Source organism: Struthio camelus, chromosome 1, assembly GCF_040807025.1.
Source record: "Struthio camelus isolate bStrCam1 chromosome 1, bStrCam1.hap1, whole genome shotgun sequence".
NCBI lineage: Eukaryota > Metazoa > Chordata > Aves > Struthioniformes > Struthionidae > Struthio > Struthio camelus.
The window spans coordinates 189,333,074-189,621,431 of record NC_090942.1 but is presented as its reverse complement, the minus strand read 5'-3'; the positions used below and the strand labels follow the sequence as shown (position 1 = coordinate 189,621,431).

Below are 288,358 nucleotides of genomic sequence, written 5' to 3'. Positions count from 1 at the left end.
TGCCAAACTTATGATACCCACCAGAAATGGGAAAAATTCCAGGGCAGTGCAAAGCCACTACTTGCGAAAATGCAGAGAAAACACAGGGGAGATGTTTCCTCTCCATCTTGATCTTCCTGTCCACTAGTTGAAGATGGATTGAATCCAAGAGATTGGATATTTTCAGCAAAAATCATCTCTCTCTCTTTCTCTTTTTGGTTGTAAAAGATATGTAGGAATATCGCCTTGCTATCGGACAGGACTTCCCAATTCCCTGAGCAAACATCCAAGCCTCTTATTGCCAACCAGTTGACCGGCATGATGGAGGGACAAAAATAATGCAAGAGAGGGGAATGGAAAGGTGTAGATAAACCTTACCTCTGTTGTGGAATAACAAGGAAAGAGATTTACAGGGTGACAACAGTGGGGAGTGATCAGTGAGGTTTCTCAAAACTATGTAATTGCTTTGACTGGTGAGGCTGTCTTCTGAATGAAGTACTGCTGACTAATGACACTTTTTCCATTTAATTTTAAGACACACAGAGCGCATGCTTCCCATTTTGCTCACAAGAAAACTGAGGCAGAATGAACTTAGCAACTCGCTTGTGTTTGCACAGAACAGTGTCAAAGCTAGGTCTACCACCCAAGATCTTTAATTAAAGGGGAGCAGAGCGATCTTTCATGCACAAGCACTCAAAAATAAAATGAAACAAAACAAAAAACAACCCATCTAGTCAGTCCAAGCAGAGGCTTCAGAAGTTATTGGCCAAGTGGCAGCATCTAAACCCAGTGCCCTGCTGAGCATCCGGCCAACAGGTCTCTGACATTGCTCTCTGACAGCTTGCAAACAATAAAAAAAAAGACTCCCAAATGACTACTGAACTGTTGCCAGCTTCTGTGGTTTGATGGTTGTGTCTAAACATATTTGGTTTGTTTTCTTAAAGCCCCACTCACTAGAATCAGGCTATTACCTGAGAATTTCACCTACTTTCATTTAAAAGCTCTTGTAATTGCAGGAGGAGGCAGAAAGTGTGTGAGTATAAAGTGTTTGAAAATGTGAACCCCAAATACCGGAAAGGGAATGAAAGCAGCCTAGAATGAATTGCTCTGGAGGCCTTATGATTTTTTAAGTAAACATCTAGGTTTGCTGGAGGCTATCAGGTATTAAAAACATGGGGCTATTACTTCTTGCTAATAGCTCGACTGGTTCTTCCACTCCTGCGGATTTTGTGGCCCCCCCAGGTCTCTGCCAGGCCTCCAAAGTTGGCGGTATGCAACCTTCAATGCAGCCTCTTCTACATGAGGAACATGTTCTTCCACATTAGCCACATTTTCTTTAACATTAATTTCCACATACAAACTAAAAGATGGCTTGCATTGACACCTGTTTAAACAAAACGATTCCCGTGCTTACTACTGCCTCTTTTGCCAGCAAGCGTGAATTGCTGTGAACTTACCTCGTGCGCTAAAAGAACTGGCACGTTGCGGATGAGATGTTTCCAAATTTCTTGCCGTGAGGGACCACCCACCGCTACCACCTTGAGGTGGCAGGTATGCTGGATTTGCAGAAATTCTGCCCACCCTACTGTTTGTTTTTAATCCAACTGAGTTTAACTGACATTGTGACCAGGGTGGTTTCAAGTAAAGGCAGGTTGCTAGAACAGCAGTTGCGATACCCAGAAATGGAGTGAGAGTTAGTCTGATGTCAGCTCATGTCAAAGCGACCTCGCACAGCCCACCTTTTGGGTGCAGGACTGCATTTCTCTGAGCCACGAGCCCCTTCCTGTAGGTGTTTTGACATGGAGGTATCCTGGCATGGGCAGGATGTGTCATAACATGAGAAAAGAGTGACAGTGTGTTTAATAGTTACCTAAGCAAGCTGCTCGTGCATCCATCTGGTTTACTGACAGCTGCCTCCAGGTGCACTGAGGCATGCTGACTGAAGCTACAGAACTATCAGTGGCTGCTTAGACATTCAGAGCTTCAAGGAAAATAATAACCCAGCACTCTGTCCTATAGACTTTGTCACTTTATGCTCCAAACACACATCAGCGTCTCAAATGGGCTATCCGTCTTGAGTACTATGCTTTATTGGCAGGTCCATCTGATACACAAGAGACAAGAGTGCATGCCTAGCCTTAAAAATACCTACTTGAAAATTTTCTGAGGAAAGTGGCTTGGGTTCTTGTCCCGGTAACAGTAACTCATGTCATTCTTTATTTATGCATTTGCTATGTTACTGGCAGCTTGTATTTATTAGTCAAAAGGTGAAATTTCTCTTCAGAAATTTCCCTGCCCTCCTCAGCAACCCACAGCCTGCCTCTTACACCTTCATGGGAGCAGACCCCAGCTATGTGAGAGCAGCGGGCCATCCCAGGGTCCTGCTGCACAGTTATTTTAAGCCAATCTGCAAGCACGCTGCTGCCCAGGCAGATCAGATTCTTTTAGATTATTTTCACTAGGTGAATTTTCAAACTGCTGATCAGACCAGCCACACAGCTCCGAGAGCTAGTGCCAGTGTAAGCAAGGGTGCAGGAAGGCCAAGGTGGGCAGCAGCGTGCCGTGAGCAAACACCGGCCATGAAACCCTAGCGTTACGTTTCCCGCTAGGTTAAACAAGCACACCTCATTCGAGAGTAACAGTTGTGTGAGTCCTTGAGGCTTTCAATCATCTCTTCACAGATATGCTACTATAAGCAGACAACTATGCGGGCTTTGCTAAAGCTTGTAAACCTATTAACTCCTTGCAGAAGACCCAAGACAAAACAAAGTCCTCCCATCCATTTCCTTCTCTCAGGGTTCCCACACCACACTGCCCTGGTTTCTGGTGTCCTCACAGCCTGCTGAGATGCATAAGATCCTGATAAAGCAGCTTTTCTGGATGTTGCCCTTCCTCTGAGTCACGAAATTGCCTTTTCTTCCTTCTGCATCTGTTGTCCTTGAGTGCAGCTGTCCCATGGCCACACACAATCAATCTTCTCTGGAATGAGAACATCTCTCTTTCGCTCTCTCTGTCTTTTCCTCTCTTCACCCACCTCCCTGTGGTCCCCCGTGCTCTACCCAGGCTTGCAGTCCTTCTGTTTGCTGCTGAATGGGAACTACTCCCCACCTGCTCTGGCCTAGGGGTGACCGAAATCCTCCCCTCCCACCCTACTCCATGTCCTGGCAGCCTCAGTCTTTTTCTATGGCCCACATACCATCAGCTCATCAATCAGGCCATATTTGATGCACTCATGCTGGCCACAGGTAAGCTTAGCGCCTTTTCGGCACCTCTGTTGAGTGCTCTTTTTTCCCTTCTGTGGGACTATCTATGGAGGAAGATCCCAATTAAAAAAAAAAAAAAACATGCCTACGCATGATTCATTTTGCCTGTGTCAGAGTTTACCTCTTTCATCTTTGCAGATGGGTAAACATACATACGCTTTTGAAGCTGGCCCTTTAGTCACGTCCTTTCTCGTAATATTTATCAGTAAACAAATGGGGTAGCTGCCTATGATCAGGAACTACCAATGTTAGTGGCAGGAAAGAGCAAGGATGAGTGTTTTCAGTGACAAACCAAATTTGACTGTTGTTACTGAAACACAACAATAAGCGTGAAGCATATGAACATGTAATTCCCCAAAAAGCTCTAAGCACTGTCCTTAGAAATAGGGTCACCTAAACTGTGTCTGAAGATTTTTTTTTTCCTATTGCAGCACAGTAGCTGATTAAAGTACTCTCTACAAACCATTAAATGCGCTGAGGAAAGGTAAACCAAACAGGATGTTCCTTCAAGATCCAGATTTGTAGGGGCTGTGATAGGAAACATTTGCTGCCCATGATACAGAAGAAATCTTTCCTCCTAACTACTGCTCCACATTACTGTATTCCCCGGACCCGTCTCTGCTGGTAAACAAGCTTGACCCAGGGCTGTTTTGCTGGCCTGAGGGTAAGAGGCAGAGCTCAGATCACTTCTATATAGATAAACTCTCTTCCATCCCAGAACAGAGCAGCTTTTTCCATGCTGTCTGCTGGGAACAGTCCTTTGGCCACACCATCCTCCCAGGGGTGCTGGGAACGGCTTGGGACACGGCTTACTGGAGGGGCAGTCAGTGAGCTCACGTGAGCAGTATGAGCTACCTCCTTCATTTATTGCTACAGGTGCAGCTAGTAGGAAGAGTCCACAGGTGATAGCTTTAAGCTTTTTCTTTTGACTCCTAAATTGCCAATAGCTAGTGACAAAACCGAAGCTGCAGTATAAAGCTCCTCACAGAATAAAAGACCAGGTAGTTTTTTGCCTGTGAATTTTTTAATTCAAGTAAGCTAACTGTGTGTAGCAATCACATGCAAAATACTTTTTAATGGCACTACTATTATGTTCAGTAAAGTCATTAAACTCAAAGACAAAATTTTTCAGGTCCCCAATACGCACCAACGCCAAGGAAGGTGGACAAATGCATCTAGGCACAGCTAGGTAAATCAACTCAGTTACCAACCATGAAGTTGGAGGTTGAAGCGAGGTCTCCACTCTTGCTCAGGCAGACAGGCGTACAGCAAAGCTTCCTGACAGCGTACAGCATGCTTGGAGCTGGATACAGCCTTCAGCTATCCATGCAGCGTGTGCTGCAGTGCTTGCTCGTGCAAAGGAGAGGTTGGGACCTAGCAAGTAGGATCAGTCTTGAGCACCTGCAGGCTCATCATCATTTTTCATTAGTGATAAAATGCACATTTATAAATCTTTCCTTAGATTAGCTAAGTAAAAAAAATAAATAAAGACTCCAGTGTGAGCTTTGGCTCCCAGACACTGTGTGCACTATATATGATACCAGTTCAGGGCCCAGAGCAGAATTGCAGACGACAGCAAGAATATTGGTATTTGGCCGATGTATTTATTTGCAGCAGTTATAATTTGTGCAGTATTTTCTGAGTCTCATAACATGGTAGGTGATTTTCTATAAAATAAATCTTGAAAGAAACCAAATATCATAAAAACTGAAGAAACTGATGGAGAACGTGAACACAAGATAATAAGAAAAAAGAAATTATAGTTGTGAAATTCTGTAGCCTGAGTCTCTCTCCCACATCCATAATCACTACTATAATCACTGCTCAATTCCTAAGCTGTTAACAGCAGCTCTGTTACAGGAAATGGGAAGAATCGCTGCCTTCATCCTCCTTCAGAGTTGGGGGAGAGCACTGGCTGGCTTCAGTGTTAACTGTGTGGAAGGCAAGACATTATAGGGCTTTTCTTTTGTGGGCGAAGAAGGAAAAAATTATGTGCAGTAGTTCTGCAGCTCTTTTTTAATTCTTCTCACCTGGTTGGGATCAATGTATTTACTTCTTCCAGTATAAACAAAGTCCAAAAACCCTCATACCGACAAAAGGATAGCGATGCATCTGCACCAAGACTTCCATGGGCCACAGCGTTCATTTAATGTGCTGAGTAACCACTTCATCATCCACCCGCTAGTGAGTTTAAACACTGCTATATTCAGCCCTGGCATAAGCAGATGTCTGCTTACATCAGAAACTTAATTTGTTGGAATCAAAATGCGCTAATAAATAGCAGACATTCGTTCCCTAAGCCTCAAGGTAACAGAGTTTGTTTGTGCTTACAAAGCACCTTTATATAGCCTAAACTTTTTTTGGAGAGAGAGAGAGTTCTTTCAAAAAAAAAAAAAGGGGGGGGGGGAATGAAAAACATGAACCAAAAGATCTCTGCAAGAAAACAGTCTAATGGCTGGATAGCCTGAGGAGATGAACTGCAAGCAACTGCCGGTCCGCCTGACAGAGTGCCAGGACTGACTGTGCATCGCAGGGCGGAAAACGTAACAGGAGACACAGGGAGGATGTCATGTACCGCAGACAGAGCACAGGGTTTTTAGTGGTTAAGATGACAACAAATGCGCACCTCTGTCATCAATCCATAGTAGAAAGCCATATCCATGGAGAAATTTAGAGAAACCAAAAAGGTCCTCAAAAACAACTGAGGTTTTGTTTTGTGAATAATGATAATGTACTGAGGAAAGCCATTATCCTATTTATGGTTTGTTATTCAGACTCCACGCCAACAGCGTACCATACGCTGCGAATATATACCTTCTAATGACATGACGGGAGCAGGACACAGATGTTACGGGTTTGTCGCACAGACCTGTAGGGTCTGGTTTGACCAGGGTGTAACCAGCAAGTACATGTAGCATTTGCAGCTTTAACAAATGCCAGGCCAATGTCTACTAAGTGCTGTAATATAATTGCACATGACATTAAAAGAGAGCAACAGAGAAGGAGGAATAGGAAGCAAGAGAGGGAGGAAAGGGTTTCGGGGACCATTCCAAGGAACAGAAAATCTCAATTCAAGACAATTCAAATTAAAGTTGCTCTTCTCTGGGCATGGCCTGTCCACAGGAGTGCTAAAAGCTTCAATAGAGGGCTTGTATAATCACTGCAACTCTTCCTGACAGTACCCCTGAGGTGCAGGTGAGTTTCTGAAGCACTCATCTTGCCCTCCTTTGCTTGTCTGCTTTTGCAGTCAAGGTTTTCCAAAATGTGGGCATTTTAAATGCAGTTGCCTTGCCTCTCACCATCACCCACATCCTGGGCAATGCTTTCAAAGGTGATAATTGTTTGCAGTTACCATTGATTTTGGTTGCCGTTTCCTTTAATTTCTTGGTCTCTAGTCAGTCCTCCAAATATTTATGCATTGAATATAAGAGGCCATTTCTGTAAATTCAGTTTTTCTTGAATAGTCCAGGACTGTACGACATGCTGAATTAGGCAAAAACCCAGGAGAGTCTGAATTAGAAAACAAAAGGTGAATTGGTCATCTAGAACAAACAAGAATTTGCTTTTATTTGGAACTGGATTTGCAAAGGGCTTTGAGTTTTGCAGCATTTTAATGCTAGCTCCCCAGCTCTCCAGCACAATTTAGTGCCTTAGATGCCTCAAGGTCAGATTCATCCCATGCATCTGTATGTACAGAAGAGTATACTGCAACTGCTAAATGAGGAAGGGCCACGGACCTGAACCTTGTATCTGAGGTCCACATGGGCTTATGTCCCCACTGCCCAGATCTAAGGCCCCTTTACAGAAGATTTGTCCTGGAGACAACTACTGAGGAATGTCGAAACAGTGCTGGTGAGCAAGCTAACACTTCAGGAAGGTGGCCGATGGGGGCACAGCTCTTCAGTTCGCTCCCCAGTCCTTTTTTATCTGTCTGTGCTGACGCACCTTTAGATTCCTTCCATGATCTGTGGAAATGGACAGGAATCATCAGATGTTGATTCAAACTTTGGGAAATTTGCCTTGTCTTCTCTTGGAGATGCCTCTAGCTCTCCACTGACTGTGAGGGGGGGACCAAGGCAATTTGGTGAATAAATCCTCTTGTAAATCTAGTCATTTATAAAAGAATGGAACCAGCTGAGATTTCTGTGAGCTTTCAGAATTCTTTTTTTTTCACAAATATTTGAAGAGCCATTGCACATTCAAGAAGATGTCAAAAAGTCAATAACACTTCAAGCACCGTAGTACATATTTTCTTATCTGAAATTCGAACCAGGAGTACATTATTTGTTATTCATCATTATCTGACTTTAAATGTTTCTAATCAGAAAAAGAAACATTTTGCCTGACTTTGATGAGCAATCACATACTGTGAGTAGGAAAAATGAACAACTTTTCAGATATCTATAAGCAGTCTTTATGCAAACAGTTTCAATAGTACTTATGAAAGCAGCTGACCAAAAATAGGAATTTCTCTCTTGTGAGAAAAGTGGGTATGTATGTCCACATCTCTCTGTATTTCCAGCTGGGGGAAGAAATATCAAAATTACATCTCTGGGAAGTTACAACTCAGGCAGCCAACCAGGTCAAATATGATATGACCATGCTACGTGACAGTTACAGACATCTGGGATGCTTCACATCGAGAAGACAAACTGCAGTGTGTCATGAGCTAGGAAGGACAACTGGAGAGCCCTGCCTTTGAAAACAGTGGGGTGGTAGGACCCAAAAGAGAATCCTTCTGGCATTTCAGAGCTGGATGAAGATTAGTATTAAATGAATCAAATTACTTTCACTTGGGTTCTATCAAGCAACATACCAAGCATCCTAGGTCCTCCTAATCTGAAGCAACAAACGTTATATGTTCATGGAAATATTCCAGGAAAAGAAAAAAATCAACCATTTTCCTATGGTAAATTTTGATTTTTATGAGAACCACATTTTCCTTTTTAAGATAGAATCTCCAAGCAACTCTTACTATGGCTAACAAACATATCTGTAGTCATCAGGAACTGTCCACCACTGTTTTGCAAATGGAAAGAAATCTCAGAATTAAAACAAACAATGTGGGTTTGTATCCTTCATAGGTATCATGATAACTAGCTTTTTTTTGTTTCCAACACCCAATTGCTTGAATTCATTCACTGCCTCAAAATCTTATTGCCTTACAAAGAAAATAAAAATATGAGTTCTGAATGCTCAAACACCAGCAAGCAAACAAAAACAAGACAAAACATATTATTTGTACATCTCACAGTTTTGACTTGGAGTCAGGACCTCAGTCCTGACTCATAAGTGTCGAAAGTCTGGGGTTGCCAAAACTACTTCTGTTTGTCACTAATAATCACTCATCCTGAGGAACATGTGGTTTACTGTCTCATGCCAGGCCTCCTATGCTAGGGGCTGAGGTTCCCTGGCAAGATGGCCTCTCTCAGCTCCAAGACATGTTCTTCCGCATTATCGGAATACTTTATTATTTTTCTAAGCATCAAATGTAAAATAACTAGGTCTTTCCCTTGATAGCCATTATGATTTTTTTAACTTTGTTACCCACAGAAGTTTTGCAATATTTCAAAACCACTGATAACTGAGCAGGATGGAAAAGAACAAGAGTACATCCAGTCTGTTGTTTGTTTGTTTTTAATTACTTTCTCTGCTATGGCTAGAGACTCCCGGAATTGTCCTCTTGGTGGAAATAAAGTTAAGTAGTTGGGCTTTTTTATCAAAATACTTGACTGAGTCATAAGGGTTAGGGAAAAAGTAACACAGAGGATGAGCTGACAGTTGTATTGAATTGTCTGATAACCATAGGCACATTTTTCAAAAGTGCTCAGATAAGTTCCATATTCAAAAGTGATTTCATTCTTTGAGAGTATTTTCCCTCTCACTGCTAGAGCACTCCCAAGATTGCTCCTATATTGTTTCTTTCAGGCAGATTCAGGCTGTCTATAAATTCCACCTGCCCCTGAGAAGGCACTGCAGAGCCCTTGGATCCCAGCCCTTCTAGGAAGAAGCCCCTGTAAGAAAAGACTCCAGTGATTTTTCTGCTTGATAATACTGCTGCAGCAACAAATGAGTGTACTTAAAGTACTTTAAGCACTGGGCACAATCAACGTCCATTCCCTCCTCCCATTTTTTTCCAGGAATATGGTCATCTCAGAAGTGGCCCCAAAAACATTCCTACAAGCAGGTAATATAGACAGAAATTTAGTGCACATCTTTTACAGGACTGAGCCACATGGACAGACTCTAACCTGGGATTCATCTCTACCAGTATCAAACTACTATCTAAATATCAATACATGAGCTCCCTTTATGATCAAAAATAAGAAATAAGGCTTACAGTCCAATTTCTTTGACCCATTTACAGATGTCTACCTTAGGGTGAGATGCAGCATGCCCTAGAAGAAACTATTTCTTCCCACTGATTATTACAGGGATCTTAGGTCAATTAACTCCAACGTATGCTGTAGTCCTCCAGTGAAGCGAATCCTTACATGCTAACATTTCACAGGGCTCATCAAAATCCTTACAATCAGCAATTCCAGCTCTGATTAGACTTTCCCTTCAAAGCTGCAAGTCCTCTATCACTTGGCTGGTTGTAGGGTCGCAGCCTCAGCTATACCCCTAAGCTCTGCTGCAATACCAAACTGGAAGGGGAAAGTCTCCAAAAATCCTGTCAAAGTTGTCAGGGAGGCCGGACACAGTCTGCCCGCTCAAGCGAGGCAGGAGTCAAAGAGAACTTGGAGTCAAAGAGACCCTTTCAGAAAACAGCCTCCCACTTCTCACACACTTGCTTTTTGGAGGGAACGTTGTTCCCGGAACAGAGATCCCTCCTACGACGCCTGTCTCATCTGAGGAGGGTTTGATATGTCAAGTTCTTCCACACCAGGAGATGTCCTTATTAGCCACACTATAGGGTAAAATTAGTCTTCATAATTTCAACCAAGGCTGATCTGCTTGCTGCTGCAAGATATCCTGAGATTCATGGAGCAAGCAATAGAAACAACTGTAGCTCCATGAACCGATTGTAGCTCCATGAACTGGGATCTTTCTTAAAGACAGGGAATGTCTTGGCCTCTCCTTTAGGCCTGCCTATGCAGTTTTGCACTTTCCATTTAAGCTGCTTTGGAGAAAACGCTTAAATATTTGTAAGAGCTGCCAAAAGGTGTCATCAGAGCCAGCCTATAGGGGGCGCCCAGTCCACTTCTGAAAATAAGTGGAAAATGTCATTCCCTGTGCTGTAGCCTAAAAAGGTCTTGGTCTGATTACTCACCTGGCTGGATCTCTACTGTTGTCAGCTATGCCAAAGTGACAGAGGGAGAGATGATACAAGAAATAAAAAAAGAGCAGGTGATTCAGCCTCTCACCCCTTCAGAAGTTCACTGCAAAAGTTTTCAAAAGTAGACTCCCATCTGATTTCAACCCATGGCTCATCTTCAGCTTGTTCAACAGCTGTCTCAAGCTGCCTTCATACCTGGCAACAAATATTAAACCAACAGAGGTAGTCAGTGGTACCTCTTGGGCTGGAATGTGTCTATTTTCCTCTAACAGGCTTATAATACCATCTTCAGCATGAAGTAATTTGTGCTACCATATCGTCAAACACTAATATTTACACACAGGCTAAGGACATTGCCGTGCATTTATCTGGAAAGTAATAACGAGGTGCTGTTACATTAGCATCTGGCAGCACAGTTTTTATTGTGTCCAAAAACACACTGCTTTTAAATTCTGTTAATAAGTTTTCCAGTCTCATTAAATAAATCTGATGAAACTTCTGCATGTGTATTTCTGACTCAAAATCTCAAAAAAACCCAATAACTCAACAAGGAGTCCCAGTTTTTTTCTTACCCATGGACCAAAATGGCCATTTTCCAAACAGGCCTTTCATTCAACAAGTACATTTTATTGACCTGCTTTACAGAGCCAAGACAGTGTACAATATGCAAAATATTTCCAAAATTTCTGTAGCAAATTGACTCACCGTGAAGTAGTTAAGAAACTAAACCCCTCCATCAGTCATGCACACGACATTCTGATTTGCTAGACAGCTATCTCAAGATAGCATATCCACCAGAACAGCAAGCCAAAACAGCTTCATTCTGATATGTTCTTGGCAACAGTCAGTAACAAAGAAGGTGCCATCTTTCCCGAGGATTCTTGTACTTCTAAACAGCTTTCTTTATCTACATAATGCTATCAGCCTTCAAATATTTTCCCAATAACTAAAAATGATCTGATGGCTTAAATAATTTCCTAATTAAAAATCCATACCCAAAATTTCAAATTTTAGCATCCAATTCCAATTTGAAATATGGAGACTACACCCATCTTGGTCACTGCTCAAACTCATCTCCTCAAGTAACCTATACGCTTTGTGAAACTGTGAACCTGAATATTCTGTGTTTATCTTCCTTCTTTCCTCATCTAAAAAATTCTATTAAAATCGGAAACTGGTGACACTGAGCATATTCTCTAAAGAGTTAAAAAAGGTGGACTCCCAAGCTTTTAGCTATAGGGTTTGTATCCTAGAGTTAGGTGCTAAGGAGCTCCATATATACCACGCACACCTCTTTGGCTCAGCTTGAATCGGGGTATTTGGACATTTGTGGCAGTTCAGGAGTCTAACTGAATGTGAGCGGACGCTTATTGTCAATTTGAAGATCAAGCAAATAAGACAGGTATGAAGGAGACACTACCAAATCTGATGACATAAATGAGCATGTTCATTTTTGAAAACCCATCGTTACTACTGGGCTTACTATGCCTGTAGTTCTAAGTTAAAACTTGTATCTGGACTTTTGTTTCCCTTTCTGCTAACTGTGACATAAAGTCTTTAGTTTTACACTGGCTGTATTACTGGAAGTGTGTATGTAAAAGTGAAAAGAGCCATCCTCTTCTCTGAGGATTCATTTTCTAGCATGCAAGGCTGTTTTCACTTTTGGATTACAATTCTAATATATCGCTTTTTTTTTTTTTTTTTTTGCAGTCACGTAGACATCCCCAGTTTCAACATCTCTTTGTTGTTCCTGTAATCTCTGTCTTCTGTGACCCATATTCCTACAAATCAGCAATCAAGCATATTGGGTATGCTGCTGGTGTCTGTGGGCAACCTCATCTACCCCTAGCCGAGTGCTATTTTCATTCTTTTGCAGCGCTAATCAAACAGGAAAAGAACCCATGCATAAACCCACCTATGTCATCTTTGCAGCTAGGTAAATGCGCACTTTTAAATCTGGCATTAAAACCATGACGTTAATCATAACATTTGTAATAACTTCCTATAATCTGGAATTACCTCTCTTACTGTGGTGAAGAGAAAGATGACACAGTTATAAAGCACAACAAGGGTTTTAAAGGTAAACTCAGTATTCAATTGTGAGCCGGATTTTACTGTGATTTTTAAAGCACAGTAATAAAAAGGAAGTGCAGAAGCATATAAAGAATTAGAGACGGGTCAATATTTAGAGACTATATGGTCCCTGAACATTGCTCATAGGAGCTCACTGATGCTGAGCATCTCTGATATTGTTTTGGTACAAAAAATTGATTTCAAGGTCAAGTGGAATGGTTATATGGGGGAGGTGAGGGGGGAGGCATGAAGAATCTCTTCAGGTTGTCCAAACACTGAAAACAGAAATAGATCTTTCTTACAGGTCCTCACATATGTAAGAATTGGATAGGAAAGGTTTGCTTCCAAAGATGCCAAAAAGCATGTATTTAACTTAAGCCTCCAGGGTTATATGTTCACCCTTCATGTAACTCCAAAGAGAAATCTGAGTATAGACTATGTATCACATTTTCAGGCCTTAATTTTCTGGCTCATTCTTCTCCTCAAATGTCAGTTGCAATTATCAGTGACTAGTGCAGAGAAGAAAATAGAGCTGATATAAAACCATGTACAAGCTAGAGAAGTATAGAAAAATAGAGTAATATAAAACAACAGTAAGAACTGGACCAGATGTACTCACTCATCACTAGACGTGTTACATGATTAATCACTTGTCCTCATTGCAACAACGAAGCCAGGAAATCCACAAAACCTCAGCATGTATGTAATTGTGCATTTCTAGCTAACAAATTACAGCTATCAAGCTACAGAAAGAAGCATGCACTACATTTACTATAATTTAACATACTGGCCTTCCCTGAAAACCTGGCAATGTTTGCTAATGTATAAGCCATAGGATCAAAACTACATATTTCAATGAGGGTAAAAATTCTAGTGCTCAGCATTTACATAAGATTCAGCCACAAAGACCAAGATAGCTTTGCGTGATCTGTATAAAGTAGTTCATCTTGAAGGTGCTTAAGATAGTCCAGCTAGGCCAACACATCCATTCCTAACCATTAAAAACAGAGCAAATGTTATAAACAGGTTGTGGTGGCATTACCTGGAGCCAAAGCACAAGCCTGGCCGCATTTCATGTCAAACCACTGAGCAGTCCTACTGCCGTTTGGAAAGTATGGCAGACATCCGATTGCGGGCCGCCCTATGAGGTTCACCAAACCACCAGCAGTAGAGTGGTTATGCTGCTCTCTTCATAACATTTTTGTGGCTTTTGCGAGAACACAGTACTTGCCAGGTGAGTAGCACAGCCAGGATGGTTTTATCTTCTTATAACAATTAGCTGTGCTTCAGCACCATTCCAGGGCCTCCTTTCTGCTCAGCAGTATATAAAGTATATGAGGAACTCCCCTCTAGCTTAGAAGAGGTGCAGGCATCAAAACATATTTTATGCTAACAAGGGACATTTTTAGTCTTAGCTCCTGTACAACAAGCAGAAAACATCACTCAGTTATTTATATACCTCTACTTCCAGCATTTTCTACCTTTTCCCCAATCATAAATAACATTTTTATCTCTTAAGTTATAATTCTGTGGCAATCCATAATCAATCAATAATTTCTTAATGAGAGAGGACTGCCAATGGGAGAATCCTGAAAATGGTTGCTTCAGTTCTTCACAAGAGGTGGTTCATTAGCTGCTGAATTAACTAAGTGCATCTCAGTTAATCCATAACCAGTTCCTAACATGCCTTTCAACAGCCGGCGGCCGCATGTTGTTCTCTGCTCCTGACCTGTTTCAGTGGAGCTTCCTCAGTCAGATTCAGCTGGGCAGGAGACTCCTCCTTTACATGGTGGAGAGACGGAGATGATTCCTACCAGCTCGCCGCACAAAGGGCAGTAGCTATCACCCAGTTTCACAGAAAGAGAAACTAAGAAGCACAAGACTGGAGACTTACCCAAAAGCTCTGTCAGGAGCCCCATGTTGGAACTGCGTAGGGAATTCCCTCATTCCAGCAAGGGCACAATGTTTTAGACATTTTGCATCTCACTGCAGTCTTTACTGCTCTGGCTTTAACAGCAATATTATGCCATCAGAAAAATAACACAAAGTGAGATAGCATCAGATGGAACTTCAGATACTTGCATTTATCATGATTTCTTTGGAAATTCCTAGACTTTCTGGCCATGTAGCCCTGGGTTATGCTATCACCTTGAAGGTAACCCGTCAGCTAGAGCAGAGGAGGAGGGAGACATTTCATCATTATAACCTACCAAGGAAAGGTTTTTTAAACTATGAGTCAGGTACTCACCAAAATAACTGGCTTCAAAATTACAAGGACTTCTCTACAAACAATCAGTTTGGGACTCTTGTTGCCTTCTGATTTCTGGGTTTGCCAGAACAAAAAAAAAAAAAAAAACCACATTTTCAAGCTTTTCTTCAGAAAGGAAAGAAACTGAAGTTCCAAACTCTTCACTGGATTAGATTTAGAAGTGTAAGAAAAAGCTAAGTTTTGTGGATTCTGGCAAAATATAAGGAATGCACCTCACTTCCAAACTCCAAAACTGATTACAAGAACTCAGGATCACTATTCCATTCTACAGAGGGGGAATATCAGGGGCCATAAGGTGCACAGATAGCCTCGAGTCAAAACAAGGCATTGCCAGAGCTAGGTACTGAATCCAAGTTCACAGGCAAACTGAAAATAAAGCACTGCAAGTCTCATATATCTTCCTGTTTTCTCCACTGACATAGTAATTTATACTAATTTTTATCATTTATGTGGTGAGATTTGCTACAGTTTGTTGTGCATGTTTCACTAAAAATGGAGAGGCTGAGCAGCAAAGAGGAAGGCTGGCTATTTGACTTGTCCTGGCTGCTACACTCCTGCGCAGGCTGACTCTTCCTAAAGAAGATTTCACTTCCTCTGAGAGTATCTGACCATCTTCAGGGTTGCAGAACTTTCTGGAGTACTGGACTTGAGGTTTGGAGACCTTTAGGAACAGCGGATAGCAGACTTGAAGCCAGGCCGGAGCAGTGAAAGGCAGAGGACTTCCAGGGGCAAAAACTAGGGGGTAGCACAATCCACAGAGGCCCCTGAAGGTTGCTAGACTTAGAAGAAGGTCCCAAGAAAAAGTCCCACCCAGCAAGGACACGCCAGGCAAGAGGAAAGGAAATATTTGAAACCTTTACCTAACCTTTCTCATCTAGAAGGTTTTTTTAGGGTTTTTCCTCTATTTTAAAGAATTATTTTCTCCTACTTCGTGTTTCAGTACTTTAATAAAATCTAGCTTTAGAGACTGGAAAAGAAATGAGGCAAGTCCACGGCTCTGTCAAATTCGGTGTACCCTTACAGAACGCTTGAGGTTGGAAGGGACCTCTGGAGATCATCTAGTCCAACTCCCCGGCTCAAGCGGGGTCCTCTAGAGCACTTTACACAGGATCGCGTCCAGGCGGGTTTTGAATATCTCCAGGGAAGGAGACTCCACAACCTCTCTGGGCAACCTGGTCAAGTGCTCTGCCACCCTCACAGGAAAGAAGTTTTTCCTCAGGTTCAGATGGAACTGCCTGTGGTTCAGTTGGTGCCTGTTGCCTCTTATCCTGTCGCTGGGCACCACAGAGAAGAGACTGGCCTCATTCTCTTGACACTTTCCCTTTAGATATTTGTATATATTGATGAGATCGCCCCTCAGTCTTCTCTTCTCCAGGCTGAACAGGCCCAGCTCCCTCCGCCTTTCCTCCAGTCCCCTCAGCATCTTTGTAGACCTCCGCTGGACTCTCTCCAGGAGTGCCATGTCTCTCTTGTCCTGGGGAGCCCAGAACTGGACACAGGACTCCAGGTGAGGCCTCCCCAGGGCTGAGGAAAGGGGCAGGATCACCTCCCTCGACCTGCTGGCAGCACTCTGCCTAATGAAGCCCCAGGACACCCTTGGCCTTCTTGGCCACGAGGGCACATTGCTGCCTCATGCTCAACTTGTCCGCTGGGACTCCCAGGTCTTTTTCCACAGAGCTGCTTTCCAGTAGGCCAGCCCCCAGCCTGTCCTCGTGCATGGGGTTATTCCTGCCTAGGTGCAGGACCTTGCACTTGCCTTTCTTGAACTGCAGGAGGTTCCTCTCCGCCCACCTCTCCAGCCTGTCCAGGTCCCTCTGAAGGGCAGCACAGTCTTCCGGTGTGTCAGCCACTTCCCCCAGTTTAGTATCACCAGCAAGCTTGCTGAGGATGCACTCTGTCCCTTCATCTAGGTCACTGATGAACACGTTGAACAAGACTGGACCCAGGACTGACCCCTGGGGGACAACGCTAGCTACAGGCCTCCAACTAGCCTCTGCGCCACTGACCACAACCCTCTGAGCTCGGCCATCCAGACTGTTCTCAATCCACCTCGCCATCGAGCCTGCACTTCCTGAGCTTGCCTATGAGGATGTGATGGGAGACAGTGTCCAAAGCCTTGCTGAAGTCCAGAAAGACAACATCCACTGCTCTCGCCTCCTCTCCCCAGCCACTCATTCCATCAGAGAAGGCTCTCAGATTGGTCAAGCATGATTTCCCTTTGGGGAATCCATGCTGACTACTCCTGATCACCTTCTTGTCCTCCACATGCTCAGTGATGGCCTCCAGGATGAGCTGTGCCATCACCGTTCCAGGGATGGAGGTGAGGCTGACAGGCCTGTAGTTTCCCTGGTTCCTCCTTCTTGCCCTTTTTGAAGACTGGGGTGACACTGGCTTTCTTCCAGTCCTCAGGCACCTCTCCTGTTCTCCATGACCTTTCAAAAATGATCAAGAGTGGCCTAACAATGATGCTTGCCAGCTCCCTCAGCACTCAATGGGTGCATTCCATCGGGGCCCATGGACTTGTGGGTGTTAAGTTTGCACAAGTTTGCTCACAGTACAAGATATACTATTCTATTAAAATTTCACTTGCCAAGGGACCTCTCTGTCCCTATATGCACAGTAACTTAGCTATACCCAGAAGAAAGCAAAACGCTATGGAAATAGTATTACTGCAGTGATTTCTGCTTCCAGTACCGTTGGTATGAGATTTTAGGTATCAGTATCACACCCACATAGAAACTCAGCTCTGCAGTATAAACTGGGTATCCACAGTCAAGAATTGTCTTTTTTTCTTTCTTTTTTTTTTTAATGGTAAACGCTTCCAAAAATGCTGTGACCATACTGTGCCTCTCTTCTCAACATCCTGAGATTAGAAAATTGCAGATATTAAAACGGACGTTGACTTTATGACAGGATTGTGTGTTTGAACACTGAACTTGCAAATAGAAGATAGCAGCAGGAAATTAATTCATGTTCAAATTAACTGAGCTGCCAGGGTCAGGACAGTGTTATGACCACTGTTCATTCTCCTTCTTTTTCTCTGTGTTAATTAGATATAATTATAGGAGCTTTAGCCATAGTGCATTTCTAGTCTAGTTATCTAAAAAAAAAAAGGTTCATATTTTAGGAAAGAAAATTACAAATTAATGATGATGATAAACAACCTTCTTATTGCTGACTCATCTACTCAGACCAAAGGTTATTTCTCTAATTAATCTAAAATACTCATCCAGTGTAAACTGAATGACTGCAGCAAGGATGACTTCTCAATGCACTTAAATTTTCTCTTAAGAGTTGCAGAAAGGTAATACACTGAAAAATGAAGTAAGTCAAACTTTGAACACACCAACTACAAGTCAGGCGTATACCATAAACAGCAGCATTCCAAAACTTAAAGGAGAAGGAAAAAAGTTCATAAAATAATTTTAAACAGAAATTATGATTAATTCTTCTCTAAAACCATATTTATAAGAGCCTCTCAAAGGCACTTTGATCACACTGATCAGGGCCCTGCAGACTTCTTGGGGAATTTCCAACACCCACCTCTTTATTTTCTCAGGCAGTCACAGGAAAAAAGGTTTCGCTGAAGATGCAAGCATGTACGAAGCTGGTCAGGATGTCTCAAGCTTAACTGTTTCATGACTCTCACCACCCTGAAGATACATTCTTCACTCTCCAGGTTACAGCATTAAATTGGGATATAAACCAGTTACATCCCAAAGCTCCTAAGGCAACCGCATCCAAAATGGGCATTTCCTGTTACGACAGAAACATTAGGTAAATCTCTCTCAATCTTGTGGCTGTGACCTTAGAAGCTGTCTTGTGCACAGTGCCTTTGAACTCCAGTACATTTACTAATGTAAAATTAACTCTTCTCTGATACATATTGTATAACGTACTTTAAAGAGGTCTGTTTAACAGGACAGTTGAGTAGCGCCATTTCTCTGGAAATAATTGCTTCAAACAATTATACCGGGACGAACTTCTTCCGCAATTTATTTTCCAGAAAGTCATATTCCACTTTCCAAAAGAAGCATTATACATCTCTTCTGTATCTCCAATTTCCAGGGTGAGGAGATGGTTCTTCATTGTATTTCTGTCCATATTGCATTAGCATTTTTGGAGCAGCATGAGCAACGTGACCGATTTTATGTGGTTAATCAATTCAGTTGCAGCATCTGCTCAGAGCGTAGTACTATGGGGCAATAATATGAAAATATATCCTTCTCAGAAACAGAGATATCTAGAATTGCGTCTACGGTTTGTTATTAAGCATTACCATCTAAACTGAGACCTGATGTAAGTGGGTGAGACTACTGGGACTTCTCCAGCACTCACAAGGAATGAATTTTGCCCTGTCTGTGCCTGGAAGCAATTGTCATGCAGCACTCCAAATATACATCCACACAAATAATGTAGTATGTTAAATTTACATCATACTTCAGTATCAACTTAAAAGTTGCTTTCAGATCAGCATAAAATCTAAGGGTTTTGCAAGCAATACGCTGGGTTCCAAACCAAAGCAACCACAGATTACTTTCCTTCAGGAGTAAAAAACTCAGCCAAAAGCAAGTTTGGTTCTTCTTCAGTGCTTGACGATTTCTGGTAGGCAGCCTTATTCCATAGCCTCCCAACTGAGAAGACTCCCCTTATTGGTTTTAACCACTTCCGCCGGCCAAGAACGAGAAGGCCAGAAGTCACATCAGGACAACAGAGCAGGGTCAGGAAAGAAGCAGAAGGCAGCAGCCATGCTACAAATTGGGCAAGAGACAGAAGTAAGCAGAAACAAGCAATAGCCGCAAAGAAAGTGTGGGATGATACTTGGAGGTTATAGGAGGTGGAGACTGTACAAAATAAGAGATTCATAATAAATGGACTACTGCAACAGACAGAAGTAAAAATACCACATTATCACACCATTTCATTCTAGATATTCATCTTATCGGCTGTAACATTGGAACTTCAAGAAATCAAGTCAGGTCACCTACACAAGCGTTTTCTTTTGCCCCTTCCCCCCACCCCCCAGAAATAATACTACTAAAAAACTATTTCACAGTCCTAGAAGCAGCAGCAGTCACTTTGGGAGGAATGGAGGCAAGATAGACCATTTATTCTGGCTACCTGAAGGCTCCAGTTTCAACCTTTATAATTCCTGGGGAAAAGTGTCACATGCTCATGGACTGGATAAGCAGTACCTTCACCACAGACACTAGTCTCATGCTTGTCATTGTTAGTTCCCTTGCCCCACATAGTCACACACTTTGTGGTTTGTCTGAACAGCAGAGGAAGAGATAGCATTTGATTAACCCGCATTCAATAAATAACCAGCAAGGTCAGTGTTCAGGGCACGTTTCTTCAGCCTCAGCATGACTCATTTTCCCTAGCCACCTTCCAATTCGAGGCGCAGAGCAGTAACCAACATGGAATTCAGTCACACCAAAAGCTCAGGCTATGGATGAGGAGGAACGTACGGGCAAAGGCAGCAGGAGATAAGAGTAATACACGTGTTGAGGGAAGACTACGGAACAGGCTGGAGACTCAAGTCTCAATTTAATACACCAAGGTTAAAGAAAGTGCATGGATACTGTTCTGTGGTTGAACAAAGTCAGCCAGAACCAGACTGTCAAAAGAAAGAAAAAGACCAGGCAGGAAGAAAAAAAAAAAAATTCAAGTAATCTTCCACATGCATATACCCTTCTCCTTCAATAAATCTTTTTTTTTGTCTCCAAACATGCTACTCCACTTTTTCTGGCTGTACAATATTTTAGGAGCAAACTAAATGTTTGCTCAATTCGCTTAACACATTTTCTACACAGTTGAACCTGAAGTATTACTCAAACACAAATATCTTCTAAATAGGTATGATAATAATGCAAAAGAATGCTCTTGTTGGATACAAACTCCATGAAGCAAAAATTGCAAAAAAGGATTCTTGCGGAACTGGGTACAACTACTGGTTTAAAAATAGCTTTAGCAAAAAAAAATCCTAATTCTTGAAATGAAATCCTGCTGCAATTGATAATTTGCTACGCAGCTACATCAATGCATTTTAACTATATCTGCAGTAACAGTTTAAACTAAATCTTACAAATTATCTGTATACAACATCTTTGATCAGCATTATGATTTTGCAGTACTCGACAATATGTTGCCTGGTAAACCTAGGTTCCTGAATGTATTACACAAGATACTAAAATACTCGAGGATTTTCAATGAGCCTGAGAAACACTGTGTTTCATACAACATATTTCCATTAGCATCATCTTCTTGTATTTATCCAGAAGACTCCAAAGTTGGCTTTTATGGCAAATAGCATACCGTGTGCTGAAGACTAACCTCACTCCACATGCAAATAGCAGCACCTTGGGAACTAAGCCAATCTCCCTGACATAGCTTTCAGGCAGGACATCAACATATTATGTCCAGTAGCTAAGTGTAAGAGATTTATGCAGACAGGTTATTAGTGTCTTTCTTTATACTGAATTATTATAATGGATTTCTTGCCCAATCTCTCCTTACAGAATCCATGCAAATCTTTACTTCAAGTGACCAGAATGCTGGTTTTACCTTTCAACCCAAAGACAGTAAAAGAGTTCCAACATCCTTCCTGGATGCTAATTTAATCCTGTAAGAAGTATGCCATCTACTGATGCACTAGCACCATTTACTATGTCATTCTTCAAGTTCCTTCACACAGCCACTAGGCCGATCTTAGTTGCAAGAATTGGGGGGGGGGGGGGGGTCTAAGATTGACAACAAATGACAGTTCTCTTGAAGCCAGTGAAATGTGTTTTATTTAAGCCACTGCTAAAACAAGGACAAATTTAGTGCAACCTGGAGTTCATAATCTGAAAACTGAATATACTGTTAAATTACTAAAATGGCAAAACTTGTCACCATTATACAGTACAAGACCTTCATATTCATTGAGTACAATTACATAAACATAGTTATTCAAATTGCTTCTGGCATACAATTGCATCACTAACCGGGCTGTGAATTACTGTAACACTGCACAAATAAGCAGCCGTTCCAGCAAGTTATAATAAATTTTAGTATTAAATACTATTCAGACATTACAACAGAACAAAGGCCCTCTAAAACTACAACTCCAGCTATACAACAGGAATGTACAAAGATGGTACAAAATAAAGTGACTACAGTGGCTGGGCTCTGTACTTGCCTCTTCAGAGCTCAAGTACAGTAAAAGCTTGACAGTAGTGGCTCCTGCTGAAAAGCTAGAATTCTTACATTAAAAGAAAATCATTCCTGAAACTTGTGTTTTTCTTTGCAAATCACCTTTGTAAAACTAGTTCTTCTTGCGCTGGTGACTGTGTTTACTATGTACTGTGTTCCCATCTCCAACAATATGCATCTATTTATAGAAAAGGTCCCATACAAAGTTACATTAGAAAATGTAACATTTAAAATCTGATACTATCTTTGGGAGACCTAGTCAGCCTCGGAATGACACAGTGTCTGTGTGTGTCTGTGTGTCTGTGTGCCTGTGTGTTTTTTAAAGCTCATACAATCTTCTTAATCTCAAGAACAAAGATACTATGCAAATTACATTTAAGTACATGGCCTTAGCTTTTTCACATCCTCACTTTGGGACAGTAGGTAGTCCTTAATTTTAGCATATGGTTTTGTTTTGTTTTTCTAACGTTAAGGCTCTATGCACATTTTTGTATTGTGTATGCACCCCTTTCTCAATGTTTTAAAGTTGGTTTAAACATGGCCACTTTTAGTGCTAATTTACAGAGGGAATATTTTCAAAGTGCTTCTTCTATGGAATCTTACAAAGCATATCAAAACACCTCCACCTTTCAAAATACGAAATGTATGCATGAAGAAAAGGTTGTTTTTCTAGAATAATATATATTTTCCTCAACCTAAAATTAAATTTCCAAGTCAGGTTTCCCATGCAGAAAAAAATGCAAGATGAGGCAAATCCTACTTCATTATTATGTTTGTTTATAAAGCAGATTTGTCCACGTTAAACAGACTGAAATTAGGCCCTTCGTGTTTTTACAGTTCATCTACACATCTGTATTTGTGTTCAGGTGTTTTAAATAAACTCAGTAATGATGTAATTTAAGATGCAGTCCAGTAAAAAAATTACTTTCTTACTAAGAAGACAGACAACACCAATTAGATTTAATCGGAATAACGTTTCCTATTGCTATTACTAAATTATTATAATTGTACCAAGCCAGTTTAAATGCTTTTCCAATTTTGATACCCAACAGAAAAGAGTCAAAGCCTAAAGAACACAAATTTAAAACAATTTGTGTAGAAAACCGCTGTTCTTGAAAGTAAAAATCAAGTATTTTACAACACATTTTTCTCATGTAAATTTGGAAACTCTACTACATTCCTCAGAGGCTAATAAATCAAATTCTTCCTTAACATAACACCAACAGAGTTACATGATGAATTTTTGAGCACAACTATTGTCTACTTAAATTTTTAGATCATTGTAAGCTTTGGGAACTGCAGAGTGTACTGCCTTTCTCCAGAAAAGTGATTAAAAACAACTTCATCAACTTTATAAAATCCAACATACCAAATCAATCAGTTAAAAACCAGCTGTTCCTGATTTTTTAAAAAAATCTATTTATTTGTACACTTACGACATCCTGAACTTCTCTTTTGATTTTGGATACATATAGAAACACTATACTAATCCCATTGCATCTTCATTTCCTGAAATTTCACTTTGGTGGGAATGCAAGCGACCAAAAATCAGAAAAAAGTTTAGCCCTGAGGCACTGTTCTTAGTATTTTACATTCTTGACATTTAAACTTTAAACTTAAAATGTATGTCTGTAAGTACATTTTTGGTCTGTTAAACAGAAGATGTGATGACCAAAAAATGGTTTCAAATTTTTATCTGAAACTAAACTTGAAATTCAACATTCTCAAAAGCTACATCCTTTAAAAGGAAAATACAGGAGAATCGAGGAGGAAAACAAAAAAACTCAAATAACCAAGACAGCTTTTGTACAACCCTTCAAAATTTGTTATTAGCCCTATCTTCCAAACACAGAAATTAAGAGAACTTTTTTCTCCCCTATAGGCTCGAGAGATAGTCCTAGTGCTTAACATTATATTGCCTACATAACAAGGAAAAATAGCCTATGATGTTTTTCATTCTTTCTTGTCACATGGCATATGTAGGTCTTTCAATCAGGGAAATGACATATAAGATGAAGTAATAAACTATGAACATAATACAGAATTTTAAAATAAAGTTTTAGGTTAAATGTCCACATAGGTGAGGTTTCATACATACAAATACATATACAAATGTATACATGTGTGGATTTTAAAAATTTAAAAAAATCTTCAATTCTGTTGGAAAGATGAACTTTGTGAGGTCCAAGGCAGGGTTTCTTTTCAAGTCCAGATGACAAAGGAAGGACTAAAATATACCAGGTTCCTGTAAAAAAAAAACCTTTAACGAACAGCAGGATGCCTTTCTGAAACACAAAGACATCGCAAGGAGCCTGCTTTTGAGCTTACCAGTGTGATGTCTCACAGTAATTTTGCAAGTAAAGGGAATCCAAATTGTACATATTCCACTAAAATTCATGAATAGATTTAAGAACTCCATTTCTCAGGGTCTGGACCCAAGTCAGGAGACTTGCACACCTATCAACAGTATATTTTTTCTACGAAACAGCTATTAAAATGCTTTTATTCATCCAAAGTAAGTCAGACTCCATGATTCTCTTGCAAGTGATGTGAAAACTCATATGAGATAGCAGCATTGTAACTATCATCAAGTGCCTTTTTGTCTCAAAGGATGTACAAAAACCCAAAATTCACTTCCAAACCATAGGACATGTAAAGATCCAGATTTTCCCTCCAACGGAAATGCAAGTCAGCAGCACTGGTACAAAACCTTTAGATTAGACTGCTAAAAAAGACTTGATTAAAAGTGCCTTAAAAAATAGCAAAGGTAGTTAAGAAAAATGAAAAATCAGTTGGCAGCAATTTTCCCCTTAACGTCTTAATTAACCTTCTCTCTTCACTAACTCTGAAGTGCTCATGGAGTAACAAAGTTATCTTTTCAATGAAGAAAACTTATCTATGGAGACAAAGATGGCCAAAATTCTCATGGGGGGGGGGGGGGGGGGGAGAACCTGTTTGCTACTTTTAACCTATCAGTGTGTAAGACTAACATATGAACTTTTCAGACACAAAATTAATGCCATAGAAGTAAACAAAACGCTTTAGTTAAAAAAACAAATAAACAAAAAAACTGAGCAATTTAAACTTGATAGGCAAGCTTTCGCGAACCTTGCTGAAGCAAGATTTAGGAAGTTACCTTCAGCTACCTACTCTGCCCTGCTGCCAGAAGTACAGTAGTCAACAAAAGGGAACACATACTTGCACTTCAATGATTTTAGTGCAGAATTACACATCTTCACATATAGTTAAACGTGATAAAGGCAGCTAGGAAGCTAGACTGCATTAAGACGCTCCTTGGGCACTGTGACAATTTTCCACCTGCCAACGCTGCCCATGGGCATGTAACACCTGGCAAAGAGCGGTAATTTCCTTAGTGTCTGCAGCAAGATTTTCCAGAACTCTCCATCAGTGCTCTTAGACCCGCTGTGAATTTAGCACACCTCAAAACAGGAAAGAGAGCTAGCCTGGTACAGAGCAAATCCTGAATATCACGCCTGAGACCGTCACCTCTGAACTGCTAGCACAGACAAGGTATTTTTTCATAAACTATTTCAATGGCCTGAACACAGCAGTAAATACAAGTCATGTGTGGGTGGACAACACCAATTATGAACTGCATAAACACATCATGTACACAGTATCACAAAGCACAGCACAGCTATTTTGACTTTCACCTCAAAGTCTTCTAAGTGTTGACAATTACTAGAACATTCATCAGTTAAGTTTTACATTACATATCTGTTCTTCTTGTCTTTTAAAAGGGGAATGAAGCAAAGAACGTTGCATCTTTGGATTTTTCAGACATTTTCCAGAAGCCAACCAACCAAAGACTTATTTAGGACTTGTTCTTCGTCAGATGCCTTCTCTAATATTTCACAGTATTCCAGCACTGCTTGCAAGAGATCTCCAACTTTCCAATCTCTTTCTCGCAGTCTTCTGGAAAGCTGAAGGGGAGATGGGGAACACAAAACAAAGTATTTATACTGGTACATCCCAATTAGGAGTTATAGAAGCTATTCTTGAAACATTAGCTCATAAGAGAACAACTGTAAAGAGTTAATCATTAATCCCACAGCTATAAAAACAAGAACTTCCTCAAGGATCAAGCACTTCTCTTTAGGGCAGTTTTCAGAGAAATTTCTTCTGAAGGGAGTGACATTTTCAAATGATGTGGTGCCATAGGTATGAGGGCTGTGGTTCATCAAGACTGCAGAAAACAGGAAATCCTGAACACAAGATTAAGACATTCACTACCGCTCCCATCCCAATAATGCACATATAAAAAGACAAAACTCAGTCTTAATAAAAGGATGTGGATTTTCCTTTCACAACATATAGTGTGGTTTGGGTGGCACAGATGCTACCCTCAAAGGAAACAGTGTCTTCAGAGTTAGGAAATTATAGCGTCTTGGGGGAGAGGAAAAGGTGAGGATTAAGTTAAACTACCACGTGGAAGCAGAGGCCAGTATAGTCAAAAACAACTTTTCCTCGGCGTCCAGGCAAGAAACTTTCCTTGATTATGTTGTCAAGATCAGCTATATACAGAAGAAAGCCTACCCTAAGACACAGATGAACTTGCCATTTTGTCCAAGAGTGAAAACTTTTACTAATTAAATAATTATGGGCAGCTTTCTGGATAACTGTCAAGGCTGCATTTAGTAGAAAATTTTACATAACATTTATCCTACTTATTTTTTGGAACTGTAGAATTTTATTGCTTTTTATAGTCTCCATCATGATATCCTATATTAAAAAAATTCCCAAAGAAAGTTCAGGAAAACAGATCCCACATCTACCAAATTAGAAATTCTTAAGGATTCTTCTATGAAACTTGTCAAAACGAGGTATGAAATTCTGAAAATGAAGAGGAAAACAATTTCTCTCTGCTTCTTCACCTAGATAATGTTCAGACTGCAACAACATAGATAAAGGAACAGCTAAGAATGGCATGGACAGGAAACATTTTAGGCTGTATTTTCAGTTGTACAAAAGCTACTCCTAGAAAATATGTACAAATAGCAGTTAACACATAGGACATACCTGAACAAGCAAAAAAACCACAGCCATCTAATCTTGTGAACAATATCTCCTCAATATTGAAATATCTTCTCAGTGCAAAAAAACATATATTCTATGTAAGCATATTCTGAAGACAACTGAAATCTGAAATTATTTCCCTGAAATATTTGTGAAATTTAAATACACCACAGGAAACAAACATTTCACTGTCTACAACACAGTTATTTTGTAAAGGGTGATTGTTGGTTTATAAGGAAATTGCAATTTGTCTTATGACAGAGAGAAGTTTGGCTAATGTCCAAAAACCTGTTTAGTCAAATATACTGCAAAGTTTCTGTTTAGTTTTACAAATCACATTAGAAGACATGATCATAGGACACACAGACCTGCCTTCACTGATCTTGGTTTTAATTTAGTGTTCAAGAATCAATCCCATCACTTCTGACTGATCTGTTTCCTACTGTTAGACAAGTGAAATACTGAAATTTATTCAAAATAGAAACCAGGAATTCTAAAATAGCTAGATATGATCTGATTAAAAATCAAATACTGCCTGATTTATGCTAGGAGTACTTTTGTCTTTCACAGAGCGATGTCATATCAGAGGCTTATTATCATACCGTGATCAGCTAGCTTCTAAGCTAGCTTCTAAGCTTTTCTTCTATTCTGGAACCTTCTAACTGCTTTCAGTGAAAATTCTTGTTTTCTGTGAGATCTAAAGCCCAGACTCATTCCCCACATCGCTTAGGTACCTTATCAAAGTACCTACGACATGATCAACAAACCCTTCAGCTGGAGAGAGATCACCATCTGTAAAGGTCAATTCAATTTTTTGCTAGGCTGTGGCGCCCTCTGGAGGTGCCTGTGTTTACTACTGAAGGAACAGAGAATAACAATTTCTAATTTAAGAACCTCAATTTGGCCAAAGTTCACTGGGCTCAGCTTGGGAATAGCTGTAAGACTTCTTATTTTGTACTAATCAGTATCTCATTTTTATTAATATAATCCTGAAAGAATAGTCTATTTTCAAAACAGCCTTATTAAATGACAAGAATCCTTTCAGATAGGCCTTATTCTCTAAGCTTTAAATCTGACAATTTGTTTTTACATTTTTACTTCCAAAAAAAGTTTTCAAGAAAATGATACTTATAAGTGCCCTAACTTTCCTATGCTAGGTCATTCAAACAGAAATAGTGTTCTGCAACACCTCTACTTTGCCTCAAGGCCCAAGAAACGGTGAGAGATGTGGAGTCAGACTAACATGACAGGTGAAGTTCTGGGGTTTGGCAGAAGACACTCCAACAGAGGACAAGGACACAAATCTGTAAAGACGCAGTGTTACACACTCTGACCAGGAGATCAGATGGAATAAAAAGAGATAACATTTCCGTGCCCCCAAAAGGGAAAAAGCAGGATTTCAATTCATTTTAAAATAACACATTTGGAGGAAAAACAAAACAAAAATCAAAAACAAGAAAATGTAAAATCAAAAGGATCAATCCATTACTTTAACATTTTCTGGATTGCATGACTACTGCCTGCATGAAGGTCGTCTGTTTTATCTATAGCTACCAACTAAGTATCACTTTATGATTGAAGTCAAAGCACCAAGTAGAAAAATATTACAATTTTTAGGAGTGCATGCACACTAGACACTTCAGCTTTCCAGAGTGCTCTTCTCAGTATATTCTCTTAGGGTAGCTGGAAAGGATTTCAGATATACAGCTAGCTAACCGTATCTGTTCTAAGTATCTTTAGGCATTGACTCAATAGCCTCCCAACTTCAAAATCTAATGAAGTCAGACCCGGCAGAAGACTTTTGGCGAGGCAGGGGGAAGGGAGCACCTGCCCTCTATTTTGGCCAACATGTTAAATATACTGCAGGATCACATACAGATCACAGAAAAGTGACAAACTAACAGGGAAGTAACATGAATAGAAGGATTAAGCCCAATAATTCCAAATAAAACCAGAAATGGCAATTTGTTGAGAATACTACTACTTTTTTCCTTCTAGTTTATAAAGGCATGAAGTCCACCATAAATAACAATGTACCACAGAAACATTTCTGAAATAATTTTAAATCAAACACATATCAACCTCCAGAAAAGAAGAACAGGGAGACATTATTTCAACTTGCCTAAAAATATTTCCCGGTTTTCTGGGTCAGTTTACATTAGAAAACAAGGCTTCCTACTCTTCAGTTTGAACATATACCACATACAGTTATATTCACAAAAGAAATCCAAAAATGAGCATTATTTTCTGGACTTTTTCTATAGCCAAGAAGAGAAAAGGCACTCTTAGGGCAATTTAGTCCAGCTAAGATCCAAACTGACCTTCAGAGATACCCTTCGTATCCTATTAACGCACATCTACAGTAACTGAAGTACACATTCACCTGACTAAATCTTCTGTTTAGTAATACTGACCTCTACTTCCCTGCCAGTCTACTTCCCTGCCACTGCGGATTCAAGCTTTGGAAACCACCTAGTTGAAGCCTCAAAAGTAGTTTTCTGAACTGAAAGCAAGCTTTTGCTTCCTTAGATACTGATATGCACCTCAAATTGTTTTTGCCAAGATCTTCATTATAAAATACATACTAATGACATCACATTAAAGAGTCTTCTTTACTCTTTTTCATTTGTTAACAAGCTGCAAAATAGTATCTCTGATAAATTATCATCCCAAGCAATCTCACCCTTAGAGACAATGTCTTCATATCTGTTATACTAGCCTTTCAGTAGCTACATATAAAATTGTATTTCATAGGCTAAACGTATGAAACCTATTGTATTTACCTATTGTATAACCTATGAACTGTATTTCATAGGTCTCATGTACTAAATGCTGTGTAGGCACATAAAGGAATGAGTTGTACAATTCTGTAGGAATAAGTTTCTATCTTGTATTTGTGATAGAAATATCTCCAGGTCAGTTTGTATGACAGAATTCCAGGTCTTCCCTAAGAGACACAAATTGCTGAAACCTCTGACTTTTTAAGCTCCACTTTCTCTTTCATCATGTATTAAATTCAATGTATAAAGCCAAAACAAACATTCCTAAAATGAAATAGTTTTTTTGAGTCTTCTTTCTTAATAGTTTTGGTTGAAATTGCTTCCAGAATAAAAGCATACTTAAAATCAAGTTTAACTAGAAGCTAAAATTTTTTCTGATAAGAAATGTATATTTGCTAGCAAAAAAATCTGAGACAGCACATCAGAATATTAAATTAAAATTCAGTTGCATGAGCAAATTCTCAGATTAATTTATAGACAATTAAAGCAAACACTAAATAATCACTGCTTAAAAAAAAACCCAAACCTTTTTTCACTAAACAAGAACACTGTAATTGCTTTCTTTGGCTTACTCCAAAAAAGATACAATTTGTGAAACAAGAAACGAGAAATACACTGTTAAACTCAGCTTTAATTAATGCTATGTTATTTACGGTACTTGCACAGATTAATCAGCTGTTCTACTTCGACCTCTCAGGATTTATATAATGATTTTCCTCAACAGTAAATATTTCTTTATGGCAAATATAGTAGAAATAGCTGACATAACAGAACAAATCCCAATTAAGGTACAATTGCTATAGCAAATCCTTCTCCCTCCGCCCCGCTAAAGCCCAAGTACTTACAAAGACAAATTCCCTTGTAGCAGTGTCATGAAAATGAACGCTAGACACCTCTGTTTCAGAAGCTGCCAGCCACTGGAGTGCTGTTCTGAGCTCGAGATCCACTAAATTTGGCTCCAGATCAACATTCACTATTGCTAAAGTCTTTCTTATTTGCTCCAGACCTAACATTAAAAATAAAATGATCAAATTAGAGGTCCAAACTGTCTTAAAATAATTGCTATATGTCATTATCAACCTATATTATCTTAAATACTTCATTTTAGTGTATATAGATAATGAAGGGCAAAAAACACGTGGGTCTGAAATGTTCTGTTCTTCTGTGCAAGAAGCAGAGTTTATCCCATTTGCAGTTGATTGTAAACATATCTGAAGATTAAAAAAGCATCTAATCTTTAATGCAAGATTCCAAGTGATAAGGACTTTAAAATAGTCTTTCATAATCTGTTTGAAGAGCAATGGCCTCTTACACTGTGCTTCAAGCAATCATTTCAGTTTCCAACTGCTGCTTTTTGCAATGCCTTCATCTACTAAATTTAATCATGTTTGTGTTTCAGAATTCTTTCCTGTACAGGCAACAGACTGATCAGACTGCCTCTGTTTTGCCAAAATACAGTGCTGTTGTTTACTGAGGCCTATCCAATTTTTCAATGCTTCCTTTACAGCATGAATTCCAGAAATGAACACAGTATTCAAAGAGCAGTTGCATGAATAACAAAGAACAGCTACAGCATCGCCATCTTCTGTTCTCTGTCTGCATTTGTAATCCGGACATCACAGTACTCCTCTGTCACACAGGCATAACCGACTAAGCATATGTGTAGGGCTCTCCAAGTTCTTTCTGAAGTCAATATGTAAGAATGAAGGTAGTAGTCTAGAATTATGACTTAACTCTTTAAAGATACGGAATACATTTGAAACAAAACTAAGTATTAATGTGCAGTTTACATTAATCTCACTACTCTTCCAATCAACCTTATAAAATTCAAGGACATAAGGTATACATTCCTACCTGCCGAAGTTAAGCAAGACAAAACAGATCTTCCCAGGAACAAAAGGGTGAGAGAATTTACCTAGTGAACTGTCAACACAAGTGTGCTTTTTGTGGAAGACAACATTTGTCTAGGAGCCCCAAAATCTAATATATTATAGAATAAACCAATTATAAAAAAAATTAGTGACACTTACTGGAAGGAGAGCATTGCGGTAAGGTATCGCAAGAGAATCGCTAGAGAAATCAAGGTGCAGTTACCTGAGAGTAAGCCAAGCTAGCTACTGACATAACCAGATTTCCAAATGTACAGCACCATTTAGAAACGTTTTCTACTCAGAATGCAATTTAAACGGTCCTATGACAAAAGAAGCTAGAAATACTCTTTTCAAATGAACAGTGAGATGATGAAGCAGTAAACTGTTGTAACTTTACTAGAAATGTTTTGCAAGAAATCTGCAATACAGCATGAAGCAGTCTGTTGCACTTCAGGAGACACCTTACTGTATAAAGAAATAAATTCAAACACCATTTTACTCAAATAATTTAGGCACAGAAATGTTTCTAGTCAACAATAACCAAAAAAACAACGTTGTCCTGAAAACCTATATGAAACCTATAAAGCAGAAAATAGGTTTGTTATAATTATTTTTAGTGGATAAAGAAAGACACTGAAAAATTTAGTTAACTTCCTTATAGCCTCACAAACCCCTAACGGCCAGTCAGATTGGATTACAACATTTAAGTGTGGTTCAAATTCCATACACTCTTCCAGGAGTTAAAAAATACATCTTTCTGCCTACATCAAAACTATTCAAAGATATACAAAAAGGCTATTTCCTCTATAAGTAGATAACAGAGGTTTCCTGAAACTCTGATATTTCATCTTCAGAATACACCCAAAACAAAGAACAGCTCTGTTACAAATTGCTCTAACGTCAGCTCATCTTGAAACTAAACTCACACTGAGAAGCTGAGACATAAACAAGGCACTGTGTATTTGGCCTGTCCTCATTTGAGGTAACAACCTTTGGCAGTTCACCCTTAGGCTGGAACCCACACGGAGTTCCTCTCAAAACCAGTAGGCTGTCACAAGCTTCTAGACAGAACTTATTTTATATTTCACTGAAAAGAAATAGAGTATAACAAACATATTGAATCCAAGTCTTTTCATTTCTTTTCTTATGACTGCTTTTACCAAGGTTAACATGGCCAATTATAACAGCTTCTTCAGTGCCTTGAGAATAGTCATGCAGACGTGCTGCCATGGCTCATATCAAATATTTTCCAAAGAGATTTTTCCATGCATACAATTTTATACTTTCAACAAGCTGATCTGCATTCACTATCTTACATTAAGAATATGCATTGAGTATCACAGTGACAAGCATTTCCCATAGGTGGTAAATTTCAGTGTATTAAGAAGTGTTTATAGAGTATTAACATAAAAGTGTCATCTGACACTTGACTGACAGGAAGTATAATGGATAATACAGTTGCCACCTTGTTTTGCAGACTAAGAATCAAGAAAAATAACTAGCGTAGAGTGTACAAGTCAAGAACAGTAGCCTGTGCTGGAACTGATACTACCTTCTACAGCATCCTTGGAGTCTTCATCTTTATCTTCTGTTCCATCACTATTTTAAAGGTAAAACAAAAATTTTAATACAATGCACTATACGCACAGTAAGTGTAGTCAATCCTAAGACTGTAATGAAGGTGAATCACTAAAGGACATGAAGATCATAAAAGAATTACAAAATGACTATGAAAAGAAGCTTTGTTTCTCACACCATTTCACGTTGTAAGTGGACTTGTCAACAAGTTTACAAGATTTGCTCTTCAGGGAAGAAAGGAGAGGAAAGAAACAGCAGAAGCGTTAAGAAGAAAGATATAATATGAAGACATTTTAAAATAAGAAAGAGTCCTTGCTTTTAATTAAGGGGGACAGTTTAGTTTCGCTTCACTTGTGAAAAGACTGAGCAGTCTTAGGTCACAAGTATGAATAGCTACAGGTTGGTTATTCAAAGCTGTACGTCATAAGCGTTCTACAGAATCAATTACCAAGCAATTCTGAAAGTTTACATAAGCTAAAGGAAAATAAAAACAGAAATCCCGTAGGACGCAAGTGCTAGACTGCATGAAAAAGTAAATCTGAAGGCTTGTAAAATCGCAAGCAAGAACATGCATGAAAGGGATCTCGTTTCGCAAGCAGAACACAGAACATCAGTTTAGCACAGCAGAATTTATCCAATCAGTATGGATTAATTAATGAAAAAAATCATATTGCGATCAAGTGAGAAGAGTGTGAATAATGTATCAGCATAAAAACGCACTGTATTCTTATCTTCAAAAAAATGATGATTTCATGCATTAATTATGAAGAATCCATCTGGTTTATATTTCTGGACTCAACCAACCTGTCTGATGTTGGAAAGGATAAATTCTCCTCATACATATCCCCTTCTAAACCAAGACTGCTCCAGCTACTGCTGTTACCATTACTGCCAGGAGAAGAAGAGAACACAGCTGAACTAGAAAAGAACAACAGCTCAAACTAGAACCTTTGTTTTCCTCAAAGCTGTTTTGTCAAAATATTTAATGCTAGAGTTGAAACTTCCTAAACAGGTTTGCTGGAACAGAGTACAAACATGATTGTCTGTGCTATTCAGAGCACAATAACGCAAAACTGGTAAGTTCTGTACACAGGTTAAAGTACTGATTTGTGCTCATTAATTTTCTAGACCAGTGCTAACAATAATTCTGTCCTTAGGCCTAAGCATATCGCTTTTTTATTTATACAGGCTCAACAATTTCAACAGAACTACTCATACGATTATGGATTACAAATATAGTATTTGCTTAAAGATTAGCCAAGAATTCATGAAATTATATATTGTAAAGACAACTACACAACGAAAGTCCTTCTCTGTATCTCATTCCAAAATCAAGCAGTGATCTGCAGCAGCCTGATGAGTAGCAAATACTTTGGGAAAAAGAAGAAGGGGAAAAAACCCACACTCAAAAACCAAAAAGAGACTTTTTAAAACAAATATCTGAATATTCTTCGTAAAGCTGACTTTTTAAAAAAAATCATTGCTATAAATCAGTGAAAATAAGACTAAAAAGATTAACTCACAGTTCACAGACATACTGCATTTATTCCACAACTACGCTCAAGTCAATGCAAAGCAGCGAAAACTTGAACATGGCCTTACACTGGTACGTTCTAAGCATTAAAATTCACGGAGTATGTTGGGCCTGTGCTTATGTACAAGTCTGAGCTACTCACATGATTAAAACTCCCGCTCCTTGATTTGATGCCTCCCCCACAGCATGCCTGGGAACCTTCCAAGAATAAGATGTCAAGAGAAACAGAACTAGTGTTCTTGGAGATGGTTAAATTGTCCATGGATGACATGGAATGGCATGGTACGACAAACCATAAAGCAGTGCTAGAGAACAGCTGCTGCAAGAAGATGCTTTTAGTTGTCTGTTCAGCTAAATGTTGTGTTTGACTGTTAAAGCTCTTTTCCACTCATTCCGATCTCAAGACAAACAGTAAAATTTAAAATCCTAAATGCTGGAAAGGAGCACTTCAAGAGCCAGATATCAATCTCTTTTTGAGAGGCAGCAAACAACAGCATCAGTATCCTTTGCTTTCCAGTTTGCCTGTCTGGATCCTAATTTTAACATGAAAACAGCAGGTTAGTAAACCTGCAATAGGAATATACCCTAAAAGAAAAAAAAAAAGTAAAAAAGTTGCAGATTCTTTGTTTAGGACATTGTTATTGTTGGTTATTTAGACAAAATGTGCAAAGAACAGATTGTTCTGCCATTACTCAAAAAAAGAAAATTTAAGAGAAGTCTCCAAATAAACTAGCTTGGCTCTAGAACTGCAGTAAATCTATTAAAAAGAACAATTAAAAAATGCTAATAGCAATTACTTACTTTTACCAAGACTTCACAATTACCTGTTAGATTTGCATGGAGAATGCAAATCTAGTCTTAAGAACATTTCTCAAGCTATTGCACAAGACCATCATAGTATATACGAAGTATTAACATTTAATTTGATTTTGAATTACATGTACAGAACACATATTTAACAAAGCCTATTAATATCAATGCTTTGCACTCATTCTTTCACTGATGCATAATAAATGGAAGTAAAAGCTGCCCTAGTTCTCAGATTAAAGGAAAAAGTGTTTGTAATCGAAGAGAATGACCTCATACATACTACCATTCTGATTAGAGAAAAAGTTAATGTATTTTACAAAGGTCAAATTCAGTCTGATATAATTAGATATTTAACCATGTGACTACAATGCATAGCAACGTGTAAGGATTTTTTGTAACGTGAACTTAACTTATCTGTAAGATGCTGAACACTCTTGAAAGTCTTGCAGCCACAGAACAGGCAAAAACAGAAAGAGGCACTGTAATGTCTCTATACTGCTTCATGCAGCTCTTCAACACAAATAAGAAGGAAAATTATCAGAAATAAAAGCTTTCAGCCTACCAAGGGAGGCCAAACAAGTCGCAAAACTGCACCATAGGTATGTGAACTAGCACTCAGATCATCTGCTTTGAGATTCTGCCTTAGGTACATGCAGTTAAAGGCAAGAGGCAGGCTTCTGCTCTGAATTATAATCTAAATCAGATGCTCTGATTCATCCCCTGCAGAAGCCTATACCTAAGCATTAACTGTAGAGGAAGCTTAAGACTATTAGACTTCTAAATTTAAGCAACTAACATGACATGCGAAAAGCAGTTTGACTCCTCCCGTGAATGACTAACTTCACGAAGTCCACTAAAGAACTTTCGTTCTTATTTCCATTCAGTACAAGAAACTAAAGCGATCACTCTGATAATTCTCTCCAAGTTGTCTTGCTCTCTTGTTTATGGTTAGTTTAATCCTCTATGAAGTACAATTTTCATACTGATCTGCATTAAAGGCATCTCCGCTCAATTCAGAAATTAACAGAATAACAGAGCATGTACGATGTCAATACAACTACTATATGTCTTTTTTTCCTGAGAAAAGAAAGTAAAATAAAAAAGCAAGGTAAGGTAAAATGAACTGGACTGTTGCAGTTTGTTTTGCTGTTTTCTTTTCTGGGGGCTCTGATTCTGTGTTCCACGGTTTAAGCTACCATTAATAGTATTTCTAGGCTTATCATTACAAAGATAATCCTCAAAGTATCAGCTAAAGCAGTCTCACGTACCAGTATCTGTAGCATACTGCAAAAGGCCTGGAAAGTACTCAAAGGGTGAGGGAGATCCTCCCCCTTCCCTCCACCCCCAGAAAACTTGTTTAAAAGCAAGATGAGTATTTGCATATAAACAAATGCAACCAAAAATCAAGCCAAACTTATATCGATTTCCATTGATTGGAATAAAGCTCTAGATAACAAGGGCTACTTGATAGTACATTTAGATGTTCCAAAATGACTGTGCAGTAGTTTTTAAATAGACAGCCTCAGAGGTGAGGGGACAGAGGGGATTTCAACTGCTGTAGCTGCATGATAAATGCCTTCTCTATTGCTACTGAAAGGCATTCTCCTGTTTAATAAGACTTTTTAATGTTAAAGAGAACAGGTAAAAACAGTACATCTTCATCACTGCCGTGCAATTCTTCTATTTCTTAAAGAGACTGCCATATTAAGCTAACATTGCTCCATGCAGAGTGTTGCCACCAAAGCTTGTTTTGTTATAGGATGTCTTTTCTCCTCCCTATCTTTTTCCTCAGGGCAATAAGCCCAGATCCCCTCAGTTTCATCTGCTAAACCTCAGTGACACAAGGGAAATACATGTGCTGTTACTAGTCCACATAAGTTTTGTAAAGCTAGCTGGTAAATCTGTGCATGCCTGTTTCTTCTGCTGGAACCTGCCTATCCAAATTAGGCATGCCCTTCCCTGAGTTAATGTTAATTTGGATTATTGCTCCTCTAAGGAGCAATTGATTTTCTTGAAAGTTGTAGATAACTTTTTAAGTGGGTTTTGGGATGATTTAAAAAAAAAAAAAAAAAAAAAAAAAAAAAAGCAAAAGCATTGGCACAACAGGTCCAGCAAGTTTTTTTTTTTTTTTTTTAATATATATAGTTTCTTCTTAGCATCAGCTAACTTGTATTTTATTCGCTACTTGTAACTGCCAATGCGACTTTTTTCCTTATACTCTGGCTTTTATTACATAAGTTTGATGTGTTTTCACTCATTCAACAGATGTTTTATTAAAATAAATTTCAGTTGAATCAGTCTCTTGCAAAATTATTCAGTTGAATCAGTGATAAAGTATAATTCTAGTTTAATTAATATTCAGGCAAAAATGTGAAGACACTACAAAATTTAAAATGAGCAGTGTCATCTTAGTACTGAATAATCTAATTATACATTACATAAGTAAACATTACTTCTGTATTTTCTTTAACATCTGAATGATGCGGGAAGTACTAACTAGTAAGCAAAAGAATAAAAAACAAAAACAAAAGCTGAACTTTCAACATGAGTGATACATCAGTCATACAAAATTAAGGCTACTCATTCTTCAAAACTCCTGTATACAGAAGCTAGGGTCACAATTCTCTCTACTTTTCACCGGCAACAGACATAGACATTGCAGATTTTTTCAATTCTTGTTCTAATCTTTGCTAGTTATCAGGTAGCCAAGTGGAGGTCTACAGAAAGAAGCTCTACCAAAAAAGTTACTATCCTGAACAGACTGTAAGTTCCAATACTTACCCACCTATAAGCTCTGGTTAGTAGTAGTACATAAATACTCCAACATCAGTTAAAATAGCTTATAAATTCAACCTTCCAAAACCCTAATACTGGTCTAAGCTCTTGAGATAAATTCACATTTTTTATTTTCAAAAGTACAGATGAGTTTACAGAAAACATATTCTCACTAACTGAGTGTTAATATTTCAGAGAATGAGTAAGATGCGCTACTTCCAAGTTGCGTTTTACACATGACTTGTTTTTAAAATGCCTGCATTTTTGCCAGTACTTAAGTTACAAATGTACAGCGTTACTTGATGTCATTTCCTGATATCAATAAAAACGCAAACTCTACATATTCCATACTGTATGTCGTATTAACATTCATGAACAAAGTTTTTTTTGGTAGGAAAACAGATTCATACGCACTAGAGTTAATTTTAACAAAACATATCATTTTTTTCCTGAAGAGAAAAATAAGCTCTTCTCTCCCCGTTCCTAAAGAGAAAACCACTTGATATCAGTAGACACCAAGGTTAACCATTTAGCTATGCTAACATAAAGTTACCTGTCACTGAGGTGAAGAAAACTGCTGCTTTCATCAGGATGTTCATCTTCAAAACTTAGATTGGACCAACTGCCAGTGCTATCATCACCAATACTCAGACTCATCTGCTGGCTAACAATAGATTCAACTGAGTGAAATCCTTCTCTTCCAGCAGAGCTAAACAAAGATTTAAGATGAAAACATCACTTGAGCTGTAACACTGACCTACATTAGTTCATTTATAGTAGTTTAACATCATTTCAAAGATACTAAATTCCAGGCAAAAAAGTGTGGTATACATTAATTTGCAACCCTGTTTTCAAAGTAAGAAACAGAGCAACGTAATAAATTTCAAATTCCAAGAAACTCTGTAACACATGCACATACCCATTACGCTTCTGCTAACAGGCTTACACCTGGGATTGCCATGTGGAACTCATTCACTACAAGAAGAGGGGAAGGCAGGCTCTCATTTGGAAGATTATTTGTATAAAGCATAATATAGCTTTAGCACCTAGGCATTTTACTCTTATGCACTGATCAAGCCACACTTTCCAAGTGGGGAGAATTAGCATTTCTGAACTTGTTCACCATAGGACAATTTGGCTATATCCCTTCCTTGCCTTCCTTACAACCAGCTGGCTACCAGTGGTTTGCTATTGTATACAAACTGCTTAAGAGTACGCTAGTGTTCAAAAAATGGAAAAGTTACCATATTTTAAAAAAAGATCTTTCTGCAGATAACAATTTGGCTTCCTGCTTCAAGAAAGGGCATTAACAGGGGCAGCATATAGAATTTTTCCCTGCGGAAAGAATCTTGTATTTCTTTTTCCAAAAACCAGTCAAGCAAGTATGCTCAGTAATAGATGGCCTTTAGAAGGCCCATCAAGGGATCTAATTTTATAGCTTTAAAGCTATTTGTAACTTTTTCATAAGGAGTTCAACCTGAAAACCTTTAGGGTCAAACTCTGGTTATCTATTTCCAGATCAATGCTAGAAAGTTTAAGAAAAACTATTATCCTACTAACACCATAGAGAGCAATCATTTCAAAATTGTTACATTCACCATTTAAAAAGCCAGCCTTGACCACACTATGGATAACACTTCACTCTGGTGAGCATGAATTTTTGCAGGCAATGATGTAGCTTAAAATAAGTACTGTTTAAATCTTTAAATCTCAACTCCTTTGGGCAATGCAAAGGTTATTATTTTCCATTTTTATTTACAGTTATACCAGTGCTAGCAGCAATTTTTTTTTCACTGCACATGAGCAAGGCAGCTCTCAAGAAGCATACATATTTTATGCCATACTTCAGATACCAATATAAGAAGCACTTGTAAACTGGATGTAATGTTAAAACCCTAATATCTCCTCCTTATCACAGATGAATAATAAACAATATCTCTTCAAACTTTGCCTTCTAGATGCTCTACCATATTCTAACCAGAAATTTTAGACAACATTTTAAAGAAGTGATTCAGAAACAAAGCATCACCTCTGATACTATCAGTATCAGAAAAACATCACCACAAGACATAAAACGACTTTTTCCAGTCACACTGATTAAGGACCCAATCATGTTGCACAAACAGCCACAATATACAATTTACTAACATTTATTTGCTGCTATAATTTTTACTTAAAACGCTTCCATTGAAAAGCTGAAAAAGCTGGTAGAAATCGTTTTGCAAAAATAACCCCCAAACACAAAACAAAAATTTCCATTCAGATCCAAATTCTATGAGCAGGAGCTGTTATGTGCTTCATATCACACCTTGAAAAAATTGCTTTCAGGCCCACTGTGGCCTTTAGTCACTAAAAAATACATAAGTAAGGTTAATTATTCATCATGATGTCATTCAAGAAAATAAATCCTTTGCCACTGTGAGGAGCTCCCATGCAAAACAATTTGGAAAGTAACTATTATAACTTAAAAAGACCAACAAGGTAAAGACTGTTCTTCGACGTGAGGAAGACATTCCAAGTCGTTCTGATCTCTGCAGAGTCTGCTTTAAGAAACAGATGTTTTCCCCAAAGTTACTGTGGCACATACTTCTTAGTCAGAGGCATATTAAAAGAAACAGTACATTAGCCTTTGATATAGATATGCGAATCTGAGAGTCAGTTTCTGGTCTAGTATATTACTATCTTATAAGCTAAAGTGTGTCTTAGGAAGTAGTTTATTTTCCTAAAAGCAAGATTTTCCTTCCAATAACGAGGATACTGTTATAACACATTCATTATCAAAAGAAAGCCTTCATACTACAAAGCAATGGCTAGCTTGGTTTGCCAGTACCAGACACTGGTCATGCTCACAAAAAAACAAAAGTCTTTTTCTCTGCAGAAAAGAAGAAATACAGGTACAGAAAAAAACTGGACCGTCACGGCTCACATGCCAGCAAGACCTTCAACTAAGGTATAATATTCCCTACTGTAGATAAAAATGGCAGGCATTTAAAGTTGAAATTTCGATTGTTAGTCATCTACCAGAACATACACATCCTGATGTATATAGAAACTTTGGTTTTAAGCGCCCACAGGTAGAAAAAAAAGGGTTTTTTCCCCCCAGTTCTGAATCATTTAACTACCACCAGAAGAATAAAAAGAAAAAACATTTAGAATACAAAGTATATATTTCCAAAAGAAAGAAATTCCTTCTGATCGCACAGTACTTGTATTAACAATCCTCCTTTTTCTGGTACAGGATGCAATAAATAAGAAAATGAATATTACCTTATGTTTACTGCCTGACCAATATTAGTCATAGCTGATGTCATTATTTTAGTAGTAAGGCTTTCAGCAAAACTGACTCCATCTTGCCCAATACCACTGTCAGCCGTCAGACTCGTGTTACTCAGTTCTCTCTCTGCTTTCTCAACAGCTGCAGTAACCACCTTGTCAGAAAACACTGCCTTCTGTTCTACATCAATATGAATTTTAGGAATATCAAGGTGAAATATTCTTGATTTTTGACAGACGCCACCCAACCTGGAATGAGGGAAACGCTTCACTGGAATGGTAGATTCTTGCGCAGGTAGATGAGACGTACTTTCTGTACAGCACTGATGTTCCTTCATACTGCAGCATCTACAGACCGTTCCAGAAAAAGGAGACAACTTCTCAGTGTATGAGAGCCTATCTCCATTTCTCCTGTTTTCAGCTGCATGGAGAACAGCAGATTCTAAACTCATTTCTAGAGTATCATCTGCTACTTTCCTAGCATACTGCTCTATAGCTTGCATTATACCTTCACTGTAACCATTTTCATTTAAATCGCCTGTACTATGATATAGTTTACGATTTGGGGAGAAAGGAAATGCCCTAGAAAATGTTGTTTTAGTAAGATCCCCCGTGACTTCATCAAATTCAGTCTTTTTATATAGACAAGAATCTGTTAAAGATTTTGGCAAACACGCTCCTGGCATTTTCAATTTCTTCCTGACATCACAAGTTATACTGTGAGCAAGAGATTCTGAAAAGTGCAATAACTCCGTGCGTTCCGCTCTCTGCGTCCAGACGTTCCTTTCGCAAGTTTGGTCTTCACAGTGATGGATATCGCTTCTCACTTGCTGTAGTGAATCTTTATTTGTTATTTTGAAGAGCTCCAGCTTGCCATTTACCTCTGTATTTTGCCCAGGTAATGTCTTTCTGTTGCATCTCAATTTAGTTTTCCTAGCAGCTTGCTGTAGGCCTGATTTTATAGATCTGTAAGCAAGCCTACTAGCATATTGATCCACTAACAATTCAGCATTGCCACCTTCTCTTTTCAAAACTCGAATAATATGATCTGCATACTCATCAGTCACGCTTTCACAGCTTGGGTATTTGGAAGTCAAACCCATCATGCTCAAATTTTGTGGTAAAGAAAGTACAGACGAATCTCTCTCCCCAGGCCACTGGTCCCACCCTGGACCCCACCGTTCTTTTGAACTATCACCTTTATCACCTTTTCTCAGATAAAGGCAATCCACCTGGCAGTTAACCCGTTTCAACCTCAACAGTTTACAATGCCTTGATTTCACCATTTTCTTGGCCTCACTGATGACTTTTCCTGCCATATCACCTGCATAATTCCACAAAGAATTGCAGGTCTCTTCCGGAATATTTATAAATGCAGCATACCCACATCTTTTGTTTGGCATACTTAACTTAACCTGATTATTAGCTTCACCTTCATTTGTTTTATCATCTAAATGGGAGGCAGCCATTTCAGTCGCTATTGAAATTATATGACTAGCTAAGTGATCTGCATACTGTATTGTTTTTTCTGGATATTCTTCTTTCTCAACTAGCATTTCAGAACAATCTTCATCTTCACTGCTCTCCACTTCTTCAGAAAGTGATCGCATGAGTTTCAGCATAAATTCTTCTTTTTCCAGGGAGTCATGTTCAGTTTCAGGCAAACCAGTAACAGATGGATTGTATGGTGTAGAAGGTGGCGTCGCGGGTGCAAATGCCTTTGCTAATTCTCCCTTGAGTTTCTTAGATAACTTCCTTAGGTTCCTTTCAGAACTAGCTTCACATGGTACTAAGGGAGTTGGTGGGGGTGTATCAGGCATTACACAGGTATTTCCATCCTTGGTAGTTGATTTATCTTCCATCCGCAAAGCATCTTCACCACCAAACATCCCTGCAAAGGTACTTGCATGCAGACAACAATCATCCCGCCTGTAAGTCAGAGACCCTGATGATGCTTTTTGAGTGTCAGGGTTTTTTGAGGGCTTATTTAAGTACTTTATTGAGCAGCTTCCTGTGTCAGTAAGGTCTTCTAGAACATGCCTAGAAAAAGCCACAGTGGAATACCGTGGTGGTGAACTTGAAAAAAACCTCCGTCCTTTTTGTTCCTGCCAACTGTCTCTAGATTCTGAAGACCGCTGAACAGAATGACCAGGAGCAAGAAGAAATTTAGGTGGATTATTCAAAGGCATCTGTTGCTGTTCAACAATTATAGGAACATTATTTTGTTTCTCAGCCTCTTGCTTCATTATCGCACTATATTGTTCGTTTCTACTGTTATCTGCATATATCTGTGAGCCCATATTACAGGCTAAATTCTCACAGGTGCTTGATACCACACTGTTACTTTCATCTACAGATTGCTTTATGATATACTTGGCCAAGTGGTCTGCGAACACGTTCTTGGGAAAATCTTCACCAATGCATTGCAAATAAGGTTTTCTTTCTAATATTTTTCTTGTTAAAAGATCTGTATACTCTTCCACTGCTTTCGTTACCCTGGATGAAGTTATGGCTTCATAGGCTTCATTTACGATCATATCTACCATTGTTCCAGAGAAACTACTGATGCTTTTCGATCCACTTGTTAATTCTAAGTTATTATTCATTCCAGAGCTGTTATTTGTTTGTTTGGTATCATTTTGGTTATGTAAAAGTGATGGATTGTTTTCAGTACTTTGATTGGGATCTGAAGTTAGGTATAAATTTCTGAAAGAAGCAATTTCCTCCTCTCTCTTTCTAGGTATGAAAAATGGATGAGTAGAGTCTTTATACGCTTTCATACTGCCAGAGTTTGAAGCGCTCCATGCTTTTGCTTTATAAACATCAGAGGAAACCTGATGTTGACAAAGAGCTCTTCCAGCTAAGGGCACAGGTATCGAACTTACAACACCAGAGGTACAAAATAGAGCTTGCTGCACTGTATATTCTGTCTTGGATTCTTGTATTGCACTCAGTGCTACTCTATCATTAAAAGTAGGAAAAGCTGTGGAAGTCTGTGTTGACTGTAACATACTTTCTGCACTCACATATTTAATGTTGTCCATGGAAACGCTAATGGCTGCTTGTGTTGTGAAGGTCACATCAACCTGAGAGAGTTCAATAAAAGCCTCCTGAATGACAGATTCAGATAAATCTCTGGCATAGGATCTTACCACTTTATCTTCAAAATCAAACGATGAAGGCTGTGCAGCCGTAGGAGTCGATGGATATGAAAACTGACATACTTCCATGATTCCTTCAAACACAAGTTCTTCAGCAAGATCTGCTGCAAAACGTGCAACTGTGTTGGTAAATATTTGTTTCTTTACATGTCGCAATTCTTTCAAAGCGCTAGTTATAGCTTCACTCACCAAAAAGCCTGCCAGCCCATTAATGGCACGCTCCTTCAGGGAAATTGCTCTACGTCTTCCAATCTCATAAAAAGCCATTTGAAAGACTGAGGAAGTCAATCTAGCAGCTAAATGACAAAGTGCATTGGTACATGAAGAAACACCTTTTTGTAGGTCTTTAAACGCACTGCCAAAACTTTTTTCAACCAAATCAGTTGCAAATTTTTGAATGCTATCTCTAATCATTAATGACTTATGTTTTAATTTAGCTTGCTTCTCTGGCTCCTTGCCAGTTTTCATTCTGTGATCCACAGCTTGACCTTTTTCTCCTTTCAAAGCAATTCTGTGGCATTTGGAATCGTTTCCTGCATGGATTTGTTCTGATGAAGACTCGGAATGAAAAACAGAACCCAGTATTTCAAATGAAAAACTATCAGCGTATTCTGAGTAAGTACCGTAGAGTGCATCATGGTGGTTTTGACCTGTCCCATCTCCACCAGGATTCATCCGACACAAGCATTCAGAACCACCACAGCTTCCTAGTGGACTGAAAGCTGATGATCTAATAGGGCTAAACAAGCCTCCACTCTCTTCCCCTGATGTTTTAACTGGGCGAGGAGAATCTGGAACATCAAAGACACTGCTGTACGGCGACTCAGGTTTACGAGGAGTTGGTTTCTTTACATTGGCTGGAAGTGTGGGACGATCAAACTTGAATTTTTGAGGATTCATTGTTATGTTTGCAGAACACAGCTGTTCATGGGCAGCCCTCCTTTTCTGAGGAGGATTCCCTTGGACGGGATCCCTAATAACTTTACAAGTGTTTTCCAGGGTTTGTTCCAGTTCATCAAATTGATCAAAACTATCAAAAAATTCACTTACTTCTGAGTCCGAATCCTCTATACCATCTTTCACTACTGGAATTTTTGGCAGCTGAAGTTTTGCCTTCAAGCTTTTTTGATACCCTTCTTCATCTAAGAAGATAACAGGGCTTGGGCTGGAGCAATCTGACTCAGAGGATTCTGCCGGAGAGGAGGAAAATAATGTTTTCTGTAAAAAATTAACACCTTGATCAGAAGGATTATATGGCTTATAGAAACTCCTCTGTATCCACGGATCAGAAATTGAGGTTGTAACTGAATTTTTTACTGAGGACAGTTCCTTAAGTCCCAAAATATCAATCAAAGTGGAAGATCTAGCAGATGACTTTCTACGTACAGAACCCATGAGGTTTTTTGAGTCCACAGCTTCTAAACATTGAGCGGGGATGGTCTGTGAAGCAGCATCTCGATGGTTTCGAGAACTAAAGCTGCATGCCCCTAAAAAGAAAAAAAAAAAACCTTCAAAAACAAAAGTCTCCACATAAATGCACAACATCAGGGATAAATTCTGATAGCAATCACTGGGCTTTTTATTGTTGCAATGCATTAGGTAATCTTGCATGATTTGAGTTTGAAAAGAATGAAAGATTGATTTATTAGACAAATCTAATCACTAACAAAAATCATGTACTTTCTAGCACCCAGCATAGGGTCTGCCCTCTCTGGATCTGCCACCACAGCTGCAATTTTTGGCTTATGATTTGACAAACTACTGCTGTGAAGAGAATGACAAAAATTTAAATTTACATTTGTGTATTATCCTCTTGAAACAGGTGATTACTGTTAAAAGTTACTAGATGTTTCATATGCATTTATTGTCTCATGAAGTCCTGCAACAGCTTAAATTTCAAAGAGCAGGCTCTACAACAAAACTCAACAGCGTGCAAGCACTTACCAACACTCTGTATCTTTGAAGGCTCATCTTCATCCAAGTGTTCAAAAGCAGTGACAAAATCATCCTCAATTGAAGAAACTGATTGATTAGTGTCATCATCTTCTGCATGGGATGTCTCTGTTTGATGTTTTTGCAATGAGTTTATTTCCACTGCATATTTTACACCTGTAGTATACTTGCTCAGCAAGGTAAATACATAATCAGCTTTGATCCTTGGGAATGAAGGAGACAATCTCATCACACAAAGCACTTCAGGAAGCTGATTCTTGAAAAAGAGGGCAACAAGAAAACAAACATATAACAAACTTGGAAAAATTTCTGCTGGCAGGAGTAACAAGGGATTCCTTCAACGCATCTTTATGAACAGTAAACAATTTATCTGTAAAAATCCTTTCCAGATAAGGAAATAAATGGAACAGTTTGTGTACAGCAACAGTTATATCACTTATTCATTTTAATAACTCCTGCATTCTGAATAAATCATTGCATTAAAACCAAAAAAAAAAAAAACAAGTCGTTTAACACAGCCCTGATAATATATACCCAAGACTATTACAAATATACATGTTAAAAATCTGTGAGGAAGACAGGACTTCAAAGTGTGTTCATGCTGCACAGTATTTCAGTTTAGATATTTGTATCATATACAATCAAATTTACATTGTAACACTAGTCAATATGACTTAAAGAAGTTTGCTTTAACAATATTTATAATTGGAAAAGAAAAAACAACAGTGAGTTTTATGAAAGCCTGACATTGTCAAAATTTCCTGGCACTTATGTTTCAAGGAGGAAAACCCTGAAGAGGAATGGAAGCTGTATCTGAGCAGAGCAGTCATAGACAACTTGATCAGTTTCACTTTCTTTCCAAATAGGCCATGAAAGGGACTTCAGTGACGGAGAAGAACAGGACCAAGTCAGCCAGCAAGTACAGACAGGCCATATCATGCATCAGGTGAGTAGTATGTGAGACGGTGTTTCACTTTACACTAGCTAGACTAGGCAATGTACTGATCATAAGGTGCATACAAAACTAAGAACGCCTCCAAACTTCTTGGTTACATCTTCTAAAATCCGTGGTCTTTCACAAGAAGAAACAGTCCTAAAAGGCAGGTCTTCATTGCTCGTTTGAGCATTACCCATGCACCGCTTCACCTTTCAATCACCCTCCTACTGAATTCACTGCTACAGAGAATCATTGTAGCAGAAATTCTCTTGTGCAACATAAACATTAAATATTTATATTAGATATTTTGTATTACAATAGAGCACTTAACTCCAAAGCAAAAAGTTTATTTTGAAATTTTCTAACATTCATTTTGAACACAAGGAAACTGCAGAAACATAACAACATTAACATTGGTTGGCCTAAGATAGCTTAAAAATACAAGCAAGACAAGGTGCGATACTGCTAAATTCTTGTAAAACCAACTAAAAGACTTCCGTATCTAAGACATGTAAGACGACACAGAACATTTACCTGATGTTTTGTGATACAAGGTTTTTCCAAGCTTTTCTTTATATCTTTTAGAAATATAACCTCGTTTTCTTTTAGCTTGCACAACTGGAGTGATTTCAGGACATCTGGAAGTTCTACAGAAATAGCTGTCAGCCCCTAATTTAAATATAAGAACACACTGAGAATACAATGTGAAAAACATGTAAGTGATAATGAAGAGTTTTTAATTTCATATTCCCAAAACTGTGTATGAACAACTAGAACAGGTTGTCCAGAGAGGCTGCAGAGTCTCTATCCTTGGAGATACGTAAAAGCTATCCCAACATAGTCCTGGGCAGCCTGCTCTAGGTGATCCTGCTTGGGCAGGGAAATTGGAGTAGATGATCTCCAGAGATCCTTTCCAACCTCAACCATTCCAAGACTCTGTGAAAATGTTAAGAGCCACTAATTTTGGTAGAGCTGTTTTCCTCCCTACTTCTCACCCCATCCTCCAGTTATTCTCTCAAACTCTGGTGTAGAACTCATTTCCACTAACAATTTAATCCACACTTGTTTCTAATTCACACTTCTACCAAAAATGTCCACTGTTCTCATGTGACAGAAGAGCTTTAAAGGTCACAAAGGAGAATCTTAGAAGGAGTAAAAAGCATCTACACATCCTACAAGGTGCACAACTACTCAGAGAAGACTGAACTCAGCTAATAATACTTTTAAATGGATCTCTACACATTCTTAGCACACTTTCTTTGAATGGCATTTTAGACCACTATTATAAAAACAGAGACGTGGCTCTTGTTTTAATATGATCTTGGGTAACTTTTAGATTTACCTAAAATATAGAATTAGCCTAAAGTACTTTTCAATACAGACATTACTGATTTATACTATACGAATCAAGTTTCCATAAACCTAGTAAGCCCTGTTCTCTCTAAACTTCACCTAGTTCTAAATGATGAAATAGTTCTTACCCCATATATGGCAGCATGTTTAGCAGTATTATCATTTTATTAACTTCTCAAAAATTGATGCAAGTTTGAATACAAATGGATTCAGTTTCTTTTTTCATTTTTTAACATCAGTGAACTGCTACAGCAATCTCTGGCTAGCTAGCAGTCAATTCAGGAAAGTTATAGCTCTGCAGACGACAATGGCACCTTATTATTAAACACAACTCTATGAAGGAGGAGCTTACAAACCACAAACAAAATAGTCATGCCAAAATACCTACACATACAGTAGAAAACAAATGTAAACAGGCTATTCCAGACTATTCCAGTACAATTAATATTTTAAATATCTATAAAGCACTGGTACTTGTATTAAAATCAAAATCAGTATTTTTCAACTATATTTAAAACTGTTATGAATGTTTTTAAATATTCAGTGTAAACATATTTAACTTCTCAAAGAACAAAATTCCTCCATCAAGAAGGTATATATTATTTACAAGAGATCACCAGTGCTGAACTATATTATTTTCCAATAGAGATATATACTATACCTGCAAACGACCAGTACTCATCTCTTCGGCAAAACCTATAAATGTAATCTGCAGAATAAATATATGAATATATGAATGTCTAGATTTCTGTACAAGTTTAAGAGTAAAATTCAGCAGACTTTACTGTAAAGCTTCATTTTATTGTCACAAGAAACATACCTTTGAATAGCATTGCTTGTAGAAAGAGTAACGTGGAGTCTTACATGGAGAATAGTAAGTCTACGCAATTTGACTTGTCATGAAAGAGTAGATCAGACTGCAGAGCACATACAATGTTTAAAATCCGCTACCTAAAATTTCTTCTAATGGTCTACTGACTCGTATACTTTGAGCAACATATACAGCTCCATTATGCCTACTGATATAAATATGATTTTGCAAAGATCAGTGCGCCTCTGTCCTTGCTTCCAGCTGGCCAGATGTAAGTCAGTTCCAATCAGTTCTGAAATTTGTGTCCCCGTTAACAAGCTCTTATGGATTAGGCTATACTTCAGCAAATTTACCACATGAACTGATTAGTCTTAGGCCAAAACAGAACAGAGGACTTAAGCCACATGTTTGTAGGCAATACCCAAGCAGACAAATCCCTGAGGTTTAAAAAAAAAAAAAAAAAAAAAAAAAAAAAAAGCTTGTAATATTCAACCTTAAAAGTTTCTTGTCAGGCTCAAGAAACTGAAAGGTGATAGGACTGCCTACTCAGCTTCACCTCAGCTTGTTGTGCTTGTGAACAGTGATAATATTTTATCACATATTCCCATACTATTTTGTCTACAGGCATCCTCTATCATTCAGTACCACCAAATCAAAGGACATAAGTATTTCGTTTTATTTTCTCTCTTCAGTGCCACTTCATGACCTACTTCACGTCCATTATTCCAACCCTGCTTTAAATGTCAGATCTATTCAGTTCTCTTAGTTTTTCCCTTATGGCAAACCAATAGGGTGCCTGCACGCTTCCAAAAAAAACCCAAAGCATTTATTTTCAAAAAAAGCTTGGAGATCCATTTTGTAGACAGGAAATTAAAGTACAAAGATCAAACATTTTCACTTTTGTCTGGAGCTAAGTTTTCGATGCCTTAGATTCAGTTATTTCAGAACACTATGCAGTAGACCAAATTGTATGCATTCAAGTCACAGGTCATACTAACTTGGTGGTAATTACTCACTGTTTCTGTAAGGTAGCCTTCTGGTGTAAAAAGCAAAGAATACTATTATGTTCACAATCACTTACGACTAACTGGTCCAGCAATTTACTTGGGCATACACAGAAATTGTGAAACAGAGCCAGAAAAAGAAATGGCTGGAAAACAATTCTGTTTTGCTGAGTGTTTGCATTTTGCAATTTTATTTCAATGTAAGGCAAAAAAGTCTTTCTTGTAAATTGAAATCATACTAAAATATTAAAAATTCTGACAATTTGTATTTTAGGGGGTCTTGTACTGGGAGGCTACTTTCCCAACAGAAAAAAAAACTTCCTGTTTAAGTCTACACATCTTAATTAGCATATTTCAGTTATGACAAAGCAGTAACTGAAACAAAGCTTTGCAATAGCATTCCAAACAGCTCTAGGCAAAACATAGTTCTTCAGCACAGCATTCACTGCCTTAACGATCCCATTTGAGCAATATGCCCTTCAACTCCTACATCTTTGATCTGTACAATACCTACAATTACACCTTTAAACTCCTACGTCTTTAATCTGTATGATACGTACAATATAAGTTCAATTCTTCCATTGAAGAGGCCTAACAATACCAAATGACTTAAAGGACTTGGAGGAAGAAGAGTTTTCTGAACAACGTTTTGGGGAACTTTGGGGTTTGCTGCTGTTTTTTGTGGGTGTATGTCCCTTTTGCTTTCTTATGCTCCTGCCCTTTCCTCTTCCTCAATAATTCCGAGACCCTTCTCCCACAGAATACTTCATTGTGCAACACAGGGCAGCATTCAGAAGTTGTAGTTTCATACAGAGGAGGGCTAACCAGTCAATGTACGTGCTGACTGGTCTGCAAACATTGGCCAAATGATATCATTGCAGAGTCCACCTATTTTTGCCTCAGGGACAATATTAATTTGGATCTCTATGTGACTTGCCTTCAATTGTCACAGAATTAACAGAAATCACTTTTAAGGCCTCAAACATGGATGAAATTAGTACTTCAGACCAGAAGTCACTAGGGAGTGGACTGGGGGAGAGAAGGGCCTAGAGTCAAACACGAGTCTTTTCTTTAAACTAAAAATAGTGTATGTGACACTGTATTTGAAGGTTATCATAATCCACAGGGACAGAAGTGCTGAATTCAAATTGCATAGGAAACCTAAATTCAGTTTTTGTAGTCTGATCAATTACTTTGCAGTCTTAATATTATGTTCTGTTAACACTATTCTTTCTAACGATGTCTTTCCCTACATTTTTATAGAAAAAAAAAATATTTTCTATGACAGTATATTGACCCTCCAACATTTCATGCAGAGTGCTCTTAACTGCTTGACCTAATGAAGTAACTGAACATAGTAAGGTATCCTTCTCCTTAGAGAACATTAGCTAGTTGCTTATGTTTTGCTTGCCTCTAGCATCTTCGGACGTACGGGGGGCGGGGGGGGGGGGGGAACAAAGTTGAAAAGTTTGAGTTTTGTTGTAGATTCTAGAGCATGGTCTGCCTAAACAAACAGATTCCTTAGCCCATTCCTCCAGTCGCCTAGCTCCTGCTCTTCCTTATCTCCTCATCTGTCCCAGTTCTTTTCACAGTTTCACAACCTTAGTTCCTTGCGTGTTTCCCCAAACAATTCATTCAGTCACAGTCTTGCCATCCAGAGAGTCCCAGACAGCCTGGTGTTGTCCAGGCAATCCTATGCTAGTCACACAATCTGCCTTCTCCCTCCCTGCTTCTGCTCCTTACCCAGTTTCAGCCTCCCCCTAGCCATTTCTTGAGTCTTTTTTGCTTCATTTCCCCCTATCTTGGCTCCTCTGCCTGGCCAGTTCAGGTCACCCTCTCCTCTAAGCTCCTTTTCAGACCTGTGAACTACTAGTCTCCTCATAAAACTCTTAATGAGATCCGTATTGCTTCTCCTTTGGAGAAGTAGTGCTTAGTTTTGTAGTCCAGATAGCTCTGGCCTTTCTTCCTCGCAGCCCAAGATTTACCTGGACACTCCTAAATTCCATCCAGATCTACTCCTTTTCTCTCCCCACCTTGTCCAGCTTTTAGAGCACCTGTACTCGTATAAAAGAGCGCCTGAGCTGCAACACTGTGGCTTCAGCTTTTAGCAGCAAGTATAGGGCAAACATGAGCAATCACTATAGCCTGCAGGTTCAGACCTGAATCTAAGGGTTGTGCTACTTTGCTGAGATACCATGCATACAACCTGAACACAGGACTGCTCATCCAATGCAGTATACTCAGTAATACAACTCTTAAAAAAAATTATCTGTCCATACATCTTGATGTTTAGCTTCATGATTCTCATAAAGTTTGAAGAAGACACTTCTCTGCTTTACAATTCTTTTAAAGACTGCAGTTACCGCGTTCAGGGACAACACCACAGGGTAGAGTTTATGAGCAGTAAGCAACCTGCCATATTGTTCATGTTTACTATCCTGCAACTTTCCATGCCACTACAAGCAAGATCATCCTTTATCATACCTATGAAAAGACATATAAATTGTTAGGTTATGCCAAACCTCAAGAAAATTAGCTTGTTCTTCCCGATTAAAGCACTCCTCTGCCAATACACTGCATAACTCTCTTCTGCTCTGTAGCAATGACTTCATAGAGCGCAGTACACCTTCACCAAAAGTCTGAAAGACAATAAAAACCCAAATAAGTATAAAGCAAACAAAATGCATTTTCAATTTTGGATACATGGTTCATCCATCTGTCTCCTGCACCCAGTAAGTCTCTCTACTTTAAGCACTGTGTCAAACTACTTTGTATATAAATCACCAGGTTTGAAGTTTACTTCAGGACATGGAATTAACACAAAGCAAGTTGTTTTTCTTCAGGCAATACTTTTATTCCAAAACAAGTTAGTCATTCGGTATTAAAAAAAGAATAGTGAGAAAATGCAGACTTGTTCATTAATTAGTTCAATTAATGCCTGCAGTCTTAGAATAACTGAGAGGAAAAAAAGAAGCAGATGAATGCAAGATGAAATCCAAGCCCTATCTATTTCTTGCATCAAAACCTATATATGGAAGTTTTCCATCAGCTTTTCCTTAGAAAAGAATGAAAGACAATTTAGTCGGCAGGAATAACGGAGGTGAATGTAACAGTCAGGAGAAGGGGGGAAACACAGGAGAGAGGAAAAAAGCACATCCTCACTGACAGACTACAGATCTGGTAGCACACTGATGATGACTGAAGATATAAGATATCTGTATTTAAAAAGGAAGAGGAAGGGTGTGATGCATGGGTTTTAAAATCAAATCAATGAATACAGAAGTAGTCAGAAAAATGAAAGAAAAATATATGGAAATAACTAGGCATATATAATATACTATTTCCAGAGGAGAATTCACCCATCTGGACTTCCATAGATACACAGTACACTGTACCATATGCAGACTCAATAAAACCAGAAAAAAGATAGATTTTTAGCAAAAGAAATATTTCTAGAAAAAAGAACCTATCCAAAGGCTCAGCAAAAGTTGTTATGAAAGAGTATAATAGAAATGGCCCAGTAACAACTACTTCAAAATTTATCTTGAAACTGGGATCAAGTATCATCATTATTAATAAATGGATTGCAAAGAAAAAAGTACAGGTGAAGTCTAATGATAATTCAAAGCAAGGAAGAGCAGCATATCAGACAGGAACAACTTGTTCAACATGAGAGTTGTAGTAAGAAGAATAGTTTAAAATGTAGTACGAAGTCCAAGGTCACCGCCTTGAAAACTAACAGCAAGCTTTCAAACAGAGTTGGGAATTTGTGACTTGGAAAACAAAAGATCTAACTTCATTACTTGATCACGGGAGAGCAATGGGCGGTCAACGTTATACAGCACTTTAAAAAAAAAAGGACGAAGACATCCTCTATAATTGCACATACAATATCATCCACATGTAAAAAGAAGATTAATTCACAAAAAGCACAGTAAGGAAGACTAGGAAGGATAATCACTGCAACGCAGAGGCTTCCACATAAAGCAGACTAAGACCTTAGCTTACACAGCCTCCAAAACGCAGGCTGAGAGAAGATATGATCTCTGCCTGTAAACATATCATGAGGGTGAACATAAGCAAAAGAAAAAAACAATTTAAGTTGAAGACTAATGACATCCATGGACAAACGGGTATAAATTTGCTGTGGATAATTTTACTCCAGAATTCATAAGATGACTCCTACCTATTATAACAGCAACATTCAAAAAGACTTAAAAACAGCAGGAGTTTTTTGTAACCTCATTAACTATGAGACTATGTTTAGTAACTTCTTTGTACACTTACCGAAATCATGCCTGTGACAGCAGAGGCCTGGACTCAAATCCAGAGAATTCTTCCTATCTTATATCCATCAGGCAATGAAAGCAGACACTCCTACAACCCCCACTTGGGAGATGCTCAACTAAATTAAAAACTGAAAAATGGTGTGTCCAAGACCATCACTTCAGTTTAGGCAAGGACCAGAGGTCATCCTCAACAACAAGATGTTATTTGTTTTTATAAATAGCACAACTATTTCCAATACTTATTTGGCTACGGGCAAAAGACAAAAGTCTCTGCAAAGCTCTACTTGCTAGGTCTGTGTACTCCTTCTACTCAGAAATCCAGAAGTCAGGTATCAGGCAGAGAATCTTATTTCAGCTCTGAACAAAGATTTTGAGCTTACTAAACCATAGCAGGGGAAATGCCAACGTCCTCACCGCACTCAGAGCAAGACAGAACTGAACAAGGCAAATAGTTCTCATTCCTCTAGCCCCAACGAGCAAAGCTTTGCATGGTCCCCTTTGTGGCCAGCAAATCCAGAAGTCCTTATTTACAGATACTTCACAGTATACTAGAGAAAACTCTATACTAATGGATTCCATGAATTATTTTAAACAACTGTTCTCAAATATTTCAAACAACTCACAAATCTGCAAGACGTCTATGTCATTTGGGGAGAGAGGAGGGTAGTGCTTTAAATAGCTAGCAGAAGGAGATTCCAAGGAGCATTAACAGTATCTGAAACTAACTCTTTTTCCCCTAGTATCTGCAGAGGAAATAAGTCCAGTGTTGGTGATTTTCAGGTTTACTCTGCTGTAAAGTAACAAAACAGCTCTTCCTGATTTCATATGCTGTAAGATTTCAACTGACCAAATTTTTTTTTAAATCATTTTGTAAAGATAGAAACTTGGGCTTCAAACGACTATATCACAACCATGGATTGACTTCTAAGAGCTACTGTAACAATTCACTTCAGTATTATGAAGGGGACATGAATCAGACTGCAAGCTATCAATCAAAAGAACATGAAGCATAGCGTGGTTCTGATCACCCTACTGTCTGGCTCTGTGTGAAAGGCTGGCTGGAGGTCCCATACTACAGTCTAAATGGCTGTCCCTAGGGGAAAAATTAAGAGGAGGCCACTACAGACAAAAACCTGGTCTGGCTACATGAAAAAGGAAAATTCTGTGAGACATCCGAGATGGGTCAATTTCACATTCCTAGAACCGCACAGCTCAGAAGGTTTAATGACAACTAACAGAATAGTTCACAGAGGTAATATTTTAGGTTACCATTAGAATCAGTCACAAATCAGTGTTAACTATCATTATTACAAATGTGTTTCTGGAAAACAAAGGCCTAGAAACCTAGGGGTTTTTTTTTTTTTTAGGGGGACGGGCCAGTGCGGAGAGAAAGTATTAAAAAAAAAAAAAGGAAGACTGAAAAGAGAGCTCTAACATTCACGTTATCTTCAGGTTGAGAATGCAAGATGACTTGAATGTAGTTAAACAATTCTATTTCAACTAGATATTTTATTTTAACGGTTTATGAAAAATCAAGACCTTTATACCTTGTGTCTAAAAGTACAAGAATATAACCCACAATTATAAATTAAAGTTTGTGACTAAAGTTAATGACTTGTTCCAGCTTCTGATACAGAATGACATCTGCAGTAAACTAGCAGACACATAACACGGATCTCTGCTTCTGAGCTGTTTCTATAGGACCTGTACCACAGACACGGCTTACCTTTAAAAAGAAAGAACAAAGAAAAAAATCCGCTTATGGAATAAAGTAATGTAATTTTCAGGTGACACTATTTCTTCGCTCAGTTTCTCCTCTTTAGCATTGCACGCACCCGTAAGTAAAGAATTTTTTAGCAGTCACGAAAGACCTAGAAAATATTCCTCTGCATTCAATTACTCTCTGAGAAATCCGAGTGGATAAATCAACTTGTTCCTTCAGGATACACTGCCATGTACTACGTTCATTTAAATAAGTGCTTACAGAAGTTGCAAGAAAAATGTAGTAGCATATTTACGTTCTCCAAGCTACAGTCGCAAAATTCAAAAGAATAAATAAATCACTTATAATTGGCAGACATCATACTGGTTAAAAAAAACCACACACACAAATATCATTCATAAATGCTAGACAGATCCTATTTTTCAAAGTGCTCCCAAAAAGTTTATGTAAACATAAGGATAAGCCAGCCAAGAAACCAAGATCTAAAGACAAAGATATTACAGTAAGTCTTAAAAGAATTCACAGAATAGTTTTCAATGAACATTATGTATATTTTAATTACATATAAACTTGAATAATCAGTACTCAAAACATATTTACACTCCACTAAACGAGGTAAATTTTGATATTTAACTACATCACAGTTTCATCGTATCACCTCAAAACAGAAAACAAAAGGTAAACGCACATGCATTGTACTCCTTTAAATTATTCTGTCTCCCAGTTCCACGTGGCTAAATATGCCAAAGCATAAAGCAGTTATTTGCCTCCTTGAAATTTTAGCCTATCAAAGTTAAAACTTATAACGCAAAAACCAATCAAACCTACTGGCTCACTCGTTTCATTACTAGAATGTTAGGATTAGGATCAAAAAGCTTTGAAAGTATAATTTCTTAGTATAGATAATTACCTTTTTCACAGATATTCTTGGCTTCACTCGACTGCCCCGAGCCTTGGCATACGTATCCATGATTTTACCAATCTTAGTACTCGATGCAGGAAGTCAGCTCAAACACACCTACAAAAAACATTTATACTTGATGATTTTATGTTTCCTCATTTAGTTAATATATAATTTTGAAAAAGTAAGTGGATGAAATAAGAACCAATGAAAACAATTTAAAAGTATTTTAAAACTGAGAAAGTTTAAATGGCATACCATCCATACAGATTTTGCCTTTAAAAAGATATACTGCTTTAAAGAAACTAAAAATACACAAAATGTAAAACTAAAAAAGTAAAGTTTTAGTAGAGTTAAAGTTTTAAAAACTTATTTCCAATATGTTTCTTTAAATAGATTTCAAGGTTGCACGGGTGGGAAAAACATTATATTGGATATCATTTTACTATTACTGATAGTCTAGTGACATTTATCAGGAGATCCCTGTATCATACCACACACTGGATCCACCCTCCGACAATCTGGAGAGAAAAATGTACTACTTACGCTCTCAGCCAACTGGCCTATTTATTTCTGTCAATCCTAAGTACTACAGAAGAACATGGGAGACTCCTGTTTAGGATAACTTGCATCAATAGTTTTGTTCTCTGGTATTGCTCTGGACAATCCGCCCCCAACTGGCAAACACAGGAGACCAAGGACGCATCTACCAGCACGCTTGTATCACCAAACTAGTGGTCAGAAGAGCTTCTGCTTAAGTCAGTTACCCTTACTGACCTTAAATCCAGCTCTAACAAAAGATACAGCAATGTCAAAAATAAATTTTGCAAGTTTCTCTCTTTAATCAATAGCAATGCAGAGAAACAGAAGATTTCAGTTTCTTTCATTCATCTCTACCTTCCAAAAATTAGCAATAAGTGAGAGAAAGCATGTGCTGGACCCTTAAGTTCTACAAAACTTTTAATATTTTATCTTTTTTCTTGGTCACACAATTTAGCCAAGAAGAACTTCTAGACTATCCAAAATAAACCACGCGAGGAGCAAACATGTGAAACTGACAGTAAAATAAAAAAAAAAAATACACATCCAGACATCACAGTATACTAATCTTAGTGAAGATTAATTTGCTAGAAAATTTTGAAAAGTTACATAGGTAAATAAACTGCAACACGTTCACCTGCAGAGCACTATATGCATCTTAATCTTCCAAATTTCAGAGATCTAGTTAAGATAATGACACAAAGCAGATTTCTAAATCTGTCTACCAACTTTTTTTTTCTGAATATGTATACACATATGCAAAAAGAAAAAAAAAATCATGGCAAACTTCACGGACTGAAGATTTAAAAAGAACAATGACACTTCTCTTGAGATTTACATGTTAAAAAAAATGCTATGAAACAATGTCGAGCAAGAAAACAGACTCACCTTACTGCTCCCTACTGCTCTAACTTTAATAGCTAATCTCTTCTTGCTAATCCAATTGTATCTGGGAAACACTCTTTACAATATCCTTGTCCTAAAAAGGACCGTCAGTGGGAAAAGCTGGTTTCTCACATAGGGTCAGGTACAAGTACCTGAGCTCCACTGTTTGTGGATAGTGCAGCAATTCAAGAAAGCCCTCCTTGTACAGGGAAATGACAGAGATGACCTTGTGACCATCTTGGGTCCAGAAGGATTTACTCAGGTACAGTAGTTTATGGTTACAGTACATTGCCTTCAGGCAGCAGGTTAAGCATCATTCTATGACACAGGGCTCAACCAGTTAACTCCAGCAACCCAAGTATCCACACAAAGCCACGTGCAGTGGCTGTAAGTCACAGTACAATTCTGTACACAATTCTGTAAGTCACAGTACAAAGAACCTGAAAGATGCTGGACAGAAACTGTACTTGTTTATCCTTGACTCAGCACCAGAACTATTTTGTTTTCTCTGCATCCTGTCCCTGTAGTACTTGAGTTATGGAGGTTCTCTCCACCACCTATAGCATCCCATCCAATAAAATAAAGAACAGTAACTTCAGAGAAATCTAAAAGTTCCCATTTTTCCAACACTACAACACAAAACAGAACAAAAATCTGAAAGGTTTTTTTTTATGCATAAAACTTATCCATCTTCAAAAGCATAACAGTCTAATCATCTGAAAAATACCAAAACTAACTGGAAAGAAAGCGAAAGCACTGATAGAAAAGATTGCCTGGAAATAGTTCACATCTTACAAATAATACTCACTGTTTAAAATTATTTTTATTTCTTCATGCTGTATTTGACCATTAAATTTCATTTCCTCCTACTGTAAACTTCACAAGAAATGGGGGAATAAATGGCAAAAGTCTCGGATGCCAGAGCAACAGAACTTTTCTGTTTCTGAAAAAATATCAGCCAAAGGCAGACATTCAAAAAAGGGGGGAAAAAAAAGAAAAGAACTTGATTGTGGGAATTGCCAATACCCGCACTAAACTAAGGAACAAGGAATACACATTTAGTTAGCTTTTCAGATCTCATTAGGTAACACGCAAAATTCACTAGTGAAATCAACGCCAATAATTCAATAGGAACGTTGCCCTGGTTTTCAATTTTTTACATAAATTTATTAAAAGTCAGCGTGCGCTTACAAACATTAACTGACACAGAAAGAAAGTTTATGTTATGTCTGTAAAGGGCAAATGTGCTAAGTAAATCTTTGAAATAGCTGTGCACATATACATGTCTATGTTTAAAGGTATACTAGCATATTTAAGAATTTGAATTGTATATCTGATAAATTTGAACTATATGTAATATATTCCATTCTTATTAAATTAAGTTCCAACAGACATTCTAGTTGAGGACAACAGTATATCTATGCTTTTGTTTCAAAACATATTTTTGCTGTAGTATTGTTCAAGGAGGGGGGGAGGGGAAGAAGAGACCTTCCTTTTAAAGCAAAGTACTTTTTGTGCCTTCAACACAATGACCTAAAGCAGCCAAAAGAACTTGGCTGACAATTTCCAAAAGCCAGGCTTAATCAAAAGCTGAGCTTGGAGACATTCATTCCAAACATTAAATTTCTTTTTTTTTTTTTTTTTTAAAACAACATGCACTCCTTTGTAACTTTAACAAAGTAAATGCTATTGAAAACCAACTTAAACAATCTGGTACTGACAAATCGACAGAATAGTCTGATAGATGCTTTTCCATTTCTTATTTCTAATAATTTATCACTTTCGCTAACGTGGTTGGCAGTTTTGAAAAAGCCTATTTATAAAAACGTCAAGTTGTCTTGAACGTACCTATATCCACACTAAGAAAAGGTGGAACAAATTCAGTTCATGTCAGTGAGCATTACTGACAATTCTGAAACACTGAATTTTCTTTTTCTTGTTTGCTTCTAGTTGTTTTACATTGAATTCTTGTTACATCGGATGCATGACGTGAATAATAAGCTTCACTACTTTCAAAAGAATTCTTAATTTTCTCTGATTAGTTCATTGCTAAAAATATTTTTCCAGCATTAAGTAAAACATAAATTAAAGTCTAAATGACTTTGTTTTTTGGTCAGAACTACATGTGCCTCAATTCATTAACTGCATCTTTTGAAATACTTCAGAACACATTCCAATTAAAAGTATGCTTGTTACTATGCTCATAAGGTCTAAAAATAGAGCACTGTTGTTCATCAATTGTACACTAAGATCTACCTGAAGATTTGGCTCAAATATTTTCTTTATAAAAAGACCTCCATTCCCTTTTGGTTCACTGATTCCACTCTTACAGTGGTATTGCCAGCATACTGCATCACTGTCTTTAGCCTTCTTTTTGTAAAAAAGATTTTCAACATTCAATTATTAAAACAGGCAATCATTTCAAAAAAAAAAAAAAAAAAAAAGGGCAGCCATTTGTTCCAGAATATATGGCTGAAAAATCTGGAAAATTTGCAGTTTTCCATCTACCCTGAATTGAACCTCTTTGTTATTTTTAAAAAAGTTGGATAAGCAACTACCACAGAAAATTGTCTCTTTTAATACTGCTACAGTATAATGATAAACATTTCACATTTTATCATAAAATAACTACACCATAGAATGTTATAGAAAATATTAACATTTCTCACGCTGTATCTTCTCCAAAACTTGAAAAATAAACTCTTTCACTATAGTAAACAGCAAGTACTCATCTTTTCCCTGTGCAAGTTGACTCAATATTAAAATGATTTTTATTTACTTTCTAATTGCATATCAGCAACACAGATGGCATCAGAGCCATAAAAATAGCACTAATCAGTTGAATGCCACTGTAGCAACACTAAAGAACCATAGAATCATTCCCTTTCCTTCACCCTTCAAAAAACCTTTTACTGTTTTTCACTTTTCCTCCCTACTACACAAGGAGGACTTTAAACAAAAGGGATATTTGCTTTTGTTCACCTAAAGGAAACATTTTTAAGCCACTACAGGGAAAAAAAAAATCAAATTAAATATCATCTAAGCAAGCAGACCTCTCAACTGTTAGAACACCAGAAAACCTTTTAAAGCATAAAGAACACCTGTTAAAACATAAGAAACTTTTTGGGAGGCGGGGTGAATTCTCAAATATAGCCTTTAAGAAAAATATTACCTAACATACCAAAAACACCCATTAGTCTAGACTTTGGGGGTTATGCAATTAACTTCATGTTTTTGCACTTTATTCTGTTGTGTAACACAACACAGCTAAACTTTCTTTTTTTAAAATGATTGTGTAAGTAACAGCATTTCAATAGTAGCATTACATTTTTCAAGCAATCTTATTTCCCCTGGAGAAGCACTTTGCCAGAGAATACCCTGTTTAGGAGGGTCTTTTTAATACTGTAACATACCAAATGATTAACAGGAAGAGGGAATAATCTAATTTATTTTTATTATTTTTCCATACTGTGCAAGACTTTCCATTGCTATACTCTTCCAACTGTCAATATATTTTAAAGAATCTACAAAGGATAAAAAAAAATATTATCATTTATCAGAAAAGACAGCACAATTTCATTACTAAGTCTCAAAAAGTCACCTTGCCTGCTCATGGATGAAGACCAAGGAATTTGCCTGGACAAATGGGACCAGCACTATTTATAAATAGGTAATTTCTCAAGAATTAATACTAACAGTATCTCTCACAAGACTAAAGACTAACTGTATAATTATGAAATAAACTTTCAACCCAAGTAAGACTGTCTTTCCAACTCTAATATGGACAACTTAAGTGCACTGTGCTACCATTGATTTTATTACTATTGATCTTTCCCAGACAAAATAAAACTTATTTTTCACCCTATTTCATAGTGATTTATTTGCACTGCAATAATATCTCAAGGCTTCAATGCGAATCTTATTGCACAGGATCTACAGCCGCAGTTCATAACCTTTTTTTTTTTTAAATAGATATTAGGGAAAACCACAGAAACCTACAGAAAGAAGTAACTTCATTAGACATAGAGAGAGCTGCACAGAAGAGCGAAGAAAGCGAACGCACAACACTCCCTCCCCCTCTCTTCAGCAAGGAAAGGAATTGGGAGAAGGATGGGGAAGGGGAAAAAGAAAAGCCACTTTTAAAATGCTAAACGCCGAGGACGAGGTGAACTTATTGAACCCGTGTGCATCAACCACGAAACAAGCCACTAGGCAGCCGAGACGGCCTCCGCCGAGCGGGCTAGCGGACTTCCCCGGCCGGCAGGCCTCCGGCGCAGCCCGCCGCGCCCCGCTGCGCAGCCCACACGGAGGGGGGTCGCCAACACCGCCCCGCCGCCACCGCGGCCCAGGGCGCTGCGCTCCCCTCAGGTAGGCGCGCTGCTCCCACCGCGGGCGCAGGGAAGCGCCGGGCCGGTGAAGAAGCGCCATGCCCGAGGCCAGGCAGAGCCCGCCGGGGAGGAGCCAGCAGCGGCGCACCCCCGGCTCTGCTCCCCGCAGGTGCGGGGGGAGGGGAGCGCGGAGAAGGGGCAGAGCATCCTCACCTCCCTGCCCCGCCGGGAGCCACCTGTGGGGACGAGCCCCCGCCGCCCGGCAGGCCGGGAGCCAGCGCTGCCCCGCCGCCGCCGCCGCCCCGCCCTCAACGGCTCCCCCAGCCTCGCGCACGGACGGAAGCAACGGCCGCCTCGCCCCCCGCCGCCAAAAGGGGGGCGGTGGGGGAGGGAAGAGGGCAGGGGGGAAGAAGAGCGGGCGCCCCGTACCTGACTGCCTCCTCAGCATCCGGCGCCCGCAGCCATTTCGCCTCCTAAAGCAACAGAGCGAACACCCAGCTCGGCCCCGTCGTCGCCCGCCCGCCCGCCCGCCCCCGTTACCGCCGCAGCCCCCCGCCGCCGCCTCCCCCCGCCCCCCCTCCGCGCTCTCGGCGCGCGTGCGTGCCGCTCTCGCGACGATTCTCCGCCCCCCACCCAGCACCCACCGCAGTCTCGCGCGCGCCCCCCCCCCCGCAGGAGGGAGGGCGTCACGTGGCGGCTCCCGCCGCGTCCTCATTGGCCGCCAAAGCGGGAATTCGAAGGAATCCTGGGAAGGAGGAGGAGGAGGAGGATGCGCTCGCCAGCGCCCCGCCCCGCCCCTCAGCGTGGGGGTGCGCGCGCCGCCCCCGCCCGTTATAGGCGTTACTCGCCCGGTAACGGGTGTGTGTTCCATCTTCTCTACTTAGGAGCTGCGTTTTACGCGCCTTCTCCTGGCAAAGTTAGGAACAAAACGCACCTCGTGTCTGGCCCAGGCCACCTGTCCCGTCTGCCCCTCCAGGCCTCGACAGGCGCCTTCTCTGAGGGGGATGCTGCGAGGTGGCTGGTGCTGCTGCTGCCAGCCGAAGAGCCTCCGTGGCCAGTGCTGCTTCGTCCCATCCACAGAAGTGACGGTACAGTCACGACCAGTGTCTTCCCTGCAGCAAGAAGCATGGCATGGCATGGTGTGAGGCTACTGCCCTTCCCTCAGCACCTGGCGTGGCAGCTGCAGCCTTTGCACAGCCCTTGAAAAGTTGCGTGAGAAGCAGGATGCCAAACTCTGTCCTCCAAGGCATTCGGGAGACCTGCCAGGTGGGTCTTTCCTGCCTAGTCAGTCTGGACTTAAGAGTTGCCCCCTGGTTGCATGCAAAAACCTCTCACGCAAGGCTTGGCTTGCCACCTGGCTGGCTGGCTCAGCAGGGCAGATGGGTTAGAGGCTAAATCTGGTTTTAGTCACACAAGGCACAGAGAGCAGACTCTCAAACTCTGCCTGAAGCCCCCGAGCATTTCTTTCTTTCCCATCCCCTTTTTAAACTCAGTGTTACCGGGTTCCTCAAAAATTTAGACGTGAAAAGATACGCCATCAATACGCAATCTATTTTCAAGTTGAGCTATGATAGTGATGAGTATTTAACAGTGCGTGCTGTTGGAGCATTGCATTTCTTTCTGTCTGCATAGAAGCAGTGATCTAATAAAAGCTCATGCAGCTTCCCAACATTGCTCCATTACAGCACCAGCTCTGTCAGACACTAACATGGCAACAGCAAAGGAGGAAACAAACCAGAAAGTCTGTTGACTGCAGTGGATTCTCTGCACTACCCGTCAGCTGTGGATAGTCTACCGCTGTAGGCTAACAGTTCTGTCCTTCCCTCAAAAAAAGACACTCCCAAAATCCAGACAAGTCTTTCTGAGGCTCAGCATGTAAGAGTGAAACTAAGGAAGGGGAACAACAGAACCAGAATTCCACTGTAACTAGAAACTCATGCTAGGTGGCATGGGATTGCAACAACTTTTCCAGGTCAGAAAAGAAAGAGCCCCCACAGCTGTTTTTAGCACGAATCCAAAACTTTATATACTGGCAGAAAAGGAAAGAAAACAGATGCTAGCCTTGTAGCTTTTATGAGCTAAGGATTTCAAAGTGTGACCCATCTGCTTCACAGAAAGAGACAAAGACAGAGAGACTATGCTGACTTCCTACTAAGTTGTGTTTATCTCTTCTTCCACTACTACCTGAGCCCTATAAAAAGACAGTGAGAGTGTGTTCTTGCCACAAACAAACGAACCCTGTTTGCTATTGGATGTCCATAACTTTTTCCACGCGATTCCTGGCTTCTGTTTTTACTTAAGCCTTAACTTTTACTTCTGTTTAGTCCTTGATAATTTGCTCTTTCTGGGCTTCATAATCATTTTAGCCACTTCAGAAGTCAGGATGCGTATTCACTTATTCATATTATCAACAGAGAAACTTAATTTTAATTTGTCCTAAAAACTAATAAGCTATGGGGCAAAGCGTGCAAACCATGTAGGCTAGATAGATAAAAGAATCAAAGGATCACTGGTTCTAAAACGCTAGTAAAGTGGGTCGAACAAAAGGTTTCTCTTATTCCCAGGGACTACAGATCCCTATGGGATGGGGAGAAAGTAAATGAGTAATTGAATTAAATTTAACTCAGGTGTGTCATCATTTCAGTGCTCGTTGAGACCATGCTATTTTATAAATTCACTGTCCTTTAAGTAAGGAAATTGTAACAGTTTTGCAGGTCTTTGGTGCCTTTGTTGACCAACTCCTTGGTTCAAGGTACCTTTCAGTTTTCATAAAAACTAAAAATTCTGTAGAAGGGTTTTGTTTTTGTTTTTCATATATCAAGACTTACTGTAAGTAAAAGTGTTCCAAAACAAAATAGATCTGGAAACAACATAAACATGAGAAAGAATGCTTTAAAAATAAATTCAAGCCCATTCTTCCCTTTGGTCTATAATTCCCCTTAGACTATTCAGAATAATGATTTCCTATGGTTCTCTGCCAAAGCCTTGAAAAAAAATCAAGATTTAACCTCATCCGGAAACTATGAAACATAACCCACAGCACACCATTGTTTGTCAGAAAAGTGTTTTTATATACAATATTAAAAATGGAAATAGCTTTAGAATAGCGGTTGTTTTTTTACAACTGATTTAAATACTGCCTGTGTAAATGTATAGGAATATTAGCTGGTGAGTCAACACTTCTTAAAATGCATATTAATTATGAAGAAATAGAGTGTCAGTTTCTGCGCTCTGGTAATCTGTGTCCTGTAGAGCACACGTTAGTCTTACATTTTTCATAAACTTTGGGGTGGGCAGGTGGAACAGGGGGGAGTTTCACAGACAGCAAATTCAAAAGTTGAGGGTCATTAATAAAGCAGATATCTAGTGGAATATATGATCGAAAGAGCAGCATTCCCTTATAGTGAAAATACTGAAATGAAAGGTGAAGAATAATGAAGCACTTTTTTCAACTAATGCATTTTCCTACTCAATACACAAGTATAGGTAGATAAACCCAAAGCATACATATCTAACATAGATTTGACAGGAATCAGACTTATCCAGGGGACTGATATAATGGAACATAGTTTTTATTTGTCTCATTAGTTACCACAGGAGCATTTCCATGTTTCAGGAGGGGTATACCTGATGGGGATATATCGGGTTGTCCAGGGGCTGCCATGGTTGTATTGTCAGGAAAGTTTGGTTGTTTGCCAAAAGCGGGTGTGTAAAACTTCACTGCTAGTAGGAGAATATGGACCTTGCCTAGCAACAACATCCGTTACCAGGCCCTATGAAAGTGAGTAAACACAAGCTGGACTTAATGGTAACTTTTCAGGATGCAGAAGAGTTGGTAGTAGGATCCCTCAGGAATCAGGGCAGGGACCAGTTTTATTCATCTTCATCCAAAGCAGGGAGTGCGGAGTGAAATGTCCAGGGTTGAGGATGCTACTAAATTCTTCGGGGCAGGCAAATTCCATGCCAATAGCAAGGAATATGCTCACCACAAATAATATCTCTTTTAGCACTAATCAGAGATGGAATAGTGAGTTAGATGGAGCCTTTTTGCTGATCCAGTGGGGCTTCTCTTAATGTTTTGGGTTGGTTTTTGTCCCATTTTCTTTTTCAGGTGAGGAATACATAAAACTTTTCTGGATATACTTCCAAGTTTCAACATCTTTCTTTTTATCTTTTGTAACCATATGCTGTAGGTGTTAAATGGTTATATGGAATACTGCCCTCATGAGTTTCTAAGGATGGAATGCTATTAGAAAGTTCATAAACTATTTAAAGGGATATTTTCTGATTCTATAAGTTGTATACTTCTCTTTTAAGGTAACAGAATATTTCTAACAAGTTATAATTTGATCTGCAACATGACAGAAATGAATGCAAGATAGATTGTGATTTACCCCTGGACATTGCTGCGGTTTTGTCATGTAGACACTTGCAGTGTTTTCTGCTCTTTCTGTATCAAAAACATATTGAGCTGTACCTTTAGAATCTTTTCTAGCAGAAATATTATTGTGTCACTGGTACTATCGTGAGTGACTATCTGCACCTGTCTAATAAGCTTGATATTTTCAGTGTAACTGGCTTAGCGCAACTTGTTGAATGTCTAGCTCAGACTGACTTGTTTGTCATCTCTCTAACATACTCAATGCCAGTTCTATAAAAGGAGATGAAGCACTAATCTGTGATTATATGGCAGTTTTCCATTCATTTTCTTATTGGTCTCAGGCTAATATTTTTTTCTTTGTACAGGAAAGCTACGTAGTTGCATAGTTCAGTCAGTGGTTTTTTTTGATGGCACCATCTTTGAAGAATGTCCCTCTATACCTAAAGCTTTATGATGTCCAAGCAAGACTTTAAATTGCATCCTATAAACTACACTGATGTAGTAATATGTAGTAATTTGCCTGCCCAAAGGCAGATAGACAGTTTATAGTCTTGCCATGCCTACCTTTAACTAGAGACATAGCATGCATTTCTTGAAAGCCTGGATAAGCCTTTCCATTGATCCTCTTGTGGCAAGCTGGGAAGGATCTGCCATGCTAGATACTACTTTTCCCCCCAATCTAAAGTTTGTCTGATGTGAACTAATGATACAATTTCTTGAATGTCTTTTTTGTGGCCTCTTTCTTTATAACATAGCTTTCTGCCTCTCAGCCTCAGCTACCTGCTTCTGCATCTGCACTGCTTCTGGACTGTGCCAGCATGAACATCTGTGAAATCAAGCAGTAAATGAGATTGGGCTGAGAAGGCTAGAAAACAATCTGCTTTTCTTCTTTTTTGCTGATCCTGTTCACCAACATAATAAATTTGTCAGCATGGCACTGGGGTTAGACACAGAGACAACTGATAACAGACACAGTTTAAATTGGCTTGTTCTGCCACCAAGTGCATACCCATGTGTTGACTTGCGTTGCCATTTAAATCCTGCTCAGTGTCTCATTGAAAATGATACTCTTAACACACCTATGAACTAAAAACCCGGAACTCTTTGAGTGTATAATTTTATTAGTCATCCTGACGTTAACCTTTGGCCGGTGCTGGACCATGATATTTGTCTCTGTCAAGGGTTCAGTTTATGGCATTTATAACAACATCTTCTGGTTTCTTTTCACTGAACATTGCACAATCTGTTGTTCCCAATGACATGTTTGAGAAGTAATCTTTATTTGCATGTTCATGAGTATTTTAGCTCACTGTTTTAACAGTGAGAATCTAATCATCGTTATATAAATATGAAAAACTATATTACAACTATTCTTGGTTTTTCTCATCCGTGACTTGAAAACTGAAACGGGAGTTGGATGATCTGTAACGTAAGTAAATTATCTTCCAAAACAATATACATAAAAGATGTAATCCACAGACTATATTCAGAATTTATCTGTCAGTTGGCCAGTTATGTCCTGCTGACAAGTGAATTCTAAGAGACATCTTAATAAGCCTTTTGATACAAAATGGGAAGCATCACAGATGGACTTTATAAAAAGGTGCATTGTACTGCATAGAGAGAGTTTCAGATGCTACAAGATTCTTATCCAATGCCTTAAAAACACTATCTAGATTAACATAATTTCTGTGCGTCGTATTTACTTAAAGGGTGTGATAACACCATCGCTTTGTAACACAAGAGTGTACGATAATAACTAGAGCTGGCTAGGAAGTGAAATTTTTATTCTACAGGAAATTCCAGCTTGTCAATATTTTGTTTCATTGAGCACTGGAACAAAACACATTGGCTGGGCTGCCTTACTGGCAAAAAATGGAACAATCTATTTCTTTGCCAGCTGACATGTCTGGGGAGCCAAGAAACCAACTGAGCAGTCGGCAAATTGCCAGATAGCTAGATACCCAGGCAGCTGAGTTACAGCAAACAACCAGCTTGGTTGGATTTCTGGCCGGCAGCCAGCCAGATCACCACTTTAGCTTCTGTAAAAAGCTTTGATGAAACTGGTGCAATCCGACATTTTCAGTGTAAATCTGTTCAGTTAGAAAATGCTCAAACCCCTCTCAATAACTAACTATTATTGAGTCAGTTGTTAATGACTGAATGCAACCTTGCCTTGCTTTGGATTCCTTTTGGATTTCTTCAGCTTTGCCTTGTGGTTTATGCACAACTTTATCATGAATATGAGCTTCTGATAGCACTGAATTTTCCTGTATTTATTTGATCCATGATAATACTCAGGCCCATGAGGGAATTTTCAGGTTGTCCTTCACTACTAGTTATGTGATTAGTATTACCCAAATAACACTTCATGCCAGGAATACCCAATAGTACCTGCTTCTGTATCCCTGCTAACGAACAAGTACCACTCTAGACAATAAGCTGTTAGGTTGAACACTTACATATTTTATCAGACATACCCTGACTCATTGTCTTCAGTGTATATTTGTGGATGAATGTAGGTTAGGATAAACTCAAAAATGAGATAATGAGGAACATATATCTTCCAAACTAGGTAAAAGATACTCATTTGTATGCTTTACTGGGTAACTGGTAGCGTTGAGATCAGCACAGATTCAGAGACCTTCCTTCACTTTTAGAACTAGCAGTGCACTAACTTTACTGAAGTTAACCTTAGATATTACTGCACAATTCTGGCAAAGTTGAAGTAGTTTTTCTACTTCAGTGTTTTTGGACAAGTTTGCAAAACTTTCAGACAAGTTTGTAAAAAATGACATTTCTGCCTTCCTACAGTTTTAAGATTATGGTATCATAATAAAAAGCATCAGCTGCTTTTTTCAAATGTTTAGATATTCTAGATGCTCATCATTTTTTAAATCTACAGATACTTTTCACTCTGCTAGTCTACCAGAAATCTTCTTCTATCAGTTGTTTGCAACCCGTTCCTACATATACTTCCTCTTTAAAGCTCAGAGATGTCATATACCATTTTTACATTAACTGTGGTAACTCCGGGGAACAATGAATTCTCTTGTAGATGTTTAGTGGTAATTAAATTTTCTGCAATTTCATCTATTTAAGTAGTCTCTAATACTCCTGCTGTGAATTAGAGGAACAACAGATGCTTTACTGAGCCACATTTCAAATCTTGTTCCTTCCACTTGTAAATAAACCCAACTCTTATTTTCTTGTTCTCTCTCAAATTCAACTCCTGTGGAGATGCTACAGCAATCTTGGTGAATCCCAGCCTGCTACCCCCCAGATTCCAAATGAATTTTATGATAGTTGCTTTGCTTTTCATTGACCTTCATATCTTATATGCATGGCCCAGTTTATTGCTGTTTTTACAGAGTTTATTCTTGAACAGGAAATTATTTGCATTGTGAGTCTCTTTCCCCAAAATGCAAATAGTCTAGAGGGCTGCTCATGGTGTGCTTTCTTCTTCATTTAGCGTGGATTTGTGCACAGTTTGCTATACGCTGCTGCACTATGTCTTAAAATGTGCTGTTTATCTCAGCTACAGTAACTTCAGCATCTGTTTTAGGTTTTAGTCAGTGTTAATGTGTCCATCTGGGTTGCCCAGTTTTATATTATACACACCAATTGCTGCTTCAGCGTGTCATTTAAAGTCTCTGTGATGCTCAATTTCCTCAGTTCAGCCACATTCTCAGAAATTTTATTTCATTTCCTTCCTGATATGAATAAAAGAAGAAATGCCATTTAAACATCAGTGTGTTATAATGGAACTCTTCTAGTCTTTCCCTTCAGAATATTTGAAAGGAAACTACCAAATTCTTATTCTACTTAGGAGCAGGAGCATTGAAAGCTTCTCGAAATATTCATTTCCAGTTGTCTCAAAAAATAAAAAGAAAACTAGCAGTAACAAGGAATGAAACACCTAAGATGAACTAGAATGAGTGATTGTATAAAAGCTTAGTGTGATACAAGGAATCCCTAAAAGCCATATTGCAGGGAAAGGGAATTATTACCCTGGGGTGCTGCCATTGTGAAAGTGACCACTCCAAAGCTCTATTCCAAGGACCTCTTTGCAAGTCACTTCTTGAGGACTGAAAATCTTGGCAGAATGAGACAAAGAATGGAAATGTCTGGAAGAAATATTGTGAGTTCTTCCCCACCCAAGTAGGTTTTCTGAGTAACTTTCATTGGGAAAGTGAAATAGCTTCTTCCAATTAAATTTTCATTTGAGCTCAGAAATGTTACATTTGCACATCATATTGAAAACTAAAGAAGTGTAATTTTCCCTATAAAGATAATTGATTTCAGCTGTCACTGAGGCAGATCAGAGCAGAAATATAGAATATAAACAAATAAGTTTGAAATATATTTGCAGAATACCTCTAGTTTCTCTGATTGCAATGATGATTACCCTATGTACGCCTCCTGATTTCTAAATATAACTTTAGCCTACGTGTTTACTATGTACTAACAGCTATATGGAATTGAGCATCTGGAGACCATTGGGCCAGGCCAGAGGAAGTTTGGAATATGCAAAGTAATCATAAACTATGGGTGAGTCTAAATAGGAACCATTTTAAAAATTTCTGCATCTACAGATACATGGATCATGATCACAGCAATGTTTATAATGATAATATTCTATCAATAAGTCAAGGTACAGCTTGAAAAAGAACAAGCGTGGCACTTTTGGAAGAAGTGGCTTCGTGATGTCGTCCTGACAATTATGACATCACACGAATGGAACAGACTGTGGCCTCTAAGAACAAGTCTTGGTATTTTTTGGTTGCAAAAATGTGGCCTACAGAAAGTACAGGAGCTTGTTGCAGAGCAAGAAAACTGTTCCAAAGTGCTATCAAAAGTTATTCATATAGGTCACTTGACTGTGACAGTAAATTAAACAGCATTTTTCAAGACTCAGACATAGCTTGAAATTACACATCTTGGTAAGACCAGATCTTCATGTATTACCAACAAGATATTATTTATTCTTTTAATATAGAAAAATAACAAAAAAGTTGGTTGAAAGGAAGATATCTCCTTTATCGTCGCTAAAAAAAGCTCTTGTCACTTTAAAATTGTGGAACTATCAAACATAATTCCAAAAAGTTTTTCAGTGATTGAAAGGGAAATAATCCACTGTCTGCTTGGCTAATTTCAAGAAACTGCATTAGGATTATTTGAAACCGTAAAAAAAAAAAAGTATATTAAATTGTTTGAGCTTTAACAATGTATCATCATTTACAACTGATAAGACACCGTTCTATCTACAAATTAATAGAAAATGAGAATTAGTTATTTGCTTTCAAATAATTGCCCAGGTCACATGCTGTATAATAAGGCACATGTGCTATAGATAAACCATAATTTGATTCTGAAAAGCTGTGTTGTAAAATTATTAAGTTATTTTTTCCTTATCTGCCAAAAAGATTCCAGAATTACCAGCAGCTTTTCATTTCGTCAGCTTTGAACACGTGAAAATGCTGAGGCCTGTCCCTGCAAGGTGGTTATCTTGAGGCCAAAAGGTTTTTTAAGTGTTTTCCTGCTACTAAAAGTAATTTTGAACATTGGGTAAGTATTGCCCAATTGCAATTTTTTTCTATTCTTTAGGAACAATGAAGATAGGGTACAGGAACGAAATCAGTGTTTGAAACCTCCACAGTACTCATATTTGCTCATATGCTAAAAACTTTAAAATAGTCATAATCTTGGAACTATCTGATCCTATATGAGCTGAAGTTAATGGTACAATAAAGTCACTGCAGGGTAAGTTATGATAAAGTGCTGATGATGGATTCTTTAGTAATATAACATCTAAAACACAACATGGCAAAGGAGAAAAATGGAAACAGATTTCATTTCCCCTAAAGGCCTAATTTCACCATTTTTATATCAGAAAACAAAATTACATTAATTCGATTTAGCCATTTCATCTGCAAAATCATGTTGATTTTTTCAGGGCATCGAAAGCATTTTTTAACGGCTGGAAATCGATCAAAGCCCCATATGAGAGGAAAACTGAGCACTTCAGCGTTTCCCTGGAGAATTTTTCTGTTAGGAAACAGTCTTAACACTGTCTTCAGAACCTAGTTCTCTCAGGGTCTGGCAGGGCAGGTTTGTCTGAAAGCGTACTTTCTCGTCCTGCCTCCTTGATCGCTGCAGAGGAGAACCCTTTGGGGCACTGTGCTGCTTCTTATTCTGAATGCCAGTTTGCCTTCTTTCAGAAATAAGGGTATGTTAGGAAGCACACTATTACAGCACAAGTTCAGTCCTGATAACTGGGATGTGACGGGGCAGTACCCAAACCTGGGAAATGGGAAGTATCCCAGAATCATCGGCACAGATCATAGCCTTTTTTTTTTTTTTTTTTTAATTTGAAGAATTTATTTTGCCCAGATCTATCTAACATGTCACAGGGAAGGATAATTTGCTATTTTAAAGGCACTTTAAGAGATTGCAGAAACCTGATATTGATAGTGTTAAAGCTGAATTTTTAAATAAAGTTAATTTCAGTTTACTAGCTGACAAGTTTTAAGATATGATTTAAAAAATTGAAATGAATTAGTATTTGTAATTAGTATAAATAATAAATTGAAACTTAGCATGAGTGAATTGTATATTTGAGAGCAGTATAAACGTGCATGCACGAGAAAAATACTAAATGCTAAGGAAAATGTCTTATTTTCTTTAAAATATCTCCTAAAATAAAGTGCTCCACTGAAGGCTTTAACGTGGTCATTTTCCAGTTCTATCCAAGACAGACAGCAACCTACACTGCAGGTGAAGGAAGCTTGTCAGGGCTAAGACTGCGCTCACATACAGGACTGAGGAAGAGAGAACAACGTGGACCAGCCGTTATGGTCCTCCCGTCTACAGAAGCATCTGGTAGAATGGCTAACAGGAGTTTAAAGCCACCATGCCCTGCACTCTCCTTTCTCCGAGCTCCAAATCTGCCTTGTGCTTCTGAAGGATTCTGCCCTCGCCAGCTTTTCCACGATCATAAAGGCAACCCAAAATAAAAGCCAGAACCCCTTCAGAGTCATCACTTGCTGGTGGCCACCTGACAAGTCACACTGCGGGCAGTGATGAGAAAAATACATAATAAATTCTCCACCCACGGTATTCTCTGGAGCAATTCTGAAGTGGTGTTGTATAGCTCTTTGTAAAGTATGAAGAAAAGAAAATGAAATGAAATGAAAGAAAAAAAGATTTAAAAATATTAATGTACTGCAATAAGACATTTAAGGAGACTGTTATTTTTTGGACAGTATTCATCACATAAAAAAACTCCCCAACTTTCATCTGAAGTGGTCCAGGAGTGATTGTGCACACGTCTTTCTTCATTCGACATCTTTTTACCATGGAAGAGTCAGGATGAATGAGAGCTGATATTAAGTCAAAAGTAAAGTTCTGCCAACAAAGCATTGGAGGAACACTATTATAGATTTGGAGGAGCACCATTATAGATTTTTTTTTTTTTGGGGGGTCCATCTATGCATGTGCCATTTTATCAGTGACGACAAAACATTCAGTCAGTTTGACATAACAGATCTTTGAAATAGCTACTGACAAGAAGCTGCACAAGGTAGACATGTCGTAGTATACAATAGCATTCAGTTTGCCATTTTCTGCTGAATAATGCAAAGCTTGCTTTAAAATTTGGAGCCTTTCTGTAATTTTTTTGAAATTTGTGACCAAAGGAGCCTCATTTAGACCTTACCTCCTGCTAACTTTTTCATCACCATAGAAGTGTCAACATTTCCATGCAAGATCCAACATCCCAGCCAGTACTCTGTCTCAGACACTGGCTAACAAAAGATGTTTCATGAAGGTGCATGAAGCCCATTTAACCAAACAAGAAAACATTTATTTCTAATTTTGACATTTAATAATTTTCTTAAGTTTTACAGACTGAGACATGGCATTTCTACAAATGTTGCTAGGATGAGGATCTGATCTGCTAAGATTTTTTTTAGAGAAAAAAAAGAAATTTCTGCACTTCTGTGAAGGCAGACTAGACTCAGAAATCACTGCTTTTCACAAAATGGGAACAGAACTGTAACTGAAAAGCTGACCCTATGCAAGAAAGGCATGCAGAGCTGAATTTAACTATGCTATACCATGTACAGGACCAAATAGCTCTGTATTTAGTTTTTACATATGTGCAAAAAAATCAAAACTCACCTCTCATTTGAGATCACTGAGAGAATTTTGCTAAGGCAAAGGAGATATAGGCAATGCAGAATTTGGTCAGGGTGCTCCTCACCAGAATTTATTCACAGCCATGAAAAATGCCATGGGATCTGTAATGACCACAGACGGTTAGCTTTTCTTCTTCTGCCTTACTGGGAGGAGAAAGGAGAACTCCAGCAAGGTGCTAGTGTGAAGTATCTTCCCAGGACACTGGCTACATATCAAATCAGACAGCTACAGAATTAGCAACATCATTTTGAGCTACGTTTTTTTTGGCTTTCTTTGGAGATGTCACATTCAAGTACGGTGACTGCTTAGCTCTTTTTTTTTTTTTTTTTAACAGCACTTGTAAAGCACTGGGGCTTTTTCTCCTCTCTAATAGCACTTTGGTGTCAATTAGGAGAAGTTGTCAGTGTTTTCTACCTTAATTCTGTTCTTTGGAAAATTTGAGGCTGCAGTTTCTGTCAGCTTGTTGGCACTGAAAGGGAAAGACTGTGTTTTCTCTCTTCCTTTCCTCATTCCTCTTTCCCCCGCTGCGCTACCTCCTCCTCGGGCCAGCACTGGTGTTGATTACATCCTTCTATCAGCTAATTTAGTTCACTAACCCTCACAGACCCCCTACCATGTTCTGGTTGTTCCCCTTTCTTGCCCATGTTAGGGAGTTACATTGGTTCACAGAGAGATCTGACTAAAACCAGTGCTGGAGCCAAGTAAGTAGCAGAGAGCAGGGCTGGGAACAGGCAAACTCAGTACATGTGAAATCACAGTCTGAAAGTTCTGTTATCTGAAAGCTCTGTTGCAAGCTGTTTGCAGGAGGTTTCCCATTGTGGTGCAGCTCCGTAAGCACTAGGTGGCCTACTTTCAAAAGAAATCAGAAATTCCATCTATTCCAGTGTGCAAGAGAGGATTAAAAAGTAGGGTTTGCCCAAGTAATGTAACTATTTCATAAATCATGCTATTCTGTGACGATTTCAGGGAGTATCAGTTGTTGTTTATTGCAGAGCAATGGAATCACAGACTATTGTACTTCATAAATGTGATTTATGAGATTGTTGAGTTTAGACACAGGATCGAGTTAATAAATGAAACTGTCTGTGTGCAGGCTGTTGTGCCTTAGTTTAAACTTCTTTCATAGAGGATGAATTTGAACTACTGGTTGTGACAGACGCAGCATTACCACAGCTCAGCTGACATGTATCCTGTGACATGATCGTGAGTATGAGCCATTGGGAACTGTATTTCCAACTCTGTATGTAACAAACAGCAACTGCAGCAATTAGGGATTAATCCTGTATAATGAAAAAATATAATCTGTAGTTTCAGAAGTGCTTTTCCCCAAGGGGGATGAACCTATGAAAAGACTTCTACCTCACCTATAAAATGATAGTCATAAACTTGAGGGAAGAGACATTGCCAATGCCAGGCATCAGAACTGGCAAAAGAAACAGGTCTAGAAAGACCTAAAGATATACTTACAGGCTTCTTGTTGTCCTCAGATATGCTTTCTGTGTTTTGTTAATTATTGTTCTGTTAATTATTATTGAGAGTAAATAAAACACTAAGTTAGAAAAGCTGGTTGGTCATTAAATAGCTCTGTCACTGGCACCCAAAGAACAAAATTTCAGCTGCTGAGCTACAGCCCAGCTGAGAAAATGAACTGCAAGTTTCATTGCACCTGGAAAATGAATCACAGCACTCCTCTGTAATGGAGTGAGGAACCAAGAGGTTCCTGGATGCCCTTAAAGAGACCTGGGGCAGAAGGAGAAGGCAAGGGGAGAGATGCCGCTGTGTTGGCAAGCGTGATACTATCAGCAACCTTTTTGCTCCAATTCCTATTTTTTACTATCAAAAAGGGGGGCAGCAAAGAAAAAGCAGAGTAAGGGTGAGAGTCAGAAAGAGAAATTGCATGTTGGCTGAAGTATATGAATGTCCTCTCGGAAAGGCCACAAAATATGTCCTGCTAGCAGCTGTAATTTATAAACATCTCTAAAAGAATGACTACTTTCAAGGCCAGTAGAAAGCGTCAATGCAGAAAGAAATGCTTCAACTTTTTCTGTGAACATCTTGAATCACTAAGCAGAAATTTTGCAGTTAATACTGAGAGCTAAGCAAACTTCGATGAAATAGTAAATGGCTCTGACAAGAAATTGCAACAACATCGGCATTCACCCGTCATGTCCAACAATGCTCTGGGTGCCAGCATCACCCAGTGCTCAAGCCAAGGCTACAACAAAACTCTAGCATGGTGTGGACCCTAAAATGCTCATTTTTTTCTCTGTTTAATGTGGGAAGTGGGAACCTGAAAGGAGCAACAAATGAGTTCGGAAACATTAACAGGTTGGTAAAATGTCATGTAACGTCTCTCTCCAGGGTCTGTTCCTATGCTTCCTCCCAGGCAAACCCCTTCTCCTAAGCCAGAGAGACCCTGAGGGTCAAGTTCCCACAAGTCACAAAAGCAGTAGGTCTACTGAGGGTAGGAGTGCTATTTAAAAATGAAAAACATTTTCTCTTCCCCCTCCTTAGGGATTAATTTTTCTGGATAGCAGAAGCTTCCAAACAAGGTCCTAGATTTACAGATGTAAAAGAATTGCAAAGCTTTATGTTCCAGAGTCTTCTCTTTTTAATCCATCAACAGAAAAAATGTTTAATAAAATCTCACAATAACTGGCCATCTAAGAATACTTGGGGCAATGAGTTTTGTTTTCAAAGTGTATATGGTTTGAGAGGGGATTTATAACGAATAAACAAACTGTGACCTATTGCTGATCCTACTGGCAAATGATATGAGTTAATAATTTAACTTCTGCTTAAAAACTAGCATTTCATCAAACCTTCATTGAGCTTAGTCAGCCATTAACTATGGTTCTTATTGACTGAGAAATAAATGGTGATTGATTGTCCTGATATAATTAATGGTTATTGGCTTTTTTAGGAATTTAGGCTCATTTGTCCAAACTAGTCTTTCCACGACGTTTGGGAGATTTAATTAATATTCCTATCAATATTTTAAATAGGCTCAAGATTCTGGGAATTGCAGCGTAATCATTTTCATGGCTGAGCGGCCAAAAGGAAATGCAATTACATTGAAAATATTAATAGTTAAGAAGTTTGATTTGTAAAGCACTACATACCTTCCTAATACAATTTGGGTAGATTTTACTATACGTTGAAACTATTCATTTCTAGATGGCCCATGATGTGTTTCAGCAGGGTGGGCACAACTATTCCTCCCTTCCAATTTCCCTTAGCTACCTTATTACTTTATAAACTCTTTGAGAAACACATTTGATTTTGATTTACATATAAACCCATGTGAGTGTTTTCTTCTGGTAAGATACACAAGATAACAAATGCAACTTTAACTGGCATCTGGAAAAATATTTCAGATTTCAACTGCATTTTAAGAGGCAAGCAATGCTAACTGATGCGTTTCCACCTCTTGATTTCAAGTATCCCAAGTGTACAAACATTTCCTTGAGTTTATGGCATGCAGATTACCTCAAATAAGGGGTTCAAAACATGGTGGGGTGGAAGGTAGACAAAGTAAGTCACCAAGCCTAAATTAGAAGCATCAGCTCGGATACTATGTGAGATTCACCAGCTGCTCGCAAATTCCTGAGTGAAAACTTGCTCATTTGACCTTTCGAGAACTGAATGCTTCAACAAGAGAGGACGGGAGAGGCTGCGCTGAGGAAATCTCAGCAAGGTGCCGTTCCCTCCGAATGACAGAGAACACCGTTTGCTGAATAGTTCTTATATTACCAGATTATTATTACCAGGGACAGTGTGTTAGGGAATCAGAGGTGTCAACTGTGTGATTTTTTTATTAATGAACTGGATCACTCAAAGGACAGCATGAACACCAGGAGAATGTATATCCACCGTTAATCAAACTAAATGGGAGCTAGGCAGCACATAGATTTGGGGAATGAAATTGAAGAAGGGAAAGGAACTTGCTTATGGCAAACTTTAACTGGGAAATACTTCAGGCACCTGAAAAGTTTTGAGACATGGGAGAAGGAAGTAACGGCAAAAGGGCAATGGGGAGGAACGAGTTCAGCAGGGATAAACGCTAGCCCAGCTGCACATTGCTGTCAGGGAAAAGGAAAGGAAAGCAAAGCCCCAGCCAAAATCCTGCTGCCTCAACAAGTCATCTGCCAGGATGTCCCCTGTCATCGCTCTGAAATCTATCCGTCTCTCCTTCTATAAAAAAAAAAAAAAAAAAAAAAGAGGCATGGCATGCATTTCCGTGTAGATCCCTTTCGCTCTTATCTAGAAGAGGAGGAGTCAGATCAGCTGCTGCTCGCAGTCATCTGTTGTGCGCTCCGCCTGGGCAGAAAGCATTACGGGCGCCCGTATACTTTGTCATGCTTAGAGCACAAATTCTGATCCAGGGCTTCTTCCTGCCATCAGATGGCTGGAGCAATCCAGGCCACGCTTCCGCTGCCATGGGATATTTTATTTCCGAAAAGTATACTTGTAAATACGATCAGAACTGCAATGAGAAAATAGCCTGCAACAGCCCCAAAGGAAACGTTACAAGCTAGTTAAATACACAACCAGCCAATTTGGGTTAGCACTATATTCCCACAGCTGTTTCCAGGACAGGGGAAGATTTTAATTGAAACACAAGTTTGAGTGGCCTGAACGGCATCATTTTAAAATAATTTTGTTTCTCATTTTTCACTACAGCTACCTGTTAACCTGTGAGGTTAACGTGAAATGATGGAGCTGCTCACAGTGCCATCGTTTTCACTTTTCTTCTTGTAGTTTTTCATCCCACCCCAATTACTCTTATTTAAATAATTCTTTATTTTATGTTTTAGGCAAGACATCTTAATTGGCCCTTTCTGATAAAACAGTCCTGGCAAGAACTCTAGCTATAAGATTTGCTTCTGGGGATTCCCTGCCTTCAGGAGCCCCAATTTAAACTCCTTCAGGTCTATCACTTCTGGTTTTCAGATTTTAATGAATGTCGTCATTAGAGTTAGCACAATTTCAAGGACTTTATCATCATGTATTCAGTGTTACAACAATGGCGTAAGGGATTGATTGTATGCAAGAAGAACTAAAATATATGCTGTAGTATGAAGTCCATATGTTTATCCTGATTCTTTTAAAAAGTATTAACTTCTCAGAGTATGTCTTCCAAATTAAGGCTTATAATGAAACCAATCACTTTTTCACGTTCCTTGAAATCTCGTTCACATAAATCTAACATATAGGAAAGATGAATTATGTGAAACCTACTTTTTATTAACTCTTGTTGCTAGAAGCAATTCTAGAGTATTCATGGTGTCAATACACCATCATATTCAGTCTCCTCATATACTGCAGAGTGCTTTCACTAATAGTGTCCCCTATTGTACCTCATTAGCTATTTTTCCTAATATAGTCCCTTATTTATGGCTTGTAATAATTCTGATCATTACAAGCAGCCACTTTGTATGAATTAAAAAAACTGGATATACGCAAAACACACCTTAAATGAAAGTCTGGACTGTCATCTGAAGAGATTCGTAAGCACCTGGTTTTAACTGTGGGCTGAAACTGCCAACTCTGACCTCTAAATGGTCTGGGTTATCCACAAAAATGCCTCTCTCACATATGATCACATCAGGACAATCGGATCTCAGCTCCAAGACACCCTAATAAACTGACTTAAGTTCACATGGACTAGAATTTTTCTTTTGCATATGGCATTAATTGCAGTTCCTTTCACATCCCATCCTGGGTAAGTACTAGCCTAGTAGCTCACCGCGCTAAAACACGGTAGCTGGTCACTGCCTGCTGAATTACCCTCTGTTGTCAGAGCTTGGCCTGGCCTCGGGGCAAACGATTGTTTATCTGGATTGGTGTTTTAGAGGTTCCGTATACATTGCCAGGAAAAATGTATTTGTTTTAATGCTACTTACCTTGGAAATATGGACACTACTGTATATTCTGTTTTAAAGACTGTTGTTACTATGGATGCAAATGTAAATCTATTTTTACATTTAATATGCTGTATACCAGCACGATCTAGCGGAAGATCCCTGCAAATGTAGACACCTGCATGCACAGTGATCAACTTACAAGTTTCATGTGGACTTGCACGTAGCCATATAAAGTATTTTTAAAAGGTGTATTCAAAGCCTGTAATTTAGAACAATTTTAGTGCAGCATGTGGCATACTGAATAGAAATGATGCTTGATAGTCATTCATCCAAATTTTATTTAGTTTTAACATACAGAGTTTTCCTTTAAATTACAAAGGCTTACATTGTGCCAAGAACTTAGTATTGTATCGATTTCAATGGCGAATTCTGTTTTAGATCTGATGACATTGCCCACATTCTGAGTGGATAACATCTAAAACTCAGTGTAATGATGTTCAAGGACTTCCATTGATTGCCAGACACAGAAAGGATTCAAGGACTTACATACATTGAATGCATTCTGTTTATTTGAGAAGGAAGATCTCATGTGAGTGCCCGTTATGGAAGGCATCTCTTATCATGTACAATAAAGTCAGCCATTGCTTCCAGCAGAATACAAAAATACACATCTCAGTGACTTCCATACAATAATAAATATGTAATCATGCATCCAACAATAAAAAGGCACGGAAAACTGGTCACTTAGTAGTCATAAAAATTACTAACTATATTAACAAAGCCACCCAAATTATCTGTACAAGGAAATGTAACAATATATTCCAAAGGTGAAAACACATAAAACATCTTTAAAATAGTATATGCAATAAATACCTCAATTGTTTTTATATATTAAAAATAAAACTGTGCCATTGTAAACAGTATGTAAACAAACAAAATTCACTGTTCCTTACCATTATTACAAGTAAATAAAGCCAAAAGTTACACCTCTGCTCTGTTAGATACACTTCATTGGCAAGTTTTGTCAGGCAGTTTAAAGTTTTACTCTTTTCTGCAGCAAACAGAGCCCACTATGTGTGTAATTGCAAGTCCTATGTCCTATAGCAATTGCTAAGCTTCAAAACTGACTACCCAAAATGCAGTAGGTCCTTAAACAGTCGGAACTGAAACTAGGAAAAGCAATTTTTGCAGTGTTATGGACAAAAGTAACTTAATTATACTGCATATAATAGTGTCTGTAAAACTTAGCCACTTATATACCACTGCTCTTCTGTAGGTTTCAGGGGGCTGTACAAAGGTGGTAGAGCATCCTTACTCCTGCAGACAGAGAAAGCGAGGCACAGAAAGGTTGGCTGACCTGGCCCCAGTCAGGCACCAGCTCAGCAGCAGGAAACTAAAAGCAGAATCCAAACCTCTAGCCACTGCCTGCACTTCCTCCTCATTTTGCCTGATATCCTGTAGATTTGACTCATCCCAGCCTTTTAGACAAATAATGCTGAGCCCTGAACTCCATTCCTAACTCTAATTACAGAAAGATAATGAAGATGTAAAAGGGAAGCTGTCTGCTCGCTTGGGCAGCCCTCTGCTCCCGCTAACAGCGATGGAGATTTTCCATTGACCGCCATGGGAGCGCGATAGGAGCTTTTCTCCCAAATCTGTAGTCACATCCACATTAGCAGACCAGCGAGCCCAGGCAGAGCCCTAAATATTCACTACCCTCTTGACTGCCTCTACAGTTTAGTCTTTTGAGGTCTGCTTCTGTAGCCAATAAACTCCTGGAAAGTTCAGCCAAACTACATACTTCCTTCCTTATTAGAAAAAGAAGAGTATGAACCCAAATATTTTTCTTTCTTAAACAAAATTATATCAAAACACTCCTGGGACTAGTTGGCATTCTCTACAGATTGAGCCTTATGGGGGAATGTGGCTGGCTTGCATTTCTTCAGCTTTTGGTAACACTAGTGTAGATACCTCATTTAACAAATCCTCTTGTGTCCCAGGAACGTCCATCTTCCACGAATACAAACTTACCTGTTCCAGACTCATAGATTTCAAAGTGCATGACAGTTCTTGTTTGAAAATAATGTTTTTAGCATTAGATTAAGAAATTAAGATGTATTTATTTAGCTGTTCCATCACATCATGCCTTTTTTTTTTTTTTTTTTTTTTTTTTTTTTACAGGAAGAATGTACTTAGGGTATACACAAATAAAAAGGTACCCTGAAAAGGGATTTAGGAAGCACTACATTACAGTATTTTTTCTCCTTTGTACTAGTAAAGAACTGATCATTCTGCCTCTAAACAAGTGATTTCTCTAATATCAATCAGGCAGTTTCCCGATTTGTCCTACCACTTAATATTTTCATAATTTTCTTCACATGCGAAATATTAGAAGAATCATTCTACAAACAGGCTTCGAAGAGACCTCCATGTTTTGATGAGAATTTTAAAGTATACTATATAAAGGTTTTTTGTTTGTTTTTTTTAAGATAAGGTACTTAAAAGTTTCTCCTTGCAGATTTGCAGAGCCAGCTGAACTGTATGAAATCAGAAGGTATACAAAACAGATGGGGCAGCTTTCTATTCATCAATAAGTAATTCTTCATTTTCAGTTACCATGCTGCATGCTGTCTTTCCGGAGAGAGATATGAAATGTGATCTATTTTTAGAAGAATCTATATTAAGACTTATGAAAGTTATTTTAGAATTTATTTCCTTAGACATAGTGAAGAACCAGAACAATGAAAAATTCTGTACATTCTGTGATGCATATATCCCCACCTGTGCTGTATTTTGCAGGTTCTGTAGAAAAATCCAAATAACAACTGCAGATTTCACATTGGGAAAAATAAATACATTTCACTTACTTAAAAAAAAAAAAAAAATCACAGTAGGAAAATAGCCAGTAAACAATAGATTCAGAGAGGTTTAATTTTGGCCCTAGTGAGATCAATGGGAACTTTGCCAAGGATTTCAACAAAGCCAAAATTTCACGAAAAATCTCATACAATTCTTTAGCTGACAACAATCATAAACATCCTGCCACTCCATTGTATAAGTTAAATATTAATAAGCATCTGTAAACATCCTGCAATTCATCTGATATAAAAATATTACAATAAAAAACAATGCAGCATCTCTAGCATTGTGTGTGTGTGTGTATATATATATATAAAAGTTTTGTGGCTCTGCACACAAGTTGGCAGCATTATATATGCAAAAACAGGGTATGTATATACATATATATATGTACAGGTGTGCATGCACATACACACTACAAACTAGATACTACATATATACACACATGCACACGCAAATACTGGCAAGAGAACAACATTCGCAGGTATGGCATTTAAAATTCTCTCGATAATCAGTCTCACGCTAACTTTTCTCTGAGGAACAACTTCTACCTACCCAAATCCTCTGTAGGCTTACACATACATGCTAATACTAAAATACACAAATAATCTCTAAAGGGAGACTACAGCGCTGCTTAAAGCTAAGCACATGCATAAGCCCCTACAGATCTGTGACTTTAATCCGTACGCCTGCAAAGACACTGAATTTTCCTGTGGAGTGGACAAGACCAAGGGAAAATGAAGGGAACAAACTCTGGGGCATTTTTTAGCTGACTAAAACTGTACAAATCACGTCAGATGTTTCCACTTGCTAATTAATATGTTCTTGAAATGGGTGAAAATTGTGCATTTCAGCTTTTTCCTTCGAACTGTAATTCAGACCGAACTACATGAGTTGTGCAGAAAGCTTGCACTATGTCACATCTTTGACCAACAGGGTACATCCTGCAACACTTTACATGTTTACTAGCAGTTTGCACCCAGGCAAATAAGATGATGTTATTACAGGACTGACTAACAGCTGCACTGGACTGGAATACGAGTTTAAGTGACAAGCATGGCTAACAGAATTGCCCACCCATATTATGCCATGATCCTCTTGGCACCTTTAAAATACCTTTAGAAGAAATCTGCTTCGTTAAATGCCAGGACATACAACGCAAATACAATTATGGAATTCCCTAGCTCTGGGCATTTAAAGCACTGGACATATGATGGAAATGTGCTACACTCCCCAAAAGTAAAGAATGCTAATGAGCATATTCTGAATAATATCTGTGAGTGGAAAGAAGAGGAGTGCTTACTTGGACTCTGGATCTGATACGGATATTTAAGACAAATTATTTGCTTTATTATGATAGTTCATATGTGGGCAAATTATGGATCAGCACTCCAGTGTGCAAGAAACTGTAAAACAGTTTGTAGTTTGTACACTTATTATTTTTGGTATTTCACAATATCTGTTACCTAAATGCTTCTCAATCTCTCCATAACTAGCCAGCAACAAGAGTCATGAGTTAATGAGTTGCCATATTTCACGTATATTTTTAAAAAGGCATATAGGGTTTGGCTATGGTCTTGATAATTCAGGTATATTTTTCTAAAGAAATGCTTAATTCTAAAAAGTGATCTTATCCCTATTTGTATTACTAGAAGCAGCAGAGAATTTTTAGAAATCATCAGGCTCTGTGTGAACTGTCCTGTTTAATTCCTATTATTACAATTATGTAAGTAAGTAAAGCAGGTGAAAAACAGAACTGAAAGAACAAGGGAATTTTGTTTCATTAAAACAGTAGCAGGTCCAACATATTATTCTGTGCTGCTTTGGGATAACGTCGAACATTTCGCGCCCCCCCCCAAGAAATTCAAAAGTTTTGTCCCAAATATTCTGGAAATCTTTCATTAAGAAAAAAGGTTATTTCACTGTTTTCTTTTTACGCGCTTTATGTCAAAGAATACAAGGCAACATAAAACTGTTGAAAAAATAGATAGAAAACAGAATGAATCAGAAACTCAGAACCAGAAGTAAACCAAAAATTTTGTTTTAAGCCACCCTTGGAATCTGCTTCTAAAAAAATCATCAAAATTAACATGATTTCAGGAAATCTTTCAGTTCTGACACTGAGAGGTTTCAGTAGTATTGTTTCACTGATATGCTTACTGTCACCATGGAAGAAGACACAAAACTGCTAGTATTAGACATTAAATGATTTTTGTATGTGATGATGATGAAGGACCCGAGTCTGAACGTTGCAGAGATCAGGCCTTCGTCACCTCTCAGAAGTTACCTAATGACTTTTTAAGGTTCGTGCAAAACTAAACTCAAATTCCTACAAATCCCATCTATCACACATCTAATCTTCTGCTGTGAATATTAGCATACTGTTTGATGAGGAAGAGACCCCCTCAACGTACAAACTTCAACAAACTACACTGCTAGGCAGACTGTTGGCAGCTGTAGGAAGTCCTGTGTTGCAGCCTTTTTTAGGATTCAAAGGATGTGATATAAGAGAGCGGCTAATGAAAGGGATTATTTCAAGGCAGGTTCAGAAACTCTGCTCCTTGAGGGGAAATATGGTAATTTTGTCATATGTGGATGACCACATATAGGGGTCCACATATAGTGACCACATATAAGTGCACGTTTTAAGGACAAAGACAATCCGAGTTAGAAAGCACAGACACGAGTGACAGATGCAAGCAGAAAATCCTCTGAAAGCCAACTAAGCAGTATAGTCCAAATGCCCATTTTAATGTGGGGTAGCAGGCATTTGGGGCACTGTGGCGGGGGGAGGAGGGGGCAGAATTTTGGCTTTTCTCTCAGCCTCCACCATGAAAACAAACTATCCACTTTTAATTTTACTTTTAGTTCATTTCCTTCTGGTTTCATTTTCCAGTTCACATACTCTAGTACAATGTCACTATATTTAGATGAAACACAGCTTCCTAAAAAAATGAAAAAACTATAAAAACAATTCTAATGCCTTTAAATTGTACCATATTATTTCCCTAAATACCTTTTAAATCATGACATTAATCTTTCAAATATTTATTTTTCTCTCCAAAGTATATTTTCCATGGAATGAACTACAGATTAGTCACTCTGCACTTGGCATACTGATAGCCATCATAATTCCTATTTTTTTTTTCTAAATTCTCACATAGTTGGTGGAGTTTATCCAAAACACCTTTCTTTCAAGGGGCATTCCAGTAGATAGTGTTAATTGTTAGTGATATGGATTGCAGGGGATGTAACTGCAGTTAGATAGCTGGGATTGCCCAGAGATAAATTAAAGTAGGATTTTAGTCCTCCATGGCTATGTTAGACTTTGGATCCTGGAGCCCCGGGCAAACTCAGAGATCTCCTGGAACTCCTTTCCAGCCTGCCTACCCAGCTCTTCTCGATAGCAACGGTGGGGGAGACATGCTAGGGTCTCATCCTGCCAGCGAGCTGGGAAATTATCCAGAAACAGAGTTGGGAAGCAGTGCAGGAACATTAGTACAGACATAGCCTGTGTTAATTATAAATTACGCACCAGCTTCTTCTGCCCTTGCTAATGTAAGCAACAGGTTAAATGAACTCAAAATCCCATCAAAGTGACTGTATTAAAACTGTTTGTTTCCATTAGGACACAAGGCCTTCCATTCTTTTAAAGAGAGTTCTGTAAGTCAACCATGTATATATACGCATTTTCTGTTGACTGCTCTGAAGGTGGTAGCTCTTTAACCACTACAGCTAAATTTATTACAATTTGTCTCAGAATACTCTCATGTCTGTAATTGCCAGCATTTTGCTAGTTTGCCAAAGTGTTAAAGGTGCTAATAGTTTATATTTTTATAGACTATGAAGTGATGACGTTTCAAGTTTATTCCTCTGGAGTGAGAAATATTTCAACTCAATTTTTTTTTTTCAATTTCAAAAAAATTGGAGGCAATTACTATTAATCCTACAGAAGCTAACAGGAGCTTTGCTATTAGCTCCAACTGGCTACAGAAATAGTCTCAAGGAACGCTCCAGATGGCATCCAAATGGCAGATAATTTCTAAGGAACAGACTGGGCTTCTGTATGGCAGAAATGAGTATTTCAAGTACATAAGCTAACCATTAACAGAGCAATTAAACCTAATGCAACAGTAGTAGAAAAGAACTAGAAAATTGTTTTCTTTTTGTATAAAAGATCAAGTTCCACACTATATTCTCTATATAAATACATGAATTTATACAACCAGTAAACATCTCCTATTGATAATTACCAAATGATGCTTTATCAACCCTGCTGACCCTAGCAGAAATAAATATCATTTATTTCTGAAGATGCAGCAGACAAATTTAAAGTCCTGTCCAAACTCCTCAGCTTCCTCAAGTCCTCAAAAACTCCTCCTTTTACTTAAGACAGCAAAAGAGTCACGTACAGTTCCTGCAAACATTAAATCTTCGTAGTTAGAATAAGCAGCATCAAACCCTGATGATACGAAAATCATACCACGAAACGTACAATCTATGGAAACAGAATCAAAAGAGGGGAGAGCCCATTGTATAAATATAACACTCAGTACGCTGCATTTGAGAGGTACTTATGTCATTGGGCTGGAAAAATAAAAACTTCATATAATTTTCTGTGGCTCTCACTTACTCACACGTGAACTGTGCGAGATGATTTCCTGGTTGTAAGCTAAATATATTGCTCCAGCTGAGTTATCCTCAACAATATACGTCACTTGTTAACTTTAACTTTCACAAATGCTTTTTACACTGCTAATTACAAGTTACCAGAACTGTCAAGCTTATATGCAATAACTTAATACTTAGGAGCACAGATAGAAAAAGGGAGAAACAGTAGTAAACATTCGTAATGCAATTGTTAATAGGAAGCATCAAGCAAAATGGGTCCTCTGACATGTCCATTGTGGATCTTATCTGTGCATAATATATTGTTTGAAATCTTTTTGTAAGAGTAATACCACCATACTTCTGCTCACACTTCGTTAACTTTATGTTACATGTGGAAAAAGGTCTCCTGCCAATCTTCCAGAAAGGAGGAAGGACTAGATGCAGTGAAAAACACTGGTAATTTTACCCTTGAAAAAAGATGTGTACACTATCAAGGTATTATAAAATTGTCATAAAGTCAAGTAGCATACTGATTCAATTAAAAAGTAAAAATTAGCTGGTTGCATGTTTCTGTACAGAAAGTTTTGGAACACATAAAATTGGTCCTTATACAAAATCAATTCTTCTTGTTTGAATTATAATTTTACAATGTTTCAGTCTGAATTTCTTGGGGTAGGGATGGAGAAAAAAATGACAATTTCTATTATTTACACTAGCAAGGATATGTAGTCCAGTCCCAAAGTAAAAAATACTGGATCGAAATAGTCTGGCCAGGTTTTGGTCACCTGTCTTTACCTTTTACTCTTCTCCCATAAACTTAAAATATTTCTCTTGGGAGGAAAAAAAAAGTAGTTAAGGGTAAATAAATAAAAATGTAGCATAATACATTAAAAATTTGCCACTGCAATCATGTAAGAATTTTGATTTTTGAAAATGTTTTTCTTTTAAATCATTGTAAAAATGAAAAAAGTACAACCACGAGTTTGCCTGGTTTCATTCAGTTTCTACAAAGAAGATGCTATGCATCATAAAGATAGTATTTGTATCATCTGAAACAGAGATTGCTGCAGCAGTTGAACACAAGAAGCAGGAAAAATTCTACTAAAAAATGACAACAACTAAACATGCATTTAGCAACCTGCTATCACTTCAAAACATGCATTCCCTCTCTTCCTCTTTCCTAAGTGTAGGTCATTAATCTACATGAATATCAGCCACTTCAAAAAACACAGATTGCTCTTTATTCCTTTCACAGATTTTAAGGTACGCTGACTGAACGTGGACGTTCAGTGGAAGTTAACAGTATGGAATTTTTTTTCCTCCCCCAGTAAACTTTTGACTTGATGTTTTTAGCATCTTGAATCAGGCTCCAAAAATTCTACTGGGATAACTACTATGAGTTTTCTAGAAAAACCTAACTACTTCTAGGGGGTTTGTTTACCTTTTTTGTTGAAATATTAGGATGTGTGCTTTGAAACATTTCAACCATTAGAATTAAATTATAATGAATTCAAGTCATTAAAAATGAAACTATGCAAGTCCTCAGTTCTAGGAGCTAGAGCTTTTACAACAGTAAGAGAAAACCAACTACCTGGAAATCTACAATAACCATGAAACGGTAACCCTGTGTTCAAAAATTTGTGTTTAGAAAAGCCACATCACTAAACACCATTACAACCCATGACCTCGGTGAAGAAATCCCATAAAATATTTTGAGCCTCCTTGTCGAATGCATTTGGAATTGATATCCAACACTATCCTAAGGCATGGAGTTGCATAAAAACTTGCTCTCCTGGGCATCTATTAAGTACAGCATAAATGATATTTAAAACACTGTTTCTACTTGCACATTTAAAAAATTCCTTTGCTTGTAACAATCAAAGTTAAATTCTTTGGTGGTCATTTAAAAAACTGAACTATATAAAGACAAGTGATAAGTTGTCCTATACTGAGGTAATCTGAGGAGCGTCATAAGAAAGTTGCTTTACAAACACTTGGTCATTCTCCCTGCCTAAAAGCGGCTCCCATTTTTTTTAATACACCCGGTGTAGGCCTCTACCACAATCACTGTGTGGCCTTAAGAGATTCAGTTCAACAGCCCAACTTAATGCATTGCATGTAGCAAGACTGAAATTTTTATAGAGAATTTATCCTACAATTAGGAAAGTAAAGAAAGTTCTTTGATTGGTTATGACTGGGAAGATTAACTGCATAGTCTACCATAACAGCCCTATACTGGAATGCTGCCACACATTAAAATATAGTGTAGCCTACAGAGAAACACGGAGAAAAAAGGAAATACAGCTTATGAAGGCTTGACAGATGCCACCTGAACATCATTAAAGGGGTCAATGTCAAGTACATAAAAAAAACAAAAAAAACCTTTCCATTGTTTGCCTAATTTTCCATTGTTTGCATATGCTTTTAATACAACAGCATGAAAATAATGTCACTTGGCAAATGGATTTGCAGGGAGAGGGGGAGGGTTTGACTGAAAACCTAATGGAACGTAGCCTTTTACTTCTGTTTGTGTACTAGAATAATCAATTACGTCCACGTGGCTCCCAGAGTGGTCCCTGTTCAACCTACAGCAGCAAGCGCACACCGCATTACGACTGGCTATAAATGAAGCCTGCTGTGCTCCTTTGTAAAGTTTCTTGCAATAGAAGAATGAGAGGAATACATTTGACTTTCCAAGGGTCAATTCCTGTCGCACTCGTGAAAAAGGATGCAGTACTTGACAGTGTCCCCTTTAAATGGGGAAAATAAGCTTTTGAAAAAACAGAAGAAGTGTTACTCTACTGTCCAATAGCAAACCAAATACATATGAATATACTCTTCAACCTGTAAGAATTGACAAAGTAAAATTGGCAAAGTAAAAGTCAAGCTCCTCTTGCTGGAATGACACGTTCTTAGACACAGCAGGGAGATATCAGTTCTGTGCAAGTTCTCAGGCATGTGGTGCAATATCATCTCATCTCAAATATTTAAGTAGCTTTTAGTTTCTTAACCTCTAGATATATGCAAATTATTTTTCTATAGATTACTACTTTGTGACAAATTAACTGGAAATTCAATTATGAAGCTATGTTTTGTTTAAGTAAACTGTAAATAATCTTATAAAGTCTGTTCTAATGCAATTTCTAAACAAAGATGGTTTTCAGTTTTTAACCTGTCTATACTCATGAATTACTATCTTGTACGTGATTCATCTTTGCATGCATAGTATAAAACCTTTGAGTTTTTTTTTTTTTTTTAATTTTTACAATCTACCAGTGTAGGAGTATTGAGAAGAAACAAATCGATGCCTTTGTATGCATACATAGAAAATTTTAAATTAATAGCAAATTAGTAATGAGTAGAAGCCTACCCCACAAAAATCAAATCAGCTGCTACATTTTAAAACTTGTCTTATGTATGATAAATAAAATGGACTTACTTTTCTTGTATAAAAAAAAGTTTCATTAATCTTTCAACTTCTTTTGAACTACAGAATAAATAAAATGATTAGTGCCTGAAAGTTCAAATATGCTACAGATGTTTAAGGTCACTGACTAACTACAATAATGCACCATGAGAAATTCGTTATAATTTTCCATGCAGGAAGCCAATTGATATTTTTGTGAGGTACCAGTCTTTCAAAAATACTCATAAGTTAGTTACCTGATATACCTTCTGTACATGGTATATTTAAAAATCTATTTGTACAGTGTTTCATCCATATATAATGCATATAATTTGCTGAATATGGCACAAACGCTAAGTTTCCACACCCACACATCCTTTGCCGTAGAACACATTTAGGTAAAACACAACACTGAAGAATAGAAAAGTGCCTGAAACTGGAGGGAAAAAAAAAAAAAAAGGACACTCAAGCAGTAATAAATTAAATCTCATTCAAACAGATATAAAAAGTTGTTCAAGTGTTTAAAGTATCAGACGTGTCATGCAACAGAACAACAGACAGGTCAGGCAGGCACACCATGCATTATAGTTTGCATTCATGGCATTAACAAGGTATCTGTCGCCGTTCTGCGTGGCCAGTGAGCGCTAGGTACCTGAGGCATCGCTAGTCTCACGTGTTCAACCCTGGAAGAGCCAGCTCTCGGTCCCCTGCACCAGAGGCTTTACGGCAGCTATGCCTCGGGAGGACGACCAGATAACCTCACGCAGTACACTGATCATCTTGCTGCGTTGTAAGGAGAGGCATACTGAGCTGCATGTAAGCAAAGCAATCATTTCTTAGTTATATTTTCCAGTCAGTGCAGTTCACCATATACCAACCAGTTTACCCAAATGTGCTTAATCTGAACCGCTCAAGTTTGTACACCGAGAAAACATCTTCACGGAACCTTTTCCTTTTTTTTGGCACAAAACCTTTCACCCTCTTGCAACAGGCTCTTCACCAGACACGAATTCAGAGATATTAATTAGCCTGTACAAACATACCAGTGCTTTTTCTTCCGTACAGTAAACTACAAAAACAGCAAAGTGCCTGCAACAGCTTTGCTTCTCCAGCAACTTCCCCTCTCTCTCTAGAGAGGGAACACCAGCATAATTACACTTCAGACAAAGGGGTGTTCTTGCCGAGCTCTTTAATTCCCTGGAGAATTCGCTTCATATGACCCACTTTCGTTATCCCCAGGTCCTACAGAAATTAAAAAAAAAAAAAAAAGAAAAAGGGGAAGAAAGAAAAAGAGGAAGGCTTATTTACCAAATAAATAAAAGGGCAATGGTTATGATCTAGCCACGCAACAGAGCTCTAGAAATGGGCTTACTGCAATCAACTTAATGTTAAGTGGAAAAGATTCTGGCGCGCTTGCAAGTATTGCCTAACAAGAGGCTAGCTTACAGCACACAATGAATCTCTCGTCCTGCAGAGAGAAAATTACTTACCTGCAATAATCACAACCCAAGGTGCTGCAGTATTTCTCAAAAACATATTTTTTGCTTGACTGCTAAGTGTAAACGCACAATTTCTGGAGAAAAAGAACAATCTCCCCCTCCTCTCTAACACAGCAATCAACAGCTTGGTAGGATGTGATGGATTAGAGCTTCTGTCCAGCAATGTTACTTGATTTGTGGCCCCATGATGTCTGTTTTCAGCAACAAGCACACACCTCCCCAGTTTCTCAAGGGAAAGTGGAGGTAATGTCTACAGGCATGTAGGACAACTTCCCTTCAGAGAACAATAGATAAAGTTAAGCATTTGTTTTTCATTCTGTAAAGGTAAGTCTCCTTACATGGATACTCTTGATGATTAGAGAGCTAGAAAAGAAATTCTGAGAGACTTGACAGTTGCATCCTACACGAAAATGAAAGGCATAAATGCAAATCTCTTTGTAGCCGCCACTAAAGCGATTAATATCAGCCAAAATGTTTCTAATATTGGTTTCTGGGACCCATCTCAGTATGACTGATAGTAGATTTTTACATCAAACCTCTTCCAATATTAATAACAACTTTAGCAGCATCCTTTTTTCTAATTTTTACGAGTCCAAAGGTCAGAGAAGCAGAACGGGATCTCCAGCTGTGCTAATAATCCCCAACTGTGTTAATAAATTTTCATCTTGGTTCTCTGGAGCTCTGCTTCCCTCATCTGTAAAAAAACCAGCTTTGAAAAACTCTTTAAAATCCTTGGTTAATGGTGTTGAATGAGTGGCACATGAAAAATATTAGCTATTTGTAGAATAAACCTGATGTAAATAGATTGTGATTAAATAAAAAATGTTTTAGTAAACTTCACTATCTATTCTTCTGAAATACAAACTCTTTCATTTTAATAGGAGAATCTGCCATTCAAAAACATTAAAGGGAGGAGTGGATGACACAGCTTGAAATAACCATTTTCATACGGAGCAAAAAGCAAAGCCATATATAACATTCTATACATACTTTGCACAAAAAAGACTGCATCTGCCTTTCCACATCCACAGAAACCTCAGAAAATCTGCACCATATATTACTTAGAGGTGTTAGCATGCAATTATACTTTCTCCAAAGAAAGAAAGGGGTGGTAAGATGGGCATGAATTCATTATTTTATTACAAATGAAGCATAGCACAGATTTAACAGGTGGATTAATTTTCAGAGAGTCAAGTCCGAATTCTGGTTAGGTGAGAGAGAGAAAAAAAACAGTTGTATCTTCAACAGAAAACCAGCAATACTGTAACATGTGACAGTCCTTTCCAGGACTTTGGCACAAAGTTGTCAAAATGAAAGTGTTCAAGACGTGTTCACAGAAGGCCCAAAACTAAACTTGCAGGACAATTCCCTACTTACCGCTGTTCATAAACCTATCTGAAAAACCTTCTGCTTTTCCATATCGTATCATTTTATATTTTGTTGCAGCTAATGCATGATTATTTCATTGTTTAAAAGCATAATACAAATTTTTAAATTAAGAGAGCTGATGTAGGTAATAATTGTGAAATGTATCAAACAATGACAGCAAGTTTTATCATTATAGACTGAAGTTGCAGAATATTTTCTTGCTCATTCTACACTTAATTTCCCAATGAATTAAAACATGCACAACTATCTGAAATATCACCGTTGCTCTCTGGAAATTCTACGTAAGAAAAATCTGTAGGGTACTTTCCAAGCCACAAGAAGCCACACATGTTAAAGGTTAGAACTTGCAAACTCTTCAAAAGAAACATTTTCCATGAGTAGAATTTCTGTTGGATAAGCGACATAACAAGGTATTGTTAGACTTCAAAGATTATAGAGGAAAGAATCATATTATGAAATTTCCTGAAAACTTCGCCTCTTTTTCATCAGCTTTTACAAAGTCTCACCAACATTGCCTGTTGCAGAGGTGACTTCAAGTTTTGTTTTCATTTTAATTAAAGCTACTATAATTTAGATCAAAACAGTAAGTCTTAAGAGTCTTAACTCCATTTTTTATTCCGGTCTGCCACACTCAAGGGGAAAAAACAAAACTGACAAAATAAACTGAATTTCTACGCTTGTGTAAGCGTAGAACTAGTCTCAATAGACTGCTATACACTCCTGACACGAGAAGCTGCTGAGTGTTCTCCGTTTACTACTGAAGCAGGAAAATCTGCAGAAACTCTCTCATCTTAAACTAAAAGGATCCGCAACAGCAGCATATCGTGTATCATTCAGAAAAAGATCTCCAAAAGTGCAGGCATTAGTTACATCATGAGCTATATAATCTGTCCCTACTTAACTGATATCAAATAACAAAAATTTGATTTCATCAAAATATGGTTTTGAAGACAGAAGCCTAACCAGAGTTGGAGAAAGGAAAGAGTCCTTCCCCCCACGCGAGCTAAAGCCTTAAAACTACAGGATCACCTCTCCTTAGGTTCTCCCCTTCCTATTTGCCATCTCCAGGACTTCAGCAGATCAGGCTCAAAACATTCTCAAAGAGAAAAGAAGAGCTGGGAAAAAAAAAGCTGACAAAAATTCTTGCAATAGCTTTCAAGAGTTCTTCATCTACAACACATTATGGTGATTAGGCCCTATCTGCCTGGCCAAGTACCCATTTATCTAAGGTTTACCCCACAGATTTTATCAAAATCTAACACTACTGAACCATTTATGTAAACAGTCCTTAATATTAAAATTGTCCAGATTAGAAATCTCCTTGATTTACACTGCCAGTGTCAAAAGTTACTTCAATTATGTCTGAAGTCTAACAAACCTTACAACAAATTTCTCTATTAGTACTTTTAAAAAAAAACTCTACTGGAAAACACAGAGATGAAATTCTACAATTCTTAGCACAGACTTTAGCTCAACTCCCACTGCTTAGTAAGCTGTCAAGAGACGTGGAAGCCGTTTATGCAAAGAAACCTACATGATTTCTTCCATGGAAACCTTCCACGGAGTGCTACGGAGGTATTAGAACTGCAAGTACCACCTAGCCCTGTTGCAGTTCTGACTACTACTAAATTGTATGCTTAGGAACAAGTTTGTCAAAGCTAAGAAGTGCCAGCATTTACTTAGCAAAATAAGAGTTTAGTTTTCAGTAAGTTTACTTGTAAAATAAGGTTAATTTAAAAAAAAAAATTAGGATGAGCCCTCTGTCTCCAACTTCTACAGCATAGTTCATAATTCACTGCCCATCCTTACCTTGAGGAAATAAAATCAAATGGGTCTAAGACGCCCCTAAATAAAGTCAGTCATAGGAGACTGGAGAAATGAGGGGGGCTGGATGAAGAGGTCCCTGGTTCCAGGTGGAGGCGTTCTCTGTTTGCCAGTTGCTACACATTGAGCTAACTGAGAATGAGATCCACAAGCAAGGCAGAAATATAACCACAGGCATCCAGTTCTTCAGTAAAGGTACCGATCTGCTTCAGTGATGTGGGGGAAAGGAGGAGAGGTTCACCAAATCCTTATCCCTACTGCTTTTCAATCTCTATTTTTTACCAGAGAAGGGACAGGTGGGCCCAGGGAGTCCAATTAAAATGGACAACTGTTTTTCCTGGGGTAGATAGGAAAGGCAATAGAAGGAAGTCCATCAGTCCATCACACATGACTTAAGAGGCTGCGAATCAATGACAATTCCACTTAGCCTGTCAGGAAGCACAAAGCTTGCACTGAAGGCGAGGCTGTAGACAGACTATAGCTCACAAAAGCACTGAAGACTCATCTGCACATCTCAATAGCCAAATGGAGGACAAATTAACAGGGTAGCTTGTGACATGTTCCTCATTTCCCAGGTACCACATTATACCTCTTGACACCAAATCAGGTCACTGGTCAGAAAAGCACAGCCTGCCTGAGCCATCCTTAATTGGCTGCCTGCAGAGATCATGCCTCATACGTATTGAGCAGAATGAGTGCTAAACCCAGCTATTTTGAACCACTGTCGCTACTCAGAGCACAGCCCATGTTTGGCCAAAAGCCTGGCCAATCTTACAAACAGCACTGCTTTGGAAGGTTTCAGCTCTGCTAACAAGCAGGCGGGACAATTCTAGTGCCAGCCATCTGTTAGCACTGGATCTATCCTTTTTGCAGCTTATATACAGCAACTCCTGGTCCAGCTACATATAACAATTTAAAACGCGCATAAATGCTTCCAGAGAGCATTAGAGAGAGGAGACTGTAAAAGTTTGTCTCACTGTAGGCTCTATCCAAGACAAACTTTTAGACATCTCAGGGTATTACCCTTTGTGATGGTATTTTATGTGCGCTGACCCAGCATTCGCCTGAGCAACAGTGATGACAGGTTGACGGTCCCTAGTTAAGCACTGATCTTACCTACCATCATTGATTTCAACAAATTTGTCATTTTGATTTTTTTCGGAAGATTTCTTACTCTTTTAGTAAAATATGCACGTTTAACAAAATATGCATGCGTTGCATGATGCTGAGTTTCCCATTTAAGCTTTAAATTTGTTCAGTGCCAATTCAGAACAGAAACTTATAACATCTGTGACTGGAACATTGTGGTGCATTTCTTGGACAGTTTTCTATTTGTAAGTTTTTGCATAGAGGGACTATACTATCCTGAACGAAAAGCATTTAACGCCCAAGGAAAGAAGTTCATGCGACCTAATACCAAAGGGTACAATAATACGCAACAACTAAATACATCATATCAAACACAGCTAACTCTATCAGCTACATGCTATCGTAACAGTCACACAATGTAAAGCACTACCTTACAATGTCAAGGCGTCAAACTACATGAGAAGCTTTAGGAAAAATGGCATATCTGTACCAAAGTATTGCCTGTATCTGGAGACTACTGCACTGTGGCTAGAACAATGACTTGCACGCTAAATGTAAATGTTTGCAACTTATACAATACCCTATTTCCTATCTTACGTGCTAAAAGCAGTTGCAAACACATTATCCAGAACTCATTACCACTGGGTTCCTGGAAAAAGTAATGCAATGAATCCCCAAAGATATAGCCTCTATTACATATAATGGATGCGCTTAAGCGGTTCCTGAAAAAGGCCAGCAAGCTCAAATAACAGCCTCAGACTTTTAGGTAACATGTCTCCATGCAAAACTTGGTTCTTATCAATCTGACCACAGAGGAAGAAAGTTTCAGACTCTTCAAGATAACCAGAAAGAGAAAATTATTCAAGATAACCAGAAAGATTTTTTGCTAAAAAAAAAAAAAAAAACTATATAGCTAAAAATCAGACAGAGGTTGGTCAGGGATGAAAAAAAACTACTGAGAAAACCTGTTTTCACACACAAACACCAATGCTATATAGGTCCTATGCTGCAATTTATTAAGCTGGCTTTCTTTCTCACGCTAACTATCCAAGCAAAGTGCCGCAGTAGATCACCTCAATGAACTTTTAGCTGCTGATCTTGCAGCTTTATATATGTAAAATTATTTCTACCAGCTTAATAAACTGATGCACACTGATCCTGCTAACGAGTCTCGGTGAAACAGTGACTTTTTGAAGACAACGTTATCTTACTGACATCAGCGTGATATATCAAAAGAGCTCTTCCTACGCCTTCTGCCATAAGTTATCATGCTATCATTCTGTATCAAGAGCAAGAAAAGGAAATTTCTGATATCACATATATTCTTGCCTGCAAGTACAAATACAACATTTAAGAAATTCAGGCCAAAGGACAGTGCATATTAGTTTATTGCACGTTTGCACAGTGTAAGCCAAGCTACAAGCACATAACAAGTGCAGGGAAGGAAGAAAAGTTGGTTGTTGTTTTGTCAAAGAAAACGGTCAATAGCAGAAAAGTAGCACAAAGGAAATACCTTAAGATCTCGCCTTTCCAGATGTAAAAGCTCAGAGCCTCGGATGTCATGGCTGATGAAGATTTCTTTGTACTCTCCCAAACTGAGCAGATCCAGCCAAGCAGCAACTTCATCTGTGCCCCATTTTTGAACTACCAAAGTTAAGAGCAAAACCCCCTTAATTTCTACATGCTCAAATGCATTACAAGCAAAGGTTAGGCCAAAGAGAGTGGAAAACAGAGTAGAATTGCCGTGCTAGCAAAGGCAAAGGTTAGAGGTGTCATTTCCACAAAAACTGACAATTTCCTTTTTACATGCAGGTTATAGGTTAGCAATTAACAGGAGAAAGTATCTAAACAAAGTTGGGGTTCTTTGCTTTGCAGCCATGCTTTCAGCTTTACTCCAGTTTCTTCAATAAAGTCTTTAAAACCTCATGTCCCACAAATTCAGATTAAACCACTTTAGGATCAGTAACGCAAAGGCTAACGTTGTTCTTCTTTATACCATTAATTTATTAGTAGTCATCCGGGGAGAGGAGAAGCCTTCAAAAACTAATCAACATGTACAATTAATATATAAACCACACCTCAGATATGGCAATGGCAGCAAGCAAGTCTATTTTTAACTGAAACTTTCCAGTATTCTTAATCAATGCAACAAGTACTCTTTAAGCTCCTGTGTTAACACAGGCCATTAATAAGTTCTCTGTAAAACATTGTTCTCTAAGGTTAGTTGCCCACATTAGTCAAAGACAATAGAGTTATGCTATCACAATTGCTACAATTTTGCAACTCTATTCAATACTGGTTAGATTCACAATGTAGTGAAATCTGAAGTCTAATGTGAAATCTAATCAACAACTGCAAGATTTTGCATATTTCGACCTATTTCCCATTAAAAATACCAAGATGTAGGAACAGTTTCAGGACCATCTGACCACTGATTAACTCTTGGATGCAATCTTAAAGGAAGTAAGTTCGCAGATAACAGTGGGAAGAGAGGAGAGTGGAGTTTGTTCAAGTTCGACTAATTAAGAGATCAGTACTGACTATCGTGGCTTTTTGTTTGCTCTGTCTAACTAACCCTAAAAACCAATTTCTGTTTAAGGATAGCTGGTTAATTAAGCTAGTGTGATAAAAGCTATTGCACAGCTTCTCAAACTAATCTGAAAAACATGAGTTGGAGCTTCACAGGGAAACAATGTGTTTACATATGGTTTGTGTTGTTCTGAGTTAATTAAATTTAACCACCAACCAAGACCCAGGTCTTGTTTCCTGATGAGACAGTAATTATATAAATCTTTGCAGTATTTCTTTGGTTCACCTGAAAGTCTTGGGGTCCTACTGAATCATGCTTTCTAAATGCACTGAAAAAATACTCTTCCTAAGGAAATGCCAGTTCAGTTGCCTTTCACTTTGGGTCAGGACTTTATTCGTCAGTAGAGTATATCATTTCAGCTCTTACAAATACATAAAATCACATTTTCCCCAAATACTATTTTTCTTGCAATGTCAAAACACATACCAGGCTGAGGGCTGGTCTTATGCTTCTGGACTTTTTCTTTTTTAAACTTTGGCACTATGCGAAACACTGTACTTCTGTTGTTTCTCTTAGCATAATCCAGAGGGGGATCCTACATGAAAGGACAGACATAGTTACCTTTAATCAACTGAAAGCAACAAGGTTCAATTCTATACTTGAGAAGGTAATGCACAGTTAATCTCAAAGATTAAGATCAAATTTTTCCTCTGTAAAGTAGGAGGTCAGGATTTAGCTCTATATTTGTTTCTTTTATTAAATAACCATTAAATACCTTTAAATGCAGAAAAAGAAATAAAACTGAAAAAGCCCTAAGCTTAAAAGCTTGCTCACAGCAGACAGAAGGATCCGGCACTATTACTGAAATTGCCTCTCCAGATTGTGAGGGATTCTAACTTACTTTCACCTATTAAATGAAAATTAAGTTCAATTAAAAACAGAAAGTATTAATCAGACTCACCTCATCATCATTTGGTTGAAAAACATAATAAAGCCAAGGAATCTCAGCAAGCTTTCTCAACTCTATTTCCACACTGTGCAAAGCATCAGACAACAGCTCTTCATGGGGAGCTTCTAACTGCTGTTTATTAAGAGGTCAGAAAAATAACATTAGTAGTACTGTTAACGTATAACGTTTAACATAGAGGAGCTGTTACCACACAAATAGATGATTACTTTGCAGTGAATGTTAACAAACAGTGAAAACAAATAATCTTACCTAATTGCATCTCCGAAGGAAGATGTATCAAACCACCCTGACACTACGTTTAGTATGGTCCCAACCACAAAGGGATTACCAAGCCAGCTGAGACTTTGGGTGAGGAGCTAGCTGTCAATCACTGTCATCATTCACCATACTCCTGAGTCTTCATACCCCAGAAGTGATCTGATAACATCATTACACTAGAAGTGTGAACTTCCAGTAGAAGGGAGATAAAAACTCACTAGAAGAACAACGGCCTGGAAATTCTTGGCATGAAAAGCAGTCTAAAAAACTTTGATAGACTTTGGTAGTATGACAAAGCCCAAGTCACCATTTGCAAATTAGTTCATATGACGGATAACTCTTTTCCAGTCAAGGAAGAAGACATAGATCTTGTGCCTTACCCAAATCACTCCATTCCCAAAGGCTTTTCAATGATACAGTGTCTGTGCTACTCCTTCTGAAGAGGTGAGACATGGAGTGGTAGCAACCACTGCCAGAGGGAGCACTGGGTATAAAGTGTGGAAGAGGGACAAGTATGGCAGCCGCAGAAGGGGAGAGCCCTCAGGGAAGGGGTAAAGAGGAAAAAAAGAAAGTGGTGGTAACGTAATGATGGCTTGAGCCATGTGAATTTGGCTCTATTAACACATGGTGGTGTCAGTTTTCCTTAAAATCCTAGTCTGAAAAAATCCTAGTGTTCTACAGCTGCAGTGAGAGTCGAACCTGTGAAGAAGGGGACAGACAGGCAGCTAATCCACAAACAGCAAAGCAGTTTGGGGCTTGTCTGGGGCTGCTGGAACAGCATTTCGAGGCAAACAGTTGAATCCCAGAATGAGTTGCATGGAATCACTAATAAAGCAATCTGAACACCCATTTCTCTCTTTGAGGTAAAAGGAGTCCCAAAGCAGTATAGAATATCCTTTTGAAAGGATCTAATGAAGTTATATCGTAATGAATATATATTTTAAATGAAGTTGTAAGAGAATCTTTGATCTTTAGTGCTTGATACTGTTGGGTTTTGGTGATAAAGCTTCAGTGGTTTGTACATGATAACCTTTCCTGAGGAGAGAGAATTTTTAGTAAGATATTGCTGTTTAGAATAGTAATATTGGAAATATAAGCTCCCTCTTGCTATAGCATTCATTTCTCTTCTAAAGTTCTCAAAATTTAGGGAGAAAATTCAATGCCCATAGCAGACTGTATTCTTTCTCTTCCCTTCCACTTTTTCAGCTTGAACAGTTCAGTTAATTACACAGAATCACAGAATCGTTTAGGTTGGAAGGGACCTCTGGAGATCATCTAGTCCAACCTCCCTGCTCAAGCAGGGTCACCTAGAGCATATTTCCCAGGATCACATCCAGACAGAATTCTGAGCACAGGGGAAGACTCACATGTCTTTGAAGAAGTTACAACTTCTCTTGTGTTTTCATTTTTTAAAAAGATTTCTGAATTATTCAGTTTTTACACAAATGAATGAAGCAAAATTCTCTTTCTCAACAAGCACTAATCTAAGTGCTTGATTCTCAAAGGAAAGCATTTTGCTTGGGGATAAAAAAAAAAAATCAATGAACTCTCATCTCATGGCAAGAAAGTGTACACACAGGTAATATTGCTTCTGAAAAAAAAAATAGGAAAACAAAACAGTAGTGAAATTCTGGTAAAGGAGGAGTTAGCAATTCAGTGTAAATTGTCCTCCTAGAACATCTGGGAAAAGCTTCCTATTTCCAAGATGAAAATTAACACTGTGAATGAAGCATTGACAATAAAGGGTTTTTTTCGGTTCTTTCTCACTTCTCCCTTAATACATTGAAATCGCAGCTCTGTTTTAGAGTGCAAATGCTTTTAAAGAGCAAAAATTGAAATGGTGCATTTGGAAAATGTCCAGACAAAAACACAATAACATTTCTCTTTTTTCAAAACTGTATTCCAGCCACAACTATCTGGGATATTCCAAAGATGAGCTTCATTGTCCCATCTAATCATGTCACCAAAAATGGCACTTACAGCTAAATCACCACTTGATGTCACCTAGCCGTTGTATTAACTTTTTTAGTCATATCTTACAGGAGGCTACAGGAATCACAGTCTCCTTCTATATGTATTTACATTTCTTTCATCTGCTTCAGAAGCCAAAATGGAGAGTTGGTAAACGGCAACCAAAGAAAAGGCTTACCAAGTAGCATATGCAACGAAGGCATCAACTTACAGCTACCAGAAGCTTTGATCACAGAAGAGAAGGGTGAGGGAGAATTGAAGAGGCAAAAAAATAAGAGAGGAAGATACTAAAAAAGAATATTTTTCTTTGTCAGAGGAAACATAGTTTGGAGAACAGCGTATGACGGCAGCAGCTGATAGATCAAGCAACACCTTACGTTTCATCTGTCTCCATTTTCATAGACTGAGGGACCAACATACATGTAGTTTCATCATTTTATAAAATGCATGCCAGTAAGGCTGCCTGGGTGCCTTGTTATTGTGACTTTAAAATACAGTGCTAAACAAGCATAATGTCAAATGAGTGTCAATGAACATCTCTGGAAGATATCTAGCTATCTTCTAACAGCCTTGTTATTAAAGAATGAGTTTGATGTAGACTGATGAAGACATTTTCACAGACTACAATGAGAAACAGAAGAACAATATGTAAGAATCAGAAATGTACAAATAAATCAAATTAGGCTTTGGCGTCTGATTAAGGGACTAATTCAACAATGCAGTGAGACCACAGCTGGCTGTAGAAAAGGCAGTGTTTCAGTGGGAAGATTTTCATAATAACATCACGTTCTAGACTGCCTTGACAAATCATACTTGTCCTAGTATTGCATCACCAGCTCGAACCTTTTCTTCTAATTCCTCTTCCCATACTATTTTAAAATTAAAATAAATTTATCTATTTATTTTCTCCATTTTGATTCCCCATTAACTCTGAAATGAGGGATTAATAATGATCAGTAATAACAATCTCTACATTTTTCTTTTTTCTTGGACAAAATCATCTAATGAATAACTTTCCTCTTTAAAAATCCATAAAATATATCATATGAGCCTAACCTTTGACTACTTTTAGAACTTAGCAGTTATAAGCCTTCAGACCATACTAACTTTAGATTACTCTAGGACAGACTTGTACTCTCTGTCACTGGTGTAAAAGGGTACCTGAACCAGCACCAGTAAATTTCATACTCTAACTCACTCAAATGAAAACATTCCTATTGATATCAATTTGTAATTATAACATTGAAATCAATAGTAAGTTAGTAATAAGTTTGCTTCTGAATCCAAAGAAAATACAACTGTTCCTACTGAGAATCTTTTTAATATCAAAATTGGACCAGTACAGAAAACCCAATATCTTTCTTCTCTTCACAATATAGGAATTTTCTAATAAGTTCAACAATTCTTAAGCAGTCTTCCACAATTTTTGACATAGAAACACTTGCAAAGGGAGGAGATGCAAAGACTTCAAGTGCCATCAGAGGTAGGAGCACCTAGTGATTAATGGTTATAAGAGACTTCCTGCCAGGTATTAGAACAAGGGTGAGATTTCCTTGCCTAAATTAGGTCTGTAGAAGTTGAATGTATGAGTCTCTTTATTAAACTAGTCATGCCAGGTTCTCTTTAAACTCTGAAGATACGTAGTGGAACATCAAAGGTTCCCCTAAACACTAAGTCTCCAGAAGATACTTATCTTTAAGATAGGCCTCCCAGATAGGTCTGGGTGAATCACCCTCTGCAGGGTTACTTATTTCTCTCCATGGGTTATTAAAAAGAAGAGCCCAGGCAATGAGCTCTCAGATATCTGAAGTGAGGTGAGATGGTTGCCAACCTAGGACAACAATTCATAATTAACTCCAATTCAACTTACAAATGCAGTGTAATATCCTCCGATTGGCCTTACAGAGCTGCAACAGCATGTCATAAATTCTGTGTTGATCTTTTAAATCAGCACAGAGTGTGAAGAACAAATCATTTCTAGTTTCAGTGAAGGAATGAAAACAAGAATTTTGTCACCTTACCAAAGGAACTCTTCCTACTAGCAGAGATTCAGTTTCATTATGTAGGGCCTTCACGTTGACAGCTATCTCCATGGCAGTGTTTCTGGTAAGACTCTGGAGAATAAGAAGGATAACAATCATTTGAAGGGATGCAAGTCAGATTGAGCAAATGTACTCTGGGTTTATGGTACACAGCTGAAGGACCCTCTCCTAGGAGAAATATGTCAGTCAAGCTCTATGTTGACAAGCTAATCCACTCAAATGAAAGACAACCACCACAAAGCACAATTCACAAGTTGAAATCTGTATTCTTAGATAAACCTACAACTGACCGTGTGTGAGGATATCTCACCTACTTATCTGGAGACAAAACACTCCCTCTAAGTCTTTTGCAGCACTAAGACCGGAAAAGGAAAACGTACTATTTATTTACTGTCTTTTCCTCCACTTCATTTAATATGACCTGATATACCCTTGAAGATTGTGTGTCCAGACACCTGTGAGATTACCATATTTATGGTTGGCAAAGACCAGTAGAAATGTTGCAGGCCTCATTTAGTAAAGCTTGTCAATCTGAATTGTTCACATTATTCGTAGAAAAAGTAAACTGCTAGCTGTATTTTAAGAAGAAAGGGTTAGCTAGCATATTTACCATGGTGGTGAATGACTAGGTAAATTTACGTTAAATAAAACTATATAGACAGACTCTACCTGATTTATCATCTTTGGGTCCAGCCTCTGAAAACACCCAGATCGTCTAGTGTAAAGAGAGAAACCATCAAACTCCGTTTTCCCTTGCTTTACATTTTTCTGGGTAACACTACATCTAAGCACGAAAGGAGGTGAAAATTTGTTATGAATGCATCCACTTTGATTGACCTGTTATTTTTATATATGTGTGTGCGTGCGTGTTATGTATATACATACACATACATATGTGTAATATATAAAGTATATATGCAGCTATACCATTTGTTCAGCTTTGTCATGCCTCCACCCTATGTCTGTGCACATGCCTATGTGGTCTTCTACAAGTAGATATGAACTTACTTTGCCTATTTTCTTTGCTCTTTGCTGACATGAGTTTGGTTTACTCATGCTCAGAGCCACATTAGTACACTGCGCTTGATTTAATAAGCGCTAGTGCATCACTTCAGGATGAGCTGCCCAGGCAGTGGCACTTCCATTACAGACAGAGCAAGTTCTTGACTGCTTCCAAGAGACGACAGACATACTCTTATCATGCCCCGATCCAAACTCTATCTCCCTTTTGGCTGTGTGCTCCCCCCTTCACAAAAAACAGAAACTCTGCATTTTCACTGTTGTTAATGTCCCTTTCTAACCTCCAGTCATCACAAAAGGTAACATCATTGGGGAGGACAGGAATGAATGCAGAAACTGCATCTTTTGCCTTCTCAGATGTCACACCCTTGAAGATCAGGAGGAGACTGTTTTGCCTCTTCAGTATGAAGGCAGTTCTTCTAATTCCCATTCCTAGTATTATTAATAAATTTCAGAATCATGGAGCATCATCTCTACCAAATTCATCAGGTACAGGGTGTTTCCATAAGCATGTGAAGAGCTGAGACTTCCTGCTACTACACAGGGCAGCACCTTCAGAATTGGAAGCAACTTTCTCTTTACCTCCACCTTTGATAATATGGCAAAAAAGGGAGAAGATACAGCACCTATTCATCCATTAAGCAACTTCACTTTAAATTAGAGTATGTGTATGCATAGTTGGGAGTCTTGATTATCAAAAACTTCAAGAATTATCATCCTATTTGGTATAATATGGGGACAGGGAGTACAGAATAGCTCCTGTATCACAACTTTAAGGCAAACACATAGTACAGTTTATTAACTTATAAGGAAATCTCTGTTCTTCCTTTACCTCAGGAAACCTTGGGTTGGCTTTATTTAATGCATGAGAACATGCATTGACAGCATGAGCAAGCTCCTGCTCCAAGAGGCCATGTACTTTTGCTGCTTCACAGATTCTACAAAAAGATGAAAAAGAAAAATATTTCTTACTGTATTTACAGAGTAATTCTTAAAGTACCTGATATTATCAGATGAGAAAATATACAAAGATGTGTTTCACAAAACACTTTAATGAGTCCTAACTATAGTTCTTTATAACAAAAGTTCAAATGCTCAACAGAGCACCTCATATAAACGATATTCATACTACAGAAGATTTATTATTGTTATGAAATACTAAGATACATGTATTTCTCTTAAAGCAAAATTGCCATGCAAAAATTATACAAAAATTGCGGGGCTACTAATTCATATAAACCTTAAAAGAAAACTCCAGTACAGTAAGATAACTCATATCAAGTTACTTAAGAAAAATTACACCTGTTTCACAAAGCATATCACGAGAAGTTTAAGAACTCCTTTAGATTCAACATTAAAATTGACAGCAATAGTTTGAGATTATGAGAGGTCCATTTGTAAATGAACAAATTTTAGAACAGCAAAGTTTTTAAGGTGTCTTGGCTAAACTTCATTTTGGGTAAATTATAACCTAAATTATTCTTCCTTGCCTACTTAAGTCACCACTACAGTATAACAAAAATACATATTTCTTCAGTTCCTTTCTTATATTGTCAGTGCTACTAAACAGGCATTCCAAGAATTAATTCTGAGGCTTAAGATCATTCATCATGATGATGAGCTGAATAGCAGCTTTATAAAATGTTTTGATTTAGAAAGATCTTTTCTTAAAAAGTAAGGTTTTCTTGCGAAAATTAGAGTCTCTTCTTTATTTTAAAAAAATTTGCACTTCAGGGAGAAAGTAGTCCTTGAAGATAAGCAAGGTTCTGGGATCAGTTTTGTAGCAGCAGCTCACTACCTTCTCAACAAATGTAAACTGCTGAGGTGTTCGGGGCTACAGAAGTGTTAGGATTTTGACTGTTAGTAATTAAATAGAAAACTGCAATAACAATGAATGAGTGGATGAATGCATAAAGATGAAATACTATCTGGCAATCTGAGCTCCCTGAATGTGGGTGTTGTAACTATTTCTGCAATATTTAAGAAAACTTTCAGGCTCAGTGAAAACTGTGCATCTTTTTTTCAAAGTGAATTACAAGTCTTTATGGAGAAATTAAAAAAAGGCAGAGGAAGCAGTGACGGTGGAACAGGAAAGTCAACAGAAGAAAAGATTTGGCAGGTCAAATCTAGAAGAGGAGAATATTTCAAATATTCAAAAAAAAAAAAAAAACCCTGAAAAACAAGAAGCATTAAGCACCTGAGACTCATCTGTCACAATGAGACATCTGCAATGCAGATGCCTGCACCTGACCCAGTCATCATGATTTCCATTATAACCAACAGAGAGAAACAGAAAATTCCAGGACACAGGCACCTCTTGTAAAGGGTGCATCTAAAACGGATCAAATGCATAGGGGGGTCTAGAAATATCTTTTCACTGACTATCCAGGGAGTCTGGCATTACTAGGTCAAATGGATACATCCACATTGTTGACTTATAAAGTTGATGTATTTTTGCTTTTGTATAAAATAACATGTTTCAAACAAAAACCTCTCTGAAGAAAAACTTGCTGTTTTTCTGTTTCCGTTACTCCTTCAAAAAGTCAGTTTTTAGTAGAAAAAAATTCTGAACAGCTACATACATAAACAAGTTAAGCCTCAAAAATCTAAAATCCAAGAAAATCAGAAGACTAATAGAGTGACAACATTAATCAAAAGATGAGAAAAATATACCCTTTTAAGGCTATGTATGCATTTCTATGAATAATTCAGTCCTTGTGTATAGACTGCCAACCCAAACTTATTAATTTTACTGTACCTGGTAATAAGCTCTTCTGCAGCTTGAGAGCACAGCTGGATCTGTGCAACTTCCTCTTCTGTAGCCAACTCAACAGCCTGTTGAGGGTACAAGGGAGATCGAATGACAGGTTTACAGGAATCATACTTCTGTTTGTCTTCCCAAGACTTCAGGGTGTTTTCAAAAGCCTAATCAAAATGAATTATACATTCAGTTCATAGCACTTCCAATATTTACTTGTTTACATATATACATTGATATAGATATTTCTATTTTATGTATTTGTGTGTATATATGTATGCATATAAAAGTATGTGGAATTATATGCATTTTTACATATATAACACAAGCTCTATACATAATGACATGACACTTCATTTTTCAAACTTAATATAGAGAATAGGTCACTTCTAAAAGCTGTCTCTCTCCCCCTCATTCTCAATAAATCTTTTCAAAACCATAGAAACACAAAGAAAAGACTATAGACATATTTTGTGAGGATAGGAATTTCCAAATCAGAAAGTTTAAATCTAAAAAAAATATATAAATTTAATAAACAAGTAGTTCAAATGCTATTAATTCCAGAGTAAATTCAACATCCAGTTAGGATAGAGAACTGAGGGGCAGTTAAGCCTTTTATGCCATAGTCCTGGAGAAGCATGACCTCTCCAACGGCTGCGTGACGAGATTCTGCTTGGGTCCTTCCTTTTTGAGACTGTGTCATGGGGAAGAGGGAGGACTAGTAGGACAGAGACAGAGGAGAGAAATCTGCTAATCAGTATTCTGAAAAATGGAGATTTTATAACTTTGCCACTTCTGGAATTGTGCTAAAACTTCCAGTATGTGACTGCATATACACAGCATGCTTCAGAGAAAAACTATCAAATTTTGACCGTTATTCCTCTTAGTATGTTAGTAAGAATCTAGGAATAGCATTAATTAAACTGATAAAAGTTAACAAAGGTCTGAGCCATTTATGTGAATGAACAATTCTCTACCAGACTTATTATATAAATTATATAATTATAAATAATTATATAAAGCTATAAAACTTATTCTATAAGCTCGGATTTTTTAATGTTGTAACTGAACCAAATTACTACAGAAAGCAACATTATAACAAAGGTATCTCATAACACACTCTCTGCAACATACTCTGTCTCGTGTTAGCATCTGAGCTCTGTTTTTATGTATAATTTTTATAACACCGGGGGGCTGGATCCATGCCTCTCCATCCACTTGCACTGGAACCCCTTCATCACCAAGTATGGTGATCTTTACTGACCGACACTGGAAAAGAACAAACATGTTATTTTACAGAGCAATAAATATTAATGAAACTGACAGTCCACCTGAAATATGTTGATTACTAGGAGCTGTGGCTTCCCTCCAGGTTTGTCTCAAGGATGAAGCACTTTAATAGTTCATTCATCACGCAAGACAATTTGTTACCCGCTAAAATTAAAACAATGTCAACACTTTATTAATGCATAGGGCAGTGGTCATCTAGAGTATCACTACTCTCCAGCAACCCAAACCGCTGCCAGCTATGTTGCGTGCTTCCAAAGGAGAAACAAACCTGAGCGATCCTGTGGTGCTGTAGTTTGATGACTCTTGAAACTGCCATCTGCATGCTGCCAAATACTGCAACAACTTCTAAGATTTTATCATCAAATGATGGGGCTCCAAATATCTGAAAGAAAAAAAATAATCCATTTTTGATGGTAAACCTATTGCTTAGCTCACATGTTAAACGAAACGTGAAATCAGCCTTCTTTTCTGTGGGTTCAACTCCAGATTCACTTTCAATTCTTAAATGCTCTGTTTACTGTAGAATAATTACACTGTCTCTCAAAAGTCAAAGGAGTGCAATATCGTAGATTGTAGATGGATGTTATCTTAAAGGGGTAATAATAACAGCATTTCAATTATCTGAATGACCAGGTATAATATCCTTAGATGGCATATTTCAGCATGCAGACTAGGATATGTTTTTCAACATAAGACGAAAAGACTATTTAAATCTCCACTTCATCACTGCACTTAATATGTAAGAGGTTCTTAAGTTATGAAAAGTAATGTTGCTTTTCTCTTCTTAGAAATGTTTCTCTTCTTATGTTCTAATTCTCTGGAAACCAATATCAGAGTCCACGCTCTGCGCTATTAAATGCTGCTTTAATACTGAAGAGAATCTCATTTGCTGTAAACATGAACATTGCTTTTATATACAACAAACGTCCTGATCCAGCCAAGACTTTGGATTTCTGCAAGCTCATGCAAAGCACATGACATGCCATTGCCACCTGGTGTCCTGCAGGGGAATTTAGTCATGCCCTGGGGAAGTCTTTGGCTGGAGTCTGACTGGCACAAAGGCCCAGTAGGAGATACCATAAGCCCTAAGGTTACTTGAAGCTTGACCGTTTCATCCCGATTATGGAAAAGGGAGCAATGAGGGAGAAAAATCAGCAGGAGAAGTCACTCTAGTAAGATTTTAAAGGGTAGAGTTGCTCAGACCACCTCAAAGGACACCATGGGCCGAGTCCCTGAAAGGAGTTGAAAAGCTGCAACTAGTTGGGGCCTATCCAGAAAGGCCTTTAGAGAGGATCTCCTGGGGGTGAAAAATAAGAGGGTGCAGATCCAGAATGGTGTAATCTAGACAGTGGCCGCAGCAATGGCTCAGGGAGAGGATGGGGAAGAGAGTGAAGTTCGTTGGTCTTCACTGCCCCTCAAGTCGGGGAAGCCCTCAGCCCAGCACAGTGAGCAGTGGCTTTGGCCAGGAGACCATGGAGGGGCTCGTTGTCAGGGAAGACACCGCACAATGCAGTTACTGTAGATTAATACCATGTTGAGGTTGTCCGGGTCCCCACAGCATCCCAGGTTTGCACAGATCAGTCTTTGACAGCCCAGTGCCAAAGAACGAAAGCGCAATTAAACTTGGTCTAGAGTGTTTTGAAGCAGAATTTTTTTCGCTCTCTAAATTTTTTTCATTTACCATGGGAATGTTTTGAAAAAAGCAAAGACGGTGATTGTGCCATTCCAAGCTGAAAAGTATGGACAGCTCTTGATCCAGTTTATGTATTTTAAAGCTCTACAGCTTTTTTCTGCAAACAGTATTTTAATAAGTATAACTGACATCTACATGACTAGTTCAGCTGGGTTTAAGAAAAAGTGGCTTCAAAAGTTCATTTGTTTTGTGCTTCCATTTTAGTAAGTGCAAGGGCAAACCACAATCCAGTCTTCTGCGTCTCTCCAGAAGTAAAATATTTGTGCTGAAAAATGACTGTGTGGGTTTTTTTTTTTTAATAAACGCAAAAAAACACTGTAAGTATCAACATTCAAGAAATAACTCCTTCCTTCCCTACTGCATCTCACCACAGGTCATGTTTCCAGCCTGTCCTTTTGAGATCAGAAAAGCATGCTTAAATAAGGCCAGTTCAACTCAGTCAGCATGGGGCTGTCCTGCACCAATAATATCTCAGAAATAATTGCAGGTAACATCTATCTTACATCCAGACAAGCAGAACAAGCAGCATTTTAGACTACTATCTTCTCTGACGATCAGTCACTCAAGATGGCACTAAAGCAGTGAGTTAGGCACCTAATTTTGTCCAGAACAAACTCGTCACTTTGCTGGCAGATCTGATCACCAGAAGACTAAGAGTATCAGTAAAACCGCTCCAAGAAATAGGCATTTGCTGTATACCACTATGACAGCTAGGATGGATCTTCTCTCTCTCTCAGTGAGGGGGCCCAGGGAGAAAAATAAACTCCTGAATAGGAGCTGAGCAGATACGAGAGACGCGTTCAAGCTATGAATGCGAACATGGAGAATATCAAAATGTTAGATATCCCGAGCCAAATATAAACATAACTGCCATGCTCTGACACATAATAAAAATAAGAAAAGGACATCAAAAACTTTTTTAAATTTTTTTGTGTGGTGTGTGTATATATACATATACGCATACATACACAAATAGATATATCTGTATCTACATAAATACACAGAGGATGGTAAGTCAAAAAAACCAAAAGCATTTTGGTGACAAAAATCCTGGATAGTCTACAGTAGAATCACAATCCAATTTGAAGGAGAGTTCTGAGTGATAGTTTAATGCAAAAAAAAAAAAAAGTATATATATATATATTTTGATTCAGACCTAACACAAGCTAAATCAAGGCTTTCAGAGTTAGGATAATCGTCTAGCAATTACAATTGTTTCACTGCACACAGAGCGGACTGCAACAGCAAGAATCTGCTCTAAGTTGTAAGACGTTTAGGTATCTGTGTAGCGCAATATTTCCAAGAGATGCCTGGATGAAGGGAAAAAAGGTAACTTGACAAAATATTCTAGAAGCTTGTTGAAAATAATATTTAAAAAACAGATTTCTATTCCCACTAAAAGTATTTCATCCACCCTCATTGTCTGAATCACCATCCCTTAGCCCAAAGCTGTTTGAAGAACAGGAGGAAAATTCAGGTATAAACTGTGCGAGTGATTATCCTTACCCAGATTCCTTATTGTTAGAATATAATGAACAAAGGAATCTATGCTTTGGGAAACCTTATTTACAGGAGTTTATAAAACAATGCAGAAGAAGAGAAGATAAACTATTTGTGTTCTTTGTTTATAAGATTAGTTTCTAAAAATTCTATCTCATAGAGTCGCATTTTTTTTAATCATTAAGCCTTATTATGAAAATTTTGGTGAAGTGCAAAGGACATGAAAGAAGGCAACAGATAGTGAAAAATCATGGGATATATTTTCAATTAAAAAGAAAAAAAAATCAAATTCAAGACAACATAGTTTAAACTCAAATAGTAAGAGTGAGTCTGGAGTAAGAGTTGCTATCCGTACTATATGCTAGTACTACTAAAATTAAACGAGAACAGCAGCACATGGAATTTATTGCTGGCTCTGTCATAAGGTTACTTTTCTCTAGTGCTACTCACATCATCTTCTTTGGTTCCACCCCAGAAGTTAGTCCCACCAGCGTAGCTGGGAATGTTTAGCACAGCTATGCCCTGCAGACTTGGAAGGGGGATGTACTGTCCGTCACACTGTAATGGATAAAAGCTCATTCAGTATGTAAGATAAGTAGTGTGATAAAAGTAATCTACCGCTTTTAATACATGAAGCTTCAACGGAGCTGGCAGGGGAGGACAGAGTCATTAACAGTTTGGCACAAGCTCATTCCACCCACACTGTGAGGTAGCTTTGATACAAACCTCTTCTCTTCTCAAGCTCAGCACCAATTCTTATAGAGCTGAAAAAATACCAGTACCTAGGGCAGAGGTGTTACATGTCTCCTCACAGAAACTTTTCCACATCCTGTATTGTGAAATTTCTCATGCACTGTCTATCAAGGATTAGGAATCTTTTTGCAATGAGAAAAGCTGTTTCACTGAGTTTAAACAGTAAGATGAGCACGGACATTACAAAAATCTTCCTTTACCCATTGAATAATTAGACTCCCATCCTATAGCTGCATTTCCAAAATTGCAATATGCTCGTTATTTAGGTAAGTCCATTAAGTTGAAAAAAAAAATTCCAAATACAAGAATATTTCTGGCACAGCAACAAACATAAAGTTAAATATGTATGTTGTTAGTACTTGTAGACTTGGCCTCATGTAAAAATAACTCACTCTCCTCCCAAAAGTACAAAGGTAAATCTAGGACTGAACCCACAGCTGTTTCCTCGGCTGTGGCGGGAAGCTGTTGATTCTGCAGGCAAAAGATAGGTCCTATGACCTCTTGTCATTCAGTAATACCATTTTCGGTCCTCCAAAAAACATAAGCAACTTCAAGTGCTGATCAACATGATCACACATAGCCATACATGCAAACATACCACATATACATACATGTATGTAACCATACATACCATGCAAACCATACATAATCAATCTCACACTACTTATGACCAGAGTAAATTTACTGACTTCAGAGAAATCACTCCTGACTTAAGGCTGCATAAGTGACTGCAGAGCAGAGCTCAATAATTGCAAAGCATTGACCTGGGGGTCAGAAGTGCTGAGACACAGACGAGAGCCCTAGGCAGCTGCTATACATTAGTTTTCCTACCTGCTCATGGCAGTGCCACAAACGTGTATTTGAAGCAAGTAGGGAGGGGAGTATACTGTCACGAGCGTTGGACTCTAGTTTTACTTTGCGACAGTGAATTTAATTTCGTTTAAGAACACTGCTAGATTACCAAAAGTTACAAGTCCCATAGAAGTGTCTTATAATTATATAAATGAATGAGAAATCCTTGGGAAATAAGGAGAAATTTTTTGGTAATTTTATCAGAAGGAGAAAGAGATGCAAAGTATTTTCAGAAATGTGCTCAGTACTGTGGTTTTACGATCTTAGTAACAAGATAGAACTTAAAATTTTAATCAAAATCTGACAGCATCCAAAATGTTCTGAGAGGTAATAGATGCTGCACAGCTACTTGTATTATAGAGCTCTGTCCCTAATTCCTGATATCAATATTTTTAATTTTCCAATGCTGTGCACCTAATCACAGGTTTTAGCATAAGGATGATATTATGCAAGGCAATACTAAATATGAAATCTCTGCTTGCTGGTTTACTTGCAGAAATATTCGAAAATAATTATGGAAAGGTCAGATTTGAATGCCTTATTGAATCTTATTTGAATCTTATTTAAAAGATTCTTAAATTAGAAATCTATCTACACCATACATAATGTTCTTTCCTGTCATTATATTCACTAACTACTGCAAAATTCCTTGATAATTACTCAGTCCTTAGATAACAGCAATATGCCTCTATCATACAAAACCCTCGTAAAGCACAGTGAAGAGAGCTGCAATAAATTAAAATTATTCCCTCAACTTAAAAAGTATCATCATATAAATATCATAAGCTTCCATATGAAATATTTAACATGAAAGAAAAAAGTATATTCTTTTCTGTCAACCCCCAGATCAGATGTTCTTTGGGTGAAAACAACTGTAATTATCCCATGACCTTTCTCTACGTTTGGTAACAGTTTATATCTCCTTTAAGTTCCCAGTATTGTGGAAAAGACTTAGATTTGGTGATAAGAACTTAAAATTAACCACGTTTTAGATAATTTACACTGCATTTGCTGTTGCTACGATACTACCTTGCTTCCCCTGTATGCCTATCTCAAATACATATTCGAGAAAATCCCTACAGATGTAGCTGCACTTCTTGTGAATGCACTTTCAGAACCTGTCCTCTTCTGTCAAGAATTTTTCCTCTAAGATCTTCTGTGTGCTTTCTCTGTATGTATAATCAAGCTTTCAACTAAACCTGAAGGATTTAGACACTTTATCTCTTTCCTTTTGTTTAGTGTACGCATGTTTCTGTTATTGTCCTTAAAACATGGTCTCATCCCTTAGTGTACTGAACATAAAGAAACACATCCTTGCAGTATTAATTATAAAAGATTTATAAAGAAATAAATAAGTAACAAGAAACATTATATTCAGTATTTTGGGATATTTAAGTATTGACATTTTCCCCCCCAGCAATCACCTGGGGAATTACCTCTTATATAGCACTTTTTTTACACTGTGCATCTGAGGGCAGAATTATATATTGGCTTGGGCTGACACAAGAACCCTAAAAGGTTTCAAAAGGAACCCCCAATTCTGAACCGTACATTGCAGAAGCAAAAAAACTCATTAAGCTTATAAATCAAAATTACCTCAAGTTGAACTTTTTGTTCTAAGTTCTTGTAAGTCCTCTGCAGTAATTCTTTTGTACCAAGAACTCCATACCACATCATGTTTTTCGTCCGACTTCTGAAAACAGGTAAAATAAGATTTACATACTGAAATACACAGGTTATTATGTCTTGTATTTTAAGGTGAGGAAAAAGTTAAGGACTTCAGATAAAGAGATAAGAAAAGAGTGGACAAATGCCACTAAGAATCCTGTTACCTGCATTTTTCAGGATGCTCTTCTCGCTTGTTATTAAATTCAAGTGAAATTTTTGCATCTAATCCAATTCCAAAGTAGTTATTCATGACACATTTTTCTGCATATCCCTCCCTGTTAGAAGAAAAGAGATCACTAGGTGTGCGTTTGTGCAGTACCCGGACATAACATAGCTTTGACTGAGATTGTGATCGGTTTCAGAACATCAACAAAAGATGGCATGAGATGTTTCCTCTGAATCTCTCCATGGAAACACAATGGCAGCCAAAGAGATGGACTGTCTGCCAAATCCTTCACAAGTGTGAGTTCCTCCCCTTCAGACTGAGAACCAGCAGCAGCACACCCCCCTACCCTAGCACTATCTCAACCAAGCCCAAAATATAGAGTTCTAGCTGTGGAATATGGGAAAAGAGCTGCCCTGGCACTGCTCTGAGACAGCAGCACCAAACTGGGATGAGCACCCAGGCTGCATTTAGGCACACTGGGGCTGGATGGTTGGCCAACACCGTCTGCACATCAACACTTTGCTCCAGAGGACCAACGGAAGGCAGCAGCTCGAGACCCAGCTACCGTCTGTAAGTCTCTGCTGACGCTACACCAGGTTCTGGGAATTGGAAGCAGCTGAGGACACAAAATTTACTCCTCCTCCACCTCACTGCATCACTCATTCGGGGGATGCCTTTGTTCCTACTCCACTCTCTGCTGGGGAGTGCTCAAACCCTGCTTCAATGCCTTGCTGTTCAGTCCAGCACTTCAAGCAGGAAAACCCAGCTTTCAAGCACTGCCCTCCTCCTTCTCTCAGAGCCAGTAGGCAAGGGGGAAGTGAGCAAATTATTTCTGCTGCTGCAATACTGCTCTGCACTATATGTAACGAAGCGCCTATTCTAAAATGGCGCAATGCAATCTATTTTCAGACCTTGAGGTCTACTGCCTAATAAAGCCATGAGTTCATCTTAGTCATTCAAATGATAACAAAATAGAATTTCATGATGAAAAAGAGATTAACAAAAGCTAAAAAAGTTTAAGAAAAGCAAACTAAAAAAGCCCACAGTAGATATGGGAGGGGGAAAAAAAAATCTTACAGTGAATCTGGATCCGGGTCAATAAACGGTGTAGCACCAAATGGATCGATGTTTGCTAGTAACATTTTGCTAATAATCGAACTTCCTGCAATAGAAGCAGCTAGTCCCGCCCTTAAGCCTGATAAGGAATAGAAAAAAAAGGAAAAAACAATTTTCATTCGATAAACAGAGGAACATATACTCTTACAAGATAAGCCACATAATTCTGAGAGACAACAGCATTCATCAAATTCGTACACTGAGTGATTATGTTCCCATCTCAACTTTTTCCTGTATTGCTTATCTTTTCAGGTCTCTGGCTGTTTTGTGCAGAAAGAAGCTAAGGTGAAGTGTGGTGACTGACTATTCAGGTACCACACTGGAAAAAAAACAAAAAGAAAACAAAAGAAAGTTCAGGATTTCAGGCCAGCAGCATCTGGCTGTTACAGAAACCCAATGGATCATCTAATGCCCCAAAAGATTACTTCAGCTTTCCACTTAGTTTGATCTTCATCTCCAGACTTTCATGACTTTCCACTGGTCTAATACAAGGGAAGGCCACTATCATAATTCATCTTTCATGTGGATGGTTCTGTAACTATCAACTATCCTCCAGTTAAATATTTAGCTTGATGAGTATAAGCTGAGCAGGAAGTTCTTTTCTCACTTGGGATGTGCAGAAGCCACCATTTGATGCTTTCAGTAGAAAGGAGGAAGGCACAGAAACCAGGCCAAAACTAGAAAAAGCCAAGAAAACAAGCATGGAACAAGAGAGTAATGGAAAAACAATACTGGAATAAAGTAAGAAGGTAGGTAGGCCTGGTCCAAGAGAGACTGAAAAATGAATGTTTCAGTTACACTTTTCTGGAGAGGTATCTACAGACATCTCTTACTCAGAGGGTTGATCCTGACATGAGTCTGTCCCTCAGCCTCTTAACAGGCTCCATTTATTAGGATGAATGATAAAACCTCCAGAACTTTTTTTTAATTCTCCAGAATCAAATGCAACACTTCTGATACATATGTGGTGCTGTGCCCATCAGGACATTTTACATTATTTGCATTTCCTAATATGTGACATAACATAAAGGTGGGTATATCAGTTCATCTATATTCAGAAATTTCTGTGGCACTTCTAAGTAAAACCCAGGGCTTGAAGTAAAAAGTGTTCTTTGACAGGAAGCAGGTGGAAGAAGAGGCAAGATTAAAGTTGATTTCAGCAGATTTCACAATCATGATTACCTGGGCAGATAATCCTAGTGTTAAGCACAGGGAGGTTTTCTTTGCTGGCAGCCAAAGCTGGAGCAGAGAAGGAGCCTGTCTGAGAATGGATACCTCGACTTGCTCGTCGATCTGGAGATCTTGGCGCAGTTTTAACTGTGTACAGAAGAAATAATAATAAGAGCGCTAGATATAGCGCTAGATATATCAGCACATTACCAAATGCATAGCTTTACAGCCTTCAAAATATTTCAAAATCATTAATATCTGTCACTCTTCTGTGATAAATGTCCTTCTTCCTCGCGCCACTTTTTTTTTCTTCTAAATACAGGGAAGAAAGCTCACAAACAGAAAGATCAAGTGAAAAGTAAAAATAAAAATGCATGAGTGTGCATGAAATTCAGTGTGAGGAATTCCCAAATTCTGGTTCTAGCTGCTAGCAAAAATTAAACTATACTAGCCTTAAAATGTTACAGTATTTAATACTGTAGTAAGCGTCTGATAAAATTAACACTAGGTTTCACAGAAAAATGCAGACTTCAGAAAAATCAATCATCATTAAAGAAGAAATGTTAATGAAATAACAAGAATTTATATTTATAAATAAATATACACTGAATTTAAGTTGATCGTTATTATTTACAGCAATTTTAATATAGATAACCATTAAGACCCAGGCCCAAATTAAGCCACAGCAAAACCTCATCAACAGCTACACTATTCGTTTTAAGCAGCCACAATGGATCTGCCTGCATCACATTCCTGAACCTGACAAAGTCAGACAAATCAATCAGACGCTCGCACAGAATTCTGACGTATTTATCTTCAGCCAAACTGAACGCTGCATGGGAAGGGAAAGCCATGATCAGACACTCTTGTCTTCTGCAGTTAGGAAGATCATGGGGGAGATCAGTTTACCATCACTCTCTCTTCTTCATAAAGAACACAAATTCCCCAAGCAGTTAAAATAACTTACTTGTTAAGATTCAACAGAATAGGGAACAAAGCCTTACACACAGCAAGCAATGCTTGGTAGCTGATCAAATTGTTGCTGTCAAAGGCAGACAACAGCTCAGGAGAAAGAGATGGAGAAGAAAATCATGCGTAAAGAGAAGATATTCACAAAGAGGAAATACCACCTTAGTGAGGCTAGCTATTCCTTGGGGTTGCCTCGGTAGGCAATGAAGAAGGACAGGCTTTTCAGAGGGCTAACTTCAGGTGCTTTAATTTACCTCCCTGGCAGAACCTGTCTCAGACTGACAGAGGGGACACACCAATGCTCACATTAGCCTCGGGTAGTCAATCTCTGCGAAAGCCAGCCCTCCTAGCCTTTGTCAGGAATTGGCACGCTAAGAAAGAAAGTCTGGGTGCTACTGAATGCTCTTTGGTATGGCACTTCCACGTGCACGCAGAAAGCTTTTGTACGCAAGATGAACACAGTCAGACAATTCTGGGCTATCTCTGCTCCAATTTCTCTAATATGTTAAAAACACTTCAGCTTCAGAACAACTTCATCCTTGGTCAACTGAAGAAACTCAGAAAACAAAACAGAAGGATTTCAAAGTGATCTGAAATCTTCCTCTCGACATCTCAAAATTAACTCAGGAAAAAAGAGGAAGAAAAAAAAAGATTAGGGCTAGCACCAAGAAAACAGTAGGAAAGCACTGCTAGGAATGGGGTAGGAAGGAAAAAAAAAAATTCTTTGTGGCAGGAGGGACACAGATCAGCTCATGTCAATCATGAAACCTCAGCCTGAGAGTAACATGGGTACATTATATGAAGACATTATTGGGAAGAAAACGCAGAGCAGGAGAACATACAGACAAAGATAATAACAAGAACCAGAGCTTGGAAATTACATTCAGAGCAATTCAAGCTAGGATTTGGGCATACGCTTTTTTTCAAATGATGACAATTTATCATGGAGCAGTCAGTGAAATGGTGAATTCTTCTTCTCCTTATATCTCAGAAATAAAATTACAAGCCTTTCTGGATGATTTGCCTAAGTCAAACAGAAATTATTAGACTCGTAACAGCGATAAGTGGCTGAAATTTTCTGGACTCTTATGTGGAAGGTCATTAGGTAAATGACCTAATACCTCCTTCTGACTTTAACATCTGTAAAGTAGCCTTAGCAATCATCACAAAATGATGTAGTATTGTGAGATATCGATACAACACAACGATTTGTATAGGTGCATGACAAAACATTGTCCTATAATATTAAAAAATGAAAAGAAATAAAAAATGCAAATGATAGCTAGCAAGTGTTATTAAATATTTAGATGAAGGTAATTAACATATGGAAAAATATTACCTTCATCAAATGACCAGGGGAAATTCTCAGAGGGTAAAATATAATATTCAGAACACAATTAACTTTCATTTTTCATAATGCTACTGAAAAATTCACAATGCTATTCAGGCAGTTTGTTCTCTGTACTGGGGAACGAGGCCGTTACATTAAATAGGAAAATCAACAGAGCAGCTGCTCTTTATCCGACAGATGAGACACATGGGTATAACTGCACTAAAGATAAACTTTTGCTGTTCATGCTCTGATAAAAACAACAGAGCCCTAATGAGTAAAACTGATGTTTCATTGCAGATAATTGAATTCATGTTTCATGCTTTCTCCCTAAACACCTGTCTCCCACTGACAGCATTAATATGCACTCTGTTTCCCACATTTCAGATGTATGAAGAATAACACACCTCCCTAACAAGCACAGAAATCACATCACCAAGAAATAAGGACTGTATATACATATGTGAATATCTGTAAGAATATACATGTATGCATAGATATTTATTGTTTGTATGTGTGTATGTATATATTTTTATTTAGTATATGTTTACGGCAGTAGGAACAGGTCATTCATCATGGTCATAGAGCTGGCATCTTCCATGAGCTACTGCTGAAAGCAGACAAGCAACAAGCATTGATTCCTATAACAAAGGTAAAAGGAGAGGGGCCAGGCAAGAGGCATCACTGAAGAAAGTCTGGAATCCATTACTGGGGGAAAGGAAACGTGACATCCTGAATAAACAGAAGCCCCAAGAAACTAATGATCCATTCTTAAGGTAGGAGCTGTTCACACAAACATCAGATTCAGTGCAGAGCCTCAGGAGGAGGATACCTCTTGAAGATCTTTATGTGGGTTAGTGTAACAGGAGGAGATGCAAATACCAAACAACTTTGCTGATAACCCATCTGGCCACAGAGAGTGGTTTGCTATGTATCTAGAGGAGATGCCTTTTGCTGTACACCAGCCACCACTGTCTCTCCACAATTCACATTTTCTCTTGTGGCCCACTTTGGTAATTTGGCAAAGACCAAAATTTCCATCTGGAGTACCTAACAGCTGTTCTAAAATTATTACGCAACCTGTTTCTCTTGAATAACCCTGCCACATGAACTACTAGCCAACACAGAACACCATACTGAAGTTTGTCATGGAAAACGGCCAAACATGACATCTGGCTGGATTGGCTTGGTGCCTAAAGCCAAGCAGGGGGAAAGGTACGTGAGGGTCTCCTACAGACAGCTCGTCCTTCCACCACGGCAGCCACTCGGGGCGGATTCCATAAAGGACACATGAAGGAGAGATTTCCCCTGTCATTTGAATGTGGGAATTAGTACTATGCTACTTCAGGAGATAACTGCAGAATACTATTCTAAGCTCGTTTATTCTAAGCTTCTAACTACTATTCTAAGTTCGTTTACCAAATACTCAGTAGCCAAAAGAAAAGTATAGCAACAAAACGGGCTATCACTTTATGAAAATGCTACCTTCCAAGCAAGTTGCTTCATACTCAAATCACTCACTACTCTGATTGCTCTGTACAATGAATGACACAAATAATACACAGAAATGCTGTCCGCCTTTTTTGGGAAGTAAGGTGCAAAACCTCAGTGAGGAAAGCAGGAACAGTTAGACAGTAGCAGCTGATGAAGTGGATCCAACCAAGGACAGAGCCGGCACATGGCCCTACAGCTTGAAAAGCAAGTATACCTTGCTATAGCGGCTTACTGTATAGCTTGCTGTATAGCAGCCAACAGTTGCGAGAAGCCAGCTTGATGCATCTTTGGGACAGCCAAGCTAAAAATTTTGTCTTGGAAAGGAGCCCTAGTAACTTTGGCAGCAATCTTCTATCCGAAAGAAGCTGTGGAAGCCCAGAGTTGAAGATAAGAGCATTGAGTAACTAGAAAAACGAATAAGATCACATTATTTTTCTTAATCTTCTCGATTCTTTGGCCTGTTCATTTCTAAATGATTTAACTTGGATAATTTCTGCAAGCATTTTGCAAAGGGGTATTCTAACACATGACTGAACTATTTATAAATCTCCTCCTCTAAAGGAGTATCCACACAATAATCACTCAATTCATAAAAAGTAAATAAAATTATTCACTTGTTATAAGTTAAAATATATTTTAGGAGCCATAACCACTCCAGCCTTTGTTTGTTCAACACAGCTCAACACAGATGGCAGGAACAGTTTTTCTGTACTAACATTTCTTTTTAATTTTCTAATCAAAACTGAATGAATGCAGAAACCATACTGTTATTTTTCAATAGTTCCATTTCAAATCTTTTAAAACCTAAGCTACCCTGCAATAAGACCAGCTGAGCGTATACTATGTATTTAAGCAATGTGCTATTTAACATCACATAGGAAAAAGCAACCACTGAAAAATTCTGACAGTGAAAATAATTTTAAGACACATTACACATTATATAGTCTTAAGTAAACGTTACAAGTAAATTTCCCCAAACACTGATGCCAGAAATTCAAGAAATTCGCAAATAAAAGTTCCACCATCAAATTAAGCCCACCATTCTCGAATCCACAGATAACAGATCTTTGTCTTTTGGCTAGCAATGGCTCATTCTGCTGAAAACATAAATTTCAATATATTTTTGAGACACCTAAAGATAAAACTTGAAGCAATCTTTTTAAGCGCTCTGTGATACAGGAAGGCCTCATCCTACTTTTTGTGATAGGGCATCAAGGCAAATAGATCTGAATAGATCTAATAGGTGTCTAAAAATTCATAAATAATGACTGTTTGAATAATCAACATCTATGCAACGCCTAAACAGGCGCCAATATATATTGTTTATTTACATGTGTGTGTACCTGTGCATACATATGCCCATATAGAAATCAAGCATATGCACATGCGTTTTAATTACTGTTGGAAGCCAATATATTCAGGATACACAGCAATGCAAAATAAGTTGTTTTCAGGCTGAATTAAGTATTTCTTGATCCAACTTAAAGAGAATATTCAATTTAACTCTTGAGCACAATATGCATGAAGAAGAGGCAGTAGTGCTAATTCTGCCTGCCAGGCAGGTTGGACCCAAACGGGATACCCAAGACTTTGGTTCAAGTCTCCCCTCTAGAATGAGGTAAAAAGTGGGGCCGAACTCAGTCATGCCGCTTCTCGGGAGAACTCTGTGCTCCAGTTCCTATTGTATAATTTCCTGCTTTAAGTGGTTCCAATTTGTATAAAACGCTTAAATGTTCATTCTGTCCCAGTTCCAGTAACTCCATCTCAAGGTAAACTCCCAGATGACATATAAGAATTTCATTGCTGATACAATGAATGAATATTCCTGTTTTACCTAAAGTTAAACACCCTCAGAAATGACTGACAGAAATTCCTTTAATACACCCTAAAACCCTGTGGCTGAGACACGCTATCACCACTGTTACCTAGGTTTTAGTCCCTGCTCAGGGCTGGATTAAACAAGCACTTCTTTCCTCAGAAAGGAAAGCCTTCTCAGCTTTGGAAATCTATTCCAAAGATTCATCTTATCCCTGGCATTTTTCTCCACTTTTATTTAGCCAAATCTATCGAAATGTGTGAATAGTTTCCAATTAAATAACACTCCAGGACTTGGCAAACAATACATTCATGGAAAAATATTATTTCAGACCAATTGGAAATGAAAATCAAAGCTTTAAGCTTTCACACATTGTCCCAGCACATGTAAAACAAGGGGTTGCAACAGCCAGAGATACAGAAAAAGCCTAGGTAGAAAGAACATTTTTTCAGAAAGTATATAGTATAAAAATAATAGAAATAATCTAACCGTTTTAAGTATGGGGCCAACGATGCTGGTTTCATAAGACTACATGATTTTAAATGATGTTATTTCTAAATTACTCACCTGACTGAGACTCAAATTCCTTTGTATCTTCCTCTTTTTCCTCTTCTTTTGATTCATCCAATTCTTTGCTGTATTCTAGAGGGGACTGGTTCACTTGTTCTTCACTGTGAGCATTCTGCTCATCCACAACTGCTTATTAAAAAACAAAATTTTTTTAAAGTTTCAAATATTTTAAAGAAAAATCTACATAAATTGAAAATTAGCTTCTTGTTTCTGTAGCTGTAACTTGTAACAAGCATATCATTTTATCTACAGGAGAAGGTAGAAATCAAGCTTTAATAATGACAACTTTTTTTTTTTTTTTTACTAGCATAAATCATCATTATTCTATCAGTAAGGAACAAAATATGGCTGATGCGCACCTTTTTCTGCTTGTTCAATGATCTGCCTCACAGCCTTCTTTAAACTGTTTGCCCGCAGCATGAGCTGTTCTCTTGGTTTGAAGAGTTTCTGGCTGGAAGACTTTGCAACACACTCTGCTAACTGCTCTTTACTTTCAGATAAGGATTCTTCACTGGAAAACTCCTCAGCTTCTTCTTCCACGATGGGGGGAGTGATCCCTGGGAGAACAGGAGCAGCCTGGGCTTCGGAGTGGAGAGCTTGGAGCAGTAGGTCTAGCTTCTCATTTAACTCTGAACACTGAGATAGCGTATTGCAAACAAAGTTGGAACAGAACACACACCCACACACACCCACACAAACCGAAACACCAAAAAAGCAGTGAACTTTTTGGGGAAATTAATATCAGATTATAGGGAGGGTTCTAAACTCTCCATGAGGTAGGATTGAAAATCAACTACGTAAAGTCTAAATCCAGATTTACCATTTTGCAATATCAGGTCTGCATGGGTTTTTGCAGACAGACCTTGTGACACCCAACCAGATTGGAGCAATTATTCCCCCAAAAGCTATACTCGGACTAAAATAATATACTGTGCTAAACCCAGCCTGCCACATAACGAGGCTGCAGATTCGATCTTGCTTCTTTCTGGATGGTTTGCAGCACAGTCAGAACCACCACCGATTTGCCCACACCCTGCATTACAACAAATTATGGGCACTCAATACCCCAGTTCAGAGGACTAATCTATGGGGCTGCTCGACTGAGAACTCATGGTATTTTTCTGCCTAAATATCTGTACATTTAAGCAAGTGCGGGTTGTCAGAGCGCAAAGAGGGTTAAGCCAGAAACAAACACTGTCAAACACCTCTACCCCCGACTATGCAGTTGCTCTCTCCAGGTACACTGGAGAAGAGGTGATTTTCCATGCTTAAGGGAAAAGAAGCCAACAATATTTTTCCTGGAACGGTAAAAAAAAGAATTTTCATTTTCTAAAATGTACGCTGAATAGTACAGAAACGTGAATCACTAAATAATTGCCATCTAGCAAGTACATTTCCTGACCCTGGGACTGTTAGTGGTTTTGTTTTTTTCTTTTTCAGTTCATGTAGGTTTTGTGCCTCAAACCAGACTTCTTTTTTAACTGACTCTGCAACATGATCTCTACAATTTGCAGACTAATCCATTCTTTTTAACACTATAATCTCTCCTCCCTTCATCCTCCCAGCATATTCTCTCTTCATTATTCCATTGGTTTCCTGCAGCTAACTTAATTCCTTCGGCAGAAAAGTATAACCCCCAATGTAAAATATTTTTGTCTTTTCCTATGTATGTTTTATCCTGTATGCTGTATCCTGTATGAAGGAAGAAAGAAAAGAAAGCATTACTCAGGGTAAACAGAGTTTACAGAGATGTTTAAAGTTGTTAAAGATGTTTTGGAAATAACTGCTCTTTCTACTAAGGAGAGAAGCATTTTGAAGTCACTGACCTCAAAACAGAAGCCAAGCTGGGCATCCAGAAGCCATGTGAAAATTAAAAACCCACAAGCTATGAACTTAAAAAGAAAATTATCCCCGAAAATACTCATAATCTTACTTTAGTGGCCATGGCATCAGCTTCTTCTGCATTTTCCATCGGTTTTTCGTAAGTCTTCCCTATTTTGGCAACAAAGTCCTTTACAGTTTCACATAATATTCTTCACATAAAAATAAGAGAGAGAAAAAAAATCAAATGAAATAAAATAGATACATTTCAATATTAAATTCTTGGATTAATTTTATTAAAATTATTAACATGTTTTTAGGGTTTTTACTTAAATTACATACAATGTCACACAAAACTCCTAAGGATTAAAAAAAGCCCTGCATTTCAAGGAGAATATATTTTATAGAAATGTATGTGGACGAACAAGAGATTAAGTTATGGCATTGATTCCTATGCCTACTACTATATACCATTTTTGTTGTAAAGGGAACACTGTGATCATATTTGTGAAGCAGATGATATTCTCCACGCCCTGCAAAGTTCAAGAGAGAAACTTTAAAACAAAACGTCTTTCTTCCGTTTCATTCAACCCTTCCCTTGCTTGTATATCTTCCATACCAGAGCTAGTAGCAAACTTGCATTCCATTTATTAACTTTGAATGCAACCTCTCATGTGAAGGTGGACCCTACAATACATGGAGAAAACCTACTGACTTTAATGGAGCACTTCTTAGGTGAAAGCCTATGTCCACACACATCCCATTGCAGGAGCCACAGTCAGCTCTGAGGCATCTCTAGACAAACTGCGGTGGCTGAAATGAATTTTCATTTTATAAATCAGAGAAAAATCGGTTCTTATTGCCTACACGGCAGAGGCAGTGCAACTTTACTAACAAGGCGCGAATAATTGGTTAGTAGTGTTCATCTGGTTTAAATTCATTTTACAGGAACTAAATAGTGAGATTTAGGAAGATATAGACACCGTTTAGAATTTGGAGTTATAAAAGTATTCCGCAGTTTAACTTTCAGCATGCGGTATGTGTATCTTAAAAATGATATTTTATTAACTTAACAGAAAAAAATGAGATGCAATGACAGTCACATGTACTATTGATTCTACGATCAGTCTTTTGCATACCACAAAACGTAAGAGTTTTTCACAGAGAAAGTATATGCAGAATACTTCTGATTTCAGATGACGTCCATGATTTCTAGAGTAGTTATTGAAGTGTCTCATTTTGGAAAAAAAATCTTTTCTCCACGATCACTGTTTTTTGAATTGATATAGACAAAGGTATAAGAGTTACACAGCTGAATTCTACTTTGAAGTATTTTGTCTTAACAATATTGTATGAGCAAAACAAAATATAAAAATTGCAATGTGAACTAGATCACATTTGTACATTAGTAACAGCAGGTTTCATATTTAAATTGCATGCTGGATTTTGAGTGACTTAAAATCACATTATATTAACATAATGTGATTTTTCACCGGTTCATGGGTTTGGCATTAAGATATCCATTACAGTTGTACCACGTACAGTTGTACTTTCTACAGAAAAAACATCCACTCTACAAGGTATAAATGAGGCTCTGTAGAAGCCAAGTCAGCTGGGCTAGTCACAAGAAATTCAAACTCGCAAAGATTATTGTGGCCATACATAGTGACGTTATACAGTGCGTTTATCCTACGCATCATACCTAAAAACTATCAACTCACTTGGCAGATGATATGACAACTGAGTGCTGATCAGAATTGAGGATTTTTGCAAGATGAGCAGCAACTGAATCCTCATAAGCAGATATCTGAAAACACAGAAAAGCAAGACTTCAATTTCCACATGCTTCAGCTTTTTAACACCAGGTAGAGCGTTAAAACGCCTCCAAGAAACAGCAGGACTTTCATCGCAGGTCTAGCCAAGGGCAAGTAGCTGGCTACCCAGCTTCTGCCTGTATACTGTATTTTGTGTGCTGTTATTTTTAATACTCAAAATAATAGTGAGTCTGAACTTGATCTAGACCCCTCTTCCTCTGGTAGAGAAAACAGTAATTTAATCCTAGGCTATAAATCAGTCCATGCAGTAGAAACAATCTACCTTGTTTTTAGATTAATAACAATCTATGTCTTTTATTTCCAAATAAAGTAAGTTTCCCCTTAGATTAAGCTGTTTGACTTAAGAACAAATAATCAAAATTTGAGGATATGTTCCCAAATTTTCTTTTTTCTGTCAAATGGTATCTTCCTCCGCAAGTATCCCCACTGACAAAGCCTGCTGAACTGATACAGTTACATCAAAACCAATCCTTAATGAATAAACCATGTGGGGATTAGTCTTTACAAAAATGCTTGGGAGAATGAATGTGTGCATCTTCTTTCTTTTATTGCACAGAAGAATTATAAACTCTGTGATACTCAGGAAAAGGTCTGGAATGGATCAGAATCACGTTTTCACACACTATATCCTGTCTTAAAACGGGCATAGATCCAGGTTTTAGTTTCAAGAGAAAATTCTAACCAAGCTCCAAATCTGAAGCTAAAAATAACTCTGTAGCTCTGAAATTTTCTGAAGGCTTCTTTTAAGAATCTCTTAAAATCTGTTACTTAGTGTATTTTGCTTCTTGATATTGAACAGCTAAAAATGTCATTCTTCCTTTCCCCTAAAACCTGACCTTAGTTGCGTAACTTTCACAGTAAATCAATTTCAACTTCAAGGGTAAAAATACATAAACACCTAATTTATAAGCACAAAAATATTGGTGTTTAAGCTACAGTAAAGTCTTCTGGGACCAAACCAAATGAAATAAGTATCCTGAAACTGGTAGAAAGAAAAGGAAAAACCAAAAAAAAGTTTCGGACATCCACTTTTTGAATTGCACTTTAATACATTACCTATAGCAAGGTTAATCTACTCTTTCCCAAAACATCACAACTCAGTAAACTGCAAAAATCATTAAACCAGAGATAGAACAAGGTACTTAAAATAGCTTTCTTTAACTCAGAATAACGGCATATAATAACAGCTTACAGAACTGATTTTCAAAAACAGAGGTTTTGCACGACCAGTTCCTTCAGTTTTGGGGAGGGACTAAACCTAATTTCAAAGGCAGAACTAATTAGAACAAAATGTGAGGGTTTTTTTTTTTTTTTTTTTACTTTGTCATTCTGACAAGAAGTTACACTTGAACACGCTAACAGTCTTGTAAAATCAGAGAAGATAAAGCCTCACTGTGCACTGCTGGCACCAGAAAGAGCTGTGTGCAAAATGACCACATCAGAATTGCAGCCAACAAAGTCTCAGTCTTTTTGCATCTCAATATCACAGAATCGTTGAGGTTTGAAATTATCTAGTCCAAGCCCCTTGCTCAAGCAGGGTCACCTAGAGTACATTGCACAAGACCCTGTCCAGATGGCTGCTGAGTATCTCCAAGTATGGTGACTCCATAACCTGTTCCAGGGCTCAGCCACCCTCACAGGAAAGAAGTTTTTCCTCAGGTTCAGATGGAACTGCCTGTGGTTCAGTTGGTGCCCGTTGCCTCTTGTCCTGTCGCTGGGCACCACGGAGAAGAGGCTGGCCTCATCCTCTTGACACTTTCCCTTTAGATATTTGTATATATTGATGAGATCGCCCCTCAGTCTTCTCTTCTCCAGGCTGAACAGGCCCAGCTCTCGCAGCCTTTCCTCATAAGAGAGATGCTCCAGTCCCCTCAGCATCTTTGTAGCCCTCTGCTGGACTCTCTCCAGGAGTGCCATGTCTCTCTTGTCCTGGGGAGCCCAGAACTGGACACAGGACTCCAGGTGTGGCCTCCCCAGGGCTGAGGAGAGGGGCAGGATCACCTCACCTCCTTCCACCTGCTGGCAACGTGCTTCCTAACGCAACCCAGGATCCCCTTGGCCTTCTTGGCCACGAGGGCACATTGCTGCCTCATGCTCAACTTGTCCGCTGGGACTCCCAGGTCTTTTTCCACAGAGCTGCTTTCCAGCAGCTCAGCCCCCAGCCTGTCCTGGTGCATGGGGTTCTTCCTCCCTAGGTGCAGGACCCTGCACTTGCCTTTGCTGAATTTCACGAGGTTCCTCTCTGCCCATCTCTCCAGACTGTCAAGGCCCCTATGAATCCAGCCAGCTGTCAAAGGTTATACACTTCATGCCAACTAAAACATCCTGAATCATCAAATTATTCAAGAACCTGCTGTTTAATTGCTTCTCAAGTGCTCTTGAGCTAGAGTTGATATGCATTAACTCTTTCAGGAATAAAAGAGTCATTTTGAAGAGTCATTTTGTCATTTTGAATCACACTTTTTATGCCAATTAATTTGATTATAGTCTTTCACTCTCCCTCAAAATCGAATCCTAAACAGATAGTATAAGCACAAACCTAGTCTGAAAGATATACTAAGCTCTTCTTTCAGGCCACTTATGATTCTGAGTTCTCCAAAAGAACAAAAAGAGTATTAGATAGTATCACCCTATCTAAGTCATTTTTAAAAGCTCTGAATAGCTTCTCTGACTTTCATCACGAGAACACACACCTTGCCTTCAAAAAGCCATTTTCAAATGCTTATTCCAAACTCAAGATGAGTAAAAAACATTTTTCGTTTTCAATAAATAAATACTTTCAAGAGGAAATATCTGTGACTCTTTTGCTGAAGACTAGTCAGCTTCATTCAACTGGAAGCCCTAATTATTTGATATACACAGCATGAACAGAAGTTGACTCAATTCAACCAGCCGAACATCTGTTTTCTATTTTGCACACAAATGTTTTAATTATATTTTAAATATTGTCATTCCAGCAGCTCAGAGTTAAGCATATGCAATGACTAAACAAAGCAAAAACTTCACCTGGCATTCCTCTGACTCTTCTTCTGCAGTGACTGGAAGAATAGAAGGCTTCGTGGGTAATTTTAGTTCATATGACATTATACTCCACCTAGAAGAAACGTAACATAGCTTTTAGCTTTCCACATTATTACAGTATTATCCTTTCTCTAACATATCAACAAAAGAAAATTCACTGTCACCCTATAGAATAAGTTGTTTAAAAACAAACAGGGAGTTTAAGTTTTAATTGTGAGTTAATTGAGCAAAGATGAAATACCTGAGTTTAAAGATAATAATTTGTACTTTGCTCAAATTTTTTGTTAGTGATTTGTGAACAAATCCTGGGATGTTCAATGCAGGTAACAAAGAGTTTTCCAGTAACATATGCACGGTACAGAAGAATTCACATCATGCAAAATAACTGCAGAAATCAAAGGAAAATAGATGCGTTCCTAGAGAAAAAGCTCTAAAGTAACATTTGCTTTTCATCTCATTTGGGGGCAGGGAGTCATGAGAACAAAGCAAGCGGTAAAGTATCTTCACTGGCATATATACTTTTTTCCCTGGAAAAGGACAGTACTCTAGAGCATAGATAGCATGAAACTGCTAATATCAACATCCTTCAAAGCCTGCTGAAAAGAACAAGTAATCACTGCAGATGGCCTTGGGAGCAAACCCACACAAATTAGAGTGAAGAATGACACTGAGCTCTTTTCAGTACAGCAGAAGATAAACATGATTTAATCTATGAATATTTCAGAATGCCCAGGCCAGCAATTATATCTAAGGATCGGCACCAAGCTTTTTTTATTCACTTTGTTGTAAAATGATCAAATAGTCCGCAGAAGAGCTTCAAGCAAAGAAAAGGATTTTCTTCTCTACTTCACAAAAAAAAACAGCCTAAAATAAAATCCTCTTTCATTAGATTTAAGGATTTTTTTTAACTTTTATAGATGTGTGTACAGCATATATATGTGTGTGTGCTGTGTACAGCAAGAATAGAAACACTCATGAGAGAAAGCATACGCTGAGTAAGAAAAACCAGCGCACACATACATGCAGTCCTTTCAGAAACCAGTGTAGCACCTTCGTTAGAATGACATGATCACTAATTTCTCTGACTTTTTTAAAATCAAGATTTTTCCTTTGCTTTCTAGATGGAAATAGCTGGCCTGCAAATATCATTCAAAATGATAGGATGACATTTGGTTTTGACTAAGAAAATGCCTCAGCTGAGAAGATCAGTTGGCCCTGGGTTTATTTTACGTAAGATATGTTCAAACAGTAGTACTGGATCAAGCCAAAGATCCATCTAGACCAGCCTCTCATCTAAGCAGCCTTCACACAGAATCACACAGAACGGCCAAGGTTGGAAGGGACCTCTGGAGATCATCTAGCCCAATCCCCCTGCTCAAGCAAGGTCATCTAGAGCACATTGCCCAGGATTGCATCCAGGCAGGTTCTGAGTATCTCCAAAGGAGACTTCACGCTATGCCTAAAGAAATATAAAAAGGGTGAAAGCATAAGATGAGGTTTCTCTCCACTTCCAAGGACGCAGAGCTCAATTATTTCCTAAGTAAAGATGCTAACTCTAATGGTATTCAATAGTCCACATGGAATTTTCCTCTGTCAAAGTGAACAAAATAGTTGTAAGTTTACACCATTTCCTGACGCTTACAACTTCCTGTGACAGGCAGTTTTGCAGCTTCATAAGTTACGTAAAAAACTATCACCTTTTGTTCACCTTTGGACAAAATTCTTGCTAGTTTCATCAGACGTTCTCCCCTCTGACCCTGCAGTTAAAAAAGGACACTGAAGAGCTGTCACCTGTTTACCATCTTGACTTCACTCATGATTATGATCTGTACCCTATACCATTTTAACCCCTTTTAAAAAATAAAGTAACTCAAAATTATGTCTCTGGGATAGACTTAGGTCATTAAAAAACCAAACATACAGTTTGAATCTCATGATAAATCCTGTGTATACACATTTATGTTTACCTGTCTAACATTTTTGTGCTGGCTCGTTCTAATTTTTCCAAAATCTGAGGAAGTTGCGTATCATCATCACAGGATCCTCCCCAACCAAGGACACGAGCAAGGTCATTCCCAGTACCAAGGGGTAGCACTCCTAACTGACACTGGAAAACAACACAGAGGCAAATCTGTTATCAAAAATGAGAAAGAAAAAGTACAAACTATTACAAATGCTTATTATTTCAAGCAAGAAACGTTGATTACATAGCTGATGTCTAAAGCTTGCAGATCAAATTGTGCAGTCCCAATGCAATTTGTCATATTTACTTGAGCGAAAATTTTCATTTAACAGTAACTATAGAGTTTGGTCCTACCTCTACCAATACACATACGACAAAGCACCAAGTCAAGGAAAGTACACCTGCCTGTTTGTGCAAGCTGAGTTTATCAATTTCGGACAACACCCAGCCAACGCTTCCATCTCCGCCGCATACAAGAATCCGGAAGTTGTCAAATTTCTGAAATAATCGTAAACTAGAGAGAAAATGTGACCAGTTAGAACCCATATTCTTTAGCAAATATTACATGAAAATATGGTACAGAATATGTTTCATGGTGGTTTTTCTATTGCTCTTAAGTATGTGGGTAAAACTTACTAATAAAATCTATCTGCATTCCATCTATAGCTGTACATTCCACTTACTGACATTTCTGACAAATAACATGCAGAGTTTTTTTTTTTTTTCCCCCTTGCTATATCACATATTGTTTTCAGGATTTTATTATTATTGCTGTTATTTAAACATATACTTGTCTAAGCTATGAAATCTCAGTTGCTCTATGCTTCCTACCAAAATCAGAAGCGTAAGGCACCATTGTGCCCACGAGGAATTCTTCACAAGAAAAGGTTAAGACATGACAACAGGATGTGCTCCACAATATGAGTGGACAACTTAGCCTTTGGCAACTTGTGACTTGTGAAACTTGTGAAATGCAGGGACAGGTGGAGGCAATCTTTACATATACAGTGATCATAAAGTAAAACGGATAATGCTCTATTTCATATGAGATCCTTAAGGAGTATCCTGCTCTCACTTCCTATGGCTCTTCCTTCACTTCCTATGGCTCTTCCTTCTGTTCTCCAAGTATTAACAGCTATATTAACAGAATATAATACTCCACAACAGTAGAGAAAGCAGGATGAGAGAGACAAACAAGCAGAGAGGTGAGGCACAGAGGAAAGAGGAATGAAATGTGAAGAAAGAGGTAAGAGATAAAAAACGCAACAGGGATATAAACGTAAAAGAATTTGGAGAAAGTTGATTCTTAAAATTATAAAAACAGACATATTTATTTTAATGCATGTTATTTTCCAGAATATGTATCATCTTAGAACTATTTCTAAAAGCAGTATATTAAGATCACAAATTTTTGAAGCATTTCTATTTTCCTAAAGAAAATAATGGCACTTTTATATGATAAGCAGATACCTATTCAGAACAACAGAGGAAGGCACAGAAGGAAAAAAAAAAAAGTTGATTCTAGACCAATTTCTGCTACCCTGAGAAAAGGGAGAAAATCCCCTAGCAATACACTCCCCCCCAAAAATGTGACTTGTGCTTTTAAGATCTACTAGAAGAAAGAAGACATCAGCACTAGCTGACAGAATAACTCCTGAGGACCTCTCTTTGGAAACCATTGGGGAAAAACAGATAAAAGCAACCAAGCTGACCTACGATTACTGCGCAAAACAAAAGTGCATTTCCTAAACCATGCTGCTGTTAGAGACATCTATACAAAGCAAGACAACTTTAAAGCAGAAAGGCACACTTTTCAGACCGTCCTCTCTCAAAAACTTTCCCTTCGTGTAAGAGGAACCTTCCTTACTCATACTTTGTCATTAAAAGTACATGTACAAAATTTTAGGTGAAAGGGACTTAAAGTAAGATTTAAATCAGGGTTACAAAGAAAAGAAAGTTACAATAGTTACTATAACATATCTGTAACACAGCACTTATTATAAAAATCAATGGCTGTGTTCCATTATATTTGTAGGATTTGTCCATTGTTTGAACTCAGTTGTTCTGCATTTGTGTTGTCTATATTTTTATCATGCAAGCATGGTTCTGCTTTTTTAAGAACACAAAAATTTATTTGCTGTAATTGATATTAATAGGCCATTCAATCATAAGGCTACTGCTGAGTGGAACAAAATTAACAGAATCAGAACAGGAAAACGTGCACAAATTTAATCTTCATGAATTCACAAGGATGCTTGGGTAGTGGGCACTGCTACGCAGATTTCACCCCTCTCTCTCCAACAATCAGCCCTGGGAATTTGTAGAATGCCTGCTGGTTTTGATCATGGCTTTGCTCCAAATTCTGTGAGATGCTCATATGCATTAGGTACCATTTGCATATGGTACCTAAACCAGATTTTGAACATAAGTCTCCACCAACCAAAGTTTTAGTGTGCTAGTCAGTCGCCGGTTTTAGAATCCTCAACTGATAATTGTGTTTGGAATTCGAAAAGTTATAGAATTTAGATGAACAGACTTCTCTCTAGCTAGCCATTCATGACAAAGTTACAGGAATATCTGACTTATGCATATGAGACGGAAAAACACATCCAGGCGACTGTGCATAAAGGCCCTGCTTCAAGAAGGCACTTAAATATGTTCAACTGTTTTTAACGTTACCAGTTAATATAACTCAAAGCTAGCCAAAAAGCCAGAAAAATTTGGCCTGCTGGGTTTTTGGTTTTGTTCTGCATTTTCAAGTGATTTTTTCTAAAAAGAAAATATTATCTTACAATCCCTTCACCCACCAGAAATCATATTAAAATTCCATCAACTATTACAGATTTTAAGTAGGAAGTCATAGGCTAAATATCGCGAATAGAATTACAACAATAAGGGGACAACACAATACTACATTTTGCACTAACGTCCCTTACAGAAAGGATTGCTCAAGATTTCCAAGGTCATTACCCTAAGTGAGGTCCTCCATTCATTAAATCGAACACCTGAGCTGGATTTAACGACTGTTTGAATCGACGAAGAAACTTTACTCCCTGATTGTCTCCACTCTTTGAGTTAACAAAAACTAAAAGAGGACTGGCACAGGATGGCGGGCATGTGGCTTTCCAGAAACCTGTGAACATAGTTAGAAAGAATGAAATAAATAAGGCTTTCTAATATGAACAACACAAAAAGAAATCATGAGAAAGCAGGAAAGGAATGAAGGACAAAAGGAGTACATCTTATCATGCATAATGTCAATGCTAAACTGAATATTAGCCCTACCAAAGAAAATACCATTGCTCAGTATTTACCAATTATTTTTTTTCTCCAACACTTCCAATATCTGGATTTAGTAAAATCCTGAAGACAATAGCTTTATTGTTTTTTCCACAGTGAAAAAGGTAACTTTCTAGAATACTTCTCAAATCTCTTCTTCATAAATTATCGTATAATTATACATATATTCCAGTTATAAGTGTTTGGTTTTTACCTGATTTTTTTTAACCTCACTGGGTTAACTAGATCATCTAAGTCTGTATGAGCTTTCAAAGAATACTCATAGATTTAAGAAGTTACTGGATTCAACTGCTCCCAGCTAAGAATTTGCATGAGAACTTTTATTTCAGACTGAAATTATACTATTAATTATAATGGAATTACTGAACAACAAACCTTCAATTGTGATCTAGAGCTTAATTAAAGTCAATGCAGGTCTTTCAGCTGATTACAGGAGGCTTTCAGTAAGGCCCTTAATAAGCAGTACTAAGGGACACCATTGTCACTAACACTAGTACTCCATGGAAGTAGTGGATTCTCAATACCATATCAAAAATCAGACATCACAGGTATAGGTTTTGATATTTCAGGCAATATTAAATTAACTATGTATTTTTTAATTGCCTAAAACAAATAAGAAAGCAATAACTTCTATTAAAATAATAATAATAAAAAAACATTACAAGCCTAGGAATGCTAATAAAATTCCACATGATCATAATGCAGAATTAAAATAAGGTTTGCTTTATTTATTTAACTGCCAAGAAATATAAATGCATATATGGAACAATCTTGTTAGCATGAATAATAAATAACAGCATGACGCTCTAGTCTGAGACGCTGAATAGGAAGTGAATATAAAAGAGTGAATACGTACAGTATAAACAGTCATTTCTATTAATTTCACAGAGTAAAACTCATTGCACTGCGTTAAAGCTGTTGGTCTACATTTGCCACCAATATAAGCTACAAAATTAAAGCAGTCAGATTTCATGATACTCCTTATTAACTCCTTGACCTCATATACAGACTCCCACTGCTCCTACAACTCTCTCTATTCTGAGTCACCAATGAGAGCACCTCTGAGTTTTGAACATCTGCTGGGTTTTCTGTCTGTGTGTTGCAGGACTCTTACACTATTTATATTCAAATTTAGAGAGAGTGTAGCAGTTATTCGTCTTTTCAGTCTGTTAACGCAGCTATTGGATCTGAGTCATTCAGATAGCTAACCTCTGCATATAGCAAAGTTATCCAGATTTTGAGAACTTATTCTACGAGTGACCCATGTCAGGGAGGTACCAGGCCATTCTACCTTGAGGACTCTGGTCATTCAGCTGAAAAGTTTCCTAGAGTCATAAATGTAAATGGACAGTAATTCCAAGTGGGAGAACTTTAAAAAATGTTTTTAAAACCACATTAGTTAAATATTCCTCTAAAAAGATACATGGAGAATTCTACTATTTTCTAAACTTAAAGACTAAATCCACCTGCTCAGCAGAAGGATTTTAGCCTTGTTCAGATATACTAAGCTCACTAACCACAATAACTGCAGGGCTACCACTGAACACACCACAGCACTACGTACCATCAGAGTCTATACTGTTTAATGCTGTTGGAGGTATGATCGATACCTTACATTGGCCAAGTGGACATTTACGAGGATAGAGATCTTTACAGGCAGTGTGAACCTACAAAAGAAAAAACAAGTTATTTCCCTGCTCTACAATGTAATCTTTGGGCAAATGCATAACTGATACAGTATCTTGGCAGCAAAATGGATTAATAAATAACATTTAGGTGTAGAGCGAAGAGGAGTGGAACTGTACAAAAATATGAGTGTTCAACCAGAAAGGCCTTTCATTTCACAAAGCATAAGTTTGGAGTACTTCATCTGTGGATACCCCTACAACAGGTACGAACAATCTTTATGACCAAGTAAATCACTTAGCTCCATCCAGTTGCAAGGGAGGACCAAATTCCCAGCAGCTAGGCTGGGGAGAGCAGGCACACGCTGCGCAATAGCTCTATACACGCCCCATCCACCTGGATGTTCTGGAGGACATATGTGCACTAAAGCTAGCACACTTACCAAGCCAAATAAACCAGCCAAAGGTAGGGCCTGTGCCCCGTAAACCACGTGTTGTATAGGCCTCTTCCATCGTTACTAGAAAAATAGGCTTACACAGCAACTGCTGCAGCTCACCTAAATTTTGAATCACATCCGAAGGTGCCAATCACTTTCCAGTGCCTGGACACAGAGCCTCAGACACCGACATGCCTAATGTCTCAGTGAAGTGTATAGAGTTAACTTTCAACTAGTAAAACCTACAAAAAATGCCTGGACATACTTTAAAAATCTGCTGATATCCCGCTTGTAAAGCCTACCATAAGAAAGCAACCAAGTGATCTACGAGGAGAAAATTGTATTTTAAAGGAAACACCAATAGACTATTAGAGAATTTCAATCAGCAGTATAGAGTATAGTGAAGAAGAGCACTTCAAGAGCCCAGCAACAATATTTTCAAAGATGAATGCAAATCACCCGTGGTTTAAAAAAAAAAAAAAAAAAAGTAAATAATCCATAATCAGGCCTGCAGAACAGGCTTCTGAACCTTCGTTTATGTTTAAACTCTAATTCCTTAAAATCCTTTCCTCACAAAAGACCAAGTAAGTACTACAGACCTGACAGAAAGCCTACTAAAGTCAATACACAAAAGACACTAATGTATCCAACAAGTTTTGAACTAGAGCCTCAATCGGTCTCTCACGGAGTTAAGAGACAGGCAGAGAAAACGCACGGGATGTCAAGGTCTGTTATATAAACGCTGCATCTATGGGTATACTGAAGCTCACTGAATTAACTGAAACAAGTGGGACAGTCATAAGAAATTATGAATGATGGAGAAACATGAGTTTGTATAAGCTGAGTGCTGCTACTTCAATTCTAAAGCACAGTTATGAAATGACAAAGTAAAAATAATGGCAAAACGTAAGGTACGCAAATTCCTAGAGGCTCGGATGTGGTCCACTGCACCTACCATAGCTTTACACCAAAGGCACTTCCAATCTTGCAGGCGTAAAACACTGCCGCAGGTCTTGTCGCAGACCGCGCATTTGGCACTGACAGGTAAATTACCCTCTAACCACTGATGAGGCATAGCTATCTGTGAAAAAGGAGTTATAAAGTTAAGCACTGAAATAGAAATTGAAGGCTCTTGTCTCTCAGTTGAAGACAGATTTCAAATACTTCCCACAGCTCTACCCCTTTATCAAAACCTCTTGCCCCTATATGGCAGACTAGGATACCTGACATCGATGCTCACAAGGCAACTGCTATGAATGTGGACTGTGGTGCTGCTTCATATGCTAGGCAGAAATATTACCGCTGGAGAAGTAATATAAATCTTATTCAACCGTTCATGATACAATGGTAGTAACTAACCACAAAAGAACAGATCACTTAAATGTAGAATCTCCATAAAATAATAAGCACCCGCTCACTTAACGTTGCATACATGGCACAAGCCAATTAAAAACATTATAATTTAGAAGAACAGACAAGACAGCAAAACGCCTCAGGCGCTTTAGTCACCCCTCTCAGGCACCATGTATGTAAGGTTATAGCTTTATAAAGCAGCCTCTAAACTCAGCACAAAGCTTCACTCAACACGCTTTCTGTGCCAGTAATAAGATGTGTAGCTCTATGTAGAGATGAAATTACATTGATACTTGTGCAATTTAGGACTAACCTTGTAAGGAAATGTTTTGTGCATGGTCGTGTTGGTAAAAATAACCCATCTATCAGAATAAACCTCTGAAAAGCTTTTGTTGTTTCTTCTTCTAATTTTAAAATTCTTGCTTTCATCAGTAAAAGACCTTCCATATGTCAGTGAATTCCAAACAGGCCTCCTGGGGAGTAACCATCAGTAGGAAGGACACAAAATAGATTGCCAAAATAGCTTAACAACAGTATAAAATACCATCTTTGCTCAGGAGTAGGAACTTCTCTGAACAGCTCTTCAGCCTCTGAGTTTCTCTGCATGTGGTCTTTAGAATCCTGTAACACAGCTACATCCTCATGCCAACAGATACTAAACTTGTCTTGTAAGAGAGGAATATAACTTTTACTCTAAACATCGTGTTAAGCTTTGAAAAGTTTTCAGGAATATAGCCACCTACCACTAATTTTAATGGGTCAAATGACAACATTTCTATGCTTAGCCTTTTTTTTTCCCATAAGGAAGAAACAGCTGTTGGAAAGTACTGTAAATATAAATAATACTTACACCATCTTCATCTTCAATGATATCTTTTCCAATTGAGGCTAATGTAGTCCACTTGCAGTTATTTGTTGCTCTGACAGCACATCTTTTATGTGCTTTAAATTTACACACTGTAAGGCATACACAAATGTACACTGTTATTTGTTATATTCCTATGACATGGATCTTAAAAAAAAAAAAAAACAGATATTCCATGAAACAGCCAATTATATGTTCACTTTCTGTTGCAGATACGACACAAACTAATGAAAATAAAAATTTAACTTTATAATCATTCCAGCTTTAACTCCCTAAACTGGGTTTAAGGATAACAGAAACTATATGTGGACCTAATAGTTTTTCATCTATCCTTTGGAAGAGTTCAACAGCCGCAAACATTCAAGACTGGAGTAACTCTGTCACCTTAGAGCTGACTTAAGAGTACCAGCCTAAGGGGCTCTGACAGAAGAATGATTAGAAAATTCAGCAGCTGAGAAAAACCCTGTTTTTGCACATTCGTCCCCATTTTTCAGGTGCAATGCAAGGTATTAATATACCTTTTAACTATGCTTTTGCCCTTTCTCTTCCTCCTGTGACACAACTGAGATCCCTAGTTTACTTTTACAAGAGGTCGTGGGAGGGTGTTTCTGAGAAGAACTGTGCTTCAGGAGCTCTGCTTCGTTTGTGGGCTGGAGAATCCCTTTTGGGCACACTGCTGTGCCTGTTTCCCTACAAGCCGCGAAAATGAAGGATTAGGTGGTGATATGTTCATTCAGGAAACTGGTGGTTACGATATTTTCCAAAAGGTTACATGAAATCAGGAGGCGCCTGACTTCTTACTGGACTACTTACACAGAAATACGCTAATTGTAATAGGTAGTATAAGCATCTAGCACAGGCAGACATTTTGACAATCTAATAACTGTATTTTGTTCAACTTAATTAGTATGACTACTTAATGATATCGTACTATACCAAAAAGACTGATGCATGCAACTGTGAGTATTTATATTACCGGAAGTATATGAGATCATTCTATTTAAAGTGCATTATATAAATTATTTTGGCAAAGAGCATTAAAGGTTTACGAGGACTAGCCAGCAGACCAAAAGTAGTAGTCTTTTTTCGAACAAATATTTGACAGGAAGCGATCAAAAGCTTTCGCCCATCACTTGTCCACCATTAAAGACATTAAGCCATGGAACAAAAGGTCTTGCGAATCATAAATTTCTCATTTTAATTCCACTGACCCATTGTCAGATCAATTTTAAAAAGTGAAGGGAGACTAAGCAAGCAACATCCGAGTTGGACAGCAACCAGTTGCCGCTGCTCTGGGAAATGTGTGAAAGCATGTATTTACCTCAAAGACAGGGAAGCAGAGAAAAGGGGTTTGTTGCTTTACAGAAACTCCCGTGGTCATTTCAAATAGCAGCATTCATAGACTCCAAGTGTGCAAATATCCCATATTCCGCAGCTAACAGGATAGGCTCACATTTTCAAAATAGCTCAGCATCATATTTCTGGGCGTTTGCCAACATAAACTGGTTCTAAAAGAACTCAACTCCCACTGCAGCACAGAAGTAAAGGCCGCATTTTCAAAAGTGCTGGGCCTTGAAGAGTTTTGCCATTTGAGGGTTTTGGAGAAGAGACACCATACAATTCAGCTTCATACTCAGAAACGAGGCATTCATCTTTGTCGCGTAGATCAAGCTATCACAAATCAGCACTGAGGGATGGTAGAAAATCTCAAATGACTAAGAGATTGGATAATATACAGGTATAGGAAAGTAAGGGAATTTTCAAATCCTATTTGGGCTACCAATGAACTAGAACTCAAGGCTTTGGATTCAATCTCTGCTGTCCCAATAAGGCAAGGCTACAACTCACAAGTTCAAACCAAGGATCGGTAGAGTTTCAGCAATGCACATCATTGACAGCACGCTGACAAGCGACAGCTAAGATTTACTTTATGGGCGCTGTATAACCTACCGAATCTCTGTTCAGACTTTCTGTAGGTGCCCCCTGAAACCCAGCTATTATCAAACAATAATTCATGTTATTTCAAGCACTGAACATCGTCAGAAACAAGGACAGTAAAACACCGATGGACTTTAAAGCTTTTAAAATGAGGTCTTTCAAAAAGTCACAAAATACATAGCAGCATGGAAGAGAGGGGTATAAAAATAGGAAATTTTAACCAACTCTCAACCTTAGTTTCTGTTACCCTCTAACTTCTTTTATCCCAAATGATATTACACTCCGTTCATGAATCTGACATCTGAAATCTTGTGGAAACGTGCAGACATATTGCTAACTATCAATTGCCACTACTTTGCAATAAAAGTTAAGAGATGACAAAAAGAAAAAAAATAGCCAAACCAAAATTAGGTTATTCATGGAGCAATTTTTAAGTTTAATTTCCTGTGTAAATAGTTCTAACTGCAATACAAAACAACTCTCTCTAAAAGCCAACCAAGCAAACCACTTAATTAGCAAACAGTTGTCACAGTTGCACCAACATCTGTTGTCAGACACAGTCACTAAATCTATAGCTATTATTGTCTACAATGAAATAAAGTCAGCATTACTGAGCATTATCATAGGACCTTTTCCACTGAAAACATACATCGTTGTTATAAAACACTTTTGCCTCAAAGGCCGTTCATTCTATTCACTCATCAATTAATTCAACTGCACTGGGAAAAAATATTGAGTGTCCTGCCAAACTTACCACTCTACCACCTATTTTCTGACGAGTTTTCTGTATTCTTCAAAGAATACCTGCTGCCTCAGACTGTTCTTTTCCAACCTCAAAGGCCTAAGCCAAAGTTCTGCGATCTGAAGATCCCTGAGCCCATACAGTTTAAGGTGTTGAGATGGAAGGATTTACTTTGGGGTACTCCATGAAACCTGCTGTTTTGTTTCCAAAAATATTCTCACATGCAGGATTCACAAGCCACAGTGAAAACAGGATGACAGGCTGACACGAAAACAGCAATCTAACTTCACTCCAATTTCAAACCTGTGCTAATGATGTTAGAAAGGGTAAAAACCAGTTTTTATCCTTTATTTTCCTATTAGCTTTTCCCATTTTCTTGAAAATAAATAACTTTGTAAGTTAATATAACAGCACAAACAGTATGTTAAAAGGACACTTACAAGTCAAGTACTACAAAGTTAGGTTACTCGTGCAACCCTAATAAAGCTTCCTTATACCAATGTGAAGTCCTCAGTTATAAGATCATACACTTTTTTTAATAGGACCCTGACTCACTGCATGGGATGGATGGTTCTTAATAAGTATGCAGCTAGGCAGTACTCTGATTTATACTGATTTTCAACAGGTATTTGCCTTATTTACCATAAGCTAATCAAATACTGCTTATAAGACACAGTTATTCACTTTCTTATGGGCTTTTTATACTGTGCTCACCACTATAACTTTTTGTCTGCTTAAAAACGCAGGTCAGTTTTCACAGTGTACTGCCCAGATAAGGGTTTGCTTTTAAACCCATTTCCAGAAGGGGTAGAAGCATAGAGGGATTAAAACCAAAGTTGTATACCAATTTGGGGGGGGCTCAAAAATACAATGGAGGCCTGACTTTTCAGTATGATGGGTCTTCAAAGTATCAGTGTCTTCAAAACATAGCCTTAATTTTTTTTTCCATTTACTGAATACTCAGCATCTTTGTGATGCAGACACCAGATTATCAAGCCAAGTGCCCAGAAAATAAAAAATACACAACTTATAATTGGATGAAAAATCCAGTTTAAGTGATTTCCCCACAGGATTACATAGGGGTACAATGTGATACAAAGTCTCAGCACATAGTTTTCTGTTAGCGCCTTATAGCCTTTAATCCCTTAACTGTGACCCATCCTCTCTCCTCACAACTACTTCAGTCACAATTCACTTTCCAGCTTTTGTAGAAAATGTAGCAAAAGTCCTGGAGACAGCGGCTACCCAACCATCGCTCATGCAATGTTCTGTGCAGTGAGTAAGAGGATGAAGGTTCTCTGGGGGAAAAAAGCCATCGTAATGGAAAAAGATCAGGTGCAATATGGGCCAAGATCCATTTGTAGGAGCAATTTATTCCTGGTATTTTCTTGTTGCTTGACTTCTTGATCTTAAAGTGTTCTTTCAACATTGTTTTGTGTGTGCAATTCATCACAGTAGGAAGCATCTCATCTGCATCGCATTATTCAGCTTATGAGGTATATTTGATATTCAACCATCCAGATTCAGTCATGATGATGGAAATACTACATAGAGAAATGCTTTGTGAATAAACATAAAGGCAGCATTCCACTGGCAATGACTTGGACAGAAATGCTTTATTAATGCAGAGTAACTGAGGCTAATGAGGTTTTAAATAGTTAGATAATGATTTATAGACTTTTAAGGTTTTTTTTGGTCTAAACATCCCATGTATCCCTGTGATAACCTGATAACCTCATACTCTTGAGCATATGGCAAGCTAAACTCTGAATAAGAGAGACATTTGAGGAGAATAAGGAACAAAAGCCTGATTTGAATCAAATGATTTGGAATGATTGCCAAAGGTAGGCAGAAAATATAATTTCTCTGCCCTAGTAAAGACCACAGATGAATGCAGGGGAGATCACCCCTTTAGAACTAGCTAGAAGAAAATGTTTATTTATCAGCACAACACACTTAGTTGGACAACACTTCTAAGAAGACACAAAAGGAAGAACTAGTGCGAGGAACAGCACTGCATCTCAAAGGAGCGCACAATTAGATTTTTAAAAAGTCAAATATTTCTTTGCACAGCACAAAGAATGAAGTTTGATTTGATATGAATTTACTTCTCTTGTTTGATCTTACATTGATTCTTTGACTTCTAATAAGATGCAAGTTCACATTATATTCTTTCCCCTAGTGAAGACACTAACATACCTTCCTTTTCTACACTGGCACAAAAATCAAGGAGTATTTTCAGGGTGGCCTGCATTTAATTTGCTCAAAGTTTGCTGAAAGTTACTGGGAGAGAAGGGCCCTGAAAAAAGGAGGTAGACCCACAACCCACCTCATTTCTAAAGCAAATGTGGCTTGTGCAATCAGGCTAAAAAACAGTTGCGTAGAGCTGCTGGATACCAGCATGTCGAAGAGAATGAAAGATTAAAGGACTGATCTTCTAAGGGATTATGAGCTGTAAAATATCAGCAATGGGATTTATTTCTATTTTTACCTACAGATAATAGTCAAGAATCAGACAACAAAGAGTACAAAGAGCCTAAGCTACTCTCAACAGAAAGTAGTCTTACTCTTTACTTTCATGCCAGTAATCTGATCCCTTGAAAGGAGGAAGAGTTCCAGTATCTACTGAGAAGCATCATCTCACCAGTACATGAGATAATAGAGAAGCCTGAGTTCAACAGCCACACAAATAATTGAATTTAATATGGACAGAAATGGATTCCCAGCGTAAAGCAGTACTCGAGGTTTCAGATGTCAGGCATGAATATTTAAACAGTTTTTTTAAAGATGCAATGAGAAAAAGTGGAACAGAAGATGTCTGGGGAATATTAAGACTCCATACCTACTATATCATCTCTTCAGAATGTCTATACTGCTAACATAGTATAAGCCAAGGAATAGATGGTGAAAATATATTAGAAGTGCACATGAGAAAAGCCACTAGATATGAATTCAATCACACAAGAAATTCAGAGAAATAAATAGCATAAAACGAAAATACACTTGTTATATGAAGAAATTAAGGAGGGTTCACAAGGTTTTTTACAGGCGTACAGAATCAATGGACAAAGTATGAGTATTTCAATGAAAGAGTCAACCTTCAACTGATTCAGATTAGACGAGTAGTTAAGGCTCTCCTTACACATATTCATGTAAATACTTCAAAAAACTAAAGGAAAATATATAAAACTAGTAGCTAAAAAGTAAGAGGAGGTAAATTATTAATAGATAAAAGAATATCAGAATATCCACATATAAACCAATCGAGGTCCTCTATGTTTATGAGACTGCAAAACAGAGGAAGAAAATCCAATCTACCATTAAGAGTCAATTCAGGGCAGCAGGTTAATGCTTCCTTTCGTACAGTTTCGCTAGTATACCGTACTAGGCACATACCTGAAGTATTGTAACAACATCAGTAACATAAAGGCATTTGCATTCAGGTAACATCCATCCAAAAATCAAGTTTTGAACAGTCTAAGTAATAGTTAACTTTTTCTGGACAGTTAACTATTTTGTAATTAAATACATAATAATTATTAATACATAAGTGTGAAAGCATCACCTAATCTTGCCTCTGAATGTCACATATAGCATAAGACCACAACAATGCTTAATTTTCTGCTGGATTCTAACACAAGCAGACTTGTTGCTGCTTTTTCGCAGAACTTACAGCAGAAAATAAGTAAATTAAAATTGAGTGTTTCAGGATTATTATGGATATTTGGTTGCAAAAGATCTTCTCTCTAGACAAATCTTAATGCTGAAGCTTTAGCCACATCTCCTTTTTGTTTCTGTTGTTAACATCTGTTTAACTGTTAAAATGCAAAGGCATCTACCTCTCTATCCCCTAAATGCATTTTAAAAGCTATACATCTGCCCTCACAGCCTGTACTGCAGGATCAGCAAGAGAGCGGCAGAGCTAACAATAATTGGAGGGGGAAAGGCCACAGCACTATCGTGTTAATAATTTTTATACATTTGGAGCAGAAACAACCATTTTTTTCTGGGGCATGCTGATTCTGCAAATCAGTAAGACTATTTTGTTCCACATCTGCATTTTTTAAGTGCAAATCAAAGAAATTCTATCTTTTCTTGAAAACCTTCCACCCAGGCAAGCACTTTCCAAAGTGCAAGCTGCAGCAGGAGGGACCATTTTACTGAAATGAGTGAGGAAAAGGCATCTGGAGCATGAAGAGCGTGAGCCACATCGTTAGCAGTCACTCTACCAAACAGATTTCTCCTTCAAGGTTTTTTTCTTACTCGTTATCTGCAGAATCATTACTTGTCCCAAAAACTTTCTGTAATTTGTCCACTTACACAGCATTATAAACGGGGGGGGGGGGGGAGGGGGAAACATTAATTTTACCTTCACAAGACAGGCCATGAGAGGTGACTCCAGAGAGGCTCTCCCTACACACGTTACAGAAGGTAGGTCGGGCATGGGAGCAGGCGTACCAGTTATGCATCCCTGAGAAATGTTCCACATTAAACTGTGCGGTCTAGTAAAGGAGAAGTTAAGACAAATTTGCAAGTACAGAACACAGCTACAGTGACTGAAATTACCAAGGGTTTCCATATTACTGGGAACAGTGCAATGCTCAGGAAAAGCAAGTTCAAAGGGAGTTTCAGCTTGCTCTCCCTCCAAACTTCCAAACAAAATCATCATAATAAATTAACATGAAGCTACATTTTGACTTGGAATACACATTTCACGCTAAGAAGGGCTAGACTACTCCAGTTCTGTGTCCTGTAGCTTGATCTTTTGAGCAGGTTGCACTAACAGGGATATCAACTTACCTCATAGTGTTCTCTAGACTGTACAGACTTTAGAGAGCTTATCCAGTCCTCCATTTCTTTTCTGTTTTCAGCACACAATATTAGCCTCCTAAATGGAGTGATTATCTGAAAAAGATTTGCATTGTGATGATTCCAGACAGTGGAAATCGTTAATAGAATAGAATATCTGATATAATTTTCTCCCTGGGATGATGTAAATGAAAGACACACTCCTAGATCACAGGATATTACATGCTTTAAAAATATTATTTTCTTTATAATAGACTACCAAAACCAGTTTGCTTTTCCTCCTTCAGTTCCTAAGATTTGTATCAGGCTTTGATACAGGTTTTTACAATGTATATCCATCATGACTCTTTTTCAGCTCTTTGTTTATGCACTGAGATTTGAACACTCAAATAGAAAGCTCTGAAATTGCTAAAGTAACCGTTCTAGAAATTATTAATTGAGGAAGATTTCATTCCTATTTCCTAATAGCATTACAGCAGTTGCAGGGTCCATTCAAATTGCTGGAAACAAAAAAACAATAAACAAAAGCCTGGAAGTAAAGTAAAAAAAAAAACAAAAAAACCCAGCTTTCATCACATTTCTCTATCTTGCACATTGATATTAAAATTACATAATTTTACATATATAAATTTAAAACAAAACATTCTATATAAAACTTAATATAGGAACAAATACAAAAGCTTTTATAAAAAGACACAGAGAACAAAAGCAAATAGCTGAAATCATATCCTACAGTCCTTCTAGAATGGTTGAAGGAATACTTGGAACAAGTTGATGCTGGGGGAGCTTTAAGCGGTCTGGATTTAGACTCTAGAAATCTGAAAATGCAGTATCTCGAAGGGTCAGAGTATAAGCTGTTTTCCCCTTTCCCTCACCAGTAGAGAAATAATTAAAATAACAGTAAGGCTCCAGAAACTATCAGCTAACTCCCACTGAAATTATTTTGAGTGCTGCACTAAAATAGATGAAGCAGTTACTTTCATAGCAAGGAATTTAAAATAAAATAAGTATATAACATCAAAGGAAAAGGTATTTGTTTTGTTGTATGAAGTCTGAAAAAATAAAACTAAATCCTCTATAAGTCTTATGCATAAATCCATAGCATATTATGTACTACCCACACTTGCAAATTACTTAAATAAAACAAAGATTAGACCACCAAAAAACATCTGCTCTGAGTATTGTTTTAAACGCTACAGGCTAAATATTGTAATAGTTGTACAATATTAGTAATCACTTATCTACATCTGCATTTACTTACCCAATCTCTGCTGGAAATAGTCTCTAGTCTTGATTTGCCCTATCCACTTCTTCATTAAACTGACTGAGCTGCGCTTTAACATATCTCAGAGGCAATGTAACTGCAAGTAACTGCAACTGAAGTGCAGCAGGCTGCAAGTCACATGGAGGTGAGGCAAAAGCCCTCCAGGCTTTTTTTTTTTTTTTTTTTTTTTTTTTTTAAGATGTATGCCCTTGGCAGGGAATGGAATCATTTTTCTCTGTTTTCTATTTCCTTCAATCTTGCCTAAGCTTTTTAATAAGGTTTATTAGCAGCTATCCATGACTCTTTCTAAAGAACATTTAATGCAAAGAGCAATGCTTCTCTCATTAGTTTGGAGCCAAACAGACGCTTTATTACTTCAAAATGCTTTTCTACGCCAGGTCATCAAATGAAGCCCAGAAAAGCCATTAAATCATAATATAACCCTGGCTCCAACAATAATCAGCATTCTCCAGGAATTTCCAGGTTACAGTTGACTCTGAAATCTTATTTGTGCAAATAAACCCACCAAACTATTTCCTATTATACAGCATGACATCATAATACGGATTAAGTTAGGAGAAGTCCACCAAAACCTCTGCAATTCAGGTCAGTCCTTCCCACACGTTCATTACCGATTCTAACCAGTAGTCAGATGCTGTGAAACGCCCTTAAGTAACAACAGCTGCGTTTGTTGCTGAAGATCTGAAAATCTTGGTCTTTCCAAGTTATATTTATTTATATTACTCATGTCTTTAATACACAGAGATCCCCCGCATGCCCCTCTTTGCTCTCCCCAATCCTCTAAATCAAGATCTTAGCTCAGTTGCTGAAATGCAGCTCTCTAGTGTCAACTGAGATGTCCTTTGGTACCCAAAGCATCAGCCCAGGGCTGGCAGACACGGCAGAGGACCAGACCACCTGGATCAGTAGCTATAACCCAGGTGGGACACCAAAGGACATCTCAAAAAGTACTACCCACCCAGGTGTTAACAACCAAATCCTGTCACCAAACGTTGCTAATGAACATATCATTGCATATAAATGTACCAGAACTTCCTATATCCTAAGTTTTATTAAATATTACAGTGGAAAGTCAGAAGACTCATACAAACCTGTATACGCAGCACACAAGACAACGATTACTCTACATATTCTCCTTGATTTGCATATTTCTAAACAACAGACTTCAGGAAGGAATATGGTATACCAAAAAAGACAAAATACATTCTATGCAAAAACTATTGACTATTACTGGATTCTTTCTTCAAAAAAAGGGAAGCTAAACAGTGCATTTAAGCTCCCATTCCTTTTTTACGTCTAAAAAATTATTAGAAGGTATATTCTCACTATTTGTTAGGTCTTTCACATAAGAACTCAGTGAGCCAAAGAAATGATTAGCACATAGAGCTTTTTTTTTTTTTTTTTTAAACATATCATTAAGATCTGAAATTTATTCCCAAAGGATGTTCAGGAGACCACAAGTATAAACGTCTAAAAAGGGATTAGACAAAGTCATCAAGAGTCGATGCATCATATACTATTAAAGACAGTTTATCTGACCTTCAGCTTAGTAAGTCCTCAAAATTTACTAATTACTGAATGCTCAGAAGTTATGCAAGAGGAAGGATCACTGTCCATGCCCTGTTTCTTATGATCAAATACAAGATACTATATTATTCTGATTCAGCACGGCTTTATGAGCTTTACTCTCAGTAAAGAGAGTAAGATAAGCAGAGCGTGCTTATCCCACGCTCAGAATGATTTCATACACCTTTTCATTCGCATTTGCACAAAAGGCATGCTTTCTTATGGATGCTCAAAGAAAGTTATGAAAAACTAACTTAAGTGGTATGTTTGCAGTGCATTTATTACAGATAGCTAAACCCATATGCAGGTTTAAAACAAAATAGCTTTAATTGCCCTTAAAGCTAGTTCTAGCCATGTAAATCTGGATTTTACTAGTAATGTCATCTCATTGTGTGCAGCCATATTCCAAATCCTATAGGCAGCATCTTATCTTCTATTGTCTTATTCCATATTACTTTTTTTCCTTAATTAACCTTCAGTGCCCCAAATATTATTACTTATATATGACTTGATACACTAAGCTCTCAATAGACATGAAGAAATTGTTTAATTCAGTGACAAGAGTAGCATCACAGGAAACACTGGAAAAGCTGAAGTAACATGCGAAGAAGAGAACTCCTCCCTCTCTTTAAAACTCAGAGCAACTCAGGTGCTAACGGTTCACACACTGACAAAGCAGTAGACAAATCGAGAAGGATGATCACAGATGAAAGGCCTTAAAAATGAATAAATCAAACAAATTTAATTTAGAAGATTAAGTTACTTTGAAAATTTTCACCCTTGTCAAATAGCCAGGAAGAAGTCACTGCTGATTTTGGAGGAGAGAGTTACCAAAGCCAGATACTGCAGTGTCTTGGAAAGTAATGAAATTGAGGTGGGGGAAGACACAACACTTTTAATGCAGTAAGCATAGTCAAAGACTGTGCAGTATTTAAAGCTGAAGGGAAACAGTGCAAGTGCTAAGATATCAGAAGGAATAAAGAAAATCTGGGTAGGAAGAAAAATGGCCCATTATTGTGATAATGTTCCTGTTTTATTCAGAAAAATAAGGGTCTTTGAGGAGGGAATAAAGGAGAGAACAAGAGCACATTCTTCAGTCTGCCACCATGTAGATCTTGCCATAAATTAAGATTTTTTACACATGTCGATATTGGGATAATTCAGCATCTAAAAACATACCTATACTTAATATATAAGTACATATGCTCTTATGCATATGCAAAAGGAGGAAAGGACTTCAGTGAAAATTACCTAGCCAAGTTTTGCGCTACTGCTGCAACTTTTCTTTCAAACAACACCTGCCAGGGCCCTTTCAAAGTAAATAAAATTGCAATTAAATTCAATGGAAATTTGAAAGCACCTTTTGCTTTCAAAGGGACTAACTTCAATGCAGTACTACATATTCTTCAATGCAATGGCTTTAGACTTAAGAACTGTAAAATAAAACAAAAATTCAGTCTTTGCCCAGTAATCTAGTGATTTATTTTGTTAAAATAAAATGTTGATATGATAAAAATATATTAAGAGGAACAGTTCCCAAAACTTGGTGGTTACTGCCTGGGTTCTCTGTGGGAGTCCCTCTCTTTTCCATGCACTCTATACGGTGCCAGTTTAAGCAGCTGAGGTAGATACTTACTGGCTGGTAAAGTGAAATGCCTTCAGATTTATTCTTATTATTGCAATACGAGAACAAAGATACAAACACCTCTCTAGGATGTCCATGAAGTAACATATATAATCTCTTTTTCAATGGTCATTGTTCATTTTACTATTGAGTCAACAAAATATAAGTCATCTATAAATTAATGCCAGGGTATTCAGAGTAAACTGATTGGTCTTTGGTAGATTGTGGGAAGTGCTGATAACTACATCAACCTATAATTATATTAAGTATTGTCCAGAATATTTATACTTTCCCCAAGAGAAAATGATGGTGTAATATTGCAAAATTAATGCTGTCAACAATGCAGTAAAATGGCAGCTCCTTTGTAGATCTTCTGGAATATGACTTTTCTCCCTCCCTTCTCACTGTAACTATATCAAAATCAGATTCTTATGATTTCAGTGCACCTGTGAATGACCACGATACCACAAACTCACCGCTAAAAAAAACTGCATTAATTATTTGGAAAAGTTGAAAATTCAGGCATGCCGAATGATATTCTAATCTGACATCAAAAACAAAGCTGCAATACCAATTCAAAAAAAAAAAAAACAAAACAACCACATACTACATTTGCTAACAAAGAAAATAAAGGCCTACATCTTAGCAGCAATACAGTAGCATCTGTAAATCACCCAACCTCCTGCAACATGATATTTGTATTAAAGCACCTTATGTTGATCTAAATTATTATCAAGCATCACACTAATAGCACTGTGTATGGCAGATCCTGAATTGGTTTAGTAATGCATAAACATCACTTACAATCAGAAATGGGCAAGGAAATGGTTTTCCTTTTTTGAACAGGTATTTTTAAAATATCTTTCTAAAACTACTGAAGAGAGGGTGGTATCAAGAGAGAGAGTGCACCCCACTTTCCTCATAGGAACAACACTTGATGTCTGGGGCATGCACAGGAGAGATTTAATGCTCTGAAACTCCCCTCTACTACAAGATTTACTTCCCAGTCTCCATGGAGGTGGGTACATACGGATACTATGGAATAGGACGTGAAAACACTAGCATTTTCTTCTGCTGAGGTGGACACCACCATCAGAGGGGTGGGGACAGACAGCTGGGGCCACTGGTGCACCCATATCCACCAGAACCTGTCTGCAAAAATCAGAACGGTAAGAGCTGGAAAGCTTTCTATAGTACCCTAGTTTCTTTGGATTAAGGATACTAAACAAATTATACAGTGCTGTAATTACTAAAGATGTATTCACTGCTTTATGGTGAATTGTCAGTATTATTTTTTAAGTTGAGCAGAGCCAGGCAAACATATAAAACACCACACAAAGAGAGGTGATGATTTAAAAGCAAGGCAAGTAATAAATGGCAATTATATTTGCCTGAGTGCAATACAGAATTTATAATCAGACCAATTAGTTTTCCTTGCTCCACTAAAAGGTTACTTCTCTCTTCTTGTTGCCTTTCTGCTATTTCGCTGTTGCCAATCTCACAAGTAATGAAATAACGTGTGGTTTAGGTCCCCACTATAAGAACTCTTAGGAAGGGGAAGGAAAGGGTTAGTCCCACACGGCAACCCCCACACACCAGTATGCCCTAGCCCAGAAGCTAGGAACAGAAAGTTAAGAGCGACAAAAGCACGGATGAAGCTCAAGGATAGTACTCTGCTTCTGATGAATGATGATTCTCTTTGCTTTAGCACTGCAGTGCATATCCAACTGTCATGCACAGGTATTTGCATTCTCAGATCTCCAAGGAAGGAGGAAACTAAACAACAGTTTAAAAGAAGAAACTAAGCAATATCCTAAAACTTGTCAATTTCAGAGCATCAAGATACAGGGTGAGACCCATCCCCCTTACACTTTCAGCACCATTTAGACTAGGCATGGTGGGATTTTGTCAGCCAGAGTTTTCTGGTGGATCTGTGTAGTCTTCTCCTATAGGAAGCTCTCAAAGTCAAAATCACACGACATTTATTTAATAAAAAAAGGAATAAAGCTCTGCAAATAGAGAGCACTCAAAGCATAGGTAAGAAAGAATAGAAATAAAAAGGTTTATACACAACTATCGCTCTTCCCCATGGCATCTTCTCCAAACAGGTCCAGGCTTAATTTTCCTTAACTCTGAATTTCTGACTTGCAGCAAACTGCCCTGTCCCTTCTGGGGCCCCTCCAGTCCCTTTGGGGCCTGACCGTCTGCCCCCACCCCTTTCTGCAGTCTCCTGCCCAGGAAAAGGAGCTGCAGCAGCATCGGATACATGCCGGACACATCCTCTCATTCTGGAATCTGCCCTCCCCAGAGCAGGCTCAGAAGCTTTTCATGAAAAGGAGTAATCTCCCTCTGCTCTCAAAGCATTCCCTCTCACCCCATCTTCTTAAAAGATCACAACATACATCACGTATACCCTCTGTCATACACGCACTTTTCTCCATCAAATTTAAAACACAAAAAAAACACACACACACACTTGGTTGGTAGAGACTCCAAAGACGGGACAGCTCTACCACAAGGCCTTGGCAGAATCCAGCAGGCAAGTGCAATAAACTTTGAGAAGCTGATCCTTCATTAGTGAGGGAGATAACAGAACCAGGTATTCCTGGTTGAATATATTGGGGCATATTACAAAAATCCAGTAGGAAAAAAAAAATGCTAGATCATTTCTTTGCTCAAAGATCTGGCAGTTCTTTTCGGCCAGCAGTTACATGAAAAATTTCCTCTCCCAGCTCCCCATTAGGGTTTTGGTACGAGTCTGCTTCTGTTTCTGGACAGGCACGCTTAAGAAATGTTTCACTTTGCAAGTGATGCTGTGTGTGCTTCCGCCAATCCAGGAGGTTCTGCACACCACGTTTTCCTGGACAGTGCTGAGATTGCTTTTACTTTAGACTCAGGTGCCAAGGTCCTAATAAAATTAACAGGTCACACCATTGCTTTCTTGCACCAGTTAAGGATAAGTAACAAAGAACAGTGGCAAAAGCCCGTGTTTATATTCTAATGCAATCGCTTTATTGACAGTATGCACTCTTAGATGTTGATTTAACTTTTTTCTAACGATTTAGTTTTTTCTATGAAGCCTCCAGCTTTTCTTTTAAATTTGTTAATTTCTTCTGGTCTTGTTTAACTCCTTTTCCCCATTTTTAGTTTTGGCAAGTACCTGCCTTATTCATTCCATCTTGATTCAACAAGAATCAAAAAATCATCGTTCTCACTTTGTTCTGATATTCTGGTACTTTCCCTCCCTCCCCTTTTTTGTAGGGGTGAGGGGAGGGGGCAATATTTAAGCTCTCTTGAACTGTTTCCAGTAAAAGGAATTGCAGTTTCTTGATGTTATTCCGTTTATTTCTGAAGAATATACACATAACCCTGTTTACCTAAATAGGGTAACATCTATAGCAGTGGCTTTCAACACTTTTTGACTCACAAGCAGTTAAAACTTTTCAACGTGTTAAAAATTTTCAATGGTTTCTCAGCCCACAGGACCTATTGATTATAGGCTGTAAAGCACAGATTTACATATATGAGCTGAGAGATGGGTGTGCAGGCTTGGATGAGGTTGGCAGGACTGTGGCTTCTCCATCCTTAGAGATGCTCAAAACTCAATGGGACACAGCTTTGAACAACCTGAGCTAGGCTGGCCTGCCTTGAGCAGGGTGTCGGACCAGGTGACTCCAGAAGTCCCTTCCAAGCTAAGTTACTGAGCAACTCTATTAAATATTTTGTGGAGCCAAAACAGAATCCAGGCAAATCAAGAAGTCCAGTTGCAACATGCTCAGCCTAAAAAAGTAAAATAGATCAAGAAAGAGAGCAGCAATGATCACTTTGTCAGAAATCAACACTACCTCAAATTTAACCTCATGTGTCTAACAGCAACCTACTGCTAAAAGAAAAGCATTATTCCTTTTGAAATATGAAAAGGCTTTGTAACAAGACAAGAGAGTTGGAAAGTTTCAGGAATTTGGATTGAAGAATTTAAAAAAAATTCTCTTAAATCAGTATTTAAATATAATAACAAGAATTAATGATTCTTGCAAATGTAAACTGGAAACTGCCAGGTATAAGTCAATGCCTGCACATTTCTTTAAAGTTCTTGCACAAAGTTTTCTTAACTATGCTGCTGTCCAATTCACAAAGATGATTGTGTCTAACTGTCAGATGGGATGGCTTCTGCACTTAAAGGAAAATTTATAAATCTAAATCTGTATTTAATGGAATCAGGTGCAAAGTGACGCAAAATAGAGCGGTGACTATTTTCTTCCTTTGTAATAACAGATTCCTGTTTAAACATAATCCATCTGCTTGAAGCCACTAGAAGCAGGAGATTTATTCAAAGTTTACACCAACAGCACTGTTTATAAAATTATTTTGTATACAGGAACTGTACTGAGGGATTTTTTTTTAAGCCTTCTTCAGTATTTTAACTATTTTTAATGTAAGGGGAAGGAAAAAATACAGAAAACTAAATGCAAAACTGCAGACCTAATGAAATCTGGTAATTCTCTTGCATTAATTCATAAGACACTGATTGTTCTCCAAATGCTGCGACTGTTTTAACAGTGCTATACAATGCATTTAGACAGGGAAATAAATGATATTTTTCATCTCTTATATGCAAGTCTTTTTACTGTGTTTCACAAATTAAAGAAATTCTTCAAAAGCTAGAGGAAGAAACAGAAGACTAAGGTTTCTTGTGACCTATTTTTTCAAAAATTTCTGCATAAACTCAAAAACTGTTGAAAACTAGCTCCATGTGACTGAAACCAGAACTAAAATGTCTGGTATAGCGCAGAATCTTCATGTTTTTAAGAGCATCATTTTTTTTCTCTTCTGAAAAGCATTCAGGTTTCTTGTAATAGCTCAGTCCCAAGGGATTTATCTATGGATTTTAGCCTCACAACTGAAATGCTTTATTGCTTTTTCATAATGAAACTTAAAGCTTCAATGTCTCTAGACACTAGGGAAAGGGAGACAGTGCATCAAGTCAGAGATACGCTGCTTAAAACTTGAAAGTCACACCCAAAGCTACCCAAAGAGCTCTCAGTTTTATTACCTTTTTTGTCACTGTCAGGGGGCGGAGGAGAACGAGCAAACGGTAAATGGAGGAAAAAAACTAAGTGCATCATAAGACTCCAACACTAATTGCTTTTGTCTCTCCCATTCTTTTCTGCAGCATAGTTAATTTGCTATTGCATTTTTTTTGTTTCTAAACTGCCTGAATATAGGAAAAAAATGAGTAGAAATTTGAACAAAATGGAATCCAAATCACTTCCCCTCCGTTTCTGTGGTTTGGGTAGTGTTCAGGCTGGCAGCATGCAAAAGCCTTTGTCATTTAAAGACTAATCAGCATCTGTATGAAACAGGAGATAGTTCACAAATGGAGAAAAACTTAAGTACATCAGAATAGTTAACTACCCATGCTTGAACAACCGTTCAAGACATGCCAAAGTTGAGTCATGCTGGTGGGACTAGTACAAGAACTTGAACAGTTTCTAGCCATATCTGACCTTCCCGAGTTAAGAGAGACCCCAAGTCCTCACGGATGTCACTTCAGGTGCTCAGGTAGACCCTGCGCTGGACCATAAATCCAGCACGAGAAGTGAATGTACCATTCCTGGATCTTGAGATGGTGCCATGCACTAACCCTTCTGATAATACCAAGGCCAAATCTTAAAAGGCAATTTTTCTGGGGGTGGGTTTCAGCTCACAGAGTAAGACACTTCACACATGAGCTGTGTGTTTGAACTCCCACTAGTATCAACACAGATTGCTACCAATGTTAATACTGAACTTGAACACAAAAGAAACTTCAAAATGTACTCCAAACCAGGAAATTATCTTATATTTAAAAGACAAATTGACAAAGGACATCTGATGCAGATTATGCTGAGAGGAATCCTAAAGATAGCCTCATAGCAGTTTATTGATTTTTGTTTTCCTTCACATGAATAATTTTATAATACCACTATAAGCTCATAGAGCTTACTCGGACCCAAAAGTTGTATTATTAGTTTATGTTAGGATGCAGCCGAGTTAAGATTCACTAATAGGAGAGGTTCAAGCAGATGAAAGAGTGTTCACAAAGGATTCTGCACTTAGTCAACAAAATTTAACGCAGTATTTCAAATTTGTGGTTTATGAAAGCTTATCAAGAAACAGAAACACGTTTCCAAACACAAATTCATTCTTTTTGTGCCACCGTGGCTTACTAAAGGGAGAAGTCCAACAAGTGCGCCTACCTTCAAGGTAGCATCAGCAGAGACTACATGTAGAAATTTACTGAAAATGTGTTTTTCACAGAGAAATAAAACTGCAGATGGACATGCTCCAGAGTATTCCCACAGAGCAAAATGGAAAGTTTAATCACCCAGGGGAAGGCCCAGGCAGTGATACTGAATTGTTTCATCTCCTCACATCTATGACACGTGGTGAGGATGGTTGCCCTAAATCTCAGCAGTGCGGAAGCTCTCCAGCCAGATTCAGGGAAGGAGGTCTGGCTGAAACAGGCAACGCTAGCAAAGAGATGAAGCCAACAGGAAAGATAATAATTTTATGTGGCTATTAAGCAATTACGCATCCTCCTGAGGCTATGGAGCACACAGAGGCCACCTTAACAAAATGGTTGACTTTTGACTTAGCCGATGCCGAAACCAGGGGAAACCACCCAAAGTCTGGAACTAGCACAAGCCTCAAAATCAGTTGCTGACCACATGATCTCAGGAGTCCCCCAAAACTGGGGTAGCAAGCTGATTTCATAAAACTACAGAAATAAGAAAGATAGCGAAAGAAAAGCAGTGGAAAACCCAGAAAAAGTCAGCACAAGTTTTAGGTGGGTGGCCCCTGGAAAAAGTATAGAGAGGAAAAAAAAAATTGAAGTAGGATACTATCTGAAAGTGGCTTGATGCTATGAGCAAACAAACAAATCTCCTAATGTTCACAGACACTGGATTGCAGTAAACAGGATTTTGTAAGCAAGCAGGACAGTGTCAAAAGAAATTCCTCCATTAGCATTCACAAACATATCTGCACTTAAATAAAGCTCAAGACCCTCAACGTTGGGCATCAAAAGGCTCAATAATAAAATTGAATTGGTTTTAGACTATCTGAAAAGGAAAATAAAAATACTAGCCTAATTATTCCCAGCTTTGAGGCCATGTTTCTGGTATTCAAAAAGACAAAAAACTGCACTGTCCAAACCCAAAGAGAAGATAAAAGGTTTTAAACTCCTTTGGGAAAACACTCTTCTCATTTCCTCCTGATGTGGCCTGGGGAAAGTTAAGCAGTTCTCATATTTAATCACACTTTCCTCAAAAAAAAAAAAAAAACTCCTGAAAAAAAGCTTTGACAAGAAATCTTGGTGGCCAGAAAAGACGCTAAGTCTCTAAGAAGTTCACGCTGTCTATCCAATACGTTGCCAAAGTCTGGCAACATCACAAAATACATTCTGTTTTTAAAGCCCAGAGTGAATATAAAAAATTAATTTTCTAAAATCAGTTAGAAGCAGCTAATCTCAACGATGAGTACAGCATTGACTGGGATGCAAGAAGAAACAATGCTATTTAAATAACCTGCTTACAAGCAGTATGCCCCCAAGACCAGTTGTGAGAATCAACTGGCAATTCTGAAAAATCACAAGGAGTGAGCGGCTGAGCTGCCACACAGCCAAGCAATCTCCCATTAGAAACAGGGGCTTCAAAGATGAAAAGGACTGGTTTATGCTTTGAGCTGGTTCCACACAAGTTATATATCAGTAAACTTTACAGCCACAGTCAAGATACAGGATATGCTACATTCAGAAACATGGATAGGAAATAGGGTAATCTGGATGCTGGAAGAAAATAGTATTAACTTTAACCTGCATAGCTGCTGCCTCACTAACCTATAAAAAAAGCTAACCGTACCAAAGTACTAGGTGAAAGGAAAAAACAGTAACTATAAATACTTAGTTTTTCAAAGCCCATCCATATGTACAGTATGTTAAGGAAAACAAGGACAACTGGATAAAGAGTTTTGGTTCAAAGAGCAGAACCCTCTATTTTCAGGTCAGAGAGAATTGCTAAGTCTGACCACAACAATGGAGATCAGAAAAAAATTCTTCAACTTTTTGTAACAAAATAACATTCAAGGACTAACTTTAATGAAATGCCATTCATTGTATTTTTTTTAATTCATCTCTAATTTGAAAAAGTGCTCTAAAACAAAACTTAACTCCTGCTGAACTAAAGTATTTCAGTTCAAGAAAAGTAAAAAGATCAGGCTGACCCAGAACTATTTCTCATTTTTTCTTTTTTCAGTTCAACCACTGAACCAAAAGGATTAACTATTTTTATGCCATGACCATGAGATGAGAGAAAGAGCTAACTAAGGAATATACTTTAAAAGGTAGGAAAAAGTCATCTTTAATATGGTAAAAGATTCATAGATAGTAAGTACTGTGTTCTGTCCTACAGTTTTGTGATGCAACCCTTAAACCAGGAGAAGAGTATAAAGCAGAGAAATGGAAACACTTAGAGATGATAACAAAACTTTGGTTGCTTAGCTCCCCCCTTTGATCACCGAGGCACTGCAGAGAAAGCCAATAAGCAGACAGCACTGTGACTCGAGAAAGTTCAGTGTTTGTAAAAAGATAGAAGTAAATGCCAAACAAAAGCTACGTAAATATAGAAAAATAGAGGAAAAATAGAAAAATATGAAGTATTTTAAAATTACAGATAGGTCCAAATTAACAGGAAAGAAATCTTGGTACCATTATGGACAATTTTTAAAAAAAATGCATAATGTGGGGCTGGAGGGGAAAGGGAAAAAAAATATATTAGATCCATGAGGAAAGTAAGTGGGCATAAGTTGGAAAATATTATCAAGCCCAGCTCTCCGTGGTTTGTTTTCACTTGGACTGCTGAGTGCCACAATATAACCGCACTTACAAGATGATATTGCAGAATCAGAGTTAGAAGAACGGTAAGAATAGCTAAGAGTATAGAGAAAGTTTACAAACATTATTTATCTTGAAAAATAAGCAAATAAAAATAAGAATATATACATATTCTCTTTTATATACATATATCTATATTCTATATAAGAACATATAAAATAAAGGACAGTTTATTGGCTTTTGCTGTCTTTGTCTCATCACACTAGGAGAGGATACTTAAAGCCCTATACATTAAAAGCTATCAAAGGAAATGTTTTTCCACACAATATACAATGAGATTGCAATACATTCTATACATTACTAAACCCAAGAAATTAGCAAAAAAATTTATGACATTAGGCATTTTTTGCAAGCGTATCCAGAATCACAGTAATCAATGCTATTGGCTGGAATATAAAGTCTCATTTCCTGCCAATTTCTAATTACTAAGAGTTGAGGGAGGCTTTTTCCAGGACAGCAGATCTGCAGTTTCCTAAGCCTTCCCCCCCAGGATGACCACTCTCAGCATATTTGACAAGAAGGATGAGATTCAGCACCTGATTCAGAAAGCTAAAACTAGAGGAGAGGTCTATATTTTAGGTGGCCTGGAGGACACAGCTGCTGCTACAGCTAAGTGAGATCTGGTCAATAATCAGCAGAGTCCAGAGAGACACTGAACTGAATAAACGTATGACCCTCCTTTAAAGAGCTATTAATCTTATCCTCAATAACCAAATTTAGGGATTTATAAATCAACCACTGAATCCCATCCTGATGTTAGGGCAAGTTGAGTCTCCACCCTAAGTATAATCTAGTATGTTTATTTTCACAGTCCTAGAGGGCAGCTTCCCAAACTGTTGTGAAATTATTTCTTCTGTTATTCTCAGAAGCAATTAGGTAAGAGAATTAAACTACTTAGGATTTTCGCTTTTCTTGAGCACATATACTTACAAAGAAATCGAGTGTCCACAGCTTTTTGTGCAAATCCAAAAAGGACTAGAAGTTGGCCTTACCTAAATCAAATGTTCAAAGAGAGCTATACAAAGTAAAATCTCAAAATCAGTATTTCCACCCTGAAATTATCATCTTTCCATCATATCTGTCACAGAAGAGCATAACTACTAAAATGTTTCATACATCAATATGGATTGACTAAATGTAAGTGCTGCCACACGACAGCTGCGCATTTTACGCAAAACTAAGCCAGGAGAGATTCATAACAACCCTCGGCATTTCACAGGTACATGTGCATCAACAACCGAAAAGCAACTTGTTAACATTTATACAACAACCGAAAAGCAACATGTTAACATTTACAGCTTTTTTTCCTTCCTCAATGTATATCAAATTTTTTTTTTTTTTGGTACCTACTTAGGATAACCTATGCTGTTAAATCTCTTTTGAAATCACAGTTAATAGTCATCTTTGCTGCCCTGTAGAATTCCGTTATTTTGCATACGCCTACGTAACAGTCATTCTGTTATTTAAAAATAGTATTCCTTATACAACTATACGTGTGTGTATATATATATATGTATATATATACACACACATATATATACACACACAATCCTCTGAGGCAGAAGCAAAGCACTGGGGGGAAAAGAAAGCATTCAGCTGAGTACTTAAAAATATTATGAGAGCTCAGCCCCAATCCACGCCACTGAACCGTGGGTACCTGGAGAACAAAAGTCATGCCAGGCTCCTGATGTGGCTGATGGGGAGAGTGATGCAGATCTCAGCTGTGCTGAGCTGCCTTATTGATCTGCTCTGTTTCCGCACTCTTAGGAAACCGGTACCTAAAGTGGAAGTGGAAAACAGAAATATAAAATGCCTATAATCTACTGCAAGCCTCTCTAGTGCAAGCCTGTTCACTGAGGACTGTTTGCTAGCAGAGAGTTAATTTTCATTGCAAAGTAATGACGATATCGGTAATAAAGTACAAATTGAACCAGATGAGCTGTTACAAGTCTAGCAGCTTCTTATTTTAATTAGCAAATGTTTTTTTTAATCTCAACTTCCCCTTTAACCTCAATTTGTTTGCAGTAAGAAAGGAAAAGTAATCCCGGGGAATAACACCGATATTTAGTCACATAAAACATTCTACAAGCATGCACATTACAAATAAACTCAACCTTAAATCTGTGTGTTAGGACTAATTTTAGGACTTGAGTTTTATCCAGAGAAAGAGCATGGAAAATCTTGACACACGCACACCTCTGTCTCCACACACAGGAACTAGAAAGGGCAAAAGAGTACTTTCACAGTAAGTTGAGGAATTGAGAGATTGGGGACATCTCCCCAATGATTGGGGACAGGGCTGAAGGGGGGTGAGTTTTTTTTTTTTTTTTTTAATGATAAGGGGATTTGTTAAAAAAAATTTAATTTTAATTAAAATTATAAAAAACTTATTTTTTCTTCTGAAATATGGTTATTTGGACTCTGTTCCATCTACATAAGTTTGTGTTAACAATATTCTCTACTGGGACAAGAAATCCAGAGGAATATAGCAACTGCAGAAAGCAAAAGCTCAGGATTTATTTTTGACTTTTTTTAAAACAAATGCAATGCTAGCAGATCAGTTAAAACAGAAAGAAAACAGAATTCTAAGACAGACTGGATTATCTTTTTATAAGCTGACGGGCAAAAAAAGAAAGTAACTGTTTCTTTTTATTTATAAGGAGTATTGCTAGAAAGCTACCCTATCCCTCCCAAAACCAGCACAGGCAAGGCCGGAGATGTCTTACTCTGCTGAGCTGTGTTGCCTGGAGACAGGGTTGGGCAAACACAAAGCAAGAAATCAAAAGATTAAAAGAGATGACAACTATTACCATACTTCACAGTCAAATCAGATGACACTTCAATCCAGGAAAACTATAAACCCAAATAATTTTTCAACATAAATTTTAATACTCCTTAGTGAAAACACTGCTTGCTCTAAAATACCTAGGACATTAAAATAAATAGCGTCACCATAGCTTTCAAAGCTCTGGCTCCAATATTTCTTTTTCACTACTTTCTTCCCCCACTGCTAATTACAAAACACGTCGTCGCTGAAGAATGAGATATTGCATGGGCCTAAAGGATTCTACAGAATACCACAACACCAAACATTGTACGAAACAACAAGAAAAGAAGAAAAAAAGCCAAAGATATACCACCTTTCTTCCCCGTAAAAAATTCACATGTAAACAGGAACGTGTTATTTCACGATCCGGTGATCGGCAACATTATATGCAGAATTTTATTAATTGTCTTTATTCTCATAATAGAGACAGCAGCGAAGGAGATTTAGACCCTCAGGGGATGCTGAGTCTTATATCCTTTCCTGAATAATAAGCAACAATCTTGACTATTGGGACCCTCAACTAATAGCCTCTGTACGCCTCATTATTCCTCAGCTGTCCTGATGCCTGAATGACAGGGGAAGCCTGATGCTTTCGGGACAGGGGAAAGACAGAAGTGGAGTTTCTAAGCGATAGAAAATAACTTTCCATATAGCAACCTAGTACATCACACAGGAATCCACTCATTTGAGCAGGTCAAATGAGTCTTTTTAATTTCATTGTTAGTTAGTAAAGAAACTTTTGTTGGCATAGCATGCCGGCCTGCCTGTGCTGACAGGAAGACATCATTCCAGTGCTCTGATTGCTCTAGTAGCTGCCCGAGAAATATCAGAATAAGGCAGTCCTGGAGCCATAACCTACAAGCTTTGAGGCTTGCATCGGACTACATTCAAGATAAACAATAACACTGACAACACAGACCACCTGCGATAATTGAAATCTTCAGGAAAATGGATAATCAACATTTTAAAAGAGAATAATAGCAACTGCAGATAAAGAAAAGTAACACCACTGCAGTTAGTGAAAGAACTCATGACCTTCAAGAGGGCAGGTTTACCCACAATCTTCCTCATAGCTAGTTCTTGTTCATAAGATTTACTTTCCCAGCATAGGAACAGCGTCAGATGTTAACACAGTTTTAACAATGCAGTTAAACAATAAATGTCAAGAACTGTGTGTAAAATTCACTTGTGAACTCATTTAAACAGGGATGTTATGAACACCCTTGTTTTGCGCATCATTGTCCGAATCAAGGTACAACTGTGAAGATAGTTTTCCATATGACTTAGAAGCTATTAAAAATATAGGGAAATGATTAGCAACGAAAAAAGTTGCTGAATTCTGCTAAAAACTATGAGGTAACTGAGACAAAATTCTCAACAGCTGATGCAATACTATCATGCTATTAGTTATGCCATTTCCAAATAAAACACATTTTATTTTCAAATGAAGAAAAACGAGAAGCTATTCAGAGGATTATTGATTTTCTTAGTAACAGTCTATCTACAGGTTTCAAGACTGGCATTATACTTGGTCCATACCGTGAAGCTGTTGTTGACATTTTTTGTGCTTGATTCAGCTACACTGGCATCTGACAGGTCAACTTCATCAAATATTAGAGACTGTGAATGGAAAAAAACACAAAAACATCAAATATTGTCCGAGTCCCCTTTCAAGTAAGCTTTATACCCTCTGCTTTCATTTCCTCATGTCCATTCCAACTGGAAAATAAAAAAAGAAATAAGAAATGGGGGGAAAAAAAAAATCACAAGACTGCTGAGGTGATAAAACTTCACATTTCACCTCTAAATACAGTTCTACTTTTTATCTAATCAGCTGAAGTGTAAAAATCCTAAGTGACTCCAAAAAAATTCCTTAAAATCTACTTTGAAAAGCTTTTTTTTTCTTCTCCTCTTCCCCCCCCCCCCTTTTCTTTTTTAAATCCTTTTTTATCAGTAGATTCAGTTTTGGTGTGTATAATGGGTACCATTAAAGGTATCAAAGGAAAGATATCAACACTAATAAAATACAAGTGAACTAACCACTTTCAGGATGGAATTCTGAAATTATTAATTCAAATCTATAATATGGTGCTACAATAAGAGAAAAATGGACTTCAAGGGCCTAAAGAGATCCCTTCCACTCCTTTGTTTGCTGTTCCAGTAAGCGAAATAGATGTCAGCTCCAAACACCCCAGCCTCTGGCAAAGGATTAGATAGTTTCTGTTAAACTCACGGTGGCTCATAAAAGCAAAGGAAAGACCAACAAAAACACTCTGCTCTTTCAGTGCTTCAGCAGAGCGGTAGTTTTAGTAAGAAGGGCAGCCTATAGATGATAATGTGGACTTGAAGCACCTCACCTACAGCTCCCAAGAGTCGCTGGGACAGACAGACAGCACAGCATAACGAAAAGTAATGTCCACTGCTATGAAACAGCACAGTCTGAGCCGGGTCAACAAGCCAGAACGCTCTCAGTTCAGATCTTGAGAGGGAGGGAGGAAATGCCTCTCAGGAAGAGAAAAAATATCCCCTTCTTCCCACCCCCAATTTTCCCAGTGAAAATATCAATTGATGAGAAACAGCTTTTTTCCCTTATAAATCAATTTCGGCAGAAAAATCTTCCCATCTTGATTTCACACAACCTTTTACATCTGTTTAAGGGCAATATGGGCGTCAGCCTAGAAGGGTTTTAATGGAACTCGGTTCGAAGGATAATTTTTGAACAATGTCTGATTTTTACTTACTTTGAAATCTAAGATTTGGCTGAGAAAGCCCCTAAAAACAACACTCAGATCAATATATTATTTGTCTAAGTGGTCTGAAAAGCTTAAAAGAATAATGATAAACTAGATTAAAAAAAACTAAAAAGGTGGTGGGGGGAAAATCATCAGCCTTCCTTGGGTGAAGGTAATTTAGCAGACTACGTCTTATATATGCTAATTTTTTTTTTTTTTTAAATCAGGTAGCCACTAATATATCATTAAATTATTATTATTACAATTGTAAACCTAAATAAAATTGCTGTTACCAGTATCTGGCATTAGCTGATAATATCACAGAATTACCTTTGAATCCTTAGCATAGTACAGGGTACGACCTCGAAGTTTGAAATAACGCTTTTTCCACCTCTGGAAAGAACTGGTTTGCTTCAGTAGTAATCCTTCTTTTATGCTTGTCTGAAAAATATATTAAAATACAGTAGACAAGATAAATACATAGCTAAATAGCTAAGTATATAGGTGAAAGTTAAGTTTTTAAATACCTGTTACGCCTCATGTAAATGAATAGATACAAATTAAAATTGACAATTTAAATTCAGACTAACGCTCTGGATAATCAGACTATGCATAGCTATTTTTAAAAGAATGACAATGTTGGCAAAATGTTCATTTTACACATACAAAGAAAAGGCGGTGGAGAGCCATATATAATTATTGTGGTGATTAACACAAAACAATTCAGTTGTTTGCATAGCTGCAAAACTGCAAATGTTAAAGCGAGCAACAAATGAGGGCGGCACAATTCAGGAAGGAAAAAAAAAGTGCTAATAACAGTCCACATAAGGCTATTTGCAATTCCAGAATGTGATTACGTTGAACAGGAATACAATTTCCACATAGGCCCTAATTCAACAAGGTATTTAAACTTGTGTCTAATTCAAGGACGTGAATTATGCCTCTGAAGCAGACGGCATGATCCAATATGCTAAAAGTTATGCATGACTTTAAGTACCCTGCCGAACTGAAGCCTTAAGCATGAAATCATGTTACAAATAGAAATAATCATTTTATGGGAAGTGTGGGAACAACAATAGCCAGGGGGCACTCTTGCTAGGCATATATTTTTAGTCAGAAACAGATTTACCATGCTGATCCAAACTACTCCACTGCAAATTGAATCCCGCCTACACAGAGCCAATTTTTTGAAATTAGTAAAATACAAATTAGCGTATTTTAAATGTGTGTGCTGCTTTTGACAGCGTGTGTGGGATTCATCACACAACTGATTACATAAATTCTCCATTTAATCAGATGAAATGACATGACACAGCATTCTAATGACACGTCCTGAAAACCATTTTGTTCAGCTTCGAAGCACACAAAGGCTATTAGAAAAGAACAAGTACATTTGGATATTATATTCCAAAATGGTCTCTAAAGCATAATACTCCCAGTTTGTACTGTAACAGTATGATGTAAATCTTAAAATACAGTTTCTAGACAATATGATACCAAGGTTATTTGCAGTTATTCTAGACCGTTTGGGGGTTTAGTCAAGATCTGACTGAAAGTTCACAGACACCTTCTTCCGTAATCAACTTTCAAATTCTCCTTAACTGAATTCTCCTTAACTTTGTTACTTAAGTAACAAAAATATAGAAAGAGCAGAAAACCTTTTTTATCTTGCTACCATTTCCTTTAAATGAGAAACACTGTCGTTATGTGCATACATAGCACCCTTCATTTAGAGACTGCTAATGCAATACACTAAGAATATGGTCCAGTGATCATAAAGCAATTGAATTAATGTATTCTAGAAAACACCCCTCTTAGATGAAACATCAGAGATGAAAGGTTTGATTTATCTGATTTTACTGCACATTACAATGATCCCAAACAATGCATTCAGTCAGCCATCCCGCTCTAGCTAAGAGGTAGGTAATTCCCCGCGGAAAGGGAGTGGACAGCATTCCTAACACGCACAATTTTATGATTGCCTGCAATTTTCTGACCAGACCCTAAGATAAGCTATTTTTACACAGTACAAATAGATTTAATCAGTTAGCAATTCACTCTGCTGTAAATGCAAGCACATACTCAAAGCTGTTTGTCACTTCTGCTTCATATGGCTCTCTGAGATGGCCTAAGCTCATCACACAGGATGGAAGTACAGGACTTGCGTGGTAGGGCTCAGAAGAAGAACACAGAAATTCGGTTTCAAAGGAAAGAGTACACTAAATACACAGTGGGCACTGACTTACTGAAGAAAATGCCTAAATGGAAGGAAATCCTTGTTCACTACTGTCCACCGCACATACTGAGCAAACTCTGAACTTATATTATACTGAATATTTTCAGAAATTGTGAAGAAGTCCGGTCAAAGAATTTAAATCTCCTTAAGCCTTGAGCTCATTGCTCACTAAAGATTAAAATTACCTCTTTCATACCATTTTTATTCCTACTTAAGCCATTTTCCCCTATTGCATCCATTGTAACAGCAGTATCGCTAAGATCAAACTAAATACTTCAAATTTAAAATTGTTTAGCAAGTCAGCCCCTCAAAAATCAACTCCTTGAAATTGGCAGCATAACCATGCTGCCTCTATAGAATATATTTTTGTATTAAAATAGTAGAAAAAATACTGGATTGGAAAATGTTCCCCCAAGAAATACAATTACTTCATGAAATACATACCCCAAGTTTACCCTTCACCACCAACAGATATTTAGTAGACTAAGGTTTAAGCATCAAACATAGCTAATTCCAAGGCTGCAGAAACTACACCCAAGCATAAGGCTGTGGCTCCATATCTTTAATTAACTTCATTTAGCCTCTAAAATGCACAAGAAACCTCAAACTGCCAACTGAGTCATTAGCTAATCTACTAATGATGCTTTCCTGAATCTACACACAAGTTACAGTACTTACAGTAAATGAAGGCAGGAGTGGACCTCCCCAGTTATTGAATTTGGGTCCCCATTAATATATACAGCTGGGTCATGTAAAGTTTTTCAAATACACTGATCAAGCTGCAGCTGCACCTTCAGAAAGCAGTAAGTACCTTTTCTCTCACAACTGCAATTAAGACACTGCTTCAAGATCTCACTCTTCTGATGACGAGAAACCTTTTTCTAATTAATCTCAGCTGGACATTAAATCTGAAGCATAAGCAACAATCATTGCCAATTATATTAACTACTTTCCTGCTGTAAATCAGGAGAAAGTTAATGTGCATATCCCACAATCCCATGCTACTTCACAAATTTACAGAATCACCTCTCATCTGCTTGGCAAAACCTCTGACTTCCTCCTGCAACAACCTGTATAATCCAGTAATACAGCATCACTCCACAAGTATGTAGCTCTAACAAAGGCAAAAATTTTAGGGATATAGCAAAAATTCACAATTACTATAGCAGGTAATACAACTAAAAACAAGTTTTCCTCTAGTTATCGCTAAGATTGGCTATGTTTTTAACTCAGAATAAAATTAATCACTAACAACCTTTACTACATTAGCCATAAACAATTAGGCAATTGATTTTCACAGCATCGCAATCACAATATCACTATTCTCCTAACTAAATATAATTCAAAAAACAGCCATATTTCAAAAAATTAAGAAGGTATAAGTTAGTGTTCAATTTTCCAAGAATATTTACTGCAACTCTACATCAAAATAATCTGAATGAAAAAAATAAGTGGGATATGTGGATATTTTGATCACTAAAAAATGAGAGGCATTTTCTTTTACGTAGATGGATTTTTAAATATAGACAGTTTTTTAACTACTCAGTATACTACACCTGAAACTTCAAAACTAACAGTGTTTGTTTCAAAGAGAACTACATTACATTACTTCTGATTCACTCGTTTGTAAAGTCCCATATCTGCCCAAAAGTCAAATTTTGTATTTCTGCTGCTGTGAGAAAGGCCCAAAGAAAGGAGTAAAGATGTTGAATTTAGAGAAAAAAACAGTAAAAGTGACTACAGACAAATTGCTGGCAACTGCAAAATAAAATACTGAATGATTAGAAATAAAAATAACTGTCCCCTCACTCATTTTCAGTTATATAAACAGATGTGCTGCTTAAAACTTACCAGGAGAGTGAAGAGAAGAGTATCAGGAAGTTTCTGAGAATGAAGAGAATGAAGATGAGAACAGGAAAGGCCATAAAACAGCAGAACTCAAATGTAAACAGGAAATTAAGGGGATGAAGAACAATTTTAAGAGCACCTTACAACAGATGGTCAAGCTGAGAGTAAAAAGTTCTTTAAATACTTTGAAAGATGAAAGACAGCTCGAGAGCTGGCAGGATCATTTTACAGCCGAGGCACAAAGAGGATACTCAGAGATGGTAAGATCATAGCAAAGCAAATTTTTGCTTCGGTTTTTGCTGAGGAAGGTGATGAGAAGGTTCCTCACACAATGCAATCTTTGCAACATCAGAGGAGCTAGATCAAGATGAGGTGAATATACAGCAAGCAGGAGAGCAGTCAGGTAAGTTAGAAGTCCCTAAGTCACGTGGACCAGATGGCATTGACCTGAGAAGCCTGAAGGAACTCGAATGTGAAATTGCTGCTTAAGGTGGACAACTGATCCTTACAAACGGCAACTGTGCCAGAGGGCGGGTGAGGTGCCAATGTAATGTTACCTACAAAAAGAGTTCCAGAGGGCTTCCTGGGAGCTACAGATCACTGAGTTTAACTTCCATTCCTGGTAAGATGGTAGAGTCTGTAAGAATAACATTGCTGAGCCCATGGACTGATACATACCTCTTGTGAAAAAGACAGTAGAAACGAAAATCCTGCCTTGCTGCCTTCAGGACCTCGGTGGGGTTGGGGGCAAGGGGATGCATGTGGATGAATGAAGGTCCAAAGCACATAACAGTTATGGATTTTCAGAAAGCTTTTGACAAGACTATTAAAGCAATTAAGTTACCATGAAAAGGGAAAAAAGGGTCTTTTTAGGCACTGAAAGCTGCTCAAAGGATAGGAAGCACAAGTAGGATTTAACAGGCCAGGTGTGAGGAACAGACCTTGGAGTCATAGCTGACAGTCCTCTGAAATCATCAGTGTTCAGCCACAGTCAGAAAAGCCAACAAAATGTTGGGCATCATCAAGTAGAGTACCAAAAAAAAAAAAAAAAGGATGTCATTTTGCAGCACATCTTTACACAGCAGGCAGTGACTTTATGAAATTTGCTCTCATGGAAGATTGTAGAGGTGGACCATAACAGCAAGTCCAAAAAAGGATTAGACAAATTCAAGGACAACACCTCCATATACAGTCCCTTTAATATGCCACGGGGAAGTACTAGTGGAATGGACTACTTAATTGCCAAACTCATGTGCTCTTCCTTAAAAGCCTTCCCTCCGGCACTGTTGAATAGCAAATACTGTCTGAACCAGCAGGGCATTTATGATGTTGGATTTCCCCCCCCCAGTTTGACAGTATCCATTTTGTTTTAAACTCTGATGTTTGAGGTTGTAAATGTATTTAGGCCCTCATTTACTGTAGTAATTAATACCTGGATTGTTGATAGACCAGACCATCAGAAAAAAAAAAGAGCGAGCAAGCATTAACATTCAGTGTTGTTTGTCTCCCGTCCATGACACTTCCAATTGATACAACTTTCCAGAGGTGACTACTGAAATAAAACAAACCTTGATTGTTTTAATATTGTGGAGAGTTTTGTTCATTTGCACTGTCTGAACAGGTACGGCTAAAGGCAGACAGAATCCTCATTATGTTACAAGGTAAAGTCTCGCAGCTCTTATTAACTGAGAGCCCCTTAAAATATTCAAAGTGTTCAATAGATTGAAAATGACATCCATTCTTAAAAAATGTGACAATCAAACTCTCAAATTTTGATTAAAATTATGACCTGGGAATTCCAAGCTCACGGTTTTCTTGGCAATCACAGCGTAGCAGCTTCCATTACTGCCACTTATGCTGACAGATATTTCATTAATTATGTCAAAATAAAAATAGATTTTATCTACAGAGAATAAAAGCTTCATCACCTGCTCAGTACAAGGTTACATTTCTATTGAGGATTCTTAATGACAGTGAAGAAAGCCTGACATTTGAAAAACCAAATCGAATCAAGAGCTATGTAATACCTATGAATTTATATAGCTAAAAAGGTTCATAATAAAAAATACTGAAAACCAATATAATCAAATTGGCTATAAATTGCTTCAATTTTAAGAACATTTTTAAAAAAATAAGTGCTAACAAGAACTGATCACTCACTGTAACCTATTCAGCAATTTCTTGGGCTGCCTAGAGTATCACGCTTGCCTGAACCGAGTTGCCACAGACTAATGCACCCTCTGAGTTACAACCAAATACCACTAGTGACAGAGCAATCATGAAAAGTGGCAAAATTCATATGCTCAGTCTGTCACTGCTGATAACAGCTATAATCACCCAGCTAAAAGAAAGTCTACCTAGCTTTAAGATTACAGCTTTCCAAAATCTCAGAATGAAAATTAGTCACTTCCCCCACCACCACAATACTAACTATGATTAAGCATCACAATTTTTTATAACAATAAAACAACAGTTTTGTATAACAATAAAACAATATGTTCATCCACAGTTATCCTTATATCCTATATTTTTGGGGGTCCTTTATGTAGATGGAACCTAGTCTAAATGAAACTGTAATGCAAATAAATGCAATTATACAGCTTATGTACTGCACTTTCTCTCAACTTTGATCTTTCCTCACATTCCCTTCCAGCTTACTTTGAAGAAACAGATTTTGCATTACTGTTGTTAAACTAAAAAATTCTGACTTTCAGATTCCTATACGTAGAAAAGATGGTAGAGCAGTAAAACCCGAAGCAAATGTGAAATTGCAGAGCAACTTCTGTAATAAAAATATATTGGTAATAAGGTGATATTCAGTTAGTAGACTGAAAAATAGAGGTTATACCATGTATCAAAAATTAATAGGATATTGCCATATTGGGATGCAACACTATACTGGGAATTGAGGAAAAAAACCTATTTAAATATAAACTTAGTGCTAGATTGAGAGTCAGAAAACCAGCTTTATCTGCACTTCAAGTATTTAAACTCTCAATTTCAATCCATGTACAGAATGTTGATTTCAGTCTGTGTTCTCATTAATCAGGGGAAGGAGAGAGCTGTAAGATACTGAAAAAGGCTAGAAAACTTTGTGGGACTAAGTGCCAAAGATCTATGGGTTTGGGTGTTACTTCACTGGGTGATTTTTCACAATTGAGCTCACTTCACTCTTAGAGTAGTATTTTGCAGCTACTGTTTGGAGCTTCAATAGCTGTTCATTTTAAATTACACATACTCTGAGCAGAAAGGTTTAAAACAACAAAGTCTAACTTTTTGAGACTCAAGAATGTAAACGGTACATATTTTGGGGAAAAAAAATGGAAAAAACCACAAAACATAATAAACAGTCAAATCATTCTGCTGGCAAGACTTTTTTTCTGTACCAGAGTTATTTAGATCTTGGTCTGGTACTTGGAATGGTACTCAATACATTTGCTGTTCTATAAACCGTATGTAGCGTAGGTCCAAAGTAAACCATTAGAAACAAGATGCATCCCACAGCTGAATGCAAAAAAGATCCTATTACATTTCCACAGAGAAAAGTAAAATGTTCCTGTAGTTCTATCTAGTGCTATTATGCAAATAATATTTGATCAATTACTTGAGGAAATTACAAAAGCAGCATGGAATAAAAATATACTAAGCACTGCTGCAAACTTTAAGCAAACCTTTCTTTAAAAGAAATTCTAAATTAAACTTGTCAAAACAACCCTTCTGTGTTTTACTTATTCCAGTTTTAATTTTTTCCCCTCTGAGAATGTTTAAACAAATTCCACCAATGATGTCAGAATTCCTAGGAGCTACACTTGCTGGAAAATAGCCTACGCACAACTTAAAGCTTGTCAGTCCTGAGGGAAAGATGGAGGGAGAACAATCAACTTCCTTCTTGCAGGCATTTTGCACACCTATATCTGACCTTTGCTAAACAACTTAGGAAAGAGAAAAACAGTCAGCGGCTAAATTCAAGCAAGCTCAGGAACATCTGTAAACATATAATTTCAGGAAGCATCAATGTTATGCAAATATGTTTCAGAAGCATATGTTCTTAGAATCTTTACATGCATTCAGTTCTTTAAAGAGATGAAAAATGCCACAATATCACCCTCATTCACTCTTAAACCTTTTCTGAATTACCAGTTATTGTTAGAAAGTGATCTGTCATTGCAGCTGATATCTTACTATACGCTCAAGTCTATACAGGCAAATGGCCAACAATTTCACAGATGTTGTATAGCCCTGCGATCTGCAGATTCCTGATGTGCTTAGAATTATAACAAACAGAGAAGTTTATTGACTTAACACCCATGCATTTTTGAGATTTTATACAATGTTTCCTTTTGCTACAGATATAGAGATTACATGTTTTAATCTAATTCAGAAGTTGCACTGCATTTCAAGTTCATATTGGCTTCAATTTTGTTTTACTGGATGGCACACAATATCCTGGATGCACATTTATCATGTTTTGAATTACATTTTCTAGTATTTTTCTGCTAACAGCCTTAGCTTAATAGTCTACTGGAACTGTTAACTCAATAAAACCTTTAATTCTGTAAGAACTCATGGGCAAGGATATCTCATTTACCTACAGATCTCTCTGGGTATGGGGAGCAAAATAGTAATAAATGCCCAATTATTGAAAAAATCATCTCTATGTGAGAAGGCTGGGAATCTGATTTGAGCGACCATGGTAAAATTACACTAGCAAATTATGCAACAACAGAAAAAGCAATGTACAGCAGCAGGCAGTTAGAAGAGCTGAAGTATTGCACATTGTGCTAAATCCTTCCAAAGAATTCAAATGTTATGTACCTTACTGCAATGCAGGGGCACGAGGGGCAAATCAGATTTTTATTTTTATGAAAAAGTATGTTTTGAAAGACTTCTTTATATTTCAAGGTGTTTTGAAGACATCAGTCAAATGGTTCCCAAACTAAAGACAACATTCCAAAAAAACATTAATGCCAATAAACAAAAGGCTCTCCAGCAGAACAAAACAGACACCTTCCAATTCTTTAAGGAAGTTATTCCAAAAGAGAAATAGATAAAGAACACACCACCCCAAAGCAGGTAACAATCTATCAGCTGATTGCCCTATAGCCAGAGGCTGTTTCCTCCCATTCTGCCTTGGGCCTGAGAAACCTTTGTGACAAAAAACGCCTTAAAAATGAAAAGAATTCTATGAAAAATTTGTTTCTGACAGAAAGGCTTACAAACTGGAATTTCCAACTTCATTGCAAAGCTCTTGAACAGGTTTACTTCCTTGGAAACTTTGGAGAACTAAGTAGTTACACACCACAGACTCAAATAATCCATTCTCATCTACATAATTTAGAGAAAGTAGAAGGACAGGTTGGATATGCTACGGATCTGAAATATATTCCCAGTTTGTATACACATATTTTGTTGTGTGACCTTAGGACAAATCACATTGTGCGTTCTTTGGTCTCCATTCTGCAAAAATACCTGCTCTATACTCTTGTAGAAGAACCTGGCTGTGATTTCTCAGCTGAAGCTGAGTTCAGTTCATTCCTAAAATCATCTATGGATGGGAATGATCGCAGGAGTCCTAAAATCTAAGCTGCAGGATAGCAAAGCATTTTGAGGCAAGGAATCACATAGAACCTTTTAAATATGTTCACTCTTTAATTAATATGGGTTCTGTAGGTATGTATTACATATAAAATTAAGGAGCATAGTTATCACAGAATCACATAGCAGTTGAGGTTGTAAGGAACCTCTGAAAATCATCTAGTCCAAATCCCTGGCTCAAGCAGGTTCAGCTAGAGCAGGTTGTTCAGGACTGAGTCCAGTGGAGCTCAGAAGATCTCCAAGGATGGAGATTCCACAACCTCTCTGGACAACCTGTTCCAATGTTCAGCCACCATCCCAGTCAAAAATGTGAAAATTCTTGTGTTCAGACAGAATTTCCTGCATTTCAGTTTGTGCCAATTGTCTGTTCATGGGATACCAATGAGAAGAGCCCGGCTCCATCTTCTTTACTCTCTCTCAGCAGGTATTTATATACATTGATAAGATGCATCTTGAGCCTTCCCTTCTCCAGACGAAACAGTCCCAGCTCTCTCAGCCTCTCCTCGTATGAGGGATGGTCCAGTTCATTAAACATCTGCATGGCCCTTCACTGGGCTCACTCCAGTATGTCCATGTCTTTCCTGTACTAGGTCTAGTTCAGGGCTCCCCAGTACTCCAGGTGTGGCCTCATCAGGGCTGAGCAGAGGTGAAGGATCACCTCCCGTGACCTGCTAGCAATGCTCTTCCTAATGCAGGCCAGGATACCATTGGCCTTTGCTGCAAGGACATGTTGCTGGCTCAGGGTCAGCTTGTTGTCCACTAGGACCTTGTGGTGGAGTGTGTTCTCTCCCCTTCCCTCCTCTAGGGATGGGTAACCACCACGTTAGCATCTTTGTCACTGCAAAAGCCCACTAAAGTTTCATGGACATTCAGCTGAAGCCTTCCCTGGAGACAACAACTGGATTGGCTGAAGCCACAGCACTAAGACCATGTGGAGCTGAAACCCCACCTGCCCATCAACACTGAGGGTCCTGGAAGAGCCTGGAAGAGGCCAGAAACTTCTAGACCTTTACCATATGAGGGGTGTATGACTGCAGTCCCACGCACACTTCCTTGCTCTATATAAGGAGGCTCAGCCCAAACTCCATCAGAGTGTTGGTGAAGTCCAGGGAACGGAGCGTGAGTGAAGGCGAGGACCTGGTTTGCTGCTGGCCCAAGAATGACGACTGGACTCCCCGCTAACAGGGACACCTGTTCAGTTTACGGTGACTCGGTCTCACCCAGGTGAGTGGGGTGCTTAGGCACATGCCGTCCCACAAATATCACTGCCGGTGTAGTAGGGGTGTGCGTTTCCTGTCCTTCCATCCCCTCCATTATCTTTTGCTCAAGCTTCTCTCTCTTCTGTTTTGATTGAGTGTTCTCTTCCCAGGAAATAAGGATTTACACAGAATTGTCTTGGTAGGTTGGTCTGGGAGTTATAGTTTCTATATACTTAGGACATAGGGCTGTTGAATTACAGCTGTTGAAATTATTTACTTGTTAAAATATTACACTGTTATAATTGTATTATAACTTATATTAGCCTTTTGCAACTACTAGAGTCTGTTCAGCCAGCAACCAAACGAACCTAATTGGTGGGGGGGGAAGGGGGAGCAAAAAGATTAGGTCCAGTTCGGTTGTCTTGTTGTAATAATAATAAATTTGATTTGCTTAACACAATGGCAAGGTTTCTATTCTGTGGCCGCTGCTCCTCTGCCGTGACAGACCTCAAGGGCTTTCTCTGCAAAGCTTTTCAGCCCATCAGCCCCCAGCCTGTCCTGATACATGGGGTTATTCCCTCTCAGGTTCAGAACTTAGCATTTGCCTTTATTGAACCCCAGGAGGTTCCTCTCTGCCCACTTCTCCAGCCTGTCGAGGTCCCTCTGAGTGGCAGGACAAACAACTGGTGTATCAACCAGTTTTGATCATCTGTGACCTTGCTGGGGTGTACTCTGTCCCACCATCCAGGTCACTGATGAAGTTGTTCAACAGTACTGGTCCAAGTATCAGCCCCTGGAGGACACCAGCAGTGACTGGCCTTCAGCTGACTTTGTGCTGTTGATCACAGCCATTTGAGCCTGCCAGTTCAACTAGTTTTCAATCCCCCTCACTGTCCATTTATCTAGCAGGTACTCCATCACTTAGTCTATGAGGGTGTTATGGGAGGCAGCACCAAAAGCCTTGCTCAAGTCAAGATAAACAACATTCACTGCTCTCCCCTCATTCACCAAGCTCCTCACTTTGTTCTAGAAGGTTATCAGGTATGCCGGGCAAGATTTCACCTTCATAAATCCACTCTGACTACCGCCAGTCAATTTCTTGTCCTTCATAAGTTTAGAAAAGGTTTCCAGGATCAGCTGCTCCATCACCTTCCCAGGGACTGAGGTGAGGCTGACTGGCCTGTAGTTCCCCCAGTCCTCCTTCTTACCTTTCTCAAAGATAGGAGCAACACCTGCCTTATTCCAGTTCTCAGAAATCTTCCCCGTTTGCCATGATCATTCAAAGATCATCAAGTGGCCTCACAGTGACACCAGCCAGCTCCCTCAGCACTCGCAGGTGAATCCCACTAGGGCCCATGGACTTGTGTATGCCCAGTTTGTTTAAATGTTCCCTACTAACCTGATCCTCTTCCACAGAGAGCAAGTCTTCCTTGCTCCAGACTTCCCTCTGCTCTCAGCAACCTGGGAATGCTGCAGGCAAATATTAACAGTAAAGACCAAGACAAAGAAGGAACTGAGTACCTCAGGCTTCTCCATGTTCCCCATCACCAGGTCCCCCACCAATTCTGCAGAGCTCTTCCTTTCATTTCTGATACATCTGCTGATATATCTGTTTTGAAGCCTTTCTTGCTGCCCTTCACATCCCTTCCCACATTCAACTCTAGATGGGCTTTGGCTTTCCTAAGCTCATCCTCACACATTTGGACAGTGTCCCTATATTCCTCCTAGGTCACCTGCCTCTGCTCCCATGGTTTGTACGTTTCCTTTTTATGACTGAGTTTTGTCAGAAGCTCTTTCTCCATGCTCATTCATGCAGTTATGTAGATTGCTCTCAAGATTCTAGCACTATTTCCCAGGGAATCCCACTGTGTACTTCTCATACGAAGAATAATGATCAATTATCACCTAAAGACGTCTGTTCAATGAAGTGAGAAGTCATTTCTTTCCTTTTTAGTATACAGAATTGATCGTAGGAATACCCAGACTCTGACTCTCAGTTAATAAACTTAATTCTCTTTCATCCTACATTTTTGTTGGTCCTAAAAGTGAAATTCCTTGTGGAAAAAAAAAAAATTATTCTAAATGTGTTTTCTTCTATAAATCCTTACAATTATTATTGAATTGCCACTTACACAATGTCTGGAACAAATACTGGCAGCAAACTCTCAGTTTCAGTTACTACATGTTACATAATATTAGATTATTAAATTTCATATAATTAGTAGGTAAATATTTTATAGCTTGGCGTATTTTGGAGGAAAATAAAGAAAAGTTGGTGATAAAGTACAGGATAAGCACAAACAGATTTGAAGTTTATTTTCTGGTCATCTACCAATTTCCTTTGTAATCTTTGGTAGGTCACTTATTCATTACACTTTGATTCTGAACACGCAGGAAGAAGCATTCTTCTCCACCTCAAGAGGACGTTATCTTACTTTTTTCATTCATGCAGCTATATATAAATATTACACAAGTACTATAGTCATGTATCTATTGAGCTACTATACATTTAGGATATAGACTACTATCAGAAGAGTTCTGATGAATTCCCCAAAACAGTAAAGCACTTTTAGTAACAGGACAGGGTCTAAGCTGCTTGTAGCTTTTTCTAGCACTTCTCTTGGTAAAATCCCATTTTTTTTCCCCCAGTCTTTAGTAGCAACCACAGTGGAAGCAGAATTCTTGTATTACAATTAGGGAGGAAATTCTCTCTTTTGAGACTATGAGATTGGAAAGCAAAAGAATAACATACAGGATCCTCCCTTTCCCTCTGTTTATTGCCAGGAAATAAGGGCCTGTAATTACTTTTGAATTCACATTCTCTTTGTGACCAGGCTCATTTATTCTCTCTCATGCTATTTTCTCTCATTCAGAAATCACAGTAAAGCTTCTCCCAAAATAAATGCCTCTGACTGGAAAAGGGCAGACTGGTAACTCTCAAAAAGTATTAGCGTGGCTCACGCTCATCTATCCTTAAGAAATGCAGGGTCCTACTCTTACTCCATGTTTGAACCCTTGAAATGCAAAATCCAACATAAATAACTCACTTCCGTTCCTGGTAAAATCATGGAGTGAGTCCTCTTGAAACACATTTCTGAGCACATGAAGGAGAAGAAGGAAATAGTTAGCAAAGATTTACCCAAGTCCTGAACCACCTGAATGCTTTCTAAGATAACATGGCTGAATTTGACATCCGCTGCTCCACCTCTATCCGCATATACCTCAACTTTAGTAAGACTTTCAGTGCCTTTTTTTTTTTTCCCCTAAACATACAAGTATCAGAAATAGAGGAATCAATTCTCATACATATTCCCTCTCCTGCAAAAAACCTCAAACTGTTGGCTGAAACCGTTCAGCTGAAAACAAGGTCAGAATAAACTGAAAATTTTGATTTTTAGCTCCTGGAAAAGTATGTGGCTAGGAGGGTTTTAAATATTCAGCTTTCTAATTGCTAATTTCAAATCTGATGAATACTACTGTGGTAAAGCAATGCAGTAGATGCTTAGTTGCATTACATTGTGATTTTTATCAGTTAAAGAAAATTAAATACTTAACATTCTATTGATATCTTTGTCATATTGAGAAGGTATCCATTTGTCATAATGAGAAGATATCCATGTTTCACTTCTGCAAAAACTGTATTTAAAATATTATGTAGAAAAGTCAGATTGTCCAGATATACCTATATTTTGGGGCTTGTTTGCTTGCTTTCTAAGCAGAGGTTAGAATTGTCAGGTTGTAGGCTAGATACATGTAATCCTTCATCAAAACAGCAGCCGAGCAGGAATTGCAAAGCTCTATGTACCAAACCTCTACCTTCACTGAAAAGTATGACAAGCATCATTTTGCAGAAACACATCAATTGTCTTTTATATACCACAACTAGAAGGGGATAAGAGGTAGACGATGAAAGAGTTACGGTTTTCTGCTTTAGTGGCCAAGTATACTGCTTATTGCATATAAAGGAAAAATTTTAAAAAGGTCTAAAATAAAGACGCAAGTCAAAATACAGAGAAGCTACCAGTGGACTTTCAGGAGTCTGTTATTGAACTTTCATTGCCATCTAAAACACAGTATAAAAAAATGAGAAAAAGTTATCGGAGGAATGAAGGCAGGAAAGGAAGCACAACTTCAGCAGCAGATAATGGGCTTTCACTGAATAGGATCCATGGCTGAAATCAGACAAACTGAAATTTCAAGCCGCTCCTCTCCACATCATGCAACAGTCTCTCTAACAACCACAATCCTACACCAACTGCTAGTTTTTGACTAAAAACTGCTTTAAACATTTAAAAGCTTATGAATGGGATAACAGTAAAAATATTCATTTGCTATCATCTAGCAAGCTCTTTCTAAAGGTGGTTTGTAAGAATTACTCCAAGGACGCTTTTCTAAGAACTCTGCATTAGAAAATAACATCACATCTCCCACACAGCTTGCCATTCAACAGCTCTTATTGCTAAAATATAACAAATAAATAGTCACTCGCTTTCCTTCTTTCCCCGAGTTGAGCAGTTAAACGCCTTTTTAGTTTTAAATAGCTTGATGGTCACTTTTTCCATTTAAACAATTTAAATTTCTATTAACGAAATAGTCCTAGTATAAAAGCAAGTAAAACCACAAACATGGACATAAATGTGCTAGAATAACACAAGTCAAAAGTTTAACATGACCATATTCCTATTTTACTGAAGTACTTTCCACATAAATAAATTCATAATTTTATAAAACCTATCAGTTCATATTGTGTGTGAGGATTTGGCACCTTGCAAGTAAGAGTATTTATGTCCTGTATGGTGTACTTGTTTTCAGATTATTATGCAAAAGCTACTTTCCAGGGGAGCTAAAAAAGGCAAATTCTATTTCAGCTTTAACAAAACCTCAAACATGTTCTTAAATCTTTGTTCAACAATATTTCTACCATATCCACTAACAAAATCAGGGACTCATAAAAGAGCCAGGAGGGGCAGAAAAAGGTCTTTTAGTCCATCCTCTGCTGCAAAGTAAGATGAATATTATACAGATTTGCAAAAACAGATTATTATTACTCTGTTCAGGTTTCTTGTATTTTCTCTGGCCCATTTGTTGACAAAACGGCCACTATCATCCACCATCTGCATCAGAAAACAGCAATACACAAGCAATAGATGCGTTGTATCCCACAAGCCTGAACTCATTGCTTCTGTGAACTCAAGCTTCACATCCTACACATCTACCATACATATTTGGCCCCAAACGTAGAATCCCTAGACAGATCCATGGGGGCTAAAACAGCAAGGAAGGCACTGGCTTTTCACATGACTTGAAAGTTATTATAAAACTACCCCCTCCTCCTTTCCTCTCTATTTAAATCACGTCTGCATCCGCCTTTGCCAGCCATACTTTTCTAAGATGTTCTTAAAGCTCCCAGTTATGGAGATTCTCTACCACTAAATGTTTTCCTTAGTCTAAATCTCCCTTGTTCCACTTTAAACCCATAATGTGCCGCTATAGGACTACAATACAGACATACGTAAAAACGTCAATAAATGAACTCAAGACTTGAAGGCCACTCCTACTTCACAACAAGAAGAAAAATAGGGAAAACAATAATTGCTTGATAAGTGTCATTCTTAACTTGGTACACCACGGTTTTCTTTTGTTCAAATCACACAGACTTCACATCAAGAGAAATATTATGTACATACAGTTATTAAACAGATTGTAACGTTGCTCTGCTTTCTCGATCAAATAAATTCACATCTAGAAGTATTTTTTTAAAGGGGGAAAAAGTTCCCTAAATGAAAATGGAGAATTCTAGACATTTTTGCACTGAGGATATAGGTTAGAAAAGTCTTAAAGCGTGCTACATATTAAGATTAGGCTTAGCATGCAGCCTTAGAGATAGTTATGATTATGCTATGTGAAACCTCTCAACGAAGTGTCATCTTCAAAAGTATTTTTGAGTTAGAAGCTCCACTTTCCTCTGCGATGGGCGTTCAGTGTCCTATTTATTTCACTGGCCTATTTACTTCACTAGCCTTTCACATGGAAGTGGAAAACATGGAAAATATGTTTAAAAAATAGCTGTGGTTAATCAGATTTCCTTTTATGTTTCCTGATCATGCTTCTTTGGGATCTACTATCTTTCATCTGTTAAAAAAGGGACACTTTTTCTCACAACTGCTTGCTTTGGTTTAATATAGGTACTACAAATTTTTTAGATTCATCCAATTTCTATGTATGGTCTGCTGGATAAGCTCTAGAAAATGTTGCCCATCCTATCTGATCCTTCCCACTGTTATGACAGAGCCATCTGAAGGGAGCACGCAGCCACGCTTCAGCCATCTCAGGTCACTGTTCAATATTTCAGGTCAAGCAGCCAAAAATATGTTAGGAGCTTCAGTGCCAGCACAGGCACACATCCTCTGTTTCAGGGCCAGCAACTTTGAGCAGAAAGGCAGGGCAGATGCTCCTTTACCACTGAAATCACTAAAACCACCAAAACAGAATTCTGAGTCAGAGCATCCTATTTTCTTTGCCTACTTGTGCTGGAGGCCGAGTTGTGTTCTAACTTTTTCCATGCACAGAGAAAGTCATAGAAAATAGACTAAAAATCATTAAGGATATATTAATCAGATCTAAGGTATATGATGAAAATTTAAAATCTAGAGCATAATCTTCGGTCTCCTTTCAAATTAGCAAGGCTTCAGAGAAAAGGTTAGATAAGTATAGTGTCATGCTATGTTAATTCTAAGAAGAATTTGTTATAATGCTATTTGTTATAATGCTTTATTTGTTAGAAAAGGAAAACCACTTCAGATGGAACGTTTTCAGAAAAAAATGGTAGTCCAAAATCTCATTTTTGCAAATATACTGTTAGTTTATTAATTGGTTCCAGACTATAGGCACCACCAGAGAAGCTGATCAGAAGGGACTTGGTTGAGAGAAAGGTGACAATGAAGTGAAGGCACCTACATCAAGAGCGATTTGAGAGATTAGAGCGAGGTTAGAGATCTTTTGTCTAAACTTGACATCCATAAATCCATGGGCCCTGATGGGATGCACCCACGAGTGCTGAGGGAGCTGGCAGATGTTATCGCTAGGCCACTCTCCATCATCTTGGAAAGGTCCTGGAGAACGGGAGAGGTGCCTGAGGACTGGAAGAAAGCCAATGTCACGCCAGTCTTCAAAAAGGGCAAGAAGGAGGAGCCAGGAAACTACAGGCCTGTCAGCCTCACCTCCATCCCTGGAAAGGTGATGGAACAGCTCCTCCTGAAGGTCATCACTAAGCATCTGGAGGACAAGAAGGTGATCAGGAATAGTCAGCATGGATTCACCAAAGGGAAATCATGCTTGACCAATCTGATAGCCTTCTATGACGGAATGACTGGCTGGGGAGAGGAGGCGAGAGCAGTGGATGTTGTCGACCTGGACTTCAGCAAGGCTTTTGACACTGTCTCCCATCACATCCTCCTAGGTAAGCTCAGGAAGTGTGGGTTGGATGAGTGGACAGTGAGGTGGATTGAGAACTGGCTGGATGGCCGAGCCCAGAGGGTTGTGGTGAATGGCGCAGAGTCAAGTTGGAGGCCTGTGGCTAGTGGTGTCCCCCAGGGGTCAGTCCTGGGCCCAGTCTTGTTCAATATATTCATCGATGACCTGGAGGAAGGGACAGAGTGCACCCTCAGCAAGTTTGCTGATGATACTAAACTGGGGGGAGAGGCTAACACACCAGAAGACTGTGCTGCCATTCAGAGGGACCTGGACAGGCTGGAGAGGTGGGCGGAGAGGAACCTCCTGAAGTTCAACAAAGGCAAGTGCAGGGTCCTGCCCCTGGGGAGGAAGGACCCCATGCACCAGGACAGGCTGGGGACTGACCTGTTGGAAAGTAGCTCTGCCGAGAAGGCCCTGGGAGTGCTGGTGGACAACAAGTTAAACATGAGGCAGCAGTGTGCCCTTGTGGCCAAGAAGGCCAAGGGGATCCTGGGGTGCATTAGGCAGAGTGTTGCCAGCAGGACGAGGGAGGTGATCCTACCCCTCTACTCAGCCCTGGTGAGGCCTCACCTGGAGTACTGTGTCCAGTTCTGGGCTCCCCAGTACAAGAGAGACATGGCACTACTGGAGAGAGTCCAGCGGAGGGCTACCAAGATGATTAGAGGGCTGGAGCACCTCTCCTATGAAGAAAGACTGCAAGAGCTGGGCCTGTTCAGCCTGGAGAAGAGAAGATTGAGAGGGGATCTCATCAACGTGTACAAGTATCTGAAGGGGGAGTGTCAAGAGGATGAGGCCAGCCTCTTCTCCGTGGTGCCCAGCAACAGGACAAGAGGCAACGGGCACCAACTGAAACACAGGAAGTTCCATTTGAACCTGAGAAAAAACTTCTTCACTGTGAGGGTGACAGAGCATTGGAACAGGTTGCCCAGAGAGGTGGTGGAGTCTCCTTCGCTGGAGATATTCAAAACCCGTCTGGATGTGATCCTGGGCAATATACTCTAGGTGACCCTGCTTGAACAGGGAGGTTGGACTAGATGATCTCCAGAGGTCCCTTCCAACCTAAACGTTTCTGTGATTCTGTGATTCTGTGATTTCTGAGTCACTAAAACTTATCGCTCTCTCTTCTTTCAACTAGATTACTGATATAATCGTATACTGATATAATCATAAAGCAACACGTCTAGGAATAAATGCGATTAATACTCTTTTTCCTCTTTTTTTCTTTTCTTTTTCACATCACAGAGTTTATTCTCAAACAGTTAAGCCATCTTTACACTGCTATCTTAATGGGTTAGCCCCACTGATTCAACTGGGGAAATCGAAGAAAAACTACACGTGCCTGTTTTTTTGGATGATATGCTGGCTTTATTTATCGGGGCAGAAATTACCATCACTACCAATTCTAGAGACACAGCAGTTTTAGCACTGCCGAAAAATTGGTGTTTCCTACAATCTAAGACAAGTTTAAAATCAGTCGTGCTGATTTTAAAGCAGGTCCATTGATTTATCCCATCAGCTGCAGAGACTGTCATAATTTTTCTTTGACGCCACAGCTACTAGCAGATTTTCACTTTGCTAACTGAAGGGTGATCAATCAGTGAAACTATTTAAGGACAGCTGCAGATTTCGGGAGGGCATTTGGTCAAGCTTCATCACGCAGCAGCCTGCAAGTGTGCTCATTTGCTCTAAAGCTGCCCAACCTGAGAGAGGATTGTTCATCCAATTATGTTGTAGTTGCTGCTTACAAACTATTGTTAGACTTCAAGTTGCTTTTCCGTACACCATATGAACATACTGCACAAACAACAGATACTCTAATTACAAAATAGAAATTACTTCTCAGTAGACTTCCCTCTCAAAACTGCGAATCAGAATTGCTAAATCCTTCCAAGACTTTCAGTTAAACTTTAAGTACTAGCTCCGTACCCTAGAAGTGGCAGAATATATAAGGGCTGCGCTTATGTCCCCATTCATTAACTGGTGCAGTAAATGCCTTATGAATGAACGTGCTCTCGACACAGTACCATGGGAGCACCAGCAAACAACATGCTTAAACCTCTCTATTCTCCACTGGAAGTCCTGGCTTAATTTATATACCTGTTAGTTAATGAAGGTCTTAAACTCACAAGGGAAGCCTAGAAGGGAAAAACCACGGACAGGCACTGACAAGCTAATTCATGATGAGAAAGGCAGGAGGCCCCGAGGTAGGTTGGTTATTGAAGGCTAATGGCCTACTTCATCTTCCTTGCGCCCAGCTCATCTATCTGGAACGCAGCACCAAGCCGCAGAAGCCTATTTAATTAATGGATCCTGCTAGGTCCAGGCTTTTCGGTTCTTATCTGCATCAGAAACTGGTTGGATTATAATTCTGAATGAGAAGGCAGGAGGTTTCTTTATGCGCTTTTAATACACTTTAGGACTGTGAGAGTGACAATATTCATTTTCTATATGTAAAAAAAAATTGGCTGTCCAAGTTTGAGACACGGGCTGAGTGTCGTATTTTTACACTTCTAATACAGAATATCTTTTCTGCATTCTTATTACATTCCTCTCTCTGTTTTAAGGTGCAGCTTCAGTGGGGTGAGAGGCTGATGAAAGGTACAACTAAAAATAAATATTCTGACATATAGAGGACAGTGAACGGAAGTGAGAAAAGTGTTCTCTTTGCATTTTTGTTTAAGGTTGAGTGTAGTTTTACTTTGTTACCTTAGCCACTGAAGACGAACGGTGAACCTGTTGTGCCTTGGGATGTCTTTTTGGTGCTATTTATATTTGGACCAAAAATCGGCTGAATGTGGTCTAGGGCACAAAAACAAGGAGCCCCAAAGATGCTGCAGCCTCTTAAATAACCAAAATACAACAAGGATGCACTATGAAGCCCTGAAGAAGGAATATATTAGTTTCTAGCTACGAGGCAGCAGAATTGATCCTATTGGTTCAATACTGAAAAGAGATGAGGGAATTTCAGTGGAGAAAGACAAGTGGAATGATAGGCTTGAAACAAGAAAGACGGTCCTTAAAGCAGCACTGGTATAGAAAAAAGGAGAGGAAAAAAAAAGAGGTAGGATTATGAAATCTAACATCATTGCCAACGCTGGGAAAAGCAATTTGCAAATCAGCAAGGGTCTCCCATAGCGCAAGCTTACGTTCTGTGATTCACAGTAACAATTCACATATTTTATGAATAATCAAGCATTGGCAATAACTACACTTTGGAACTTCAGTTTAAATTCGTTAACCACGTCTGTTGTCATTTGGTACGTTGTGGAACTAAAGTCAGTCATTAAGTAGCTTAACTGACCTATCTAGAAACCTTTTCAATGAGCAAATAGAATCAATACTGAAACAGAGTTGTGTTGAGAGAACGTGCACTAACATCACTATCAAGAGAGGAAACACCTTTAGGGCTAAGGTGGCACTGCCAGTATAAAACAAGAGAGGATTACGTCTCCACACCTAATGGTAACTGAAGTATCATATTCCTGTTCTAAAGGTATTTGGAAACCCCTTTTAACCAGTCATCTGAGGAAGATCCAAGAAAAAGTATAACTATAACAATTTTAAAACTACACTAACATTTCACTAGCCTAGAAGAGAAATAATGAATGAAGAGAGTCCAACTAGACTATAAGTGGGTTTGCCAACAGTAAGAATTGAAAAAAAAAAAAAAAAAAAAGAAAAAATGGAAACCACTGACTGTTCTGGAATAGATCTTGCGTAATGATAAGACAGAAAATTCTTCCTGTCTCTTAAGAAAGATTAATGCATTCTTATCTAGAAATTAGGAGCTGAGTAAGAAATAATGACCACTGAACACCCTTTTTGTGTGTTTAATCATGATCGAGACAGGTTCTTGCAACACAGGGAAGAAAAAGCCCTCTCACCGTAAATCCATACCATACCACCCAACGATAAGTTATAGATACAGGATACGTTTATTTCATTAACATTTCTTGTATATCCTTCTGAGTACATTGTTATTGACACTGATCTTTTACATAGCAGGATGTCATGGGCACTTAACACATCTACCATTTTTGGACACAAAAGCTACTTCAGAGGTCAATACTGCACTGAATATTTTACTCAAAGATAGCTATTGCCCATGAAATCTCCTATTAATCTTCTTTAAATATATTCTATTTTATGTCTTACAATTTATTAGATGACTGAGTAGGATTCTACACTAGAAATTTCCAGGCATTATTGCTCTAATCTGTCCATAAAGGCTGTCGCAAAAGGCTAGTTCTTACATCAACTTCTTAAGTAATATTGACTTTGTAACAACACTATGTGAAAAGAACAACACATGCTGATTTTTTAAATTTCTTAATGCTTTATACCTAATGTCTTAAAAAATATTGAGATAAAAACACAAGCAGTATTCTCTTTAAAAATTAAAATTTACTTTTAAGTGAAAATAAACTGTAAAAGAACCTTTTGTTCCTTTCTATCAAATTGAATCACAGCTAATTACCACAAGGGGGTAGCAGTGTGATAGTAATGCTCATATGCGGTGTTTTACCGCACAGGCCACAGCAATGCAAGCATACGGTTGCAATGCACTGCAAGTAATGCAAGCGCTGCAAATAATGCTGAAATAAGACTGCATTTCTGTAATAGGCTTTGGATAGATATACGTTTGATTCTCTAAAGCACACACTTTAACTTTACGGATGTACATACACGTGGCTGATTGCATTACCCAAATCTACAATTTGGGCATGGGAGATTCGGGAAGAAATGTAAGCTATCCTTTCCTTCTATAAAGGATTTGTTGTGAAAAACAGAACAGTCACAAATTAACATTTAGTGGGAAAATATATGAAAGACTTCTAGCAGTCGTTTACTGAAGATTGACTTTTTTTTTCCCCTAAGCTACAGAAGAGTAAACATTTTTGCTAAGACAAGTGGATAAGTTATCAGCGGTTAGTCACGTCTTGCCTTAAATACAGAGTTGAATATTCTATACATAAAAGAGAATGCTCAGGCTTTGCTTTACCAAAAGAAAGGTTAATTCCTATGCTCACAGTGTAAGCAGGCCCAGTATCGTTCTGATTGTTACGCCAGCCAGCATTATATATAACTCGCAAGCGTCAGTCCTGTGAGAGTCACTTGCCTGTAAGATAAATACGTAAATATTTATCAGATGTGTACGGTATGCAATATAATGGACGAGAAAAAAGTAGAAAATGGTTACCTGCTACATAAATAGCTACAAGTACATACAAGATCCAACAGTGCAGCTAAGCACAAAGCAAATTGTTTGGATGTGCAATACTAATTGTTTTTATCCGGCTATGCTAATTCACAGACTTTCTAAATCTATTATTTTTTACTCACACAACAGTCACAAATGCATTTGGTGGTGTTCTTATATATGGTTAAAGACAGACAGGAGAGGAAAGAAGTTTTAAGCTGGCAAACCAAGCTGAGCTACAGTCCAGCGATTCGTTCCCTCCAATCTTTTTTTCCCGCAATGGTACTGCAACCAATATGTTGCAAAGTCGTTAAACACCAGCCTTCCCAGAATCTCTGTACAGGTAGTGTCTGTATTTAAGCTTAAATAGGTATTGTTAAGGGCTTGCCCAGGCTTGAATGTTAATGCAGATTATAGGAGTGTTTGACAGCACTGCATAATAGCTGGTCCACGATCCAATGTGCAGTCACTCTTACCCTCAGACAAAAGCGTCTCGGTCCTGTTTTGCTTAATCTCCAGCTAAAAAACTTCTCTGCTGTCAAGATGATTCATTAAGTCAATAGCTACTTCTGAAATAACTCTCTTCAGTGGAGTATACGAAGCCCTGACAACTATGCTTAATACAACCTAAGTAAAACATAGGAAGAAAAAGGTTAGAAAGGTGCAAGGCATCTCCTGGCAAGAAAATGGTTAAAGTCAAGGTGTACAAGTGAGGGCAGTATCATCTTCAGCAGCTACTGCTAAACCTGACCGAGTTCAGGAACATGAAGCTTCCTGCCTTGCCAACATTACTCTCAGAAGAAGAGGAGATCTAAACAGGAATGACAACAGCTCGGTTAAATAAAATGTCATCCTGCTTTATCCGAGTAATTTCACCTACTGTTGTAACATCAAAGGGCTTCACATGTTGGTTAATATACTTTTTCCTAGAAATGATCTTTCTCCTAAGCCAGAGAAGGCTGAGCAATTTGTGTTGGGGCAACTATATCGGTAACTAAATTGCCAGTGTTAAACAGACGTAAGATGACTATAATCAAAGGAGATTAGAAAAAAAACATTCTTGGATTTACTCCCTGCATTTGCTAAGTCTTCTATAAAATCAGTTAATCATAAAGCATAGTAAAGAGTCAATTCTCCCCCTTTGCAAGGTTTTTTACAGAGCAGCAGAGAAAGACATTACAAAACAGTAGTAAAAAACAGGAAAACATAACTTCCAAAAAAAAAATCTGTTTTAAGAATAGGATAAGTATTGAAAATTTGTTAGAATTAGTTAAAATTAAAGTTGGCTTCTGCCCTTTTGATCACAGCAGTCAAAGCTTGCAGACAGTAGAAGAAGGTAAGAGAGAGAGTATATTTTTAGCCTGAGCTGCTGATACACAGAAAAGTTAAGCGACTTGCGTAAGGTCACAGTGAGTCAGCACCAATAGAATAGTGAATGTAAATCCTAATCCCATTCTCAAACTACTGGATTGACTCATTTCCCACATCTAGTTACTCTGCTTGTATTATATGCAATACTTCACTCAAATCATGAAGTTGCTCTTGTAAATGGAGTTTTTCATGTTACAGCCCACTTTTGTAAATCAATCAAGGAAACATTTCATTACTTTTTAATGAACTTATGTGATCTCATTTCCCATGTCTTATTGTATATCCTTACTCAATGCTAGATAAATGAGTCAAGTTTGGCACACCAGATGACTGATATAAAATTGTTTTAACGCTTCTTAAGAATATGTCCAAGAATATGTCTCTACATAAGCCTCTGTGCTTCTTCATCTAACCCTGAAAACCTGAGTATTTGAAACTTCATTGAGAGGAGTAGGAGCTGTTTCCCTTGTCAAAATTAAAAGGTCTTATGGAGTCAGAAGGTGTGTCATAAATGCAGTTAACTTGTTACAACAGAAGCCATGTAAGTCTCAGCACTAGCTGAAGGAAATTCCAACGGGTCGTTAGGTACCCAAAGTGTTTCCTTAACCAGCTTCAGGAACAACCCAAAACTTCATTCGAAGGGACAACGGAGAAGCAGAGGGCCTCCTCCTGCATTACTGGAAACTTTGGCATTTCCCACCTTTATTCCAATTTCAAAATTCTGTTTTATTTCTTCATTCCTGAATGATTCAAACAAGAAGGGACAAAGAACTCAGTTGCTAATATGTTAGCTGCCACATATGGGGAATAGTTAAAACTTCTTATCACTCTGTTGCAATTTCTCACACCTTCTGAGGTTGCTGTAGCATAGATGATCAGGCCCATTACAAGAGGGGGGGAAAGATGCGAAATTCTGCCTGGATATAAGCATCGCACAAAGATTTTTTTAAGCCATACGTTATATTTCCAGAGTAGAAATCAGATGTGTGATCACCTGGTTGTGTCAAGCAGTTTGAAAACTATCATGAAATTGTTAGTTCACTGACTCTCTTTGAAGAGCATTCAAGTCCCTGAATGAGTACAATAAACACTTTAAATATTTTTTAAAAATATTTAAAGCCAAGTTGGTGACTGAGAAAATTCTAACTTAAGTGTTGTAGAAAACAAAATTTTGAGTAGGAAAGGTCAGACAAACAGGGTGGTTATGGGGCCACTGTACTTCCTTCCTACACATCACTTTTTCATTCCTTTAACTATCCCAGTGTCAAATTTTCTCTTGTCAATAGCTCAAGAGCTGAACAACAGCGCCTTAGCTGCTGCTTTGAGATACTGGAGGAGTTTTGGGTTACTCCTGGAAAACAGCTGTGAACACATGGGTACTGCAGTAGAAACCTATTCATTCAAAGCCCAGAGGATCTAGGGAGAAAAGGACACTGGGACAAAGAAGAGAAACAGAAAAAAAAATCTACTGACGGCTCCCACCACGACATTCAAGATAGCAATCTCAGAAACACTCCATTTCAGCTGCATTAGAAACATTTCCTTGGCAGAGCTGTAATGACATACATGTCTGTATGACAACAGACTTTCACAGATGCTGTATCTATTAGCAAACTGAATTTTTGCCAGTATAGGTTATATCAGTTGCTGGAAGAATTATAAGCTGCACTAGGAAAGAATTAAACCAGCTGTACTAGAAAAACTTTGGGGTTTTTCATTGATAGAATTTGTTTAGGTTCCTGATGCAAAACCAACAAAATAATCCCACTCCAACCCTATGCTCACAATGACAAAAGTTTCTCTTCGGTTTCATGGGTTCTGAACATCCATGCAGATTCAAAAATACATGCTGAATGGATTCTGCAAGAGCACTTGTCTAAACCTAATTCTGAAGGAATCAAGTCCAAAAAGTTTTTCTGAGCTCTCAGATTAATCTGTCTATGTTAAAGAGATGATCAGATTATATACTCCAACCACTTCTTAATGTTAAAGCTGAATAAAACAAAGGGTTTCAGAGTTTGTGCTAGTATCCACATTCAAGACCTGTAAACTTCCCTTCCAGGAGAATAATTCAAGTATCAACTGTCCATATTTCTTTAACAAATCCAGTGTATTTAATACGAGAATATGGAAATAACAAATTTGTGCTATTCCACACTACCTTCTGACACACACACACAAATGCTTCGGCATTAAGTTGGAAAACTTGAAGAATCCAAGAGTACAACAGCAAATAGAGAGACATCCTCTGCTCAGGCTTTTGGAAATGAAACAAAGTTTCACTGAGTTGAAGGCTACATTGTCTAATAAAGTAGTGAGAGAACCCGAATTTATTAGTAAATATATACCTGTTTTAAAAAATAAAACAGCTCAGAACACAGAATACCATAAACCAGTAAACTGAATATTGATTTGATTATATTATTCATTGGTTGGACTGGTGCGATTTTTGAAACAAGTTGAGAAAAATACACATATTTCCAAATATCCATCTTGGAGTAAGGAAATGATTTTCGGAGAACCAAGACTAAGATCAAACTTTTCACATTCAAAACCCCTCCCCTCTGATACACTAAGTAACCTTGGAAAGTCTTTACCATCTCCTAGCACTTCAGTTTCTCGTGATATAAACCAGGGATAATACCTCTGCCATCAGAGAAGATGGGGAAGTAATTGTTTAGGCTTTGTATACAGTTTGATCTCCAAGCTTTTTATGGTGTGCCAGGTATTTTCAATACACCCTCGCCATGGATATAAACCAAATGATCATAGTTCACATAGTTCAAATGATCACAGAAGGCACTACTTTTTGTTTATTATAAGACTCAGCTTTACAGTAATACCTTCCAATAGTATAAGTATTCTCCTTGTATATTTTTTCTAACACAGAACACTACATTATTTAACACTACATATATTTTTGAAAGAATGTTTAATGATCCACAGCATACCAGACTATATGCAGGATCCATGCTGGTTCAAGAGACTTATGATTAAATGTTCCTCCCTAAAGAATGGGCACGTTTATACCACAGTGCCGGCCCGTTTCACCAACTCTCTGTTTCACGAGTACAAAAATTCTGAAAACGCTATTAAAAAATTTGATATTCACTTATCTTGAAATGCAATAATTTCAGCAGAATGTAGAGGTGTAACACAGTCAACACTGTCAGTTGTGTGATCTTTAATATCTCATTTGTGCAAAATCTCCATATTCTGGCACACCCACATCTGAAGAAAGAGGGTTTTGCACAATTTTCATACTTATTCTTCAGCTAACCACAATCAAGTACATTCTTGTGCTAGGGGTGGTCACAAAAAAAATCTTCAAGCATTTAGAGAACAGGGTTTTTTCACTGATGGATGTGTAATGTCTCTTAACTATGGAATGTACTAACCAGTGTATTCATTTACTGCCATGGGAAATTTGTATCTACATGCCCACAATAAAGGGGTGCAACAGTTTCTTTCTTAGTTCTTGGCAAGCTAAACAGCCTGGCTTTTCCTCCCCTTAGCCAGCTGTAGCGCTGCTGGATCCAGAGCAAAGCCAAATCTGCCCTTCACTGCTTAAAGAATATATTCTCAAGGCTATCCATCTTCCCTCCTTGCAAGGAAAAGGAGCGCTGATTGCAAGGGAAGGACAGGGGACAGCTTTAAGAAAGTAATTTACTTCTTCTGGATCTTGAAAATATTTTTCAGCGAACAAAAGAAAGAAAATAACGAGGAGGAACTACATTTTGAGGTAATACCACTTTCTCAAATTGCTATGTTACTCATAGCAATAATCCAGAACAACAGTTCCCCACCACTGCTCTTGCTAGTTTTCTAGGGCTGTATAGACAAAGTCTGTTGATTTCCCTACCTAAAGCACTTGAGAAACTTATAGACCGGGTGCCTACAAAGGTGCTAAAAAGGCGTACTGCAATGCAAAATACGCTCAACAATCACATTCACTGAGCTCTCTCCAGTTACCTTAGGGGAAAAAAAAAAAAAAGAAAATAGATGCAAGTAGTTCCTCTCCTCATGCAAAAAGCAACACAGAGCCACTCCCTACTTTACAAACATTTTTTTTGTTCTGATTAGTTCAGACAGAGCACACCCAAACTGCAGCCACTCTCCCCCAGTCAGAATGACCTCCGGCAACCTTCCTGGTAGGCTTATGCAACCAGGAAACCAAAAGCAATTCTGCGCAACTTGGCTGATTCCAACCAAGCGTGCCATTTCAAACTCAAAACAAATAACTGCCACCAAATTTACAACCAGCAGCCAGAAGTAATTAAAAAAAAAAAAAAAAGGTAAAAGTTACGCTGAAAATTCTCAAGTCCCTGAATATTGTTCCAGTTTTTCAATCAAATTCACAAACATGTTTTACTTTAATTAAAGGATTCTTTCCATCTGTGAAATAGAGAATATTAGAATTCAGTAATCTGTTAAAAACAGAAATGTCACTAGATGCTAGGTATACACTTCTGTCACAATTTTAAATGCAACTTTCACCTCACGCTTTCATCAATCAGATGCTTTATGCCAAACTGTTACTTTAATAAACCCTTTTAAATTACATTTTATTGGTTTTACTTCAACTTAACAATAGCCTGCATTAAAGGGCCATTTAAAAATTAATTATAACAACTTTCCAAGGAAATACTGTCTCTTTGAAGATTTATATCCAGACTAAAAGGCATACACAAATTCTTACGTATAAATGAACAGATGGCATAGTTTCCAGTGCAGATGAACTATGGAAAAAGAACATGTGCGTGCATGGATAAGTGAGTGTGAAAACGTGAGCAACGGTGATAAACATATTGCTTATAAAAATCTTCTACGGTACAAGTGTATCGGCGCGGAGAAGCCTTTTCTCAATATTTCAATCTTCTGCCCTGTAGGTGACATCAGGCTGCCAGATTTGTCTATCATACCAACAGGATATCTCCATCTGCAGACAGCCTCATGCGTGGTGTGAGGACATACAAACCACACGCATGCCATCTCTCAAAAAAGCAGGAAAAGGATTTTTTTTAGGGAAGGGATGAAGGGTAAATATGAGCCAGAATATTCCACGCTACAGCGCACACATTGATCCCTCTGTCAAAAAGGCAACTGGAGGAACAGGCGAGGATACTGAGTTTTCTGAACAGATTAAGAGAAGGAGCATGAAAAGAAAAAGAAAGGCCATCATCTAACTGATCCTAGTTAAGTGATCTCACCACAGCAATGGGTAAGAGGATACGCCGTAAACAACTAAATTTTGCCAATTTTTTCTAAAAATAGCTGTTCACTTGAAGCAGTGGACAGCTGCAAATGAAAATGCGTTGGTTGTCTCAGTAGAGGTGACTCCAGATACGAGAAACTTGACTTCACCATAGTCTGGTCTACTGTCTGTCTCCATCTGCTGGTAAGCCATATTACCATGTAAGATAACTAAATTGTATTTAAAACTTCGTCCAAATATCTTTAAAATGTCATGCAGTCATGCATGATCAGACACATGAGTTTGCATTTCATCACTTTTATTTTAAGTAAATTGGAAACTTTTGTACCATAAGGCCACTGATGACATAAGGACAAAAATCAGTTGGTCTCCCCATCAAAACCCTTCGCAGCTTGCATTAGCCTCAGCAGAAAGTTAAAGTTTCACCAGCACATCCACAGTCATCACTACTTCAAATAGAACAGAAAATGGTAGATGGACCCGAAACGAATATATAGAGTCTCCAAATGGTTCATTTTCACAACAATTTAAATAATATTTTTTTTTAAAAAAAGAGGAATGAACACTATTTCCTTTGGCCTTAATAAAAGCTTTCACTTTCACCATTATTTCTAGTCTACTGCTACTTTCTCACATAGATAAAAATGATTTAAAGAAAATCCTCAAGTTTATACACTGAATTATCAAATAATAACAAAACTGAAACTTTTATACACACATGCAGAGAAATTGTTTGAAGAGCGATTATAAGGCACTTGCCGCTCCCTGCTTTACCGTTCCTTCAGTCCTCAAAGACAAAGAGGAATCACTGGCTGACCCCCACGCTGGTCAGTGCTACCTCTCAAGTTCTCCACGATAAAACTTACGCCATAAACCTGTCCCTAAGCAAGTTCCTGATTATGTTAAATTAAACCTCAATTCACTGCATCCTAAATTATCAATTACCTATTTTTGACATGATCATATTTATAATAAGCTTATTGTCCTCCCACAACCTAGGAAAGGGGCAAGGGGAAAGAAAGAAAAATTAATATATCCAATAAATACATATTAATATATCCAAGGTGGCTGCTGGATGAGGTACCAGCTTGCCTTAAGCTCTCAGTTGAAATTGCCACTGTAATCTTTTTCTCTGGAAAAATTAATTCTCATTTGCAAGCCAGTCACTGTAGTTTTGCATTAATCCAATTATTTCACTTTAAATTACTAGAAGACAATATACAAGGATAACTATTTGGAAATAGATAGAAAGCCAAGCAATTTATGCTTAATATAGTGAAATAACTGCAAATTAAAAATGCAATTTATCAAAATTTGCCTTATCTATATTCAGCTTCTTGTCAGGGTATAAGATTTGGTTCAATACTCTTCATATTAAAAAAGAATTGCAGACAGGAAAGTATTTTCCTTTGCTTGAAATATAAGAAGGAAAAATTCTGTCAAAGGAAATTATGAATATTAATTTCTAATAACACTGAGTGACAAAAAAAACCTAACAAATAGCGACTCTGCAATCCTGATAGGCAAGCAGGGCATCCATTTTTGTATTTTTACATAGACTATCCCATTTTAGTTCCTCTCCAAACACTCAACAAATGGCTGGTGAAGCCTCTGGAAAGGCTGAACGCAATTAGTTGTGCACGTTCCTCTCGAAGTACAGTCCAGGGCCAGAGAGAGAAGGATGTGGAAAAAACTTTCTTTTGTCATTTAGTGACATCTTTAAAGAAACTGAGGCAAGAGGTAGTTTTCTTTGGAGATCTGGATGGGATAAATTGCTCAGTCAGAGACCTAAGATTCACAAAAACACAAACGTAGCCCCGCTTATCAGGCAGCAAGTGATTTAGCTGTCAGCTTTATCATCCAGACCTACTCTCCTTTGGCTATGAGAAAGTATTTGTGTTCAAAGGGAAAAAATACTTCTTGGCTGCCTCAGTCCCCTCCCCAGCTCCTTTGCAAGTCCATGCAGCGACAGAGGGAAACTGCTTGTGGCCACCTCTGACTAATATCCTGGTAACACATTTCTCATTCACGTCTCGGAGGAAAAGAGGGTTCTGAAGACTAAATATCTTGTTAAATAGAGGTCAGCACTGAAAGCCAGGCGGGAATACATCTTCCATCAAAAACAGACACCACTTTACTGCATTTTTGCATAGCAAATTTTAATTTCTATCCTGCATGCACCGGAAAAAATACCCGCAGGGAAAACTTGGTTGTATTGCACGTATTCAGCCTCCGGTATGCAAACCAGACAAGCAGTCAACAGCTTTGCATCTTCTTGCACTGTGAGAGCAAACTTTAAAAACGGCATTTTGCTACCTATGTCTAAATGCAGAGTGCTTTGAGTTAGCTGTCTGCTGTAAAAAGAAGCTAACGTAAAAAGAAGTACAACGCTGTCAATTCCTGCTCAACTAAAACTCGTACCCTTTGGTAACTTCACATTAAAATGTGCTATGCCAAAACACCTGTAGAACCTGTTTAGGGTCAGATTCTTCAAAGCTGACTTCCCCCTTTGCAGATGCATCCGAGAGCACGCAAAATACACACTTTTCAGTTATGTTTATATTACAGACGCAAAGAAAAATACCAGGTTTACTCCTTGTGTTAAAGTATCAGATATTTGGTGGCTTGAGGGAAAAATGCAAAAATTTCCAAGTAAATTACAAAGAGATTCCCACAAGCAATAATCTCTGCGAACAAAACATTATTCCTGAGTAAGCATAATGACTTGGTAAAATTAATTACTTTCCTTTTTAACCCCTTAATCCCATCTGGTTTTCATTCCGCAGGACACACAGAGTTTCATCTTCCTTTGTACTGCAACATTAAACCAAGAAAACTGCCAGTGGCTAAATAAACATAATAATGTTTCAAGTAAGATTTCCAAGATTCTGGTGGGAGCTCTGTACAAAAGAAGTATTTCTGTACTCTGGGTTACGACACTCTGTTATTTAAATATTAATAAAACAGTGATGTAAACCACATTAGGAAAGAAAACAAATCTTTTCAATTAAGTTTATTTTTAGAACAAGTCCTAGGATCCCGAATACAGCAGCGTTTTCTGAACACAGTGTTTCTCCCTTAAGATTTCTAACTGGCAACACTCCATAATCTACTCAGTGGTGGGAGGTGAACTTTTGTAGAGAGAACAGAGGCAGTTTAAAGGGCACCTCGGAACATTTCTAAATGGACAGTCTTTAAAAAGTTGGCGGTGACACACTGAGTATCTGCTACAAATGTTCAACACAATATTCAAGTGACAAAGAAAAGAGAAATTATGAATTTTTAAAGGCGTGCAACGCCCAGTTATCAGAACGTTTTTCAGGAGAATTTTTCAAACTCTACTCTGAAGGATCCAGCAAAGGATGTTCGCTCCCAACACGACAGAAATGCGGCCGAGCAGCACTGTAACTATAACAGCATGAACTCAATTTATTCACCAGACTGATGCAATCTGGCCTGGACCAGACTGTATTGTCACATCTCTACGTGGAAAAAAAAAAAAATTGAAAGCTGCTATTTTTAGAGAAAAAACAATATTTCTTTAACATTGCTGGATAATAGCCAGCAGTACAGGGCTTTGTCAAGATGATGGAATAACCCAACCTTTACATCTCTAAGCATCACGGTCACAGGAAACAGAGGCCAAGGCTAAAATGTGACCTGTTGTGGGAGGATTTGGTTAATCTCAGGCTTTAAATGGAACAATTTCTTTTCAAAAATAAATAAATGAATAAATAAAATAAATAGTTAAGTGCACAGGTCATACTATATTTGTTTAGCAACCACAAAATAGCCACTTGCATTCTCCGTGCCACACTTCCACGGGGAAGACTGCGTGCAACTCTCTCGCATGCATTCCCTCAACAGATCCATCAAAAGCAAGACCTCACTTTGAACTGGGTTACTCAACGCCAGTAAACAATACCAAGAAAACATTGTTCACACCATGACTGATTGGCAAAGGCTCTACCATAGATTTCTTGGAAACGGCGGTTTTTCATTCCTATAAAAACACCTGCTGCTGATGGACAGCTGGCATTGTAATAAATGCGTTAGTAATGCCCAGTGCTTAAAACCAGGCTTTTCAACAGGAGACCTGAAAGTGCTTGCAGGTATACAAATTCCCTCATACTGCCCCCCGAGGTACAGGGGAGCAGGAATCCCACTGCGCATTTAGCAGAAACAGCAGAGTTTACGTCTAGAATAAAGTTAAAGAGGAGGCTGGCTGCAGGAACAGTACCCACGTGTCAAAACCCTCCATCTGTACTTTGGGAAAACCTCTCCTCCCTTCCCGACTGCAGCCTCCGTGCAGCTCCCGGCTCCCCGCTAACTAAAAGCGCATGTGCTGGCAAGCACAAACACAACGTAAGTAAAGTTCAGTAAAGTGAATCATAAATACTGCAAAGAATGCGCAGGATTTATAAATACTCCCAAATAAAAACAATCTCTAACCAGCAATATAGAGAGGTTCCCTAACTGGCAAAATCCTGACACTGGTAGGGTCCAGCAGGCAAAACGCCAGAGGTAAAATGTAAAAAAGCAAAATAAAACAACTCCCCTCAAGTCCCTAAGCACCTCTTAAATCTATCTACTGCTCATGATTCACATAGCCATGCTTCTGACTACGCTGACATACTGAGGTTTTCTTTCTAAAAAATACGATGGGACAGTGATAAATCAGGAAAGTTATTGGTTCCGGTTACTGTGCACGGGGAAATCCAAGCATAAAAATAGATATACCAGGCTCTACTGGGAGAACTCAGTGTTTAATAGAGACCTTTTTTTTTTTTGTGGGTATATCAATGACAAGGGAGTTGAACAAAGAGAACCCGAGTTTTTGATACAGAAATGACTTCAGTAAAGAAGTACACAGAAAAAAATCATATTTAACTACAGAGAGCCTATTATTCAGGTACATCATTGATGACCCTTCTTCCAGGAATTCTAGCTGTGCCATATAAACACATCTGGAAGCAGTACATCAGTAAAAGACCAAGGTATTTTAAAAAAAGAATCACAATAAGAGACTCTTACTAAAGATCAAAGACAGGAATAAATGTAAAAATTGATCATACCTAGGAAAACTATGAAACACACTATGTTATTGAAAATTTGTAATAATTCCAGGTGAGGCAGAATTGCTTTTATTCATACGAGCTATGTAGTTGCAGCAGGATACAGACTACATACCTTATATGCATATCTCTCTAATGGGAAGGAAAACAGCAATAGATACGATACTGGATTTTATCACAGCTCTGGAAGATGAGTGAACAACTAAAGATCATGGGGACGTAAAAAAAGGAAGGAGAATTAAAAAAACAACAACCAAAAAAAAAAAAAAGTTTGCCTAAAGGCAAGAGCAAGGCTAATACAGTTCAGTCTGGAACACGCTCTAAAAAAACCTCATGTACACATGCTTCCTAAATATGAGAAACTCAAGTAAAAACATTGACTCTCAGCTGTGAACTCACTTCAAGACAACCTTGTAATAATCTTCCACATAATTACACCACCAAAAACATAACCTAGGGGACTTGAGTCCTGTTCAAGTTAGGTAATAGACTGAACATGTGATTTAAAAAAAAAAAAAAAAAAAAAAAAAAAAAAGGAACTCTTACAGTTGCTGGAGTAAAAGAGATTCTGGAACTTGCTTTCCTCTGGCTACATCTATACCACCAACTTTAAGCAGACTTAGCTTGAGTATTTGTGTGAATAATGAAATCCAAACTAACTCAGCCCTAGCCACAGTGGAGACCTGAGGCACTCAGTGGCACCTGCCTTAGCCCAGTGCCCTGCTCCAATTACCCCAGGAAAACTGCTAGTGTAATGTAGTCCCTATTTCCTATGAGCAAACTTGTGAAATTTAAAAGCTTTAAAGGCGGTGAGAAAAGGGAAATAGTGCAGAAGGGTGCAAGAGCACTGTAAGGGTCTGCACCACCATGACCACCGCGTCTGGTTGCCCGCTCACCACAGCACAAGAGCAATTAATGGCGACAAACAAAATCGGCGGTTTAATTACAAATTCGGGAACTGTTCTGGAAGGCAAAGAAATTATGCTCCAAAAACGCTATTTATTTTCTGCTCTTTCTAGAACAGCAGGAGCAGTAGGGGAAAAGGAAAAGATTTTTTTTAAAAGCAATGAAAGCGTACTTGCTACCTTAACATATTTTTAAATACCACAACTGATGCAGATGCTGTTTCATGGTTTTAAAAATACAGTGTCTGACTGCAGTTCACCACATCCATCAACACTGAAGATAAATAACCAGAATATCCCTACAGGTTCTAAACGGTCTTACACTAAGTATCATGCCTTTCTAAAAATCTATATTCATTAAAATACATTTTCTAACACAAGTTTTAATACATGCCTACCTTTTGCTCTCCTCATCTCCACCCAGCATGGAGAGGGATATACAAAAGCAAATTTCGCTCAATAGAAAGTATGCCTTTGGGTGAAAAGCACCCAAAACATGAAAGTTCTTCTCTCCAGAACAACATAACAAAAACAAAAAACAACTCAGAGCATGATCCTGAGAGCTTTAAAATATCCTCCACAGACATTGAAGTTTATGGAGTAAAAACTGATTTCTTTGGTTTGGGACAAAAAAATTTCTTAAACATATTGCTCCAAAAATATGAACATAAAAAACACCACGTGCTTCTTCAGGCTCTTCAGATTCCAATCGTAAAGTTCTCCACAGGTGCCTAAAGCTCTGTTTATGCAAGCGTCCACAACAGGCCCCACTTTGGCAGAAATGGGCAGTTCAGATCTTCCCTCACATCTAAACATGCTTGGGATTCTCAAAATATCCCCGAGGTGTCTGATCTGGCAGGTGTTGTCAACGTAAACCTCCACAAAACCTACACCATACCAACAGGAAAGAGGTTTGCACAAAAGAGCAAATCAGAGTCACTTCTATTCAGAAACATGCAAAAGGGCTGATGGTCCAGCAGGTCACAAATTCAAGTATTGACCCATAATGCAAGAAACCTGTGACTGCACTGCAGTCGTCAGCTGGAGAGGGCTCAAATCTGTATGTCCCATCTGGATATAGTAACTTCGCTGTTACTGTAGAGATGCCGTTTGACTGTGAAACAATACTGTATTCATCCTGCCAAAGGCGTGCCACTTTCCAAAAAATAATTATTCTAAAGGCCTCCAAAAAAGCAGCAGGGCTCCATGACTCGACGTAGCCATATGATACTTCCCCAGAAGGGGAAGACCTAAGCTCTAACCTCTGCTCCATGGATCATTTATGCAGTTTGTATTATACAGTCACTCGATGAAGCTCTGTTATGTCTTTCTTGCACTTGATATAGCACTTCATGGATACAAAACTATGATTTTCAGGCCATAACATCACAACTATTTCTTTTGACACTTAACTCTTCAGGCAAGCGAGCATGATACCTAAAACACAAGCAGAACAAACTTTTTACCCAAATCTGTATCTCTGAAGTTATAAGAAAGCCAATAATTTCTGCTGACTTTATTTTCCTCATACTTCTGCAGAAATATGGTTCTATCTTGGACTGTATTTCATATCCAGAAGTGGGAGGGCAGTGTTTGACTACCTCAAGAAATGCTGCTAAGCTAGCACTGAATCCATAAACCTTGACTGAATCTACAAAAAAGCTCAGTTTTATTTCCGGAGTGAAACAATAAAAAACTAACTGTATACATGCATTTAAACCACAGAATCTTGTAAATATTTAGGTTATACATGCATTTAAACCACAGAATCTTGTAAATATTTAGGTTAGTATCTCAGTTTTACATCTATACCTTTTTGAGTCATCTGTCATTAATCTTAGTCTATCAACAAGTCAATTACATTACATTAATCATCAGCAGCCCAAAATAACTATTTTGAATGTGAAATGCTATATTTGACACTCATTAGACAATTAATATTCTGGTTTTAGCAAGTCAGTTTACAACATTTTAAGTCTATTTTAATCTCAAGTACTTCAGTTGCTCAAATTTTGATTTGTTTAAACAAGCTGTGACAAAAAAGTACGCAACATCTTTCTACTAGGTTAACACTCTAATGTCTAGGCTCCAAATAATCCCAAGCACACACTTTCAGGAGTTACAAAGTCATTTAGTGCTAAGGCAAGTGAGAGGATTAAATTTGTTCAAGATACAACAAAAACACAAGATATCTTGTGCTATACATCTGGATACTACTGTCATGAACAGCGTATACAGCAAAGTAGTTTTGAACACAGCTGCCAAATGACATTTTTCCCAGCATTAGTTCTCAACAGGGCAGCACAGTTTCTGCCTTTTTTGCATTGATGCAGCCATCCTAAAGGCAGACACGACAACCTGCTATGCCTGGATCTGATTCAAGGCCCCCCCCCCCCCCCCCCCCCAGAGTTCACAGCAAAAATTCCTCTGTTTCCTATGGGAGAAGGATTAGGTTCCCAAAGACGACACAGTTCAGCTTCTCTTGTAAGTACCTCTTCATCCCAGGATATACATGGCTTTTCATAGTATCCCGTCTCATTTTCCCTCTCCCCATTCTCAGCTCAACTGTATAAACATGAAAATCTCCAAGCATGTTTGTAATCGAAACGGGATGCATATTCTATTTGGATGCAAATTTTATGCTCAGATATACGTGAAGAATTAACCGTCTGTGTTACCCCATCTGTTTTCTACAGCGCTTTATATCAGCCCACAACAGTTTGGCACATTTCACCACCTAAAGTCAGAAAGATATTTTTTGTTACAAAAAACAAAGTGAGAGACTAAAAACATGCTTCTTTCTATACTTCAGGTTAGGCACTGCCATTTCAGACAATATAACAATCTTCTTTTTTTTTTTTTTTTGGCAACTTACTGATTTGCAATTCATCTTCATTAAAATATTCATAGTCTATAAAATCTGAAGAAAGAGGAAGTTTTACATATTCGACCAATGAAAAGATGTAAGTATAATTTGAAATTTTTAAATTGTCTTTTTTTATTCTTATTTTAAATAAATGGAGACAATAGATCTACAGTGCTACTTATGTAAAAGCAATTTACATGTGTTAACTGTCAAGAAGAAATCATACCTACTTATTCCTGAAATACCAAGCGCCTCAAACTGAAATGCCAACCATAAATAATTAGTAAACACTATTACCTCCTATGTTGTTATTTCATTAATATTTCCATAAAAGAAAAAAATATCAGCACTGAAACACAGTAACTCTGTGGAGAGTCTTGGCTTTCACTTATACTGTAGATAACAAAATACTGATGTATTTATGGGAAAGTTATCATCAAGAGAAAAAGAGCTGATTCAAGAACCTAAAAGAATGTCAAATGTTGATATTCTATGACATTTAGTCTTAAAAATCAAAAATTTCAAAAACAGCCTCTAGAATCGAAAAAGGTTTCAAACTTTGCATGAAAAATCTACTGCGAGTGAAAATAAGTCTTCTGTATTTCATGTTTGGTAATACTAAAGTAAAGCTCATATTTACCACAGTGTTTCTAAAAGCAACATCTCTTCCAAACGCTCACCTCAGCAAGCGTGTTAGGGTCAGTTTAGAGGCTTTAAAACCTCTTTGCCAATGTTATCTCACAAAGAGGACCTGAAAGACATAGTGGACAAAAATAAACTTGATATCCTGTCCAATCTTATGCTACAATTGAAAGTAAATTTACAAGTACATATTTCAAATGAAATATAGACAGCACTGAAAAATTTTTAATTTACAAAACACCATTTGAAGCCCAAAAAAAAACCAGTGTGGTAAAGGCATGACTTCTGAATTGGGGATCTGGACTTGATTCCCACCTGCCACAGACTACCTGATCATTAGCAATATGGCAACTTTTCACTTTTTTTTTTTTTTAATCTCGATTTCACAGTTGGAAATAGCAAAAATGCTTTCTTATTCACAGAAGAGGGAGAAGATAAATTTAGTCATTTTGATGATTCATTCAGATACAATAGCAATGCGAGTCATTCTAATATCCAGAATAAGTTAGACAGACAGGCATTAGTGGCAGAAGTCTCAAATAAATCTTACGCAACACCAGATTATACTGCAGTCTATTCAACTACCAGAAGTGAATACTCCATTATTTTAAAGCACATTCATATAAGATTTCCAGAGAAGTGAAAACAATGTATGGCATGATGATTAACATCACATTATAGCCAGCTGTACATTATTCTATTAAGTGCTCTATTTTAACATACATCTTTTAAATAATTTCAATCTTATATTTTCTGGAAGCATCCAGAGCCAGTTCAATGCCTGCACAGATGACAGCAGCTTCTTAATTTACCTCACTAGGCTACAAATGTGGGAGCATTGCTTTACTTTATGCAATGGAGGGAGTGTAACTCAAATCAGGAACGTTATAGATGAGAATGCACAGCATATTTTTAAATATAAAAATCTTTCACTCTGCATGGTTAAAAATCTTTACAGAAAGCAGACAACGCCCAACTGACTGTTTAGACAAAGAGGAAGATTATAGCCACAGGAATCCTAGAAAGAATATTTTGAGCGTTTAGATTAATACCTATAAGTTTTTCAAGTCTAATCAGAAATTTAAAATTACAACAAGGCCAGATACTCTAACCTAGATAAGCTCTCAGACAGATTTTTAGTCCAGAGCAAAGCATCAAGACCAAGCACCTGATTTAGTCCTGTCCCCACTAGTACGCCTAAGTTAAAGGGTTATCTGCACTTTAAACATAAAATAACTCAGGTAAACTTTCAACATAATGATCTGAATCTACAAATATTTTATTTTAAAACATCTGATTTTTTAAACATGCCATTACATCAATTTTGAAAGCGTGGGTATTTTGGCACTTAAGTATTTTCACCAACAACTTCAGCAAAATAAATAAGTACGTCTCACTGTCCTAAAGTAATGGTCGATTACCTGCAAAGTCCTCCAATTAGTATTCCTCATGGTCTTCTGGCAAAAATCAGCAGGCCAGCTCTTTATCTGAATGTCACAAATGGTAGAGAATTTATGGGTCATGTTGGGTCATCATGGACCCAACATTAGCTTCCCACTTAAGTGTGGGTACACAGTTGGTGACTACTTATGATGCAGAATTTAGACGTATGTGCTACATCCTTTATTACTTGAGTATCAACGTGGTCTTTTGACCACCCTGCCATTAGGAATAAGTGTTTTAAAGTCCGCTGGTATTCTATCCTGCTTTGCTGATAAACCTTCAGATCATTGTGTAGGAGAAAACAGAGTACCCAAGCACAGCTCCAAGTCAGTGGTTTGCAACCTTTTTTGACCTGAAGGTCTCAAAAACAAAGATAAAAACATATGAACAGAAGTTTTACACTAACAACCCTCTGCCCTCCTCTATGACTTTTTATAAGCCTGGGTCTAAAGATACAGGTTGAATAACATTGTTTTATGAGAAGCCCGCTCCAACAAGTTAAAAGATTACATATTTCAGTTTCCAGTACAGTTCTTGGGTCCGCAATATCTAGGAGACTATTTATTATCAAAACATGTCACTTCTCAATAAGGGTGTTTTGTAGGAAACTTCCCATCAATAATAAAATTCTTGGATTTGATCACTAGGAAAAATAACAGACACACGTCCATGAAGGCCATGAATCTGAATGAATTCAAATACTGGATGATACAACACAATATCAAGGGATGAAATTGTGAAGGGGATCAGTCAGCAGGTTCACACATCCGGTCAACTCTGCTTCTTACGGGTCATCACACCAATGCAAAAGGATCCAGATGCGAGGTGGGTTTTGGTTTTTTTTTTCCAGTCAGCTCCAGCTCATGAATTTGGTGGACACGTGTTCCCAGACACCCTCCTGAGAGCCAAAATCTGTATTGTCATAAGACGGGTGAGTACAAATGAAATTGGTTTTCAACTCTGTCTCTCTTTTTCCCTACATCTGCAGAAACTTAGTTAATATCAGGGAAATCATCCATGAAGAATCAAACATGTTAAAGGAATTTTGGGGATCACCAGGGACGGAGAGAAACTTTGCAGGGATGGGTTGCCAAAGCATTATAAACTAGGGAGAGACAAAAGAGTAGGTATTTTTCACAGACATGGTTTTTGGAAATGGAGAGCATATCTCAAACAGATACGCTGGACAACAAAAAGGCCATGTGGTTAATGACTGTCACATGCCTTATATGTACTCTTGCAGTCTTCAGTCCTTCAACACCTCTGAGACACTAGATTTGTCCGTTAATGCTCACCACAAAAGCCCTCTTCTAGGTATTGTAAAACAGCTGTGGACCATGACAGATCCTCTTTTCTTCCTTAATCCATTCCTCCACTGCTTTAATGCTTTTAGCTTTCACAGAAGGAAGTGCCATCATGAATCTTAACAGGCACTCTATGAATATATTCACACTGTGTGAATCCCACGTAAAGCATTCCAACTTTGCACAATACGCACACCAGCATGGGTAGTAATTCCCAATAAAGCTTTACACACCAGCAGAGCCAGACGTTTCCTGATAAGCAGTCATAAAAAGAGTTCCTCCAGCTGCTCAAAACACTCATTAATCAGCTCATTGTGCTACTCATCTTTCTCCCAATATCCACAAGATAAGATTCCTTGCTCTCAGAAAAGTCTTACCAAAACAAAACAAAAAAATCAGTAGGTAGCCAGAAAAGGCAGATATTTTTCCTCTGCTTAGAGCATGGTCATCAGATACCTCAATTCATCTTTTAGTTTCCCAAATGCCCATTCCATTCTAATTCTGTGACGAGTTAGAGTACAGCTGCGATACCTTTCTCCCACCCACGAGTCTTCTCAAAAAGGCCACAGAAGCAAAATCTTCTTTGTCACTGCAAAAACAATTAAACGTTTCAAAAATTTTAGCTTTCAAAGCTGTCATTCACTAATCTTAGAGAACCTTAAAAGCATGTCTTGTTTGAGGAATACAAAGGCCAAAGGAAAAGACATGCTGGTATGCCAATATAATTGAAAAGCTCAAAGCTAAAATTGTGCCAGTAAAACTCTGTTTGGTACTCCACCTTGTGACCAGGAAGGAAAAGTACCCTTTGAAAAACACACAGACTTCTCAAGGACAGTAGCTCTGCACTTCCACCTACAAACATCAACCTGGTCTGGTCGACCAGAAGTACACAGGAAGCAAACTGGACATTTAGAGGTGAAAAGTTCCTCGCCACCTGAGGGAGCACTCACCATAGTCTACTTCTGTAGGTCCGAGGCAAATTCATTGTTTCCAGAGAAGAGTTTCTCAAACCTGTCAAAGTCATACTTTCAGGTCTATCCACTCACTACTAGTACAAAAACTCCAAAAGAGCACCCATCAAAGCTGCATATTTGCTATCAGCCCTCTGCTGCCCTACTCTCATTGCAGAAGTTCAACTGGGACTTGCAGCAGCCTTCTTAAAATCAGCACTGATGAGATCAACACCTGGCAATTTTTCAGCCTTGCTGGTTTTTTACCCACTCTAAGGCCTTACTCGAACAGCCTATGTATGTTACATTTCCATCCCGAGCATATATTGGAATTTTTAAAAGGTGGAGTTTCTTTTAAAGTGCAAGGCTTAACACACTGTAACATGGATCTTGCCACGGATGCATTTTAGTGTAAAAACATACCAATTCTGTTCACATCAGTAAATTTATTAAGATACACTAAACCAGTAAGAACCAAGTTTGAAATGAACTGAGCATTGTCACACGGGATTGGTACAAGTTCAACTAAATTGCTTTGAAAGGCTGTTTTGCATTAACCTGTACAATTCGGCTGCAAGTCCAGACCTTGGGAGATTACAGAATCACAGAATGGTTGAGGTTGGGAGGGTCATCTAGTCCAACCCACCGGCCTCAAGCAGGGTCGTCTACAGCACATTACCCAGGATTGCGTCCAGACAGCTTCTGAGCATCTCCAAGGAAGGAGACCCTACAACCCCTCTGGGCATCCCAGTCCAGTGCTCTGCCACCCTCACAGCAAAGAATTTTTTCCCTCACGTTCAGATGGAACTGCCTGTGGTTCAGTTGGTGCCCGTGGCCTCTTGTCCTGTCACTGGGCGCCACGGAGAAGAGTCTGGCCCCATCCTCTTGACACCTTCCCTTCACATACTTATACACATTGATCAGATCCCAGCTCAGTCTTCTCTTCTCCAGGCTGAACAGGCCCACTTCTCTACCCAGCCAGTCATTCCATCAGAGAAGGCTATCGGATTGGTCAAGCACGATTTCGCCTTGGTGAAACCATGCTGACTACTCCTGGTCACCTTCTTGTCCTCCACATGCTTAGTGAAGACCTCCAGGATGAGCTGCTCCACCACCTTTCCAGGGATGGAGGTGAGCCTCACTGGCCTGTAGTTTCCCGGCTCCTCCTTCTTGCCCTTTTTGAAGACTGCAGTGACACTGGCTTTCTACAGACTGTGGTGATATTTGCTTTTCTTCTTAGACTTCTGTGATTTCTTTTTGGTAACAGAAGCAAAGCAAATGAGGCTTCAGATTTCTTTTTAATAAGGTTGCATTGAAAAAAAATACACTATACTAGAGTTTGGATTTGTTTAATGTGTTATATCAACTTTGATTAGAATATAGAGTCTTCAAATTCTGCAGTGCTCCAAAATTACCAAACCAAAATTCTACCTTTACTCCCCCTAATACTGGTTCAAGCCCTGCCCTTCCTTTCCATTACACTCAGCAGGTACGTATGGCTGCAGAGTTGATGCAATTCTGTTATCTATACACATAGATGGAGGTGAAGAAAGATCAGAGTGGAAAGGGGAAAATCAGATCAAGGATTTTTTTTGGACCTGATAACCCATTCTAGAGGCCCTCAAGCAAAATTTTTATAAGATATTGCTGGACTCATTGATCATTTCAAAGACTGAAGAAAAATGGGATGATCACTTAGGGAAGAAATATTTATCAGCATAAAACACTAGCCCACACAGAGACAATCCTTCCCACCAAACTTCAAGGCTGATATTTTCTCTTAAAAGCCTTGACATATTTTCTTCAAAATACAGTAGAAAATTCAGCCGCTTTTCAATCAAATACATTGAGTCTACAGGAGGAAACATTAATACAAGTAACATATAAGAATCTTTACAGTGAGCTGACCAATTTGCAAAGTGCCATGTAAAAATGAATCAACTCCCCATCAAGGAGTGGCAAAACTTCTTCCATGTTACATATTTTTATCGAAACACAAGTCTCATTTTAATACATGTTCCATTTGGACAACAAAGTGGCAGACTATACACCACCACCTTTCTTAGGCACTCCAGACGGTTGTACGAAATGTTTTAAGAACTGGGGACCACCACATCAATGCTGAACACGAAGGCATGACCCCATCCTGTTTTAAGTGTTTACACTGTAGATCAGGGCCTGAGAAATAGGTATAAATTTCCAGAGCAATTCACACAGCACACAGCTTGATGTGAGGCAGCTCTCTGTTGGGAGTCTGATGCATCATTCTGGCTACTCCACTCATGATGGAAGGGATTTTACTTTCTTTCAGGGCTTCTCTCCCGTTGCACAAGTTGTTCTGAGGACAAGACACTAGCACAATATGGATGAAAAACCTCAACAGATTCTGTATACCGGAAGTGAGCTGTAAGAGCAACAGCTCGCTCCGAACCCCTGTGAAGCGCAAATTGAACGCTCCTCCAACGTAAGGAAAAAGTAATAATCAAGGAGCAAAGAGTCATTAGTAATTTCTAAACCCTTAGTCCAAAATAATATTTGCAATTAGCTGGCAGCCCCTTGAATACAATTGTCATTTGTCACAAATTTAAAACATCAGAACCTTGTTTGCATGCAACAGTAACCCTGATAAACAAATCCTACCTCCCCAAACCTGGGTGTAGTAAGACAGTTACAACTATGTCTATCAGATTTACACTTCGCTACCAAAATCCCTCACTTGTTATTCAAGACCAGACATTTGGAAAGCTCTATTTAGAGTCTACACACTGACACAACCACGAAATTTCGGTAAAGGAGTGTGATAATTTCAGTGTTCAGCACTATCATGGTGAAATCAATTAAAAGAGAAAGACAGATATTCCATATACATATGCCGTGGACTTGAAGTCATTTGTTTCAAATTCAACTAAGCTACCAATACCTTCATTTTCAAATATTTTGCTGTCATTACCCTTTATTCACATACTTCTGAGGAAAATCTATTTTAGTGATATTTATCCTAGCTAAAAATAAATGAGCACTTACTTCTCAGTGGTTTCAGCCTCTAATTAAAACCAGTTCTGGAGCCAGACACAGACACTATGCTAAAAAGAAACAGCCTCAAGTAACACAATTTTCATTGTTAAAGAAAGTGGTTCATAAGCAATTATATCTTGTCAGCTCTAACAGTCAATCTAACCTCTTCAATGACACCCAGTTATTTTCACACTCAACATCCTGCCACGAACCAGTAATTATGGTTCGTACTTGCTATCTCCATTGACACTGATTTCCAGACTATAGAGACATAGGCAAACGAGCTTATAACCTCAAGATAACCAAAGGACACCAAAGAGGATATTTTTTGCAACATGACATTTATTCTTGAGATTGTTTGAACATTAAACAACATCCATTTTATCTTTCAATCTGATTCTAATAGAGACTCGGCTTCAAATGGAAAGCTTCCCACTGTATCATGTTTTTCATTAGAAGCAAGTCATTAAAACAAAATTAATACAAGATGAATATATTGCAATAAAGGAAAAAATATGGAGATCTTAGTTTACTCCAAGGAGATAAAGATTTCTCTTTCTGGTGAAGGGGGAGGAGGGAAAAATCACAACTGTCAAGCAGGGCTTGCACCAGCACAGACTCAAAGCACCTTCTCCCTCCTCTCCAAAAGTGACTGGCAAAAGACATTAGTTCTCAATGTTTATTTGCAATCTGATTGAAGTAATGTCAGAATATCAGCAATAATATTTGAGAAGTCATGGAGCAGGAGTACAGCTCAGAAACAGTAAAGAGACAAACACTGTCCTTTTCTTTAAAAACAGTTTAAAGGAAGAGCCAAGGAATAACGGATGAGGACAACTTCAATTCCCAAGAAAACACCGAAAAAATTGTCAGTCAAACTAATTTTCTCATACAATAGGGTAACGAACCTGTGGGCAGAACAAAGGCAACATGTTCTGCATCTTTACTTCAGTTGACAAGACTTTTGACAATCCCTCATGACAGTCTCATAACAAGATACAGGAGGAGAATCAAAACGAATTTAATCTTGGGTGCCTGTAAAAGCAACAGGGACTGGAAAACTTTACTTGGGGAAACTATAAATGGAAACATGACATTAGAAAAAAATAATATGGGTCATTTACAAAGTTTATGAGTTTGAAGGTCGTAATTGCAAGATGTCTCTCACTATAGCAAGCATCAGTGCAAAAGATTTGTTAACTGAACACGGCAGTGTCACTAATAAGTATAAACAAAGTACTGTATAGAGAAATATTCTACTGAGAACATAAAGTGTAAGCCAGGCCTGCAGAGTTTGAAAAGGAAATTAAGGACCTTAGGCTCTAAAGAGAGGGAACTGAGGAGATGGCATGGTTCTGTTCACCTGCTACGTATAGTTGATTTTTAGCAGACAGAGACTTACTATATTGCATCACATCACCAAAATGTGATGCATCATTTGTGATTTAAACTATTTTCATCTGCTCCTATTTACAGCTGACAATCCAAGCCACAAAAAAAGATGATTTTAAAAGGAATTATGCTTGTATTAGTTATTCAAGTAGGGGATTGTTAGAACTAGTACCACTTTGCTTACGATGTCCGGTCAAGCAACTTTGCCAGGGTAGCATACATCTCAGAAAGTTTTGCTTTAGATTGTTTGCTAGAAGTTGAATGTATGTATCTATATCATACATGCATGTATGTCAAACTTCACAGATGTAATTATTACCAACAAGAGTCTGAAATCTGTACCTTAGAACAAATTAACCACCAAGAGGGAGAATTTTGTCTTCTAGTGAATCAGATCTTCCAGATGTGTTTGGTTGTAAAATCAAATTCTTTTTTAAGAGCTTATAAATTTGAGTAAAGTCCACCCAATAGCTTACGTTTTTTTAATTTTTCCTAATGCAGCCTCCTGTACAGGGGGCTAAAGTGTTCACAGAAAGAACAGGAACATAGACTATTATTAAACAAAAGGAAGCTCAAGGACATCTCCCTTGTCCAAGGCATATTTCACTGATACACTTTCTTCTCTGGCTGACGATGTTATGAGAATTCCATTACAAAGAACTAGCTCTTTTGTTACCAAATTGCAAGATTTAGAATTTTCACATTCCATTTTTTGTTTTCCTTTTCCCTTCCTACAGACTGTGGCCCCTTTAGTGCCTAAATTTCCATTGAAAGAAAGTTCTAACTCAGCCAAGAAAACTGAAGAAGTTTGGAGACAGCACAGATGGGGAAATATTAAAAACAAACCAAAAAAACTTAAAGAGAAAGACATCAATTGCTCTCTCACTTCATCTTGTAATAAGCAACTTTTGTAAAGTACAATTAAGGTGCCCTAGACAAGGATCGATCTAAAGAATCACAGTATATTTTAAATGAGATTCAAATGCATTTATCCTCTCAATAAAACTTAAATTTTAAGAACAAAAATCACCAAGGAAATCCAGAGACATACAGACAATATTCTTCTCCCACTGCAGCTGCAGGACATTGGATCATTCTTATTGTGAGTTACACACTCAGAGAGGTTCATAAACAAATTTAGTCCGATCAAACAGTAGATGGTGGTTCGGCAGCCACACAGGTTTGGACATCCGCCTGTGCCCCTATATAGCTTCACCGACTTGCAGAGCATTCCTCCACAGTGCGCTGTCCCAAGCATACAGATTTCACAGTAAGAGCAGAAACCAAACTTAAATTAAAGCATGATTTAAAGTATTTAACATCTTTTCTTTTCCATGGAAATTTTCATAATATTTTTTGTTGTTGTCAAGCCAAAAAAAATTTATTCTCTAAGAACAAACTAAACAGAGAGAGAAAAAGGATGAGAGGCAATCCTGCAATACAGGGCACGCTCCGGAAAATGCTAGGCTAATGACAACAGTCAAATTCTCCACAAAACTGGAAGTAACTAGGTCACGAGTTTATAACTGGAAGCTGTTCATCCCTACTAAAATTCCAAGCTAGCAACAGATAGTGCTTTTTCTGTTGAGTACTCACCTCAAAACAGGTAATGTCTTGTTCTCAAAATAAACAGAAGATAAGAAGTCTGTTTAAACATTCACCATACTGTACATAGTATTTTAAGCAGCTTGTACAAGGAATACTGTGCTACATATACTTTCTTTGGTTCCTACAGCTCTCTAGGAACAACAGCAACAAAAAAAACCACACAAGAGCAGAAGCAGAGAACTGAATTTTAAATAGAAATTTTTCCTACTAAAATTATTACTAGAATTTCTTGGTAAACAGTTCGAGTTGAAAGAAGCCTGAGAGAAAGTCTCATCTTGAAATCCGCAGAATTTCTACTTCTAGCCAGACTTTGAAAAAACCAAGCACAGGGGATATTGCTTGGAATTATGTAGGCCATCAGAGACATCTAAAGCTGCATTTTTCTTATTATGCTCCATAATACTTTGCTATTTACACAAAACAACAACCACCAACAATAAGAAATACCCCTTATTTTCATACAGGAAATTAAAAATTCTAATTATACAATCAGTATTATTAACACAAATGTTACTATTTGGAGCAAGAAAAGCATTTTACAATCACAGAAAAAAGATGAACAAAGAAACAAATATTTATACTAGCACTATCTTTACTTCAAAAGTATGATTGCATTACATTCACTAAAAAGATCTTTTTTTGAGTGACAAAGTCAAGCACTCAAAAACTAAACAAAACCAGATTAGTTTGGCTGAGCAATAACTTCATAAAGCACATACATATTTTTACACTCCTGTAACTACAAAATGATACGCTGTTTCTTCCCACTGAATCCTCAATCAAGTCAGTGAGCAGGATATAAGACGTTCAAAGAGCAAAAAATTGTCTATTAATTTTTATCCCAATCATTTGGGGATGCCATGCCACCTAGTCCTTTCATTGGACTCAGAATTGTTAATTTCCTCATGGCTTTTACTCAGACACACATCACCATCACGCCGCCCAAGCATCTGTGTGTGCAATCTTGTTATCCACCCTGCAGAAAAAGAATATGCTACCTTTCCCATTTTGTAAGTGAGGACAGTGAATTACTGGCAGAGCCAAGAGTAGAACTTCAGAGCTTGTCTCCAGTCACTTAGAAGACTGCTCATTCCTGCATTTCATAGATGTACTTAGCATTACGGTTCCCATGGACCTCAGGGGATGTGATTAGAGTTCAGTCCTGCCATAAATAGAGACCTCAGCATCCAAAAATGGAAGATTTGCAATTTTAGTTGCCACCTGTCTGAAAATTGGCTTAACTAATCCTTTAAAGACTATGAGGCAGCAAGCCTTACAGAGATAGTTGGCTGTTTGTCATTCATTTGTCTAAATCCCCAGAACATCTTATCTCTCCTTGCAATTTCTGGCTTCATTCTCTACACGCATGATCATCTATCACAGCTGAGACACGCAGCCTACAGACTACAGCCCCAATGGCTAGCCTCCAACCCTTGCTGAATTTCTTGAGCATCTTGTTAGTCTTTCACTATTACCAAACCTGCCTTTCACACAGTTTCTCTTTCCCCGTGTTACCATTCCCGTCCTCCTTCCCAGTAACGTACTGTGTACTGCTGACAGCAGTGTGGGACCAGACTTTGATAAGAATATTTGTGCTCAGACATTATTTTGACAAGCTGCCAAAATGCTGCAGACAACAAAAGCTACAAGAGAAAAAGAATATCTATTTTCAATCTTTTGTAACTGAGCTAAAAAACACTGTAGGATTTCAAGTAAAAAATAAAAAGCATTTTTTTGGTTCTGTGGTTCTCTCAACTGAATTCCAAGGACCTGCAGTAAATAAAGAAGCTAACAGAGTGTTCTTAAAAAAAAATAATAGAGAGAGAAAAATCTTATATCATGAAAAGCGTTAGGCAACCTAATGTAGAATAAAAGGACATCAACCTCAGGCTCTTGAAGCCCTTGAAAATTAATTAAAAGTGCAGTTCATCAGACAGCGGCAGTAGCTAAGGGCCAGATAATGTGCAAATCTCAAATCCACCTCAGTGAAATGATACTTCCACACCTGTGCAAAGACGACCTCACTTCTTCCTTCTCCATCCCACACCCTTCCTAGTCTACCAACTATGTGCAATTACAAACGTTGCCTGAGGCCGTAACACTTCTTTGATAGGTTGTTCTTCCAAAGATATGGCACGGAAGCAAGAGGGAACCATAGAGCAGCTAAACCTCTCGGGAGTAGAGAGACAGAATCTCGGCTTTTGTAGCTACCAAGAGCACAGCCCCTGCCACAGAAAACCACTGCAATTTTGACTTTAAATGCTGAACTACAAAGTAAGCTCTACAAAGAAATCTTCATAGGCGTTTCTATGGAAAATATCCTACAACGCAGCTTCAAACCTCTGTGGGAAAAAAACAGCCAAAGTCCCCAAACACTAGGTAACCTATAACACTGAAATCTCCTCATTCTGCTGCTCAAAATGTTAATCACAGTGAAAAAGCAGCCTGCATTCTTCAAGAGGAAGGCATGAAGGAGTTTCTTTAAAAGTCTACAAATTTGGACTACACAGGACTAGGACTAATTATTTCAAAACTGTGTGAATAATATAGTTTTCACTGATCTTGTCAAATCATCCTCTTAGCATTTATAAAACATCCACACTGAGGCATATTTCTTCAACACATTCATTATTTAAATGTATTCAATGGGTTTGGTTTGTTTTTTAATTGCAGGAGATTCACTGCTCTGTGCAAACATCAATATACTCTAAGGCTGTCCGGAAACACCCAGCACTGTATTCTAAATGACTCAACAGGGAAATTGCATCTGCATTCCTCTGCACATCTAGTCTGCTTTTGGGATGACAGCAAAATGCACATCCTTAGCCTAGAAGCCCCTCCTTGAAATTCAGGCACTTTTCCCTCAATATCTAATTTGTTAAAAAATGACATAATTTTTCTAAGTCTGGACAGAAGGCAATCTCTGATACAGTTATGTTTTGGTCCACTGGCGGCTTTGAAAACTGCAACTAAGTTCTCAATTGTTACTAAAAAACAAACTGGGACGTCAAAGGAAGCTCAGAGCATGGAAGTGACACATTAAGACGCTGCAAGAGGGAGGCACCTCTTATCCTTTGATTCAAGCACTAGAATAATCTGATCAATAGATTATTCAGTCATTGCAAAGTGCAGGCTCTTTCTCTAGGATAATCCATCCAAGAAAAAACGTGACCCAAGTTCAACAAGTGCTTTCAGCACAGGCTTGGGAAACACCCAGAAGAGTACAGCTCCATCCTCTTCTGGAAGGATGGAAGGAAATCTACTAACGAGATGAAGTTGGAAAAAGTTATTCCACCCGCTGTCAACACTTCATTAGGTTTCTCCCTATTGTTGGAGGCTATGTGACTTTTTCTCTAACGAGTTTCATTTTGTGAGTCATTAAGCTGCTTCCTTCGTAATTCAGAACCCTATTTGTGATTAAACTACAAGCTTGATTTTAAGCCACATAGTAAAAATCCTCTGTGAGTGAAACATCTTTTCTGTTACCCTTTTGTCACCCTTGCAAGTTGATGCAAGTAGCAGATACCTACTGCGGAATTTATCGGAACTAGTTCCCCTGGCCTACCTGTGCAGACAGTGCAGAAAAGGGGTTTATACCACTCGATTCACTTTATCCTGAAGCAGGCATCTGAAACAGATCAGACATATCAACCTCAAAGTGTCCATTTCTCTTCTGCTGACTATAAAGTGGAAGCGATTAGCTATGTGTTAGAAGATGAATATTACCTCTGGCTGTCATTTTTCCACTGTCCTCTGTTCTAGACTATTTCCCTTTTGCATTTTTTTCTTGATGCTGAAAAGCATACCTGTACATTTAGATTTTTTTTTTTTTTTGCTCCGCTCTGCCCAATTCCATCTCTATGCTACAGCCCTGACATGTATTATTTACTACTGGAGATTCATTCTTACCAGATTCAGTTGGATTCTCTGCATGAAAATCACTGCATCTGAGTTTTAAAAAAGGCATAACAAACACAAAAGCTAATTATAAATGTTAACACTCAGATCTTGGTAGATTCAATTCAGGATTTGGTCACAGGTAAATTCAGGGATTTATTTTGATCAAGGCCATATCGACAGTCAGTCCTGACAGAGAAAACACAAGAAAATGAATTGGTTTGCAGAACACTGTCTGCATACAAATTGCTACAGAAGATTGATTATGCATCCAGCACAGGGATTAGAATCACCGCAAAAGGGGTTGAATAAAGACCTAGGCTTTATTTATTACTATCAACTGTACTTTTTCCTAATTACTTTTCAGATTCCTGGGATTTCTGCATGTAAACATTAGTATATCAATATATTTACTCAATCTTTTGCTTCTAACTTGCCTATCTAGGTTCTTGCTTTGGACAGGAATAAGGAATGTACTCCATAGTCCAAGTAGGGAGCACTACACTCAAACCGCTTATTTTTCACATTCCATTTCTTTAATGAAGTGCATTAACACTCAAGCAGCTGAAATAGTATTTACATATATCTTAGCAGTCAGGTCTCAGCAGACTGCTAATAACAACTGTAAGTTGCTATTTTATCTTAGGTACTTCCAGTTTGAGAAAGGGAAAACTGTATCAATTCACACATTTGACTGTAAATGTTAAAGACAAAGAGAGAAAAAAGAGGAGGAGATCATGGTCACACACAAACATGCATACACGCACACACACACTTAACAGGACTAAGGTAGACCTTTCTGAAGAAAAGAGTATTTTGTTGTTCTTCAATGCTTAAATCAAATAAATCCAAATTATTTTAAAGAAAAATGTTAATTAGCATTTACCTAGCATCTACACAAATCTTAATATCAATTATTTCAAAAGAGCAGAAAATCTCAGGTTATCTTGGTCAACTGCAGGAAAACAAACTGATCTCTTGTACTTCATCTTCACTCAGAAACATCACAAGGGCTGAGCAAGTAAGTCAACAGATTGACTATTTTAAGCAATACAATTTTAAACTCTTTTCAAAATGTACAGTCATATGTTTAATGAACATCAAATACTCCTTCTATTGGAGACACTCAGCCCTTAATCTCATGCTTCAGTTCACTTCAGGCAGGTTTATGAAATATGTCAGCCTTCAGATATCTTCACAAGCTGGAAACATGGTTGCTTGCCATAAAGAGAAGGCATCTGGACATTCAGCATAGAGAAACGAGGAAGACGCAACAAGGAGATGCACAAAAAGAGTCCCAATCCAGCCCATTTGGTAAAAATTGCATCTAGCAGGATGTTTAAAAATGAAGTGTTTGCTTCTCAAAGTAAATCACTGAAACATTAAAGCAGAGTTTTAAAAATAGTTTTTTCTATCATTCTAGAATTTACATTTTTGTGTCACTCTACATTTACAAGCAGCTTCTATACCCAAACATCAATGACATTAAAAAAAAAAAATCACGTATATCAAAGGGTTGACATGCAAAATAATCACTGAGTGGAAATTAATTAAAAATCTGTTTAAACAGATTCTTCTGGCAATTTAAACATGTACTTCTCCTTAGAAAAAAGTAACATTAATATTATATGGATGACTTTCCTCCAGATGCTACTAGCTGTTAGGTAAAAGTATCTGTCTCTTCACTTACGCAAATGCAACAAAGAAGAAAGACAGAAAAACTATACAGGAGATAATTGAGAAATAAATCATTTTAGCAGACTGTTGTACCCAAAGATAGTTTTTTCAAGCTTTACATAGTTTTCTAATTCAGTCTACTTACCAATTGAAAATTCACATATGAATTAGAAGGGAGAGTTAAGGTTAACATTTTTTAAGTGCTCCTAATTCTGTGCAATTCACTTTTTCAATACATGAATCGAGACAGCAGAAGCTTAATTTTCAGAGATGTTAAATATTTACAAATCTTACCAATTAAAATTGAGATTGTGGGTCCCGGCATTTTGGGGGAAAACGGGAGATATAAAAAAATTACTTATCAGTGAAAAACCTAACCCGAGCCTTCTCTGAGTAAGCACTCTGCCTACCGCTTAGTAATAAGCGTACTGCCTATTTCAACTGCAATGAATAAAGATAACTAGCAATACAACCCTGCATTTAAAAAATGTCCAAGGCAGGAGACTGAGCAGGAGGGAGAGAAACTTACTTCCACTTTAATTAAGATGTACCAGCTACTACAGTGAGGAAATTTTACATTGAACTTGACTATTCTTAATCGGTTGGTCTTCCATTTATAGAATAGAGAGAAGATTACAGGAGATATTAAAGTTTAGAGAAGGAAGGCTATGGTATGTTTTTTCTCTGTCTTCTACCAGGCTTTGGTATCTTTCCTTTGCCAAAGAGGTAGAGGCAATAGACTGTTGCCTTAACTTTTAAGTTAAAATGCCTTTAAATTTATTTTAGGTAGCATTATCTTCTCCGGAAAGTAAATGTTCGTACTTTTTAACCACTGGAAGTTTTCAACTAGATTTCAACAACACATTTCAGTTTAAGCCTATTTTTGCTTTCATGTTCTCTATGCTGCACCTGATCCAGTAAGGCAGCAAATTGCAAATCAAGTAATTTGAGAACATATAATTTCAAAATTGGTAGTTATTAAAGGAATCACAGAATCGTTTAGGTTGGAAGGGACCTCTGGAGATCATCTAGTCCAAGCACCCTGCTCAAGCAGGGACCTCTAGAGCACATTGCCCAGGATCACATCCAGGCGGGTTTTGAATATCTCCAGCGAAGGAGACTCCACTACCTCTCTGGGCAACCTGGTCCAATGCTCTGTCACCCTCACAGTGAAGAAGTTTTTTCTCAGGTTCAGATGGAACTGCCTGTGGTTCACTTTCTGCCCATTGCCTCTTGTCCTGTTGCTGGGCACCACGGAGAAGAGGCTGGCCTCATCCTCTTGACACTCCCCCTGCAGATACTTGTACACGTTGATGAGATCCCCTCTCAGTCTTCTCTTCTCCAGGCTGAACAGGCCCAGCTCTTGCAGCCTTTCTTCAGAGGAGAGGTGCTCCAGCCCTCTAATCATCTTGGTAGCCCTCCGCTGGACTCTCTCCAGGAGTGCCATGTCTCTCTTGTCCTGGGGAGCCCAGAACTGGACACAGGACTCCAGGTGAGGCCTCCCCAGGGCTGAGCAGAGGGGCAGGATCACCTCCCTCCACCTGCGGGCAACACTCTGCCTAATGCACCCCAGGATCCCCTTGGCCTTCTTGGCCACAAGGGCACACTGCTGCCTCATGCTTAACTTATTGTCCACCAGGACTCCCAGGTCCTTCTCGGCAGAGCTGCTTTCCAGCAGGTCAGCCCCCAGCCTGTTCGGGTGCATGGGGTTCTTCCTCCCCAGGGGCAGGACCCTGCACTTGCCTTGGTTGAACTTCAGGAGGTTCCTCTCCGCCCACCTCTCCAGCCTCTCCAGGTCCCTCCGAATGGCAGCACAGTCTTCTGGTGTGTTAGCCTCTCCCCCCAGTTTTGTAGCATCAGCAAACTTGCTGAGGGTGCACTCTGTCCCTTCCTCCAGGTCATCGATGAATACATTGAACAAGACTGGACCCAGCACTGACCCCTGGGGGACACCACTAGCTACAGGCCTCCAACTTGACTCTGCGCCATTCACCACAACCCTCTGAGCTCGGCCATCCAGCCAGTTCTCAGTCCACCTCACTGTCCACTCATCTAGCCCACACTTCCTGAGCTTGCCTAGGAGGATGTGATGGGAGACAGTGTCCAAAGCCTTGCTCAAGTCCAGGTCGACAACATCCACTGCTCTGCCCTCCTCTACCCAGCCAGTCATTCCGTCATAGAAGGCTATCGGATTGGTCAAGCATGATTTCCCTTTGGGGAATCCATGCTGACTACTCCTGATCACCTTCTTGTCCTCCAGATGCTTAGTGAGGACCTTCAGGAGGAGCTGTTCCATCACCTTTCTAGGGATGGAGGTGAGGCTGACAGGCCTGTAGTTTCCTGGCTCCTCCTTCTTACCCTTTTTGAAGACTGGCGTGAAATATACCTACCTCTTTTTTGATAGCTAAAACACACAGGCTTTAATTGCTGTCTCAGCACATAAAAATTCTCTAGCAAGTTAAATAAAGAATTATAGAACTCATTAGCTTTTCAGCAGAAATTTACGTTAAATATGGGACATAGGCAAAAACTAGGTGAGCCACCTCTGACTAATGCTAACTGCTTGTATACTGCCTTACAGTTCCTAATGCAGCACTACAAAACACAAACATACACAGATATGACCAAGTTTTTAAAGCTTTTTTCTCTAAACATACCACAGAGATTATCTTCTCACACCATCTAGATCACATTGCAAAAGATACTTAAGTTAAAAAAAACTTCCCAGAGTAATAGATTCTAGAGAACCAGACCAAGGTTTGCGTATTTTTTAAACTTAGCACATACACCCAGTTTTGGAAAAGTCTGAAGGCTGGAGGTAAAGGCATCATAGACTGTAAGCAGGTACAATGCAAAATTATGAAGAGCAGTTAAGCCAGATGCACTAGAGTGGAACACTGCACTAACAACCTCACAAAAATACTATATTAAAGGCTTATATTTTCTAAAATTATGCATTTCAAAATTATTTGAGATGCCTAGTCAAGTAGATATATGAAAAGTAAGCATCCTTTTATCAGCCAGATGATATTACTTCTCTCACTCCTTTGCTGGAACTTGCGTAGGTATTCATCAGCAGTTTGTTTAAGATAAGGCATTTGCTCTCAGAGCCTTTTATTCTTTCCAAATATGTCCTTATAAAGAATTGATGGCATCACACTTAACACAGCAACACCTTGTGAAACCACGATTTTGTTTACTGTTACAGTCAGCCCAAGGTCCTCGTGTTTCCTTAAGTAACTAGCTACAATTAAAAAAGGGGACAAACGGGTTATTACTGAGTGGTACTTCAGCAGAGGAGTTAATGTGCAAAACTATATGCACAAGCAAAACTAAGAAACTTAGGGGGAAAACTGTCCAGTTACACCGCTAATAATGCGGTCCCAAGCATACCACACACACATAAAATTAAATTAAATTAAAAAAGACAACGCTGGAAATGGATAATTAGAAAACAACCATGATCCAGAAGACACTGCCAGCTAGCAGCTGTAGTGACTAACAGAGTACTGACAGAAAGCAGCCAACCCTCTCCACCAATTACACATCTGTTCCAAAACCGCAGTGAAGAGATGGCCTTTAAAACCAACATCAACGTACAAACAACCTTCTCCTCTTTGAGACGAAGCAGGGATGCCCCTACACACCTCAGCGGCTTTTGGAGTGAGAAAGAAGAGCGAAGACACAAAACAAAACCAGACACAAACTGTGTATGTTCCTCCTGCCAGTCAGACATGCTTAAAGCCCCTAAAAATCCCAATGTCTGTATAGTATACATATGTGTGTGTGTGTGCATATCTACACACACATATATATGCACAGTGTGAGTGTATGCATATGTATATGTATAAAAAGTACATGGGTATTTATGCATATAAACAAAATCTCAACAAATATGTCAACAAATATACAGAAAGCATGCGTATTTGTGTATATATATATATATATTTCTGTGCATCTATATATGTGCGAATGCACGTATACATGCACGTACACACACAACTTCACGCACTTCTCTTTCAAAATGCACATCCCAAGATGTGAATCCTGGGATTAAGTTTGGCTTGAGGAGAAGCAGATACATTTATAAACAAATTTGGAGTGTTAGCTGTTACCACAGTAGAGCACAATAATATTATTTCCAGTCATCTTTTTCACACTGTTGCTCTGTACTGACAAACCTGGAACTAAGGAGAGCTACTAAACTGTTTTCCAGTCTCCTGAGCCCCAAAGGTACTAATTAATTCATAGGCCACCGCTTAGAAATTTATGAAAGTGAGTATCTGAAAGTCAATTAAAGAAAAGCCTCCTCCTCTTTTGCATTGTCAGGATTATTCACTGGCCTCTCTACATTTCTCAAGACAGTCTCATACTAGCTTTTTATATTTAACAGCTGGATAAAGTATCAAAATATATGAGAAAAGCTGCACAACTAAAAGTGCTTACAAAACAAGGAAAGTCAGCTTTATATCTTACTTAGGCTCTGAGAAAATCAGGCTCTTAAACTCTGCATCTACGTCTACATACTCCCTGCCCCATCCTTTAAAGCCACCTGTGTCAAGGAAACGTGGGCTTTTTACCCCACCAGTCCTCTGCTGGCGACTGCACCTCTCCCTTCTTCACTAAGAGCAGGTGAAGCAGATGAGCAAAAGAAGAGTATAAAACATATAAACAGTTTTCAAAAAAAGGAAAATAGCCCATGGATTTGGGAAAGGGAAACAGTACAAAGTTACTCCAAATTCCACGTGCCATCATATCTGCTGCACTTCAGAAGCACTCGCACACCTCAGGGGAGGAAAAAGGGTTACCTTCTGTATTTCAGAGATGCAGCATTTTAGTCATTTGTGAAACGCACTAAGGAAAGTGAAGGAGAGTCTGGGGGCTTAATCTAAATCCCACCCAAAGGTTTCCACTAACTGCACTGGGACTTCGTTTACCAAGGCTGCACAAGAAATCTGCAACAGAACTGGCAAAACATAACAATGGGCCATTTCTCATCATCTTAACATCTGTTTTCTGAATTAACACGAAAACAACTCTAATTGTTAAACTGGAGCAATCGCAACAAATAGCAAGAGCTCCCTGTCTCTCGAGTGACTGACCTGATTTCCTTGATTTCTACTTCTCGCTAAAGTCCATTTATTAAAGTTTTTATAGATTGCAAACAATTCTATTTCAGGTGATTCTGTTTCTTGTTTCTGTTGATCACCACCGTCAACTATTTAGTTCTATGTCTCAGAATACCGTAAACTGTAAAATACATTGACACAACGTGAATTTTAGCTGTAGCTACCATATATATTTAGGCTCCCATGTATACCTACATATAGATGCACATGCACGTGTGTGTGTGTGTGTGTGTTCTCCTTCTGTATGAATAAGCACACAGTCCTTGGTAATCTGATTAGGACACGTTTTCATTTTTTAAAAATTCTATTAGAAAGAAAATGTCCCAATCACCAAACTTTTTCTGCTCAGTGTGTAACAGATGTCTAATCTGTAGTTTTTTTCTCGATTAACAAAATAAATTTCAGAACATGTTTTTATGTGCCAGGTGCAGGCTGAAACTGTTTCACTGAAGAGTATGTCACTGTCTTGTTAAAAATGCATAATAATGGATATTTTCTTCAAAAATAATCTTCTGGAAGAATCAGAAACATTAAAACTGTATTGACAAAAATTCTTTCTTTCTTCTTGTATCTCCAAAATTGTCTGCGTTTATACAAACTGAACAGCACCTAGCAGGGAACACTGATTATACCATAAAGATTCCAAAAATAAGCAAGTATATTTATTAAACTGCGTTAAATCAACAACAGAATTCAAGATGTCGGAAGCTATGTAATTCCCTACATACTATATTATTTTGATGGAGATTTTAACCTCATCAATGCTTGAGTGACAGAACGGGATGGCAGTTAATCCAGGCCTTTGTACAAACTTCTGTGCTTGGAATAAATGAAGCAGAAAGATTGGACTTTATTCCCCTTCCCACACAATTCATCTTCTACAAATAATTGTTTTTAACTTCCTGGTGCAGTGCGTTTCTGTTAGAACTTGCTCAGCTATAATAACCGACATTGTTGGGTCAGATCATGCCATTCCCTCTTACTCATTCTTACTAGTCTGCTTTACTTTCAGCAAAACTTACCTACTCTTAACTACCCTTTTTTCACCTAATTTCAAAAGAGATTAAAAATGGTCAGAGGGAGAGGAAATAATTAGACTCAGTGATCCAAAAAAATACTCCTTGCCACACTGTGGACAAAAGACTACTATATCTACATGAAAGTATTTGCTTGGACCAAAAAATAAAAAATAAAAATTAAAAAAAACGTGCAAAAAGCCAAAGTCTTGGAATTAAATAATTTGCTCTGACGGTGCAGCTGTACAGCCATCACGAAACCTCCAATTTGTTTCCCATTTACCAGAGCTGCAATCACTTAATTGGAGATATGCTGTTTAAGGCACCCACTGGGCTGGGACTGCATGAAAACGATAGTTACCCACACCGCCAAGAAGGCTGATGGCATCCCTAAGCTAACACCCCCGTTTCCTTCACAGCAGGCCACTCTTTCTCACTTGTTTCTGCTTCACAATTTTTTGCAGCTTATTTTTGAGCCAGATCAAGTTCACCATGTGGGCTGCACAAGCCTCCCTTTTCCTTTCCTGATTTCCTTTCTGGTTTTAGAACCGATAGACTGACGCAGCTCTCCTCCTCTATTTTAAAGGCTGTGTTTATCCCCAGTCTAACATAATTCTTTTTTTGTGAAATTAATCTCCAGCATGCTCAACGGAAGTTTTCCACATGCTCTACTTGGATGAGCACGTATTAGTTAGTGGTTCCTATTTTTAGATGTTTTGCCTTACTTTACAGTTTATTTCCTTAAATAGCAATCTGAGTATCTACATAGAGCTACGCAGATGAAAAACAAAACATATTCTCTGTTTCATATACATCAAGGGTCATGGAGTTTTAAGTTTATAAATAGCAATATCTGAATCTGAGAAGCACTGAAATACAGTGTCATAATGTTAATTAGGTGGTTTTATTTGATTATCATGACTTGACGCATTATGCAGTTTTTTTCCATAAGGGAATAATATGCTTCATTTTATACACTGTTGAAAAAGATGGAGCTGCAGTAGCTGATATAAAATAAGGTTACCACTAAATTCCACTGTAAGCTTTACTAGGAATCCCCTTTAAAGTGGAGGCACCCAAACTTAGGTGGGTAGGATCTCCCTCTGGAGGCCTCCAGACAGATCTTCCTCTCTCTATGGACAAGGTAGAAAATTTCATTCAGCTGCACAGCAGGTAGCCTTGGGCATGCAAACGTAGCCCAAAATACTGATCTTCTCCCTCCCATTTCCAGCCACTCTTCCCAGGTTCTGCTCTGTATTTCACCGCCCTCTCACCTACCTCGAGGCCCTGTAATCTGGATCAACTAAATCATTCAGCTTAAAATCTTTTTTCTTTTTTTTTTTTTTTAAAAAGGAGTTATTTTCAGCCTAGATCACTTCAAATACCTCATTTATAGAGCAAACCATAAAATCATATCAGAATAACTAAAAAGGAGCAAACAGCAGCACAAGAACAAGGAACCACAGAAGAGGACCATGATGGGAAGCAGAAGTTTCATCACAGGGTTTCATCATTGAATGTGATATGAACAGTGAATGGTATCAGTACGATTTCACCATACTGGTAGTTTGGGTGCAAAATACTGCAATGAAGATGCAAAAGAAAAACAGCTTGCCACATCTCACTTGGAATCAGACGAAAGCACCGTACCTAACGACTGTATAAAGCTCTGTCCACGCTAGGGGAAAATGGTAAGCGTTGTGATTAAAGGATCCGGCTCAGTGAAGCTGAGATGAGGGAAAAGCAGCTGACATTTTCAGACATGTGGACGAGTCATGTAAGCCGGCTAGCTAACAACAGCAGAGCAATTTCTTTCGTAAGGCAGACGCATCAAATACAGCAGGAGGAGCGGAAAAAAGGATTCTCTTTTTGATAGCTTTGATACGGGTTTGAATTAACCAAAATCCCCTGCCCTAAACAATCCCCTGCCCATGCATTTTTATCACTGGTTCCTTTCAGGTTTTCCCCGTCTTTTCCTTATCTACATTTTCTACAACCCAGCAAGGCAATCTGCCATAACCACCTAAGCACCCTAGTGACAACCCCTCCAGGTAGTGTAGATTAAGCAATCTACATTAAATGTAATCTTTAAGAAATTGGTCACCTCATCTTTGTACAACCCTTTCTCCTGCGGGGATACTTCTGTGCTGCCAATAACTTCTAAAACACATTCACTGACTCCAAATGGGCTCCCCAATCCTTTCTACAGTATTGAAGTGATAAATTTACTAAGTCAAGATTGAGATTAGATTTTTTTCACTGACTTACTTTTATTTTTAGACTTTATAGCTTTTTACTAGAACCACTTAACAAAATGAACATTTTAAAGAAGGTATTTTTGATAATGGTGATATCCAGAGAGCAAGTCTGCTTCACAGCACCGTAGACAGTGCAATACGGATTATAATAGAAACATCAATAAAGCAAACCTATGAAATAGTTTAATAGTGTACCGTGCTAGAAATTGCCATTTAATATAGTCAAATTTAAAAACGATCTAAGCAATAGAGGAAAAGAGATGCATATTCAACAGGCAACTGTAATCCTGCTTCTTAGTGCTTTGAAAATAAAGCATTTTAAAAGATGTATTAATCTACTAGTACGTATCAGTATTTAGCAACACAATATAATATTCTCTTTCACAGGTTCTAAATACCTGTTCCTGCAACGTCAAGGATATGGCTTTTTAGTAAAGTAAGATTCCATAGTATGTGCCTTTGGAGGAAAAAGCTTCAAGAGGAAACTACCTGTGGCCAAACTATATTTTAAAAAATCGGCATTGTAATTAAGAAAATTAGTATGAAGGCAGTCACAAACTGCTGAATATTTCCATTGTAATAACTCATCATGCAATGTTTTACAATGAGTGTTCATAACTAATTACTTTCCTTTCTACAGTAATGGGGATCAAAATAAAACTAGGATAATACTGTTGTACTTCCATCAGCAACACAAGATCATGAACTTGATCCCTGCAAAGCAATATTCTGATCTTTTCTATTCTCACCGAATGCTAAAAGTCTGAGAAGAAAACATTATGAACAGGGAAGAAGGATGCTTTCAGGTAAGTGAATTTTACATACCTCAAATTAAAGAGAATAATAAAAGACAGATGCTGCATGAAAGTACCCAGAATCCACTATGCACTACTAAAATAAACCAGTTATAGACAACAGATTCTATTACAAAGAGAAAAAGAAAGTGAGATAACTGCAGAGTAATTAAAAATTATAATAAATAATTAAAATGAAAGAAAAAATAAAGCATAAACAAATGCAGGACCAGAAAGGAGAAAAAATATTGAGCCCAATTAGATTTTCTTCAATATACTGCTGAATATATGATTCAACATAATCATAAAAGAAATCTGTTTTAGAAGAAATGGTGCTCTTTGCACAAATGAGTTTACTGAATGGAAATACCACCACAGCAGCTGAAATTAGCTCAGGTAAAATACGTCATTCTTAGGCATGTTTGCCTTTACCTATAAATCTGTTTTTACAGATAAACCCCTACAGTTCACAATGTTAAGGAACATTTTCTTACAATACTTACTGCTTCACTGATTCTCTAGACCCATGTCTTCTACAAAAGCACAGATCTATCCTAATTCCATTTCCCAGGATTTTCTTCACAAGTACGCTAAATAAAAGATTTCAAACATCTAGCGTGGCTATCCTGTCTCTCAATGCTACTACCCTCAGTTATATTTATTACTCCCAACATAATCTAATATAGAAAGAATTCATCTGATTGGCTAAACTGTACAGCTGGACTGTTAGTGAAGTATTTCTATATAAAGCAATAATTTTGAGCTTCCAGTTTTGGATGTTCCATGAGCACAAATCTTTGAAGGAAGAAAAGAAAAATCGCCATCTCCAAGTAAATAATAAGTTCCAGGCAAAGCATTCTAAGCTATTTAATTTGTTTTTAATGATCTACATTTCTTATCAGTATCAGTTAATTTCAAACTGAAGAGAAATGTGAGATTGAAGCAGGGCAGAGCTCTAACAAGCAGAGCAGCCCGTCCTGCCACTCCTCCCCAATGGCTCTCATTGCCTACCTAGATAGAGATAGCAGACAGGGGCTCTGAAGAGCAAAAAGGAAGTGCAAAAAGGAAAGCACTCCTGCTCATCTTCCAGCGTACTGCATGTTCCCACAAAAGCCTTCTTGCTACGCGTGACCTCTCTCTTGCACGTAATTTAAGCACTGAAATACGAAAAGCACAGCTGATATGGGTGGGAACCCAGGACACAGAGTGCAGAGAGAGAGCAAAATGAATAAAGAAGGTGCAGACACAGTGACTATTGGGGGAGACTTCCGTGTGAAAGAAGGAAAAGGGAGAAAAAACATGAAAGAAACACGAAGAAGTGGAAATTCTGGGACCTTTACTAAACCAAAGCCCTGCCTTCCAGGGTCACCTCAACCAGTTGACACCTGGCACCTTGACTTGTCTAGACAGTCTAAAAACTTCTATTAACATCTTTCAACTAAGGCACATGAAAAAAAAAAAATTCTCCTAGTCTGAAATGGCACTTGATTAAAGCAATCTTCTAATAAAGAAAAATCTTTTATTTATATTCCAGCATCAAAGAACTGCACTTGCCTTTGTTTTCATTACATGAGCCTGATCTATACATATTATCTATTTACTTACCTATAACAGAAGCTAAACAACCTAGGCGTTCATCACAATAAGATGCATTTCCCCTGTTTTGCAAGAACCTTTTTGAAATGCCTATTCTGTTTGTGCATGCACTACTGTAAGAGTTAGCTGCGCTCCAAAGTCTTGTGTAAACTCACTCCACCGGTATAGTTAGTGAAACTGAACACAGTTCCATTTCCCATGTTATTTTGATTCATACTTTCCATAAAGATATTACCAAAAATCAATCACAAATGCTCCGCACTTTGTACTTCTACATCACAGTCTTAAACTGGTAGAACTGCTCTATCAAAAGTAGCTCTTCACGTAGTGGAAAAGGGCAGGGGAAAGACTAGATCTATGCAGCCTAGATTTGCCTCGAGCAGTGAGGGAAATCATGATTATGAACATTCAAGAAGTTATTTGCAGGTGAATTGCTCTTGCTATCTAGATACACAGTTACCTTGCTCAGGTTTTTATTTAACCTACTCTTCTAAGGTAATTAACACAGCTTTTCACCAGACGATCCCAAAGCTAGGTATGATTTGGTAATTCCCTCCCCACCACAAAAACCAACACAACTGCCTTGTTGGGAACACAGCAGATCACCTCAAACTACCTGGACAAATTATTTATATTTACAGTAGAAGAGAACGTACTCCGGAATTGCCAATACACACATCAAAACTAAATTCCTGGGGAGAGGGGGGAGAAGGGAAGCAGTAAAATACTGCAGAAACCTCTAGCATCAAAAGCAAGGCTGCTCCATCAGGCTCTGTGTTAGGAAACGGACCTGCAGTTGACAATTGTGGCTAAAGTAAAATCTGTCTAGACAATAGTAAGTTAAAAAAAAAAAAAACAACAAGAAGTAACACAAATAACGGAGGAGACGGAGAAAATGGGGGGAAAACGTGATGAACTGCTTCAGAGAGACACCTTCTTCTTAGCACTGATTACTGAAGGAGTCTGCATGACTGGCTTGGAGTAGATGGCTAACTTTTGTATCGGTGAAATGAAGTGAAATGAATCCCACCTTACCCACTCCTTTCAGAGCGTATAAAAAAGGTTATATTCACAATACAAAGGCTAAATTTCCCTCCATTATCCCCTGATAGCAGGTTTATTACACAATTTTTCTGTAAAACAATTTGGTTGAGCAAAGGAGTTTTTTTAATCAACTTTTGATATAGCTTTCCAGATTTCATCTATTTTTACCTCAAAGAGCACTACGGTCTTATTTTCAGGCTGAAAGTTAAAAACATCTTAGATAACAGATACTGCCTATATTTACTTGTATCATAAAGCAGTTGGTTTTCTGCAGGTAAAGCATGACAAGGAGATTGTGAATTCTGTAATGAAAGAGATACTAATATGGACCTGTCTGGACAATTACTTTTTTTAAAGTAATTATGCAATGATTTATTTGAGAAATGTCACATGGGCATGAAATCTGGTGATTGGAACCTAAGTGGTAAGAAGATCTAGCTAGAAAATTATACTGGTATCTAAAAACAAAATAATCCTTTATCTTCAAAAAAAAAAAAAATAGTTTAGACTATCTTTCCATGTTGTCTGCAACACAACAGATGACTATCAGTCCATTATTACCAGACACTTGTCCAGATGGGTCTGCAGTACCTCAGCTCTGAAGTTTATTAGTTCATGACTTTATTAGAGAAGCCTAGGAGTAACCAGGTAAATGGAACGTAGTTCATTAGCAGCTATGAACAGAATACACGCTAATTCAGTGTTGCAACATGCAAAGTGAATGGAATTAGGGAAAGTAATTTTAGCTAATGAAATTTAAAATACTCTATATTCTATTAAGTTGCTTCCAGACTCCATCAGACAAAAGACAGACAGACAGAACCAGCTACAGAGTTAATTATCCTTCTTTTAGATCTTTCTAGTGAAATAGTCTGTTCTATTGATAAATTGATTCACTGAACTAATATTGAGGTTTGAAATGAAGACAAAGTGCATTGAACCATAAAATTGTGGTTACATACTATTTTTCTGAGAAAACGTACGATGCCAGCACTGAAAAAATGGCTGGACACAATAGCTACGAAGCGTAAAAAAATAAGCACTGTGCGGCTGTTAAAAATATGCATCTTATTTCAAGATCATACATTGGTTTCCAGTTCCATCCAATCTCTGCACCCATTGACACATTCATTGGAAAAAAATGCTCAAAGCTGCCAAGGTATATTGTTTATTGGCATAGAGACTAAGCGCTCAAATGAGTAGTTACATCAGGTATGCATTCAGCATAAACCAAACATCACTCGCAATGAAATGATGTAACAAAATTAAAACAACAACAACAAAAAAAAAACCAAAAACCCTGCAGAAGAGAAGGGAACGCTGGGCTCCCAAGGGCACTAACACAGGGTGCAGAAATAAATACAAACTGTGGGGTACACCGCTGTTTCTTGATTCATTATTTTTTGCCACTGTCCAAGGTCGGCTGACACATGCCATTAACAGGTGCTGGTAGGCCAGGACAGATGACAGCTGAGCCCCTGCTGACTCACTGTGGCAGGTGCTGCCCATCAATTCGCCCAGGGAGGAGGCAAAGGAAGGTGACCTCCTCCAACCAGGCCACCCATATCCAAGAAACAAAAGTGAAACCTCAGGTGCCCTGGGGACACACTGACAACACTCTATATCCGAAGGTCATTCCCTTTGGTCGCCTCCTTGGAAATAGTTCTGCTTTCGTTCTGCATGGACATTTCTGACTGTCCTTTTCTTCTAGTTAAACACGTGCATGCCAGGCAGTAATAAAACTCAGAAAGGTGTCTGCAGATGCACGACAGGATTTCAGACATTTCACAAAGCCCCGCAACAAAGAACTACTTCAGAAACTGAGAAATCAGCTTTCAAAAAAGATATCAAGTTCTTACCCTAGTACAATAAAACACTTAATTCTATCGCCTTTATTTGTAAAACAAAGTTCTCTTAGCTGTAACTGTGCTCATGTAATAGGAGTAATTTTTTTTTAATTGATGGCTAAGGCTTTCCTCATTTCCTGCAAGGATAAAAAGGGCCATATTCTCTTATCCTGCACTAACTTCCAAGATTTTGCATAGTTAGAAATCTTTGCCTGCATTTTGCTCAGAAGAAGCACTTCCATTTAGTTCATTCACCAAACTTCACAGAAGCTGTTCCCGAACAATGATTAGAGCTTCAGGATTTGAATCATAGAGGCCAGATCTACTTGAAGTCTTTCAGCATGAGCCTGGGAGCTCAAAACAAAACAGAAACCATTCTGACACACTTTCACACCCTTCCCAGCAAGGGTGCTTTTCATCTCCCTTTGGTGGAGCAGTTCAGGAGCTGCGGCAATGAGGCAGGGTGGACTCAGACTTGTCCTAAAGCCAAACTAGAGGGTTACAAGAGTTCTCCGCGCCAAAACCTATGTACGTTGGGCTACCTCCCCCTCTCCTGAAGGCTTCTAGCCTGCCTCAAGCTCTTTTCACAAATCATCCGATAAGTGAGGCTTGTCTGTGCATTAATGGGAAAACAGACAGTTCTCCCTTGTAATGACTGTGTAATAGCCTCTCCAGGTATGCTATTCTCCCTTCTGGAGAGTGAATGGATCTGGAAGGGTATCCAGTTGGTCTTTAGAAATGTCCCAGTTTGTTATAGCTGCTTTCTTTGGCCTGGAGATAGGGAGGCTTCTGATTTCAGCCAAGGGAGTATGGTAATAAATTGAAGTTCGGTGGTGTGACAGAACCCTTAGTCAGCCAGCCTCCACCCTCCTTCTCCTGAGGTGAGCACTGCAGAAGACACTAAATAATTATTATAACATATAATTAGCAAACTACAACATCATTCCATAAGCAGGGAAAATGCAGAAAGGCCAAGTGAAACATTTAAAAACTTCAAACACAAACCTCTCCCCAACTACCTATGGCCTTAGAGGCCCTTTCTTTGAACTCTTCTTTTCAGACCAGCAATTCTCAGTGCTTTCCTCCACTGAGCATATTCTCCTGAAGCCTCTCTAGGCTTAGGAAAATCTCTCTCTCCTTCCATCACTTCTGTGACTTCCCTGTTATTCCCCATTCTCCCCAAAATTCCCAGAAGCTAAAGGTACAAACTCCCCTCCCTCCTATCTCTTTGCCAGACAGCCGGTGGCAGAAGATGGTAAGATATGTTTCACTCTGTTGCTCACCCTCGCAGTATTCTTAATAAAAACATACAACATTTGTATCGGTAAGTGTGAATAAACCAATTTAAACAATTCTGCCATCTGGCATGGTCAGAGTTTCTTGTCGCCTAAATCCATGAAGAATCTGAAAAGCCAGTATGAGGTATAGCTGATTCCTCTTGGCGGTCCAGTAAAGAAACTACTCATAAAAACAGAGCAGAGATCATGTAGAAGACATGTTAACATGGACATTAACTCTTCCAAAGCAGTAAACTTAGGACCTTCATTTTCACAGCAATCAAAATCTCGGCTCCTAAGAAATCCCTGCTTTCGGCAGCCTATGTATTAGCAGGGTGTGCATATGGCTCTTGTCCTTGAATTCAGACTTCTGTTTAAGAGAAAACAAAGTTACTCAAGCCCTTTGTTTTATTCTCCAACTTCAGGATAAGAGACTGCTTTAAACACCATCAGATTTTCAAGAGCATTCAGCACAAACAACTCCCATTTAGGCTCGTAAATAAGTCACTTTGGAGTTGCGGGATGCTGAGTGCTCTTGAAAAGCTGCCCAACATACTACTGCTGTACCATTACTGTACCACTTCATGTACAATTCACCACATTTAAAGATGACATTTATAGAGAGATGGTGCGCTGCTCAGAAGAAACTTAGATTTTTATGCACAGGTGGAAACTCCAGCTGAGTTACATAAGTGAATTTCTTAATGTTATATTGTTTCTTATATTTCCGAAATTAATAAGTGTTTAAATTATACACTTTGTACAGATGTCAACATTGAAAATAAAATGCACTTCCCTAATAGTCTTGTTTTTCAAACACTCGCACAATTGGTACTAAGTTGCAGCAGGTGATCTTGAAACAGAGACTCATTCTTCTCTCAGTACGCACAGATACACATATTTTGGTTTTGCTCTTTTGATACTTTTTTGATAGTGAAACACTTGAGAGAGGCCATTATTTAATGGTTGAAGGGAATTCAGAGTGATTAGACTTGTACAGCCTTTTCTTCCATGCATTTTATTAGGAAGGTAAGATTTCATATTCCTCTAAGAACTAAAGAGGCATGGACATTCCCAGTTGTTGTCATGGATACAGCTGCCGAGAAAAATGTCATTGTACCCCTGCAGATAAATGCATGTGCCAACAGCTTTGACTATGCGGTGGTAAAACTACCACAGATGTTAAACATTCTCACGTGGAGATCACTTTCCTCTCAAAATATGCACTAAACACCAAAAAAAAAAAAATTAAAAGTAGTTATTTTTAAACGTAAAGGTTATGGCATGAAGGAAGAAAAGGCTAGGCAGTTTAAAAAAAATGTTGGCACTTTCATAGTTCATGATGTCATGGAGGAAAAAATATTATGGAACAATAGTATGAGTAAAGGATCAAGTGTCAGCCCAACTTTGAGTTATCTGGATTTTGTCAGTGTGCGTTATAACAGTATTGTTAACCACAATAACTATATTTCTTAGGTCAATGAAGGATTAAACAAACAAACAAACAAAGGTAACAAATGCACATTGGAGAATTTTAAACCAGGGAGGCTCTGATCCTGATTAGACCATCTCATAGTGCAGGCATTTTTATTTGGACTAGAGCACTTTGAATCGCTTTGCACTTCAGCTTCACGGAACTGTTTACGGAAAAGACAGATCACAGAGAATGAAGAGGCTGAAAACACAAGGCAGTTCTTCCACGTACCATTATCCGTACCCACTCACCTAGGTCCTCGAATAAAGGCAGGCAATTATTAAGACACTCCCTGAAGTTTTACTGCATACTGGTTACCACAGCAGTGCTAGCAATTTTGCATTGCACCATTCAGGCAGCAAAAGCAAAGAAGGTTTGGGTGGAGAGCAGGCAAGGTTTGGGATCCTCCTCTCCTCATCAAATGGAAGCACACAACTCCCTCTTTGCCCTCACATACGCCTTCAAATATCTTACCGCTAAATAAGCATAGACAGAGCATAAGGCAGGTTGTGAGCTCTAAAACACTCCGTAAGGTTAACAGTTTAACAGAAAGACAAAAAAAAGGATAGCTCCTGCACACAGAAAGAGGCCTTAGACAGCATGGAAGGAATCACCCTGAACTGAGAACCTAATTCACCACTGTACGAAGACCGGAGAAACAAGGAAATGGGATTAAATGAGCACCCTGTTATAAATCTCTCTCCCCCTAAGTATTTTGGGACAGGCCTCCACAATACAATGCAGTGTTTTGCAGAGATACGTGAGCTATCGCTAGATGAAGTGCGGGGGAACTGGAAGCAAGATAACCGTTTTTGGATGATGTAACACCCCAGCTAATTAGCTCTGCTGGGAACAAAGCATTGTGCTTAGCGCGGCTGCGTTGAAGCCAGAGAGCAAGTTCATTTCGGGCTACCGAGGGCACCTCTGTACAGCTCTGCTGTGTTCCAGACAGACGTAGCCACCATATTGCAGCTGAACACGTAAACGATGTTAAAAAAAAAAAAAAATGCTTACATTAAGACGCATAATTTTATTGGAAAAGCAGTTTTGAAATACATGCTCTAAAAAAGAAAACGGAGAGCATACAATTAAACCCCCAAATTGTGATTGTTTTACCCAAGTTGGAAGGGAATTCCTACATTTGACGTGCAAACAGGCAGAGCACGGATCCTGCGTTAGCACAGATTTCCTACGCTGCTGCTTTCACAACAGGTAATTATGTTTGTCCTATCCAAGAATATAGCTATGGACCAGGGTTCTGCCACAGGAATAATCTCTATGGCCTAACACCCTGCCCTAGCATCCATTGAAACACAGACCTCTTTGAACCCAGCCAGCTGTTTTAGAAAAGAAAAACCGCAACAACACAAAATAACTTTAACAAAGCAGCTCATTCAGGAAAGCCATTCACCCTCCTCACCACAGTGATCTACAGACATCACAGACATTTGACATAATGGCTAAGTGGTACACAATTCAATTAAAGATAAAATTAAAAGACATTTTAAGCGAGTGTTCAATAGATTCTATAGTGTCTCTCTTAGCTCAGGAGTTGCAACTTTTTCCTCAGGAATTAAAACGTTTTCTGAAGAATGCTCACGTCCATCTGGGAAAGAAAAAAAGAATTTAGCCTTTCTAGTCTGGCAGATAGGCTTTAAAAAATAAGCTTGTGTTGTAAGTACAATCACGAGCTACACAGACTACAGCATAAGAATATGCATCTCAGAGCATATATGCCTTGCAAAATGAAAGTTTTGCAAGAGTTATAGAAGGGCTTTCAGTATCTGCATCAATATCCCAGTCCTTTCATTCCACTAGCCCACAACACCTTCCACACCTGTCTAGCAGATAAATCGGGAATAAACTTCTTTTGGATTAAAACAAATTCTTATAATCCTCAGAAGACATACAAGGCTTAGAACATCACCATTTCACTCATAAAAGACAGAATAGTTCAGCTGGATTTCTAAGAAGACAGGCAATCGTGTTTTACTATTTCGGCTCTGATAACAGCAATTATAAATACACTCTTAACTGAAGTGACATCATGAATTCATGGCTAGGGAGCCACCTGAGGAGAAGAAAGGAAAACAAAAAACAGAGTGCCTCAGGAGCTACAGGTTGTAAAAAAAATAATGAGGGCTTTCATAGGCTGAATACTGGCCTCCAGGCAACATCCCCCCTTTTCAGATCCACCCACAGAATTAAAGCATGTCCCATAAGCATCAGCCAGTCACACAGACTAAGTTCTGGGAGAAGAGCCGTTACAAAGCCATTACAGCAGGCAGTATTTGATATGGTGCTATAGATCCCACAGATCACCTTCCTGAACAGTCTTCCCCATGGTAGTTTTAGGCATACAGGAGCAGCAGCAAGCACATTGCACAGGCACGCACATCTTGGTTATTGTTTGCTATAAACCTCCTCAGTATGACCCGCTTATCGTGAACACAGAAGGTTAGGTGTGCATAAAGCGCGGTGAACAAAGCACTAAAGCACGCACATCCTCACTCCTCCTCCAAGGATATCCCTTATTTCACGCTACTGCTTCAACTACTGTATGCCTGGTCCTCTCTGTCCAGAGCAGGAGTTTACACGACTGGATCAAATACCATATCCTTTCTTGCTGATACGCGAACACACTGCCCTCCTGCTGAGCTTTCATTTAAGCTTCTGTTGACCATAATGATGCATGAAGTCACCCTAGAAGCTACCAAAAAAAAAAAAAAATATATATATATATATATATATATATATATATATATATATATATATATATTTGTTGGCCAAAAAAACCTTAGAGATGTCAGAGACAGTCAGGTTAAGCACCTACTGTCATGTGTAGTCCCAGGACTTCAAGACACTTGCCCCAAAAGCTGTTCCCTAGTTATTCTGCTGTTTGCAAACAACCCTCTACCTGTGCTTTGACCCAGCTTCAGAAGGATGCTGTCCCACACGTTACACTGCAATACATTTAAACTGCACTGACACAAGGGGCTGGCTGCCCTCTCTACTCTTCTGTGTCTTCCCTAGAAGCTTTTAGGAACATTAAGCTTATTCATCCCCGCTCTCCCTATCCCAGGATGTTGACATTTCCAATTGTACTCTTCTCTGTGCAACTTGGGGAAATAATAAAGACAAAAACCTTCTACCAATGCTCAGGCAGCTGCGTGCCTATACGCAATAAACCTAGCACAGGTTGCCAAGAGAGACTACAGTGACGAGCAGCATTTATTCTTGAATACTCTCAAACGGGCTTACACTATATATTCATTACAAGAAAAAAAAATAATAATTACATTCTTGTTTCAGTTTAGAATTAGTTTTTATAGCCAATATATATAAGGAGATAATTGTAATAAACATGCTACGGTGCTCTCAAATGGAACAATATAAACAAAGCTTCTATAATAGGCACTTCTTGGAACTTTGTCAGGGAACTGCCTGAACTTCAGGCTTCAGGCTTGGCACTGCTTTTCCCAAATTTTAAACCTGAAAGAAATATCTGAGAATAACCAAGCTATACACCATGCACTAAATAAATAAATAAATAAATCCGAGAAGAAGAAATTCTCAGATAGCATAAGTAGAAATTCCCATTGTAAGCTCCACTCCCTAGGGTAAATATTAAGCACATATTCAATCAGGTTTAGGAGGCTCTAAAGGAATGAAAAGAAAAAGTCAGCCTATTATACCACTTAATAAGATACTACTAGTGATTTTTAACCTTTCTACCTAAAAATAAGCTAATTTTGCAATTAAAACAAAAGCCACCATTAAATGTAACATGTCAGAACATTTTTCCTTATTTATAACTATCAGATGAATAATCATTTTATACACTGTGTAGGCATCCAGGGAACAAAAGTTCTATGAGAACTGTTTCTAAGACAGCAGTACTACAGCCCTGCACATATTCTTAGACTTTAATAATTGATTAAATGTTTCAAGCAAAATTCAACACTACCAACAAATATTCTTTCTGTGGATGTATTATTTTTGTCATATAGCTAAGTAAAAATTTCTCTTTGAATCAATTACATCACATGCCTTTCCAATGAAAGAAACACGCAGAAATGTTTTTCTGCGTACTACAAAATTCTGCCCACATCAAAACTCAGGATTCTCGTATTGCTTAACACTTTGGGGAGAAGATCTGGTATCGGTATTTCTCCATTATACGCTGTGGTAAAACAGATTAGTGGTATTAGCGACAACTCAAGACCTGCCAAGTTTACAAGGTTTATAGTCAAGTACAAGGGAAGATCAAGCTCGGCCTCAAACGGGAGACAGTTTTTCAACTTAACTGCACAGTTTGAGATGTTTTTTAATCACTTCCACGACAAACAAAGCACTTACAAGAAGGAAAACATAAAAAGAATATCCTGGACATGAAGTGCCAAGAAACCTAAATTTTATCAAGTCCCTGCATCAAACATTTCTCACTGTATTTACATGGGTCTTGCTCTGTACCTTGCTCACGCCCTCTGTGTCACCCTTCAGCACCTGCAAGAGGTGCAAAATCACCTCCACTGACTAGACCCAGTGATTTCGAAGGAACTGTGAATATGGTGCAGCACTATCCAGTCACCCTCAACCGTAGTTTTCTGCATCCTAGTCAAAAACACAGGCCACCAAAAGAGATGCAAAATAACACCAAAACCAAAAGAAAACAAGGAAATATTTTAAGTTCCTGCAATTTTCTTTTGGGATAAAGGAGTTGAGTTTTTAGTTCCCTTGAGTGTCTCTTAAAATTCCAGCTTTCAAATTTCAACTGAAGCAGCACACAGTCTTATGGCAAATCAATCAGTGCTACAGCACGGAGACTATTCTAAAATAGTAATTGGTCTGGGGTGGGGAGCTTTTGTTTAGAGGGAAGGGGGAGATTTTAGAGCTCGATAGGACATAACACGATTCCATACCACAGATCTGCAATCACACAGCTTTATCTGTGATGCAAACACAACGTTATTTAGAATAAAGCCTCTAATTAGGCATAATAAGGGTGCACTGAGAAATTACTGAATCTATAAAGGCAAAGAAAACCATCATTTCCCACACTCCTGTTCCATGTTATAAGGAATGGGGGGATGGAGACGCTTTTACCTTCCCTAAAGCTGTGTCACTGAAAAGTAGTAATTCTTCTTTTCTTCTGAAAACATAACCCAGCTTTTAAAACTGACACACTTTCCTTAGCAGATACAGGTTATCCTTGACACTTGGGTAAAAGAGAGAAAGAGAACAGCTCATTTGAAATAGATCAGAAACCCCAGTCTAGCAAAGTGTAAGCCATTCACAAAGACAAGACTCTGAGCAACCTCATGTTGCTTTTTGAAATTTTCTCCGCTTTGAGCAGGCAGGTGGGATCTGATGACCTCCAGCAGTCCCTTCCGACCCAAAATTATTATTATGATTCTGTAACAATTCCTGTAATTTTTTTTCCTACAAAAAGCCCCTCTCTACACCTCCCACACCTACACGCAGTAATTTAAACTGTGGAGTAGCTATAAATAACTCTAGTATATATTTCAAACAAAAGGTAAAATCATCCTTAGCACAAAATTCAGCAGAAGCTCATTTGCCTCTTTCCCTAGCTGTGATTTTTTTTTTCACTCACATAGAAAAAGATGAGATTTCCCAGTCACCTCTAACTCACTGTGAGCCTACCTCCCAGGGACACAGGTTTATCACAGGCTCAGAGGATAACCTGAAATAGGAGGCCTTTGTAAAACTCTTGGCAGCACATCCCCCTGACCAGGGGGTTGACGAGGGGTGGGGAAGGAGGAGAACCTATGACGTTAACTACTTTCACCTCCTTCATCCCACAGCGCCCTTCTCAATGGTGAACTCAATTATCAAGTGAAAGACTGACATTTTTTAAAGAGTATAAGCAAAAAAAAAAAGGTAAATAAATATTGATATGTGTGCATACACATGTGTACAGAATTACTGGTCATCTTCATGAAAGAAATAAGATCATCTGAGCTGTACATAGAAGCAGGACTACAGGCAAAAGTGCAAAAATTAAACAACTTGGAATACAGATTATATATTCTTTCACAAACCAAAGCAACTCACTGCAATCATATTTACTTCGTAACACCAGGTAACAAGATATAATACATAAAGTACCGATGGGGCTTTAAACATATGTAGCTTGACATTGCCAGCACATTTAATGCCTGCTTTTGGCAAAGGCTGATCAGAAGTCCTGTACTCATTAGTATCTTCTTATTTGAAACGCTGAAGAAGCAGCAGAACGCAGTTTTGCAAGGCAGAATCAAGCACATACATAGATATCTGACAATCCTCTCACGTCAAGAGTAATTTTTTACATGCACTTTATAAAATTAGCAAGTGGGGAAAGGCAAAAAGTTTGTAATCTAGTAGGCAGGATACAATCACAGACCTCAACTTGTTTAACCGGTTTAGAATTGGTGCAGCTTATATTGCTAGTGGATCAGAGAAGACTGGAGACCACTGGCCTAAGCAGTAAAGTGTCTGAGGTACAAATGTGATCCTGCCTGTACATCGTTTGAGGCAAATTCTCCACTATTAACATAATGGACTACAAAAATTTAACCAGTGGATTCAATTCAGGGAAAAATCCTTTCTTTGCCTCATAAAGGTTGAAGCAGAAGCAGGCAAGAAATAGCATGCAAATACACGTGTTATCCTAGCATTCATTTATAACAAAAAGAACAAGCAGCAGCCAACAGAGCTATGTGAAGAAGCTCTCTTAAATTCAAAAGCATTATAATGCAGACGTACATATTATATACAAAATCTGCTTAGACAACTTCTTTCACTCAGGGGAAAGAAAATCAAGTTTAACAACATCAGAGAAAACTTTAGGTCTCATGGCTCTGAAGGTTATCCCTGTTTATTTTGTCTTTAATGAGAAGCTGTGCAAACGATAAAAATTTTTTTTTATTTCCTTAAAAGCTCTAGTTTAATTAGAAATGTTTGCTCTTCATCTCTAACCCAAGTAACTCACTTATATTAGCTCTCCATTGCCGAGAGTTGCTCCCTGCACTCCCTTTGCTCTCCTGCACTCCCTCCGCGTTCTTCCCTGGCAGAATCCATGTATTATAAATGTACCAAGTTAATACACAATAGAAAGATTTACTGTATACAACAATAACAACACCATATTCTTTCACTAATGGATCCTTGACTCGCCACAACCCCTTCTTTTATCCTTTGTGCTCTCTCATTTTTCACTTTCATTTAAAATACAGAGCTTCAGACAGGGGCCCATCAATGCCCCTCACTAAAATAATTCACGCAAAACTCCCTGAGCTATCGGACAAAAAAATTATAGTAACAGCTGAAAATCAGGGGAAAAAAAAAAAAGGTGCACTAGTTTCAAGGTTAATAGTGAGCTATCTGCTGCTGGGACAGATCAGTACCACTGAAGGAGGCAGTACAGAGCAATACTGTCCAGAGGAGCAACCTCAGTATACCTGCAGCTCCTCTGAGGCTCTGTGCCCACTAAACTTTTTTGGTCTTAGCTCCTCTCTTTATGCAGGTTATTGTGTAAGAGGGGAACCTTTGCAGAGTCACTAGCTGAAAGGAAAAGGGATGTCACCCTTTCTGCGCTCAGGCTCCTGAAGAAACCACGGCAGCAGGCAGGAAAGGAGAGAGATCGAGAAGCAAGATGTCCCCATGCGAGCATTAAGGCAAATACAGAAGTACACGTCCATCCTCCTGATCAACATCAAGCGTACAGAGTGAGGAAAGACCTCTCTGCCTGATGGACCACCAGTACTGCTTTTACTGCTGGATCCTTTGCGCATCATCCTTAGCTGCTATCGAACCAGAGACATCCACCCTTCTCACCAAGACCCAGTGAGACACCATTCTCCCTGTTTTCCCAAGCATAACAGCAGCTATACGGACTATCAGCTGTCAAGCTGAAGATGGGCAAACTGAGCTGCTAAATTTAAGCAATCACACAACAGGACATAACTGACCAAAGCAGCACGTCAGCCCCTCGGATCCGCTTAAATCTCCGTAGGCAAGAAAAACCTCGGCAGATCTTCACAGCACGAAACCACGCCAGAGCTGCAAAATGACACCAACAGCCAGCTTTCTTCAACAAGCACATCTAGAAAGACCCAGGAGTTTGATGGACATACATCCTCCCTCAGGCTGCCCGCAGAGGGGTTATGTAGTTTGCTACCCAGCAAATACATTGGGAAACTCACAACAACAAGCTGCTTAGTTTCAAAAAATCTATTAAGGTTGCTAAGTGACAATAATGTAGCTCCCTCTCACACCATTTACAAAACCCAAACATTTAAGGGCAAGGAAATGAATGGCTCATTTCATCATAAATCTCACACCACCCATATAATAAACAAATAAATTCTCATCAAGTATAAAGCCGTTGTGATTTCATCACAATAATGTTAACTCTCCCACAAATACAGCTTAGGTTTCTGTTATCACGCTTTCAGTATCGAAACGTCTTTCTTCTGAAAAACTCCTCGACAGGAACATTAGTCAAATGAAAAAATTATCTGGAAAAAACTGTTTTGCTATTTGTTCATAATTGTGCAATATAACAGGAAAATTCACACGTGGTAAAAGTTTTATAAGTCAGCTATGTTCTAACTTTGTGTACAAAATTTTTATGGCCTACATCCAACAAGCACTTAAGCTCCAGCTTAATTTTAAGAAGTAATTAATCATATAAAAGTGTACAGGACGACTGAAGGGTTTCACTATGTACTTAAATGTTTTACTAGAATAGATTTCTTATTTCATTTTAAAGAACGCTGTGTTAGATGCTCTTATTTTTAGTATATCAATGAAATATCTATTTTAGGTCAATGTTAAGGCTTCCTTGTTGTGATAAATGCAAGGTTTACACTAAGAAAGAACGATATCCTTTTTGTTATGATGTGCAGGATGTAAGCTATAGATGGCCCCAAGCTAGGGTGGTTTTTTTTTTTTTTTTTTTGCTATTGCTAGCAAATTGAGAGTCGTGGCTTGAACTCAGTGTTCAACTCAGTGTTACGGTAACCACACTGTTATTTAGCAGCCTGAACTCAGGTTTTCAAAGAAAGATTTTGGAGAATGAAACTCACTTCTTGGAGGCAGGGGAGGCAGGAGGGAAAAGGATAAAGCAATAATGAAAGAAGGTGGCAAATAAAAAGGTTAAGGAAGAGTTACTTCTCTTCATAAAAGATAAGGTCCAGGTACTAAATTATTAAACTGAAAAAAAATGATCAAAGTTAACCATGCTATCAATAACTTTATAGCATTAAATCCACCTATGCTACAAAAAACAATAAAGAATGCTATGGGAAAAAAACTCAAAAACCTAATGGCCTATCGGAACAAAAAGTTCTTGTTCCTCTGCAAACGTCAGTCTCGGTAAGCTTCAGAACTACCTTCGCAGAACGCTATACGTCCGTATGTCTTAATCGTATTAGAGGGAAAAAATCCAAAACCTCAAAATTAAAACATGTGCTCCTCCATATCCCAAACACCAAGTGCCATTCTGAGCTTCAATCAATCAACACGCAAATACGCAACTTTATGTTACCTTCTAGCTGAGCTTACATTTTGAAGTCTCCAGACAACTTCTGCTGTCCTATAGAGCCCTTACCAGAAGGTTAGCTGGTCAGAATTCAAAGAAATTGGAAGTAACAACATGAAAAAAAAAAAACTTAGCTTTTTGGAGAGTTCCAGAGCAAGAACACTGGTTTAAACTGTTTTTTTATCATTGTCAGCTAGTCAAGAGGATTCAATACTTCCCTTCAGATAAAGGCTTTGTGATAGCCAGACTATTTGTTTGATCACCAATTTAATTACAAAATCACTGTAATTCTGTGTGTTCTGTTACAGATATCCAAACTAACTTGAACAGTCCAGATAGTCCATAATGTCATACAGCAGTCTTGCGCCTTGCATTCTGATGTAGCTACTGGAAACAATTCAAAATGTCCGCAAATTATCTGTACAGCCTTACATGGATAAAGACCCAGCTATAGCATAGTCCTTCCTCGAGCTCTGGCATGACAGCTATGTGTCTTCAGGATTGTACACATGAAGTTCACAAGATAAGACATGTCAGAAAAGGGATTCCTAGTTGTCATTTATTCTTGAATTTCTCTCTTCTTGTGTTTCTTAAAGCAAGGAATTCTCTATAAATTACACAACCAGCTCAATGTGTTTAACCTGATCTTTTTGCTAGAAAAGCATTCCCCAGCTCCTTGGAACAAAACACAAAATAACCGAAATTTTGCATATTAAAGATGAAAGTGTGATTATCTTGTCTTTCTTCATATTCACAACTCACCAGCTGGCAGGGGAAAGAAAGCATAGTTCATGTTATTTTTCAGAACAAGTAGCATTAGTTCTTCAAAGATTCTATAAAGAAGAAAAAAAAAGACCAAAAGCAACTGTTTTCTCAAAAGACCTGCTCGCAAATACCTACTGAAAAACGCTATAAGCTCCTCCTTTCTGGTACTTAGTTAGCAATTTAGGCTTTGCCAATACTTGCATCACTCAAATGCCTTAGCAGATTTCATTTCAGTTTTATACAAACATATGTTAGAATTTGGAGTGGTAATGACCACCATGCCTTAAATAGTGTAACTCTTTCCACTCTAACCCTGCTCTCTTCTACATACCACGTTCAGTCATTTTTAACTTTCCAAGCCTATCACATCTTAGGCTGAAATTTTCCATTCACGGATTCATTTTTTGAAAGCTTATGTAGAATTATATCAAGTATGAAAAGCAAGAAATACTGCACAATGTTTTAGGCTAAAAACCATTTTGCTTCTTCCGGACATACTCAAGAACTGAATACCATGTATATGGACAGGAAACTTTACATAAGTTAGTCTGTACATAAGTACGGGTGTCTGCACATACTTACGAACACACTGACAAACTGAGTCTGAATATTTCAGTTAAAAATTAGGCATAGGCCTCCAGGGGAGGGGAGGGAATCAAATTTGCCAGAGATTTTACAACAGGTTGCAAAATACTTGACTAAGGATGGATCTGCGGTGCATCCACTAAACAACTGATTTAATCGTAGAGTAAAAATTATGGAAAATACAAATACTGAAGGCAAATATCCTGCAGCACCCTTGAATCTTTTCTGTCAGGTACAAAGAAACTGAGGATGATTGCTATGTACTTAGTCACTTTAGTTCTGCCCCAAAGTTATCAGGGTGATAAAGTCTAGAGACACTGCATATGCTACTAGAGTTGCAAAATAAATTGCAAATTACAACGCATTTTGAAGTCATGTAGATTCAGACAATCCTAACACACATCCACAATCCACATTAGAGTTAAGTTTGCTACCACAACATTCTCTGGAGAGTTTCGGGTACATAAAAACCGTGTTTCATTTAATCAGAAAGGAATCAACAACTAGTTAGCCGAGTAAATCAGAAACTACCAAACAAATAAGAGCTGGGAAAAGCAGATTACACTGAGCAGAATAACGTTCATCAAGTCTACGACCACTACCAGCAACAGCACTTTACATGTAGGTGAATTAACAAACTATAGTAATCAGAGAGAAATGTATACCAGCAACAAACAGGAAGTGACTACTGGGACTTGGCACTGTGAAATGTCACCATATGGAAGAGTTTAGAAACTTTTTGAAGGCTCAGTTTCCTAAATGGCTGGTGTTATCCACTAAGGCCAATAAAAACACAGTGGGAATTTAATTAATTTACTTTTATTACTCCATAATGATTTAGGATAGCTAAAAAAATATATTAAGACCCTAGATAAGATAATTCTAGTAACAACTCTTGCCATTTCACTAAAAAACACTGTATCATCTCCACTAATTGTAACACACCCGGGTTTCAGAAAATCTCCCATGTTACAGTCATTTCATTATTAACAGAAGTCACTTGAGGTGAAGCAAAGGAAGAAAGCGTTCTCTCTGATACATTTCAAGCTTATTTATCTCACTAAATACTCCCTGTTTTCTTGCATTTCCTGACTTATACCTTCTGCTACAGCATGTCTGCTTCATCCAAAAATAACCACAGGCCAGATCCCCAATCTCAGATTTGAGAACAAAACCCATATCCAGCAGAGCTTTCCCATTAACTGCGCATGGATCCATTAACGTAGGAAGGCAGGTCAGAAATGCAACTGCTAGTCTTCATATCCGCTTTTTAGCAAAGAGTACTCAAGACAAGAGTAGGAACCGTAACTATGCTCATCTAACTGCTCTTCTTCAAAGCATCCAGGGACTATTTATTACGGTTGTGCTTGCCCCCAAAATGAACAGAGTTTAAAAAAAAAAAAAAAAAGGTGTCAGCACTAATTTGAACCTGCCCTTCTAGACAGGTTCCAGTTCTAAAGAGCTGAAACAAGTCCATCTTTTTAAGGAACGCACTTTGCACTACAGTGATCAACTTTAAAGAAACTGCAGTCTAGCTGACGACAGGCAGGGTTTTGGGACTGCAGACCCAAAGAGCTACAGTGAGTCATCTGTTTCATTTAAGGGAAGCATCAATGCTGCCTGTCTTAGCCCGCATCTTTAGAAGATAAGAAGCCAAATTTAATGCAGATGCAAGCAGAATTTTTCACTATTTAAATCCCCCATATAACACGGTTTGTACATCATCATATATACTGCTACAAAATTATAGTTTTCCAAAGACTTCAGGAAAACATGATGTATATTCCAAAACGCTTTTTATCGTGACACTTTTTATGTACCAAGTATTCAGGTCTCACCAGGGGGTGAAGGGTGGAAACGTGGGTAACCGTCATGAAGTCAAGAATTGTGGCAGCATTCTGGGATTTCAGCTCAAAACTGCTCAAACTTCATAGGGTACTTGCCACCTCCTTATCCTGCTCCAGGGAACACATATGTGCTCCACAAATGCAAGAGCTTCCAGGATAAGGCTTAAAGATGCTGGCTTTAATTTCATAGAAGTGCTAACTAATTTCGGTTCTGGTTCCCTTAAAGACGACTACTGCCACAGTATCACTCTATAAACAAGTATGGTACTTGAGTGAACAGCTCCTAGATATAAACAGTGTTCTCCCAAGGAATATTTCAGTTCTTTGCACTGTGACTTGTTCTCTCCTCTTTAATTTTGCAGAGAGCAAAACATGTTGATCTTCAAGTTTTCTGTATCAGGGAAATGAATGATGGCCACATTTTGATGAAGGCATGCCTTCAGAGTACTCTAAAAATATGAGTAATAAGTATACATAAATTAAAAATACAGCTCTATCATCCATCTATTTTTAGTAACAATTTACTGTGAAAACAGTTCCACTGAAATCATCAAAGCTGTTTGCAGAAGAAGTTACGATTCAACATGGGCAGGCGGTGTTAAAACTGACTACAAAATTCTAAGTAGGAGAACAGAAAGTACATTATTAGCATATCATAAACAAGCAATGAACTTCAGTGTAACTATATCTTCCAATACATTCTTCTTCTCTTTTAATTTTCCCATTCTGTTTTTCACCTCCCCCAGCCAAATAATTGATTGCTTTTAATTAGGAAGAAAAGAGTAAAGCTTCAGAACTCACTATGAGTGCAACAAGTGTTAGAAATCAACAAACCTATGTTTCTGCCAGGGAAAAGGTTTTGTTCTCATACGTACGTTTGCTAAATCTTATTATATACGCAGTAAAAAAATCCACTACTGAATGATTCCGTCTGCAAAGAATCACCATATGGTAGTTTTCACAAACGATCAACTGTACCAAAACATCTAAAAATAACATCTTCCTTAAGTAAAATAAAAGCAATTACCAGCAGAAACTTTGGGGTATGGTTCTAAGCTAAGGGATCAATACCACGTTGCTGAAACGTTTCAAGTAAGTATATAAGCAACCTCTGGAGAAAAATAGCACAGTGTTAAATGGCCCACAAACATCAATGATAAATGTAATATACATGTTTGGGTTTCTTTCAAAAGTCTATTCTTAGCTGTAAGACAAACCCAATCCATTTAATTAAAACCTTAGCCTACAAACATATTCACAGAGTAAGTGAAGCTTAACAAATCTAATTTGAATGAAAGGGACTAGCTGGGTAAAAGTGCAGTTCCCTGATGTTCCTTGTGCTAGTGGTTTCATGTAACCACGATCACCAACTACTACAACAGCAAGCATACAACACCCTTAAACTAAATGGGAGTTGTCTGTCTAAATATAGCTACTTTTAAATAATGCATCATGAGTTATAAAATAAAGTGCTACTGAATTATTTAACATAGGTCTCGTCTTTAACAAAGATATATCACTTTTAATTAAATGGAAAGTTATTTATAGTCTGGGTTGCATATTGTTGTAAATTGTGACCAGTAAAGCAACACTTTACGAATACATACGAAACAATTCTGTCAGCAGCCAGATTTTCCTATATAAATCTGATTCACAAAAATAGAACTAAAGACACTAAGATAAACGAAAGCATCACTTTGGAGTTGTCTTAGAACTTTAGAAGATCACAATTTTGCACGCACTCACAGCCCTCGCATGTATTATATCCCAGTCCGTAATAGCTGGCAAGACTTTTGGGGAACTCATGGTCCCAAAACTGTTTCAATAACATACATAATCCTCATGTTCTCTTTTACACAAATACGAGCCTTTCAGAGAGCAAATCCCTGAACGCACTTAACACTACTACAGCTAAAAAGTTCCATGCTCTGTCACTTTCAACACATTTGAAAGATCTCCACACAGGAATGGTGTTAAAGCTGAAAGTTTGTGCATGACGGCTTTCAATAATATGTAATAGTTGTATACTATCTCTGTATATGTTGTGCATTTTATATACTATATTTGTATATTATTAATAACCCCTCAGCCAGGCCTAATATCGGCAAGTGCAAAATTAACATTTAACAACAAAATGGGATGACCTGTTGTGTTTAGAAGGTTTGCGGGCGGGGGGAAGGCTTTCCACCTCATATAATGGGATAAAGCTACTGCTAAACAACCAATGCTTTTTGTTTAAAGGTGGCTGCACTTTAGACGCAGTGTGTTGAGCGAAAGCTAAAGGGAAGAAGAGCCACAATCTGTCACGAATCCACAAACAGATCCTTACTGACATTAATGGGCGCTCCGCAAAGGAAACAACTCACGGCCAACTGTGCAGCAACCAAACCCCAGGTGTGAGCTGGGGGCCTGTGCAGAGTCCCTCTGCCCCGAACATCACACTCCACAGCTGCTCATAGCAAAAAAAACCCGTGATCTTGATTTCACGGCACCCAAAGGTTAACCTCGACAGGGTTTTGTGGAGACGCAGCCACAGCATGTGGATCACAGTCTGCAGAAAGTTACGGGACCCTTCAACGCAGAAAGCAAGTTAGCTCTCATCGTTTCCACGCTTTTAAAAGTATTCCTGTCGAAGTCAATTTTACGGGGGAAAAGCGTGATGTAAATACACCATCCATCAACCAAGTTAAGCAATCCCGCCAGGATGACTTAGGCAGCCCGAGCCGGCCAAAAAAGCGCATTACCATGCAACGCTGACAGCTTGTTTCACGTAGGCAAACCTACGAGCCAGGGCGTACAGGAGTCCGGCTCGGTCCCGCAAGGTCGCTCCTCAAACTGGAAAGGCGGCTGCTTCCCTTCGGGGCGCTCAGCCCCCGGGGGCCGGACGTGCCGCCCCGGCGCTCGCCGCCCGCCTCTGCCTGCCGGGGGCGGCGGCGGCGGCCGCGCCGACGGCACCTCCCGCCGCCTGCCCGGGGCGGGCGACGGACCAAGGGCCCCAGGGCCGGCGGAGGAAGAAGAGGGGGAGAAAAGCCAGGACGGGGAGCTGGGGAAGGGGCGTACAAATCCCTTGGCGGGGGGGGGGGGTGCGAGGCGAGGCCGGGCGGGCTCCGGCGGCGCTGACCGCCCGCTGAGGAAGAGGAGCTGGACGGAGCCAGCCCGCCGCTTCCCCCACACCCAGGAGGCGGGCAGGGCGGCTTCCCCTCGAGCCGCCGAGCCCGCCGCCCCGGGGGGCTTCCTGGCCAGCCCGGGGACAGATGTGCACGCAACAGCTGGCCGGGAGGAGGGGAGAGGGAAGGAAGGAAGAGGCACAGCTGCCTCCTCACCGCCACACCGCCCCCCGGGCTGCTCCGGGAAAGACAGGGATGCGGTGGCCACCCTCGGCTCCGCGGGCGGCGATGGGGAAACTTCCCCCGGGCGGGAGGGCACGGGGGTGGCGGCGGGGCTCCCTCCGCCCCTAGCCCGCTTACCTTGCTGCGGATCTGGCCCGAGGTGGACACTTTCCGGATGAGTTTCTGCGGGCCCTCGTGCTCCCCTTCGCTGTCCGACGACTCGTCCGCCGCCCCCGGCGCCGCCGCCGCTGCCGCCGCCGCCGTCGGGTGCTGGGGCTGCTGCTGGATCGCCGCGCCGCTCATCCCCGCCTCGGCCCCGGCCATCTTCCCGGACTCCTGCCGAGAGAGCGCACACCAGCCCGGCTCAGCCCGGGCAGCCGCTGCCGCTCCCCTCCCCGGGGAGGAGGAGGAGGAGGCGGTGCGGGAGGGTGGGGAAAGAGGCGGCGCAGGGGGGAGGAGACGCAGGCGGCAGCGGCGGCGGCGGCGGCAGCGGGGACCGGGCCGGGGCAGAGGCGGCTGCGGGCGCTGGCGCGAGCGGGGCGGCCCGGCCGCCATCTTCCGCCACCGCTCGGCGGGGGAAGGGGCCGCGCTCCTCCCGCCGCCGCTGCGAAGGGCGCCGCCACCCCTGGGCGGCCGGGCCGGGCCTGCGCCCCTGAGGGGGGCTGCTCGTCAGCTCGGCCTGCAGGCGGCGCCGAGGCCGGCAGGAGCGGGGGCGACGGGGGGGCCTCGGGCCGCGGCCTCCCCGCGGCAGGTGGGCGCCTGGCCCGCCTTGCCAGGCAGCGCCGCGGGGGGGTGCCCTGCCCCGTCCCCCCACCTTCCCCGTGTCCCTTGGGGCGCCCCTCGCGTGGGCACGGCCAGGGGTAAAAGTACCTCCCGTGCCTGAGGAAGCGGGGTGACTTCTGCCCGAGGGACGGGGCACGGCCACGGGCCGCGGTAGCCGCCGCCGCCGCAGGATTTTGCGGGCTGTATGTGAGCCCCTTTCGTTCCCGTCAGCCGCCAACGGGCCGAGTGGGTGGCGGGGCTTGAAGCAAAGGACGTTAAACGGGACAGGGGAAGGGTGCTTTTAAACGTTTTCCCTCAAGCGCAGGCAACCGCCCTGCTCTGAAAGGGAGAGGCCTTCGCTCATCACCTCCGCTTGGAGCTGAGAGCTGCCGGTTGCCCGGTGTCAGGAGCCCAGGCTTCCTTCTTGGGACGCGAAACAGGCGGCGTCCAATGCAGCGAGTTCCTTACCTACGCTGTGGAACGTAGGTCCTACAGCTACAACCACTAAACCTCAAAAAATCCTTCAGCTTTCAAGTATTGCACGTGTCTGACAAATGCAAGGACAGCTTTCCAGTTGTTTTCTCCTATTTGCTTAATTTTCTTATTTCCCTGTTCATGTTTATCCTTATAAAAGAGTAAACTTTCACCTTGGTCCAAAAAAAAAAAAAAAAGGAGAAAAGAAAAAGTGGCAGTTTTCCCTTTTAATCTCAGTTCTGGCAGCTCACACAATCTTGAAATGTCACCACATGTTTTAAATTGTGGGACTTACTGCGGCTTGTATATAGTCAGTGTTCAAAATAAGCATTTAAATCACAGCAATATGTAATAAAATATACAAATCTTAAATGCATAAGCTGGATTAAACATACAAAAGCAATCAATACTTGTGGCTTCTATATTTCCACAGTTCTATTTATACTTCTAGAGAAGGAACTGAGAAATCTCTGATAGCTAAGTGCCACAGTACATAAATGTGAAATAGTTAATGAGAAGCAAAACGGAAAACATACATTCTGTAGAACCTAGCTTACACCAGAAACACTTTGCCATGAACTTAATTTCCTAGTTTGTGAGGTATCTCATTTCTTTCATCGGGACTCATAACTGGTGAAATTAAATACTTGCATAAAGCCTTGCAGGTTTTGTGTCTTAGTTCTCTGTTACTGCATCAGGCACTTAAAATGAGATTCTGCTGTCATTCTGTGTATAGAATACCTGCTAGTCAGTTATATTATAATGCAACCTGCTATTCAGTTATATTATAATGCATATTTTACAGTATTACCTACATTCCTTATTAGAAGAGTAACAGGCCCTAAATCCTATCATTAGCATCATTCCTTACTGGTTAACTGTGAAACTGAAGGATGACTCCGTGTTGTCTCTTTCTTCTGAAAGAGAGTTCCCTTTCTTCAAAAACTTGAGATCAAACTTGGGCAAGGGCATGCACATAATGCTCTCAGTGTAGGCATTTAGCGCACAGTTAATAAGACAGATAGCTTAAGAAAGAAATTCATGGACATTGGCTTTTTCTATCCTTCTTGCTTCCTCTTCCTTCTCCACCTCAATTTCAAGAGTAGCGAATTACAGCAGAATATGCTCACTGCAAATACTTGAAGCTCTGCAAGGTGAATGACCACCGAACACACCCAACAGATAAAACAGAGTTTGCTAATTCATGTTACAGCACTCACATATATTACATGGAATGGTGATTGTGATCTGAGGAATACTTACTGCTGAACGCAATGTCTGCAGCTCTAACTCCATTTAATTCAGCTGAATTAAACAATCTTAGCTGAACAACACTAGTTACTGAGGCTATTCATACTACTAAATTTGTTCCCATATTAAAAAAAAAATCACTCAAAATATGCACATGCACAGGCATGTGACAGTTTGGTATCTGTATCACAGGATGGGGATCCTGTGCGAAGTTTTCTGCAAAACTGTTCCAAAGTGCTTAGGGGTTCACTTTTTACCCACATACATAGAATACAGCTCAAAATTAAGGTGAAAAGGAGAGCAAAGGGTAAAGGTACGCACAGTATGTTGCTTGAGTAGATAATTTGGAATTAGTGCATTTGAACTTTGGGAGATCATGGAGTTGAATCTGTTGGCAACGCTAAATTTGCACCTTTAGGGTTTTTTGAATAAAACATCATTTGGTTGCTTGTTTCTTAAATACATAGACCTCGATCCTACAAACAGTGGGTGGTTCAAGTGTATTTCCAAAATCTTCAAGTTTTGGAATAATAAACACACAGCATCAGTACCTTCCAGAACAAGACATTAATCCGGTTTGTTTTCAAGCTAGTTTTACATTTTGTTGTACTGCAAGCTAATTAAAAACTCATCTTAAATTTTATAAACACTGGACCACTTAGCAATGGATGTAACCATATTGCGTTACCATGTACTAGATAATGCACTGGAAAAACAGAAACAAGTTAATAATTTGGTTTCAACATAGCAGCTCTTGTCACATCTCATGGCTTTGATGCACATCTGCGTGCAATCAGAGGAGCTGCAGATCCATTTAAAGATCTGTATAGGTATTTCAGATTTCCTTCTGTAAATTTCATCCCAAACAGGTAAAGGCTGGTAAGAGAATATCTGCAGGTGCAATGGGAAATGCAAGCAGGCAATAAATACAGTTTTTCACCTCGGGAGCTTAAGTAACAGCCCCAGGTTCTGCACGCTTTCTTCACTGGGCAGAGGGGGTCACGCATCCTTGCATGGGCTGCCTTACTGTCACGTGCCTCTCTGTAAACTGCCCAAAAATTCAGTTAGAAGGAGGGAGCGCACCAGCCTTTCACTGCAAAGTGATTCTCTCTTTTAATATCTTGAGGAACTTCAGAATGCTGTGACAAAAAGTACTGGAAATGTTCTCTCATGCCACTTGCTCTGCAGGTTTTAGGAGTAACAACCTGAATCTGCAAACAATGGGAAACGTCCCACAAGTATTGTTCAATGATAATATGCTTTCTGCAAAGTATTTAGTGGACACTTGGATTATACGCTCTAAAATCTGCAATCAGCTCATGTTTGCGGACTCCTTCAAAACGGAGAAAACCAAGTGTAAAGTACCTGAGTTATTCATATTAGTGTAGAAAGTTGTTTCTACAAAAGTATGCATTGTCCATGCGCAAAACTAGTTTTTAAAATCTCAGCATTTCCACTTGGTCTGCACAACTAAATAACCAGGGACCAGTTCCACAGTCCTTATACTGGTAAAACTACCCCAGATACCCATGAAAGTTTGCCTAAATAAGGGCTATCCACTTGAGTTCTGTCATTTTTACCTCACAGCTGAAATGTACCCAAGTGATTAACGTCAAACTCGATACAAGAAGTATTGTATAGCATACTCCAGCTCACTGAATATAACTACACATACTGCAGTGCAAATGAGGACTAAAGTCCTCTAGAATTCTACATGCAGTGAATCAGGCTCTTGAAGAGTATGGGGCTATATGCAGCCATTAAATATACATACGATATTGGCATGTGTTTGTCTTTCATTTAACATACTCTATTTCATGCTTCTTAATAATTGGCTTAAATTTCCTAAGTAAAGCAAGGGAAGACTGGTGAAAACAGTAAAGAAAGGCTGGCATTTAAAAGGAGATTCTCAACTGATACAAAATAGCTCCACTGACGTCATTTGAGTTATGGCAATTGATATCAGGTGATGATCTGCCCTTTATATTCAAAGAATTCCAAAGTGCTGTGTAAATATATGCACTGTGAGAAAGTTTTAAATGAAGCACTTCCAGTCCTGATAATAGAATGTGTCGCTAAAATGCATATGCAATGCAAAAAAATCCAAATACACATACACTCCAGCTGCACTGCAGATCCTATTTTATGCTCGAATGAATGCATTATTTGATTCCAGGATCATAAATGATTCCAACTCTAATACTGATTCCCTTAGTACTGGGCATATTTGCTTCTTTTCTCTAGCTCACTTTCGCATCTGTAAACTGAGGGATAATATATTTTTTCTCTCCACCTCAGAAAGCTGTTGTGAGCCAATCTGACCAAATAATGGTATATGTGTCAGGCTAATAATGCATTATTCATCATATTTAGTAGATTATATTGAATCTCATTCCTGATTCTGAGGGTTAATCGTAAGTATAGTTTTTAACTGGGCTCACCATAACTGAGCAAATTAATTTCACATCTGCCTGTCTGAACTCCCTCTGCAGATACAGTCAGTTATGTTATTCTTTACTTGGCTTCCTTACTTACCAAAGGGGAAGCCAAGATAGAACAAAACGTGTGCATACCATTGTTAAAGAGAATAACTAAATCACTTGTCTTATGGCAGTGGCTATATTTCAGGAGTGACTGAGCGATCGTGTAACCTGTAGGCTACAAAAACATTTTGTATGCTTCAGAATGAAAAGGTGTAAAACAGTGTAGGTTATCTATTATCAAAATAAAGAGTTGCTTTGAAAATGTATTAGGACACATCTATGTATTCCAAAGGAAAGATAAAATCAGGACTCAGCTGTCATAAAAAATATGAAAGTATTGTACAGAACTCTGTAATGCATATATTGAGTATACTTTGAGTATAAAGTCATTGAATGTCTCTTTGATGAGCCCTACATTTTCTGTCTCTTTTATTTAGTTACATCACTGAGGGCCCACTGAAGTCAGTAAGAGGTTTTCCATTCAAAAGTGAGCTGTGAATTAAGGAAAAGGATTTTATGGAAGTTGGAGATTTTAGACAGGCAAGTTCAACCCTGACTAAAGTCTAAAAGAAGAAGAAATTGTGGCTCTGTGTGATGTACATCAGTTATTTCTCAGAACGACTATAGGAACAGCACTTCCAGATGACTTCTGACAATTTGCATAGATACAGATTCAAAAGCTGTAATAAATAGTTTCACTTGTGCTGTTGTTCTTTTTCTACGTTTTGAGAGGGAGGGAGGAGTCCGGGCAGTTTTGATTTTCTTCATCATGCAGTTCTTCATGTCAATCTCTTTGTCCCCATTATAATAAAGAACCTGCTTAGAAGCAAATAATTTGTAGAAAAGAATGATGTGACTTTTGCCGCAAAGTCTGTGGGTTTTACGAGCAGCTTACCAGGTAAAGGATTGAGTGTTTTAGCTGAAATTAGAGTCTCAAAGGAAATCACTGCAGTGGTTAACCTTAAAACTGCATTCATGCATGTACTCTTCACAAATGCAGTAATGAAATGATAAATCTGACCAAAATCCTGCCCTTTACTGGGGGAGGGGGAAACTGAGAAAAAAAAAAAAAAGTGCCCCTTGTTGATCTGAGCCCTGTACACCAGAAGTAAGCGGGTTCAGGTGCTTCAGCCAGAACTCCGCATTTCCAAGCGGAGGGGCTGCAATTCATCTGCCTTCTGAGTTTCATCTGAGTTTCGGACGACGGCAGCCAATCTAAATGTCACCGTTTAATAGGATAACGCATTCGCGGGAATCAGATTCGCTGCCTTCCTCCCACGATGTCTTCCTCTCTCCAGGCAAAAATCTCGGGTTTCCCTTGCGTGATCCTTTCGGTGTCAGCTCCATGTTACCGGAACATGCACACAGCTGTTTTCCCTATCACAGCTGCAACTCCAGCAGCAGCTTTGGGGGATGAGGAGTGCAGAGGGCGGTGAAGGGGGATACTCAAGTTCACAGCAAAAATCAGGCCAGTAAGCATGTATTTGGGAGGGCAGAGGGCTTCCCCACCCGGAAGGGGGTGAACTTAGTTCACCGTGGCTATCTCCAGGGCTGGGCTGCCGCTTTCCTGGGGGTGAGCAGAATGGGCCAGCCAAAGAGTGGCTCTGCCACAGCTGCTGCTTAAAACTAGGTTTACAAGTAAAACCGGGGACCCTGGACCAGCGCAACGAGTTGGCAAAATATGGCACTGCCATCTAAAGGGGAGCTTGGCAGCAGCATGGGTCTGTGCTTCATGTGGTCTCATCGAGTTCAGGGCCAGAGACAGCCCAGCCTTGACCTCTCAGATCGCCTGAAATCTCCCAAGTGGCTACCCACAGACTATTTTTAGCTCTCCCTGCCTGGTGCGTGCGTGCGTCTGTGTGTGTGTGTGTGTGTGTGTCTGTGTGTCTGTGTGTGTGTGTGTGTGTGTGTCTGTGTGTGTGTGTGTTTGCACAATGGAGAAAAGCCCAACAACGGGACCTGACAACACTGAAAAGGGAAATCTGATTTTATCGCCCGCTGAGGATGCTTGTGACACGACTTCCTTCGGTTGAAGGAGGGTCTCCGAGTTGCTTAAACACAACGGAAAGCCACCTCAGCGCAGCTTCCCTGCCAGCCAGCCCGGGTGATGCCCTCCCCGAGGCTGCCTGGCAGTGGGGCCCCCCCTAGCCCACCGCGCTTGGCCGCAGCCCTCACAGCTAACCAGCTACCCAAGTGGGGCGATTCCCAGCGTGCTTACAGGGAAAAAACAAACAAACAAAATCCCCAAAGTGTCTCTTTCTGGAAACTGCCTCCCTTTTGCTGGACATATTGCTTATGCTGATAGGAGAAGGCGTTCAACGGGATCTTATTCCCCCCCCCCCACGCCCCTTCCCCCAGCAAAGTTGGAGGCAGGGCTCTCGGGGCTAATCCCAGGCTTTTTGCACCCGGGGACTGAAACTCAGAAAGGGCAATGAACTCCCCTTCCCGCCGCAGAGCCGAGCCGGCCAGCAGCCCGCCAGACCCTGCGCAGGGGCCGGCAGCGGGGAGAGGAAGGGAGCCGGCGGCCGGGGTCTGGCGCGGAGCTCAGTCGGAAGGAGCGAAGAGGGAAGCGCAGATAAGGATGACAACACGAGCCCCCGGCGAAACAATAGGGAAGCAGGCAGGAAGGAGAGTAGGAAATGCCTGTGCACTGCAAGGCGTGCATGTACCTACCAGTTCCTCCCAGGCGGGGCTGCGGGCGCTATAGCAAGGGTACTCATGCTCCTCCATCACCCCGCAGCAGGTAGCCCTACCGCCGAGGGGGCGGCCGCCGGGCAGCGGAGCGGCTTGCGCGGGCTGCGCCTCCCTCCTGCCGCCGCTCCTGCGGCTCCCAGCGCTTCCCCAGCGCCGCTCGTCCTTCCCTTCCCCTCCACGCCCCGCTCCTCCCTTTTCTCACCCGTCCAGGGTCCCCCCCCGCCCCGCCACCCGGCTCCTCTCTCCCTCCCTCCCACGGCCACCGGGCTCCCGGGGGAGCCGGCCTGCAGCTGTCGCGCCGCTCACATGACCGCCGCCCTGGCCTCTCATACACGGCCGGAGCCCGCCGCCCCCACAGCCCCCACCGCCCCCCCCCCCCCCGGGAAGCCCTACCGCCTCCCCCCGCCCCGTCCCGGCGTGGGGAAAAACCCACCGGCCCGGCGCGGGGCTGGGCAGCGCCCTCCGCTCCCCCTCCGCGGGCAGCGCAGCCGCCCCGACGCCGCTCGGCGGGCGCGCCCCGACGGGCGCGCTCCCCCCCCCCCCACCCCTCCGCAGGGGCCTGGGGGCATCGAGCTGAGTGTGCCATGCTGGAGGCAGCTCCCCCCCGCCCCCCGCACCAAGGCTCTGACAGGCTGAGGCAGGAACCTGCCCTTTTTTAACCCCGTTTTCAGGTCCCCCCTCCCTTTTGGGGAGCTGCTTTCTCCGCAGAGGCTCTGGGGCCGCACCTGCCCCGCGAGCAGGGACACCCCATCGCCGGCCTGAAAAACCAGCTCGGCTGCGCGGGCAGATGCCGGCCGCAGTGCGCCCTTCGTTTCTGGGGCCGCCATGCCTTACGAAGTCACCGGATTTCTCTGCCCTCCATCAAGCCTTTTATTAATACACAGTGTGTATACTTGAGGCTTCTCAGTTTACTAGTTACCAGCATACGCTTGAACAACAGCCAAGTATTACAGCTCTTCAAGTGGACGTTGTAGCCTCCTAAGAACTCAACGCTGTCACTTACTTGTTCCTTCCAGTTGTTGCAGAATAGTCAGATTTGTGAAAGAGTAGGATTGCAGAGGAGAGAGTTAGAAAATGAAGCTTAGTAACCGATGACATCTGAAATAATGGCATATTTCGCTGTAGTTCTATACTTCTTGGCACCCCTGCCTGCCCTTTTGCTGCTGTCACATGTGATCACCAAAAGTAATCTCTGGGTCATCCACTTGATAGTACAGGCATCACAAAGGAGTCTTATTTAAAGATATATTAATTTTCTTAATGTTTTAAAGTTTTCATACAAAAATTTGGGAAACTGTCATCTAATCTCTACTTTTTGCAAAATACATGGGTAATTTATAAAGAACAGCATGTGCACGATTGCCAAAGAAGGCAAAATCTCACCTATACAGAGTTTCGTACCAATATAACTAAATGTGCAGAAAATCCCACTGAATTTGAATAGCGCATCCCCTAACCGAGGCACAGAGAAGTGCCCCAGTGGTATAACTCATTTGAGGAATTGATATTGCCACATTTGTTCTAGCAGTAGTAAAAAGGAACTACTTTTGCTGATAAGTTTGCCAGTGGTCTGTTGATGAACTCCCTTTATGGTAATCCTGCAACCTCAGAAGGAAGCAAACAAGACAACTTAAAGCAGTTTGGTGTTTTGGAAGAAGGCTTTGTAGAGCTGATGGTGAGCAATGGGGTGCTGTTGTCCAAGGATGTCTGGTCTCCTTCCCTTACTCCCTGAGCATGAGATACTGCTAAGGAATGTCACAGTATAAAGGGCTTTGTACTAAGAACTAGCATTAAGATAGTATTAGTCAGCTCACCTCCTTTCCTCATGATGCACGGGAGGTTCTCACAGGACTTGCTTATACCTCGTGACATCTGGCCTCTTTAGCCTTGCCCACACTGAGGTTTCGTGGCAAAATTTGTCTGCCATTACATATATGTCATGCTAGCACCTCACATTTCCTTGCTTACTGCACAGCTGAGCCACAAAACCTGAAAACTCACATATGGGAACAAGCAGCCTAAAAGTTATTCTTCAGCTCAAGGGCTATAAATACCCCTTTGCCCTGAAATTCAGATAGATTCTCACTGTGCCTTTAGCCCCATTTTCTGTTTCATATGGCCTAAATCTTCTCATTCCTCTGTCTAGATAGATAATTATGTACACCTCATTTCATCCCCTGGAGTTCAAAGCTTGGTTCCATTAGCGGATCAGCTAGTACAGGCCCCAGAAGATTAGAAAAACCTAGTTAAGTTTAAGGTATGTTTCAAGGTCTCGTTAGATAAGGAGGACAGAAATCGTCTGTTGCACAGATACCAACAGGTCTAAATGAAAAGTGTGCAAGGCAACTTTGCATCAGCCCTGCCCTTTTGGGCTCCAGAATGCCGAAATGTGATTTTTCACTCACTTCTCTAAAGGAGACAGATTCGGCCCTTGATCAGCCCTGCTCTGTATAATTGCCTGGCCCTATATAATTTCCCAGAAGAAAGAGGGGAGAGGGGGCTGGCAGGCTGGGGAGCAGAGCTTACCGGAGGCAGGTCTCAGCAGCTGGTATGGCAACAGCCAGTGATTCTACCAAACTGGATCAAAACATCTCCACCACAGCCTGAGGCTTTCTTTCATTTCATTCTGATTTTCTGATTTTGTTCCAATTGTTTTTCTTTCTTTCTTTTTTTTTTTCTTTTCAAGTTTTTTCCACTTAGTCTAGACATTTTCGGCTGAATTTCTTGGTAGTGTGTTGCATACGCTGTGTTCAAAGATGCCTCATATCCCTCTGTCTCTTCTGTTCCCTGCCCTTAATGACTCAGTGAGAACTCGATAAACAGAGTGAGTGTTTCATTATTGACATTTTTTACATGAAGTGCATTTAAAATAGTAAAACATGCCTGTGCTTTCTAAGTAAAATATTTTGGGTATCTTGCACGCACTGAGGTTTTGATTCAAATGATTTGTTTAGACATTTCCAAGGAACCCCCCCCCCTACACACACACCTTTTCAGGAATTTTCATTCCTTCAGGAAAAAAAAAAAACTTTACATTTTTGTCCAAACTTGGGGTAGAACAAGATTTAAAGGATGAGGGTTTTTTTAATAAAATGTGAGCTTTTCTATATTTTTCAGTCAGCACTTTGCCTTTGGCGTATATCACATAACCAGTATATACTCATTTTCTTCAATTTACACTAACATGTAGCATCCTCCTTTTCTTGGCACGCAGTATCCAAGCCTATTTTGAGTAACTTTTTCAGGGAAATTTTGTTGTTCATTCTCTTGGGGGTAAACATACAGTTGACTTTTTTCTGTTAATAATTTTGAATAATTTGAAGGTAGGGTTTGATCAACATGGGTAGTTGGGTAGTTCCTGCCAAACAGATACGCAGTAATAACCTGCGTCATGAAAATAATAACCTAGTCATTAAAATGATAAACATATTAGAGCAAAATGTTCGTATTTGTCAATCTGATAACTTTTCAGACAGGACTGAAGGTATAGAATAGGTTATGAAAAATATTTTAAAAACAAAATTATATTTTTTCAATATCATTTACTGGCAAAAACCCTGAAACCCACTACTCTCTGTTTATAAGGACATTCATACAAACCGTTTTAGTAATTCTGCACTTCTCCCAGTTTACAGCATCTGCCGTATGTGACTGCTTTGCACAGGGCACCTGAAAAAATGTTTTTAGCCTTCAGTTTTTGCTCACAGGCTTTCTCCACCAAGTGCATTCTCTCTTCATTGTTATTCCTCTTGTTGCCTGAATAGCCTGTTGCACAGGTTGCTGTGCATACCTGTGAAAGTCAGGAGGCATTTAAGCAAGTCCCTAGAGTTCTGGATTTCACAAGGACGAAGTTATTTATGCAGCTAGCAGAAAATTGTCTTTTTCCTAAATGTAGAGCTTTAGGAAGAAATAAATGACAGTGAGAAGAAAGCACTGGAAGAAGTTTTTTATTGAAGCGCCGGCAGAGCTGTAGCTGGACAATACACCCACTGCTTCATTCCCCTCCCACCAGTTTTATGGCCCTCTCCCAATTTTTTTTTTCTGGCTGGCAGCTTCTCTTGTTTGTCCTGGTGGTGGATAACCACTTCAATGCTTCCTTCTGAGGGGCAGCATCAGTAGCAAATAGGTTAAGGCGTGTTTTCCCTTATTCACTTCCCTCAGAGATATCTAAAGGAGCGTTTTTCTCATCCTATCCCTTTGGCCACCCTGACCTGCTGCTGAATTTGCAGCAAGTACCCCACAAATCAGCAGAAAAAATTGTGAAAGCGCCTCAGCTACTCCACTGCAAAGTGTGGCAGCTTAGCTTAAACTGCCAGCGGGTTCAGTGGGCAGCACGGCACAAACTTGAGTATTGGCTCCTTCGAACTCATTCAGACTGTACAAATGCTATTTTTTAATAAACATTTATTCTAAGAGGGAAAGAAAGAGAAACAAATAGTAAAACAAAAGGATCACTAATGTGATATTTTAAAATTACATATAAATTACAGGGAAAACATTTTACTTCTGAAATGTTCAGCACAAAAAGTAGATGGAGAACTTTTGTATTTAAACAAGCTATAGAGCACTAAAGGTTTATCACAGCAAAACTGGGGAGTGTGCCTCTCATAACACTTAAAAAGGAGAAAACAGGTGGCAAAATGATTTGTTTGTAAAATGGAAAGAATTTAGCCCACCCAACAACTTGGCAGTAAGCAGAGTAGTTCCTTTTACGTGTTCTACTAAACACAGTATTTGGGAGCTTTCCAATTACAGCAAATCAATATATAAAATCCCTATTTCGGTCAGTTTTCTTCTTGCAGTCTATCTATCTGGTATATGTTCAAATAAAAATTAAAATAGTTTTTTTTCCCCCAAAAAACTCCCAAACTTATCTCACTGTTTAGCAGGAGAGAGAGAAAAGGACAGACTTCTCCCAGCAGAGTTTGCAGAAATCAGACAAGTGAGAGGAAGAAGCGACAAGATCTGCATGAAGTGGTGGGGGAGTATAAATGCAGCTCCGTGGTCATTTGGAATACGTAAAATGCGCTTGTCTCTTTGGCCCTGCTCTCTTTTAAGATGAGATAGAGGATATTGAGTCAAACATTGTTGTCACAGCAAAAAAATGAGTTTTCACACGGGTTCAGGGATGTAATGCTATAACTGCAGAGCATATGGGGGCCCATCCAGTGAGGGGGCTGTATGCTTACTTTTAAGCACATAGCTTGTCCCATTTATTTACACTGGGGCTATGGGCATGCTGAAAGCACATACTCGCAGTCGGGAGAACATAGCAAATTGAGAAGAGAAATATTTGATATATCGAGAAAGCGTGAAAGCAAGGGAGAGAGATAGCTATGAGAAACAGAGCAGAGAATGAAGGACGTGTCTGTTTACTTTTCTAAGAAGACACATTTTTCTGATGGTAGCAAGTGACATATCGCGTCAGTAACTCCACAAATGCCAGAATTAAGTAGAACTGATGCTTTTAGTGATTGAGACAAGTATAATAAGATTAAATTAATTCTTACTATAACTTCATTGATTTAAATTCAATTATCTCCAGGGCAAATTGCTCCACAAAGTTCTTCGCAGATTGTATTAGCTTCCTTAATGTGGAGTTGAAATTCTGCCATTGTTCTAATAGTGTTACCGCATTACAGTCAAGGGATCCCATCGGATGGCTTGCATAGCTATTTTTACTTTTTAATAAAAGGAGGATGTCACATGACTTATTAGGAAAGAAAATATAGTCTTGCTACTTTAACCTTCTATAAGTTACTTCATTTGCATTTTAATTTTAAAGAAACAGTCTGAAACCGTGAAGCAGCCGTAGTGTATGTGAGAGCTCCAAATTAAAAGTGGCTAGATGTAGACAAGTCTAGTTTAGACAAATGAAAAAGTAAATAAAATGAGACATTTCTGTGTATTTTAGATTAATAAAGCTGAAATGTAGAGGAGTACTAAAAATGATCATAATAGGTTCGGAAGTCGACGGTCATCTTTTCATTTACCATGGAAGTCACATGTGAATAATGTTTACCTTTGTTTTTAGGGAAAAAACATTTTATTCTGTTGGTGAAGATCTGCTCAGTTAAAATTTTGCTATTGTTAGTGCTACAATGAGATGTAGTGAATGAGTATGTATTGGCTCTGGGTTTTATATGTGTAAGTAAGTAGTTTATTATTGAGTCTAGCAAACTGCATTATTCTGAACAAATAAAAGCATATCTAGGCATTTTCACTTCTCACTCCTCTCTGGTATTTTAGGACCATCGAAATTCTAAGAAAACAGTACAAAAGTACAGCTTTTGCACTTCTATATCATTTGCACTTTGAAAAGGGCTAATTTCTGAGAAAGCTCTGTCACCCCTATGCTTATTATTGACGTGGACAATTTCTTTTTAAGTATCTATTAAGACAGATAAGTAAGTTAAGTATCTGGTGGAAGTTATAACTGAGCGAAATAGGTGGTTCCTTGGAGAGCACAGGGCAACCTGGGGAAGAGCATTAACTTTAACTAATACATGGAGATGTAGTGAAGACATATAAGATTTTCCTTCAAATAATGGGAAACTCTCATCACTGGATGGGATAGGAAGGATGCTGGTTGTGTGAGTTCGGCCAGTCCTGTGCCTGGAGGTTGTAGGACATTGGGAGAGGTAGCTTTGGCCTTCCTGTTTGCTGTGAGTGTTGCAGTCCTGAGCAGGCTGGGATGCAGGTCTGTTTGCTTGTGTCAGTGTGAACACTTCTCTTTATGCTGGTGCCTGTGAAGCATTTGATAAGTTAATGCTTCTCTTGCTACTGAGGGTGGAGAAGGGCATCGGTGATTAGCAAATTCATTTTTGAACAGGTGAAGAGAAGTAGCAAAAGTGTAAATTAACAACAAAGTTTGGAGATGCTTTTTGCTTCATGTATGTCTACACTCGTACAGTGTAGGAGCAGTGATAGGATGATTGCAACCAGCCTTTTTTCCTGAGTGAGGTTTGTGAAACACAGAAGGGAATTCATATGTGTGAACTGGGGATGAAAATGTGCCAGAAGCAAAAGTTTGTGATTTGAAAGGAAAACTACCAATATGATGAACCTTAAAGAGGCTGAGGAATTACTGGTCAGCCAGATTTACTAGGCGCCAGATTCTAAGCTGAAAACGGCCAAATCCCACGGAAACTAGCAGCGAAGGAGTCAGAGACAGGCAGCCTGTAAGTGATATTATGTGCAGATGTTAAGAAGACTGAAGGAAAGATAAAACATGAAAAGCGCAAATCGTTGAAATAAATTATTTGGATTGGCTGATGAGATGAACATAAGTAAGCATATTTTAAACAGCCAAATGCAAAGCTGTGCACTTCACACCAAAGCCTTGAGGAAACACTTCTCTTTATGTGGGGTTCTTCAGGAGAATGCCATGATTTGGGAAAAGACTTCAGGGTAATGGCTAATAATCAGCTGTGCAAGAGCTACTAGGCAGAATCCAAACTGTAAATTGGATTTATGAGCAGAACTGGATTTATGTATAGAAGAATTTCTGGTACTAGTCAGTGAGTTATATTGCCTCCGTGCTTGGTACTGAGTTAAACACAGTTGTGCTACAGCATCTGGTGCTGCTGTTTGCAGTTCAAGGGAGATGATTATTATTTAGAAAGGGTGCAAAGAAGAGCCTGCAAAGCAGCTGAAAGATCAGAAAACATTCTTTACAGTTAAAGACTCAAGGAAGTTGTTTTGATTAACAAGAGAATTTGAGAGATTACTTTGTCAAAGCTTGCAAGTCCCAAAATAGGAAAGAGGTCAAGGGGGTTCTTCATTCAGCAGAAAAGCTATTGGAAGCTCGAACTACTATGAGTTTAAAACTAGGGCTAGAAAAAGAAAGATTTTTAAGCAAGGGTAATTATCATTGGAGCAACCTACTGAGGCTTGTGGTATTCACCAAATTCTTCAGCACTTCAAAATTTTTTTTAAAAAGACAGTGTTGTTTTAAAAGAGGTTCTAATTCCAACTGGCCAGCTTCAGGTGTATCTAAAGCCTTGTTCTATACAGGACTAAAATAATCAACCACCTATTGTACAATCTATATCTGTGTAGTCTTGCATAGTGTGTATAATCTATACTGACTATTTAAATAATCACCAGGGAATCCTCTGAGTTTATCATCAGTGGAAATGTGAAATATACATCTTCTGTAGATTAAAAAAAAAATCTGTTTTATTAGAGCAAAGAGTGGTGTACAAATATCCCCTCCCTTCCCTGAAAGCAATAATTTTTGCCATTGCAGCTGCAGAGCAGCTCTGGGACACTATGAAAACCAGAGCGTTAAGAATCCTGCAGCTAAGGGAACTCATCTGCATCTTCCGTCTTGCGCTCCTGATGACATCCTAGATGGCAATGATTGAAACCGTCCGTTTATTAGATGTGACGGCTTCCATTGATGAGGCTGCTCGTAATACTAAGAAAAGAGCAGATGCTAGGATGAAACAGCTTTAATTTTCTAACCACAGAGCTGTTGCTCTGGTAGAGTACTGAGACAGAGGCTCTGTGACCGTTTAACACCAGCTCTGTGTGCTTGTACATCACACAGCAGTACAAATTTGATCAAAATCAGGCAAGAGCATATGATTCCATTTCTGTTGGTTTAGCCAGAGCACACAGTACAGTGTTTACATTGGCCTTATAATTTTATGTTGACTTTTTGCTGGCTGCAGGAAGACAGCATGAAGTTAGAGTAGCCTAGACAGAGAATACTTGCTCTGCATTAAATCTGCTAGGCCAAAATCCCCTCTTCTAAAAATTATGAACAAATTTGAATCCCTTGAATGACTCTGTACCGGTATATTGCATCATATGATTAAGGTGGCTTTGGGATCTGATGCTAAAGGTCCTAAAAAAACGGATTTACTATTTTGTCAAACTATAGCTTGAGAGCCAGGCTCAACTTAGGGTTAAAACAGTGGCACCAAAGAATAATCTCATTGTGCCTGCTCTCCAACCACAAATGCCAGTACTGGCAGGCCCTGTGATACCTTTGAAATTGCCAGTGATTCCTGAAAAGAGAAAACAACCCAACAAAACCCTCTAGCTCCAGCAAAAACAGGAACACTTTAGGAAAATAGCTGGAGGTAAGGATGGTTTACTTTGAAATTCCTGTTTCAAAATCAAGTTTTGTCTCTTTAGATGTAGTCCATTCTTTGGAAAAGGATAACTTCCCTCACTTCTGACCTACATGGAGTTCCCTGGTTTTGGGAGGGTGCTGGGTGAGCCAAGCAGGCCAATTAATTTTAAGCATGCTTGTAGTCAGTATAAATGAATGGTCGGTCTACAAGAGTGAATAACTTCTTTGTCAACTGGTTGTACAATTTTAGAAACTATAATGGCAAGTCGATTGGTGGTTGGGCTACACGATTTATGTTATTTTTAAGGCTGTAAGAAGGCACAGTGACACAGATGCGCTTTGAAAGTAGATTAGGAGAGAATATTCCACTAAAAAAAAGCAATGTATGCATCAGAGCAGTTTCCCCCAGTACACTATAGAAATGAAAACACAGTTGTGGTTGTCTGAATTCTAAGGATAAATATTTTGGATGTTCTGGAATTACAGTATCAAATTATCAAAACTTACAATATAGGTAGCATGGGAAACAAGGACTTCAAGAAGTCTGGACAGATAGGGAGCTCAGTCTCTGTGCTGGAAAACTAGACTAGCCCCACTGATCTTCATGGCTGTAGATGAACTTGTCCCTATGAAAGAAAGATCAAGATCTGTCTCATTACTTGACGTTTTGAAAATGCAGTATGGACCTCTAAAATGTGCTTCAGGGCATGGAACAGCTAATTCTGCTGGTTAGGGAGTGTCACCTTTTGATCTGCTGAACTTCACAGGGCTTTTCTCATGTGAATCCATAAAGGCTCAAGCATTTATGAAGAGTAATTAACCATCATATAGCTAGAACAACTGTGTGTTAAGTTCCCAAAGCACAAAATTCACATTACTGGGTAGTCTTTGGAGTGGCATTTTGAAGACACGTGAAAGCACCACTTAATAAACATATGCTGTTAGACTGATGGTGTTTTTCTTCCTCTCCCATGAGGTCTAAGAGCTCCCTTTCTCATGTAGTTTTAGAGTTCAGAGTCTCTCATTCCGTCATCCAGTTCATTGGATATATGTTGTCTGGTTTTTTTGCTTGTATTCATCCCACATGAAGAAAATGCATAGCTAAAAAATATTTCAGGATGCTTTCCAAGGAATATCACCTACGTATTCTTCAAGACATTCTTTAACATTCCTTAAGCCATATCATGATATTCAGTGTTTCCACTGACAGTCTGTCTCTCCATGAATAATAAAATGAGCATACAGTGGAATAATTGCCTTAAAAGAATGTTGATGTTACAAAGGCAAGCAGTCACAGAGTTAGAGAAATGCCAAAATTAAGGTGGCCAATACAAACTTAGTATGATCCTGTTGTGCAAATGCCCAGTCCGAGACAGTCTCTTGTTACATGATAGCATATTTTTTCCTCCTGATTCATCCAACTACACGATACCTGGTCTCCAGGCCAGGAGACCTGCATGGATGAGCAAGGAACTCCTGGCAAAACTCCAACAGAAGAAGGAAGTGTACAGAATGTGGAAGAGGGGACAGGCCACTTGGGAGGAATACAGGGACATTGCCAGAGCATGCAGGGAAGTGACAAGGAAGGCTAACGCCCCTCTGGAATTAAATCTGGCAAGGGATGTCAAGGACAACAAGAAGGGCTTCTTCAAACACATCAGGAGCAAAAGGAAGACTAGGGAAAATGTGGGCCCGCTGCTGAATGGGGCGGGTGCCCTGGTGACAAAGGATACAGAGAAGGCAGAGTTGCTGAATGCCTTCTTTGCTTCAGTCTTCACTGCTAAGGCCAGTCCTCAGGAATTCCAGACCCTGAGGACAAGAGAGGAAGGCTGGAGAAAGGAAGACTCTCCCTTGGTGGAGGAGGATTGGGTTAGAGTTCATTTGTCCAAACTTGACATCCACAAATCCATGGGCCCCGATGGGATGCGTCCACGGGTGCTGAGGGAGCTGGCAGATGTTATTGCTAGGCCACTCTCCATCATCTTGGAAAGGTCCTGGAGATCGGGAGAGGTGCCTGAGGACTGGAAGAAAGCCTGTGTCACTCCAGTCTTCAAAAAGGGCAAGAAGGAAGAGTCGGGAAACTACAGGCCTCTCAGCCTCACCTCCATCCCTGGAACGGTGATGGCACAGCTCATCCTGGAGGCCATCACTGAGCATGTGGAGGACAAGAAGGTGACCAGGAGTAGTCAGCATGGATTCCCCAAAGGGAAATCATGCTTGACCAATCTGAGAGCCTTCTCTGATGGAATGACTGGCTGGGGAGAGGAGGCGAGAGCAGTGGATGTTGTCGACCTGGACTTCAGCAAGGCTTTGGACACTGTCTCCCATCACATCCTCCTAGGCAAGCTCAAGAAATGTGGGTTAGATGAGTGGACAGTGAGGTGGACTGAGAACGGGCTGGATGGCCGAGCTCAGAGGGTTGTGGTCAGTGGCACAGAGTCTAGTTGGAGGCCTGTAGCTTGTGGTGTCCCCCAGGGGTCAGTCCTGGGTCCAGTCTTGTTCAATATATTCATCGATGACCTGGAGGAAGGGACAGAGTGCACCCTCAGCAAGTTTGCTGGTGATACTAAAGTGGGGGGAGTGGCTAACACACCAGAAGACTGTGCTGCCATTCAGAGGGACCTGGACAGGCTGGAGAGGTGGGCGGAGAGGAACCTCCTGAAGTTCAACAAAGGCAAGTGCATGGTCCTGCACCTGGGGAGGAAGAACCCCATGCACGAGGACAGGCTGGGGGCTGACCTGCTGGAAAGCAGCCCTGCCGAGAAGGACCTGGGAGTGCTGGTGGACAATAAGTTAAGCATGAGGCAGCAGTGTGCCCTTGTGGCCAAGAAGGCCAAGGGGATCCTGGGGTGCATTAGGCAGAGTGCTGCCAGCAGGTCGAGGGAGGTGATCCTGCCCCTTTCCTCAGCCCTGGGGAGGCCTCACCTGGAGTCCTGTGTCCAGTTCTGGACTCCCCAGGACAAGAGAGACGTGACACTCCTGGAGAGAGTTCAGCAGAGGGCTACGAAGATGCTGAGGGGACTGGAGCATCTCTCTTATGAGGAAAGGCTGCGAGAGCTGGGCCTGTTTAGCTTGGAGAAGAGAAGACTGAGTGGGATTCTGAGCAATATATACAAATATCTAAAGTGAAGGTGTCAAGAGGATGGGGCCAGACTCTTCTCCGTGGTGCCCAGCGACAGGACAAGAGGCAACAGGCACCAACTGAACTCACAGGCAGTTCCATCTGAACCTGAGGAAAAATTTCTTTCCTGTGAGGGTGGCACAGCGCTGGACCAAGTTGCCCACATAGGTTGTGGAGATATCTCCTTCCCTGGAGATATTCAAAATCCGCCTGGACGTGATCCTGTGCAATGTGCTCTAGAGGACCCTGCTTGAGCCGGGGAGTTGGACTAGATGATCTCCAGAGGTCCCTTCCAACCTTGGCCATTCTGTGATTCTGTGATTTTGTGTATTCACTAGATGGTAAGCTACTTTACAGTTCTTTTTAGTCTTCCTTTATAGTAGCCTTTGCCAGTGGCCTAATGTATTACCTTTTACCTCCCATCCCTATGGGCTAAACGACCCAGAGGTCAGTAAGTGTGAACATGGCTTAGTTGACAAACCATTTTGATTGTATCATTTATGATCCTGTCTGCATACCTGCTCTTTGGTGTGGCAAAACTCTGTTCAGAGATTCACGGGTCAAGTCAGGCACACAAAATAACATACGTCTATTTTAAGGAATTCCCCTGCTGTGTTTCCAAACACTTCCTTTCAAACAGCAGGGCCCAAGTAGCCCAAAAAAAGGAAAGTATTATGAAAGCCAAGCCTAGAGATTGCTACCAGCTCCTTTTCAAACTCACCATCACCCTCACAACTGCTATAGGCAGGAAAACTTGGCCCATACCTCAGCAGTGTCTGTACTAGAGCTGTACACCACTGAATGAGTGGGTGGAGCTATTTGCCTGTGGGAAGCATGAAATGCTACTTGCCTATATGCGCAAGCTCTTCAGTGAGTATCTCTCCTTCCATTGTCCCTCTTGGTTTCAGAAACTGAATTCTATTGCATTGGACACAGGGAGAGGACTTTCACTCAACTGCCAGGTCTTCATTTTTTCCATGAGCTGGCACCTGTCTTTACCATGCCACAGAGAAAACCCTACCACCCAAAGCCTTTGAAAACGGAAGAAAATACATTGTTTAGTAAATCCTTGGAAAAACAGATGTCTAAAGGTGTGCAAACTGTTGCTGCTGATATTAATGATGCAGTGATTACTGATTCCAAGTATTCAAGCTGCAGTTAATTGCAGTCAACTCATCTCTAGCTGTATAGATATCATATGACTTGAGTTCTTCCTAAAAAACAGATAAATACCCCATTTTGCATTGGATCCCACCAGCAGATTCAGAGATAAGTACGTTACTGACATACAGAACTTCCTTTGCAAAAAAATACAGTTAGCCCTTAAGAAAGGCAAAAAACCCCTGCCAGGCTAAAGTGAGAAAACCAAGCACAATAGCTCAGAGCAGCCCTCAGGCGCTCTGCTCCAGCTGTCAAAGTCTTTCTGACTAGCCTGTTTGGCCTTTGGAGGGGTTCAGAAATCCTTACTCACGTCTTCCAGGAAGGAGTGAAGGAGACAAGCCCTAGCAGGCTTCCCTAAATCCACTGCCTTAGAGAGAGGGAAGGCTTCTCAGAGCAGGCAAGGAAAGCTGCCAGCTTTGCCTTGAGCCAGTATTTTCTACCTAATGTTACAGAACGGTTCTCCAAGCAGGGTTGCACTTGTTCTCTGCTATGCAGAAACTGTAAGATATATATTTCTTACTCTGTTTTCAGAAGCAGGTTGTTTACCAGCAGATCAAACATTTTGCTTACTTATTCGTACTATCTCATATAACTCCTTTGGAGCGGAACAGTCTAAAATGGTTATCCACATGCGTCTGCAACCTTCACTTTCCTGGGGAGGTGCTTCTGCAGAGTGGAGCCTTAGTAATCCTCAGTTATATGGATAAGATCAGCTCCCTCTTAGATCACCGGGTAAAAGCATGCATAGCCTAGCCTGCCTAGCGCCGATAGCAATTTTACACAAGCTGTGGGAGCTGCAGCTGGCAGAAGAACTGGAATATTTTTTAATTAAGGCACTACATGGACCCAAGAAAAGTCTCATTCAGCAAACAAAATGAGGACAAACAGCAAAGACAGGTACTTTGCTACTGATCTTAGCCAACTTTCGCTCCAGTGTGCATCAAGCTTCCCCTCTTTTTACCTGTTCTCCTGCTGAGTGTAAAAGGGAGAAAAAGTCCAAGATCTCACTCCTCCCTGCTTTTCTATCATGCCATAGAGGTGAAATGGGAGAGCCGTCCCTGCACACTGGGGACTACGGAGACTGACCAGCTGTTTGCGCTGTAGGAAGGCAGACGTCTTGTGCTCTGCACCTCCGAAACATAAGCAGAGGGGCATCTCCTATCGCACCTCCCTTAGCTTCTACATAGGCAGTGATTTTGAATCCCAGAGAGCAAAGAAGTGTATGTCTGAGCTGGTGCGAGTTATCACAGGGACTGCAACTATGACCTGAAAGCAGCTGAGGGAGGCTTGGCCGAGGCACAGAGTTATTCAACTACGTTTCCCTGTTACAGGGTGCGAAGTGAAAGTAATGAGGAGATGTACGTTGGTGGAGCTGAGTAGCAACAAGGAGATGACATTTCACAGGAGTGAAAATGCAAGTAAGAATCTAAGGCAGGCCAGATAATGGGAAGGGAAGGTGGAAGCTGAGCGGAGAAAGGGTGTATATAGTCATCACGCTGTCTATTCATATCACAGTTGGATCTGTGCTCTACATGCCTTTGCATAGCCTCTGCATAGGGAAAGACCTGCGAAGAGTATATAGTTTTCTTTTTCACAAATGCCTTTCTAATTCACTCAGCCATATCAAGTACATACATACTCATTTCCACCTCAAATAAGCAAGTGGATACAAGAAGACAGAAATAAATGAGAATGTAAAACATTCTCTTTCACACTCTTACAATCGTCAGACTAAATGTATCATTTCTGCAGCTCCACGGAAGGCAGTGAGGCTGAAATTAGTTCTTCATGCATGGATTATGGTATTGCACAGTGATTTTTAGGCATCCATAAAATGCAGTATAAACAGTTTGTGCTCAGTCCTAAGGGTGCGGTGTTTCATTTGTTTGTTTACTTCTCTTGAATTACAACTATTCTACAAGCTCAAGGAAATATTTAATTGAAAATTTTAGTACAAATGAGAGAATAATTTTACAAAAAGGGCAGAAAAGAGCTGAAGAGTGATAAAATAAAAATCAGAAAGATTGGAAGAAAGCTGGGAAAATAATTTCGAAAAATACAGCAGAGGCAAGCAAGCCTACAAACTACAGTATAAATGAGGTTATTATGTCCAATTTATTTGTTCAAGTCAGGAGAAAATTAGAGAGAGACATGAAAGGCAGCACAGACATCATGACAGACAACTTTCTGATGGATAGTGGGCAATCTAAGCTTGCTGTTTTGTATTCTTTCTCTTTCTTTGCCTATGCCTAACATTCATCCATTTGGTTTTCCTCTATGTCACATACACATCTTGAACACAATTCAGGTGGACTGAATTGTTAAATGTTCTTTCTGAAGGAAAAAAAAAATTCATTGAGGTGGAAAAGGACTGAAAGTCAATAACCTTTAACACAGAACAGACTCCAAAGTCAGGGTGTTTTCTAAAAAAGTAAACAAAACAAAAGAACCTAAAAATCAGATTATCAGGATAAAAACATAAACATTGAGCACAATAATAACTGATTTAGGTTAAATGTGAGTACATACCTAACTAGGCTAAACCTTTCAGTCACATTCTATTGTAATAGTGCACAGATTCTCAGACTAAAGAATTCAGCTGTTCTGGTTCTTAAGGCATAAATGTTATTTTTTTGTCCACTGACCACATCTGAAGTCAACATCCCCTCTCAGTCAAAGACGTTGGCCAGCTTGATATAGTTAAACGGTGTACATGACACATTCAGATCCTGTTGTATCTAAGCTATCAATTTAAGGATATGTATTTTAGGCTTTCTCAGTTGCAGAAAGAAAGAGGGGCAAAACCAAAAACAGTCCTAAGAGGCACATCTTGTATATTACAGGTTGTCAAATATGACGTTATTTAACAAATAATAAATAAAGACTGCTATTTTCAACAAGTGCAGCCTATTCTAAATTCTTTTAGAGAACCTTTTATCAGGTCCTTGCTAGAGCCTCTGGAGACTGAGGGGGGGTATGGAGAATAACTTATATCTCTTTCCATTAAAAGACTGTAACACCTTTATTCAACAACAATATGATTGTTTGTCAAAACTCATAATGAGTGTGCTAGACAATACAACATTCTTCAATGCAACACGCTAGTATATTGTTACCTAGCTCACTTGGAAGGGAAATTCCACAAAAAATAGTTAGTGTTATCTGTTGTTTGTCTGAGCAAGGGGTCTCTTTAGAAAATAACCCGTAGGAGATATCAATTGACCCCTTTTTGGCAAAAGTCTGAAAAGACCTCTTGCACTGAACCAGTCTTAACATACTAAATAATTTTTATTTTTCCCTATCTATGTGTTTATTTTAATTCAAAGCATGTTTTCTCTTTTTTTTTCAGAGAAGCTTGAATTTCCTTCCAATTCTGGGGGAAACGCAAGTCCAACTAGCTGCCAGTAATGGTTGCCCCATCTTGATAAAGATTAGAACTAAAAAGAATTAGTAGTCTTCTATATTGCTCCCTCAAATAACTGTGGTTTCTTTTTATCAGCTCATGTGGACATGATTTCTTTTTTAAAATAACTCTATTGCTAAAGTATCTACACAACCACACTCCCTACTAGCTGAATCTATAAATTATATTTTATATCAGGTTGTTTAGCATACATCTACTAATCAGTTAAAAAAGAGAAGTAGAATAAAAAACCTTTGGAAAAGAGAATCTTTTTAAGAGAGAAAGTGCTTTTTTCAATCAGAAGAATAAAAGTAATCTAGATACATTTGTGCTATATGCCTGAGGTTTTGTGTCTTTGTTCACTTTTTTGCTAGATTTGACATATCCCTCACAAGAAACTGTGGTTCTTGAGAGAGAGAAGAAGGGAAGACATGGCAACTTATTATTCACCTACGTGATAGGAAAATATCTTTTGTATGTCAAGTGGTACAATGTAGGTGGTATAATTTTGCATTATCTTGCGTTGCTACTCATCTTTCACCACACTCTTTAAAACCTTCCTTGTCATTGGTATGGTGTCTACACACAAAATGATTGCACATTTTACCTCGTTGCAAAAAACTGATTTCCAACTATCAGAAGCAGCTCAGAAGAGCTGCTAGAGTGACTATTCTTCACTAAAATGCCTGCATACAAATATATATATATATAATGTGATTTAGAATTTTTTACTTTATAAAGGCTACAGAAAGAGAGTTTTCTATTTTACAATTTATTTCATTAATCAAAAGAATTAATGTGTTTGCAAATCAAAGCAATTAGAATATAAAGCAAATACACACACTAGTATGGAATTGAATTCTGAGGCTGGAATGAGATTATTAGGAGAACTGACAATTTTACAGTCTACTTGGGAAAAGTACTGGGCAGAAAGCTTTCATGGCACTTTGCCTTTACATGACCTATGTAGCAATATGGGCTCTGGTTACTTGGGCAATTTCACCTTGGTTTTAAATGCAATGCTGGAAAGATGTTAAGAAACACATGAAGTAAAGAGCTAATTTGAATGGGAAAAAAATGCATGTAATCCTGAGCAGGGAATTATTTTTAAGACTCTGAGCGGTTCATAAGAAAGTACAAGAAGAAGGGAAGTCAAGACTTGGTCAGTCATTGATTCTTATACCCATGACAGTATAAAGATAGGTGGAATTTAAAGAAGTGAGAGAAAAGGTGATGAGAGAATTTCAGAGCCTTTCCCATTGAGTCTTAGAGAAAATGCCGGATTCTATATAGAGCAGGAAAACTGAAGGAAATATTTTTGAACAATTACAAAAATAGAATAAAATGTGCAAATATTATCCTCTTCTGGTAATAGGGAAATCTTAATCTCTAGAAGGTTTAGGTTGTTTATCCGGGGCACACCTTACTATTGTACACAGTATTCCTAATACTCTAAAGCTACTCACTAGTGCTGGACTAAACCCCCCCCCCTTTTTTTTTTTCCCACCTTATAATAGTGACTATATGATTCAAATAGGCTGAATGCACATATTAAATATAGAACTTGAATATTATCAAATCTACATAGATGAAGAATACACTTTTATCTCTTGGCATTTCTCACTCTGTTTTCCCTCCAGTCAACAAAGCTTGGATATTGCTTACTTTTCAGTGAGTTTTTTTTTTTTGGTATTGTCTGTCAACAAACTTTGTGAGAACATGGCTTTTAACTTGCACCTGAGAAAGTCTTTCACCAGTAAGGCATGAGCCATCATCCTGGGGGGTGGGTTAGTATGAATCCAAGACTCTCACACTCTCACACAGTAATACCGAATCTATGACAGGAGATAAGACAATGCATACAAATTGTATGGGATGCAGTTTTAAAAATAAAAGCTTATATGGAAAGTGTAGATATGCTTGTCTATTCTGTAAAGCATCTGATTTGGTATTTTTGGCAATGCAATTGAGAATTTAGAATCATCAGAAATGAAGATGATAATCAGTGAATTAAAAATCCACTAACTGAAACATGACATGTTATCATTAGAAGGCTGTGTTATTAGGTGCTAAAGGGATTTGTTCTTATTCTACAGTACGATACTGTCATCAATAATTCCAAATCAAATAAAGACACTATATTATATATTTTTCACGACAATATAAAGTTTAAAGGAATGGCAAATAACACAGAATGCAGGTCACAGAGTCCTCTCAATCATTTGATAAGCTACCTTTGCAAGTTTTAGGGCAGTTGCATACCACACAATATTTTGAAAAACAAAGGAAAGCATCTGAGGTCACTGAAACTAAAGAACTGAACATATGCTCTCGGCCTGTTGCTGTTAGAAAAGGTAAACTCAGTACTGACTGTCTTTGACGCTGGTGCAACCATCACCACAATACAGCGTCCAGCCTTAATATTGACAGATAAGGAGAAAATTGGAAGTGTTCAGTCAAGTCACAAATATGACCCAAAGGCTACAAAACGATTCATAACAACTCTTAATAAATTGTTCAACATCTAACTACCTTACTTAGCTTTAATTTCTGATCACTGCAGTTTCTTACATCTTTGTCTGTTGGAGGGGAGACTCCTCTGTAATCAAATGGCTGGTCCCCGTCATAGAAATTGTAATCAAGCTAAATGAAACCTTCGCCTAGATAAAATCAAACCTTCGCCTATGTAAACTAAGCAAATTGAACTCACTGAGCTTTTTTATTGCAATGCATATTTTTTAATCTTTCAAATATGATTTTGGTCAATCTAGGCTCCTGCAATCTGCTTTTAGTTTTTTCGAGGGGGTGGCAGTCCACAATATCTCTGACAAAAAGGTGGGGCCTGTGGCTGAAAATACTGGTTATGTGCGTCTCTTTGTTAATACTATTAATCCAGTTGTTTTAATAGGTATCCTCTCAGACATGGTGAGACATCTTTGCAAACTGAGACTCAGGATTATGCTGAGAAGACTTATGCACAAATCTGACTTCATGTACTGAAAGTCCAGAGACTTAAAATGTTTGTGCTTAGTGATCTTAAGCAAATGTACGATTTTTTTGAGCTCAAACTTTCCATTGTCTCTCTGTAGAACCTAGAACACAATTGCAAATGTTGATAATAACTTTTAAAGGGTTGTAATATCTCAGAGGGAGTTTTGAGAAGACTAGCTAGGAAGTTTTTCCTTTTTTTTTTTTTTTTTTGCAACTAAGCACCGATGCCAAAATTCACTGCTGTGAGGAGCCCAGTGCATGGAAATTACTTCTTCTGCTGGTCCCCAGGTCTGAAGCTGAGGAAACTTCAGTGTGTGGATATACAGCATTTTTATTTGTGAGCTCCTCTGCAGATTTTGAGGATTCTCTCCCCTTTTTAACTTAGTTTAATTCTACTTCTGAAATAAGGACTACTTTGTCTATTTTTGCTTTTTAATGCAATTTATTATGCATTTGTTGCTCAGTAAATAAACGTATGTGGGATACAACAGTACAGAATTTCAACTTTTCTTTAAAAACTTACAAATCACTATCCTGTTGCTACCAGTGCTGTCTAATACTAATAAAATAGAGGAAATATGTTCTTATTTTTCAGGAAATGCCTGTAAAGCCATTTCAGCTTAAGAGAATCAGATTTACGTATTATTTACAGACACATCTAACGCCTGACAACAGCAATAAATATTACTGGTATATTAAGCATTTACTTAAATTCAGAAGATAGGAGCTGAACTAACTTTATGTTAGTTTTTCTTCTCCTGTACATAACAGTATGTAACAGCTTGACAAAGCATTTGTTATTAAAAAGTTCTGAAAATATTTTCAGAAAATGTATTCTCTGTATGATATACCAGTTTGGAGTCTTGTACAATAATATGGCACAGCATGTTTGTATCTTCTTTATATATTGCGCACATGTAGTAATTCACAGCACAAGGGAGGAAAAGAGAGATAATTATACTTTTTGCTGGAGATAAACAACACTATTTCATTCTCATCAATAGAACTGCTGCTGTTCCATTTTGAATCCTAAAACACTTTATTTTAAATTTAAGGGGAAAAAAAGTCAAAATATATGCAGAATCACTAAACTGAAGAGTCTTCTGATCATAACCCTATACCTTAATTTCTCCTTTCTTCTCTTGTCCTACAGCTGGAAACAGGTTATAAATACAAACTGGTTCTTCATCACAGCTCAGAAGACTCCAGCTGCAGAACTGAAGAGCTTAATGGGAATAACATACTTTTAGTTCCCATTTTTAAGGTGACATGTTATTTACTCTTAACTGCTCTTCTACTTTGCCCTTCTTGTCTTGGTCTAAAGGATGATTCTGGTCCCACTCACTGCTGCCAGCATTTAGCTCATTTATAGAGAAGCAAACTATGAGAAAAAGCAACAAAGGACCATGACACTGGATCTACGGTACCAGGGAACTTTCTTTATGCTCCACCAGGGCTGTAGCTACTCTTTGGTGATTGGTACAATCCCGTTAATTGCCCCACCAGGGCTTTTCCAAACCTAACGCATCCTTCTCTTTGTAGAACCTCAACAGTAAACTTCCAAACGTTATTTTCTGCTTGCATCTGGTTGTCGTTTTGCCTCTCTCTCTTCCAGTTTATTCCACATATTCCGACACAATCCAAGAAAACAACAGATGGCAACTTCATCCAAGTGGGTGTTATCCACTAGGGACTGCAAAACAAGAGCTTGTTTTCCAATAACTTCCTGCCTTTCAGGTTAAAAGTTTCAGATTAACCTACTGTGAGTCTCATATAATATGAGTCGCAGAAGCAAGTTGACACAGTGGCTGGTTTAGACAGGGACAGATGTGCTATTGACTTCAGTGAGTTGGGACTGAGCCCTGCCCTTGAAGAGAGTTTTGAAAAAATGCTAGATCGCCATCAAAACAGACCTAACTTATAGTGACTAGATTTGGATCTGGGATTTCTAATGTACATGAGTAGCATGCATGAGTAGCATTGGCAATGCAGTCCACTGGGAGAAACAGGGACAATTTAAAGGAAAAGTAGCAGAATGAGAAGTTAGGTGGTTATATAGGAAGCATCTGTTGAAATCTAGTTGGCAGACTAAAAGGCCTGGGAAAGAAGGGAAAAAGAGAAGAAAGAATGGAGGAGGGAAGGAAGAAGGGAGGCAAGGAGGGAAGGGAAGGTACTGAATGGAGCGGGAATGAAGAATTTGGCTGAACTCCTCCTCCTGAACCCAGTTCCTACTTTACAGCTGCCAGCTGTGCCAAAAAGCAATGAAATAAATGCTGTAAAAGAGTTACAAGCAGTAAAACAGACTTTTACTAGGATTCCTTGGGTAGAAGTGAGACGATATCAGTATATTGTCCTGACAAGAGAGTAGGGAGAAGTTCCATTCCTTAGCAAGAAAGCATCCTTTTGATGAGGGAAGAAAGAAGACTGAGAATACTCCAAGACAAATGTGGTGATCAGCTATGAAACTGCAAAGGAAGAGTGTGAAGCATCAGAAAGTTTAGCCCAGGTCACGGACGACGTTTTATCTTTTTCGTATTTCACTAGGGCTGCTCAGCCTACAGCTGAATCAGTACAGCATGATACAACTAATATAATTATCAGCAGTTACTGAAGAAAGGGGTACATATTATTAGAAATAGAGTCAGAACACAGAAGAAATACTGACCATATTAAAGCCAAGGTAGAGGATAACCCTTAACCCTGGGGTAAAGAGCGGGGGACAACTGAACTAGAACACAGGACATTTATGTTGACACCGCTGAAGAGGTTTCAAAAGGCACACAAAGAGGAGCAATTAAGATCAGATAAAGAAGTAAGTGGCTGCGTCTATCTACTTAGCTTTAGATATCGAAAGCAACCCATTTAGATTTGACCTGGTGAGGCAAAGTTCCCATGAGAAATAAATAGATGATTCAAGGGGACAGATCATCTGAACACATATGCCTGCCCTTGGTCAAGATGACTTACCTTTTCAGAGTGCCTCTTTCTTTTCCCTTATTGTAAGGTGAACCTATGGTTGACTGCTCAGGCTTAGATGACTAACTTCCACTTGCTCAGGTTGAGACAGATAAATCCTACCCAAGATATGAACTCTCACAGAATAAAGCATCAGGAACTTTGCTGATCACAAGGAAGACTTTCTGTATTAGTCATCTTCTCTTAAAATCTTGTATTTTGCCTGTTCATCAGGAAGACTTTGTACGATAGTCAATCTTGTTGAATTAAAAGATCCCTAAACAACTCTTTAAACCTCTGGAGTTATAAAAGCAATCTGAAATTCTGCTTAATTAAAATATATTTTGCACTCGACCTTCTTTCTGTCTATGAAGGGTAGGAATCTAAATGACAGCTCTTTCACATCGACTTGTTAATACTGAGAAAACTTTCCAGTGCCAAGAAAATAGGTTTTGTGAAAGATGGATGTTGCATTTTTAACTGAATCACTTTGCCTGAACTAACATACTTACCAAGAAACTCAAACCATTAAAATAGATACCCAGATTTCCTGATACTGACAGAGAAGAAAGAAAGAAAGATAGCTGAGTAAATTAGCAACTTAAAAAAAAAAGGGGGGGGGGGAATTACTGTGGTCAAATTTACAAACCCTTCTTATTTCTTCCCCTTTTTTTGTGATTTCAGTGATTATTTTGTGATTTCAGTGCAATGATTTCTTCAGGTTTTCTCCTTCTGCTGGACCATCCGTTCTGTGTGTCAGTAACATCCTTAATCCTGAATTTTTCTTTTTCCTTCTTCACTTTTACTGCATGGCTACAGTTTTCTTATTGCAATAGAATAAGCCTTACACAGCAGTGCCTCTGTTCGATCCCTGATGACTTCTTCCAAGCTTATGCTTGTTCTTATTGCCCCAGGTATCGGCTGTCTGGACTACAATGCATGTAAAATATGCTCAAGCCTTCTCATCTCACTTGAAAGAAATAAAACTACTGTATTGTTCTTCAGCCGTTCTTCTGCCTGTTCTGAAACCGGCTCACAACGTAAGCCTGCATGACGTAGAATTTTCAGAGGTCTAAATTAGGACCTGGTGAAACAAAGCAAACTTAAAGCTAGCCATTTTTAAATCTTGTCACAAGTTTGGCAAAGCTTTTCTAAGCCTCCAGTAAAAGTAATCTTTCAGAAAGCATAGATACATTCTAGTGCTTGACAGATAAAGGA

At 38.9% G+C, this 288,358-nt stretch overlaps 2 protein-coding genes across 8 annotated transcripts; both read right to left on the bottom strand.

Annotated features, from left to right (window-relative positions):
• Positions 1–21,639: 21,639 nt before the first annotated feature.
• AKAP11 (A-kinase anchoring protein 11) lies at positions 21,640–64,331 on the bottom strand. 7 transcript variants are annotated; one of them, XM_068929730.1, is made up of 13 exons: positions 64,248–64,307; positions 64,033–64,076; positions 57,860–57,967; positions 53,460–53,576; positions 49,784–49,831; positions 48,304–48,438; positions 46,824–47,088; positions 41,713–46,366; positions 38,999–39,154; positions 34,131–34,244; positions 33,301–33,347; positions 30,723–30,883; positions 21,640–26,004 (listed from the first exon to the last, which is right to left on the bottom strand). In XM_068929730.1, exons 3-13 carry the CDS (start codon positions 57,917–57,919, stop codon positions 25,858–25,860), a joined length of 5,904 nt encoding a protein of 1,967 aa, XP_068785831.1. In that variant the 5' UTR covers positions 57,920–57,967; positions 64,033–64,076; positions 64,248–64,307; the 3' UTR covers positions 21,640–25,857. The 7 variants fall into 7 exon arrangements, with proteins under 7 accessions (XP_068785831.1, XP_068785832.1, XP_068785830.1 ...); XM_068929731.1 differs by lacking the exon at positions 64,033–64,076 and having other exon boundaries at positions 64,248–64,331; XM_068929729.1 differs by lacking the exon at positions 64,248–64,307 and having other exon boundaries at positions 64,033–64,176.
• An 18,270-nt stretch (positions 64,332–82,601) lies between these two features.
• Positions 82,602–264,559, bottom strand: DGKH (diacylglycerol kinase eta). The gene is made up of 31 exons (XM_068929728.1): positions 264,404–264,559; positions 256,899–257,096; positions 169,669–169,779; positions 168,146–168,226; positions 150,364–150,468; positions 149,933–150,065; positions 142,869–142,975; positions 141,621–141,746; positions 140,168–140,270; positions 138,274–138,436; positions 135,709–135,817; positions 135,308–135,447; positions 133,326–133,413; positions 130,206–130,291; positions 128,597–128,696; positions 127,023–127,299; positions 126,661–126,789; positions 120,497–120,631; positions 119,276–119,393; positions 118,197–118,307; positions 117,961–118,057; positions 115,210–115,317; positions 111,835–111,948; positions 111,411–111,545; positions 110,277–110,443; positions 108,351–108,456; positions 106,478–106,570; positions 102,219–102,338; positions 101,744–101,852; positions 100,241–100,371; positions 82,602–94,168 (listed from the first exon to the last, which is right to left on the bottom strand). Exons 1-31 carry the CDS (start codon positions 264,458–264,460, stop codon positions 94,079–94,081), a joined length of 3,747 nt encoding a protein of 1,248 aa, XP_068785829.1. The 5' UTR covers positions 264,461–264,559; the 3' UTR covers positions 82,602–94,078.
• Between the last annotated feature and the right edge of the window lie 23,799 nt (positions 264,560–288,358).

What these genes read in the sequence shown, in the direction of transcription:
- AKAP11 (XM_068929731.1), bottom strand. Translation starts at nt 57,919, where the DNA reads ATGGATACGTATGCCAAGGCTCGGGGCAGTCGAGTGAAGCCAAGAATA. An exon ending in AACAAGCTAATTTTCTTGAG is followed by an intron (nt 49,832 to 53,459) that starts GTTTGGCATAAC and finishes TTTATTCTGCAG; the next exon opens with ATTACATTTATAGGTTTTGC. An exon ending in CTACAAGGGAATTTGTCTTT is followed by an intron (nt 26,005 to 30,722) that starts GTAAGTACTTGG and finishes TCTCCCCTTCAG; the next exon opens with CTTTCCAGAAGACTGCGAGA.
- DGKH (XM_068929728.1), bottom strand. Translation starts at nt 264,460, where the DNA reads ATGGAGGAGCATGAGTACCCTTGCTATAGCGCCCGCAGCCCCGCCTGG. An exon ending in CGGGCCAGATCCGCAGCAAG is followed by an intron (nt 169,780 to 256,898) that starts GTAAGCGGGCTA and finishes TATATTTTTCAG; the next exon opens with ACAAGCATAAAAGAAGGATT. An exon ending in AATGGAGGACCTCACTTAGG is followed by an intron (nt 135,818 to 138,273) that starts GTAATGACCTTG and finishes TTTTCTCTCTAG; the next exon opens with TTTACGATTATTTCAGAAAT.